Raw genomic sequence first — 288,358 nt, 5'->3', positions numbered from 1 at the left:
CTACAACTCATGTATACGGGTTTGTAATTAGGAGTGGTGCCAACACTGAGTAATTTTAATATATTATATAGTTGATAATATCTGACCAAATATTCTAGAATAAGTCACTATAGAAATGAAGGTAGGTTTCCTGTGTGGCTTACAATATCATACTAAAATACAAAAGAAACCTGACTGGGTTTCAGTTATGAAATAATAGATACTGAGCCATTTTCAGATTTGTTCCATATTGCCAAAGTGTTTAAGCAGGTGTGTTTCGCAAAGTTTGTGAAACAAAAGCTCAGCTGAAAGCAAATCAACATTGGGAAGCAAAACCAGTGCTGAGTGATAGTGCTTAAAAACTGAGAAACAAGAGTGGTTTTAAACAGCAACTGAAAAGATGCTTTGATGTTTTTTTAAAGCACTCCCTTAGACTCTGAAAACATGCTACAGTTTTCTGCAGTTTTGTACAAGAGTTTGCATCTTACGTTAGTGTTACTTTTGCAGTTTGGATTATACACATCAAACCTTAATTTTTCTTCTCATAATATAAGCATGTCAGCAGTTTTTGAAGAGTAGGAAAACATGTTCATGAGCCTAACTGCTTAAATTAATTTTCCAGAGCATTATCTTAGGTATACAAATGGGGAAGAATGGCACCGAACCTAAAAGCCTCAGTATCTTCACATGACCAGCAATTATCCTGTCAGTTTGCAGCAACAGGCAAACCCCCCTGCAGTGAATGCAAGGGTAGGCCAAATATTGTTTGCTGAATTCAAGTGATAGCTGTAGTGGGTATCTTAACTCGATCCCAGCTAAGGAATTACCCTTCCCTTGCACTGCTAGCTGAAGGCCTTCCATTGCCATGCAGAACAAGTGGTCCCTCTCTGAAACGTGACAAGGCTCAGCAGTATCACAGGCCATTTTGGGCCTGTATTTGGGTCATAGACTGTCAGAGGCCACGATAGACAACATGACCTGAGAGGAAACTGTGAAAATCTTAAGAATTCTGACTGATTTTACCTAAGTCCCTAAAAGCCTTGAAATAATTTGAATTAATTGAAGGCAAATCGCTTCATGTCTTCAAGTGTTCAGAAGCCTTTTGACAGCAGGGCTTGTATTGTGCAGCTCTCTGACATGACTTAGGAAGATAAGACATGAACAATGGAGAGTTATTAACATGAATAATTTCCCACACAAATTAGGAGCACGACAGAATAATAGGATGGCTGTGGCTTAATGGCACCAGGTTTTCGACAGGGCTGAACATAAAACATCACACTAGGAAAGAAATAACAAAGACAAAAGCTACTAGAACAAAACTCCTTTCAAAAATTAGCTGGGACAGCTGGACCACAAGATCCCTCTTCCTGAAAGTGGTTCCAGAGATTGAGGGCCCAGAAAACATGTCTGAAAAGCCAGAGCTAAAAAAAACAACTGCAGATTCGCTAGACCTAAATAACTTCATTAATCCAACACATGTATCTAAACACCTTCAATAGATTCACCTTCATTCCCCATCTTGGGGTCAGCAGGTTTATGACAGATATTTGCAAAAGGCTAGCATCTATATTAATCAAATATGTTGACGTCTTCAATACAGGAAACAGAGAAGCAACATAAAGAGATGAGTAAATCAACATTTCCACACGTCACTTTGAGTATTGTCTTTTCTGAAATAAGAGTCTTCAGCACAAAGGGAGTAGGAGGAGGAGGACTAGTGAAAGTTCTAGGTATTGGGATACAAGTCCCTTGGGCTTGGTAATTGCTGCTGTGACTTTCCAAGACATATTTCTGCTATGTGTGTTGCTACAACTCACAGCTGAGCAGCAGAGCTGGTGCTAGTCCAGGTGGCAATAGCTTATGCTGGTTGAAATATCAATCCCAAGAAGCTCAAGGGGAAAAATGTTCACACAGGAGAGAAAGAGCAGCTGTTCCACTGGCTCTTTTGTCCTCTCCCTGCTGAAGCCTCCTCCACTTACACGTGGCTGACACCCACAGAAGTGCTCATACAGAAAAAAAGCATTTCCATTTGACATATTTGGTGGGCAATCTATGTAGCACCAGAATGCTCTCTGAACCACACAGACCTCTTTTGGTTTATTCACCTTGACAGCAGGGATTATTTTAGAACACAAAGAGACAGGAAATAATGTTTTCTGCAATTTGCCAGGAAACACAACAAGACAAAGCACTGACTCTTGGGGAACAAGACCTACGGCAATGCTGTCCATGCTGAACATTCAGTGCCTCTGCCCCTACAAGAAATTTGAAATAGACCTTGTGTAAAAAGGGTTGAATTTTGCTGAGTCAAGTCAAACTACTGTACGTCTCTGTCTTCAAAAACTCCCAATGTAATTTTTGTTCTATGGGAAACCAGAAGGTGACAGTCAGCTTCAGTCCATCAAGTGCAAAATCCACTGAAATCAACTGAGCTGTATCCCTTGCCCCTAAGTCTGAAAGTTTTCCACAAGTCGCTGACATAAAAGAGACCAGTCAAGTTCTATTTCAGAGGGAAGAATGGAGGCAGGGAGGAAGGGAGGCAGGGAGGGAGGGGTGATTCTCTGAGAATAAGGTTGCTGTATGTCAGTGTTTGGGAAGTCTACATTGCTGCCTCCTCTGTGAGCCTTTCTGTGGTTACACAGAGGATTTCGGTCTCTCTGCTATTACTCTGGCACCTCCTTCAATGTTTACTTGACTCTCTATTGAAATCTTTGATGCTAGATCTTAAAATCAAGAAGCTGGTTTCCGCTGTCCATGTGACAAATCCAGAATAAGGAAGAAAATACAAAATTGTTTTCTTTATTCTGTTGCAGTGATGAATCATCACTCAATGCAAAGCACAGCTTTTCTGCATATGTGGAAGCCAAGATTGCCCTGTTTCTGCCCTGTTATCCAGCTCCCCTTTTATCCTTCCCCTTCATCTTTTACCTCACTCACCTCACCATTCCTCCCATCCCCTTTGTGCTCCCAAACCACAGCTCCAAGCCTTTACCCTCTTGATTCTCTAGATGGATCAAACACTAGTTACAACTGACTGCTTGCTTTCCTTTTTATGAAAGTCTGTCTTTTACCTTCATGTCTGCCAGTCAAGAATCATCGCTTCAGCCCCTGAGAATGAAAGCATCCATGCAAAGGAGTTTGATTTCGGAACTTTTTTCCAGAGGGGTGGCTGATTTTTTTCTGGCTAAACTGGTTTCCAGTATAAAAGTAAACTTGGGCTTTCAAGTAAACCAAAATTGCTACTTCCTAAACCAGCTTATGGGAAGAAATGGGATGAAGAGAGATAAGAATTAATATTGTTAAAGCTTTAATGTCTTAACAACCAAATTAATAATCTTCCATTAAAATAATGTATTATTTACAAATAATCTGTTGGTTTGTTTTTTTTCCCTATGGGGAAAACATACCTCAAGCAAGTAAGCTTTCCTTCCAAGCAACCTGTTAATCTGGAAGTTTTGGAGCTTGAGAATGATTCACAGGTACATCTATTACCTACATGACTGTGTAACATGCCTGTGTAAGATATAGACTGAGAAGAGTCCATCAAGGAAAAGAGGTGGCTGACAAAGGATGTGTTTAGACATCTATTAAAGTAGGTGCCACATGGAAAGTGATTAGGTATTGGCTGTCCATAGCCTTTTCTCCAATAAAGAGCATTCTCCAATAAAGGGGCATCAGATACAACTTGCACAGAGCAGGCTGGAACAAAGGAAGTGGTCTTTTATGCATTGAGCTAAACTATGGAAATCCTTGCTGCAAGAGTGTGTGTACACAGGTGTTGTATGGGCTCAATAAACAATTGGAAAAAATCCATAAAGGATCACTGAAGAGGCCTTTGGCGATGGAAATCGATGAGCTGCAAATTACCGAAAGCTAGAAGATTCAGAAACCTTTCACTATATCCTTACCTGACCTTTTGATTCCCCCCTAGGCATCTGCTCTCAGCTACCATCAGAAATGGGCTAAAAGGACACTCCATCTGACCACTCTGACCAAGCACAACTATTCCTTTGTTTTTCAACTTTGACTCAAAATAAGGGTCTTTTGTATGCAGCAGCATCCACTGCTCACTGAGCTCACCAAAGGTATTGTTCAGCTTTATGAATTCAGCCAGACTAAACATCTCAAAGACACTTCTGTAAAGTGCTTCCAGTAATGGGGTGTCATGTTTGTCATCTCCAGGATTTCCCATCATGAATGTGCTTATTTTCATGCATAACATGGTAGTGTCAATTCAACATGATCTCTAGAGCTCATGATGGTTTCTTCCCTTCTTGAAATTTTTCTCCAGAAGATTGGATTATGTCCCTTAATATTTTCTATGCAAAGTCAGTGCTTTCAGAGGGACTGAAATGTAATGTGAAACAAAGGAAGTGCTCCCATGTACACTGACTCAAGCTGTGGAAGTCCTTGCTACAAAAGACTGAACTTTTCCACACAGAACTGCATCAAACTGCCTCACAGTATTTGATTGGTCACAACTACAAGCTGAGCAGAGATAGAATAAAGGGAAAACCCCTTCTTGGTCACCAATGTCAGCTCTTCCTACAGAAGGTGGAATTCTTCCATGGTGACTTCAGAACAGAGTCACATTTAAACTAGCCTTTGGCTCTTCTTGGATTTAGCCACAGATGTCTTTTTAGTGAGCCTTTAGTGACCCTATCATGATGTTAGTTTGGTGGCTGACTCGAGAGAAGGTTGGTATTTCTGCAAAAATGCAGGAGACATGGTGACAGTTATATGGGCAGCAGCAAAGTCAGAATCACTACACTTCTTGAAAATGAAGGACAGGCCTTTAGTCCTTTCTAGATTAGGAAACAGAAGAGAACTACCCAGTTTCTGAGACCAGGTACCCACCTTAGTTGTATCCTAACAATAGCTTGACTGGAGTTTTACCTCAAAACACAACTAGTCAAGTTCCCTGACACCTTGGCATCCTAGATGCACAAACTTGTGAGGAGCTATGGCGCACTCTAGCAAGTAATCTAGAACTTACACAAGATTCAAGTCTCCCTAGGACCTGACATTTACTACTTCTACTATACATTTTACTTACCAGCTGAAGAAATGTCCAGGTTGCTGTTTAGCTGGAAGTCTGCTACATGCTTTGCATGCTTGTTGTGTGCTTGAGACATTCCAGCTATTGTTCCATTCTTTTGTGGCCCCCTGAGAAACCCATTAATAATAAAGTTGCCTTGCCTTGGGCAGCGTGTCACTCTGTGTGTGTGGCACAGGTGAGAAAACTGAGTTGGTCTGACACCTACACAAGTATATGACATCACTGTATTGTGAGATGTAACTCCCAGTCTCAAATATTACTACTTATGCATTTTTTTCCATCACAGTTAACATTCTGAGTAGTTTCAATTGTCATCTATGGGTAGAATTTTCAAAACCACAAAGTGTCAGCTTAACTGTGCTTCCACCAAAATTGACAGCATTTTTTTTTACTTTGGTTTTGGGTGATGGTTGCACACTATGAGGCATTTCATTTTGTGTTTTGAAAGCCAAAAAGAACCTCCAAACAGGATACCCACTGTTGAAGGCATTCTGGTTAAATTAAGTCCTTCCTTTTCATTCTGTCTCTCATTCCCAATAATCATAGAATCATAGAATCCTAGGGGTTGGAAGGGACCTCAAAAGATCATCTAGTCCAACCCCCCCTGCCAGAGCAGGGTCACCCAGAGCACATCACACAGGAAGGCGTCCAGGAGGGTTCTGAATGTCTCCAGAGAAGGAGACTCCACAACCTCTCTGGGCAGCCTGTTCCAGTGCTCTGTCACTCTCACAGTAAAAAAAAAAATTCTGATATTCACCTTAAACCTCCTATGCTCCAATTTGTATCCATTACTCCTTGTCCTATAATATTATAAACATTAGGAAAGGTATCTGACCATGAACATTTCAGACAGATGGGTTAGAAATATGGGCAGGTCAGCCATTGAAAGAGGTAATGTCTGCAAAATCCCGTAAGAAATAACCATCTACCAATGTAAATAAAACGTAAGTTCTCCTATCCTTAGAGCTCATAGGAGTTTCTTAGAAGAGTCTCAGCTCTTTCTTTGCCATACTCCAAGGGCTTATACAAAATTGCTTTTGATCTGTCAGTCCTGAAACCTCATTCACTGACAACTTTTGGCACTTTATCCTAATGCTGAAATCATCCGTTTAAAATTAAATTAGCATTCTCCAACACCCAACATAGTCCATTACAGTTTCATGCCTGGTCATAGCAAGGGTGGCTAAGGACTCAAACAGGTGCCCAGAGAGACTGTATGTAACCAAAACTGAACTGAGCAAGCCTGGAGCAACCTGATCTTACTGTGACATGCTCCCTTTTGAGCAGGAGTTCTGACTAAGTGACTCACAGAGATCCCTTCCAACCTCAGTTAGTCTCAAACTCAATGTTTCTGCTACTTTTCTCCTTACATCACTTACTGCTGAGGGATCTCATACGAAAACACAGCTATTGTAGCTCTCCCCTGCTAGCCTTAGCCATTCACAATTTTTTTCCCCTGGACCCTTCCCTTGCTATCCTAATGAATACCCTGTTCTGTATTTTCTCATGGTGTCTAGCCATCAGCATTAAAGACAATAGAGACAGAACTTTAAGCCTTTCTCCCAAAAACCTTCTCCACAATCTCAGTCATCAAGACAACACAAACATCTTCAGCTCAGTCTTACTGTTATGTGCCATCTTTTACTCACCCAGCTCCATAAACCTACATATTCAAGCTGTATCTAAACATTGCAGTTTCTTGTACATCAGACCTCTTACACTCATCCCTTCCTTTCATATCAGGGATCTAAGATAAGGATCCAGAAATCTGATTTTTATATTTGGTATTTTATCTACTTCTATACATAATTTCCTGTTGTTTTGTTGGTTTGTTTGGTTTGGTCTGGTTTTTTAGTTTATTGGGGTTTTTTTTGTTTTGGCTTTTTTCCTGCAGTCTTTGATAACTCACTTATGATAATCTACAGTTTGACAGATTTTTTGCTTTCCATTATTTTTTTCTTTTGTTAAAAGAGCTCAGTTAATTAAAAAAAGATAATTTATTTAAGTGAAAAATGAAGATTAATTCCATGATCTTAGCTCTCCTTCCAATTCTCACGTTCCATATTGGGTGACAGGAAGGGTGGATTTGAGATTCATAAAACTTAGGGTTACTTCTTGCATTTCAGTAGCTCTGCAATGCAGAACTTCATATTAATTAGTTCAGACGCAACAGTAGTTCAGCTGAAATACATGAAGACTTTGAAATGTCTAATTTACAGTGTTAAAGTATTTAAAGCTACCTTTGGTATTTATTTACCTGTTGAAGTCTAAACCATAAATATATCCAAAGGCTATGGTAAAAATTGCACCTCAGGAAAATGGATAGATCACCATTTCCTTTACCTTACCATTCTGCATCTGCTTACACTGATCTTAAAACCTTTGCAGCCACGAATATATTTTATTATGTGGCTCCAAAGCATAACTGGACATCCACTCTTTTAAGTGAAAGTAGGGATTTAACCAGAAATACACAAAAACACCAACAGGTTTTACTTTCCTAATGGTTCAGCCTTTCAGAAGAGATTCCTACTTTCCAAAAGAATTGGTGAGATTAACTTGTATCATTTCATCTTGGCTAGGAAATGCAGCTGAAACTAAAATCTTCCATACAGTTTCTGTTTTCTGTGCATATCTTTGAATATCAGGTGACATATGTGGGTGGGGGAACTTCAAGATTAGTCTTAATCAAATCTCAGCTTTTTGCTGGAACTTCCCAAAGTCTTTCTCACCCTTTGCTCCTGACTGAAACATTTTGCTAGTTTTGGGTGCATTCCAATTAGAACTTACAATATTTGGTTTTGGTTTGTTGTCTTGCTGTGTTCCATGTACTTCCAAGTTTCATTTCATCATTCAGATCTATCCTTTTAGTCTTCTATCCTGAAGTTAGCTCTAAAATGTTACCTCTGTAGCTGAGATACAGACCACATTAAAACAAATCATCTGGTGATTTCCAGAAGACTTTTAGCCAGAATAAGGAAGAAAAAATTAATCTTATACCACAGGCAATGAAGATGAAATGTACACGTCTGAGGCAGACTGAACCCATACTGACAGCAGCTTCATGACACCATTTTAGAAAGAAAAGATGAAAGATAGCTTCACTATATTTCTCTGTAGAAAGATCACTCATTCCAGTAATGATAATTAGAAAAACTTTCTAATATAAGAGGGTGGGTTCATAAAGCGAGACTTGAAGAGTGAACAAATAATCCAGAACAAAGTAAGCTCTTTTAACCATCTTTCTTAGGTGAAAAAATTAATGTCCATAAAAGCAGAATGTAAAGTTAGAGCTAGAATTTATTATCAGAAAGCAGGTACTTGTGGAAATACACTGATTTCACTCAAAAAAGCCCAGCAGGGCAAAAGTTTTAAGATGAGTCCTTTCACCTAACTAGTGTCTAACAGAATGGGTCTTATTTCTGGTAGAGAACTTCAAGGATGTTGTAGAATATGTGCTAAATCTTACCAGAAGCCCTTGATTTATTTCAAGTGATAACTGTTTAAATATGCTGTGATTTTCCTCCTCATTTAAGGTTGCTTTCAGTTGCTCATGCCTTTGCTTTAGCTTTCTCCTCTTTCTCACATCACAAGTAGAAGCTTTTACCTGCTCTCCTCATTTAACATCTTCTCTTGCCATCACGATCCTTCCCTGTTTCAGCTCCTGGTCTATTTTGCACCTCCTTGCATTACTGCCACTCTTCTTTTCTTAACCTTTTTTCCTGTCTGTCTGTTTCTCCTCCCAGCACAAATAACCTTGATTATATTATAACCTTAAGCCTTCTACAGCTTTTTATCTCTCATCTCGGTTGGAATAAGACTAATTAGGGAGCAGGTGAATATAATTTTTATTAATAAGGCAAAATGTGTAAAATGATGGCAAATATTCACATGCAATAAATTCAGACAAATGTGAGCAGGAAACATGTCTCTTCAAAGTCAGTGAAATATTAACATAACTCTACCTGTTGATGTTAAAATGTTGTTTTATTTTTTTACTCTATCATTATTGCTAGTTGTTGTTAATTCTCAATATCTGTGCTATTTTTCTTCCTTTTTACAAGACACCTTTACTACTTTGGGTTTCTTTGACTTTTTTTGCATTACATTGGTGAGGTTTTTGGTTTGGGTTGGTGTGGTTTTTTTTAACCAAAACAGCTACTCAGTTTTTCTTCTTTACATGCATTTTTATTTCTTTCAACTTATTCATCCTATGTTACCTTAACTAGCTACAGGTGTGTCCTGCAGGTTTGATACTTGGAACATGGAAAAGCTCTTTCTTTTAGAATTACTTAGCAATGTGGTCTCACTCAGCAAGTAAACCTAACGATTTCAGATATTCCAGCTATGTTGAATGGGGCACCTATAAATGTACTGTCTAGAGTAGTTTTTTTTTTAATTACATCTCAGGCCTCCTCCAGTTTTGTTCCTGGCAATTGAATTTAACTAAATTATTTTCACTCTAATGGCTTCTTAACTGAAGCTTACAGTTCTAGAGCTGCAGTCTTCCTGTTCTTGGTCTGCAAGTTGTTCTTGACACAACTACAACATTTCTGAAAATTTGACACTCACTGGCTTCAGGATCTCCATTCTCTCCTAATTCTTCTCTGTCCTCTAAATCAACTCACAAAGCTCTTTGGAGGCATCTTCATTCTGCTCCAGCACTCCAAGGGGGACAGGGTGTTCTGTCAAACCCTGGGTTTGGATCCCTTCTCTTCTTCTGCCCCTTATCTCTGAATAATCATTCCCCCAGTGCACCTAACAACTTAATACATGTCACTTACAATCCATTTTTCCACTCTAGGCTGAATCATTTTAGCCAAACTAACAACTCAACCTGTCTCACAATACACTGAGGATGTGTAATCATCAGTGTAAGCTTAATATAATTAATCATCCTCCCCCAGTAACTTCTTTTGCTAGCTTTGGCAACACAGTCTTGTGCCATGCAATTGTTTCAGCAAAGACAAGCTTTCTACCTTGATATTTTGATTAAATTGCTTTTCTTGAGACATCTCTTTTTCTTGCTTTTTTTATCATATTAAGTATAACTCTGCCAGTCTTCTGTTTGTAGACCATGTCACTAGTCAATGATTCCAGCCCTAATTTATTTACTGTGTTGTTTGCTATTGAAATCCTGAGTGAGAGGGTCCTTCCAAACAACCTGTGATACAGCCACCTGTCAAATTGTGAGATCTACACCTTTATATTTCCTTCTATCCTGTTTATGTGCACCTTCATGTTTCCACTCTTTTGTTGTGAGTCCTAAAAAATTACATTAAGATCAATTAAAGTTCCCTCTTCCTTTACCAGACTGTGTTCCTCTATTATCTTTTTGTCTTACTCTTAAGATTAAAAGCTTGAAGAAGAGAGAACCACCTTGACAGCAATGGGGTTTGCAGTACCTCAGTAAAAATTCTAATTTTTATATATAAGTATATATATATGCAGATTAATAAACAGATTAATAAATAATACGTTGTCCTTTTATTCATGCTATGGTAATCTAAATTTAGTATCCCTAAACACTATAGCAAACACTTCTGTAAATTACACATTTTCCAAATAAAATGGGTTTCTAAAATATCCTGGCTGAGATTTGTAAATGCTTGCATAATTCAAATGATTGTGTACCAAATTATACAGTTTAATCATACTTATTTACTAGAGTAGATGCATCAGCAGCTCCTTTATTCCACCACAGTCAAGTAAAATGAGTGTACTGTGAAGAATCTGCCACAATGGGAGAGTGTTGCTCAAAGCCTACTGCAAAGGAGTTTTACTCTAATTTCCAGGCACAACACCATACAACACATATTTTCAGTCAGGACACCCTGGGAAATAAGTAAGCAGTAAATAAATACAGTACAAATGAGAAGCTCTAATGAGCTTTTTAACACTTATATCTGAGCAGATTTTGTAAAATACTTTTTTTATAAATCATCATTCAGTGCATTCCAGAGATACATCTACTTGTGCCACTACTGGAATGTGGTATGAGTGCCAGGTGAGGAGACTGTGCTGTTACATGACCAAAAAGAAGGTTTTTTTAGATGTAGAGATGTGTCTAACCAGTGCAGACTCTTGATCTATGTGTAAGGTTTTACAACAGTATAATTGGAAAGAACAGCTACAGAGGAATATCCTAAAATTGCCAGAAAATAAAAATGTGAATTGGCAACCAAAGGACATCTATAAATATATCATGTAACCACTTACTATATAGAGATACATGAAAATTTTAGGAAAAGGTGGCAATGATAGATTTAGCTCAAGAAATAGAAATTCTACATATTATACAAACTTCTTAAGAAGCAGAAGTAATTTGACTTTTAGATTTTTTTTCTGAATTTAAATGAATGAGGTTATAGCATTATAGCATGCTGTGTGGCATGCTGTAATTAATGTAACACTCCACTCTGCCGAGTGACTTACCTGATTTGTTTAAGGAGATGCTAAGGTAAGGAAAATCAAAAGAAACCTGTGCTTTTCACCTTTCAGAGAAGTTCTTATGGAATCCAAAATTGATCGAGATTTTAATCAACATTTGAATATTGTTAATACATCTTCTGCTGTCACCTATCACACAGTTTTCATAAGATAGGACAAAAACCAGCACTGTACTACTCTTTTTGTTCCCTCATCCATAGTAAGATCAAACTATTAAATCTTCCACTATCATCCAGCTAGAAAACTATACACTGGTCTATAGATCCTGTGAAAGAAATAGAAAAACTATCATTTGTTTGGATAGGTTTGAAACTGAGGTTCAAAACCACTACTTTTTCTAATTTATTCTCACAAAGCTCTTAAATGGAGGCAAATGTATGTATAAATTCTCATCCTACACACAGTGAAGGATGATAACCACAGTTAACTTGACCTAGTGGCATGTATTTCAGTGGCACAATGCCAGTAAAGTTGGACCTGAAAATAAATATTGAAAGAATGGGTTCAACTTCTAGATATGTTCATAAGCAGCTGATCCACGCAGCCTGCTTCCTATGGTACTGTACCTGCCCACATATTCACACACAGACAGGTATCTTCCCTGCATCATGTCTTACCAGCTTGTGATCCAGTGTGGTAGATAAAATTTCTATATCCCAACTACTGAACCTAAGAGTTATTTTTTTTAATTCTGCAAACATCAGAGGCCTCCACTGTTCTTCTTTCATCTGGTGAAATCCTGACATGTATACTCAGCTTTCCCCAAATACTGTATCAGGCAAAAATTCCAATACATTTCCACAACTTGCTTTCTCTAACTTTCCAAACTTGCTATTTCAATGGAGTGGGCCCAAGGTGGCCAGCTTGTTTCATCATGGAAAAACTAGTAGACTTAGATCTCAAGTCTACAGGTCTTCCAATTCCAGTTACATCTACTGGTGTGCACTGAATATTGTCTACACGGATGCCTTTGCTTATCTGAAGCAATTTCTATGTCCTTTACACCCGTTTCTCCTCTTGTCCAGCTGCCTGGGACTCCCCCAGCTGTGGCTGAATGTGGATTTCCCCCTAAATGGGGAAGTTCCCCAGAGCAGACAGGACTCACAGAGAAATTAATGCAAATCTCCAGTTGTACTGAGCATTGAAAAGATTCCCCAAGGGACTAATGGAGGGACAATGAATTTATTTTCTTGAACTACCTCCTCTCTGAATCTTGTGCTCCATGCTTAAAAAAACAAAAACAAAATCAATCAAACAAACAAACCAACACACACACACACAAAACTAAACAAAAAAATCCCACAAAACAAACAAACAAAAACCCAACCCACTGAAAAATCTGTACAAGAATCATGATAGTCTACATGAGGATTGCCTAGACGGAAGTGGAAGCAGGGATAAAGAGTATCATGCATGCAGATAGGACATTTCTTCCAAGTACTGGTCTTGAGAAGATAGCCTGGGCTTCTGGGAGCTTGACCTCAATAAAGACTGAGGAAAACCTGAGGGCCACATTCTGCTCTATCACACTTGAGAAGCAGAGAGAAGAGCTGAAACTCTCAGAAAAGCTGAAAGAGGGAAAGTTGGCCCTGATAACAGTTTTCAGATCCAGCCCAGGACATCTCTGGAGGAGGCAACTCAGAACAAGAGGGCAGGATAGGTCAATCCAACTGACCTTGGAAAGAGTCTAGCTGACTGAAACACAAGAATCCAGTCCTACTTCCAGAAGAGGCAACAGGAGGAGTTTGACCTGAATGGGATCATGAAAACTGAGATCCATATGGTGCCAGACATTGTTCGACTGCATTTACTTTAACCCCAGTGAAACATGGATGAGGGCAGAAGATAATATCTGAAACTGGTGTTATCTTTCCTCTAATATTTACTGCTATAAAACTTCCCCGTTTGTTCCACTCTATACTATGTTCTGCCTTCACAATTCAAAAACTTTCTATTCTCCATATTCTTCTTTCATTTTGGTTTAATGATTCACCCACACCTTTAGGGTCAAGAACAGCTTCACATGATATGATGTCTGAAACGAGAAGGCATTTACAGGAACTTGGAAGCATTTATGTGAACATTCCTATAAAGAAAGGAGCTTTGTAAGGCAGAATTTGTGGTGGTTTTGTTTTTTTTTTCATATAGAGTAGTTTCACAGAGTGTCTTCAGTGGTTTCCCTTTGAAGAAAGAAAGAAACTAAATCATTATTATATCATAATGTCATGATCTGAATAGTTTCAGAACAATCTTTTTTTGCATCTGATAGTGACATCTTTTGTTTACATTGAAGTAATGCAACCAATATTGTTTTCTTTGGATAATTGCTTTGAAGGGTAAATTTTGTAGCTGCAATTCAGTGGATGCCTGTTACATAGTATGAATTCTTTCACCCACAATTCCAGTTCTGCCTTTTCTCTTGTGTTAGTGATGAAATGAAGATTCAGGCAAACACTGAAATATGTATCTGGACTTGTAACTGAATTAGATCCTAGAGCTTCTCACTTGACATCCCACTTTCTTCCTTATTTCTACACTGCCTCTTAAGATAAAAATCTTCTGCTAGATCTTTATGGCACAGACCTCATGCAAAGTTACTACTTTCTCCCCCTATTTTAAAAAGGCATGAGTGAGAAGGAGCCATACCGAAAAAAAATCTGTATTAATAGTTTCCTGTGGGTGTCTGCCAATATATCTTGTCATAATCTAAATCAGGGAGTGACTTTTATGTGAATAATAGAAAAAAGGAAAAGATAAAAAACTAAGAAGATGGTGAATCTCAATGCAAATACTCTCTTTTTTTGCATGTACAGATAGTTTGATAGTAGATTCATTACCAAAGAAAAAAAATGAACTTTAATCAATCATATAATCAAGAATTCTAGACAGCAAAAATACTGTTCAGATTAAAATTGAGTTATTTTGCATAAAGAAACAATCTAAAAAACCCAATAAAGCTCTACGATTAATTTCAGCTAGACACTTGACGTGACTTTACTCTCCCCAGTGTTGCCTGGAGAAACTTGGGTCTAGATTTAATCTTTCACAGAATATTATGCTCATTTTGATGAAATAAGCAGTGAACAAACAATATAATAAAATATTTAGATTCACGGCAAAGGAACATGACTCTTACTTGTACTAGGCAGTGCATCAGGATCAATGCACAGATATTCATATCAAGCTTTTTCAAGTGTAAACTATTTGTAGCACCTGTCCTTGAGCCTTGCTCCATTGTGTATTTGAATGCATCTAAAATCTCAGTGAAAATACCCCAGATACAGGTTGAAATTCTGCCAAATGACCATGCTTTGTATTACCTCAGGGAATGACTGAGTGAATGACTTAGTCAAGCTCTTCAAGAGAGTCAGGCATCAGAACACACCTTTTGGTTATCCTGACAAACAGTCTGAGGCTATCGTCACCACATTGATCTTTAGTACATAGCTTATTCCAAATTGCTAGGCAGCAAGTCTGAGTGCTAAAGGCCACACCAAGAGTAAATTATACATGATTTTAATGAATTATGCTTACATTATAACTCCATATAACTTCTGCCGAGTCTAGCACGTTTATAGATGAAACCAGCAGCTGCTTCTAGTCTAATGCTGCTACAGCAAAACCCCTTGACAGATTTGACTCTTCCTCTCCACCATCCCCGGCTCTTCTTCCTCCTCCACAACTCACCCTGCTCTCAGGGCAAATTCCCTGAGACTTCCATTCCCTTGTTCAGGATTTTCTCCATAATGCACCTGCCAGTTGTTAGCAACAACTTCAGGCAGGAGAATCTTTCTTCCATCAGCCACAATATGTTGTTCACTCTGGGGAACGAGTAACTGTGTGGCAACTGAAAAGAGTCAGCCAGTATTTTTGCCACTTGAACAAAAGTGCAAAAACGGACAAAAGCACCTCCATGTGGGAGGCTGACACCTTGCAAATGAAGCCAACAGAAGAAACAGCCACCTTCTCTGCTTCCCTGCGTGGCCACACTGGACCCGTCAACTGGACTGTGGAAAGTGTTTGTACCCACACCAAAACCATGGAAAATCTCCACAGTGCTGTGTTAGGTTAAGAAAAGGGACCCCCTTGCAATTATACTTGCAACTCTGCTCTGAAGACTTCTCTGAGTGTGATTACTGAGATGAAGCAGAAAGCTGGCTTAGCATATGAAAGTGCCAGATGGGCACTGGAGAGAAATCTTGCCATAAGCAGAAAGCCACAGAGAAAAACTTTCCAGGAAGAGAAAGTCCCAGAAACTACCAGCAGGAAAAAGGCCTCTGGGGAAAACTAGTCACAGTCTTCTACAATGAAAATTGGCTTCACTTCAGGTACCATTGAACATACATTCTCTCGTTGCCCTCAAATATCACAGAATCGTTCTGGTTGCAAAAGGCCTCTAAAATAATAAAGTACGACCATAACATAACTCTTCCAAGCATTAACCTAACTCTACCAAGTCCAGTGCTTAAACCATGTTCCTAAATACCACAAATACACATCTCTTAAACACCTCCAGGGATGGTGATTCAGCCACCCCCCTGGGCAGACAGGTCTTGAAAGTCTCCAGAGACTCCAAAACCTGTTCCAGTGCTCTGTAGCACTCACAGTAAAGAAGTTCTTCCTCATGTTGAGGTGGAACTTCCTGCGCTCGAATTTGTCCTGTCACAGGGCACAAGTGAAAAAAGATTGTCCCTGCCTTCTTGATGCCCAGCCCTCGTGTATTTATAGACATCAATTAGATCCCCCCTCAGCCTTCTCCTGTCTAGACTGAAAAGCCCCAGGTGTCTCAGCCTTTCCTCGTAAGGCAGGTGTTCCAGTCCCTCAATCATCGTCGTAGCCCTTCACTGGACTCTCTCAAGTAGATCCCTGTCCTTATTGAACTAGGGAGCCTAGAACTGGACATAGTACTGCAAGTGAGGTCTCACCAGGGCCAAGTAGAGGAGGAGGAGAACCTCCCTTGATCTGCTGGAGACACTCCTCTTAATGCACTCCAAGATACCATTGGCCTTCTTGGCCACAAGGGCACATTGTTGTCCCATGGAGAACTTGTTGTCTACCAGGACTCCAAGGTCCTGCTCCACAGAGCTGCTCTCTGGCAGATCACCTCCTAGCCTCTACTAGTGCATTTTGTTGTTCCTTCCCAGGTGTAGGACTTTGCACTTCTTGTTGAACCCCATTAAGTTCCTCTTTGCCCAGGTCTCCAGCCTGTCCAAATCCTGCTGAATGGCTGCACAGCCTTCAGGTGAATCAGCCAGTCCTCCCAGCTTTGTGTCATCAGCAAACTTGCTGAGAAGACACTCTGTCCCATCATCAAGGTCATTGATAAGGACATTGAACAGGACTGGACCCAGCACTGATCCCTGAGGGACTCCACTAGTTACAGGTCTCCAGCTGGACTCTGCACCATTGACCATCACTCTTTGGTCTCTATTGTGTAGCCAGTTCTTAATCCATCTCATTATCCATTCTTTTATCCCACATATTCTGAGCTTGGTCACAAGGATGTTACAGGAGACACTATTAAAAGCCTTGCTAGGATCAAGGTAGACTACATCCACTGGTCTCCCTGCATCTATCCATTCAGTCACAACATCACAGAAGGCTATCAGATTAGTCAAGCATGATTTCCCCTTGGTAAATCCATGCTGACTACTCCTGACAACCTTCTTCTCTTATTGAAGGGAATGACCAAGTACCAGACACAGATGAAGTTAACCAAGCAGCTTACTGTTTTCCAAAACCCGTGTGATATCTCTATGATGTGCCTTTCCTTTGAGTTCGTGCCAAACATCTTTTAAAGGAACTCTATTTGCACTCTAGGGTGCACACAAACCATTTGATACTGATATAAAACAGGAGTTTATCTACTTGTTCTAGCAGGGCTGCAGTGATTTTGATTTCAGATAATGATAGCTATTTAAGGGAACACCACACTTTTCACACACTAACCAGCACAAGCAGATTCCTCATAGCACACATAGGCAAAGCAAAACCTTCCACAGCAGGACCAGTTTTATTTTCTTTGCTGTTAAGTCATTATCGTACTTGCCTTTTGACTGATCCCTGATAAACTTCTCTTTGCAACACTGCATTTTGCTATTTTCCCATTACCTCCCACTCAAAAATTCTGTGCAGAAAAGCACAGAATGATGATCCCAAAGTTTGTGGCACTTGCAAGCTATCCAAAGTTATTCAACGTCTCTATTGCCACAAACTCCCTCTGAACAAGAGCTGGACAACTTGAATCATCTTTGTGCTCAATCTAATGCGAGAACAATGTATTTTTCACAAGAGTATTAATAAGGTAATTAGATCTAACACTGCTAGTGGAGTCATTCATATACCATAAAACAGACATACAAGTTTGTTCACAACCTTTTAAATGCTCTTCAAGATGAGAGGCTGAGTGGGGGTCAGAGGGATCCTTCTGGGTTGGAGACCAAGCAGTAACATTAGGAGTTTTCTACAATTACTGTCCTCATCTTGACCCAGGAGATTCAGAAAACGCATGTAGCACCTTTATCATCCTTGCAACCTATTGCCTCTCACTTGCAGAGGATGTGGGTGCTGTGGACTACCAGAAAATGTTGGCAGAACATGTTCCTCTTGATTGAGAGGACATTTCACACTGAAACTAACTGTTATTGAATAATTCCCTACCACAGCCTTGGACCTTGTTTGTATCTGGATGGGAGATATCAAGCAAGCCAAAATACAAGTGCAATATTGATACCTGCACAGGAGCACTCTTGGCTCCAAATCAACCTTCCCTCAGGGACAATGAGCTGAAAACATCGTGCTACTGTCCTGTGAAGGACAGAAAACACATCAGGGATCTTCTATCCATTTTGGCAAATATAGGCTGTAAAGGTCAGTGCAGTGGTCAAATTTAAGCCATCACTTATGGATTCTTAGTAGTACAGTTTTTTACTGGATCAAATGCTAATTGAAATCAACTCAAAATCAAACTTAAATTGCGTTTCAATTTAATTTGTAACTTTCTTCTCTGGCTGGTTGGATAACATTGTTGAGCACAATAAATATAATTTGCCATCATTCTGTATATATGCCAAACCTTTAGATCCCTGGTAATGAATAGAACTGCATCAATGCAAGATGATTACTTGCAAATTTGCCAGGCAACTCCTAAATTTACACAACTAATTTACCTTCCTGCATATTTGAAATACTGTGAAAGCTGGTGGAATGTCCCAAGTCATCTCCATGAAATTAACTTTTCTAATAATGGAAGAGAAGAAAATTCATAGTTTAGAAAGGGAACTGTATGAACCCTACAAATAAAAACTGGAGAGATACAGTTCTAAACAGAGAAAAACCCTCTCTGTAAAAAGCATGTGGGGTTCTACCAAGCAGCCAAGGAAGATCCAAGGTTATAGAACCAGTACAGATTAATTTATTTTAGTTCAAGGGGGGTTTTATGTGTTATATTCTTGTGGCTTAAGCCCAGCCAGCAACTAAGCACGACGCAGCCACTCGCTCACTCCCCCGGGTGGGATGGAGGGGAGAACCAGAAGAGTAAAAGTGAGAAACGTCGTGGGTTGAGATACAGACAGTTTAACAGGTAAAGCAAAAGCTACGCACGCAAGCAAAGCAAAACAAGGAATTCACTCACTACTTCCCATTGGCACGGAGGTGTTCAGCCAGGAAATCAGGGCTCCATCACGTGTAACAGTTACTTGGGAACACTAACACCACCACCCCGAATGTACCTCCTTCCTTTTTCTTCTCCCAGCTTTATATGCTGGGCATGATGTTACACGGTCTGGAACATCCCTTTGGTCATTTGGGGCCAACTATCCCAGGTGTGTTGCCTCACAACTTCTTGTGCACCTGCAGACTACTCACTGGTGGGGTGAGAAGCAGAAAAGGCCTTTACTCTGTGTCTGCTCAGTGTTATCAACACTGTTTTAAACACAAATCCAAAACAGAGCCCCACACTTGCTACTGTGAAGAAAATTAGCTCTATCCTGGTCAAAACCATCAAATATATCCAGTCAATGTATCAAGCTTATGGAACTCTCAGAAATGAAATACATACTATATAAATCAAGGGGAAAATAACTACCTCAACAAAGATGAGGTAACATGTAAATATTTAGCAACAAATTCTACTTTGGAAAAAACCTGAGGATTCTGTGCTTTACTACAGGCTTTACACTCTGTCTTTTTATTACTGATGTGAAGACATGCTTTTCATATAAGTACCTGCATTTGTACGTCTCTTTAGTGACTAAAAGAAACAGAAGATGACAGAAAATAAAGGCAAATTTATGTGACTGGAGATGTACTGGTTTTACTCTTACATATTAGCTCCTTGGAGACATGGATCTGAATAAGCTGAAAGTGGCACACCACTGAAACAACAAGGCAAGCAAAGGTGCCTTCTGTAACATCTGTAACATTCCCAGTCCCCTAACTACATGGGGGGAGTGGGAGAGACAATGACAGCACATAATGATTTTCCTGGAGCCAATATGCCAGAGGGCAAATTTTTTCACAAGTGTCTTCAAGGGTCTAGTTTTGCTTCACCATCAAGTGAGGACTTCCCTTGATCGGGAAATCCCTAGCTTCTCTGTCACAGTGACTTTCCAGTTGGGTCTGGAAGGGACTAGATTAACCCCTATGAGTCACCCCCTTGAGATTAAGTTGCATGAATTACACAAAGTTCAATTAAAAGATTTCTTAGCACACTACACGTGTAAAAAAAACCAAACCCAAACAAACCAAAACCAAATACAAATGGCAGCACATCAGTACACTGCTACTCAGTTTCTGATACTTTTTTGAACTTGAGGCTACATTTCTTAATGCAATCACAGAAATGATTGGCAGAAATACAGTTTATATAAATGGTAAGTATCAGTAATATGTTACAACTTCATGCAGAAAATCCTTAGCAAACAAACTTTGTCCTAGTAACAGTCACAAGTAAGTTGAACTGAAGAAAGACTGACAAGAGAGGAAATCATATTGGTTTTATTTTTTAAAAAGACAAACAGCAATTTCACTAGAAGGTAGGACTGGTCCTTAATCGATGGACAGGGTGGCTTTTTGGTACAATTTAAAAAAAAAATGTGTTTCAAAATAAATTACTGGAATTTTATTTTATGCTTCATCACATGCTTTAACCTCCCCCACATTTCTAGAATTCTTCCAAACCACAAATTAATTTCTGAACAGAAGAGATTTTTAGCTTTTCCCCTCTCTTCTCAGAACTCAGCCATTCTAACTCAGAGCTGCTCATGTTTCGAGAAGGCCAGACTTCACACACATCCATAAATGTCAGACACCTTCCTTTACTAGGAAATACCTTTGTCTTCATGCAAAGCTCTTCTGAAGCAATAGAACAAGAAGAAGGTGCAGACAGCACGATGCAGCAGTTCATGTTTCTGAGGTAAAATTATGGCTCTCAGTATTTTCCTAGAAATGAACCATAAAATCACAATACAAGTCTGGTCACTTGGCTGCCTGCTAGAAGAGCTAACACAGAATCCCACTGCTGGGACTGTGCTGGCTCAGGCAAGTACAAGTAAGGAATATCACAGGGATAAAAGGAGAACTGTACAGCTTCACTCAATTTCTGAAGAACTAAAGGAAAACACAGCACGCATAAAGTCCAGAACAACAACAGCTGTTGTTCCACCCTTCTTCTGTTGTCCCAAGAACATCAGAAATCTCTCCTAAGCTCCACCACATCTCTTCTCCCAATTCTTTCATCCTCATCTGTCTTTGCCCAGCCTTGACATCTTTGGGCAAATACCGGCACTGGGCTGGTCATGGCTAACATGCTGCCTCAGTAAGTCACTGCAGTGAACTTAGTGGCACTTCTCACATGTGAGATGTTCTTAGCCACCAACAAGGGAAGTGTTTTCTGAACAAATGAAACAATGTCCAGTTACTGAATACAGATAAAAAGAAATGAGGGCTGAGACAGCTCCTGGAGAAAGGGAGGCCCACAAGATAGGTGCTACTTTCATTATTTATAATGTAGTTTCATTATGTATGTGGTCCCTTTGCTTTCCTCACAGCTTCCTTTTCAAAAGCTTGTGCTAAGATACCACACTACTGATGCATTGGGAGCAGCTTCCACATCGCTGCCAGACTCCTCAGTCCCTTTCTAATCCCTTCATGTAGCCTCCACTATTTTTATTGCACTTTCTAAGCAAGCTCAAAGTCTCTTTTCTTCAGAGTCCTTCAGCATAATCCTCAGTAAGACAAAAATAAAGAAAGTCAAACAAACCCCAAAGTGCGCAGCAGGACTTAGATACTACTACAGCAGTCCAACAGAGGAAGGAAGGAAGCACAGGACTTTTTAAATAACTTCTCCTTTCTCACAAGGTCTTCCTGTGAAGGTTTTTGCAGGCCAGCATTGTAAAATGAGTAGCTACATTGTAAGGTTGCAGTCTGATGCAATCAATTCACTACGTAGGATTTTCACACTCACAGGGATCAGTATTAAGTCAAGTACTTAGAAAAGTTCTGTCACTAGGTTCATGTTAGATTTACTGACAGTGGAAGTTCAAATCCCAACAAGATCAACTCATGCCTCCATCTTTCAAACTAGAAAGACAGGATACAGATGAGAGGCTTTTTCTGAATACGGCTTCATTTCCAAGAAAGGGTTCTGGAATACAGACACTGAAATATAACTTCATTAAAAACTGGGATAAAATCTTTTGGCTTCTCTTTTATAAAGGAAGTGTCTATGTTTGCAGCTCTACCTAGACTGTTTGCAGTAATTATGTACACAGATGCACAGCTATTTTAATGAATGGTGTATGATGACTTCTGATGTTGAATGACCTGCCAGGAAAATGGAAGATTTTTATGTCTGTAACATAAACAGTACCTGAACTACGTACCTTCGCCTAATAAACACAGGCTGTTAAATAGTAAAAGCTGACAAATGCTTAAACCTTGTACCCCACTGAGGGTAAGTGAAGATTTGTGCCCAAGTCAGGGTGAGGCCTTCTGTTAACAAAACAATTATTTCATTTATATTCAGTAGTGAAGATTTACAGCTACGACTCACAGTCTTAGTTTCATTCAAGTTGTTTGGTTTTGATTCTGGGTCTTACTGAAGACTTTTTCTTGGTTTTCATGCCTACAGCTGTTTTCCTCTTAGTCCAGTACTACCTCTGAAGGCAGCAAAGGTAAGTCTGTTTGGAATATCATGTACACAGGTAAGTAAAGGCTCATTTTCTTTCTTCTTTCACAGTTATATGAAATCACTTATATAATAATTTCTCTCCACACACCCACTGTTTAAGAACCAAAATTATTAGTAAGATTTGGCACATGATATTGTGAAATCTTGGGATCTGGGGACAAACAGAGTTAGTCTTTAAAGCCCAGATGTACATGTTTCTGCTCAGCCCTTGGATCTGTCTATGTCTCTAACCCTAGGGGAAGCCAGAGGAAAACTTCCTGAGTAGCATCTCTCACACTTGGCAGCACAGCTACAACTGTCATGCTTTCTGCTAGAAGCTGCTGGCTCTGAGCCATCTTCTCCTTTATGTAAGATGCCTGGTGCAGAGGGGTTAGGTACGTTGTGCAATACACTTTTCAAGCTAAACTATTCCTCTGCACAGCCATCACCTGCAAGTTCTGCTGTGGGCAAGGAAAAAGTGATGCACGTTTGACATCTGACTAGACCACTGCTGCTTCCTTCTCATTGCACAGATAGGCCACCTCAAGAAGAGCTGTTGGCAGGGTTTAGGGAAAGGTGAACAGGAGGTGACGCTGAGTGATGATGATACAGACACAAAAAATTGTCAGTAAGGTGCCTGCATAGACAGATCTTGGAGAGACAGACAAACATGCATTTCCACATCTGTGTCAAACAACCTAAATGGTATTTTCATAATCTTATAAATGAATCCTAGCATGTAAGTGGGTAGTTTTCCAAAATACAATTGTATTGTGAAAATGGGAAAGCAAATAATCAATGCTATGGGACACATGAACTATTAAGATGTAGTTCTTTTCTAGAGACCTTTCAACATAGTGAAAGAATGATTTTAGGTTTTATACTGCTCCAGGGTGGTAAGTCAAGCAAGGAAGGTGGATATGGTAATCAAAACAAAATTTAAATTTGTCTTAAAGAACAATACTTTCCAAAAGCAATGTAATGAAGACACTGGCATTAGCAGGTCAAGTATCAACCCACATCAGAAACCATAAGAGCTTTAGGAGCACTACCTTCCATGTGCATGCACACAAAGAAATGAGTCACTACATCAAAAAGGATGAAACTATGAGAATTAGTGCACACTGCGGGCAATATATTCACACAGCCTTACTCCAAGTCATGCCCCAGCACACGTAAAGCTCAGCAAAAGCCTGGCATGTTTCCAGCAGGCCTGAAAAACAATGCTGTACTTCAGACCATATTGCCGGGGAGAATGGTTTGACTAAATATCTCTGCAGTGTAACCACTGATACCTAGGAGGTTATGCAAGCAGTTCACTATTTGTCCTATGATTTTTATTACAGCAACATCCCGAAGAAACCAAGTGTCATCCATACCCTATCGTATTAGGTACACAGTATTATGCAGGTCTGCCTGTACTGCTACAGAAGAACCTGCCATGAAGTATAGGTGTTTCAAGGAGAGCAGTGGAGATGGATCATAGTTAAAGGTTTTGGTAGACAAACAGTAAAAGAAGAAATTGGCTTCTGTTAGTCCCAGGCTAAATGTTCCTGCTCAACTCCAGTAATATCACTAATAGAGCAGATGGCTAGTTATCCACAGATGTTTCTGTTACTGTTTCTTTTTTTTTTAAGAACCATTCCATGATGCATTTACACAGACCAGGAACATGTAGCATATGTTCCTGTTTCCATTTCTCTCATCTTTCTATTAATGTTTATTTTAAAAAATCCTTTCTTGCAGTTAAAAAAAATAAATCAGGTCAAAAAATCACCGTATTGTGCGGCAGCAAGATCTCCTAGGATAAGTCAAAACCACCATCATAATTTACAGCTCTCCCATGAAGCAACATAAAATTGCTCCATCACACCAAAGTTATCCTTGAGCAGGGAGTGTCCAAGCTTCATCACCCTTTGGCATTTCTCACACAGAGGGGCATGATCCTATCAGCTTTCATACCACAGGTGGACTGTGATTGCCCAGAGCAACAGCAGCAGCAGGGAAGGTGCAACACAGATGATGTCTCTTCTGCAACCAGCTGGAGCAGAGGGAAAGCAGGAGTGAAAAAGAGACTGGGAAACAGCCGTGGAAGTTTTGGTTGCCCTTTTTTCCTGCACGGTCCTAAATTACTCACCTTGGGCACCAGCCCACCTTATAAAGTAAGTATTTATGATAGCATTGTCATAACACTAATGCTTTAAAGCCCTTTTTTCAAAAGCAGCCTTTCATTTCTCGGTGCCCAACCTGAGCTTGCTCTTAACAACTGTGTGCTGCCAATGGGTTTCTAATAAATCCACTGGAGAGGGGCTGTGTGGCCCTTTGGTACCCCCCATCTTTTTCAAAATAGGCATCCAAATTCGAGAGAAACTAACCCATATCAAATGAATGAGCACTCAAAACAAGAGTCTGTGCAACTTTCCTCTGACCAAAAAGACTGTCAGCGGTAGAGATGAAGACTTCTCTCTTCCCAGTCCTGCACATATCTCCCTGACTGTTCTTCCTCTAAACCAAAATAATTTTCTCCAAGTACAATCACTACCACAAAAAAATAATACAACATATCTTGCTATGCTATCTTACCACAAGGCAAAACTGCAGTAATGAGGGATTCTGCTATGGGACAGAGTAATTCCAAGAAAAAAAAAAAAAGGACCATGATGTCTCATTATACAAAAATACACTGAGTTGGACTGTTTGAGTTCGTAGGGAGAGAAGGAAGGTGGGAGAGGAGCTCACCTCTTTTTCAGTTTCCCACTTGAGGTTTTTTTTGTCAGCTTTGACTAATGTACAGCAACTGCTACACTGCTCTTCAGATTGAGCCCATGAACCACAGTAATTAATCCCAGAACAAATTATTTGGGCTTGTGAGGTGGTGTGACTCAGGATGCTAAATGATGATAGGCCACAGAAAACGTCAGAAAAACCAAGGGGGGAAGCAATGCACATGCTGAGTGCTGCAACAGCTACACTGAGTAGCTACACGGTTAAGTGAGTTCGGGGGATTTCTCAGCACTGTTCATTGCTCTTGGGGTTTGCAATACTGCAGGTAGCAGAGAAAAAAGGGGAGGAGGGGAAGGGGCCAGGCACTGCAGATGTACAGTAAGGAAATAATTCGAAAATGTGACAGCGCTGTTGCAGTGGTGGTGGATCTGCACGACTGGTTACAGTGCTGCAGAAAATTAAGTTTGTGCTTGTGCCTTTTGTGTAGGAGGTCTGGGCATAAATGGGGATACCCCACAAGAATATTTAAAAAAGACAGAAGTATGCATACAGCTACATGATTAAAGCCACTTAGTGCATGGGGCAGATCTCTCTGAACCATACACTAAGTCTTTTCCCCATCTGTCATGCAGATCAAGCACAGAAGCAACCTAAACCAATGGGGCACACTGAGGTGATTTTAGTTCACGTTATAGGAACAAACTTAATCAGTATTTCTCAAACTAGAGCTCTCAAAGAGGAAACACTAAGCTCATGCAAATCATTGAATTAACAACTTGTATTAATATGTAATATTACATACATACATATATGTAATATTACATAACTCCACTTTGCCATTTGTCAAAAACTTGTATTGCTTGGTCTGTAAGACTGCAATACTTCACCTTGCAAGGCATCTTACTATGCCAGGTTCTGCATGACTACTGCAATGACACCTCCTTCTGTGGAAATGCCTTTCTCTTTTCTGTGCAAGAGGAGTAGGCATACATAGGCAGCCGTTACATTTCTGTTAAAACTACCCTTTCACACCTCTGATGACTGCAGTCCTGAGGGGGGTAGAGTAGCTATCAAACAGGTTAAAGCTCCAGGCCTGCAAAGGCTTACATTATATCTTTAGCATTATAAAAGTTTGTATTTGTCCGAGTGCATCAAAACTGTGAGCACCACAGCCCACGGCTGCTGCAGGCGTGAGCAGTCCATGGCATTGTTTGGACCATGACCTTGCAAGAGTTTAGAGGCTGGGATACCAGCAGCCACTTTCCAGGGGGTCATTAACTGAATCCCAGCTGCTCCCCAGGACAGCCCCTTGGTTGGCTGCAGCCTGTCTTGGGGCAGCGAACAGAGAAGAGCCTACAAGGACATCCAGGCAAAGAAGCTTCCTGTGGAGCTTGGGAGTCACAGGGCCACAGAGAGGCAGATTACCTGCAGCTATGACACAGTAACACAAGAGCAAGTGGTTTCAGGAATATGTCTTGAATCATCTGCTTCCCCCAACCGTTTCGGCACAGTCCGAGTGAACAACTACCCACAGCCCCCACAATCCCACACCCAGAAGTCCGCACGTATCTTTCCCTGAGTGTGCACAGGCCAGGTTTTTTTTAATCTTCCCCTTTCTATGTGACAGCCTAACGATTAAGACTAGAATTCAAACCCTGCCTCCCCCCCAAACCCGAGTGCACCTCAGTGCACCTCAATCCCCAAGCCCCATGATACTGCAGAAGAGCAGGGGGTGAAGTCAGGTCACACCCAGGCTGAAGAGACTTCCATCTGCAGGACAGGGCTGAGGAATCAGCAGCTCTCGCAGAGCAAGGCTGTAGCCTGGTGGCTGGCCCTGTTAGTGCAGATACAGGTTTGGATCCCAGCTCTGGCTCCAGGGATTTGCGTTTCACACTACACAGTCATTACCTAAAGCACTCCTGGGCAAATCTAAAGTAGAAAGTTTGCTCCAGGTGGATTTTAAATATAACAGATTAGCCAGCAGAACAGGTTAAAGGACTGAAATTTTGCACATAGATAGACTGGAGGTGGCTGTTTCTTTTGCTGAGTTTCCACCAGTCTCTCAGCATCAATTAGCCTATCATACAATATAAATCATTATTCTTCGTTTGTATCAAATGCTATGGCAACAATATCTGTTCGATGAGGAAACTATTAAATGTACAGGTGAAACTCAAGATATGCAGATTCCTTGTCTGACATATAAAATAGCCCAAGAAAGGATGGTGGAGATAACAAAAGAGCTGCTCAGCGGAATTACACAGAAATGAAACAAGGAAAAGGAGTAACGAAATAAATTTGAAAGACGACATGTGTAGGATGAGCATCCAGCTGCATACAGTACCTGACACAAGAAAGACTTGGACTGATTGTAGCTTCACCAAAACAGGAGAAAGCACAGGGCATGGGGGAGAATCCACGCGTTGAACGGTGCCATTCTCGGCTCCCCAGCACCCTCCTCTGGGCTTCGGCCAGTCAAGCACCGTCCTTCCTTTTCTATCCCTCACCACTAGCTGAATTACTTAGTGTCAGGACTCTTAAAAGACAACGAAATGCTTCTTTGCTCCTGTTGAAGCCTTAGAGAGGCTTCGTGTGGCAGAAATCCAGAGAAGCCCCCTCCCCCTCGAATTATGTCCTGTGCATAAATGTGCTTTTGAACACTGCCTAAGTAGCTGGATTTGTTCTGAAGCTAATCATCACTGACTTGCTCATTATTTGCAACATCAGGTTGTTTATCTTGAGCCTGGGAGGGAGACTGTGTGTTAAAACTTTTTTGCTTTGATAGCTTTTTCACCTTGATGGTTAGCATTCAGATCACAAGAGGATGCTTCCATGTACAAGACCTGAACCCATTACTATAGCTTGATCCCAAGTCAATGGAAGACTCCAGAGCCACAGGGAAGCAATAGCCAGCTTCCTGTGATGGGTATGTCCCATAACAAACCTTGCCAAGCTGATCTCATGGCACCCTGGGCAAGTGGGTGCTCCATTTCATTTTGCTGCTTTCTCACCAGGTAGATTGCTGCTGCATGGAGGGACTTGTCAGCAGATGTTTCACACAAGTACCCTAGCATGTAAGAGGAACCTGCAAAAATCCCTTTGAAAAAAGTATCTAAAATTACTTACTTCTGAAATACAGCATGTCACACATCACTGGACTCATCAGAGGCAGCACCTTATGTACCTGCTGGTGCCTAACTAGAGTTTACCACCTTTATGGAATTATGTTCATTCCCCACCACAACAGACTTGAGTCAGCAGCTGGGCTCGTTTCCAGCCTCACTTTTCAAAGCTAAAGCAGCATCCACTTTAATACGAAAACAGAGCGTCCACTTGATGTTTGACCTTTTCTCCGTAACAGATAAACCTTACATCTGGGATAGAAAGTAACTTTGAACTGTAGTGACTGTAGAAACAGGTCTCCCAAGTTTTTGTTTGATTTAAGCAAAGAATTACTGATGTAAAAAAAATTACTTTCTCCCTCCTCTACCTATCCCTTGAAAAAAATATACTTTAAAATTCTGCTTGGAGCTAGTGTTCAAAATCAAACAGGTAGAGCTGCAAAATATAAGCAGATTTTAAAGAACCTTCTCAGAAAACTGTGCTTAAGTGTATTAATGTTGTTTTTTTTAATACCTCAGCTAATGCATTGACAATTTGAGTTCAAATACTCCATAAAGTGCCTTCCCCAGAAACAAACTGCATATTTATTACCTCTATAGATACCAGGTAATACTCATTCCACTCTATATTTACATGAACAATTCCACAAGAAGTTGTGGGAGAGTGCTGGCACCCTCTACTGCCTTTTGCCATCACAAATGGGGTGAAGAAAAACAGTCATACTTGGCAGATTCTCATCATTCAGATGCAAAGGAAAATCCTAGATCTGCTGTGTTTTACACACAAACTTTGAGTCTACAGTCAGATTTACAATTCTAGCCTGTATTCAAAGGGGTCTCAGCCAGACTTCTCAAACAAAAAGTACAGAAGAAATTACTAATCTACAAGTAATAAATTTATGTATCCCAGAATTTGTACTTGAATAAACTAGTCCCCTTATTTCCTGCCAAAAGTCTGCTAGCAGACACTGCAATTAAGTTTCAAATACATAAAAGCCTTAACTGCATCTTTAATTTATTATTTTAGTTGTACTAAATATTTAACATCATAGGGTGTAAAAACAAGCTAAACAGCTGGTAGGAATTGTTTCCCCAGTCACTATCACTATTGATGGCTTGCTTTTCATTTAGAGATACCAAAGAGTTGTTAACCCTAGAGTTTATAGTTTTCAATTTCTCTCACTCCCTACGAGACTGAGAAGAAAAACAGGTCACAGTGAGAGGCTGTTAGTCACACAGTCCTCCTGCTTCCTTCCTTCCTTCCTGTTGCACAAGCCTGTCAACTCTTCTGCTTTAAGGAGAGAAATCAATATGAGGGCAACTGTTACCTTTATTACCTGGCAAAAGATGCCTAGGAATAACTACAGTGCTACTGTGACACATATGGAGGTACAGACTGATGCAAAGATATTTTCTGTAGGGTATTACTACTCAATTTATCTTTCTTCTTTCTTTGTCATGTTCTCTGCAATATTCACAGAAAACTAATATCAAATAGCATTTCTCCTATACTAAAGGTTCGTTAGTACCATATTGCCTTAGTCCTTATTATCACTGGTGACAAAAGTTTGTCACCAATATTTCCTCTAGGACAGAACCTGCATTAAAGATTAACAACCTCGTCCTCTCTGAATGCTGCAATTCTGCCATAAAGACGAACCCTTGCACTGGGCGCTAGAGGGCACAATAGATACCCATTAAATACATGACATTTTGAACCTTCATGTACCACTGCAGAGAAAGAACCATGCATACCGTAAACTTTGCATTAAACCTGGGAAAAGGCATAAGGAAGGCTAAAATAGTTCCTGAACAGTGATATTCTAATGCCTTTATTTTCTAAAATAGATCACTGTACCTTGCAACTTAACCCACGTTTTGAAAACCTTATATAGAAGCTGCACACTTAACACACAAATTATACTAGCATTTCCACATTCATTTATACAAAAGATATGAGGGATCTAAAAAATTGTGTGGCGTGTCATCTGATGAAGTGGAGGGAAAAAAAGAAAACAAAATGCTAATCTAGTTCAGCTGCTGAAGGAATCAGTCAACTTAAGTGCTGTATGTATTTGTTCTTTACACTGACATCTATGATGTTTTTTATTGTTGATGACTCAGTTCATTGTTGGCTTGAAGCAACAAACCTGATTATTTCAGAGCAGTTTAGTTCTTATTACAATATCCAATAATGATATTATTAGTCTTATTATAATATCCAATAATGCATTCTTAGCATGCAGATTTTAAAGTTAGGCCATATATGGACATAATTTGGAGGAGTAATGAAATGTGTTAGTTATTTCCTCTCTCTTCACAGTATTTGAAATGCAGGATTGTCTTATCTTTCTCCTGAATCAACTCAAAATTTTATTTCAATGCTTGCAAGATTTTAGAAGAGAACATAAACAAAAGCACTTAGTTGTTTTCAGGTATTGAGATGCTCGTGGTTTGACCCTTTTCTTTTTTACCCCCTATTAACAAATAACTTTTTTGCTTACAGGATGCCACTGTAGGAGGTATTATTCAGACATGTCTGAGGAACAAAGGTCTCTGTCTATTCACAAAGCAGCATGGCACAGGAAGTAGTGCCACAGACGTCTCTGTATCACTGTGCCAGTTAGTATATCACAGTTTTGACCAGAAAAACTCATGTCATTTTAAAGTGCAAGCTTTTGGTGCCACTCTACCCAGTTCCTTCTCCCTGCAGCCACTTTGTTATTTGCAGTTTTTGAGTCTTCCTACTACTACTAGTGCACTTTTTTTGCTGTATAAATTTTGCTGGTGCTGTCACAGCAATAAGCATTAGGCCCTTTCTAAATACTTCCCAGCAGAGGGCTTTCTGTTGTATAGCTCCTGACTCATCCTAAACTATTTTACCTCGAGTATTTTAAAATGCTACTCTTGCAGTACTCGGTGCCAGACAGTATTGGCCTTGATGTAGTAGTAAAATATGAAAATATCCCTTATTTCCTTACCCTTCGACATGTTGTATCTGGGTTTTATGCACTTGGAGAACTTTGGTCTTTACTGACAATAGCGAGGGCTCAAAAGGCTATGGGAGTCCAAGCATTCTAGGAGAGGACAGTATTCTTGTCACCACAGCCACCTAGATGTCTGCTGTATGCCAGCTGGTGGATCTCCTTCCACCAGCATCAAAAGCACATGAAAGGAATTGCATGTGAAAGGGACTAACTTTCAGCTCTAGGGCAAGTTTAGACTAAATGCCCTAAATTTTACACAGCTAAAATCAGGAGAGAAGAATCCCACCTGCATGCTAACTAAGTGGAGTGCAGTTACATGAGTTTGGGGTAGAGTAAGAAGAGAGAGGTTGACTGTAATCCCTTATGTCATTACATTTGCACCACTACAGCATCTTTGAAGTGGGCTTACTAAAGCAATGACAATATTTTGATGTCCTGTCACTGTTCAAAGGGACTGCTATGCAGTCAGGAAGTGCAGATCTCTGAAAGCATAGCCACTGGACAAGTCACTGAACTGGTTCTTCCCAGTTTCTAGCTGAGTTATATACACCTTATGATCAGGGACATTTTCTATTACTAAACTCAGTAATGTAAGAGTAGATATTTATTACTGAGAATAGAACAGAAAAGCTTATTGGCAAAAAAAGACAGGACTTTAAAAGTACTTTGAACAAAAGCTCCTCACTTTTAGAAATGATAAGGCAGAACTTGAAAAGGGCAGAGAAGAGCAGCAGGAAGGACTGAAAGTACAGAGCAGTTTCTGAACAAAGACCCCCTGAAGAACACTCATCAGTCCAGAAAAAAGGTAGTTCAGGAGGCACAGGATGCAGATCCACAAAATCACCAATGGACAGAGGGGATGAGAAGGGACTGATTCTTCACCAGTACCCCCAGTACAAGAACTAAGTGGCATCAAATGAAGCTGATAGGAACCAGATGCACAGCAGGAATCGAGTCTGAGGACGTCCTTGCCAAGGGTAGTGCACATTTAAGGGATTGGCATAGATTCATAGGGAGACTGGGAAAAGTGCTTGAAAGAAAGGTAAATTGGAGATTACTATATAAACCAACTTCAACATACCCAGGCCACTGTTGAAGACAGCTGCAGGCTGAGACCAGTGGGGTCAGTATCATACATGCTTACCTGCTCTTACGCTTCCCTAGCCATCTACTTGTGAGCTGGATTGGAGACAGGGTACTAAGTTGGATGGACCCTTGGTCTGAATCACTATGATAATTTTCATTTTCTGATGTTATCTGTCTTGTGGCAGGGAGATAAACAGTTCAAGTCAGTTGAAAGTCAGGGAAACTATAAATATCCTAACTTCATACAAAGTCTGGCTCACTGGGTCAATGTTCATGAATGACTGGCAGCCACAGAGAATTTTCTCCAAGTTTAGCTAAAGCTGCATTTTTCATTCCTAAGTAACAATTAAGTAATTTAGACAGACGAAAATATTAATGGGGAAAAAAAATCAATCATGTTTTCCTATTGCAAAGGAGGACTAGAGAGAAAGATTACAAATGCAATGGGAAGGGGAAAAAACAAACAAACCCACACCAAGCCAGGTAATATGAAACATTCCCAACCTGCAAAATTAAAATCTCAGAGGATAATTGAGCTACTGCAACAATTTCCTGAGTGCTAATTCACTTTAAAGGAGGCAGGGGAAGCAAGGGAAGCAGGAGAGAAAGAAACTTGACACTGTCCCACACAGTTGCCCAATCAGCAAAAATAAACAGATCCCTAAAACTATGAAATTTGAGCTTCATAAAGAAGTCTCTGAAGAGCTCTGAAAAACTAAAAGGTGCTCAGAAGATTGCTAAGAATTTGCTAGATGTGGCTGCTGGAATCCTTATAATAGGTCTTAGCCACAGACAAACATGAAAGTATTTTTTTTAATTTTGTAAAATTGTTAGAGATCATTCCAACAATATTTGAGAAAAAGGTACTTTAGGATATGTTAGAAATTCACACAGGAACCAATTCTGTAAACTTTCACAACCTTACTCAGGAATGGGAGGGGTGAGGTGAGGTGTGGCACCTCTACAGTGAGATCACTGCTGTCAGTCTTACATGGAGAAATTTGAATTATTTTATGCTTTTCAAATTAATAAACTCCTCAAGGCTGAGACTACAGCTTTCATTTGTCTAAAATTACAAAGCACACCTACAATATTACAGTATTTTCCAGTTTTAAAAGCCTATTATTTACCGCTAGTAAACAATCTTTTCTTCCATACACCTGTGAAATATTTTAATGTAGTATCTATCCATCTGATTCATCATTAATGTGTTTTCTGAAGTCCTTCCTCCACAAAATATGCTCCCTTTTTAATGCTGTTTTTATATTCAGGTAGACCTTTTCAAATGTTGTTAACATTAATAATATATATGACGATAATATATATTAAGAGGACAGAAACTTTTTTAGCTCCATGAGAAAATCAGTCATTTGCTTTACACATATTATGCTCATTCCTTACATTAAACCTCCAGAAGACAACAATATAATTGTGAGTCTGGGAGCTCTGTCAAAACCTGGATGGAAATCCAGGAACACTTCTGATCGCAGAATCACAGAATTACCTTGTCTGGAAAAGACCTTCAAGATCATCCAGTCCAACAGCTAACCTAACAGTGTCAAGTCCTTAACTAAACCATATCTCTAAGTACTGTATCTATATGACTCTTAAATATCTCCAGGGATGGTGAATCCATCACAGCCCCTGACAGCCTGTTCCAATGCCTGAAAACCCCTTCAGTGAAGAAATTCTTTCTAACACCCAATCTAAACCTCCCCTGGTGCAACTTCAGGCCATGATACTCCATGTCAGAAGAAGATGGAGCATGTGTCAGCTCCCACCCAGCCCAGAAAAAGCCTTGGACACGGAGGTTGGGTGACAGCCATCATATGCTCTCATCAGACTCCTGATAGGAGGGGAGAAGAACAGGAAGGGACACAAGACCCCAGGCTGGGGGCTGCATGCTGGCAGAGGCCCTGATGTTGTCCGGAAAGAAACAATTTCCAATGCAGGGTGAATGCTGAGGAGGCAAGTAGGGAAAATGAAAATTACACTAAAAAAACACTCCCTGGAAATACTCTAATGCGCAACAGCTTTTGAGTGGAGGAAAGTTCACAGGAACGGTGTCATTTTTTTCTTTACTGTTTCTCTGAGGCATCATACTAAATAGTCTGTCAGATAATATAACCTAGGTACAGTATATAAATGACTAGCATTTTTCCTTTAGTTTCATCCGTCTTATAAATAGACCTTATGCATGGGGGAAAAAATGAAGGAAAACACCTATTTTTGGTTTGAGCATTTTTATGAGCTATAAAATACACCCTGTATAAAACTCAACGTTTTAGGGCTACATCCATTTCAGCTTCTTCCCTCTTTTTTGCTCATTCTTCACAAAAGTGAATTCTACCTGCTATCAGTATCCTAAACACCAACAGCCCTTAGCCATTTAAACACTGAGTGTTTCTGCCAGAAGGTCTCGTTATTTCTGCTACCAGAAGGGATGAAAAGACAAAAACAAGTCACGGCACCTGAGGGGAACTGAACTATCTAACCCGAGTTTCTGGGGTCCCTGCAAAGTTCTTTACCGTGCTGCTTCCTGCGTAACCAGAAGAGTGCAGCCAAGCGGACTCCGGGCTCGTGTTTTCTGCTCGACACGTCGGTGAGTGACAGCTGTGTCCCTGCTTTCTGGCACAGGGGGGGGCTGCTCATTCCCAGGCAGGGCTGTCCCCGCTGCCTGCAGCACCATCTGTGTCCCCTTCTCCCTGGGAAGCCCCTGAAGACAGCTGGGGGATGCACGGCGGCTCCCCCGACCCCGACAGCAGCTGAAAAAGGCAGACGGGGCCAGGTTTGCAGACAGGTTTTTCCGCTCCTCCCACTCCCCGCACGACGACGCGGGGAGCTCGGCCATTTATTTCCCAGACCTTGGGTCCCAGTCACTCGGTTTCTGCCTCGGGTTCTTCATTGGAAGAACACGACCGACAGGGGAGCTCGGCCCCACGGCAGCTGAGTTTAAAACTCACCCGGCGCTGGGAGGAGAGGGAGGGGGTACGGGCCGGGGAGTCGCCCCGGGCTCCCCGCCGGGGTGACGAGGTGCGGCTCTCCGTGGGCACCCGTGGCACTGGGGACGCGCGGCGGCCCCGCACCGAGCCGCCCCCGCACCGAGCCGCCCCCGCAGCGCCGGCGGCGGGAGCGCACGCCGCGCTTGTCTCCGTATCGCCTTCTCCTCCCAGGCACGGACTTGTCCTTCGAGTTGACAGGCCGTGTCAGGTTCTCCGGAGAGAAGCTACTGAGCGCTTCGGTGACATGGCAGGTAAGAACGGCTACCGAGGGAAGACAAAGCCAATGCTTTTTGCTACAAAAAAAACAGACTGCAGCTTTCAGTCCAGAAACCAGAGGACGTTTCAGAATTAAGAAATGCTGCTCCCTTCAGGCACACCGCTCCGTGGCCTGTCTGTAACGTTTAGCTGGGGGACTAAGGTATTACCTTTGCAAATGACTGAAACTACTTCAGCAAGTGGCACCTTTGAAAACTCCAGCCCTTGGCCTCACTGAAATGGAAACAAACCGGCAGCTTTGCAGAATTAATTACAGCATCTGTGATCTCGTGTCATCGCCAGCCACTGATTTGCCTGTTTCCTGAGAGTGAAACAGCGGAGAGGTGACTCCTTTTGGTATTCCAGAGTAAGTTACAGAGCAGGGTTTTAAATAGTTTATACGTGTTAAATTCATTAGAGCATCTGACTGTTACACAGATTGTAAATCTTTTTGGCAAAGCTGTTCTCTCATGGACACTGCACACTGGAGAAATAATCAGCCCTTATAATTTAGGTTGAAAATGAGGTATTGTTTCTTCAAGTCTTTGGCTCAGGCTCTAATAATTCTCTCTGTCACCTTAAGCTCACCTGTCACCCTCATGGTGCTCGGGGCTGTATAGCTTCTGTGTGCCCTGGAGAAAGGGAAGTCAAGAAATGCCTGAGATTTTGTGTTGGCAGGTGCGAACCAAAACCTGCATGCTTTGCAGATCTAGTCATTTTAAATAATCCCTGGAAATGCCTTTCTCTGTTTGTGTATAAATAACTACTATCACAGAGAAGTATTTCACTTTTCCTTGTGTTCAGTGATCTAAATCTAAAAAATTACCTCATTGTTTTAGAGAATTATTAAAATGGAATAGTCTGTGTACTGTGTAAGCAGTGCTATGCTTGCTGTGTAAGCACCGATAGGCCTTGCTACATCAGTTTAAGATGCCCCATCCCAACGTATCCATCTTGCCACAGCTTACCTTGAATCTGCTTTGTCAGCAGTTTAGATACACTAGAGAGCTCGCTTTCACATCTAGGAGAAAAAAACGTGTTGCTTTCTATCTAAGCCACTGTGATGATGCTGAGGTGTTATGGTGGCATCTTAAACGTTTACCCCGATACCACTTGCACAGCATGGAACTGAAAGATGAGGGCATCCAACATTGCAGAAGGAAGATGCTCAGCTCTCAGAACTTGAGAGAATCTAAGCTGGCACTGCTTTTATCCCAGCCTGCTTGTCACACTTGCACTGTAGCTTATCTGACCCAGCCTAGGGGGTTAAACCAGCAGACAACCTTTTTGCTTTTCTGTTGTTGGCGAGTTTTCTGGGGGGAGCAGTGGAATGAGATGAACACAAATGCTGACACAAGAGGAGAGACCGGGTTGTGCTGATGTAGGGGTGGCGTGACCTGCTATGGAAAGGCACCCACTGTCCACTGAGTCCTAGCTAGGAAAGCCCACTAGAGCACAGAATTTCTGGATGAGGGGCAGTCACTGATGAGTTCCTCATGGGTCATGCATTGCTGCTGAGCAGGAGTCAAATGCTGCCGCTGTCGTTCTGTTTTCACTGCTTTTGTGCCACTTGGAAAACACACTAAGGAAAAGGAAGGACCAGGCAGGCCCTGGTTCCACAAATTGTTTCGTAGCAGCCTCCTATACTCACATGTATTTTTGGTTTTCTTTCTGGCTCCAGGGAGGAAAGTCCTGATAGTCTATGCACATCAAGAGCCCAAGTCCATGAATGGATCTTTGAAAAAGGTTGCTGTGGAGGAACTGAGCAAGCAGGGCTGCAGTGTCACAGTGTCTGATTTGTATGCAATGCAGTTTGAGCCAAGAGCAACAAGAAATGACATTGTTGGTGAGACTAGCTAAAATACACGTTTTTCAACAATAATGAGTCAAACTTTCAGTTTGTCTATCCTACCCAGAACGCTACGTGCACTCTGAAAAATAGTTGCTGTTATTTTGTTAACAAGACCCAGCTTTTTATTTTCTGTTAGCATTGACTAAGAAATGTCAGTGTAGGAACCCAGCAAGTATCATTTAAATAAATCTTATCACTGGAAATGGCCCCTGAATCAGAAAAATTATCTCTATAGTACAGATTTGTAAAAGAGCATTTAGCCTTTAGACTAAAGCAAAGGAAGGAAAATATTATTTTTACAGTATTTGAAATCAACTGCAAAGATGTTCCAAGAGCAACCTTCTTTTAACAAACAAGATTACAAATGCTTTCTGCAAGTTAACTCCACACACTTAAGTGCTTGGACTTTTGAGTTGTCTTGACATCTCCTGGCTGCCTTGGTAGTATATGATTACTAAAAGTGACTAGATTATGCACTTAAGCTTGAGAAAAAGTGATGCTCTTGTTACACTTACGTGATATATCATTGTGGTCTTGCTAACATTTAGCTCCAGTAATTTTCCAGGTTAGGAAGCACAAAGCCATAACATAACCTGTGACAGCTGAAACTCTTCAGTTTAAAACAAGAATCAAAAAGAAACAGCACAGGTCTAATGCAAGCACTGGCAAAAACAAGAAGAAACTTATTAATGACCTGACCTAAGCATTTCTAAATGTGCACTCCTGCATATGAACCTTAGCTTATAGTGTCTTTACTGAGAGGCAGAAATGGATCAGCATGTGTCCACAGTCAGTCTCTGAAGCCAGCTTCTTGTGGGTGATAAACGCTCTCAGATACTGTTCTATGACTTGCTAGAGTTCTGTTTATGAAGCTACTGCCTCCCTCTTCTGCTAGAAATTGATGATCTACTAGTTGAATCAGCAGAATGAATGCATATGTCTGATTCAGACATACTTGAATCAGCTTGCCCAACTATAGTGGAGTCAGCAGAGCTGGCTAGTACTGGTTCCCCAGCCCCTGCTTAGTTTCCCAGTTACAGAGGCTGAAAAGCAGCTACATCATGCTTGTGACTGTGGTGGTTTCTGCAATCCCTAATGCAGAGACAGAGCAATTGGCAAAATTATCTTACAATGTCTTAAATCAACCATCTGCATCACCAGAGTCTCAAGCCAAGCTTAGGTCCTTTTATTGCACTTCACATGTTGCTACAGAATAGTGAAAGGTTTTAGTACTCTGAGGTATTAAATTCCTCTCCAATTTAAAATCAAATCACTGTCAGCTGTGATGATGCTAAATATCCACCCCCAAAAAAACCCAAAACAAAACAGGAAGCAGGGTGGGGGACTCGAAAGCAGTAACTCAATTGAGAACTGTAGATTGCAACATGTATTTAGTTCTTATTTGGCTACAGTGCTAGAAACCTGGCATGGAATGACTGTTCACTTCTACCCGCAGGTTGCTTGCACAACTCAGAAGAGTTTAATTATGGCATGGAGGTATGGGAAGCTTACAAGAGAGGAGGTTTGTCTGATGATGTGATTGAAGAGCAAAAGAAGGTGCAGGAAGCAGACTTACTAATTTTTCAGGTCATTATTTTAGATTGTATTAAAATATACTTCAGTTATGATATACGGGGCTGAACAAAAGCAAAGCAGCAGTGAGAAGATTATAGATTTCATTAGGGACATTGAATCTAGCCAGAGTAAAAAGAGGTAGTAGCTCTGCCACCAATATAAAATAGTTTGTATCCAGTGGAGTAAATTCAAGGTGTTGCATTTTCCTGATATGATGTGGACTTGAGAAAATATCAAAAAGTACCAAGTCATGTGTGAGCCTTATTTGTGCTAGCACAGATATGAGATTTTCACACAAATAATGGCTCCACACTGGCATTTTTTGAGAGCAGGAAGGCGCCTGAAATTAGAACCTTTAAATACCTCAGTAAAATTCACAGCAGTGCTTCACTTAAAAGTTAACATTCAGAAGCAGTCTGATGGCATAGGTTTTGTGAAAACTGGTCCTCACACTATCTGCACTCTAAATCAATTGCATTGAGCAACTCACACCAGAAAGTATTGAGTGCAAAATAATACCATAATTCTCAATACAAGAACCATCCCATGTTATCATTTTGTCTTGGAGTTCATGCAAAGCAAACACAGATCTGCTCATAGAAATGGGTGTAAGGGCTTAAGGCAGCCCTGCCGAGTTAAAGTTTGGGATACAGCAACAAACACCAGACCTACAGCTTTCGAAGTGTACTTTTTATCTCTAAATAATGGTACAGTAACAAGTATAGATCAGCAGTACAATTATCTGGGTCATTACAGCAGAAAATCCAGTAATTCAATAGCACAATTACCCAGGTTGAAGCAACAGCAAATGCAGTAATTCACCAACACTAGGCCAAACTTCCTATCTGAATGCCCAGAGACGTATGTGACCACAGATGTCAAGGAGGCTGACAGAAAGCAAAGCAAGGCTTAATTTTTTGGGGAGCAGCTGGGAGCAGCCAGCAGGCTCAGGGAATTCGGACTTCCTTGACCAGACTGTCCTCATTTATTGCCAAGCTGCAGAAGCGCTATCTGGACTTGCCACTGTGCCAGCCCTGTTCTCCATGTCTACAAGTCCGAGAGGTAGCATGTAAGGCAATCTTAGCCCTACATTTGTTTTTGTGACCATTGGCCCTAGATGTAGCCTATATATTTTCTGATGTCTGACTCTAGATTAAATTTAGTATGTGACCATATCTCAATTAAGCATTTCACTGTAAGTCTTCATTTTTACACTGTTGCTTCTGAGATCAGTATAATAAAACAACCCCCTGAAGGAAGTGGTTGCTTTTAATTTTCTGTCTCTAGGAAGATGCTAGGAAGAGTTTAATATGTTCTGGAGTAGAAAAAAGAAGGAAAAAGCCTCTGAAAGACACCATAAAGTAATTTAAAATTTACTACAGACTAAACTCATTACTTCTAGAAATAGTGGTGATTGCCTAGTTTCCACATTGTCTCTACCTTGAATTAAGCCACACGAGGTTAAGCCTTGACAGAATTTCTTCTGTACTACAATGTGTACCAAGGTTTAGGGATAGTGACGTGTCTTAGAATTAGTCCATAAAGCATTCAAGATAATGCAAATGAGACATTGTACTTTTAAGCTCTAGTCCCATGGGTTAAAATTATGGTCTAGAAATAGAGGGTCCTACTGTAAAGAAGTTTTCGTGTCAATAAACTGATTCAGGGTCATCATGTCAGCAGGGTGTGAAAGTAAGGATCCCACAGCATTTGTCAGCAGACTGTCAGGTCAGAACTGATCACCAGATGTCAGTCCTGGTAATTAGGCTCTCTGTGTCCATTTTGACAACATTCATTAGATCTTACGTTTCTTTTGCATTTCAGCAATAGGAGACGCAATTCTGTACAGTCTTAAGTTTGAATTAAATGGCACCTTCCTGCTTCATCATATTCCAACTTTAGTTTATGTGGAAGCCTTAACATACACCATGGTGTTAGTGTGCTATAGATGCTCAGGTATGTACCTGAGACTACTACAAACAGAAAGCACTTCAGTGATTTTTCTCAAGCATAGTTACTTTCTCCCTCAAGAGAGAGCTGGAAGAAGGCATTTATGAAATCTGAACAGGTAAAGATAATAGGATTTGGCCTCTAGACCAGGCCTAAGGATGGCCTGGACTCTCTGTGCTAACAAGGGAATTTACTTTTTGCCTAGTTTCCCTTGTATTGGTTCAGCATGCCAGCAATCATGAAGGGCTGGATGGACAGAGTCTTGGTCCAAGGATTTGCTCATGAATTTCCAAACTGTTATGATTCCGGTTTGCTCAAGGTATGTTTTTTGAGATTGTTCTGTTAAGACCAAGATTCGCACAATACTCTCAGGGGTATTGGTCTTTCTTTTCCATTGTATTTGTTTAAAGCTCTCACTTTATGCTCTCCTGAAATAATGCATTGGTAACGTGTTGAGTAACTCTCTAGCCTGTTAAAACTTTCTGAAAGGTAGTACAGTAACGGGAATGCAGTGGTTCCTAGAGACTTTTAGTGGGCCAACAGAATGGGCTTTATCATTTGTCAAGCATATCAAAATGTATTGGGATGGCATACAGTTTGCAAACGGTTTAAGTCAATCCATTTCCTAAAACTGTAGTCTGTCATTCTTCCTGCCACTGTAGGACTGCACAAATCCATAATGAGTGACATACTAGAATAGGTGACAAGATCCTGTTCTGGGATTAGATGTCAAAGATTGGAATGAAACTATAAAACTTAATCAGAAACCAGAAATACCCAGTGCACAAGCCTCTGTCCCAGCTATCTCATTTCAATTTTTTCTTCTCTGTAGCTTAAAATTTAGGAAACATCAGTATCTCTAGATGACAATTCATAAATTTTTAATTCTCTGTGGCACTGGGAATATCCTTGGGAAGTTTTGACCCACTGTCTGATGAATCTTACTTGGTAACAACTGCAGCATCCAGAAACAGTATTATTTTCACATTTTATGTTCACTCCATATTAATCTCTGTCATTACTGATCACCTTAACAATTCCAAACATTCCATATTGCTTAAACTTCAGAATTGTCTGCCTCACTGAGATGAATAGGAGTAATCTCCAATTATCATAGCTGCATGATGAGTGCAGGCTCAAGGCAGTTTGGATACTGCACTGGAAAAATGTTATTTCAATTATGGAATCTAAAACTGAGAGGACAGAAGCTGAGCACAAGCCCAGGGTCTAGAACAACTCTCTACTGCCAGCTTTCCACTGGGACATCTCTGCACCGGGACATCTCTCCATGGATTGGCAGATTACACAGGGCTGTGTCCTGGCACAGAGACGTTCCTTCCTGCAAGGCCATGGCTAATACCATAGTTACAGAAGCAGAAGAAATAAAGGGGGTTAGAACACCTGGGTAATAATTATTCCTTGGCAAGTGATAGGCAAGCTCCAGTTTGAAGGGGACTGTAGCATTGAATTTCTGCATTGAGGAGAGACAGGAATAAAGATATTCTCAGTAACAGTGCACTTTTCAGCCACAGTTTTCCGAACACTGCATAGGGGAGGGCAAAGGTCAGCCCTGCTTAATACAAGGATATCATACATGTAATGTTTCCTTTTTAACCAGTCTGTGCCCAAAACCTGACACACAGTCCACTGTCTAGTGTGTTGTCAATCTTTGCCTCAGAGCCTGCCCCTACACATAAGGTGTAGGCAAGAAGAGGACACCACCTCCTCCAGAAATTTATGTTGTCTGGGTTCCCTTGAGTATCTCTTGAACTATTCAGTCACTGTGTTTTAAACATGCCTAACTCAAGTGCTGCTTTCTTAATTCTAGAATAAACTAGCCCTTTTCTCTTTTACCACTGGAGCAAGCAAAGAGATGTACACAAAAGGAGGTATCAGCGGTGATATTCGCTATCTCCTGTGGCCCATGCAGGTATAATATGTGAATATTCAGTTGTTGTTAGCATAATTTTTATTATTCTGATTATTTTAATAGTTGTATTATTATTTCTTTTATGTTAAATACAATGTAATAATGTATAGTTGTCAGGTTCAAGCACCTGCAGGTTATAAATTGGGCCCTCAAATCTTGAGATGACTTCAAAAGTTCACAGAGTTTCAAAGTTTTGTGCCACTTCCTCCAGATTGGAATCTGGCAAAAGCTTACACTGTCAACCTTTTAAGTTTCTCTGGTGTTACAGGATTTCCTGTAAGATAAGGCAAACTGTGCCACCTGCTTCTTGATATAATACAATGGATGTGCTTAAATTCTTTGTTCTCCTACCCATCATGATTACTCACTGTCTGCCCTTGTGAGGCTGTCTAGCTGCAGAGTTAACACAACAAAGAATGTGAAATATAGCTGTGAATTCAGAAATACAGGGAGAATAGCAAGTTGAGATGGTTTGAAAAGCATTGGCCTTCATTCAGGATTGTTTGGCTAAGCCAGAGGCAAAAGGTTAAAAAAAAAAATACTTAAAAGGAGATGAGAAATACACTGTGGCTCAGGAACAATCTGTGGAAATCCAAATATTACAATGAACTTCAGGCTGTCTCTGGTCCTTGCAAATTTAATAGCATGTATCAGGCAAAGAGAACAGTTCTGTTGGTTTAATAGCACTTAAAAAAGAAATTCCACAGAGCAGAATAAATGAAGTTAACCTTATTTTTCAGTGTATTGTATATCATTCTGCCTAATACCTAGCCATCAATAGTGATCAGGACAGGTAATGAACTTTTGCAATTTATTTCCCTTCTCTTAATAAACGCACAAGTTTAGAGAACGTGTCTTACATTGGGTCAGAGAAACAGTTTCAGATTTAAATCTTCCACATTCTTGAACTGAAAATGAAAGACAATTTCCTGAGGCATCTCTTTCTTTGCTTTGAGTCCAGCATGGAATCATGCACTTTTGTGGAGTCGAAGTCCTTGCACCTCACATCTGCTTTGCTCCGGAGTATGTCTCTGAGGAGAAGAGGAAAGAGATGCTGAATGCCTGGGCCCAGCGTCTGAAGAGTCTTTGGAAGGAAGAACCCATAAACTGCTCTCCGGAGTGGTATTTCAAGTAATGTTCAGGTACAAGACTACAGAGAGAAGATTTTCTTTTCTTCATTTTTGGTGGTGCCTTATCTCAATATCTGAATGTTAATGTCCCGATTTGAATGTATTTTAAGTATCTTGAGTACTACAGCTAAGAGCTTAACTGACAATATAATATTTATCTTCATTGATTCCTGAGGCATTCTTTTGAACGATGGGTGTAAATCTCTGTGAAGAATTATTCTTGCTCATATAAACAGTAATGTCCTGCCTGCAAGTGGTTGATAACACAAGCAGTATTTAATTGCAGTTTATAGCATTACTTCTTATGAAACAGTAAAATACATTGTCAGGTTTATTTTAACACTTTCTGTACCAGCTGCCCCGTCATTTTATGTGCCAGGGAATATTATGAAATTGTTATGGACAATCGTGTTCTTTTAAATGAGAGCTTGACACTTGTGCCTTTGAGCTACAAAGCCAGATCATGAATCATGCATAAGGACGCAGAGTTGCAGAGTGACTTAGCTGAAAAGCCTCGGTGACAGCCTTAGGCTTTTCCACATATTTACAAAGCAATATTAAAGCTATAAGAGATACCAGAAAACGGGAAAAAAAAACAACACACACACACAAAAAAAAAACACCAAAAAAACCCCACAAAAACAAACAACCCAAACCACAAATTTCATATAGCAGTATGTGCATGCATTGCCTGCCTTTATAGCATGAAGCTCTTATTTGGAAAGTATGTAGTTTCCTAAAATGAAAGAGTTCAATTTTTTTGCTTTCCTAAGTAGAAACTGCAAGGATTCCTATCTGTTCCCTGCCCCTTCACACTGGTCAGTATTGCTGTTTGTATCTGGAGGGCTGGGTGCATTCCTTCTGGCATATCCCACACAGGCAGTTGGCAAGACAGAATGCCTGCCCAAAAACCTTTGGGAGCACCATGTGTCTACAAGCCAGGACCTAGTGGGATAAAATTACTGTCTGGCTTTTAACATGCATGATTTTTACCATGAAGTTGAGCAGGATTATTTTTGTGCTTGAGAGCTGTTAACCCTTTTTTTGCGTATGGCAAAGGGTGGGTTTCTCTCTTAGCTACACAATTTCTTGATTTGATCAGCTTACCTCACAGCTGGCTTTGTACTTTGATATTAAAAGAATGTGGCCTGAATAAGAAAACGTCTTCTGAGTCACTGTCAAATTATGTGTAGGCCTCTGCACACAGAGTGTGCATCTGCCATATATTCTTTGTAGAAGCCTTGTCATGCCCCACCCTTATGTTTCTTAAAGGGCTATTTGGTTAATAAACACACTGAGCCCAGATTCTGGAGTGGCAGCGTAAACTGATACACCAGATTGAGAATTGCTGCTGCAGGGCAAGACTCATATGTTCCCATTTGTCACCATATGGAGCACCTCTAGCAGAGACAGACCTCTGGAAGCAGTGCTGCCCTAAGCTGTTGCAGCTGTTGTCTGCTTCAGTCTGTATGAGTCAAAGTCTGAAGTTAGACCAGCAAGAAATTTACTTTGGCTCAGTAACTCTTCTATAGGAAAAAGAAAGTGAAAGGGAGTAAAATGGAAAATACTATGCGTGTTAAGTTGTGAGGAAATCAGATTCTGGCCTAGAAGACTTAAGGAAAACAACTTTAAGTTATCTTAAGAGCAATTGAAGGACAAATGCAAATATTGAAATTGTATAGGAGAGGAATCATCCTTACATTCACCGTTGTCAGTTACCAGACTATTCAAGAAATAAGGAAATGAATACGAAAGCAGAAGTTGAAACTGTCAAACCAACTGTTGCTGTATTGGATCAATCACAGAGCTCAGTGGGTTTAACTGTTTTATGGAGAATCTCAGACTGACCTATATGATGAAGACACACTTTTCGACACTACTGGACAGACACATACAAACTCCCACATTGTAGCATTAAGTGCCTGTATTAGACTGGATTTTTATAATGTAAGCATAGAAGAGTGGTTGTGTGAGGACAGAACAAGGATTGTCCTTCCCCAAGTTTTTTTTACCACAGTGGTTATACGCCAGGAAGAGCAAGCACTTCCCCTGAATACTGGTCCTGGGCTCCAACTATAGTTTGGGGGATTTCCTGAGCTATGTTTTCTCTATATTTACCAAGCCAAATAGATCTGTGCTCTGAACTTTTTTTCTGACTTCTGTTGAATTCATGCCAACTTGAAGCAGCCAATACTTTTTGCCAAAGTTCAGCGTGTCAGCTTTTTCCTTGCATGAAACACTGGAGTGGAGAGGCATACCAAGGAGGGTGAAACACCAGGTTCCCAGTAACTTTATCTGATTCCTCGCAGTCAACAGTAAGTTATCAGTCCCATCCATTCTTTTACATGGTGCCTAGAGTTTTGTAGATGTGCATCACCTCCTCCCCTAAATTATCTCCATCCCAGGCCATGGAGTCCTGTCCTGCTCAGTTCCTCCAATAGCAGGCATTGACCTTTGATCACCTTTGTTGCTTTTCCCTGGACTTGTCCAGTCTGACAATCTTGTTACTGAGAAGAGGGGACCAGATGCTCATGCAGAGTCAACTCTGTGACTTTTGGATCCATATGACTTTTTCTGCTCCTTTCCTAAAAATCTCTGACATACAATTTGTTTTAGCCAATGTTTTCATTTGTTGTAACCCTAGATCTTGGCAATCTGTGGCAATGGCCAGCTCAGGGGCCGTTATTTTATGCATTGATTTAGGACAATATTTTTTCCTCATGTTTACCACCCCCTTTGCATAACTTGAATTTCACTTCCCATCTCATTGTCCAGTGACTCAACCATTTTTCCAGAACTCTTCACTATGCTTTCCTTGTCCCCCCCACTTCTGAGTAGTCTGTATCATCAGCAAAATTTTTCAACTTCATAACTCATATCTTTTTCCAGATAATTTTCAACAGCTCAGGTCCCTGCACTTGTAACCTTCTGTTCTGAGAGGTGCCCATTTATTGTTGCCCTCATTGTCCTATCTTTTAAACACATGTCCATGCCATTACCCTTTTTCTTACCCCCTTCCTGCTTAGTTTCCTTTTAAAAAAATGTATTAAAAACTTTGTCAAAAGACTCTTGGAAGTGCAAGTAGACTCTATCAGCCAGGTCACCATTCTCCACACACTAACTCGACCTAAGGTAAATTCTTCAGGAATATCATTCCAATTTGAAAGCCACTGTACAAGGGGATATATGATGGGGAGGAAACTAAGAACCACTATTCAACTGTAACTTTCCATAGTCAATCTCAGTCCTCATCTGTGTAGTCTATTCTCATATGTAAATTGTTTCACATGCCCCGTAATTCTTGTCACTTTATTTTGTGTCTACCTCTCCTATATCTAGTCAGAGAAGTGGTAATCAGAGCTGTGAGCTGTATCTTGGCTGTGGGCACACAACAGATTAAGCCACATTTGTTGAAGGGTGCTGCTCTTGCAATGCTTTGGAAGCCAGTCAACTGTGCAGTGGCAGTGGGTGCTGAGCCAAGAATTCGTGTCCTTACCCTGACATGCATTCACTGCCTGCTATATAGCAGAGTGCAGAGCCACACGCATGTTTTGGCACATGCCTTTCAAAAACTCAGGGGAGAATGTTATTATGTAGAAAACCAATAGAGAGTGGTCTGTGGTTAATAAGGAAAGGAAGTGGCAGTATTAGTTTCTTAGTGGTACTTGAAATGTTAGAATCATTTTGATCTAAAGAATGATTGCCCTGCTAAATCACATTATGCTACAGGTCAAATGTAGTCTTGTCAAAACAGCATTGATTCCATCAGAATAAAGCTAGCACTAGGTGGGTAACCTGGAGCTGTGTTTCAATGTGGGGGGAAAGGCAACATGCTTTCCTTTTCCAGTCAGCCTTGGCATTTGTTTTTTGCTGCTGGTGATTCTCCTCTCCCACACACTTTCAGGCAACACTCTGGTCTTGTTCCCTGACAAGTTATTCAAAAAAGTCTTAATTTCTTCTGGTTTATGTTCTGAAATGGCAAGTGAAACGTGCTTGCAGCTTCAGAAAACATAGGGAAACAAAAGGATCCCCATCTAAACTGTGTTATCAAGAAGCCTCATAGCCCAGGGAAACTAAAACTGATTCTTGTGGTATGGTACTTTTAATCCAGGTTTCAAAAAACTAACTTTTAAAGGCAGTTGAAAATATTTCTTTCCTTAGAATCATAGAATCATAGAATCATAGAATCCTAGGGGTTGGAAGGGACCTCGAAAGATCATCTAGTCCAACCCCCCTGCCAGAGCAGGGTCACCTAGAGTACATCACACAGGAAGGCGTCCAGGCGGGTTTTGAATGTCTCCAGCGAAGGAGACTCCACAACCTCTCTGGGCAGCCTGTTCCAGTGCTCTGTCACTCTTACAGTAAAAAATTTTTTCCTGATATTCATCTTAAACCTCCTATGCTCCAACTTGTATCCATTACTCCTTGTCCTATCACTGGTCATCACCGAAAAAAGCTTAACTCCATCGTCTTGACACTCACCCTTTACATATTTGTAAACATTGATGAGGTCCCCCCTCAGTCTCCTTTTCTCCAAACTAAAGAGACCCAGCTCCCTCAGCCTTTCCTCATAAGGGAGAGGTTCCACTCCCTTAATCATCCTTGTGGCTCTGCGCTGGACTCTTTCAAGCACTTCCCTGTCCTTCTTGAACTGAGGGGCCCAGAACTGGACACAATATTCCAGATGTGGCCTCACCAATGCAGAATAGAGGGGGAGGAGAACCTCTCTTGACCTACTAACCACACCCTTTCTAATACACCCCAGGATGCCATTGGCCTTCTTAGCCACAAGGGCACATTGCTGGCTCATGGTCATCCTCCTGTCTACCATGACCCCCAGGTCCCTTTCACCTACACTGCTCTCCAGCAGGTCAGCCCCCAACCTGTACTGGTACATGGCGTTTTTCTTCCCCAAATGCAAAACTCTACACTTGCTCTTGTTAAACTTCATCAGGTTTTTCCCCGCCCAAGTCTCCAGCCTGTCTAAGTCTCTCTGAATGGCAGAGGTTTAATATTTGATTTATTCCTTGGTTTAATATTTGATGCCTGGGACGATGTCACTGAGGTTAACTGCCTGCTTGCAGAGGAATATACTTTGCAGCAGACAAGTTATCAAGAGGTTGTGCTGAAGAGAGGAACAGCCAATAATAAATAGCATTTATAATTAATGTAAAACATTATTTTTTTTTTTAAGAAAACTCCTGCTATGTTAGTAGATATCCTAAAACCTAAAGAACCTATGTACAAGTGATGCAAAAAATGTAAGCAGAGGTTGCTGTCAAGTTTTAGTGCTGGGTAACTGTTTCATCATTCTAAGGGTATTTTAATACCTACTGTGTCCATATAAAAATGAAGCTCCAAGATCCATTATGCTTCCTTTTAAGTTAGGTGAGGCACTACAAATAGTAGCTGAGAGAGCAATTCCAGCCTTATTTCCAAGCCTCAAGTATAAAAGCATCTTTGACTATAGATGTTTGGGGAAGCAGAGGGCTTGGTCAAGAGCAGCAGCCTCACATCTCAGTAGCTTCATTTTAGGTCCTTTAACATAGTGGCAGTAGTTGATCATTTCACAGACAAGTCAGGGAAATATCAGTTCCCACTGAACTTCTGTATTTCACTTCCACCTTACTCTGCTGGTGCTCATATATTTATGGGAACATTCTCCACAGAACAAAATAACAAGGAAACGCCTATTGAAGAATTTGTGTCACAGTGCTTGGTGCAGACCGATGTAAAAACAATCAGTAATTACAAATAACAGTGAAGTTCTTATTTTTTCAAACCGTAAAATTGAGTTAAATGTTTCTTGACCAGTTCTTTCCAACCATCCTAAGACATTTTTAAACTCCTCCAGATGCAGCAGCGTTGGTTTAATGCAGTTTGAATGCACGGGAATGAACTCTTTGAAAAACTCAGTAAGGGGAAAGAAGACCAGGGTTTTTTTCCCCTACAATTGTGCAGCCAAAATACCCTGTTTCTGGATTACCAATTGACCATGATGAAATGGAAAAGCATTTTGTTAACATCGACAGAGAGAATAATCCAAAACCTAACCATCCTGTCCAAGCAAGAGATTCTCGCAGAGCACTGCCACTCCTGCAAATGCTATGTCCTGCAGTGAGATGTGCAGACCAAAGGTGGCGTCTTTACTGAAACTTAATAGGAAGCCAAGAGGAAACAAAACTCTCTCAATATACTTTACATGTACATCCCTGTATTTCCTGCATCTGTTGCTAGGCCACATCTTTGCATCTAGGGGAGACATCAGGTGGTTGTCTTCTGAATTTAACTACAATGAAAAATTGTGGCTGTGATCAGTCACAATGGTGGTTCCCAAGTCCCTTGGAGCATCCCATTCTGTGTTGGGACTCCCCAGGCAGCTATGGTCCTTCTTCCCATGCATCAGTACTATTGGTTGCACAGTGCTGCAGTTTCCAACCCCTCAGCCCTCTGGGGGCCCAGAGAAATATAACAGAGATTTTGTTGCACTGATGACCCAAAGCTAGCTAAAATCATGGCTTCTCTCTGTAAAATCAGCTGTTCAGTATAATATCTTGACAGCTGTTGGACAGCAGTGGGATCAGTCAGACCAGATAATGCTTTAGCTTAAAAGGTAGATTACAGAAGGATTACAGAAAAATATCTCCTTAGGGTTTTGCCCACTGACCATCTCCCTCCCCAGCATTCTGGGCAGGGTGCTGAGCCCAGAATTACTGTTTCAGCCTTGACACATCTCCAGAGCTGGGAACCTCCTGTGTGAGTAAACAGTCATCCCTGTTGGTCCCAGCAGAGCCTTTAGCCAGTTACAGCCACAGCACCGTTAAGCTCAGGTCCCTACAGAGCTCACAATTCACATGGGACATGGAGAGGGAAAAGCTGCCAGGTGCCTCTTTAAAGGCTAACTGCAGGTAGAAAGAAAGGAGCAGAAAAATGTAAACCTCTGTAGTCAGAGCTTACTACAGGACAGCCTTCAAAGTTAATACCAGGAAGATACACCTGTGCAAAGTCCCTTTCCTGTTCTGGCATAAGCTCACTGCAGTTTTATTTAAGTTCATAGGATTAATGAGATAGGTAGCCATTCCAGGTAGCCCCAGGTAGCAGTGTGGAGTTTTGACACAGTTTGTTCATCAGCCCCTACAATTTTTCCAGTGGTACAATGAAACCTGCAAATTTCACATACAGAAATTGTCATCCTGCTGACAATAAAACCAACTACATATTAAAAAAAAAACCAAAACAAAACATTTAGAATTCTCTGTATTCACCTTTTTTTTTTTTCCTGACAGTTTTAACAAGTTGGCTGAGATTTGTAGTACAAAGAAAGTGAAAGTTTGAGATCAGTGACGTTTCAGTTAAAGTAAGAAGAGGAGTAATCAGCTTATTTTCTTTAATACTACAATTGAAAACTTATGCTCACATAAATGCATTAATGTGAAAAGCATTAAGACTACTGGTCTTATAATCCAGTTCAGGATAACCTTCCTTTCTTCTCAATCAGAATTAAGAGATTTCTCTGTAAATTCTTATTGCATTTTTTTATCAGTTATTTTCCCCTATTCATTTTGAGAAGGAATGTCATAACTGGCAACACTTATCTCCAACAAAATAATGCTGATTTCTGTCTTTTTTTTTTTGCCTAGCACTTGTTGGCAAATCACCACTGAATGAGACTGAAAGGTTTTTAAATGCACAGTTCTTAAAAATGTAGCCATCTTACTTCCTGTCTTCAGCCACATACACAATGCAAAGCTGAAAAGCAGAAAAAACAAACCAAACCAAAACCACCTCAGAAGTATTACGTTACCAAGACATTGCTGTAATGTTTGGGATTGCAACAGAAGACTAAAGCTGCATGAATGCCCCCCCCCGAGATACCAGGTCTGGGTATGCTTTTCTTTTATGTAATTGACAAACATGTCAGATTCTCTGGACTGCAGGTTTAGTAACACCCTCATTGCAATACCTCACAGCGTGGGTGGATATGAAATGAAATACCAGCTGATTCAGAATCGGTGGAAAATGGGGATGTGCTGGGGACATGCCAATTCCATTGCCAACATTTTTTTAGAGTAGGAAACGACTGTACTCAGCATTTTTGAGAGTTTTGGAAATAAGCCATTTGTTCAGTTTGCCTGGCAAGGTGCAGAAAACCATCTTGAGACTCAGAGAGAATACTTCAGTTTGTAAGTGATCACCAAGGCTGTTCCACCTGTCCAGAACTGCAGCTGCCCACATACTACCATTTTCCATCTGTGTTTCCAAATCAGAAAGCTGGAACACAGGAGTCACCTGCCCTTTGCAGATGAACACGCTGGCCAGCAGAAGGCACAAGTCAAACTGTGTCTTGCCCTAGAAGGCCAGATGAGAGTACACGGGTGGTTTAAGAATTCAGATACTGTGCTGCTGACCATCACAGGGAGAAACAGGACAAGTTCTGTACTTGAAGAGGGCCTGAGGCCCAGACTATGCTAGCCTTACATACCAGCGCATCCATTTAAATCTCAAAGGCCTCATAATACTGAATGGAGTTCTTTTGTTTGCTAACGTTTGGTTTGCATGTGGCAGGAATAAGAACATACATAGCCTCAGAAGTTCTCCACAGCTAAGGAGCCCTACCCATTACACCCACCATGGAACCTAGCACAGAAGTAAATCGAACCCTCTGAGGCCATCGTGCCTCTTCCCCAGATCTGTGACAGTTTGCGACCTCAGTTTCCACCAGGAGACAGGACCGGGCTCCTGGACCGCTTCTGTTCTCTCATCATTTTCAGGCTTGCCCTCCAGCTTTAAAAAGGCTCCCTCGCTTAAACACAGGTTGGGGGTGGCTGCTGCCCTCCCAGATGGATCGACGGCTGCAGGTCTGGTAGCACCTGGTACTCCTGAGCCACGAGCTCCCCAGCATCCGCGGAGCGCCACGGGGAATGCAACAAGCCCCCAGGACGGGAAGGGTCAGGCCAAAGAGGCCAGACGCTCATCGTTGCCGTATTTCACTGGAGGGAAGGCAAAGGGACCGGTCTCATCTAAACGCGCTGTATCAGCCACCATTTCGATATCAGAACAGTTTTGCTAATGAAAATGATCGAATATATTGGTGAGTGACGGAACGGTCTGTGCTGTTAGGACAATGACCAGCTACAGAAAACCCTGTTAAGAGGTGCCCCAGACACACCTGACCTGCCCAGGGACGGGCTGCAGCTGCCCTGGGGGCTGTTACCTGTTGCAGCGATTCTGCTGACAAACAAAAACCGCCGCCGCCCTTCCCGAACCCAGCGCTGCCTCGTTGGCACCGAAACGACGGACGAGGACGACGACGAGATGCTCTCCCCCCGCGCACCGCTGCTGCCCGCTCCTGACAGCCCCGCTAGCGCCGCCGGGTTCGCACCCTCCACAGCCGGCAGGGCAGGAGCGGCTCAGCCTCCCACCCCTCCCGCCGGCGAGGGCCCCACGGGCGGCCCCGCAGCCCGGGCGGGGAGCGGCAGCAGCTCCGCGCCGCCCTCGGGCCGGCCCCGGCCGCCTCCCCCGCTTCCGAGCAGGCGCGGCGGGGCGGGCAGGCCGGGCCGGGAGCTCCTGGCGGGCCGAGCCGGCTCCGCAGGGGGGCGGTGAGGGCGAGCCCGCAGGCCGCCAGGCCCTCCGAGGGAGGCGGCGGGAGGGAGGCGAGCGGCCCGCAGCCCCGGTAAGGCAGCGCGCAGCGGGAGGGAGGCGGTGCGGGAGGGAGCCGGGCCGCCCGTGCCGAAACCGAAAGCGTCGCCAAGGCGGCGCCGCTGCTGCGGGTCCCGGGCCCCGGTCCCGGGGGGGCCGGCGGGATGACAGGCCCCGGGGCGAGGGGGCCCGGCGGGGCTGCGGCGCGCCCCGCCGCCTCTGCCCCCGGGGAGGGTCTCCCGGCCCCCGGGGAGGGTGCAGGGAGCGGTGCGTGCGAGGGGAGGCGGGCCCGGCGGCAGGGAGGCGGCGGGAGGAGGGCATGTCACGTCGGCTGACGAGGAACTAGGCCAGAGAACACCCGCGTTCGGGCTTCCCGGGCCCGCGCCGCCCGGCTGGGCCACGGCGGGCGGGCGCGCTTGGCGCTCCCCGCTCCGGCCCGGTCGTCGGGGCCGAGTTCGGGCTCGGCGGGAGGAGCTGACAGCCACGGCAGGGCGAGCTGCCTCTGCCGGGACTGCCGGTGCTTGTCCCGTAGCAGGATGCAGTTTTGTGGCCAGTTCTGCCCTGAAACCGACCGCGAGGCAGTTGTCGCGGTGCGAGGCGCTGCACAAGCTTCCCCCTCCTTTTTCTCCTTCTCACCCTCCCTCCGCGCTGCTCCGGTGGCACATCTTTGCTTCTTTTGCCTTGGCTCCTCCTTACGTTCCCCAAGGGATCCGTTCTGCAGCCCGCCCATGATCTGACACAGGTATTCTGTTTGTTCCTTCCAAAAGAAAACTATTCCTCAGTGAAAAAAGATGCAGCAGCTGAAAAAGCCTTAGCAGAAAGGGGAGGTTTAGGGAGAGTGGGTCACGAGAGTTCCAGCAATAGAGCTGATGCACTGACAGTGTTTGGAACGTTTTGCATACATGCAGTATTGTCTTCAGCTGCAAGGACCTTTCCATTTATCTCCTGCTACCCGGATCGGTGATACCAGCTTTGGTACCTGTTCCTTACTTCTTTCCCTTCCTGGCTGATCAATAAGTGGCCGTGAGTTTTGGTGCTTGCAAACTTGTTCGCTTTCTCCAGTTACACCCTGTAATGCCTCTGAAGAAGTCGTGCTCTGCAAGTGTCATTGGACCAAAAGGGCTGCAGTTAATGCATGACCCTTCTCCACATCACTGTGTTAATGCTCTCAGCAATCCTCCTTAGCTGTGCAGGCTGCTCAAGAGCTGCATCAGTCGGTAACAAATCATGAGAATGGAGCAAACTGCTTTTGAATGATACCTAATACACCCTAGTGACCAGGTCATGGTTCTTGGGAGTTTATGTGCCGTGTGGGGGTCAGTGGGGAGAACATAACCATGGTGTTAAAAAGAAAAATGCCACAAACCCACTTAACACACTTCTATCCCTCTCTAAAGAAAACTCAAACATGTTATTAGTGGGCAAAAAATCCCTCTCTTTTAGCAACCTGTGTTCAAAATTTTTCATAGTAGGTTAAATAGGTAGGTTCATAGGTTAAATAACCTACCTTAATAGATATGTTCAGAATAGTGTATTAGAGAAAAATTACTTTAGAATTGAGCAAGTATACAGATGAGGGCTATCTCATAGAACACAAATTAACCCTTACAAGTACGTGTAGCTTCTGTAGGGTTATGCTAAACCAAACAACAAGATTTCTGTTTTCTTAACCACGGATACATAATGTCAGTCATTGGTGTGTCATAGGTACTGAGGATATATTTGGATCACCATGCATCTCAATAGAAAGCAGTAAATTTGGAATGCACTTGAGCCTTTCAGTTTCCCTGCTTGGTTTCTATATCATCTGACATTTTTCAGGTAACATCAGCCAATACCTCATGTTAAATAGTATACTGAAATATCACAGAATCACAGAATCCTAGGGGTTGGAAGGGACCTCGAAAGATCATCTAGTCCAAACCCCCTGCCAGAGCAGGGTCACCCAGAGCACATCACACAGGAACGTGTCCAGGAGGGTTTTGAGTGTCTCCAGTGAAGGAGACTCCACAGCCTCTCTGGGCAGCCTGTTCCAGTACTCTGTCACTCTCACAGTAAAGAAGTTTTTTCTGATATTTGCATGGAACCTCCTATGTTCCAGCTTGCACCCACTGCCCCTTGTCCTGTCACTGGACATCACTGAAAAAAGCCTGGCTCTGTCCTCTAGACACTCCCCCTTAACATATTTGTAAACACTGATGAGGTCACCCCTCAGTCTCCTCCAAGCTAAGGAGACCCAGCTCCCTCAGCCTTTCCTCATAAGGGAGACGTTCCACTCCCTTAATCATCTTTGTAGCTCTGTGCTGGACTCTTTCAAGCAGTTCCCTGTCCTTCTTGAACTGAGGGGCCCAGAACTGGACACAATATTCCATATGTGGCCTCACCAATGCAGAATAGAGGGGGAGGAGAACCTCTCTCGACCTACTAACCACACCCTTTCTAATACACCCCAGGATGCCATTGGCCTTCCTGGCCACAAGGGCACATTGCTGGCTCACCACCATCAAGACCACACACACTTCCTCAGCTTATCTAGGAGGATGCTGTATGTAGTCTTTGTTTAAAAAGCTAGCTAGAGATTGCTTTCCTTCCTACAAAAACTTTGCATTTGAAATAAGTCTTAAGATCAAAGAACTTTTACTCAGGGTATTTCACTACTTAATAACAACAACAAAAAGTAGTAGCATCCTAATAGTAGAGCATGCCCAAGGAGGAGGGTTCCCTCCTATCTTATGAGAAAATTCCCTCTGTTAAATGTTAGCCAGCTCATTCCAGCAGCTGTCTCATGATTCAGAAGTTACTACTTCTGAATTTCCAAGCCTTCTGGTTATGGTGATTACGTGCTGCTTGATAGGAACATGTATTAGTAAATAGGAACAAGGTTCTATAATTGTTGCAGTTTGAGACAGGGCTGTTTTTAATCAGATTCTGTGGTATTGAATGGCAGCCTCAAGCTATCAGTAATATTAATGCAACCTTAGAGATTCAGCATTCAAAAATCACAGAATCACAGAATCTCTGTGGTTGAAAAGACCTCTAAGATCAGCAGGTCCAACAGCCAACCCAAAAAAACCAACAACAAACCAAACCAAACAAATCCCAAACAAACCTTGGCCACTAAAGCATGCCTTGAAGTGCTACATCTACATGTTTCTTGAATACCTCCAGGGATGGTGGCTTAACCACCTCCCTGGGCAGCCTGTTCTGACATCTGACCACTACCTTCAGTATAGAAATTCTTCCTAATGTCCAATCTAAGCCTCCCCTGCCACAACTTCAAGCTGTTTCCTCTGGTCCTATCATTACTTGGGAGAAGAAGCCACCACCCACCTCCCTACAACTTCCTTTCAGGTAGTTGTGAAGAGCAGTAAGGTCTCCCCTCAGCTTCCTCTTCTCCAAACTAAACAACCCCAGTTCCCTCAGCTGCTCCTCATACGACTTTTTCTCTAGACCCTTCACATCTAATTTACATTCACAAGACCACATGCAATTCTTACAAGAATAATTACTACCTAGATAGATAACTGCTGTTAGTATGGAAAAATTACCATAGATATGTGACTTAAACCGTTCTTGGAAAGAACACCCCGGATAAATAAGCAAGATGTTAGTCCATGCCATACTAAAATCCTACAACTGAACTCAGACCTTTGTACCTGTGACACTCACCCCATCTGCACAACAGTCAGTAGCACCACCCCAAGGAACCAGAGAACCATCACCAGAAACTTCCAGGGAGATAAAGAGTCAGCAGCAATGGATGTTCTTAGCACTGCTGTGAGTCGTATGTTACTCAGCTATTTGATTAACTGCAAAGGAAATAAATAAATAAGAACAAAACTAAAACAAACCCCAACAAAACAACAATCCCTCTCCCCTAACCATTATTAGGCATAACCAAGCTTACCTTCTTACTGAACTAATGCAGCCATATCCTCAGTTCTGTGCTCATAATGCAGGCTAGTAGTCCAGCAAAACAAAATCTTCATCCTTTCAATGTCAGGAAAGCCAAAGAAGAAAACTCAAAAGAGAGCACACTGCTCTAAATGTAGAGAGGATGTTTCTTGCCTATACAACAACCCATAGAGTATATATACTTGGAAGATGAAGCTCTTGCTTTCTCTCTTCTACAGGCGCAACCTTTTTTTTTCGTTACATTTCCTCTTCCCTGTTTTGACTTGTTAATATTCAACCAAACAGAAAATTTCCAAATTTCCTCATAAACATCTCTCTTCCCACAGACACCTACTTGCTACAGACAAGTACTTTACTACCTTCCTAACTTCCCAGGCTCCAGAAAGAATCTGTGTTAATTAGGCTGCTGATGTTCATTACAGCATTAAGCAATCTTTTCAATTAGAGATTAGATAATACAGCTGCATGGTAGTTTACAGGAGTTAGCAGTCACTTGTTGGTCTGAAAGATTTGGGAACCCCTTTGTTACAGTATTTAGAGCTCTTAGTTACCCAAATGAGCCAATCTACTGTTGCTGAAAGTGACACTTTGAAAGGGTGCCTTTCTCTAAGCTCTGTATGTCTGTGTCATAGTCACCGACTAAGACTTCATTTTTTAACTTTCTCGTCTTTCCTTACCTGATGTAAGATGCTTAAGATAAAAGTTCAGTGAGAAAAAAAACAGAGGTCATGGCTTGCACCTGTGCTAGCAAAACAGCTTGCTGACATGTGCCAAAGGTACCCACTGTTTAGCCTTCTTTTAAGGCTGTGCCTCATGAGAGGCACATTAGGCAAGAGGGTACCACAGCTTTATCAAAGGCTTAACATTTTTCTGGCATCTACTGGGGTTTGTTTATCTACCCATTCCGTAGGCTCTCTCAAGCTCTCTTTTTCTTTTGATGCACTTAGGAGTTACTATAAGACTTCACAATTTCTTTGTTCCTCTTCTTTGAGGAGTGGAGAAGTTGCCTCACATCCCCACCACAGGCCTTCCTGGCACTTTTCTCCTCAAGTCCAGACAGCTGTGCAAATAGGTTTTCCACAGAAGCTGGGTTCTTTCTTTCACTCTCCAGAGAAACATTTTGTTTGTTTTAAATGTCAAGCAAACCCTTTAGAGCTGGATTTGGAAAGATGCTTAAAAGGTAGCATAGAGTTATATAAGTATCTGGGCACCTGACAGGCAATTTAGAACATGAGATTCCTATCAGAATCATTAGGCACTACCAACCTTTGGGGCTGTGGCCCTTAATTTTTCTGGATTTCAGTTTCAGCACACATAATGTGTAGGGACAGTACCCATCTACTACACATTAGATGAATAAAACTGTTTATTAACCACACTTTGAGAACGTCAGGTGAAGAAATGGTTTTACATCAAATCAATATAACTGTAATAGGTTGACAGGATAAATCATTGTGGACTTTAGGTGTGATCCTGTGAGAACCACAGCATCTTTTACTTCAAACTGAGGCCCTTTGTTCTTAAGGGTTATGAGAGTATATGCTTTTGTCCCATTCGTAGATGCTTATTTAGTGGAATGGCTAAATGCTTGATAATGACACTTCTGTTTCCTTGTTTATACTACAGGTCCAGAAGCACTAGGGTACTTGATTTTGTTTTATTTGCTAAGCCACAAAGCCTGCAAACATGTCACTGGAAGACATCCATATGAACTCCCAGGATTTACTTGAAAAAAAACACTTAGATGCTGGAGGATTTGGAACAATTTCTTTATGCTTTCACAAGAAGCATGGATATGTAGTATTAAAAAAAGTGTATACGGGACCCCAGCGCACTGAGTAAGTTATGGATCTTGGTTCTGATTTTTATCTTTCAGTAAGTCTTAAGAAATTTTCCAAACTCAATGGAGATAAATATAAATAAGGTTTAATAATTTCAGATCTTTGTATCCTGGAGATACTGTATGTGGGGAAAATACTCTAAGACAATACTAGCAACTGTTCTGCAAATTTTCCTTTTTCCCTTAGGAGCCAACTTTTAAAATTTTAATTCATCGTTCCAGTGAATTTCTTGTTTTCTGTTGCAAGGTCAGCTCTCCTGTGAATTGTTAAGAAGCAAGGGGACCCTTGCACACTTAAGGGACTGCAGGAACTTGGTGGGCACGTGATATTTGCAAGCTAGCGGATCTATTTTCGATACAAATGTCCAACTGTAGATGTCTGCTAGGAACTAAACACCCATGAGCTGTCAGCAGAACTCCTACCCCACATGTATAATACCAAGAATGTAACCCTCTGCCCATTGAGGAAAAGCAGAGTGAGCCAACCTCACTGATTTAATTCAAAGATTGAATTAGCTGCTGATTTCACTGGGTTCGGATCACATTGCAGGTCTGCTGCCTCAGAGCCATAACAATCCTACAGCTCTCCCAGAAGTCATCCGCTAGATACAGACAAAAGCCTGTGGTCGGGTTATAGTTAGGGTTATAGTAAATAAATCAACTGAGCTTTTATTTTGCCAGTGGAAACCAGATTAAGAGATTATGGTAGTTTGCAAACTGCACTGGCGGTTTGAGGTGAACACAGTTTTAAGATGGACAATCCTGCCTGGTTTATTTTGGGGTTTGTGTTTTTATTGTCTTACTACACAGACTCATATATGTGTTACTCCTTAAAGATTCAAACCAAAAGTCTTAAGCAAATTTACAGCTGAGCCTAATGCAAAATAAGCAGCCACCTTCTTCCTGCAGGCTAGAAGAACACAGAGGGAGAAAGCAGTTTCCTTTTAAGCAACAGGGTAGGAAAGCACAAGCAAGCAACATAGTCTCAAGATATTCTTGCATCCATTTACTTGATGACTAGAAGAGAAGCAATAGTAAGAAGAAGGCTATCTAATATCATGGGTACCAGTAATCATTAGTAAATGTTATCACCATCCAGAATGTGAGTGGATCCCCTGTAATAAATCCATTTTGAACGTGACTGTGAATATCAGCCCTCTAGGAAAGAGACTGGTATCGTTTCCTGCACAAGAGGTAGTGGAGTGTGTCTTCATCATCCTTGTCGAAAAGCTCTTTCAGCCATGCGCTGTCCTGATCCCACACCAGTTCAGGGATTTGAACATACACAATCAGCAGTGCACCTGCAAAAAAGAATGCTTATGCACTGTCTGAAAAGCAGGCCTTAAAATCAGGCAGAGCAGTCTCTGTGCAAGGCATTGAGACTTAGAGAATATAACCCAGCATGAGCAAAGTGGTATCAATGTAAAAGCCACTGAAAGTGTGGTTCCTCTTAAGGGTGGCCCTAGGAACGTTGAAATTTTTAGCCATCATTTTCATTATGAATTAACAGCATTTTAATCCCTGTGTTCTTTCTAACCTGGCACCTAACTTCAGTGTAATTTCTGTTTTACAGATACAATGCTTCCCTCCTTGAAGAAGGAAAGATTATGCACAGGCTGCAGCACAACCGTGTGGTAAAACTACTAGGTATACTTTTGGAAGACGGAAACTACTCGCTTGTGATGGAGTATGTGGACCGGGGAAACATGATGAAAGTGCTGCAGAAAGTGAGCGGTGAATTGCTTCATCCCTTGCCACTCCCAGGGTTGATAAAATGCTTGAAAGGATGTTACTGCTATCTCCAAAGAATGGAGCTAGTGACAGCCCTGCCTTCTCTAGAGACAGCAGAGGATATCTATGGCTTTCCTTCGCGTCACAGAGGAGCAGACCAGAGTTACAGGTTCAGAGTTATAGGAGTGTTTGTAGAGATACATGGAGAATTTGCTGAAGGAAGAATGATTTTGTAAATATCAAGTGACTTCAGAATTACTTTAATGAAAAATTTAGATCCAAGAAGGACATAGTTCTTTTTTAGCCTGGCTTGAGCAGTGGTTCTCTTGGGACTGGAAAAGAAACTTTTTTAAAGACTGTTTTTAATGTGATGGTGATAATAGTGTTTTTTCTAACAGATGGTACTTTTGTTCTTTATTGTAGATCTCACTGCCTTTGTCAGTGAAAGGGCGTTTTGTGCTGGAGATCACAGAAGGAATGCTTTATCTGCATGAGCAAGGCTTTGTACACAAAGACCTAAAACCAGAAAATATCCTTGTGGACGCAGACTTCCACATTAAGGTACTTGTTAGAATGTAAATGGAAAAATTGATTATTTTGGTTGAAGAACGTTGTTTAGGTGCACTGGTTAATATTCCTGATTGGTAGATGAATTTCTTTGTAGTCTAACAAGCTAAGACTAAGAGGGTGTTAGCAGTGGTTCACTGGAAGCATGGTGGCCTATAAAACCTCTGAGCCTGAGATTTGTATAATCTTCCCCACATCTGTAAAAAACCGAACCAAACCAAACCCCACCAATCACTAAGTGTATTTTAAAAAATGAATAATATTGTTGAGAATCATAGAATCAGAATTTTTCAGGTTGGAAAAAACCCTTGGTATCACTGAGTCCAACCATCATCCCTACTCTACAAAGTTCTCCCCTAAACCATATTCACCAACACCACATCCAAACGACCCTTAAACACGTCCAGAGATGGTGACTCAACCACCTCCCTGGGCAGCCTATTCCAGTGTCTGACCACTCTTTCTGTGAAAACATTTTTCCTAATGTCCAGTCTAAACCTCCCCTGTTGCAGCTTGAAGCCATTCCTTCTTGTTCTGTCACTAATTACCTGTGAGAAGAGACCAGCACAAACCTCTCTACAATGACCTTTCAGGAAGTTGTAGAGACTGATGAGGTCTCCCCTCAGCCTCCTCTTTCTCAAACTAAACATTCCCAGCTCCTTCAAGCATTCTTCATAAGATTTATTCTCTAGGCCCTTCTCCAGCTTCTTTGCCCTCCTCTGTACTTGCTCCAGCACCTCGAGATCTCTCTTGAACTGAGGTGCCCAAAACTGGACGCAGTACTCCAGGTGTGGCTTCACCAGTGCTGAGTACAGGGGAACAATCACCTCTGTACTTCTGCTGGTCACACTATTTCTAATACAGGCCAAGATGCCCTTGGCTTTCTTGGGCACCTGGGCACACTGCTGGCTCATGTTCAGCTGCTTGTCAATTACAACCCCCAGGTCCTATTCTGCCAGACAGCTTTCCAGCCACACTTCCCCAGGCCTGTAGGGTTGCATGGGGTTGTTGTGGCCCAAGTGCAGGACCCGGCCCTTGGCCTTGTTCAAGCCCATACCATGAATATTATCCCAATGATCCAATCTATCCAAGTCTCTCTGTAGAGTCTCCCTATCCTCATGCAGATCAACACTCCTGCCTAGCTTGGTGTCACCTGCAAACTTACGGATAATACACTCTATGACCTTATCAAGATCATCAATAAAGATGTTAAACAGAAACGGTCCCAACATTGAGCCCTGAGGAACACCACTTGTGACTGGCCCCAGCTGGATTTGACTCCATTGGCCACCCCTCTTTGGGTCCAGCCAGTGCTTGATCCAGCAGATCGTGTGCTCATCCAGGCCAAGAGCAGCCAGGTTTTTTATGAGAGTCCTATGGGGAAACATGTCAAATGCATTTTGGAGGTCCATATAGACAATATCCACAGCCTTTCCCTCGTCCAATAGTCGGGTCGTCAGGTTATAAAAGGAGATCAGGTTCGTCAGGCAGGACCTGCCTTTCATAAACCCATGCTGACTGGCTCAGATCTCCTGGTTATCCTCTATATGTCTTCTAATGACACTCAAGATGATTTGCTCCATGACCTTCCCTAGTACTGAGGTCAGACTGACAGGTCTATAGTTTTCCAGATCCTCCTTTCTGCCTTTCTTATAGATGGGTGTTACATTTGCTACCCTTCAGTCCACTGGGACCTCCCCAGTTAGCCAGGACTTCAGGTAAATAATGGAAAGTGGCCTGGCAATTACATCTGCCAGCTCTTTCAGCACCCTTGGATGTAGCCCATACGGTCCCATAGACTTGTGTGTGTCTAAGTGGTGTAGTAGGTCTCTGACCACTTCCTGTTAATTGTGATGACCTCATTCTGCATCCCCTCCTTATCTCCTAGCTCATGTGGCTGTGTATCCATGGAACAGCTAGTTCCACTGCTAAAGACTGAGGCAAAGTAGGTGTTGAGCACCTCAGCGTTTTCCTCATCCTTTGTTACTAAGATTCCCTTTGCATCCAATAAAGGATGGAGATTTTCCCTAATCCTCCTTTTGCTGTTAATGAACTTAGAGAAACATTTTTTATTATCCCTAACAGCTGTAGCTAGTTTGAGCTCTAGCTGTGCTTTGGCTCTCCTAATTTTAACCCTGCATAGGTTCACTTCATCTTTATAGAGTTCACAAGTGACCTGTCCCCTCAGAGGCCATAGACCCTCTTTTTGTTCCTAAGGTCCCTATTTAGCCAGGCTGGTTTCCTACCCCACTTACTGGTTTTTCAGCACAAAGGGACAGCCTGCTCCTGCGCCTTTAAGACTTCTTTCCTGAAGTATGTCCAGCCTTCTGGACTCCTTTATCCTTCAAGGCAGCCTCCCAAGGGACTTTGTCAATCAGTCTTCTGAGCAGGTCAGAGTTTGCCCTCTGGAAGTCTAAGGTGGCAGTTTTACTAACCCCTCTCCTTGTTTCTCCAAGGATCAAAAACTCAGTCATCTCATGATCCCTGTGCCCTAGACGGCCTCCAACTTTTGCTTCCCCCAAAAGATCTTCCCTGTTCACCAGAAGCAGGTCCAGGAGGGCACCCTCCCTGGTCTACTCACTTACCAGCTGCGTGAAGAAGTTATCTTCCACACATCTTGGAATGTTCCTTCTCTGCTGTGTTGTATTCCCAGCAAATGTCTGGGAGGTTAAAGTCCCCCACAAGAACAACAGCAAGTGACTGGGAGATTTCTCTCAACTGCTTATAGAAAGCTTCATCCACCTCACTGCTTTGGTTGGGAGGTCTATAGCAGACTCCCACAGCGATATCAGCTTTATTGGCCCTTAACCTAATCCAAACACTCTCAACCTCATTATGACTATACTTGATTTCCAAGCTCTCGTAGCATTCTCTAACATACAGGGCCACTCCACCCCCTCTCCTTCCCTTTCTATCCCTCCTGAAGAGCTTGTAGCCATCGATTGTGGCACTCCAGTTGTGTGATGCATCCCACCATGTTTCTGTGATAGCCACTATGTCATAGTTTTCCTGGTGTATCATGGCTTCAAGCTCCCTGTTTGTTACTCATTCTGGGTGCATTGGTATAGATGCACTTCAGATGAGCTAATGATTCCAACACCTTTTTTCCACCACTATGGGCTCCATTTCCTACCAGACCCTTCTCAGGTGCTTCCATGATTTCTAAACATCAATCCTTTCCCTCAAATGAAACAACAGAGTGAGAATCCTCCCTAGTCCACCATCCTTCAAGCCTTAGCATGTTTCTCTTGGGCTTGTCCCTAACAGGCCCAGTTATCTCCCCTTCCCCCTTCATGTCTAGTTTAAAGGCCTGTCAATGAGCCCTGCTAACTCCTGCCCCAAAAGCCTTTTGCCCCTGTGGGACAGGTGCATCCCACCTGCCACCAGCAGGCCAGGTGTCTTGTATAGCAGCCTGTGATCAAAAAACCCAAAGCCCTGCCTATGGCACCAGTCATGTAGCCATGCATTGATCTGCAGACTCCTCCTGTTTATAACTTCACCCATTATTGCAGCAGGTATGGAGGCAAATGCTGCTTGTGCTCCAGACCCCCTAACCAGCCATCCCAGCGCCCTGAAGTCTCTCTTCATTGCCCTTGGACTCCTTGTAACAATTTCATCACTGCCAACCTGAAACACCAGCAGTGGATAGCAGTCAGAGGGCTGCACCAGATCAGAGAGTTTCCTTCTAACATCTCTAATCCGAGCCCCAGGGAGGCAGCAGACTTCCCTGTGGGATAGGTCTGGTCGACAAACGGACCCTCTGTTCCCCTCAGAAGGGAGTCACCCACCACAATTACTCTCCTTTTCTTAGTTGAAGAAGTCCTAAGGCATGGGGGTGAGTGACAAGCCCCAGGTGATTCACTTGATGGATCTTCCTCTCCACCTTCATTTGCCTGGAATTAATGAACTACAAATAACAAAACATCTAGAAAGAAAACCCAAACCTCAATGCACAGAGATTGAAACCAAATAAAATGTCTTATGGATTGTCTTTTGTCCTTTATTGCTGTATTTTCTCCTCCTGCCTTTACCTCCTCCTTTTTATTCCTTTCCTTCTTTCACTGATTATCTTCTCCTCTTTTGTCTCCATCTTTTTTCCCTCAGTCATCATTTTTAATTGACAGCGAGCAGCTACAAAAAAAAGCAGTGGGTAACTGCTTCAGAGAATGGTTTATAAGCCTGTTCCAAAGCCTTATGATTAACTTTAGTGGGCTTTTGGATCAAGACATATAGATACAGAGCCTATTGCTGAATAAACCTGAGCAGAATTTGCAGCAGTCCTCATCAAATGTCCTTCTCTGGTCAAGGTGAGTTGCTGATATAATCACCCTATTACAGTATGAAACTATAGAATACATTCCTGTGAAAAAGGCTTTGCCACTTGGTATTTCTTGCACATATATTAGTGAGAAGTGGTTTGACAAGGTTAATATAGTAGGAAGTCCTAGTCCAGTATGAGCAACTCAAAGAATTATAAGCTTTTCTTTTTTGCCAAAAATTTAAAAAATCATCATGATCTGCTCTAAATGTAAATGGGATGCTTTCTGGGGTTTCAGCTTGCTTATGGACAGGACCAAACTAGGCTATCATGACACTGCATGACAAACTGAATTGGAACCCAGAATCAAATTCAGAATCAGATCAGAGTTACTTAAGCAGCTTGATCAAAAATATAATTTAAGGCAGCAGTATGAATTATCTGCTTCAATGTGTCTAAAATTGCCAATAGCTGTTATAGGAAACTGCAAATGTAGGAAGTTATATATTGTGTATCTCTCTATTACAATAGACCTTTCGCTTACAGACATGAACTTGGACTCCTACTTCCTCAGCAGGATGTCACTTACATTTTCCTCTTCCTCTGAATACATCACCTCAAAATTTGGCCCAAATCTTCAGAAACTCAAGAGGAACAATAAGCTGATTAGAGACAACAAGAGAGAAAAGAAGAACAAGTTAGGAGTGAGGCAAGGTGTCACCTGAGTTTTATCTGAAGTGATTGGGTTACACAATTCAGTTTGACGGCTGTCTGTGGCCAAGAGAGGCAGTCCCATTTTCTTCCATTGTTCTCCCATTGACCCCCTGTTCCCTTGAGTTAGCACTCATGCTAATCTGACCACCCAGCCCTGATGTAGGAAGTCAAACCAGCAGATTACAATTTGCCTCATTGACAGTGCTACCCTTCTGTTGGGGAGCACTTGATTCAGCAAGCCAATGGTCTGTCTGGCACTAAGTCTTCCCAGTGTCAGGTAAGTGTCAATGCTGGAACAGGAGGTGCAGAGGTAGCACACGACAGGAGGCTGTGGAGAAAGGAGGGAAGGATTTTAAGCTAGAGAAGGGTAGATTTTTCTTTAAGATGAAGGTGGTGGATCACTGGAACAGGTTGCCTAGAGAGGTGGTGAAGGTCCCATCCCTGGAGACATTCAAGGTCAGGCCTGATGGGGCTCTGAGCAATCTGTTCTAGTGTGAGATGTCCCTGCTTATTGTAGGGGGGTTGGACTACATGACCTTTGGAGGTCCCTTCCAACCCAAGACATTCTATGATTACTGGCTTCACTGTCAGCAGTCAGTCTAAGTTGTAAAACTGCACCCTAAGAGTTCAGGAATGTCACCTTGTCAAGCACATAGTGTCCAAGTGTCCCTGCATTAACTTATTCCTTGCTATCCTTTTCCATGTCTCTTTGCCATATAACATCACATCATTTTAGACCCTCTTCTTCCCCCTTTCCTTAAATTTTGTGATTCTTCTAAGTGGCATTAAGTTGATAATGAAGGTTCAGTTTAATGGTCCCCAGCTGACAGTGTTAATTTATTTAGGAAAAATAACCCCATAAAACAGCATGTAGTTTCTTTTCTTGTAGTTGCGTTTTTTGCAGTGTTTCATTTTTAGATAACTTACTACCAGTTATTGATTATAAAATGAAGCACTGCAAGAAATACTGGTTTGTCTTCTTTCCATCACAGCACTAGCTCTGACATATCACATCTTTCAGATTGCAGATCTCGGTGTTGCCTCCTTTAAGAACTGGAGTCGGCTGACCCAAGAAGAGACTGTCCGACAAAAGCAACTCAAGAACACTCACCAGAACAATGCTGGGACTCTTTTCTATATGGCCCCAGAGCATTTACGCTCTGTTAATGTAAAACCTGTGGAGAAGTCAGATGTTTACAGCTTTGGCATAGTGATCTGGGCAATTTTTGCTAGCAAAGAGCCATATGAACGTAAGTTACTCCCAGAAGGACACTATCACAAAATTAAGTTATAAATGTTAAGCATTTAAAGTTGTAAAATTATGATTAGTAAATTAAATCACCTAGGCCTCAGAATAGCACTTCATGGCCAGTAAGAGGCATCGGTTGCATCATTCGTGACTTCTAAGTGTGGACAAGAACACCTCAGTTGAAATGCAGGCACGGGCCCAATCTATTCACATCCAGGTGGTGTGGGCATAAACCTGCACTCAGTGGCAGTAGTTATACAAAGCTTGGGCAGACCAGGATGGAAACTCTGATGTATGCTGTTTCCTAAGGTAGGCTAGTTATGTGTGGTTTTTCTTTTAACAGGAATGGTCACACAGCCAGTTACTGTTTCTCAGCTAGAAGATGCTAAGTTCTCAGCATGCTTTAGTGTGCTCATGAAGAGCAATAGGAGCAGACTTTTGAACTCCAGAGTAACATGGTTTTAATTTTGAATTTATTTTTTGCTAACTAAATAGCTAAACATTGCCTGTGAGGCCATCTTTGTGTTCATACCCAATGCCGGGCATAACTGAGATTTAGGTTCTGGAGAGCTCTATCTGTCACCCTTACACGCACTGGGGATGTCTTGCATATAAAAGTAAATCCATTAACCTTCAGTGGAAGTTAGGCCAGTAAATTCAGATTCACTAATGTGACAGATTTGTAGCTGTAAATCAGACATCTTTCTTTGAAATCATCTTTTACACATCCACAAACACACAGGGAGCTGCTTCACTGTTTCTTTTACCTACATAAAAGCAGCAAAACCTGTGATAGGAAATTTTATTTTTCAGATGGTATAAATGAAGCCCAGATTTGCTTTGGCATCATTAATGGAAACAGACCAGACATAAAGGAGATCACTAACAAATGTCCGGTGGAAATTATTGACTTAATGAAACAATGCTGGGAGCAAGATCCAGAGAAACGGCCAACCTTTGCAGGTAAGGCATTACTTTGGGATTCTTTTTGTTACATGTTGGTCAATAGTTTGTAAAGCAGCAAAACAAATTTGAACGTTTTCATCTTAAAATATGAATTTTTCCTTTGAAAGTAGAAATATCGAGTCACATGCCCAGTAAAGCCTGCTCCCTGTACCCTGACTAAAAACTTGGATCTGGTCCAATATTTACAGATTGGAGGAATACTAGAGAGTGGACAGAGCTAAGACACTTCATACCTGCTGATAATTTTCCTTCAGCTTAGTATAATCTTCCTGCTTAGATTTACAGGAAAGCTAACATCAAGGGACATAGTATATCTTGGATATGACTGAGAAAGTACCTTATTGAAACTACTCTAGGAAGGAGACTAAGTGCGTTCAGCAAATAAGACAAAATTCTTTATCTCCTCCTGTCTCTTCTTACTGCCTCAATATGCAGTGTCAAAAACAGACAAACCAACCCAAAAAAACCCACGACCCATAATCCTGCAAAATCTACTGCCAGTGATTGAGTTTATGCTTGCACTAGGTTTTAGCTTCTAGTTTTCCCATATGCAAAATACTGATATTTACCATGTTAGTAGATTATTTCAGTAATTCCATCTTTAGCAGAGACAAGCTAGTTGCTTATTGAATAGCTAAATGCAATTTAATGTATATTCTGTCTTAAAATGTGGCAACCAGTCTTTTGGCCAGTCAAGTCAAGGTGCTGTCAGCCACAGATCATAGAGCTTTCTCTCTTAAAAGTAATACAGAAACAACAACAACAACAAAGAATAAAAAAAAAATATCACCCTGTTCTTGTAATTATATTCAGGCTAAATGAGCCATGTGAACAGATTCCAAATGTATGTATAATTTTCCTGTTTCTGACTTCATAAATTCTTTATTCTGTCCTTAGCTATCAAAATTGTTCACGTTATAAATAACTTATTTTTTTCCACTGAATACCACTTTCACTTAGTTCTTCTCTTTCTTGCAGAAGTTAGCCAAAGATACAAGCCATTTTACTATCAAAATCTAGGAAAAGATATTGAAGATGATCTGAAAAAGTTAAAAGTGAGTAACTTTCTAAGCATTTAAAGTAGTAGTTCCACACATCCCCTCTCCCCAGCCCCAATTATGACCAGATTCTGCCACACTGTGACTGACCCAATTTCCTTCTGTGATAAAGTGACTTTTTGAATGAAGGGAGAGCAGTGCCTGTCATTTATTGCAACTTTAGGAAGATTTTCAGCACTGTCTCCGAAAATATTCTTGTATCCAAGTTTGGATGTTACTGTCTGGAGGGCCAGACAGAAAGAAGTTAGATGGTGAGTCTCAGATGGTAGCAATTAATAAGTCCTACTTCACCTGGAAGGCCAGTAACAACTGCAGTTGTGCAGAGGTCTACCATACTGGGACCTTCCCTGGTTTACTCCTTTATCAATAACCTCAGGGAGATGATGGAGCCTACTCTCCTAAGGTGTGCAGGTGACACCAAACTAGGAGGACCAGTCAACACAGTCACAAGGACAAGCTTGCTAGCTAGAGGAATGGGGTGACAGAAACCTTGTGAAGATCAAAAGGACAAATGCAGTGTGCTGCACCTGGAATAACCCTTGACTTCAATGCTGGCTGGGGCCTGCTTGGCTGGGAGCAGTACTGCTGAGAAGGACCTCAATGGTGTTGAGCAGTGACCTGGGCACCAGCCACAGCCTGCCTGGCCACCAGGAAGGCCAGCAGTATCCCAGGCTGTACCAACAGTGTCACGGGCAGCAGATCTGCTCAGCACTTGTTAGTCCTGTCACATGAGATGGATCAGAGGAACTGGGACTGTTTCAACCAAGACATGCAGTGGCTTTGGGGGGACATAAATAGCAGCCTGCCCCTACCTGTGAGGAGTTTATTGAGAAAACAGCCAAGCTTGTCACAGCAGTGCATACTAGGAAGACAAAAGACAGCAGACATAAACTGAAACAAGAGGGATTCAAATTGAGTGCAAGAGAAAAAAACTTCCCCATGAGGGCAGACAAGCAGTGAAGCAAGTTGCCTAAGGAGGTTGTCCAGTCACCACCGTTCGAGGTTTTCAACATTCAGCTCCACAATGCTCTGAGCTACCAACTCTGATCCCATAGGTGACCCTATTTTGAGCAGAAGGTGAAACTGAGGTCCCCCAAGATCTATTTCTACCTGAGTGACACTCTTGTTCTATGACAATACTTTACAAAGAGCTCATGATATATCAACTAAGTCTGACTCATGAAATAAAATGTTATTCCCAGAGATTCAAAAGTGGCAAAATTTGATTTAGAGTAAGTATAAAAAAAACTTTGTTGATTCTTGATAATTTTTGTCCTACAATGTCTAATGAATCCCAGCCTGCTTGAGACCATGAAGCTATACTGCAGTAATAACAACAGGGAAAATTTGAAATCAGGTATTTTTTCCTGAATGCCCAAGTTGGTTTCTCTTACTTTTCTGGCTGTAGGTTTATAAATTATAAAAATAATTATTTCCTGACTGAAAAGAAGAGAATGAGAATTTCTTGAACAACTGAGCAGATTATGGAGCCTTTTTATCACAGATTTTATCTATGTACTTACTTCAGTAGTACTGACAGCTACTGGTGAGCACTCCTGCTATTAATCTTTGCAGTCAAGTAAAGCTCAGAAGAGTACATACTCAGTTATTTTAACTAAGAAAAAGGACTTCCTTTGCAAAACCTTTCATTTACGGTTTTCTTTAAAGTTCTTCCTTCTGTCAGCAAGTCTGCAGTTGTGGAAATGAAAGTTTAGAGAACATGTGATATTTATGAAGCACCAGTGACTGTTCAAAAAGCAATGGAGTTTTGAAACTGATGAAACAAATTTCCTGGACTGATTTGACCAAACTAGCTCACACTGTGTAGTATATATATCTAATTAATGACAGCGGCCCCAGATCAGGATCATGGCCAGTTATACTAGCTGCATTAGCTCTCTGCATATATGCCCCTAACCACTAAACCATGTCCTGAAACACCTTGTCCACCTGTTTTTTGAACCCCTTCAGGAACAGTGCCTTCACCACCTCCCTGTTCCAATGCCTCAACACTCTTCCAGTGAATAAATTTTTCCTAATATCCAATCTGAACCTCCCCTGGCACAACATGACCCCATTTCCTCTTGTCCTGTCACTAGTCACTAGAGAGAAGAGGCCAACACCTGCAGCATTACAGCCTCCTTTCAGGTAGTTATAGGGGGCAGCGAGGTCTCCCCTGAGCCTCCTTTTCTCCAGGCTGAACAATCCCAGCTCCCTCAGCCTCTCCTCAAAATGATACAGCCCAAAGGACTATTTAGAAAATGGGCCATGAGTCTGTTACTTTCTCAGGAAGGAAAGCATCCATTCAGATCAGGGCACAGAATATGAATACAGCATCTAAGGGAGGTCAGCCTGGTGAACTACTAGTACAGCTTCAGTAGCAACATGAGTTAGAGGATTTGGGCATAGCCTTTCCACACACACTCCCCTCCCCTTCCCTGTAGCAATCATGGAAGCAGAGACCACAGCTTTCTAACTAAAAGGCCCACAGAATCACAGGCTGGATGAGTTTGAAAGGGACCTTTAGAGGTCATCTGCTCCAACTCCTCTGCTCAGGCAGTTCAGTTACTCAAGTAAAATCTAAGGACCTAAGGTTGTAATGCGCTTTAGAATGTCATCTTTTGCTTTCAGAAGGAAGCAGATTTTTTTTGGAAAGAGATAGGAGTTGATTTTTGATCTGTGAAAGTCTCTAGAAGTGTATGGGATCTCTTTCCACAGATTGATGGAATCTGTTCATCCAGGTCACTGTGAAGCTGGGCTGATTCCTATTCTGTGAGTACTCACTTTGGTTAAGCATTTGCCTGTAACTTGATTGTTTGTTCTTACATACAGAAAATGTGGCCCGAGTCAAATGAACTGCTGAATAGGATGCAATCCCTTCAAATAGATGCTGTAGCAGAAGATACCAGTAATGGTCAAGTAGGTAAGTCACTTACTAGCACATCATTATTCTGTGTATTCTGCCAAAGGTGAAGCTGTGTACATATACAAAGTAATCTTACCATTAAGGGTTTGTTATGAAGAGACTCAATTATTCAGTGCTTCAGAGAGAATTCTAATCACTGCAAAGATTAAATTTTCACCCAGGCTCCCTGAAAGTCATGCTTACTGTTTTGAATTTTCCACAATCTGCAGTTTGAACCCACTTCGTTTTACACTCTCTGCTTTCCTCTTTTTTTCTCTTTTTCCTCTTTCTTTGTTTAACATTAGACTTTTCAATGATCACTTTGATAATTACTTTTCATACTTGATCTTTCTTCCCACCCTTTTAGTTATGTCAACTGCTTGGTCTGTAGGCTTTAATCTCATGAAGACTTTCCCTTTTCCCAATCAAGCCTTTCTTATGAATGCTCTGAATACAGCCAGGGTGCATGATTACAATGTATTCCTTTGGTTATGATCTTGGCCTCTGTGGAATCTGATGAGCAATAATAGATTAATTTTCTGACCTTTTTCTCATATTTTCTCATATTTTCTGTCAAGTCTTGGATGAGCTGCATGTTTTGTGGTTTTACAGAGCTATCTCACTAATATATGATGATATAGTTACACTTTTATCGTAGTATGTCTGGAATTCTTTTACAAAAGTATCATAATGACAAAGGATATAGGATTGTTTTGGCAACAGTGATTAACAAGCAACTGTATCTAATTAAGTAGAAAATAAAACCATGCTGAGTTTGCTCACACTATTTGAAAGACATTAAATGAATAATATTAAACTGTAACATGCAGCTTAGAGATCTTCCCCAAAACAAGGTTTGCCATAACTATTTTTCAGTAGAAATGATGGACTTAGTAGGGCAGCCCCATTGCTATGCTTTTAAATGAGTATAATTACATTTCCCTAGCAGAAATAATAATGTATGACTGCGGCAGATTACAGATGCTCTTGTGTTTTAAATACAAAAGGCTTTATTGTGAATCTACACTGCAGAAAGATACTGTCTTGACAGCCTGTCAAATTCAGGTTTTTTTTCTCCAGTAAATGGGCATCACTCAGATAGTGGAGGTGAAAAATATCCCACAGGATCTGTTAATACATCTCAAGCTTGCCCTGGAAAATGGATACTATATAGTTTATGCTAATACTGAATTGCTAATAGCTGTCACTCTTGATGAAGTGGTTTCTGTATTAGTTTATTCCTCCCACTCCCTCTCAAGCAACAGTAAAAACAGAAGCAGTGTAAGTCAGACTGAAGGTGTACTAATATACAGCTACCAGAAGAAACTAGCTTTGGTCCTGTCTGTTGTGGACTGGATTAACATAACTGGGGGGGCGGAGGAGGTGGGGGGAGAAAAACAACCCTTTTCTGGCATTGTCTGAGCTAAATAGAAGCACATACATATACTTTATTCCAATTTTACGGCAGTCTGTAGAGTCTCTTGCTTTAGGCAATGTACAAATGTTTTGTAGACAAATGTGAAGCTTTCAGAACTCTTTAGGAATGCAGCTGTACTCCTTCCCTTAAAAAACACAAGAACAAGTAGTAACAAGCAGAGTTTTACATTCTTGCTTAGTCTTGTAATGCTGCAGCATGATCCAGAACACGATCTAGTTCAAGACTGAAGTAGAGCTTCCTTTGATAGTGAGAATTAGTTTGAAATGTAGATGACACAGATTATTGTGTCTGGTAGGCATTACTTTAAAAAATATATTCTTTGGAAGTATGAAGAATCAGCTAGACAAAAAGGATTAATCATAAAATACCTGGACAGGATATTTTACATTATCATTTGCAAACATTAGTTTAATGACAAATTATTTGTGCTGCATGAAGTAACACCTATTCCAGTGATGTTATTTTGCATTCTGTTACACATCCTTTCACACTGATTAAACTCCAGCTAATACCAGTGAAGACACACTAAATCAGACCCTACAAATGCCTCCAGGAACTTTATTTCAGTAGTTGAGAACCTGATGTCAGTGTAAGCAACAATATGCAATGAATTCTGACACCACTTGCTTATCAGATTTTGACACTGAAAGCTTAACCAAGCCTGTACTTCCTAGATAAAAATCTACTTCTTCTCAGTAAAGGCATTCTATAAAATAAAACATCTTATGGCGGAAGTAATATTTTGACTTTTTCTATATTACCATAATATTAAAGGTAGATAAATAGATTCTAATGTGATCACAACGAGTTATATACTTGCATTTGAATGTATCTCAAATATTTATTTTTCCTTCCTTTCAGATCCGCCTAATTCTCTACACAGCTCCCAAGGTCCCGTGACCAATCAGATTAACGAAGGCCTGTTTGCTGCCTCTCCTGAAAACCAGCCTGTGGAGAGCTGTGAGACCTCCTTTACATCTCCTGATAATCTGGAAAGAAAACTTCAGCAAGAATACAACTACCATGTGTTTGGGAGTTGGATGGATAAAGCAGTTTCACCTGTAATATACACCCCTGAAATGAGAGAAGAAGAAAAGAAGCGAAGAGTTTCCTATGATCCATTTGCAAAGTCATCTTCTACTCCCCCACAGAGTGAACTGTATCCAAGAGATGAAAAAACAGGTTTTAACACTAAGCCATATTTGTGGCCACAGCCAGCTGCAACAACTCCAAAACAGAGGAATGTTGAAAATTTTTACGGGGCAGACCCTAACAGTCTTCTAACAGGAAACACCGAAGGTCTCTATGGATCAAGTTCAGCCAGTACCTTTAGCCCAAGTAAACCTCCTGTACCTGAATCTGGCCCAAACCTGCCGTCACAGACCAATGTAAACTGGTATCCAAAGAACACAGACACAGATACAGGTGAGATTCCTCCTACCCTAGCATGTGTGTTCCTGAAAGAGACACTTGTTCTCTAAAAATGAAGTGGCCAAGTACATTTTGTAGTTCATGTAACAACAACCTGCATATTGCTACCATCTGTGATGCAACAAAGGTGAATTTATTTCATTAAGTTCTCTTTGTTGAGTTGAAGATAATTCAGGTCACTAAAACACACTAGCTTTGACTTTATTATGCTGCTTTCACTGTTTTCGGGCTGTTAACTTCAAGTGGACCATTTTAAAGCATCAATATAATAGAGGATCATCAGACCCAAAGCCTAAATCTTCAGCTACCAAACAAGTGATAGCAGACAGCAGATACTGCTACAGCAGCTGCCAAAACCAAAGCTGCTACCAGTTATTCTAGGAAAGCAAGGGAAACCTTTCGAATCTCAAAAATGTAACATTCATACCATAGGTTCTGGTTGTGCAGAAACATGTGAAGCACTTCAGAAAGTAGATGGGTATTTTTATCTTGATTTGCAGCAAGATAAGAGGCTCCTGAGCTCAGGAAGCCAACGTAGAGCTAAGGCTCATAACGGGTTTCTCCAGGGCACTCTGCCTGGTGCTGATGGGCAGGTTCTGACAGTATTTGCTAGTGAGCTGTAGAATAGAAATATGGAGACAAAGAAAGAAGAGAGCACTGAGCATTGGCGAGAAGTATAAATAAATGGTAACTAGATGTCTATAAAATGTAACTTTTTATAACTAAAGTTGGCATGTTATATGTTAGCCTACTGCTTCTAAGTATTGTTGCATTCTTTTCCAGATTGTCTCACAAGAAAATCAAGGATGCTTAGCTGTTTACAGGCACAGCACTACAAATGTGTTATTCTGTTAAATTATTTATGCAGAGGCTGTGATGGTTGTTTATGTGAGTTTATTTACTGGAATGAATCTGAGAGCTGTCATGTCAGAAGACAGAGATTAAAACTGTCAACATCACTAGTAAAATCTTCAATTTGAAAGAAAAAAACCCTGAACAGTCAGTATAGGCAGGCTGTGTGCAATAATGTGGCAGATACCAGACAGATGCAGAAGAGCTGCATTTCAGCTCTTCCATTGACTTCTCAGTCACTCTTACTGCCCCATCATGAATTGCAGAGCTCAGCTGTGGGCGAACAAATTGATTACTGCCTTGGGCAGGAAGTTACATCTCAGTCATTACAGATGCCAGCAGAAGATGCCTTGTTGTCCCATGTCTTTGCTAGAGCCAGTCACAGCAGCTTCCTAATAACAAACCACCATCAGTCTCAGCAATAAGCAGTAGAAGCAGACTTGGGAGTTTGGAATTTTCCAATATGAGTACCAGATCCGAGGCAGCTCAGTCAGGAACTGTGGTGCACTGTGATCCCACACTACCATCTACTAGCCAGGTATTCATACAGTTGCGTGGAAGCCCATTGCCCTCACTGGGATGCAAGGATGGTTAAGGCAAAGTCACCAAGCAAAACCATAAGGTCATTGCTTTAACTGGAATTATTGAAAAAGATACAATGCTGTTTATTAAACAGCTTCTTATCTCTTTGTATTTAAGAGCACGAACTGTGTACTCATACTATTACAAGTATGGCACTCATTTTTGTTTACATAATGCTTTTGACATGTTTTTGTTTTCCCTCTTTGTTTAGGTAACAAGGATTCCACTCCTTTCACAAAGCCAACTTTTACATATTGTCCTTCTGCACTCAGAAGCACAGGTAAGTGATGTAGCCTTCATCTGTCCTGGTAGCCAACAGGCTATGCATTGCATCCTGATCAGTAAAGCAAAAAAAATGTTATTGCTTAATACCTGTAACTATAGCTGAAAGTTATCAGTATCAGAATGTAAAACTAATTCCTCTCTCAAACAGGACCTGCACACTCCATTAGATGTGTATTTGATGGATCAAGGACAACATAATCTTTTATGTAAAAGAGCTTTTACAAACATGAAGGCATTTTCAGATTCCCCTGCAGACCTAAATCGATCACTTTCCTAGATTAGACATCAGGTCGCTGTGACTCAGCCCAACTCCTGAGCCACACGTGTTTGGGGCACCTGTCCTTTCTTTCTCTGGATTTTTAATACAAATCTTTAGCCACAGGCTTCGTGCTGATCAGCCTTCCTTGAGGCACAGGTCTCTACAGTACAGCTGTCTTAAACCCCTGAAATTCCATCCTGTCCTTCAGGAGCTGTTCATATTTGCTCCTTTCAAGTTGTGTTGCTGTGGTGACTGGAACTCTTTAATTAACCCTTTCAAGGCTTGTCCAGTTCATAAATGGTTTACACTTACAAGGAAAACTTGAAACAGCAGGTTTCTGTATTTTTGACTACACATGCCTTAGATTTTTTAGCTGACAACCCAAACATGACAAGCAAGCAGGATATAGAGGCTTAGGAGAGGAAATTTACTGTTAATATTGACAAAGCATTTGTACATTTTTCATATTTTGTGCTAGATTCATTTTGTTACTAGAAAAGAAAACAGCAAATACGTTAAATTTCTTTTTTTTTTTTTTAGCTAAAAGCGTGAACATATTTCCTGGGTCTTTCATCTCAAAAAAAGGAGAGGATGCAAGAATCAGGACATTTTGAGACATGATAAAATGCATTCCTTTTGTGCAGCTTCTAGAAACTAATATGCATATATAAAAGTATTCTGTCTAGCAATTTCAGATTAACAAATATTAAATGCATTTAGTCAGATTTTTATGTGTGACTAGATTTCCATGCATCACATTGCAATTAGATGTGTAACAAGGATGCTTGTGCATATAACCATCATTTTTTGTGATTAAATACAGAGCTTGTTCTATTTCTTAAGTATTTATACTTCAGTTTTAGACCCAGGTTGTGATATTCACCATTTAAACCAGAGTTAGAATGTTTAATGGATGATTATCCAAACACAGTTCAGAAAACAGTGCCAAGAGAATAGAAAACTGACATCACCTAACATGACTAGTCACTTAGTTTCATGTTGTGTGTGGAAATCAGACAACTGTAAGCAAAAGATACCAAATTAGGTGTTTTATATCACATGAAGTAAAGCACAGATGCAGACTCCAAGAGGTGCACACCATTTAGCTGTGCAATTAATGCATATACATGCTGACTTTTATTGCTGAGAATTCAGGCCTTAAAATAAAGGAATAGGGTCTTTTTTGTGAGGTATCTCAGAAAAGATTCTAGTCTTGCCTTAGAACCAAAAGTACAGAACACTGGAAAAAAAAACCAAACAAATAAGAAAATAAAGATAAATGTTGTTGAAACAAATACAGAGCAAGCAGTGCAGTGTAATTCACTGTGAAAATAGATAGAACTGAAGATTATATTCCTAGATAGCTGGGATGAAAAATACATTGTGAGACAGAGAGATTACATCAAGATGGCAGAGCCTAACATGGAGTATAGAAACCTTATTAACAACTAGAAGTTACTTTCTGTAGTCTCACAGAACTTTGAAATCATAACTGTAAACATGCCTGTATGAAAAGTAAAGCTGAGAGGCAGAAGTAAGGCTTTAATATTTAAATGAAAATCACTTTCAAGTAAAGACCTAGTGAAGCCATTAGTCAATAAAAAGTGAAGCTGCTACTACACATCCCTAAAGCATGAGAAACATTTACAGTCTAGTAACTATCAGCAGGTAAGGCTTGGTTACGGCACTTTGTCATAGAACAGGATGGGCTTTTACTACAGTACATTTATGTCACACTGCATAATGAAAATATGCTCACAGTTGCCAGTAAATGGCCATTTCTATATTGAATGCAGTAAAGCCATTGAATTGCTTTCCTGATTAGCAGAACCTTCTTCCTCCTTATCTTCTTGACATTTTGAACCATATGCAGTTCTTTATACATTTTTTTAAATCCCCTTATACAGAAGATTCAGTCAAGTACAACATCAGTAACAGTTCTGGAATTCAAATTGGATCCTACAATCACATGAAGATTGAAGACCCCAATCAACACATCAGCACTTCTGTTAATGTAGAAGCAACTTACAATTATTATGAAGCAACAGGTATATTTGGTAAGAGAAATATCTCTATAGTCTTTATGTATTCTCCCCATATATTAATCTGGTACCACTTTCTGCCTCTGATACTTGAGAAATGTTGGTTTGGATCCCATTCTACTACATACATAAGAGTGTATTAAACAAAAAGGGTTTGTGCTAATACTGTTCTGCAATACCATGTACCTCATACGTCCTTTGAGACACCAGATGCTAGTATAGATGAATATGCATCAAGAACAAGAGCAATAACAACACTGAAATTGGTAGAAGCGATTTGTGCTCCTTAACTGACTTTTGATTTAAATTATAGAATATTCTGAGTTGGAAGGGAACCATGAAGATCATCAAGTCCAGTGCCTGACACCACACAGGGAAACCTGAAAGTTAAGCCATATATCTAAGAGCTTTGTCCATACACTTCTTGAACATTGCCAGGCTTCGGGCCACAACCACTGCATTGGGATAGAAATTGGAAGATTTTTAAATTTAATTTGTTTTCTTTGGTCAATACTGAATTAAACTATCCCAGTGTATTCCTAAGTAAACAAATGAAGTGTCCCAGAATGTAAAACATATAGTGTAGACATCAATCAGCTATGCAAGAACTCCAGGAAGGAGCTTGTCAATTTTGCAGCTTTAAGTGACAAACTATGATGGCCTCAGACTGAAAAACAAGTCAAGCAACTGACCTTCAAATATACACATTCTAACCGGGAGTTTCTTTTCTGGCATCATCGAGTAATGCTGCCTCCATGAAACCCACTTCTGATTGTATCACTGTAATTCTGTCTCCAGATATTACCAATAAATAGTTGGGGCAGGTCAGGTGAGAAGGCAGAAGAAACACTAAACTATGCCATTTTCTTACATTCTTTTTCTTTTTGCAGACAATACTACTGTCCTGACTGAGAAACATCTGAATCTAGTGAGAGAAAAGTTGGCTAAACAATGGAAGCACTGTGCTCGTAAATTGGGCTTCTGTGATCCCGACATTGATGAAATTGATCATGACTATGAACGAGATGGACTAAAAGAAAAAGTTTACCAAATGCTGCTGAAGTGGGGAATGAAGGAAGGCTCCAAAGGTGCTACAGTTGGAAAGCTTGCCAAAGCCCTCTTTGGCTGCCAAAGACTGGATCTCCTTACTAGTTTGATGCAAATCAATGAGGAATAAGTTGACTGAGAACTGGAGGGAAATGAGGATATTTTTTCCTGAAAACCTTCCGATAAGAAATAATAATTCTGAACAGACTTTGTGGAGCTCTCCTTTTTGCACAGACTCATTGGAATGCATTTTTTCTGCCAAACAGTTTTCTGTGGATACATCCAGCGAATCTTAAAGTTTATGTCAAGATAATTAGTCTTTCAGAGGATAAAAGAAAGAAAGTAAGCATCTTCCTTCTAATAAAATGATTGTCCAAAGACAATAACAAAATGCATTAGTAATATCGATGTTATACAAAATTGCTAGATTCCATCCTGAAACGCTGATACCCTTGTCCAGTTCTGGACAAAAGTGTGCCATTTCAGCAAACCTAATGTATCAGTGATAATATATGAAAGACTGACTAACTCCTTGAAGAACTTGGACAGAAAATAAAATCAACTCTTAGATTTTTGCTTTATGAAAAAAACACTCTTCTTTCACAGGGTAATATTGCATTAAACGTTTATGATTTTTGGTAGAAAAGATGTTACAGTATTAGTTTATCATCTGCTTTATGAAATAGTGAAAAAAGAAATCATTATTGAATCCAAAGTAAAAACTTGGGAATATGAGAGTCTTGAGAAAGGCAAAGTGCCTTATTACCACATGACAGAAGACCCATTCTCTTACTCATTCAGGAGGCTCAGAGCATTACTAGTTTCTGAGTCTCTCAGGCTGCATTTATACTGACACATTAAATATGCCTAGGAATGTTCAAGGGTGCTGAGGTTAACTGGCATGCCACAGCCTTCTTCCAGGATTGAATAATCTTTAAACCTCCAAAATATTGTGCAAGGGCTGTTTCACAGCGCTGAGGTTGTGTCAGGGAGCACTAGAACAGCTCTGTAGCATAGGTGATGGTATCCGAGTGCCTGGGAATGTTCATTGCCACTCTGATTTACTAGTAGTGGTGTGATCTGTGTGCAAGATCTAAGAAAGAAGGATCACTGAGCTCTACATTTTTACGCCCTGAGAATAATTATGCCAACCTCTTCCTATGAAGGATGATACCTCCTACTTACATCAAATCTACAAATATTTCCAGCAGATGTTTTGGACCATCTCGTTTTTCATGTTGTTGAAGCAGCAGTGCTTGTTAGCTCCTGGCTACTGTAAAAATAATCATTTTGGTAGAAGCAAAATTGAAATGGAATCATAGTAAGCACCAACATATTTGTCATCTTTAAAGCTACTTAGAATACTGGAAATGGCCCCAAAAATGGAGAGCTTAGCAGAAATCAATACAAAGTGCATGTCCTCCACCCGGATACTGGAGCATTTATATATTTATTGTTAGTGTATGCTAAAACACATACTTTCATTTACACTGAGGCTAGCTTGGAGTGTATCAGTATATAGCACAGTAATACTTACACTTTGAATTCCTCAGGATTTGTCACAGTGCCTTACTGGTTTGACTTAGCAACATGCTAAATTTTCTCTGAGCTCTTGAGTACAATAGATGAATGAAGGACATCATTCTCTAGAATACTGAACATACACTTTCAGAAATAATAGTTTACTCTTCTTGAAACAGAGATATAGATGAGGTGGGGTGGAGGCTTCTCCACATCAGTCCACAGAAAGTTACAACCACCAGCTGCTATGTTACTTCATGAAAGAGATTCCTGAACAGATCTGCAAGGTCATTTTATGTTCCAGTAATGTTGGTTCCACTGTATTGCTACATCAATTCCCTACCCCCCATTTGCTTTTAATTCTCTCATACCCATAGTCTTTACACAACATGCTGCTTTTCCCTCGTAAGATACTTGTCTTATTTGGAACACAGAATTAATTGTGATCATTTCGTGGGCATCCACTAAATGCTTTATTTTCTCTTTATTTGTTGCAACAAAAGCAACAAAGATGTAGAGCACAAACATGAAGCATCTCAGAACAAGACTTGGGCATAGGGCAGTCCTAGACCTTTAGGGTAGCATGCGGGAAATGGTAATTTTAGCTTTGATGCTGCCAAGTCCAGTTCTAGACTAGTGCTCATAGTTCAGGTGACACTGTAGAAGGTATAGAAAACAACCACAAAACTGAAAGTTAGAGACAACCTCTTTCAGAACAATGCTTACAGAACTCAGTCACAGAAAAGAAGATTTGGCTTCCTGGGCAGAAAAAAAATGAAGTACTACAAGTTCTTGAGCATATTGTGGAAAACCACATAATGTGACCCAATGCCTGGAAGATGCAGCCAAGCATGCCAAAATTAGAATGCATTTTTAATAAAAAGGATGATTAACTACTGGAATAAACTACCTAGGGACTGTGTGGATCCCCGTGATATCTTTTAATTAAGACTGGTCTTGTTTCTTAAGGTGGATATCGTCAAAGCTATAGGTCTCACTACAAGATTGACTAGGAGTGGTAGTGCTCAAGAATTTGGCCTCTGACTGATCAAGCCACTTTAAATAAATATCATTTTTCTCTGATAGATTTTTCATCATTATACTGCAACAAATGAAAGCCTTATTTCAGCCTTGGAGGCACATGGAAACTACAGTAAGAATTTCTGGGTCTCTGAGACACACCCAGCCTTGTATACGGCAAGAAGGAGCTACTGGGAAAACAAGTAGAAAGGATCATCCAATACAAGCAGAGTTAACTAGCACTTGTGAGGGCTTTCTTCCCTGGATCCTAATGCCCTCTAGGCTTTTTTTTCCACCTTTCTCACCCCAGTCTCAACAGGCTACAGAAAGTGCTTCTTGCAGTATGCCAGGTTTCCCTGCTAGCATACCAATGAGCACCAGGAGTCAGCCGACTGATGCCGATTTGTTCCTCTCCACAAAACGGCAGCTAGGGAAAGTGCAGCTCTCTCACTCTATCCTTAGTTCAGCCTCTGGGGAAAAGGGAAGTTAGGATCAGAACAGCATCTAAGATGCAGAGTCTAGAAGCTGAGCGCTGGGGGAAGTGTTGCATATGAGTGAAATGAAGGAGACCAGACTCCTGACTTGCAGGGTTTCCCTCTCCTTTACTACTCCTCCTCTACAGCTCTAAGTAGGTCAGTCACTTCCTTTCTCTTTAGCACAGTTTCCTCATCTCTTTGATACAGTCACTAACGTCTGCCAGAGCTAAGATATGATCAGATAATAAGCATTAAAGCTTACAGAGCTCAGAGAGACGCTTGATGAGAGCTGTTTGAGACAAAAATCCACACTAATCACCTTAACAAACCAGTAATACTGCTTGGATCTTGGATGATGGGTTGAAATTCCTGTGCACCCCACACGCATCTGAGGTCAAGAGAAGGAAATATAAGACCAGGAGAGATATCGGGGTCACTGAGCTCACTAAAACAGATTCATACAACCCCTTCTGCAAACATATAAAAAAAGCATCTTCTGAATGTTACTCTTGCCCCCTCCATGAGACAAGCATTTTCTGCTTTTGTACCACAGTATTGGGAGCCATTTCAAATCTTTGAATCTAAAATGCCCTGAATCTGAACAAAAAAATTATACCAATATTTTGCTTAGATTTACAGGATACAGATCCCATTATTCAACTATTAAATTATGAGACCACCTTACATTGACACATCTGCATTCAGGCACTTCAGGTTTATAGTGCAGTTATTAACAAACAAGTGAAAGCTATGCAGACACTACTTAAGCTGACAGTCAAGTATCCTTTGCTAGCATTAGAAAAGTACAGGCAAGCATAAAGGAAACAATTCTTAAATGTATGTCTGTCTCTCAGTTTCTTCATCAGTCTGAATTGTTCTGTGAGCCAAGGGTATCTACAATCTTTTACGACTAGCTGTTCCTCTTACCACAAAGCATCCTTTTCTCTGCAATGTGAGGCGAATTGTTCTCAGCTTGGCTAGTATTCTAGCTGAATAGGCCTCCTACAAAAACACATGCTGCTACTCCCCACACTTCACAGCTTCAAAAGTCAGTCCAGATCCACTCAGTCTTTCTTGTTTGGAAGGTCAATACCAAAACATAGCAACACCACCTTTGTTCTGAACTCGGCAATTCACCAAAGGTTACCCAAATCTTACCTTTTTGTGGAGCTGGAGCTATGAGGTTTTGCCCTAAGGTGAAAACTTTGTCTGGTCTAGTGCTGAATATCCACAAGGCACAAGAGCCCAGGTATCAAAGCAGGCATGAAAATTGAAAGATATTTCACTTCATAAAAGTAGCTAAAATAAAAGAGACAAAAAAAGAGCAGTCAGTGTGTACACAGACTCAGGAAGCAAGTCTGCAACAAGAAGTAAAGTCTACAACAGCATGTGGATCAGTGGGGACTCCAACCAGACACAGACATGACTGTAACACAGCAGGAGCTAGGGCAGGAACCAATGGCTCTCATGTGAGCTGGAATGAGGCTCCTATGCCTGGAATGAGCAGAGGGTGTGGTAGGAGGCCCCATCTGAGGCTGATCATGGCCATTAAAGCCTATTAGTGCCCTGACATGATTTCTTCCTTCTTGACAGCTCCAGAGTTACAGCCCCACTAACAGTAATGCTTCTGGTGTCTTGTATGGGATCACTGCTCCTGATAAAAGAATCCCATGTGTGAGTGAAAATAATGCCTCTGGAGACCTGGAATTAGTCTTTTTGTCTGATGTTCCAGTATGTCTCAAGGAGCCCACTATGTCAATAATTGACTAGGACTTACCAAGATTTTCTACAACCTGAGGAAATACAAAAGTTGTAGATAAATATTTTCTATCCAACCAGGAGTCAGAATAATACTCTGTCTTCATTATTTAATAGGCATATTGAAAGATCTCACAGTTCTGCAGTTTTGTCCCTCACAAGCAGTTCTGGGAAATACTTGTGGGCTGGGAAATGGCATTTGCATCACCCTTTTCACTGCTGTTTCATTCCATGAGGAACAAGTCTACGCAGCATCGACAGCATATCCCCACTGCAGGAAATGTGAGGATTGATCACAGGTGACAAAGTCCCACTGAGCAGCAGTGATACCCTCCACTGAATTGGGTGGCTATCAAAGAAAAAACCCTGACAGCAGCAGCAATCAGAAGCTGCCTTTAAATCACACACAGAATCACAGAATCATCAAGGCTGGAAAAGACCTTTAAGAACATCAAGTCCAGCCTAAATGCAAGTTTCTGTCTTCAGAGATGACCCTACAGGAGAGATGGGGCAACACCAAGGGGACCAAAAATGACAGGGCAATTCAGAGGGAAAGGGAAATCTGTTTGGGGACACATCACTAGCAGAGCAGTGCTACCTCTTTTAAGCATTATTTTTTTTTTTCTTTTTCTTTTCCATGCAATGGCCAGACACATGTAGTTCACAGAACCTAAACCATCAGCAGTAATCAGACAAATAAAAGCATTTTATAGGAGCAGACAGAAGAACTAGTGCCCCAGTTGTTCTCAATTCTTTCCCAGGCTGTGTAAGAGCTTGCCTCTGCCTGGCTTGCTCAGTGCATTTTCTCTCCTTTCAGCCTGTAATTTATGGGAAGAGCATTTTTTAGGAAATATTTCAGCTGAAATACTTAATTCTCCCAGCTGCCCGTTATGTCCAAATCTGCTTTACTAACCGGACTGGATGTTCTGGTGAACTGAGTAGAGATTGAACACAGTTTGAACCTGTGAGTTTACACTCGTTTTGTCTCCAGATCATCTGTCACCTGCCTCCAGCCTTGACAGCATCCTGCTTCCACAGCTGCTTTTGCAGCCATTGCCCTGCAGGCCCAGACAGCAACTCTCTCCTCCAGAGCAGTTCTATCCTGTCACCCCTCATGGCACCATTCTTTTTCCCCACACACAGAGGAAAGGGTTTTTTGCCAGTAACATTTCTGCCCTAACTGCCATGTCAGTTTTCTCTCCCCAGGCCAAAGAAGGCAGGACATTGTCTATGAGAGTGATTTCATGGTCCAGACCCTTGGGAAAGTAACAGCTGCTTTTGAGGCCTGGTATGCTGCAGTGCCATGACCAAAGGCCTGGAAACAATGCATGGTGCAACACCTCAACTGAGACAGCCTTCTCTGCAGAGGGACCACTCAGCCTTCATCACACTGGTAGTGGAGTCAATCCATCTGGAACTAGCCCATCTTTTTCTCAGGTTGTACATTTACCTCTTCATCTCCCTTTTCTCTCATCTGGTGAGGGCTTCTGGTTTTACCTTTCTAATTACCTCTTTGCTCCCCCTACATTGTGTGATGAACTCTTTCTACCTTATCCCTCAATTTTTCAGCACAGGCTCTAGGTTGTTGCTACACCTCCTGCAGCCATAGCAGGTAGAGGATATATAGAAAGATCAGACAGATTGGCATTCCAACAGGACTGAAACTGGATACAAAAACTTAAGGCCTTTCCCTCTGAAGATTATAGTGAAACATTAAAATACGAGCTCCCTTTGATTCATGGTAATTGCAGAATTCAGAAAGAAATAAAGTTTGTGTAGCAAAAGACCAAGCTACCTCTGTTTCCCTAAACACAGAAATCAGCTGTCACCTCCAGTCATTCCACCAAGAAGAAACGTAGACTATGACTCTCTCCATAAAGGTGAGCCTCTGAAAGTGGCCTGAGAGCCAAGGAAACTGTAGGAGCTTGTAGATGTCATTGGGCAAGACTGAGGGCAGCTTGTCCGGATGATGGATTGCTTGTAATTAGCCATACTAAAGACCTTAATCTTGAGTGGTTTGATCTGCTCAGGGTTTAAACTGGACCAGGATGCTCACACAGTTGAGTTAATCTCTTTACATGCTAGTCCCATGCAAACAAGTGGCAATGGAGCGGGGAGGCTGGTAACTATTCACCCTCAGGCAGTCACTAAACTCTCGCTAGGCTGGAGCGAATATGTGACACTGACCTATCTTGAGGAATTCCCTCTCATCCAGGCATAGGGCAGGAAATCTAGTTTACTGGGTCTGTTTCAAGGCTGGTACCGGATCTACAACTTTCTGCTGTTTTCCTCACTACCTTCTCAACACTCTCCACCATCGCCCTGGCTGTGGCTCAAGCTGGTCATTCTCCTCTGTACTTGAAAAGCAGACACCAGGGAAAGCACTCAGCCTCTTTGGTGCTTTGTGAGCAACCTGTGAGGAGACCCAGAGAAAAGTGCAGCCAAGTGCATGGTGAACGAAGGCATCCAGCACACCCCACAGGTGACTAGCACTGCGTGGGCACTTGCCAAGCCAAAGCCCTTGCCCAAAGGGTGTGTGCTTTCCCCCAAAGGAATCGTTAGGGATAATGATGATGAGGCAGTTAATGATTCCCGCCGAGGGCCTAGAGTAAGCATCTGAAGGCATCACCGTAGGGAAGCTGTAGTCCCTAGAGCCACCCTCACTGCCCCAGCTGCGCAGGGAGTTTTTTCTCCAGGCAGACCTGGAGTCATCACGACGCCTGTTTTCTCTCAATCCACGGAGCTTCCCCCATCACGGGCAAGAGCTGGAGGTGCAGCTCATCACCGGGCCCCTTGTATTTCCCCGAGCAAGGACCATCAGTCCCTGCAGACGCTTCAGGCAGCGAGGACCGAGGTGCCCCGGGACACGGGGGGCGGTGCGGCTGACCACGGCAGCAGGACCGGGCGCTGCTCTCCTCCTCTCCTCCTCTCCTCCGGCGGCGGGGAAGCGCAAGCCCCCGAGCTCCCGCCTCCAGCCCTCCGTCGGGGCAGCGCCTGGGGATGGCAGGTGTCCTCAAGGATCCCGCTGGGCGTGGGGTTAAACTGCTGGGAAGAAGAGGCAGGTGCCACCCACACCCCTGCCTGCCCGGGGAAGCGGCTGCAGCGTCCGCAGGGCGGCTAAAGCGCCCGGCGCCCCGCCGGCTGCTCTCGACCGGCTGGCCGGGCAGCGCTGCTCTCGGCTCCGCCGGGGAGGGCAGGGGAGGCGGGGCGGCCGCCAGCTCGGCCTTCCCTCTTCCCTCCTCCCTTCCCCTCCCCGGCGGAGCGGGCTCGGCGAGCAACATGTCTCGGCAGAGCGCGGGCCGGGCCCTCCGGGCGCTGCTGCTGCTGCAGCCGCTCGCCCGGGCCGCTCCTCTCCCGCCCCGCGGACTGGCCGCCTCCTACGGGTAAAACAACAACACCACCACCAGCAGCAGCACTGCCGCTTCCTTCTCCCCCCGTTCCCCTCGTCCCTCCCCGCCGCCCGAGGCGTGCGGGAGGCGACGCTCGGCGGGCCGCGCGGGTGCCCCCCCGGGGGCGGCGGGGCTGGCGGGAGCGAAGGGCGGGATTCAGCGGGGTGGGCTGGGGAGGGGTGGCCGGGTGGGCACTCGGGCGGCACCCCGCTGTCTGCCGCTGCCGTCCGGCAGGGAGCTTCCTCTCGTTTGGGAGGGACGGGCCCTCTCCTTCGCAGCTTTCCCCCGCGCAAGCAAGGATCCGCGGCTCCCCTTCTGCTCGGTGTCTGCCCTCCTCCCCGCTGCGGGGCCCCGTGCCCGCCCGCCCCGCTTCTCTGTCACCTGCCAGCGCCCAGGTGTTTCCCGGGGGCTTGCAAACAGGTCGCGTACCTGCGGTGGATTTAATGCTGCTTATTCTGCAACTCCTAATCAGGAAAACAGATATTATCCCGTATTTCCCCCCCGCCCCCCCGCACAGATAAAGAGTAGCCTGTACTGTAGCCCAGCTGGAACAGAAAGGTAGTTCCCAGATTAAGCTCGCTCCTACAGAGTATGCGGTGAAGTGCGGCCTCCAACCGGGCACAGTGCAGGACTTGCCTGCTCTGCATCTGTGCTCCCTTGGTAAACATAGGCAGTACGTATCCAGTGCTTCTCACAGAGCTGTGCGCCTTAGCAGCACTAATTCAGTGACAAATGAGTGGGGCTTGTTTTGTTTTAACATCATTTCTGGTTATGGTAACAGATGGAAGAATGCAATCCTTATGAAAACCTGACAGCAGTGAGGTCGTCATGCTGACAAGCACACAGAAGTGATTCCAGACTCCCAAAAACTTGGTGTGGGGAAGGTCAAAACTGACTTAGGCATAGCCAGTTCCAATACAGCTTCTCAGCATGTAAGAGGGAACAACAAAACAAAAACAAAACAAACCCAAAAACCAAAACAAAAGTGAACAACTTGCTTTTTCTTAGCCCAGAAAGTACTGAAAATACTTTTGAAACTCCTGGATTTAATTGGACTTTACACTGAAGCACAATCCAGGGGTAGAAAAGCATCACAAACTCAGCAAAATTCTCAAGCCCCCGCTGTTAATAATTAATCCTAAAAAATGCAGAACTGTGTAAAAAAAACGTAGGGTCTGAATGAGGAAAGCAGAATATACATCCCTTGTCTACAATATTCTTGTCTACTACATATTGGCAAACTTTTTTTTTTAAAAAAAAGTAACAGCATAATTATTATTTCAGTTTTGTCCAGAACTTGAAACATTTTTGTCTATTACTGATTAGAAGCAAAATTTAAGAAAATCACCTATTTCAATAAAATTAGAAAGAGCAAGGTGCTCATTTGCTATGGTGAGAACTATGATAGAATAACTGTTGAAATTAAGGACAAACCAAAAGATGGTCTATCAAGAAAACATTTTATTTTATGACTAGAAAAAAGCTAAAGTCAGATATTAAGAAAGGGGTTAAGAACGTCTAAATGCTACGTTCAGAATTCAAGTTGTGAAGTATATATCTGCATCAGGTGTGAGATGCAGACTTAAAGTAAGGCTTAACATTACAGACAAACTCATCACTGGAATCACATTTCATATAATCATAGAATGGTTTGGGTTGGAAGGGACCTTACAGATCATCCAGTTCCAACCCCCCTGCATGGGCAGGGACACCTCCCACCAGATCAGGTTACTCAAAGCCCCATCCAACCTGGCCTGGAACACTTCCAGGAAGGGAACAGCCACAACTTCCCTGGCCAGCCTGTGCCAGTGTCTCACCACCCTCACAGTGAATTTATTCTTAATATCTAACCTAAATCTCCCCGCTTCCAGTTTAAAACCATTACCCCTTGTCCTACCGTTACCTGCCCTTGTAAAAAGTCCCTCCTCGGCTTTCCTGTAGGACACTTCAGGTACTGCAAGGCCGCAGTTCAGCAAAACTCACTGAACTTATAATGACACAGGAAGTTTCTTTGAGCTGTAATTTTGCTACAGATTTGTTCTCCAGGTCTTAAATTGCGTATGCATAGGTAGGAAGAGTGGATCCTGTCCTGCAAAGTCAGAGCTTACATTTAGGCATGATTAGTTGTTTTATGTCAACCAGTATTTTATGTGAAATCCAAAAGGGTTTGTGTTGAACAGGTTGTGTGCTTTAACTGCCACTTATTTGCTGGGAACCTGAGCTCACAAGCCGTTGTTCATTCTCATTGTCCTTCTGAGAAGGGTTTAAGAGATTTTACTTTTACGCCACCATTTTAAATTTTATACAGGGTAGAACTATGCTTTTGTGCTGTAATTCAGAATTTATATGTTAAAATTAATTTTTAATAAGTTGCCCAGTACCTAACATGCAATAGAGATTATCACATTTAAGACCGGAAAACAGCATTTCTGTATGCAAGTAAAATTTATGTTGATTTCATTCATGGGTCAAGAATACTTTAGGCAAACTGAAAAGTGCAGAGAATAAGGGTTAACCACTAAGTAATCAAATGGCAACATTTGTATTTTATGACCTTTAAATAAAATGAGTCAGGTTGTTCAAAAGATGCCTTGCAACCATTACGGCACAAATTTGCTTGGGAGAACAGATGCAATGGTTTATACTGTTAAGAAGATACCTTCAATCTATGCTACTTCTGATTTCTCACAGATGTTTGTATCTAGAATAGTAAGTATTACAGGTTACCTGTTCACACTTAGGTCTTGTTTTGTGGGTTAGTGTAGGGTTTTGAGGGTCAGGACTAAGAGGAGGCCTATGCAGTTAGTTACTGTGGTATTTCTTTCATGGGTGGGTGGTTTTGGTCATGTGGTATTTTCCAATTAAGCATTGTCTCCTGCTGAGATTACACTGACAGATGCACGATTATCCCATTCTTGTCTCATCTCAGTGCAAGTTGTTTTTTATTGTAGACCCTCTGGTTCATGAGGAAACATAGCAATAGTTTCTTTGCCAGATGGAGAGGCTCAGTTTAGTAATTACAAGGTGAATACCAGCCCTCTCGAAAGTTATGCTCTGACACAATGAGGTTTCTCCTCTCTAATATATTTCTCTGAACACGTTTCTGTAGATGTGTAAAGCTGCTTTTGTATTCTACTTCTTGTACAGTCTAGAATTATTTTTTTCTCCCCTTTAGCTGAAGTCATTTAACTACATTTGTGAAAACTAATTACAAATGTTGCATAGTGCTCACACCTAAATACCTCTCTGCTCTCTCAAGCTTTTTATGTAGTTTTTTTCTGCACCCCTGAAAATCTCCCATTTAAATCTCACTATATTGTCATTAATATCTAGAAAAAGTAATTATTCTGTATTGCTTGAATGAACATGTATTAATAAGAATTGTCTCAATGTTTTCCTATTTCTCTTCCCTTCCCCCATCCCTAGTACTTCAATAGCATCTGCCAAAATCCTAGTGAATGGAGTCCACCTGCATTATCAGCAGACAGGAGGAGGAAGCCATGCAGTTCTTCTGCTTCCCGGAATGCTAGGTCTGGAGATTATGTCTCATCTTTGTAAATTAACCACCTCTTTCACCATCTGGTCTCAAGCTAGAGTTCACAAAACTATTTTGTAATATGTTCAACACCTGTTTGTGGAGCTCTGTCATTGAAAATATTGCTACACATACAACGGATAGGAAAAGGCAGAGTCATTGCAATGAGTTGACTGTAACTATTTCACTTATCTCACCAGGCCCTTTCTATACGATGTCTTGATTTGTGTAACAGTCACTTGCCCTTTTGGATTTAACTGTGCAAAGTAAGTGCCCCGCACAGGTGGCCAGTAGCCACACAAGGTGCAAAATAACGGGGGAAAAATCAGGTCAGCTATGTTTGTTATACAGACTGAATTACACATTCCTTTTTAGAAACTAGGTGCATTCTGATTTAATTAATAGACATAATGCAGCACTTGCAGTTTATTATCATACCTAAAAATGCATAGTTGAGACTTGCTTTTTGCTTAAAAATGTACTTTCATGTTTTGGTTATTCAGTGCAACATCATTAAGATTCTCAGTGGCTCTTCTGAGATTAACAACAGGTTCTGCTTGCTGAGTTGTATCTGTCCATCAAGATCACTGCTTTTGATAACAACCTTGTAAAATTAACACAGGCTTTTTTTTTTTTTTCCTGGGTTCTTGCAGTTCTAGAGAACCAATCAGACTTCATGGCAAGCTGTCAGTAGAACCATTACTGTGCTCAGAATTGAGCTTAAGCTTAACTGAATTGCTGGATCAAGATGATAGAATGTCAAGAACTGAAGAGCAGGAAGCATTTTTTTTTTCTTGGCAGCCATGCTTTCAAAGCTTCATGAAGTGTTTCTTTCTTTCAAGAATTCTCAGGGGGAGGGTGGAAAACTTCATGCTAAGGGAGTTTTAGTAGTTTATATTTTCACCTACACATTCTAAATAGCTTTTGAAACTAGTCATCATGTTGCCAATGCTAACTCTTTAAGTAGAAATAATGTATTTCTTCAGTCATAATATTATTATTATACTTGGCTATTGTGTACATTGCTATTATTCAGTTAGCATCACTATGAACAGTAATAGGGTTACTATCTTTACCATTACTAAGCTTTTGTTTTAGTATTTTGGGGCAACTTGGGAGGGTGAGCTTTACATTCTGTCATATACTTCTTCCCTTAATACTAATACTGAGTTTTCAGTATTATTGTATATTACTTACAGTATTAGCAGACTAATAAGTATGCTGTGGCAGCAAGATAAGTGCTTTTATGTCAGTAGAATTAGTTTGTTTCTAGACTATTTGTAAACTACATTAAAACAAAAGTGTTGTTTCTCTTGCTAACTAGAAAAATACTAAGAAAAACCAGAAAATACATTCAGATATGCTTTCAGCCTTTTGTATTGTTTAACTTAAAAAATACAGTATAAGAAATGTGTGCCTGATGGTGCAGAGGTTCATACAAAGCCTGCGTAAGAATACGTGTATAAGAATAATATTAACCAGGTTGCATGGGTATTCTCCAAACAACATGGTACTTTGCTTCTGAATCCAGCTATTAATTGGTGTTGCAACCATGCCAGGCTGTAATAAGCTCATCATAACATGCTATATACAGCCTCTTTTATCATCTAGACCAGCTGATGGTATAGAAAAAGGTATCTGAGGACATATTTCTCCAAATAAACAAAACAAAATCTTAAATGCCATTAAATAGCCTTCTTAATGAAATGATGGATGGCCAAGCTGGTATTTTATTTACATAATTTGAATGTAATACAATAGATCTGAACAGGTTTTAATCAAGTAGCATGTGATACTGTTACCACATGACCATAATGCAACTACAAAGTAAACTGCAGTCTTACCTTCATGCTAGTGTTCATATACAGCTTAGTGCAATAGACTGGAGCATTTGGAGGTCTGAGCAATCGATATAAGAAACTGTTCTGCATCAGGGGAAATTGCTGTGTTTGACTTATTTTGGTAACATACATCTTAGAAAAATCAAAATTTACAGTTTTATGCTTTTCTGTCACCACTGTCTCCTCAGGCAATGAAGTATTTAGAGCTCGGCTTTAAGCAACAGTATTCTCATAGAAGTGTTTTATCAAGTACAATCAACTGTCTCACACAGGACATTTTCACCTACAAATTTGTGGCTTGAGTCAGTACAGTTCTCGCCTTTCAGTTTCATTTGTGCTGTCCAGACAAATAGTAATGACTATGCTAGTGCTTTAAATCTGTTCAGGATAAATCCCTGCCCAGGTAACTCAGTTTAAGATTCTGTATTAAAGCATTTGTGTAGAGCACAGTTTTTTATAAGCTTACGTACCTGCCAGAAATGGTTTGCTCTGAGCATTTTGCAGATAGTTCTAACAATTTTTATCATGATACTTCCTGTCTGAGAGTTGCAATGTTTAGTTACAATTAGGGATAAAATATACTTCTGTTAGTTGATGGCTAACCTCTTTGTTCAGTTTTAAGACAGATGTTTCCCCAGTTGCCATTTAGAGTTTATATACTATGAATGTGTTATATAGTGGTTACTTTACTTGAAAAATTATGATGTTTCAGGGAGTGGTCAAACTGATTTTGGACCACAGCTTAAGTCTATGAATAAGCAACTTTTCACAATTGTTGCTTGGGATCCTCGGGGATATGGACAGTCCATTCCTCCATCTCGAGACTTTCCCCTGGATTTCTTTGAGAGGGATGCAAAAGATGCTGTGGATCTTATGCAGGTAAATCTATTCTGAGCTTTTATTTTTAAATATATTTAAGAGCTGTTTTCCTTAAATGTTGAGAAGAAAAAAGAGTTAACCTGTTAAGCAGGTTGTTTCCAGCAGACAGCAGGTTATGCAAAAGAGCATACAGAGGCTTAAAACTGAGCAGATGCACACTATTCTGAAACAGACTTTCTTCTTCTGCTATATACGTAGAGGCTCAGCAGAGGGAATTAATTAAAAAGCAATATGTTTTTATTCCAAGACCCTGCCTTAAGAGGTTTGCAGCCAAGAATCGTGTAAGTTTAGGTAAAGTTTACATTTAAAAAGTCTATACTAAGTGATTTAACTGAAGGGATTACAGTAGTGAAAGGTTCTTAGAAAATTTTCTAGCTAATAGAATCTTGGCATTTTGCCTTGAGCAGCCCATTTCAATAAACATTTAATTCTAAAAATTAACTTGACGCTTGACATTTTTCAGCACAGTACTGAAATAATTTGTGTGGGAAACTGAAGGGTTCCTGTGATCATATCAGATCCTAATAACTAATTCAGATATTGTGGTTATAAAAAATATGACCTAAAGCTGCTACTGCTTCTCTGTCTTGCAGAAATTTTTATTTAAAATCTGCTCCTGTTTCCTCTTTTTTTCCATCCATGAAGTGCTAAGACTATTTTCTGGTTTAGTTTTAACTAATATTTTGGCTTTGTTATGTTAAGCTATACAGTGTCTTTAGCCATGTTAAGGAAGTTGGCAGATCATTAAAATTCCAAAAATATGAGACAAGATTCAGACAGTCAATCCAACCGTGTTTCTGTAATAAGCAGTAACCTTGCAGAAACCCATTTGAAACAAGAAATGCAGCCTTCCTGTGTAGCAAAACGAAGTGAGTCTGACAGCAGAATCAGGATTAAAGCACAGTTTTGCCCTCTAACCATAAAAGCTATCTCTCTCTGCACTGTAAATCACCAATTTCTTCTGCTACACCAACAGAGAAAATAAAGATGCTGCCATGGATAGGTGACAGACTTTCAGCTTAAATGGTTGTAACCCCCTTTCCTGCCTCTGTTCAAATAATAATAAACGCAGTAAGAGCTGTCCCCAAAGAGAATGTACCATATAGAGTCCAGTCTAACAGAACAGCAGCCTACCAATCTCTAAAGCTGCCAAAACAAATGAGTTGTAGCATCCTGTTATGTTTTTTTCAGATGTTTATTGATACAAGCATATAATAACAAATTACTAAAATCTTCCCAAGCATGAGTAACTCCCTTCTATTTTAGCATAACATATAAAGGATAGCACAAATCTCATGGAATCATCCAAACCAGGATTTCCAGAGTAAAACTAAGTCATAACTCCTGCAGAGGGCTTTATAGTGATATATAGATGGCATATCTGCATAGATGAGTCTTCAGGACCTTTATTTTAGTCTCCTTCAGAACCTTTATTCTAGGCTCCTAGGGATTCCAGTGTCTACTGTAGCTGTGAGTGCTGCAAAGTTTCTGTGAAATACCAAAGCTGAAATTGGTGCAGATGGCACTGCTCTGTGTGTGTTCTGTGAAAGAGTTTTTTTGAAATAAAAGGATAATGCAAGTAAGTCCATTTCGCTGCACTCCATCCCAATATAGAACAATAGCAAGGGCTGAGTGCATTAAAACAATCATTATGGAATTACAGAGGCTGTACTGTGAGTAGTGAAAGACTAAAGCAAGCACACATGCATACCATAGCCAACACATCTGTTACGTCACATTGCTTTTTGGAAGGCTGCAAGGATAAATTCAATTCCTCTTGCTGGAAAGGCATCTTGAGACAACCCAAAGAATGTATCAAGATAATGGCTAGTAAACAAGAGAAATACTGGAGGCTGAACAGATCTCAGCTGAAGCGTTGGCAAATAAGCTGGCATGAAGAACAAAACTTTTGACCAGCTATTCCACCCATCAGCCAACTCTGAGATCCATAATTTGCTGTTGATGGTAGCAGAACAGCAGTAGCAAGAGTGAAAACACTGCTTTACAAGCACTGCTCAACTCCTGAAATTTGCCAAGACACCAGTAACCCTTCAGCAGCCTGATACTGAAAGCTGGTCACAGATAACTACTTTTTCAGCCAGGGCCAACTTGTGATCAGCTGCTAAAATTCAAGGTTCTGCATTCTTATTGTCAGCTCTTACTTAACATGTCCTTTTCTTTCCCCTACCTTATTTATTTTCTGTTTAGTAATTACAGCTTAGCAGAGTGAAATCTAATATTGAGCAACACTACAACGAGCCTAATACCAAGGAAGAAGCCAAAACCAGAAAAGCCTGATAGTGACAAAAGTTTGCTAGGTATTCAGTTGGCTGGCAAAGTTATGCCTCATTTGAGCCATGAGTTCACAAGCAGATTAGAAACTTCTCTTTCTGCAGCAGTTTCTCTCATTGCCTGCATTTTTGCTTTCTTCTGTCCAAAGAAAGCAGGCCTGGACTTCCAACAACAAAATGCCAAAACAACTCATTCAGCTAACTTGCTCTTTTTCCTCCAAAAGTAAAATACCTTCCATAACGACATATAACAGTCAATAATTTCTGGGGGAAAAAAAAAACAAAAAAAACCCAAAAAAAAAACAACAAAAAAAAACCACAACCAAACAATAAACAAACAAACAAACCCTCACAACCCTTTGAAATCTTTATGTTTTTCATGAGAGTTCACAAACTGAGGCTTCTGTTTGCAAAACTGCAAATACTGCTTAACCATTGAATATTGCCCCTGTGCAACCTTCAAATACATTTGTTCTCGAGTGCTTTTACCTTTCCCACCCTCTGCCCACCAAACATTACACAAAATCACACTAAATCCTCTCTTCTGTCCCTACCGGTACCACAGATCGTGGTATATGAGGAAACAAGAGTTTCAAACTCTAGTGGAAAGCATTGTACAATTCAGAATTAATTGAGATCTTGGTTGTCATATTTTTTTCCCTGAGCCTTCCTTTTTGAGAAGGAGGAATTTCATTATTAATATTTTTAATTATAATTCACTGTGAAGTAACATTTTAAAAGTACACTTAAAAGCTTCAGAAAATGTGAAATGGACACTAAAAATTGATACAATCCTGTAGCAAATACTTCAAGTATTCTTTGGTTGTTACAGAGAAGAGTTGATGTTTTTTTTCAATCAGCTAGCATTAGTAAATTATATCACTGGATTTCATTTTTGAAGTCTTAAACTTTTATTTTTCATACACTTTGATACCATCAGACTCTCTCAAAAGGTCTTTATTCTCTGTTGTAAATAAACACTTCTTAATTTCAAGAACCTAATGTAGCTACTGCCTGTTTCATTAAATAATTTTAGAAAATGAAGGGCATGTCTAATTTCTTGTTTTCTAAATATTTGACCTTGTCTGAAATATTTTTATGTATAGCAGGAAAAATATTTTCTAATGATGAAATGGTTCACCTGTGTAGCATTGTGTCTAAATCTGTACCATTAGTCTCCAGGAAATATTTTTTATTTGCTTGTAAAACCAGCTCATTATTTGCATATCACTTTCTTGTACAAATCAAGGCACTGAAGTTTAAGAAGTTCTCTTTGCTGGGGTGGAGTGACGGTGGAATCACAGCACTCATTGCAGCTGCAAAGTATCCAGCCCTTATCCACAAGTTGGTTGTCTGGGGAGCAAATGCCAGTGTTACTCAAGAGGATGTGAGAATTTATAATGGTATGTACAAACTGAGTATTGTATCCTAAATTAATTGTTTTCATTTCTTCTTGACCTAAGAAACTTACTCATGTAACAGATAGGTGGAGAGAGCTGAGGACACAACAGACTTGAAGAAACAGGACACAAAATTCACCAAGTTGCTAAGTATGGGAATGGATTATAGTGAGAAACTACCTAACAATCACCATAGGGGTAATATAATAGGATTTTTAACAAGTCCTTACCAACTTATGCAGCTGGAAAGCATAAGGTACAATAGCTTATCAGCCTTTTCAGAAAGTGAGGTTTCTGTTGCTGTAACAAATTTCTAAAAATAAATCCCAAATATTACTATTGATCCCCACGCTTGATTTCTTTCTCATGTCTTGCACAACCATGAAACAAGGCCCACAGAAAATCACTGGGGTAGCACAAAACAGCTTTTGCCTCAAGGGCCTATATAATACATAAACAGTGAAAAAATAAGCTCATAACTTACCCTTTGAGTTCAGAAGGCAAGTTAATCCTGCAAGTGTCCCAGAAAGCCTTTCTAATTTGCATTCCTTTGAAGCTAATTATTGTGGCTATAGAACCTTTGCAAAGTAAAGAAACACAGGATTTCTGATCCTTATTCCATTTGTATGAAATAGAATCTATTCATTTGTCACTCCAAAGGAAATGCCAAAAACTGCTAGTAACCTCAGAAAGGGACCATATTTCCTTTTGAAATTAGAAATTCGAAGAGTTAACCATGCAGGCTCTTAACAAATGTAACCCAGTATAGTTTCATTTTAGTGATTGGAGTTTGATTTATACCAGCTGTGAAATCTGTCTGGCTTCAATTAAATTACAAGTAAAGGTATTGCATGTGTGTACTTACCTTACCTATGTTAAAGCATTTTCATTGGTAGCAGTAGCATCTATATTTTAGTTCAGTAAGCAACATGCTTTTTAGGTCTGTGGAAGTGCTGCTTTATTTCTTTACATGCTTTTATATTTATTAAGTTTTTATTATATAATTATGAAGTGCACTACCAGTTGGTTTCAGCAAACAGGCTATAATGTAAAAAAAAAAAAAAAAGTTAAAGTCTTACTTCGCACAGAACACCCACAGCAATGTTGATTTTTAGCCTCTTTGTGGGTTGGTGCTTTCAACATCTCTCTCTGGGTGATAGAGTTCAGAGAGTAGCAGTGCAAGCCTTCCACAACTGGCCCATCAGTGCATCCCAGCTGCAGTGGAGGTTTTGGTAGAGAGAAAGGTGTTTATTTGATATCTATGTCCTCTCAACATTGGCTTTTCCCCCCTCTCTCTTCTTAAAACCAGCTGCAAGGATAAAATAGTACATTCTATAAGGGAAACAGCTCTTCAGTAACAGCTAACCTGGGGTGACCAAACTCCAATATCCAATGAGATGTTGTTACAAAGCACTTTCAGTCATTATAGCCTTGCTCATTCAGCTGGGCAGGTCCTGTCTGTTAGTTAACACCTCACTCCTTTCTTCCCTTAATTCCCATTTCAGACCATTTAAAAGCTTTTCTAGTTGCATTTATTGCTATTTGATGATGCAGTACTTTTCAGGCCTCTTTCAGGTTCTCTGTTATACCAACATTGTTTTGGGCTCTGTCAATACAAAGCTGTACAGCTGAAATATAATTCAGTGAAAGCCACCTTGTGAAATACTGGCTTGTGAGCAGCATGGAAAATTTTAGGAGAAAAATAGGTAAATCTGATAAGTAAATAACTAGAATGTCAAATTATTTGTACAGCTTTAGCCAGCCTGCCATGACTCATGGGCTCTACTAAATAGAGTTGCTTGTTTTTCTGTAAGACTATGGCAAATGTACCATGATGTCAGCCTGCTGGAATGCCTTAGTAAGAGCTTCCTTCCTCTGAAGACTGGTAGTGGCCCTGGAAGAACTTCCATTCCTGAGCCAAAGCAAAAGGCTGAAGGATTTAAAAAAAAAATAATTGCCAGCTCTGGCACACCATTTTCAAACAGTCCTCTTTTTATACACAAGGTACCTCAGTGAGCTCCTCTTCTGCAAGCCCTCCCAAATGAAATCAGAAGTTTTAGTACTGGGTCCTTGGATTATTATTTTTCTTCTATTTTTCCTTGTGGCTCTAATAAAAAGATAGTCTTCTGCAACTCAGAAAGACCCCAGCAAAGATCATAAAGCTACCTTTTTTTAATATCATGCTAAGAATGATTTTAAACCATTCAGTGCATTTTCAAGTGTACATATCTGCTCTCTGGTTTGAAAACTTGAACTTTGACATTGACACTACTGGCTTATATCTTGTTGCTGGAAATAACATATTTCAATGTTATTTTATGTAGGCATCCGAGATGTTTCAAAATGGAGTGAAAAGGTCAGGAAACCACTGGAAGAAATGTATGGGCATGAGTACTTTGCAAAAACCTGTGAGGCTTGGGTAGATGGAATATCTCGCTTTGCTGAAAGATCAGATGGTAAGGCTTTTACAGTGTTAAACTGAAGCAATTATAGTAGCAGACAGTTCTAGATTTAAAAAAAAAAAAAAAAAATCTAATAGTACTCCAAGCAACCAGTAAAGGAAGGGTTCTGCATATGGCATTAAAAGCTGGGTCTGACTCACAGTCATGATTAAAGCAATTTGCAGATGGTTCACAGAATCAGCAAGGTACAGGAGGAAAACACATTTATGTGAAGCATTAGCTGAAGAGTCTCTCCTCTTGTTCGACCACAAAACATTATTAAATCATTGCTTTTGTGCAGACTGAGCAGAAGGGATTCTGCTAAAGCTTTTTTGTCCTCTCTCAGTGTCGAAGGATTACCTCTTGATGACATCGTTAAGATATCCCCAAAGGGAGGTTCCTGCAAATAGGAGCTGCAGCACTATTTCAAAACTAGTAGAATATCATGAGTTAAGAAAGAAGTTCCTATTTTGGCAACTCATAATTAACCAAATGCATTAAAAAACCCTCTATTGACACACCTTGGGTGTTTAAAATCCAAAAAATAGTAGTTAAACTGGATAACATGTTAATTATTAAATGTTTATCTCCGAAGATTTCTGTAATTACTCTTCACAGACTTTTGTAACCAAGTATACAATAATAACCCTGAAGTTCATTTTTAATTCAGAGGAAAACTGCTTTTTACCTGAAGCAAATTTAATAGTGCATAAATACATAGTACACAAAACAAGGAGTCCGTAATTCTCTTATATGTTTTCCTGTAGCTCTTATGATAAAAGACAGGAGGTGACATACACTAACAGGCAGCAGGTACTACAAGGAAAATTCTCCTTCTTTTGCATTTTTTCCATAAAATTTTGCACAGGATCAGCAACCTGGTACTAGATTTTCTTCCAGTAGACAGATGTAACAAATCACTACCTGATTTTATTTTACCATTTCAAGAATGCATCTCCTTAAAACTAATTTATTCTTAAGTCCAAAGCTCACGCTGGTGAAGCTCTGGCTGTGACATCTTTTTACTGCATGCACATGCCCCTAACACCATGAGATGGACTGATTGTGAAAGAAGCCACCAGGAGACATGTAGCTAGTAACTGAATTACTTAGGTGCTGTAATTGGGTCAGATATTGAGAGAAGCCTAACATTTGAAAAAGGAAAAAAAAAAAAAAAAAAAAGAGCAGCCTGCAGACTACAGTTGTTTTTTCCAGGAGTAGCTCGGGGAGGGCAACTTTGAACACAAGCAGGCCTCCTTTGAATTAAACACGCTGCACAAAAGTTTATAAATGGCAAATACAAGAAAAGGGGTTAATAAAACGCATCAGAGGTAAAAGGAGGACATCAAACCCTGCATTGGTCAAAAACAACTCAAGTTCTTTTTAAGACACAAGATTAAAAGCTGTCCCACTTAGGGCAAATAGAGTGAAAATTTGTAAGAAATTAATGTTTAGAAGTTGCCAACATATAGGGAAACTGAATAAACTGGAATTGCTTCAAAATTCAAGATTCTTATATCTGTTCTACAATGTTGGAGTAAATATAATCCAGTGGTTATAGTACAAGACAGAAACTAGGAAATAATAGTTTGACTGCCAACTATGTCCATCAGTAAATAAGTTTACTGGATACTTGTTCTGAAAAACAGTTAATATTTGTGCAGGTGTTTGGGGACCATGGATGAAATGCTCTAGATCAAAATATTTAACTGGTAGATCTGCAAACCAAGACTATATAAATAACCAAGCAATTGGAAAAACTGTGAAACTGCACTTCAGGGTGAGGGTATGAGCCTTAGCTGTACAGCTGTTGGTAGCTGCAAGGATACAACTACAAAGAGGACAAAGTTAGCTCAAAGATACATGGAACATAAAGCTCATCAAGTGTGTTTTGCCCACAGAAACTCATGCAAGAGTATGGAAAGTTAGGCAGAGTCTGGAAACTTGGTTGCTACGGGACAAGGGAAAAAGAAAGGGGGGTGGGGAATAGAAGAGTATGGAAAAGCATTAACATTACTAATATTGAAAATAAAGATGAGTAATCATAAAATTATTCTTGAGGTTCTGTAAAATGAATGAGCGGGGAGAATAACCTTTGAATATTTCTAGTAAAATTTGTGTTAAGTTATTCATTAATTATTCATTGCAGACAGCAAAGGGTTGGGAAGCTGGAAGAAGCATGAGTACAACCTAAATACACTTGTTGTTGAAAGTAGCAAATCTTGTAACCTGACAACCTTTGTAACAAAATGTAGCATAAACATGAAGGACACAGGACTTGAAGGCTAAAGAGACCAAAGCCAGGGAAGAGATGCACATGTTTCCTGTGAGCTAAGGGAAGCTGGCAAAAATGTGGGACTGAAGTACTTCAGTTGCTCCCTTTGTGCTAGTATTCATTAATGGAGCAAATTTCAGTAAAGTAACATTTTGGAGAAAGAACTGTCAGTTAAAGTCCTGATTACGTAGTTCTGTAGATCAGTTGCATGCTATCCTCAAGGAAAGGCAATAGGTAGAACCCAGTGGAGTTCACAAGCATTTTCAGAAGCAGTTGCAGTCTTCCCATGCTATTGTAAAATTGTGACCTTCGTTTATTTTCTCCCTAGGTAATATCTGCCAGCAGTTACTGCCAGATATTAAATGTCCCACATTTATAATTCATGGTGAGAAAGATCCTTTGGTTCCCCAAGCTCATGCAGAATACATTCATAAGCACATCAAAGACTCTCGGTAAGTCTTGGGAGAGAATATTTATAGACCACTGTTGAAGAAATGAAGTGGTTCAAACCCACAGTTTAAAAAACAAACAAACACACACTTGGATAAGTTGTCTCTGCCACAGACAGAGCTATTCTAAACTTCCCTAGGAAGTTGCAATGCAAATAGTATAGCTGATCTTTCTTGCAGTATAAAAACTGTAATATTTTCATAAACTCCTTCCTAAAGTTCCCCAAGATAAACCAAGTAAGGTCCTTTTCCTCTTTCTACTTCACACATAGACCCACTCCCTAACATTTATTGGAACAAGCAAATTTCTTCTGTTATGGCCATTGCACTCCTTTTGCTGCAAGTCCCATTCACTAGAGTAATGGATTTATATGCTATGAATGGAGAAGATTTTTAAGTTCTTAGAAAGCAGTACAGGATATCCCAATGTTTGTTCTGTCTTGTTAATATGAACAATCACCTCAAAGGTTTTGTTTTTCTAACTGTCCTGTTAATTTTCAGTGTCTTTAAGAAAAGCAGAATGAGAAAAAAAAATTACAACTGTGCTCAGAGATATTGCTTTATAAACAAGAAATATCTCAGAGCACTATCTGCTTAATCTGAAAACTCCAGAAATGCTTCCAGTAAAAAGCTAGGATTTCACCAGCTGAATTTTCTTTATAGATTTGCACACAGATTTTAGAGTTCTATTACTACTTAATAACAGAGTGTGATGATTAACACTGGAGAAAAGAATTAGGGGAACAAAACCCATTTTTATGAATGCAGAGTGTAGGGAACTGTTTCACTGGTGTCATCTCTGTGAAAAAATGAGTGATCTATTTATCTCAGTCAGCCCTGCTCTTCAAAGAAATGCATTGTGCCACAGGAAAGATGAGAACAAGAGACCTTCCTAACAATCACATGCAGATGTTTGATTCCATGTCTGCTACTTACTCCCACATGCCCTGCTTAGAACACCTACCATCATCCTGTTAGGCTTCACTGAGCTCTGAAATACTCCTGACTAAGCCAAGTCATGACAAAATCTAGACAAGGGTCTGACAGCTTCTCTTTGGAAGACAAGCCAAGGAGGAAACAATACAAGAAATTGCTATCCAATAAAATGTAAAGAAGCTTGTTACATGGCTTTGTGCTGAAGTGCTTCCCCAAACTTGTATTCATGAGAAAACAAATCGGACTAATGGTGTTCTCAGAAATTAATACTTCAGTACATGATTCCCTTCTTCCCTTGTTGCACTAGAGATTACATGTTCCATTGTGAAGCAGAAGGAAAACATTAAATTTAGCCTATCTTTAGTAACACATGCTTCTTATTTCTTGCCTTTATTTTTAGCTAGTAATAGTTTAGAAAAAGCTTTTGCTGATTGTGACACAAATACAGTGCTTGTTTATCTCATGGTAAACAAGTGTGCCATTATAATGTATTTGTATGGTATGGTTAGAGTTAGGTAGCATTACACTGCCATAACAACAGTAGCTAATAGCATACACAGTCCAGAAGCACTAGAAGAACTGGGTATGTTCACACCCTGTTGCCATTTTTCCCAAGACAAAACAGTCCTTGTCACCACCAAAAGAAGAAAGATGACCTTCCTATAGTGGGACTTAGATGACACGAAGGCAACATAGCAAAACAGCAGTCAACATGGCTTTAGGTTTGTTGAAACTGTTCAGTATGTGGTAAGAGAAAGTATATTTAAAGCATTTCCCACCCCTATATAAAGAAAGTGCTAAAACTACATACCTGATGTCTAAAATTTTTTTCCAGATAGAAAACAATGACAAGTAGCATTTTTAGGCTTGTCACACTCATACGTATTGCAAAGATTTAACTTTTTTTCACAGGTACTACTTTTCTAAGCTTTTGTTATAGCTGAAGAAGTCCCGACTTTCCCCCTTTAAAGGATGAATGAATAGTTTTAGTTTTGGATTGCTTTTTGCAGAAAGATTAGACAAAGTTCAAACAGAGTTTCAGTGGTGTCAAGAAATCTACATTTCTGTAGTGATCTCCTCAATGTGTTAACTGCCCAGCACCACCACCATTCTCTGAAAGAGGCAAAAGAGGTTAGGTACTTCACATACCTTTTGAAGATGCATCCTGCTCATGCAAGTTTCAGAATGTTATCTTCTTTGCAGAGCACCAGAAAGTTTCTAGAAACTGGGTCTAGGACACAAAAATTTGTTTTAAACTCAGTTTATCCTCCCCAAAATGGGGTAGTAGCATGTTTGTTGCTCCAGCTGTTCCTGTAGTTCACATTCTGAACGTGATACAGAGGGATAGTACTGAAAACAATAGTTACTTCTATTCTGTACTTGGGTAACCAGAATCAAGGAACAGGCAACAAACATTTTAATTACCTGTCCAGAATCCTCTGTATAGTCAGTGTTTAATATTTTTTTTTTTCCTCTTTTAAGGTTGCTTCTGATGCCAGAAGCAAAGCACAATCTACACCTGCGTTTTGCAGAGGAATTCAACAGACAAGTGGAAGATTTCCTACGCTGACTTAAACTGTAAAACAAGTTAAAGGTGTTTGCCCTTGCCTTGTTTAGGAATTTTAGTTGGCTTTCCATTTTGATTCAAATTACAGGTAGGTTTGAATCATGTAAGAAAAAAACGATGAAAAATATTTGTATGAGAAGCACACACTTCGAAAATGTAAACCTCAGTGGTTCAGAGTGCACCCCTGTGCTGCAAGATTTCTGACATGTCTTTAAACTTACATCTAGCCACACAGACTGAACAGCTGTTCCGTGTCCAATAGAGGTGTTAAGAAAGACAGAAAACATGATCTAGAATACATGCCTTTATGTGCTTTTAACATTAAACAAAAACATTGTAATAACTGGGATTCAGAACTGGTACATTGAGAAATCTGTCAAAGTTACAAGTGCTGAGAGGATAATTGGGCACACAGTTTCTAGAGAACATGCTTCACCACCACTATCAGAAGTCATCCAGTACACATGCCTGCTTTACAGAAGTTCCATTGATACCAGGGAACTTTACGCCTCATCCTCCTCTCCTTCCTCTTCAAATTCCCCCTGCTCGTCAGCAGTGGCGTCCTGGTATTGCTGGTATTCGGAGACCAGGTCGTTCATGTTGCTCTCGGCCTCCGTGAACTCCATCTCATCCATGCCCTCGCCCGTGTACCAGTGCAAGAAAGCCTTGCGCCGGAACATGGCCGTGAACTGCTCCGAGATCCTCTTGAAGAGCTCCTGGATGGCCGTGCTGTTGCCGATGAAGGTGGCGGACATCTTGAGGCCGCGCGGGGGGATGTCGCAGACGGCCGTCTTCACGTTGTTGGGGATCCACTCCACGAAGTAGCTGCTGTTCTTGTTCTGCACGTTGAGCATCTGCTCGTCCACCTCCTTCATGGACATGCGGCCCCGGAAGATGGCGGCCACCGTCAGGTAGCGGCCGTGGCGGGGGTCGCAGGCGGCCATCATGTTCTTGGAGTCGAACATCTGCTGCGTCAGCTCGGGCACCGTCAGGGCGCGGTACTGCTGGCTGCCGCGGCTGGTGAGCGGGGCGAAGCCCGGCATGAAGAAGTGCAGCCGGGGGAAAGGCACCATGTTGACCGCCAGCTTGCGCAGGTCGGCGTTCAGCTGCCCGGGGAAGCGGAGGCAGGTGGTGACGCCGCTCATGGTGGCCGACACCAGGTGGTTGAGGTCCCCGTAGGTGGGAGTGGTCAGCTTCAGGGTGCGGAAGCAAATGTCATACAGGGCCTCGTTGTCGATGCAGTAGGTCTCGTCCGTGTTCTCCACCAGCTGGTGCACAGAGAGGGTGGCATTGTAGGGCTCCACCACCGTGTCCGACACCTTGGGGGAGGGCATGACGCTGAAGGTGTTCATGATGCGGTCGGGGTACTCCTCCCGGATCTTGCTGATGAGGAGGGTGCCCATCCCAGAGCCCGTGCCGCCGCCCAGCGAGTGCGTCAGCTGGAAGCCCTGCAGGCAGTCACAGCTCTCCGACTCCTTCCTCACCACGTCCAGGACCGAGTCCACCAGCTCAGCTCCTTCCGTGTAGTGCCCCTTGGCCCAGTTGTTGCCAGCCCCGCTCTGACCTAGAGGGCGGACCAGAAGCAGGGTGCCCTGTTAGTGCCCGGAGAGGAGCGGAGGTGATCCCGCTTCTCCTGCCTCAGGGGCTCCACCCCTCACTTCCACCCCCGCTGAGCTCTCGGGATTCAGGTCCCCCAGGTCACCGGGAAGCGTGCCCTGAGCCTTTCCTGGGCACGGTGCTCCTGCTTTGGGCTGCCTCCATCCCACTCTCACTCACCAAAGACAAAGTTGTCGGGCCTGAAGATCTGTCCAAAGGGGCCGGAGCGCACAGAGTCCATCGTGCCAGGCTCCAGGTCCACCAGGATGGCACGAGGCACGTACTTGTTACCTGCAGGAGGAACGAGCACCAGCGTTAGGGCCCCACAGCCAGTGCCACAGGAGCCCTGCAGTGGCCCCCTCTGCTTCCCCACGTTTTGCTGCCTGGGATGCAGGGGCTTAGAGAATTTGGAGGAAGCTGACTGGGGACAGGAATACAAAGTAGGATGTTATGGCTGCAGGGGGGGCTGGGACACACCCACCAGGGCAGGATGATCTTGGGGACACCCTGACTGCCCCCCAGCACCACCTGTTACCTGTGGGAAGAACCTGCATCGGTGTTACAGCCCCACAGCAGGGCTCCCACCCACCTCCCTGCATTTCACCAGAGAGACGCTGTTTCCATCCAGACTGCCGTGTTGTCAGAGCCATTCTGAGAACAAAGCTCTCCTGGAGGCGTCACTGGCAGGTGACAGCTCTTGTTGAGGGATTTTTCCAGTCTCATTGAACCGGCAAGTCTGCCCCATTTATTTAAGGGCGTCTGAGGACATAGACACACTTACCAGCAGCTTCATTGTAGTAGACGTTGATCCTTTCCAGCTGCAGGTCACTGTCCCCGTGATAGCTGCCAGTAGGATCAATGCCGTGCTCGTCGCTGATGACCTCCCAGAACTAGAGGAGATTTTTGGAAAAGGGCAATGATTAACCACAGCTGGCCAGTGCCAATCACACACCCCAGCGCGGTCTGTGCATGCCAGAGCCCTGGCCCCTCCCTGGCATGGCAGAGCAGCTGCCCGGGAGGAAGGTGAGGAGGAGCAGAGGGGCTTTCCTGGCCGCAGCAGCTGAACAAGCGGAGGGCAGACAGGCAGCTGGAGCACCGAAGGGCAAGTTCATTATTTTGTAAGTTGTAGCCAAAGGATGGCGGTCCCCGAGTATCTCAATGTGGTGGTTTCCCATTGTCTAGCAGTGGCTTACGTCTCTCTAGCCTCTGCAAGAAGATGGCAGCACCTCCGACACCCTCGGGGGGGAGGTATCCGCTGCGCTGAAACTCCGCTGGTTCCTTCCCTCCGGAGCCGGCGCCGCGGCTGCAGAAGGGCGAGGCAGCGAGGGGGGGGTTGCCGGGGCTGCCTGCAGGGAGGCAGGGCAGCGACCGACCGGAGCTCGGGCACATCCCGGGCCACCCCCGGCACCTCTAGACCGCTTCTCATTCCGGGACGGGGTTGCGTGCGACCCTGGGGACCCGCCACCGGGAAGCGCCCACCTCATCAGCACTGGCCCCTACCTTGGCGCCGATCTGGTTGCCGCACTGCCCGGCCTGGATGTGCACGATCTCACGCATGATGCCGGTGTCCGAGGCTGCTGCTCTGCTGCTCCGCTGCTGCTGCTGCTGCTGCTGCTGCTACCTCCTCCGCGCCTTCCCGCACCCGTCGCCGCAGCGGCCGCGCCCCGACCCCGCGCCTTAAATCGGGCTCCGCGCCCCGCCCCTCCGCTGGCGTCATGCGGGGGCGGAACGGGGCCGTGGCATTGTCTGCAGGTCCGGGTCCGGCCCCGCGGTGGCTTCAGTGGGTTGGAGGGACCCGCCTTCAGCTGGCAGGAGGGAGGGCGGGAGGGGGCTGAACACATTAAAGAGAGCACCCACAAGTAGCTCCTCTTCCCACACCTGTGGGAGCTCGGCCCCGCAACCTTCTGCTCCTCTGCTGGGCCGCAGCAGCAAAGCGTGCACTGCTGTGTTGTATTAGCAGCCTCTGTGAACACCTGTGTTTCTGGCTCCGGACTGTCTGATCGTGCTCTGACAGGCACGAGGATCCTCTTCGCGGAGCTCAGGGCAGCCGGATGAAACAAGCGGAACCGGGTGGCGACGACAGAGGCCGCAGCCGCTTTCAAGCAGAGCAACCCTCCTTTTTTAGGTAGCGCTGCCAAACCTGTCTATGCAGGGGCACTAATCTCAGGAACACAGAAGGCTGGCGTGAAACTTTACGCCGCTACCAAAGAATGGCTTTCTCTGGGGCTGGTCTGGCAGTGAGAGCAGTTTGAACATCCATAGGAGTGGATGTTCACTTTTTTTCCTGTAAGTGAAGTGATGTTCTGTCTCACCAGACTCCTAACATGCACCTCATTTTGGAAGATTTTGGATCCTCCGCCTAACACCTCGGCTTGTTCCCTCTTAGAAATAAACTGGGCTCTAAGTACATGGCAGGTGACTGGGAAGAGGGACAGTTCAAGAACAACAGAGAGAGCAACATTTGAACACTGGCTGCTGAGGAGAGTATGCAAAATAAATTTCAGCAGGGTCTGTAATGGATTGTGCAGAAACGATGGCATTTGACTACAAAATGTTAATCGATTCACAGCTATCAACTTCAGCAGGGACAGAATCTTAGCCAGCCAGTCCAGCAGGGACAGCTTTACACCAGGACTAGGGAAAGGAGATGACAACCCACCACCAAACAGGGAAGCAGTGGAGCGGGTTGGCAAAGAGGATGCAAAACAATGTGCCTCTTATTCAGCACAATGGAGCTGGAGGAGGTCCACCTTCAGCACGATATGGAAGTGCTGAGGGGATAGCACGACAAGGCGAGCGAGCTCTTGTACTTTTCCCAGGTAATCAGCAGGCGTGGGGGCCCCTGTGCCAACACATACAGCATGGGCAGTAAACGTGATGAGTTAGAGATCTGTGCGCAGTTGCAGGGCTGTGGTCTCACCAGGATCACAGAGACGTGGTGGGACAGGGGACAGCTCACACAACTGGATTTCTGTGGAGAGATACAGGCCCTTTAGGGAGCACAGGCTGGAGGAAGGGGAGTTGCCCATTTTTGCGTGAGAGCAGCAGAAATGCAGAGAGCTCTGCCTGAGGCTGGGTGATGAGCCAGCAAAAGGGTCAGGATCAGTGGGCAAACCAACGTGCTGTTTTGTGATGAGTGTCTGCAAAACACCTCCTCATCAGGAAGTAGATAAGACCTTCAGACAGTTAGAAGTCCTCAAGGGGGACATCAAACTCCCCAGTATCTCCTGCAGTCAGGGCTGTGGAGGCTCAAGGCAGCCCTGGCTGCAGTGATCGTGAAATGGTGAAGTTCAAGATCCTGGTAGAAGGGAACAAAGCAAGTTGCAGGATTACAGTTCCTTGGTGTTCAGGAGAGCATATTTTAGCCTCTCCAAGTATCTGTCTGAAAGAATCCTAGGGAAGATGATCCTGGAAAGAAGAAGAGAGCAGGAGAGCTGGTTGATTTTCAGGAATCACCTTCTCCACCCTCAAGAATGGCCCATGCCAACAAGCAGCAGATCAAGCAAAGGTGGCAGCACAGCTATATGGATGACGAAGTTCCCAAGTAAACACAGGGCTGGTTTGGTTTAGTGGGTTTTTCGGTAGTGGGGGAGGGCTCCTATAAGAAGCTGAAAAGCTCTTCCAGCTCCAAACCAGTTGGCTAAGGCCAAGCCATTAGAGAGACAATGGCTACGCCACTGCAATTAACATTTGAAAGAACTGAAAAAAAATAAAAATATTTGAGAGCAGAGAGAGATAGGCAGAAGAGCTGAGAAGCAGTGCTGGAGTAGACATCCCAAGGTTGGTGAGGAAGAAGGGGGAATAAGGTGCCTGTGGCTCTGTGGGAAGCAGGCTGGAGCAGCTTGCTCCTGAGGCACTGCACCTCGTAGGAAGGCCTCATGAAGGAGAGGTTCATGGAGGACTCTCTCCCATGGGAGAGACCCCGTGGGGAAGCAGGGAAGGAATCCTTCTTCCTGAGGAGGAAGGAGCAGCAGGAACCACCAGCCTGTGAACTGACTCTAAACCCCATCCCCTGTCCCCCTGTGCCGCTGGGGGAAGAAGGGAGAGAAACCGGGAACAAAGGGATTTGGGCCCGGGAAGAAGGGAGGGGTGGGAGTAACGTATCTAAGTCCTGCTCTGTGTGTTGTCTGTGTCCTGGGTGTGTTTGATTAGTGTGAAATTAAATTATTTTTTTTTCTCCAAGTTGAGTCTGTTTTGCTCAGGACCTTAATCAGTGAAGAACCCTCCTTGTCCTTTGCCTCAACCCACAAGCTTCTAGTTGGCCTTTGTTCTCCCCATCCCACAGATAGTGTGTGTGCACATGGGGTGAGCTAGCAGCCATGTGGCTGGTATTTTGTGGTCAGTTAAACCTAAAACAAACACAAAACACAAACATCAAAAGGAAGCATTCAGGAGGTGGAAGTAGACTAAGGTGATCCAGGAGCAGCACAGAATCACTGTCCATGTGTACAGAGTTAGGAAAGGGTTAGGAAAATAAAAGCAAAGGATGTGAAAGACAGTGAGAAGGACTTTTGCAGGTCCATCTGCAGCACGAAGTCTAGGGAAAAGAAAGTACCTTCTACAGAATATGGCAGAGGACATATTCAGTGACAATAATGGAAAAAGCTGAGGTACTCGGTGTCTTCTTCACCTTTTTCATTATTAAGATTTGTGCCAAGGAATCAAATGCTTTTAGACCTCTTGGAAAATCTGGAACAATGAAGGCTTGTTCAAGGTAGAGAAAGATCAGTTTTGCTAACATAAATAAATTTAACAGACAAAAGCCCATGGGTCTTGATGAGATGCAGTTATGAGTACAGAGAGAGTTGGCAGATATTGTGAGGATAGTCTTGATAATCTTTGAAAGGTCAAATCAGCCTGGGAGGTTCTCGAGGACTGGAATGAAGAAAAAAAATTGTTACTCTAACTTCAAGGGCAAGAAGGGGAATCCAGGGAACTATGGAGTAGCAAGCTTCACCTCAATTCCTATAAAGATGATGGAATGAAATCTCAAAACCATTTCTGAGTGGATTAAGATGGCAACTGGAACTAGTTGGGACAATCATGCCTGACCAACTTCATGGCCTCCTACAACAAAGTGACCAGCTTGGTAGACAAGGAAGGAGCAGTCAACGTTGGTCTTTTTGTGGAGACTTTTGAACTGTCTCCTATAACACCCCCATAGGCAAACTGGTGAGTTGTGGCCTAGATAAATGGACAGTGAGATGGAGTGAAAACTGGCTGAACTGCCAGGCCGAAGAGTACACAAAATTCAGAAGCCAGCCACTGCTGATTGTCTTTACTCAGCTCATATCTGGACCTAAACTGAAGCAGATTGCTCCCTTACCTGGTGACCTCTCCCCAGCCCAGAAGGGGAATCAGGGAGAGGAGACAAGCCCCATTGGTTGAAATATAAACAGATTTAGTGAAATAACAAAACTAAGACAAACACTAACATAAAATATATAAGCTTACGCTCAGCCTAGCCCTCAGGAGCAGCAGAGAGAACAGCAGACCAAGAGAACAGACCTCTCTACCCTCAGCACACTCCCCTCCTTTCGTAATGAGCATGAGGTAAGTGGTGTGGGGTACACCTGTCAGTCAGCTGTGTCCAGCTGCTCCGACTTAAGCTCCCAGCTGACTCAGGGATACAATTGGCCTGCCCTCCACTGATTCTGTCCCAGTGAAACCAGGGGAAATTTAACAATGTATATATATACTCAATGGGAAGAGAGGTTGTGAAATCTCCATTATTGAAGATATTCAAAACCTGAGTGGATACAACTTCAGTTGATGTGCTCTAGCTGCACCTCCCAGGCTGATTAAAGGCCTGGACTAGATGACCTCCAGAGGTCCCATCCAACTTCAACAATTCCATGATTCTGCAAAATGGAAAGAAAGGAACAGGAGGCTATGTGTGACCAGAAAGTCCAAATTGACAGATTATTGATCTCAATGCCACCATACACTATACAATTCAATTGCAGTTATAACAGCTACAAAACTGGCATATTTTTGCAAAGGTGAGTTAATAATTAATGTGGTAAAGCATTACCACAATCAGGAAAAAGGTAGTTGCAGCCAGAATGGATGAGGATGTTGACATAGTAGTTGGCTTAGCTGTGCTTAACACAATATAAATCAATGCCTAATGTAACCAGTTTCATTCAATTTTTTTTTCATCCATGGCAGGAAATACTACTGGCTAAATAAGTATATTTGCTTGGCATTTGGCTGACATGACCTTGGAAAAATACTTAGGCCATATTTGCTTAAGTGGTTCTCAGTTTGCTCCAGTGAATTTGCTTCCTCATGAACGGTGGCTCATTTTTTCCCCTAGTACACAAGCCTCAGCTGCTGAGAAATGCCATGAGCATGGACTGGCTCAAGGTTTGCAACTTCTGAAATTACAAGTGGCATTATTACATGTGGCTTTTGCAGTCACAAAATATCCAGAATTGTGCTGGCACTGAGATATTTTCATCAACTTCTGTTGAATTTTTTGTTCTTTAAATACTAGCTGTTGCCAGTATTTTCCTTTGGCACATTTCTGCAATACTTAATCACAGACAGTCTTTGTTATTGCTCAAGCAACTCATGCATGCACATTTCTAGTTGCTTTGGGCAGCTGTAGGCAGTTACATCTTCTCACTTCTGGTGGAACTGCAGCAAAACTATCTCTGGTGTCACTATGGGAACCACACAGCCATTGAAGAGCTTTTTGGGTTTGAAAATATTCCTGACAATCTACAAAGGACCAGCTTGAAGCATTCTGATTACCCTCCTGAGGGCACCTGGCCACTCCCTGAGAAGTCTTCTTCCCACAGGCACACAGTGGCCTCCTAGGGCTTTATAGTTATTCCATTAAGGATTCTGAGCATTTATTAGAAAACTATTTCTTGGCTGCTATAGCACTCATCTCTTTGTAGATCCCCACTTTTTTTGGGGGGGGATGTAGCTCCAGGTTTTAGAACTGAGTACCTTAAGGAGTGTACATGTCTATAAGTTCCCTCATCTACAGCAATGCTGACCATCCATGAACACACAGTGAAGCCAATCAAATGTTGGTAATCTGAATGTTAATTTAGAACCCTCCATTTTGACAAGCACTTTAACAAGTCTTAGCTATCAATGCTATCTAAACAGAAATGGGAGTTTCCTATCTGCATTTTTTTTTAACATAACTCCATTAACTCCAAGTGTTCAGAATTGCAAATGGAAGTCCAGGCTCTCCCACTCATACAAAGGCAGCGCTTGTGCCCAGGAGCGCCCGTGTGCCCCTCGGCAGCTGAAACCCTGCCGGCAGCCCCACAGCCCACTCCCTGCCTGCATCCAGCCCTGCCTTCCCGGTTGCCATGGCAACAGCAGGGCTCTGGCAATGGATGCAGAAGAGGGAGGCAACAGAGATGCCACATTTTCACGTCTGTCAGTAATTTCCCATTGTTCAAAAAAAAGAGTCACAAATGTACCGAGGTGAAAGCTGCTCAAGCATACAAAATGTCTGCCTATGGCTTTATTCTCACTTTCTTGTGACATCACGTATTGCTCAGGTATGTGTACCAGAGGCTACATGACTTTTTGAGTCTTTTTGTTGGTACTCGAATGAGCTGGCTCTGTTCATTAGCTTATTGTTTGCATTCTACCTGGTGACGACAATATTCCCACCTGATGAGGACTGAGTTCACCTTTGGGGACCAGATGCTTAATTGCTTGCCACCTGCATTAAGATAGAAGAATATTTCTGCCGGCCAGAGGGTGGAATAATGGCAAATGTATTTTTAATTCTAGTCATAAGATACCAAAAAGGAAAATCTATTTTTATTTCAACATTACCACCCACTACAGGCACTAGAAGCAATTAAATGCTACAATGCTGAGCCTGCTTTTATGAATGAGCAAAAGCAGTTTAATTGTACTTGTATTTATTGTACCTGGGGGGGTTGTGTGTTTGGCCAAGAACAGAAGAGGAGAGAGGATGAGCATGTGAGAGGATATCACATTACAGAGAAATTTACAGCACTGTCAATTCTAAAATGACCAACGCTCCTTTTGAGGGAAGAATTGTTCCCTCATTAATTTAGTATTTCTTTCATACCCTGTGGTTTCTCATGTGAACTTAGATTATAACTGCCAAGAGCCTGGAGTTTCTGCGACCGTGATGGTGCAGGACACAGAAAACAGAGCCCCACTCAATCTGTCTTCCAAAGCTACCATAATAAACACAATCACATGTCACAGAATGACTCCAGAAGGGGAAAAAATGTGTTGATCATCATCAGGCCATGATTTACTGAGAAGAAAGGCAAAATAATACAGCCTCTCATTATTTCCGCTTGGCACACCAGACATGATGGGTAGCAGCCAGATGGCTCCTGCCCCCATCCAGGCTGCATCTACCTTTTAAGATGGCTCAGCAGAGGAAATACATCAGCTGTCTCTACGAATGGGGTCCTCCAGTCATGAGATGACTAAGATTCCAGCATCAATATGAATGAAATGCCCATATCACGTTTTCCAGGGTGGCTTATTTCCCGCTCGTCATCGAGAACAAGGCACAGATAACGACTTTGATCTGCGAGTCGCAGTTTCTTTTGTTCCTTAGCCTCCTTGCCTTATCTTGCAACCCGATAGTTACTTGTAACTCAAACTGATACCAAGCAAACTCTAAACTTCATCTTGCAACATCTGCTAAGAGATGCAGTGGTGTGTGGTGAGAGTCAATGTACACTGTTTAAAATCATATGGGTTCCCTGAAGGGAAAGTTCAGGGTGTCGTTCCAGTAGGTGGTTGAGGCATGAATGGCTCGGCTCTCTCCTGCTTCCAGTTGCCTGCCGTCACCTTCTCCTTGGCATCACTTCTCCCTCTGGCACACTCCCTAATCCAAGAAAAAGCTTCTTTCCCACCCCCAGTTAACCATCCCTGACTGTGGAGCTTAGGGAGCGGAACTGACTGGTATAGGGGTCAGACATGCCCTGGAGCTGCCTGAGGAAACAGCACAAAGGTAACACCTGAAACAAGGTAAGGGGAATAGGACCATCCTTTTCAGCAGCTGGAGGATATTGAATGAACCTGGCCCATGGAGTTACCCACTTCTGCAAGTGCCCTGGAAATCTCTAACCCAAACTTGTTCTTTTCTCCCTGCCTGGGTTCACAGCTGGAATACACAAAAACTAGCCAAACAATTAATTTATTAAATATAATACCATCATTAGGCTCAATGGAAAGAAGCAGACTGTAATAAGTAAATGCTTGTATTTCATTTAATGTTTGTAAAGCTTGTTGTGAGACCATTTGAATTCTGCTTGAAAACCTTTTTTAATTATTCACTATGAAGACAGGCAGTGTCTTTCTCTTACATCCATGGAAAATGTGGTAATATTTTTCAGTGCAGAACAACAGAGAACTGTTTACTGAACAGGCTACACAGCCTCTGCCAGGGTAGATATTTCATCCTCTGGAGCAAGTGTTTTCACATCCTGCTTAATCTGGGTTATTATTAACATTTCTGTTTGCAATGATCAAGTCATTCTTGCCAAGAAAATAATATATGCCTTGAAGTCACCAAGGAGGCCAAGTGAGAAAAATTATCTGGTAATAAAAGATGACATATGGATAAATTGACACCACTTAAAAATCTCTACCATACAAGAATCAAACATTAATAAACAAGAATTTAACAAAGCTAACTTGATTTCCTCCTTTATGAGTGGAATTCTGCCCGTAAGGGAAAAATGACTTTGAGTGGAGAGAAAGGAATGACCTGTTCTTGAATTTTTTTTTTTTTTTTTTCCCCTTAGGTGCTGTAAGTAGATAGCCTTCTTATACACACACTTCAAAAAGATACAATTTTTCTTTCTGGCAGATTCACAAATAGAATACCTCAAAATAGGATCGAAGCTAGGAGCAAGGAAACAGTTCACTCCTTGTTCAAGTGCTCAGGGAGAAGAAAGAGTTGCCACCTGCACTGTGTCCCTTGATGTCAGAATGGAAGGGGGGTGGAGGAGGGGCAGCTTTCACAGCTCCCCTTCCCCCCCCTCCCAAATCCTCCAATACCCTCTTTGCACCTCAGATTCAAATGCTCAGAAGGCTCCAGCTGGACAAGTGTACAGTAGAGTCTGGGCCAAGAAATGTCTTTTTCCAAAAGGCATCATGACCTTAGGCACTTTTCCTGTGACAAAATGCTTCCATTTTGAATTTCTATGTAGGCAAGTTACAGATAACAACCATCTAAAATGGAAGCATCCGAAATCCCATAGCCTGCTCTTTCCCATCTAATAAAAAACAATCAGAGCAGGACAGGAGTATCAAAAGGCAGGTGCTTGAATGGCATGAATAAATTTTAGATCAGAAGGGGGAAAATTCTCTTTTTTTTTTTTTTTTTTTTTCAGTCACATGCAGTATTAGCTTATAATACTTATTCATAAAGGTTTCTTTTGAGTTGAAGAAAGAGGGGATACCCTTACTTGGATTACCTCAAGCACACATAACACATCAAAGAGTCACAAGCTTTGTTCTGTGGAAATGCAGAAGCAGCTGAAAAATATACAGGGGTTAAGAAGGGGGTTGTTTGTAAATAAGAAAACAGCATCTCCCCTACAGTGAGCAGGTTCAGGGGAACAGCGTTACTTAGAGCTCCTAGGCAGGCTACCATGTCTGAATGGTCCCTCAAAGTACATGTTCAGTGTGCTTTAATGCAGAACAGGAAAGTAGAATCATGTTCCCCAGGAGAAAGGGTGTGTAGTAAATATAGGGGGTAGTCACATGATTTCTCCAGAGAAGATTTTATCTCCTCATAGCTTTAGCAAACCAATATTAGGCCTCATTAAACAGAAAACATTAATTGAAGTACCTCCCACTGCTAAGCAGATTTTAGTATAGTTTAACAAGGCTTCTTAAAAAAATATGGTAAGACAACGAAGTGTGGTTGTTTTGGGGTTATTGTTTGTTGTGATTTTTAAAGAATTATTTCAGTGGAACAACTATGAAACTTGCCCTACTCAAAACCAGTACTAGGGTTCATCCTGATCTTTTACATGACCTCATTGCGGGGTTTACAGAGAACGACAAAAGATAAAGGAAGCAAGGGGAGAACTTCTTCTGGTGCAGAGTATTGTGAGATTCTCCAGCTCCTTCTGGTGAGGTAATAAACTTGTCCCTCTTGTACCACTCTGCCACAGTCCCTCTGGGCACCAGAGCTGTGTTTTGCAATAGCACATTGCAGCAGTGTCCCATAAAGACTGTCAGCTCATCATTGTTTCTTTAAGCACATAGTATCAGCACAGATACCCCAAAGGACCCACTAGTGCTATACTTTTCAAGTATGCAGCATGTGACATCATCATCATCATCTATGAGCAGACTTCCCTGCACAGAAGATTTTGCCCTATTATACAGAGAATTCTGAAATACTCTTCTTTCTTCAGGTCATAAATCATATTGCTGACTTCGGTTTACTGTGTTCTTCACCTCATACCTTCTGAAAAGATACACCTGTAAACAAGCGGGGTCTCAGGTTTCATTCTTAGATTATCACACCACTGTGGCCATTGTTCCTTTAATGCAACCCAATTTCTGATGTATATGGGCACCTCACATATGTTGCAAAGAGGAGAATCATTACTGCTCCCACCTGACAGACTGGAAAGCATCTGTTGGAAAACAGATGTAGATCTACATTCTCAACAGATACTTTAGTGTTTTGAGGAACCAGACTGCATGTCATACTATCCTTCCATAACACTGTTGGTACAATAGCTTCAACTGAGGTCTGCAACTAAACAGGAAGGGGAAATAGAGGTGGTATCTCAGTGCAACCACACCTCATTCCTATTCTATTTAAGCTGAGCCTACATAGTACCTAGTTGATTTTACAGCCTTAGCTTTACCATCTTGCATCTACCAGTGGACAAGCATTGTTAGAGTCGTTTGCCTTGGTGAAGACATTCTGCTGATGTGCTTAAAAATGCCACACATTAAACAAAGTGAACAACAACAAAAGATTGTTTCCTTCCCCAGCATCATTAGATCTAGTTGTCAACAGATGAGCATGCTACCCTGCAGACCACCATTGAAACAAAAATATATGGCTTGGCATTAACTTCTACCTCAACACAAACAAGTCATAAATGGCTTAAACTGCACACCACTAAGCTTGTGGGTTATCTATCCTCATTTCTTCCAGACAGGATGCCTTGTGCAAGATGTTTAGCCTTAGAGGTGTTGTTCATCACAGGGACAAATACAAATCAACACCCAATATAAATTAATGCAGTCAGACTAGGTAATCTTAAATCCTTTCAGTGGTTCTGCTTTCTCTGTGAAACAAAAAGTGCAACCATGAGCACTTGTGAAAACATCTGATTGTTGTTTAGCAGACATGAGTCAGTCTCCAGTTTTTATAGTGGTCTCCTGGGTAACAGATACGGCTAAAACTCAAAGATCCAACAGAGGAAAAAAAAAAAGGTACTGTAACCCCCAGGAGCAGTATGGGACTCATCCTCCCTTATAGTTGACTTACTGTCCCCTATGAAGAAATTTTGAAACTCCTCTCTAAATCTTCCAGTATCCTTGTTCCCTGCATTTCCTTCAACTCCTATTGGAATGCTGGCTTGAATATTATTTTTTTTCATTATTATGACTAGCAAATAAGCTGTGTAGGATTTATGAAAGGACTCGTTTCTGTCTAGAGTATATCTATTTATGGTTTTTCTCCCTCTAGAAAAAACTAGAGTACAAACAGCAAGCAATGTAGGATGGTGTCCTACTTTCTAGAACAGGAGTTGTACTGAAATGTGTCTCTTGGGTAGCTATATTTAAGGGTTAGCTAGAGATAGAGTGTAATTACACGAAGAATTAGAAGACAGGCAACACTGAACACTTGTGAAACCTGCTACACCCTGACCTCAGAAAGGCAGACCTTTACTGTCAAAGACTGGATTGTCACATTTTAGCTAAATTTTGTTTAAATTTGTTTGCTGGCTACCCTTCTCAGTTTTACCAACAAAGCTATATGATAAACAGTTTCAAGTGCAACCCAGCTAGGTAATTTCAAGGGAAGGTTACTCTGACAACCAGATAAGCTGTTATTTTCCCAAAAGGCCTAGGGCTGCACATAGTAACTCAGTTACTAAAACAACCTCCATCTGTTTAATACTTAATCCTAGAACTGCTTAAGCGCTAAGAAATAGAAGTGCTATTGTAAACAAGTACATACAGTTGTACTTGTTTAGTAAGAGTTCAGGCTTCTCAACTCTCTTTATAGAGTGTACACCAGAAGTGAAGCATATAGGTGAGAGATGATCTTTAGCCTGTTGTCCTGCACACCATCCTAGATCTCACTGTGGGATAATAAGCCCACAAGCAAAGGAACAGGATACACACTCGGAGTAGTGTCTGCAGGCAGTGGTCAATTAACAGAGCCAAAACAGGGCAAGATATTAGTCACGCACAGTAGCTCCCTTTTCAGTCTGTATTCCAGTAATGCCTTGCAAGCATTTCGTTAAAGGACCACAAAAGAGGTTGCACACATGTGGATACCAGCTCTCTCAGAGCAGTAAGGACCATAGTAATTGTAGCACTGGCAGCAGTTCTCAAAGCAACACTTTAGTACAGGAGCACTCCCCTAAGTGGTGTTCAGGTGATCTAAGGACTAATATTGCATATATGGTAGCTGCTATACTCTGTGAGGGATTTTACTTATGTTTTGCAGGAGTAAGAAAAGTCTCAAGCCTTGTAACTACCAATAACTGCACTGTAGGCATGATTGCATCCTTTAAGCACACAGCAACACACATCCTGCCCTTTACCAGAAGAAATCCACACTTACCTTCACAAAGATGCACAGCAGGGTGCTGCTGCACTGCTCTCACCTGTCTGGGTAGGGGTCCGTTTTCTGCTGCAGGAACCAAGAGCATCAAACAGCAGCCCTGTAAATGCATAGTTTCCATGTGGGAGACAGCTACTGTCAGGGTACCTACCTGACTACTCCAAAATGGTATGTATGCTCTGGGCAGCCTTTTGAGCCATGTTATCTAGAAATTTGCCCATCACCTCTTATGTGCTAAAGGGAACTGACTGCCCTGAAGAGTCAATCCCTTTACAGTTAAGGGCATCTTACTGGCTATTTTTGGGAAACACTCAAGAATTTTATGCCTGAACTTCAGGTTCTTAATCAAATTAAAGTTGTCTGCTGGTAAAGATCCATGCTACTCTGCGGGAACTTTTTGTACTTAGAGAGGAGGGTTGAAGGATACAGGACACCTCAGCACCCAAACAAAACACAAGCAGCCACTCATATACATGTACTATATGCTCTGGAACAAGTTAAAGAGCTGCTGAATGGCAGTGGGGAAGCCTGCAGCTTTCTTGTCAAATCAGTTTTGACAGTTAGTAATGTGGAATTCAATACCTTCTCAGGGACCTCACCACCATGTATGGCCATAAATAGGAGTTGCAGGATTCACAAGTGCAGTGTCTTGTTTCTATCAGCTAAGGCAGCTTCCCCCTGAGCAACAAATTAGCAGCTGGACACAGGAGTGTCTAACAGTGAACACCCAATTTCCATAAATTAGCTACCATCTTAAGATGAGATACTGCAGTTTACTCATGCTGCCAAATTCATGGCCTAAGAAATCTGGTTTTATTGAGTTTAAACTCTCACTGAAGTTAAGGATTAAAGGAGAAGTGAAGCTACAGAGAACTACGCAAGAGTTATCTTAATCTAGAGAGAAATAAGGCAGAGGAGACAGTTTAGGACACAAAAAGCTTTATGTTTGAGAAGTTACCCATTTCAACAGAAGACTCTGAAGTATTTTTGCAACTACTGTTACATTGGACAGTCAAGGATACAAAACTGCTGACAGAAGCAACAGTGGAGAGCACCAAATGAAAAAATGCATGCTTCAGCACAACTGCACAGATTCCTCCTCTCAACGAACACTTGCCTGCTCAGACTATACTTAACTCCTACTCAATTCAACTTTACGCCTCATCCTCCTCTCCTTCCTCTTCAAATTCCCCCTGCTCGTCAGCAGTGGCGTCCTGGTATTGCTGGTATTCGGAGACCAGGTCGTTCATGTTGCTCTCTGCCTCCGTGAACTCCATCTCATCCATGCCCTCGCCGGTGTACCAGTGCAAGAAGGCCTTGCGCCGGAACATGGCCGTGAACTGCTCCGAGATCCTCTTGAAGAGCTCCTGGATGGCCGTGCTGTTGCCGATGAAGGTGGCGGACATCTTGAGGCCGCGCGGGGGGATGTCGCAGACGGCCGTCTTCACGTTGTTGGGGATCCACTCCACGAAGTAGCTGCTGTTCTTGTTCTGCACGTTGAGCATCTGCTCGTCCACCTCCTTCATGGACATGCGGCCCCGGAAGATGGCGGCCACCGTCAGGTAGCGGCCGTGGCGGGGGTCGCAGGCGGCCATCATGTTCTTGGAGTCGAACATCTGCTGCGTCAGCTCGGGCACCGTCAGGGCGCGGTACTGCTGGCTGCCGCGGCTGGTGAGCGGGGCGAAGCCCGGCATGAAGAAGTGCAGCCGGGGGAAAGGCACCATGTTGACCGCCAGCTTGCGCAGGTCGGCGTTCAGCTGCCCGGGGAAGCGGAGGCAGGTGGTGACGCCGCTCATGGTGGCCGACACCAGGTGGTTGAGGTCCCCGTAGGTGGGAGTGGTCAGCTTCAGGGTGCGGAAGCAAATGTCATACAGGGCCTCGTTGTCGATGCAGTAGGTCTCGTCCGTGTTCTCCACCAGCTGGTGCACAGAGAGGGTGGCATTGTAGGGCTCCACCACCGTGTCCGACACCTTGGGGGAGGGCATGACGCTGAAGGTGTTCATGATGCGGTCGGGGTACTCCTCCCGGATCTTGCTGATGAGGAGGGTGCCCATCCCAGAGCCCGTGCCGCCGCCCAGCGAGTGCGTCAGCTGGAAGCCCTGCAGGCAGTCACAGCTCTCCGACTCCTTCCTCACCACGTCCAGGACCGAGTCCACCAGCTCAGCTCCTTCCGTGTAGTGCCCCTTGGCCCAGTTGTTGCCAGCCCCGCTCTGACCTAGAGGGCGGACCAGAAGCAGGGTGCCCTGTTAGTGCCCGGAGAGGAGCGGAGGTGATCCCGCTTCTCCTGCCTCAGGGACTCCACCCCTCACTTCCACCCCCGCTGAGCTCTCGGGATTCAGGTCCCCCAGGTCACCGGGAAGCGTGCCCTGAGCCTTTCCTGGGCACGGTGCTCCTGCTTTGGGCTGCCTCCATCCCACTCTCACTCACCAAAGACAAAGTTGTCGGGCCTGAAGATCTGTCCAAAGGGGCCAGAGCGCACGGAGTCCATCGTGCCGGGCTCCAGGTCCACCAGGATGGCACGAGGCACGTACTTGTTACCTGCAGGAGGAACCAGCACCAGCGTTAGGGCCCCACAGCCGGTGCCACAGGAGCCCTGCAGTGCCCCCCTCTGCTTCCCCACGTTTTGCTGCCTGGGATGCAGGGGCTTAGAGAATTTGGAGGGAGCTGACTGGGGACAGGAATACAAAGTAGGATGTTATGGCTGCAGGGACGGCTGGGACACACCCACCAGGGCAGGATGCTCTGACTGCCCACCGGGGGGCACCGGGGCACGCAGCTCCATTACAGAGGGGCTTTACCGGTGGCTTCATTGTAGTAGACGTTGATCCTCTCCAGCTGCAGGTCACTGTCCCCGTGGTAGCTGCCCGTGGGGTCGATGCCGTGCTCATCGCTGATGACCTCCCAGAACTGCGGGGACGGGGGAGAAAAGAGGGGAGCGTCAGCACCGCCCCGCCCCGCCCGCGCCCCCTCGTCCAAAGCCCCGCGACGTGGCGGGCACGGATTCGCCGCGCGTGGGGGCGGCCCCCACCAGAGGCGACCGCCACCGCGCCCCTCACCCCCCCCCACGGCCGCGAGGGGTGTGGCGCCCATTCAAGCCCCTTCTCCCTCCCCGTCCGGGACCCCCGCAGCTGGCGGGGATGGGATGAACGGCAGGGGCTGCCCCTCTCCTTCCCGACCTCCACGGCGCACCGCGCCCACGCCGGGGATGTCCCCCGCCTTCCCCCGCCAGGCGACAGCCGGGAGCCGCCTGGCAGGGACCCTCCCGCGGAGGTGCTCATCAGCGGGAAGGCGGGTCCTCCGGGCAGCCCTCTCCCTGGGAAGCTCGGCCGAGTGGGCACCGCCCCGCACCCCCGAGCAGGGGGCAGCGTCTCCTACCTTGGCGCCGATCTGGTTGCCGCACTGCCCGGCCTGGATGTGCACGATCTCACGCATGATGCCGGTGTCCGAGGCTGCTCCGCCGCTCCTGCTGCTGCTGCCACCACCGCCCGCTCCGCTCCGCGCCTTCCCGCACTCGCTGCTGCAGCGGCCGCGCCCCGAACCCGCGCCTTAAATCGGGCTCCGCGCCCCGCCCCCCCGGCACGTCATGCGGGAGCGGCGCGCGGCCCATTGGCATTGTCTGCGGGCGGGGGGCGGGGCGGGGGGCGAGGCTTCCCGGGGGTGGTCGCCGCGCCCCGGTCCCGGTGCCGGTGCCGCCCCGGTTCGCTGCTGACAGCCGGGACAAAGGCGCCAAGGGTGGCGGAGGGGTGGCAGCCCGCGGCCGGGGGGGTCAGTCCCAGGGACCCTCTCCACGGCTCGGGCCCCCCCGCCCGCCCCGTGGCTTTGTTGGCTGTCCGTGTGGGTGACCTGGACCCGCCGTCCCTCCGCCCTCCCTCCCTCCCTCCCGCCGCAGCCTTTTGTTCGCCGAGACCGACAGCTTCCCCTGCCGCAGCAGCGGGCGTTGCCGCGGGGAGGGGGGCAGCCCGGCGGCTGCCTCCGCCCCTCGCCGGTGCCTCCGTTCTCACGGCGCCGGCGGGGGGCTCCCCTCCCCTCCCCGTGGGGGCATCGCGCACGCCCCGGCACCACCAAGCACCCGTGGCTGCCGCGCCTCTGCCCGCACATGCCCCCACCGGTGGTCACCATCCCAGCGCCCTGACCCGGTTCATCTGCCCCAGCGCGGGCTGTGCCTTGTCACCTCTCGCACGCCCACCCTGCCCTGTACCCAGTCGTCCCCCGAGCCATCCCCTCTGCATTTCCCCCGGCGTCGAGCTCAGCTTTTCTTTCTTTTTCCGCCTTAAAAGGTCGGATTTAGCTCCCGTAGCCGAGCCCGAAGCTGCTCTCTAGCAATGCGACGAGCTCAGAGCGGGTCCCAGTCCAGCCGCGGCCACCGGCGACCTTCAACCAGACAATAAGACAGGGCAGGTGCTGCTGTACAGGGCCCAGGGTCTTTGAAGGGGGGGGGATGGGGGCATATTTTCCCTGAGCCCTGCAGCAATCAGGTCTTGCAAACTCGCAGCACTTTGTCGCTTCGTGGCGGATTTACACGTGGCGAGGGATGAAGAAGGGCGAGGAGCTGGAGAGGGCGGGGGGGGGGGGGGGTGTCCGAGGGAGGGTGGAAAGTGTGCACCCCAGTGCATTTCCCCGGTTCGTTTTCCAGCAGCCCAGTACAGCAAAAGCCCCCGCCGCCGCAGGGGGCGGAGGTCGAGGGGAGGAAGAGCAGGGAAGGGCTGCAGGGTCCTCGCCGAGCCCGGGGCTCTTCGGTGCGGTCGGAGACGGCGCGTCGGCTCCTCCTCGATCCCGTCTGCTCCACACTACGGGTTGTGTGAGCGTGTACGGGGACGGGAGGGAGCGGCTGTCCCGAGGGGCTACCCCGAGCCCCGATCCGCGACAGGATCCCCGCTGCCAGCGCCGGGTGGGACCACACTAATCCCGGGTTCAGCGACCTACTATTTTAAGATGCTATTACAGAGCTGCAGATAAAAGTTCATCACCGTTTCTAGCCCGTATTTCTTCAATATCCTCTTTCCTTTGTTCTATCCATGTGCCAATGCCCCTAATCTTCCTAACCTCGTTTATGCAGATCGATAACGCTGCCTGTGGATCGCTCTAGACCTGATTTTGCATTCTTCCAAGGCAACCTGCTGAACTACCCGGTTTGGGCTGATTGATGTGCCCAGGTATCCACACCTTTCTTTTGTTCGTCTTACGGGTAGAAGGCTACCCAGCTCCAAACAGGGGTGCTGGAAAATACACTCTCGGGTTTGTCTCTTCCACAGTGATTTTGAGAAAAAGAAATCTGATCACTTGTGCTCCCTGTAGAACGATTTTTACTGGTCTTAGCCAGGAGAAATTTAATTACTCGGTTGAGTACGCTCCGCAAACAATGTGAAGCTTTTAATTCCGAGGCAACTTTTTTTTTTTTTTTTTTTTTAATGTTAATTGCATAATCAACATCCACACATCCACATCTATAATTACTTGTAAAAATAACTTGCAGATCAGCAGCTCCAGCAGACCACTGACCGCTTCAGGTGATGATTCCAAATATTGCCGGTCTTTCCCATGGCTGCGGTGGGTGTGCTCCTGAAAACACTGTTGCAGTAAAACTCAATTACAGCAGGGCTGGTGCAAAATCCAGGTACCGCGAACGCCTGCTACTATGATTTCCAAGTATTTTGCGTATCGAACCGTGCATATTAGTTATTATTGACATTTCAGCACTAAAGAGAGTAGCTAATTTTACGCATCCTCCACACCTACATTAAGCTCATTCCTAACAGCTTGAAGCTTCAAAGGAAGCCATTTTAAAATCCAATTCAAGGAAAACAGATTATTAACCCTTGAGGAAAGAAACCCACCCCAACTGCTTTATCTTAAAATAAATTAATTCAGGTTTTTGAAGGGGAGGTGGGAGGTTCAAGTGTATTATCTTCTGTATAGAACTTGTTGAGACTGGGAGAAAAAAAAAAACCCACCATGTGAAATGTTGGTTTATAAAATAAACAGCTGCGTTACTGGGGGATGAGGGAGGAAACCCAGGTCTAGCTTTTCTGCAGCCTCTGGACAAGACCATTTGGAAGCGAACAGCAGCCGTCCAGCCCACTTCAGGAGACTTCAGACAAGGTCGAGCTTCATTCAGAGGTAGGTATTTGAAAGCGGGGGGTTTCCCAAAGGTTCAACGTAGCTTATTGCAAATTACTCGCAGGGAAATGAGCTGTTCAGCTGTTAGCTGCTGGTGCCTCTCTCTCCCCTCTCTGTATTTGCCTCACATCGAGGTGTCTGACAGCGCAGCCCCTGTCCCAGCCCTGGGGCCGGCCCTGGCTGGATTCCTCCATCCCCAGTCTCCCCGGCAACGCCCTCCCGCACCCCCCCGGCTCCCCCCCCTTCCCTGACAGAAACGAGCTGCACAAAAAATAAAGGAACAAAAAACCCTGCAACATTTTCACTCTCCCGGATTTCCCAGGGTGTGAAGGCAGCGCGGCGGTGGGAGTGCAGGGAGGGTGGCAGGGTGGGTGAAATGCAGGCTGACGGGGGTTATTCCACAGCCATCCTTGCTGGACATATGAGAGGAGGAATAACATGGCCTCAGTCAAGAGTTTGTTTAATGAAGCTCAAAGGATCTAACCCAGTTTTATCCAATGAATCCTCCCCCCTCCTCGCTTTCATGGTTCCCATCCTCCCAGCTACAAGGTTGGGTGTGATCACAGCCAGAGCCTCTGCCTCAAGCTACTGAAGTGGTCATCGATGAAAGTCCTGTCTCCCTTGCAGAATTCAGAAGGTTGCAACTGCCAGCTAACAAAAGCCCAAGGACTCGGTCATTATACTTTATAATAGGAAAAATGTGCATTTGTGTGATGTACTGCACTTTGTGGGTCATTAGAAGGTTGTTCCTAAGGAGAAATTTGCTCTTTCTGTCAGACAATACGCACCCCTCCCATGACACAGCATTCCATTTTGTAGGTCACGTCCTTGTCTGTGACTCCTCTCAGAAGGACATTAATGACTTAAAGACCTTGAAGTTATGTCCCAATGCCCAAGAGTGGCACCTAAGCTTTACTTAACAAGAGGGATGGGATGCTGTAGTGTATAAAAATGAGAAAGAACTTTGTACTCTCAAAAATTGAGGATCTGCAGCACAGCCCAGGCTAGATAGTGGGTGACCCACCTCTAGGAAAGCTCTTTAAGTATATAGGCAACGTTTTGCTCCTTGGTGTGCATCATTGTAACTCAGAGGAAGACTAGCGAGGGCCAGACTAGGAGGGCGCTGGATACATCAGAAGAGTTCAGGGTGGTACCCATGAAGAGGGAATATTTTGTATCTATGCAAACAAAAATTTTGTCGGGGTCTACATTTCTGTGTACCTTCTTGGGTTTTGTGTCTGGGTTGCATGGAGGCTGTATCAGTGGCTGGGTCAACCTGTACCAGCTGGTGGGAAAGGACAAGAAGCAGACAAAGCTGGCAGCAGCCATGACTGTGTGCTAACTGTGAGCCTTGGTAGCCTTGCCCCCAACAAAAGTCCTGGCTGTAATGTGGTCCAGCTGCAGTTTCTGCTCAGGCTCTCTAGAAAATTGCTGACCAGTGGGAAAAAGCAGCAGCTGAGCTCCATGCCTGATAAAAAAAAAGGTTAAACTGCAGGATTGTAGGAACATGATCATCAGTAGCTTAGGGACAGGAGACGCTCAGCACCAACATGGAAAGCTGTGAGATCCTAAAAGAAGAAAACAGCAACATACCAATACTGAGGACAAGTTTGTGGGAGCAGAAAAGGCTAGCCAGCCTTCCGCTGCCCACATCAGCCTTGCTGGCACACCAGCAAAGGCTGTCGTTGCTTGTTGGTGAAAAAAATAAACCCTAGAGCTCTTCAAAGCTATCAGCCTGCGATGCCCAGGATTGATAGTACTGTGTGCCCAAGTGTCCAATGGGAAGCACAAGCAGCAAGAGGTGACCATGCCATCAACCCCACACCAGCCCAGCTGCTGACTGGGCTCTGGTCACCCGACAAACCCCAGCAGGTCAGGCCTGGGCTAAACTATAGCCATACTATACTTGCAGCCCTCAGATCCACCTGAACAACACCCCAGAGGAGCAGGGACACTCCTCCACTGTTGCCACACTTGCCAGAGAGCCCCAGAGTTGAGGCTGCTGCCCCACAGCCACTTCTCCTCCCTTCCTGTATTGCTGTGCATCTTGGGGCACCTCTGATTTCAGCAGGTGTGAAGCTGGAGGCTGCTGGTACATCTGCAACTGGCTTCAACCAGATCATGGGATAATGATTTTTTTTTTTTTTCCTTTTTTTACTGCTGTTTCTATTAATTACTTAAAAGGGGCTTTGGCTTGGGAAGATTTTGGTTTAGCTGAGAGCACTGTCTGCACCTACCTGCTCACCTGTTACTCATTATTAGACAAAGTAAGGATTACTCTAGTGAAACAAAAGCCACAGCAAGATGTCAGCCAAGAATTCTGCTCTGCACTCTTAGAAAGCAAAAGCCCCAGTCCCAGATGAAGGACTCTCACTGTAGAACCTTGTCAGCAAAAATTACAGCAGTAAGAAGTCCCAAAGGAGGCTCTGGGGGTCACACTGGCACCACACACCACCTTTTATGTGCATGGCACTGTGTGCTGTGAACTGTCTCCCCAGCACATGCTGGCCCTGTCACAGCGTTATTTCTTGTTTCATCTCATTCATACTAAAGCTTACAGGTATGCCCTTCTAGAAACAAATAATTATAATTCAAGCATTTAATAACGTCTCCAACTGTACTTAACAGACGAGAATATAAACCACAGAAGTGCAAAAGCGAGATGAAAAATTGTTTCCTTAATTAGGAAATTATTGATCAATGGAAGCAAAGAGCAGGTAGGAGGCAAAGGGCAGTTTTCCTGTGATCAGGTAAGCATGTTGATGAGAAATTGATTCACTCTAATAAATCTGCTTGCCTGGCCACCAAACATGGCAAGATGCTGTACTGATGCTGGGGTCCCAGAACCAATGATGGTAAAGCATTCCGATTCCTGTGTGCTCTGCTTTCCAGGCATAAATATTAATAAGGTTCCAGCCTCAGTGCTGGTGCTGATGCAGCTGTTTCTACATTCATGTGGAACAAATTCAGTAAATGCAAAAGAGCAAGGCGTGAAAGGAAATACCCACTTGCTCTTCTGAGTTATTCTTGAAATCTGGTCTTGGTCCTTTCTTTCCTAAGCAGGGTCGGTGTTTTTTTGTGGTTTTTTTTTTTTTTTTTGGTGTTTTTTTTTTTTTTTTTTTTTTTTTTTTTTTTTTTTTGTCTGTGTTCGGGCTGCACTGGGATGGGGCAAATTGCATCCTCTGAGGATCTGGTTGCAAAATGGCAGTGTCAGATAGTAAAACCATCCTCAGACCCTCGTTTGCAGCCGTCAGGTCAGGATCTGGAACCCTAGTGCTAAAGAAGCCGTATGCCTATGAAACACTCCTTTTTGAGTTGGAGCCTTCTTGGTTAAACATTATTTCTTTCCACCCCAAGGACTCATCCTTGAAACCCTTTGAAACACGCTGCCCTGCATTGTTAACAAGCCGAGTTTCTACTGAATCCGTTGCCTTTTTTTTTTCGGTCAGCTAGGATTTGGTATATGAGGGAAGCAAGCGTCTTTGTAACCGGATTGAACAAAGCGGGTTTTTCTTTCAAGGTCTTCTGCCACCACCCTGCTCTCTCCTCCCTGCAGCAATATTGCGGCTGGCAGCGCTGCTCGCAGCAAGCAAGAGTGTGCTTGTCAACTCATTAACACTTTCTTTTTTTCCTTTGCAAAAAGGCATCGTTGTGCAAATGAATTGTAAAGATTGGATCTGGCAGCTGCTGCGGCTGCTCTCGGGTGCCTCTGATACGCGTTTTCAGAAGAATGGAAAGAAAACAAATACAACGTTGAAGGCTGGAAAAAATAATTTTATATATATATCCCCAGATCGCTCTCTCTATATATACTAAATCTCTGGGTTACTGGCAAAAAACACCCCCAACAAACAAACAAAAACCTATAGGGAAAGATTTCTTTCTCCCAGGCATCAATTGCCTCCCCCCCCGCCTTCCCATGTTGGTCTGGAGGGAGCAGATCTGTGTGCCCAGAGGTTGCAGCTGAGAAAAGCAGGATTTGGGGGAGCTGCACAGGACTCTGATGTGCTGTCAGTTCAGCTGTACATCCTCTCTCCTGATGGCAGGATTTACACAAAGGCTTTGATCATCTGGTTTATTAAAGATGGAAGCATCCTCGCCAAACTAGTTAGAACTGGTGACAGAGATGAAGACACTGTTTCCAGCCCTTCTTTCCCGATACTTGAAAGGAATCTGTGCTGCTGGGATTGCAGTGATGGGAAAAAGGTAGCAAAATTGGGGTGTTGGTGACACAGGGCCACTGAGCCAGCACTGACATTGTCAGCAGGAATGAGCAGTGTAGGCAGGTGCGTATTGGGGAGCACATGGGAGGGAGTTAATCTGCACCCAGAGAGCTGCACAGGTTTTGCAGACTGAAGTCTCATCTTTGCAAGGGTGGGGATGAAGGTACATGAGCAAGCCATCCAGTGGTAAAACAGAGCCCACACTGCAGCATTTTGGATCACTGTTAAATGAAGTTTATCATTAAAAGCTTTATCTTCAGCTCACAGGAGCTAGCAGGTGTGTTTTCAACTGATATCCTTAGAGGCTGGCTCAGATCCTGAAACTATTAGATAAAGTATCACTCCCAAATGCTGTGAATTCCTTTGTCCTTCTTGCTCCTCCTATTTTCCGTTGATGGTTATCTACAGGATTTAGGAATAATGTTAACCTGATTTGTGTTTGCCTCATAACAAGTATTCATTTATGGCACTTCATGCACATAAAAGCCTTTGGTCCTGGGGAAGACCACCATTCATCTCAAGACTCTGTAACAGCAGCAGCAACAGCACCTGGCACCAGCTTTTTTTAACACCAAGAAGAAAAGGGAGGTAATTTCTCATCTTTTCTGAGAGGAAGCAGGGAAGGATATTCTTCAGTTGCTGTTCTAGGGCAGGACACGGACTTTTTGACGATGTAGCTTTAGCCTGTTGGGATCCTACTTGACTTTGACAATACAGTAAAGGAACTCTAACATCCTTTTCCTCTAGGTAGCATGTTCTGACAGTGTAACTATTCTCATTGTTCTGTCTGTTCTCATGCAATACACCCATCTTTGGATTTATTCCCCATTTACAGTAGTAGTGCTAAGTTTGTTGGGTTTTGGTTGGTTGTTTTTTTGTTTTTTTTTTAACTATAGCTATTGGAGAGAGATGAAGGTGATGTTTGTGAAAGTTACATTCTATTTATTCACCAGTAACATCAGAAACACTGATTAGACAGCAGCAGTAGCTGTTTGACATACTTCTGCTAGGAAATAAAATACATCCCTTATCTAAACCATGTTGTTCAAGAAGTGCACCCTGAATTTGGAGAGGCCCAAGCTGCCTTAATGGATCAGACAAGGTTGAGCTGCTCTCTAGTAATGTACAGGTACTAAGCTACTGTTTCGGATATTTACTCTTTCTGGTAAACCACTGCATTCATCAAAGCAGGAGGGGGAAAAAAAACCCACAAGAAAAAAAGACCAGCTAGAGCTAAGCCACCTCTAAGCGAACACTCGAGGCCTGTTTGCTTCACTTGTGGTCCAGGGAGGGGGAAGCCAAATAATCAAAGCTGATTTTGTCCAGCTAGTCTTGCTTGCAAATGGAAAAATTAAAAGGTCATGACATTATTCTAAAAAGTAATGAAAGAAGGTGGCTGTTTGGAGTACCAGACTGAGAGGCAGGCACTTGCTGGCGTACTTGAGAAAGGGAGAAGCTGTATGCAGGCATGCCCAGTCAGACCTGCAGGCTAAGGGACTCTGTGAAAGGTACCATTAAGTCCAAGCCTGGTCTAAGGAGGGAAAGAAGATTCATGGAAATTCTAGCATCAGCAAAAGGAAAGTACCCAGAGGGATGGGGAAGAGACCAGAAGAGCAGCAAGTCCTGTAGCCATGACAACAGCAAACTCTCTTAAAAAAAAAAAAAAAAGTAATTTCATTCCCCTCCCAAAGCAACCTGAATCTCAGTCAAACTTTTGTTTACATGGCTACCAGCACTGCATGTTGGATCAGTGATTTCCACAGCTAAGAACATAACTCTCTGCAACCTGAGCAGGCAAGTCAGCCCTTGAGCCAGAAGCAGACTGGCATCCTCTCTGGTTCAAGCACACCACGTACCCTGCATGTTACATACCCCAGCCTTGCATCCTGATAGGTGACCCAAGGGCAGAAAAGGAGAAGGATCCATCAGGTGTCTTGTTTGTTATGTACAATCTAGGCATTGAATCAAGCAATATAAGGGAAAGCATTTTTCAGTACTGTAATTTGTTTTTTTTCCCCATCACTTCTCAGTGTTTCAAAAGCTCAATTCCATAAGGCTTTCACACCTGTTCCCTTCCCTGCCAGGTCACAGGTATGTAATAGCCCATTGCACCTGCAGATCTCACTGCAGCTTCTGGCTTTTAAGCACCAGAGTCGAGTGTTTGTAAGCTGCTTCGGGATTCTCCACTGCAAAGTGGATTATCTGCATATAAAATATTATTTCCATTTGATTGCATAAACCTCTTCTTCTCCCTGAGGGGAAGCATGAGTCACTTGATGTTAGTGCCTCCTGTCCAGCAGCTATGAACCCACAGGTCTCAAATGTTCCAACAGATCTAAGACAAGTTCCTCCCATGAATCATATAACAATAAAAGGAAAAAGTATCACTTGATAAGGGCAGAAATTTAGTCTGGACTTACAACGTTTCTTATGAGCTGTGCGTTACACAGACTTTTATTCAGTTGTAGGGAGAAAGGCAGGGGTTATTATACTCTTCCAGCTGGAAGAAGAGTGAAATAAAGTAGAGTGGAAAGGATTTGCATAAGGTCACCCTGCCAGTTTGGCACATCCTGACTGATTTCTAGTCCAACACCCAGTGCAGTGGTTCATGACAAGTTGCCGGTCAGGGAATCGATGTGCCATGTGCATTCCAGGCCTCACCCCACCTGGCACAGAAATTCCAACAGCTGAGCTTACAAACCCCGTAAAAAAGAAGGGGGTTTTCCTTGAGGGAAAAAGCTGGTACCTTAAGTCTTTTGGAAATCAGGAACTGGATTTCCTCAGAGCAATGCCTATCTAGGTAACAGATGCACTAGGGAGTTCTGCTAACACCACCAGAGCAGCTGTTACAGATGTAGAGTTGCTTATATATCTATATTTTGCACTTACCTTCATGTAAGTGCTTTTCCAGACATGGGCTTTTTTAGTTGGGGAAGGGAGGCTGACCTTGATTTGCTTTGGATCATGATATTCATGGCATAAATTTGGTGCAGTCCTCTTGCGGATCTCTTGACATGCAGTTTTCATACAAGCTCACCACTCTGATTCCCCCATTTTCTGCAACTCTTTCTGAAGTTCTAGCTTAGTTTCTCTTTCTCTTCTGGGACACTAAGTCAGTCTGATCAACCCTTGACAAAGTGTTTTGGGCCTCAGGTTAAGAGAGTGTCATGGCCATGGTTAAATGTTTCAGGAGCACTTTCCTATCACAGCTAAGCAAACATCCCATCCCAGGATCCCAGGAATAGTTTTTGACCAGTTTTTTTCCCCCAGATTTTCTCATCATCATATCAGACAAACACTAGAAAGCAGGACAGGGACAGCCTGACCTAAAATTGGTTTAGATGGCCACAGCATCACAGCCATGGTGATCGTACAGCATAAGCAGAGACACTTCTCCTTTCATTGTTTGTCCATGCAGCCTGATGCTGCCCTCCACAACACTAGCACAAGTATTTGAACAGTGGCACAACAAGCTAGATCAGAGCACTGACTCAGCTGAGAAAAACAATCCTATGATGACAAAAACATAATTATTTTTTCAGCTCCTCAGGTGCCCTGATGACACAGGGGGAGAAAAGGACCCCTTCAGCCACCAGTGCCACTGAGCATAATCTACATACAATGAGTCTCCAAGTCTCAACACAAAGTGGGCTCCAGAAGTCTGGGGCTGCAGCACAGCTGCTACTGCAACAGCCTGATATCATGAAGCCACAGAGTGGCTGGGAGACTTCATTTGACTCTATCAAGCCATCATTTATTCCTCTGTTAAAGGACAACAAATCAAGAAAACTGGTATATCCTGAGGCATCAAGAGAGGGCTCACTGACACACACTAATGTCAACTACTTTCTCACATGCCAAATTCACACTTTATTCAAACAGGAGCAAAAACTAGAATGCATTTTGGAATCAGACATTTGCTTTTCTCAATGACAACCCAGTTCGTAACAACCTGCTTTACATCTCTGAACTCCTAATTTTCCCAGAAAGTGATTTATTCCTGGCTTAAAACTATACAAGACAGGAAAGGATGGGCAGTGAAGATCAGTGTTTAATGTCTAGTAACTCTTGTGGACTACCTAACTTTCAGAGAATAACAGAGAGCATAGAAGTTCCTACCTTTAAGCTGTATTTCCTCGGGCTCGGATCTCACCTGAGCGGCAATGTACATATACACATCCATATGCAGTGCTTTTGTTACACTATCTTTGTTTTATGGTTAGTTTGCTATCGGGTGTCTCACTGCAGCTGAGGCTGATTCTAGCTGGATACCTGACAAACAAGGCAGACTAATGGGCACTGCTTTTATGGCCACAGAAAAAAAAAAAAGGTGAGCATGTTAAAGGAAATGCAAGGAGTTCCATACACTGCTGGAGCACTTTCTCCTCTCATTTTGCAGGAGTTCTGATGGCACTGCAGTGTTGTAATTAGGAAATTCATTTCCCTCTTGATGGTCTGGTTCTGCACAGCTCCACTCACTCTTCACACTTGCCCTGCAAATAAAAATGCTTACCCAGCATTTTACTTGCTAGATGAATGTCTTGCTTCTTCTGAACTTCAGATAGGATTTAGCATGATCTACAGACAGCAGCTAAATTTCACAGAAAAGCAATAAATATGTAGAACTGCTCATGTGCAGAAGAACCCTGTGACTTACCCTCAGAGGTCTGCGGGGCTTACGATCCCAAGGAAAGTTATAAGCACTTTGAAGAAGACTCTTGAAGATCAGAGCATGATGAAATAAGGGCAGTTCCCCCTTAGGGATAAGGAACCCCATAGACAGCCTTGGAAGCAACACAAGAAACTTGTGCTTGATGTGGAAAGACCAAGGAAGAAAACAGAATACTCCTACTTCAATCCAGCAGATCATTTAACCACACATTTAGAATGCAAAGAGATCCAAACTTTCACTTGTTGGGAAGAGACGTGGTGGAACAGAACTGTGTTAGAGCAGACCCTCCACTGCAGAAGGCAACACTGTCCCAGCATAGCAGAGAAACCAGCCCTGAACACTTAAAGAAGGATTTGGCTACATGAATAAAGCCACCTGCAAAACTGTGCACATCTTACCTTTCACCCTATAGAAACCAGTCAGGAGAAGATGCTTCTCACTCAAAAGAGAGATTTAAAACAGCTCAGATGAACTGTGCCCTAAAACTCCCTGCTTCTCTCCTCCAATCAAATGAGCCGGGGGCAAATTTCCTCCATCACTCACAGGTGTCTAATCACAGGGATCTCACCACCACCACCTGTGTGGCTTCCAGCAGATATTTTCTCCTATGCCTAGATTTTTATTCCTGCAATGCTCCTGGCCTGAGATAGTTTTTGCTGTTTTAGCTGGTGGCTTACTCCCATTCCCCTTCCCCTCCCGCTGAGCACAGAGTGAACCCACAGCTGCAGCAAGCAGGCAGAAGAACACGATGCAGGGGGGAAGTGTTTGGTGCAGGCAGCCAGCACTCACCTGCTTCCAAGGTGGCTTTTGCCACCTGTTTGCCTGCCTGACACCCACAGTTGCTACCGGCTAAGGGTCAGTTTGCAAGAGGCTACTGGGAAAGGGAGAGGCTGATTTTTCAAGCCCCAGCTTTTTTGCACGAGCTCACCTTGCCAGAGGCCAACCCGAGTGGGTTGGGACCGGCTGCAGAGGAGAGCTGGGGACTAGGACAAGCCTAATGCAGCCTCAGCAGCGAGGCGGGGACAGGCGGAGCCGGAGTCTGCCACCATACATCCCATAGTGCTTCGTGTGAGCAGCAAGCGACCCATGTAGGGCAGAGGAGGTGGCCTGCGAGCCCGCCCCGCTCCGGACTGATCCTGGGCCACGGGCTGTCAGGGTCTGGCAGCTGAGCCCGGGATTTAGCGTTGTTGCAGCAGCAGGGGCAGACATTAGCAGGGTTGAGGATTTTGTCTTTTGGCAGATGCCAAAAGAACTGGAGCAGCTTAGGGAAGAAAAGTGACCACCGGCTCCTTTCCCCCTGCTCGCTTCCCCCCCCCCCCCCATTTTTTTTCAATGTGAAAATGAAGTTTAAAATTTGGAAATGGAATTTTTTATTTCTAGAAATACGTACAAAATTGGAGGCAGAGCAAACACTAATTAAGAAAAAAAAAAAGACAAAAAAAAAGACGGTGTCATTAACTTGCTGGTTCTTTAGGCAGAGGTGACACCCTGCCTAAGCTTCAAAACCAGACGTTTCCAGTTGTGAAGGGCTCCTGGAGATCAGTGTGCCGCCCATATTCTTATCAGCAACAGACGGCACGATTAAGGAAAATGGTTTTCGGTAATGACCAGCTTAGCTGTGCTCTGGTGAAAATGCGGTGGGCACAAAATTCTTATCCAAAGCAGGACCGCTCCCTGTTTTCCCGGAGCTCAGCAAACCCGACTCGCTTGCTTTCTAGATTCCCCGTAGCGCCGAAAACCTCCAAAGCTGACTGAAGCGAAGGTCACCGCGACCTTCCTCCTCCCCTTCCCCGAGGCTTCGCCGCGGTTGCACAGCATCGCGCCAGCCCCCTTCTCTCTAGCCTGGACCCCCGGGGCCCCTCCGGAGCCGCCCGAACCCCGCTGCACCGGCTCCGCCTGCCACCTAGTGGGGTTTCGCCATCCGTGCGGGTGTGTGGGTGTGTGCGTGGGTGCAAGAAGCGGGTGTGCCCCGCGGTGTGTGTGTGCGCAGCAGGAGGAGGCTGTGGGGGTTCCGGGGTGAGCACCGAGGAGGAGGAGTGGGGCTCTCCGAAGGGTGGGCGGCACGGAAGTGGTGCGCACCCGGCGCGGGGGGCTGTGCAAGGACTGGGGGGGTGGGTGTGCCTGCTGGTGGGGTCTGTGCCTGGCGGGAGTGTGCACCGAGGGCTGCGTGTGCGCCGGGGAGGGGCCGTGCACGGAGAGGAGAGGCGAATCGTGGAATGGATCACAGACTCGTGGAATGGTTTGGGTCGGAAGGGACCTTACAGATCATCTAGTCTCAACCTCCCTGCACGGGCAGGGACATCTCCAACTTGACCAGGTTGGTTAAAGCTCCGTCCAGCCTCACCTTGAACACTTCCAGGGATGGGGCATCCACAGCTTCCCTGGGCATTCCATTCCGGTGTCTCACCAGCCTCACAGTAAAGAATTTCTTCCTAATACCTAATCTAAATAAAAACTCTTCCAGTTTGAACTTGTCCCCTCTCATCCCATCACTACCTGCCCTTGTAAAGAGTCCCCTCCCGCTTTCCTGTAGCCCCTTCAGATACTGGAAGGCCACTATAAGCTGGAGCCTTCTCTTCTCCAGGCTGAACAGCCCCAGCTCTCTCAGCCTGCCTTCCTAGGAGAGCTGCTCCAGCCCTCTGATCGTCTTCGTGGCCCTTCTCCGGGCGTGGTGCAGGAGCTCCATGTCCTTCTCCCGCTGGGGGCTCCAGAGAGGGTCACAGCACTCCAGGTGGGCTCTCACGAAGGCAGAGCGGCAGAACCACCTCCCTCCCCCCGCTGGCCACGGCCCAGGACACGGGCGGCTTTCCGGGCTGCGAGCGCAGCTGGGTCGCCTGCTCACCTTCAGCTTCCCTCCCCGACCAGCACCCCCAAGCCCTTCTCCTGGCGACTCTTCCCCGATCCGTTCTTTGCCCAGCCTGTCGCTGTGCTTGCGATTGACCTGCCCGCCTCCAAAGGGCACCCGGGGCGGGGGAGGTGCGGTGCCCGGGGGGCGGCACCGGGCGGCGGGGCGGGCTTGGGGCCGAGCACCGCCTCCCCGGGCGTGCGGGGCGGGCCGCTGGCTGGGGCCTGGCTCTCCGAGAGCCGGGAGCAGCGCGGATGGAGGCGGCGGGCAGCGGGGGAGCGGCGGCGGCGGCGGGGGGCGGCATCGCCCTGCACGACTTCAGCGGGCGGCTGGGCGAGCAGCAGGTGCACTTCCACGCCATGCGGCTGCGGGACTCGCTCTTCCTCTGGGTGGGCGCCGCGCCCACCCTCGCCAGCCTGGCCGTCGCCATGTGCAACCCCCGAGTGAGTGTGTCCCCTGCCGGGGTTCCCCCCCCTGCGGCGGGGCGGGAGGGAGGGAGGGAGGGCGGCCCGGCGCCTTGTGGCCTCCGCCTCGGGCCTGCCGCCGCGCTGCCGCCGCCTGAGCCGTGCCCGCTGCTGTGCTCCGCTTTGCAGGACAGCGTCCCGGTGGCCGCCTCGCTCCTGGGAGACCCCTCCGACCCCGCCTCTGCCTCCCTGGCCCAGCGGTTGGGTAGGTGCGGGGATGCTGCGGGGATGCTGCGGGGGCGGGGTGGGGCGGGCTGCCCCTCCGCAGGGGCGGGGAGACGGGCGGGCCCGGGCCGCGGCCTTGCTGGGAGCCGTGGAGAGTTACCGAAAGCCTGTTGTTTAATACCCCAGCCCCGGCTGTGTCTGTGGGGCGGAGGAGGTACGTACCGGTGCCCAGCGAGCGGGATGCTCAGTGCTTTTCCACTCTCTGCTGGGATGTCGGGGGTTTTCCTCCCTGTAAAGCTGTGGTACTTCCGTGCTGCGTTTTGCCTGAACATGAAGCCAGCCCTCGTCACGGCCCCTGAATCCTGAGGAGTTCCGGCCTGGGAAAGCCCTGGATCATCCCAGAGATGCTACTGTTTGATCTGACTTGGTCCTGCAGCACGTAGTGGGCACCTCTGGGGGTGTCTCCCATTTTCAGCACGTGTGAGAGGGTCCTGCTGTACCTGCTGACGTAGCCAGATTTCTGAATCTGAACCCTAACTTTCAAACCCCTGTATCTCTCAAAAAATGCTTAGCCTAGTACATCCCAGCACCCTCACACCTCTGGCAGCTGCATCACGCTGGTCACACATCATCACCTGCCAGTAATCGATGCAGCTCCAGCTGGTGAACTGCTTGTACCTGTTACTGGCTTTTATATGCGAGACACTGCACAGCTCAACCTCATCTTCTGTTGTTCCAGTTGGAAAGGCCACAATATTCTTCTTCATTACCTGCGTACTGTTCTCCCTGACGGGGAATATGTCCTGAGTTTGTGTTGTCAGGCAGTTTCACAAGCCTACTTCTCTACAGCCACTAATGTCTATATAAAAAGGTTTGCTCACAAGACTGATCTTTGGAAAACAGTACTAGGGTTCTCTCTTCATCCTGGTAAGTTACCTTTCAATAACCACTGTTGTAGTCTCTCCTGGTGGCAGCTTTTTCTCTACATACTGGGTTCAGTAATTTCCACTTTAAGTAGTAATTCTGTGGGGTACTGTATAACATGCTTTCTTTATGTGTAATTAGTACAATATCCTTAAGTAGTTAGTAGAAATGTAGTCAGAGAGGGTTTACTCTGGATAAAGTGTAACAGTTTATTCAGTTTTCTGTTTCCTCATTAATTTCTCCTGAATCTTTCTCTAAGCTTCTGTGCAGCGTTGGAGTCCCATAACAGCTCTAATGTGTCTTAGTGGTTCCCACCCTCCTGTCCTGTTTTTCTTTAGCATGTGTGCTCTCTTTCTTCTTAAAGATTTATTACAGATTTCATACCTAGAGTTGGTAATAAGCTGTCATTTATTACATTAGTTCCTTCAGTGTTCTAGGACAGAGGCTGTCTGAGTCACCTGATTTTTCTCACAGTAAGTAAGTTGTGCTGCCTTTTTTTTTTTTTTTTTTAAGGTCTGTTTCTCATTTGCATTGCTAATTTCACGTAGTATCTTACTGAGAACTGATAGTGTTGCTAGGTTCTGGGATATCAATTATTTTTTCTCATCAGAGCAAAATGCACCTTCCTGTTTTCTTTTTGTTTGTGTGCCTTCATTATGTGTCTTTCGTTATTTCATCTTAAGCTTTCTTTGCCAGCTGCAGCCCAGATAGGCTTTTTGGTCAATGTTCCTCTGTGTCCATGCCATCTGGCCTCTGCGTTGCAGATTTCCTTGCTAGTCAGTCTCTTGTATTCTTTATAGATGCTATTCTTGTGCTCTCCTGCTTTAGGTATACTGTATTGAGGAAGGCTGTAGACCTTTTTCAGCTTTGGTTGGAAAGAAAAAGTCAATAATACACTTCTGGCTTTGAATAATGATGTGCTTCCTCTTCCTCTGATCATAACTGACTTTTGAGAACAGAAATAAATCTTCTTTCTCAAATCCTGCATCTTCGTATTTAGGCCTGCTTTTGTCAATCCAGCAATTTAAGTCAGCTCTTAGTCACTTAGTCCAAAATTGTTTATTTTCCTGAAACCAGTGGATCTGGAAGATCATCACTAAGCATCTCTGTATCATTTTTGTTTCATGAAGTGCTTGGTATGGAATCTGTGTTCTGCCTTGACTAGAAGCACCAAGCTTTGCTGTTTATTGTTGTTTAGTTTTCCTCTGGGAAATTAAATCCTTGGTACTCCCACATATTCTGTAATAAGAGGTGCTATTCACAGCCCAGCCTGACTTGCAGCTCTGCTTCCTAAGTAGCCTTTTTTAACCATCTTGCCCTGTGGTAATTTTCAGGCAGGCAGTATTTTTAATTTTTTTTTTCATTCTTCTATGCTGTCACCATTTTTTCCATGCTTCTTCTATGATGATCTTCACAGGCACTGACATGTTCAAATGGCAGTGTATGCAGCTGAAGTATTTTTATTTCTTATACTTCCTAGTTGCAGTCTATCACCTGCCTTTTGTTCCTGCAATGTCAGGTTCTCTGCCCTGGAGAAGGAGTTTCACACTCCCATGCATCTGTATACATGTTCTCTCATTGTTTTCTTTATAGCCTGGAATGAGTCCTAGCCAGGGCAGCTGTATTTGGAGTACTGGCTCTGTCTTTTCCATTATTTCACATTGTTGTTGGTTTGTTTTGTTTATTTATTTCCCATTGCAGAAGACACATTAGCTGTGTTCTGATCTCTCTTCAGCTACTTCTGTCTATACCTGTTTATATCAGGTACCTGAGTGTTTCTCACCACCCTGCCCAATTGTGCTGGCATGAGATGGGTCTCGCTAGTCAAGAAACCCAAATCCTAAAAGGTGTTTTCTTGTGGGTTAGTGGAGTCCAATTCATGAGGAGGTCTTGTGCATTAGTGCCTCCCTTACCTTCATATGCCAAAACCCCTGTGCTTTCAGCCACAGTGACTGCTGAATAACTCCATGACCTCATCTTCCCACTGCAGGGACTGGCAGACTCTTGGTGAAGATCATCTGAAGCTCCTTTTAAGTCTTTCCCAGTTGGTCACAGTTCTCCCCCCTTTTCCAGCACGAGTGATCTACAAACCTGTGCCTAACACTTGTTCTGCCGTTTCTCCTCCCACTGGGCTCCTCTTCAAGCTTAGATTTGGGCCCTGCCCCTGTGAGGTTGTAGCAGTAGGTCTGTGCTGCTGTTGTGCCTCTTGGCATTCATCCTGGATGATGGGCTGTCAGGGAAGCTTTTCCTCTGCTTCCAGGAGCTGGTGCAACAGGGGTTAGCAGCCAGGCTGTGTGAAAACAGCCCTGCTGTGGAGGGATTTTGGGTAAGCCCTGTCTTTTGTGATTTTCTGCTTTAGTTTACAGTTGCAAATGGTCTTGCATGGAGGCATAAGATCTTCTTCCCTCCTCTCTCCTTCTCGCAAGAGTCCACCTGTCCAAATGAATCCACAAGAAGTGGGGACCAAAAAGGTCCTGATGGCAATAGAGCTCTTCGTGCTTCTTGGCATAGGCAGCCCTGAGGGATTCACAGTATTTCCAGGAACGGGAACAGCATCCCAGAGACTCAATCAAGTCATATGCAAATGTAATTAAAAAGTTGAGTTTTGACACTGCAGTGTATGTTGTAGCTTCATTAGATAGGATAATGGTATTAATTAGTTCAGAATTAGCATTGCATTCATTCAAGGCATGATGGTTAAGTGCTTATAAAATGTGCTGCTTTATACAACAAAATCTGATGCCAAGCACTATTATTATTATTTTTTTTTGCAATCAGAGCAACGTGGTGCATTCTATCAGCATTTTATAGTGCCAAGTCTTAAAAAGGCAAATGAGTCTTATTTCAGAAGCAGCCCTGCTTAGTGAGCCAGGAAGCTGGTAACCTGTTAGAATGGTTAATGATAATAAATTGATTTGCATAATAAAAATGCCTCAGGGATTCTGCTTAAGTCTATTTTATATGTATATATAGATTTCCTGTAGTTAACTTTCCCATTTAAAAAGGATTGAGATATTAGGCGTACTGGTGAGTTTATCTTCACTTTTTAAAATTTGAATTCAGATGGTATTTTTGAATGTTCAGCAAAACAGTCTGATTGCTCCCTAGGATTGCTAGTTCCCAGCTAATTTCCTGCTGGAATATCTTGTGATCCAAATGCCATTATTTTGTCTTCTATGTCACACAACTCAATTTAAATCTAGACTCTATTTTTCCTCTATGATGCTGATATTCTTCACAAAGTTTAGCTTTAGCAGTGTGTAAAGAGAGTTACAAATTTGCTATATTACTGTGGTAAAATCTAGAGTAGAATTCCATTTTAGTTACAAAACACTTCTTGGTGTTACCTATTCTACTCTGATAATTCAGTCTTCCCACCCCAGTGGACATTATTTTGTTCACTGTTAATTAGCTCTGTCATGGAAGGCAGCTCTTAATTTTATAGCACCTCTCTCTAGGTATTTGGCATTACAGTCACCTGGAGCTTGTCCTTGGCTTCATCATATGCAACCCAGATTCTCCAGCCTCCTGGAGTGTTCAAGGACACCCTATAAAAAAAGGTTAAAGGAAACAAAATTGTTGATAGCATGCTTAGACAAGAGTGGTGTAGACTTTTGGGAGCCTTTTTAGGGGTTCATAATGAAACAGAACTTTGTTAAGCGGAGCCTGAATATTTTATTGAGCGCTTCCCTTCTGTAAGTGTTTTCACAGCATGAACTTACCTACTCACAAACTGGACATCAGTGCCAAGAGTATAGCCTGTGGTTTCACTCAGACTGTACTGTATTCAAGAAGCATCCAGTATCCACAGAAAACACTGTGAGGCTTTTTACATTGGGCCAAAACCTATTTGATAGTCACCAGGCTTATACTGCCCATTTCAATGATGTGCTTACCTTTGCCCAACGTGCCAACACACAGGTACTTGTTCTGTTATGCCTTTATAGCTGGGTCCAGCACGGCAAGAGAATGTTATCTTAGAAACCTGCATGATACCTTTTTAAAAAAATGCTTGAACACCATCATCACTTTTATGTATGAGCAAACTATATCTGAATACTCTTTTTTTGTGTGTTTTAGCCAGCAAGACCAAAAAACAGATATTTGTCAGCTACAATCTTCAAAACACAGACAGCAGTTTCACCTTACTCATAGAAAACAGGATCAAAGAAGAAATGATGGCTTTTCCAGAGAAGTTCTGACTTTCCATCATTGTAAAATAGCATGAGTTTTTGTTTTAGAAAAACTGATTCCAGTTTTCACACTGATACTGAGTGTATTTGGTTTGTATTGTTTTGATTGAATTTGCAGTTGTTCTTAATTATAGCTGAACCTAAATACAGTTTGGTTTGAATTGTTATTTATTTTTTTTCCAAATTTGCTACCCTGGTAAGTAGAGGATAGACAAGTAGATTACAAAACATGCTGCAAAGTGAGAACATCATTGTAAGAGTGTATGGCCTGCATGCAATAGAGGGACCTGCTGGGAAATCTGTTCCAAATTCTACCTGTATAATTATTCTACTATGTACGAGTATTGAACATAGTATAGCAGCTTTTAATGTTCAAATAAAAAAAAGCACATACCATGGTTTTAGTACTGAAAAGCTGTAACATAAAATGAGTGTTACGTTGCTCTGTCTTTTCAATCCCTGCTGGTTATAGTACTAGTGCTCAGCACTGGATTTCCTTCCATCTCGTGGGCACTGGGAACAGTAGAGGGGTTTCATGAATGTTTTCCTGCAAGTCTCCGAGGGCCATGTAGAATGAAAAAGCACAGCTTGAATTTTGGACAACAGATAAATCTATCAGGCTGCTAGGAGAGCATCATGTGTGTAAACCAAGCGTACTCATTAGAAAAATCAGTCATCACCACCACCACTGATGCAAAGCATCCTGCTGCTGCATCTCTGGACTTGCTTTTAGGTAGGATGGATATCCTTTCTGAGGCAGATCCATCATCTATCTTGTTCAACAAGAAGGGCAGCTAAAAGTGCACTATACAAAAAAAACCCCAAACCAACCACAGAGCTAACAGTATGGTGACCATTTGCAGCTGGTAGTACGTGCTGTGCTATGGGCCACCACCCATTATTCACAACAATTTTGAGGAACCCTGAGTGTAGCAGCCTGATGAGCTAAACCAGGTTATTTTTTTTGCATTGCAAGTTAAACTCTGATTCAGACATAAGCTTCTGGTGCAGATAAAAATATTAGTGCTGCTGCTAGACAACCGTCCCAACAACCTACAGAAAACTGATGATCTTACCTTGCTGTGGTGCTACAATCAGCAATTAAAACCAATAACCAAGAGGTTGCTGATGTAGAAGGTGTAACCCCTGATGAGTCTCTTGTCCAAAGGGGTTTGAACACCCAGTGGCTTCAACATTGCACGTTTGATGTAAGCACAGAGGGCCCTTCCTTACCTGGTGGGAACAGCCACCAGTCCTCAGCCGCAGTGCAAGACCAGAATTGCAAAAACCAACGGTTGGAGGGTATTTTCTGTTTAATTTACACCACCCAGGAAAGCAACTCAACTGTTCTTCTATGGCTGAATGTAAAAGGTAATTAGTTGCAAATCAATGTGTTGATTAGTCCAATTTTAAACCAGCTCATTCTGTTTCTAGAGGAGAGCAGGGCTGTTTGCTGAGGTGTCACATTAGCTGCTGCCAGGTTGTTTCAGAAGTCACTGCAAGGGAGCCAGACCAAGGAGAGCAAACTGATGGGACAATGTCATTTTATTCTGTACATTTACATACAAAGTTATTTTCAGTAGGTACAACAGATGTAACATCATGCAGACATTTAGCTTGTAAGACTGTTTTCAGTACTTGATTTAAGCTTGTGCTATAAGGAAGCACCACCAGACTATTCATGATCAAAACATACAGTAACACGATTTTTTAAAAACTTCATCAGAAACTGAAATGGGGAGGGAGGTCTCACCCACTAGACATAACACATCATACTCCTTTCCCGAAACATTTTACACAATACATTTAAAATGAGGTTTGTCATTTTAATTTTCTTAAAAAAAAAAAAAAAAAGGTTACAGCAGGGGAGATCATCCCCCCACTTAATAGTGTTGTCTTATGTGCCAACTACAGGCGCCACTTGACTTGACATTCAGAGTTCAGTTAATGGCACTTCTGCTTCCAATTTGGTGACCTTTAGTGTTTGGCTCCAGGAAGTAGCAACAGTTAAAATACTTCAATTAAAAAAAAAAGGCCAAAAAAAAAAAAAAAGGCCAGTTAATGAAACTGAAAAGTAACTCTCACAAACTCCTTCCTGAGTTGCCACAAAACACTTGCAGACAGAAAATGGATAACTGTCATTATCCATTTGCAGTGTGTCTGGCAACAAAAGCAGTACTGAAGCCTTAAAAGGGGGGAAAAAACCCCCAAGATCAAGCATAATGTCACTTTCACATTTTTGTTTAAACTCACAAAGACGCAAGAAAGCCCTTAAATGGTAGACCCAAAGAAAAATCCATTGATGGGCTTAGAGGTTACTGAAGGTTCACAGAAAAAGGCCAGAATGGACAGGACAGCTTTGGCCACTTTCCCTGCTGCAATGGCCAGAAAGAGCCTCCTGAGAAAAGCCTTTCCTGGTGATGGCTGTGGAGCTAATGGTGCCACAGACTGAGAGCCCTGTCCTGCTATGGGACTAGGCAGAGGACAGAAAGCACCTCCACTTTTTGTTTCTGCCCAGCTGCATCTCCTGGTACCCGACTCCTCCACATGAGATATGCTTAGCAAAAGCTTTCCAACTCTGTGAGCATGTGTGGGAAAAAAAATGGCAGAGGTGTTGATCTTGTCAGGAAAAGGAGCAAAACTGGAGCTGCCAAGGCAGAAAATTAGTTTGTGCTTTATTGTCATGACGGAAGCAGAGGGCCAGACCAACTTGAAATGTTGGGGCTCCCCACTTTGAAGATCAGTACCAACTACTGGGTTTCAGGTAAAAGTAGTTGGTTTCAGGTAAAACACCCAAAAAGGCAGCAAATCAAGTCAATTTTATAAGAATAGTAATAAAAAAAAAATTGCCGCAAGTTCCTGTCACCTAGTTGGTTTATTACATAAACATTGATATGTTTAAACAACTATTCTCTTCCCTGGGCCTCTCTGTCATCAGAGAGCAACCACCAGAATAGGAAACGATAAAGCGCAGCGAACAAGAGCAGTGGGCACACCAGGACTGCTGACAGTGCTGGAAGCATCTGATTCAACAGGCTCGTGGATGGTCTACAAGAGCTGTACCGTAGCTTGAGCACACAGGCACAGAGACCACGAAGGAAGGAGCTGCTGGCAGGGCGCGATGGATGGCAGGACACCACTCTCTGCCTCTGCACTTGACCCTGCTCCTCCACTTTGAGGCCCTTTTCCTTTAAGACTTGTTGTACTTCTTCAATTTTTTTGTTGTGAACCCACTTTGGTGTTTCTTTTCCCCCCCTCCCCCCAGTGTGTGCGATTTGCAACAAGCATCTCTTTATCAAAGGCAAAAGTTATTGCACAAATTTGGCACGTGAATACTGCATAAATGGGGAAGGTCTGGGTTTTTTCCTTAGGTGGACATAGACTGCAGAAGTCTCAGCACAGAACAAAAAGAGAAGCAGCCACGCTCGACAATCAAACTCGAGTGTAAGGAAGGTTGGGCTCTCACTGTCACAGCAAGTCTAGCAAAGGTGAAGAAAAACAGTACTGTAAATTTGGGCAAAACTACCATCAACTGGTCCAGTGTTTCTTACCAGGCTCAGGAAGAACTCGAATGTCCACATCCTCTGTACAAAAACTAGCAGCTTTAGGACAACATTGTTACTCTAAACACAACAATCTCTGTTGCTTCTGGCAGGTCCACCCTGTCCCCTTGCTCTCGTCAGCATCCGAGGCTGCGCTACTTACTGCATCGCCTACCTCTGACTTATTTGGGCCTGTAAGAGGACATTGGCAGCCCAACGGAGGATGGAAATTGTTAGGTACAGTAGTTAAATTGACAATATATACAGCACAGGGGGAGGGGGGGAGGGAGGGTAGAGGAGTACAGGGCAAATGAGTGCTTTCCATGCGCGTGAACGCAAGATGTACATCAAACAAAGTGGCAATCATATGGACACTCAATACAACATCGACATCCTGCTGCTCTGTTTGCTTGAACGTCTGCACGACTGAGCAATCACAAATGGATGGCCTGAGTGAGGAAGGAGAAGAGGAAGGGGGAGGAGGGAGGTTAACTACAATGCAAGAAAGCTGTTTGTTTACAAAGGACTTGCATTGGACTAGATCCTCACGATATTCACGCAGTGAGAACCAGAAGCCAATGGCTAAAGGAAATAGTTGGTTTGGGGGCTGGAGAAGTCAAGTGGCCATTATCAAAGTGCCATCTGCACAGCAAGAGACAAACTGGATGCTCACTTTGCTTAGCCTAGAGTAGGATCAATCCAATTTAAGGAAACTTTTTCCCCCCCTTTTTTTCTGAATGAAAATCCTACAAGAGCACAGGTAGGGAAGGGGGAAGTGTGGGTGAGTTAATTGTATATTCTTGGGTCAGAACCAGAAAACATCTCTAAAAGCCCCAAGATGCCCAACAGCAGACTATAAGTCATTATTTACAGGCTATCGATTCATTCCTCTCCAGTAGTCACTTAAGCATTTTCTCCACTTAAACTGATAAGAAAAACCCTGTTTCCAAAAACAGGTAAGGCAATGCCAGGACACTCTTTTCCCAGGAGTGGGAATCCCAGCTGTGCTGCCTTTTGGAATAAAAGTACAGATTGTAACCCATGCTCCTTACTTTTTGTCCCTGCTGGTCTATGCTTTTCTCCTGGAGCAGTTGACTGGAGATTCTGGACCTCCTAGTAATTAAAGCCACTCTCAGCAAAACTAATTTTTGCATCATTGGTCAAATAATTTATATCATGTATGTTACTAGTAAACACCAACGGGAACCACCTAAAGTAGATTAATGGACTGTTAAAATGCAGAAGGCTGATTCTCTTTGAAAATCAGACTGTTTGGGTAGGATTTTCTTCACTGCATTAGGTGAAAAAAAAAAAGAAAGTACTAATTTAGAAAGTAACTTGTAAGTTCACATGGGCTATAAAAACGAACATAAGATGCAGTCAGAGTTTGAGTCACAACAGGCTTTGCTTTTTTTTTTTTTTTGCTTTCTTTTTTGGTCTATACAAACACAGCAGGCAACCTGGGCACTTGGACTTCCTAGACAGGCAGAAGAACGTTGCACAAGTCTAAATTTCAGTCAATTCAACTTTGCAGTGGATCCCTCTTTCCTTTAAAGAAACACAAAACCAAAACAAAAAACAACCCCCCCTTGGTTTCTTTCTTGGAATGGCTGCACCTCTTACAAGAAGATGGCTTCATTTTTGTGATCTATGAAAGGAAAAGGAAATAAAGTGCTTCTTGAGAATAAATCAAAATAAATATACATATTTAATGGCAGGAAAAAAAAGACTTCTGAAGGGCTACCTCCAGCCAGGTCTTTTCTCAGATGAGTCTTCCCCCATAATGTTTTCAAGAGCAATCTGCAAAACAGTTGAAGATGCCAAAAGTTGCTTTAGCAGCAGAGTTGAATTCCCCAAAGTCTGTGTCTGCTCCATCACTGGTTTGTAAAGTCTGTGCAAAACACCTTTGCCCAAAGTGCTGCTCCTCCTGCACAACAGCATCAAATAAAATACAAAAGAAAGAGGAAAAAAGAAAAAAACCAACCCGAACAACCCAACAAAAAAAAAATAAAAATAAAACAAACAGAAGAAAAAAAAAGTCCACCCAGTTACATCGACTTCATCCCGTTGGCAGTGGTGTTCTCTGAGATTCCGTCACTCACAGCTGCTGAGTCGTGGAGGCCGGAATAATCCTTGAGTTCAGAGTTTGTCAGGAGCAGGGGCTGCTCCCCCTTCTTGTGCGGCAGGAGGGGCTGCCGGGTGTAATGTTCCCCATCCGGGATGTTCTCAGGCAGGTTCTGGTTCTTGCTCTCCGGCAGCAGCAGGATGCAGATGATGCAGATGAGCGTACAGCAGGCGAAGATGACGTGGTGGAGGAAGTAGCCTTTCTGGTTGTGGAGCTCCATGATGGGGGCGGTCAGGCGGCCAAAGCCTGCGCTGGCCAGGACCAGCCCCAGCCCTCCTCCCCTGCAAACACAGCAGAGGTGAGAGCCTGGCCCTGCAGCTTGCTCCTACCAGCACAGCCCCATCAGCTCTGTCAGGTTCCCCAGACTCCCCGCCTCCCATGCACCCAGGCACTTGAAACCCGTAAGGCAAAGCTGGTTTGCTCACAGCTTTTCATGCTGTACAACTGCCCCACTAGGGATTTGCTTTGCTGCTGTAGATCACCACTGCCTACCTGCCTATGTGGGGGGCAAAAAACCTATACTACACTCACTCAAGTACCTTTTCACATCCATATAACTGCCCTGTGGAAGAAGATGAGAAGCACTATCATGTGAGTGTGTAGACAGCCCTCTAAAGCATTGCTATGTCCAAGTATTCCTATATTCAGCAAGGAAAAACCAGCCTTCTCCAGAAGCAGTAGGTGTGGGAGTCAATTTTCGCTGCCTCTAAAGTGTTCCATATCAATCAGCAGTGGAGGCAGGAGATTAGACTTTACAGGTCACTGCCTCGATCCATTATACCAAAAAGTGAATGCTGAAATACTATCTCCATAAAAGTGTGCTGTGGCTGGAACCTCTCAACACACTGACATTGTAATAACATCCATGATTTTCAGAAAAAAACCCAACCAAACAACAACCAAAGCTAAAGATAAAATAGCCAGTGGTCAAAATAGGAGAAAAAGAGTTTGGGGTTAGTTTTCGAGACCTCCTCTTAACTCACTGTACAAGTTGAGGTAGGTCCCTCACTGAACTCTCTCTTGCTCTCCTTGTAATACAGAAAGGGGTTACAAAAAGGTTAATGTTGGTGAAATGCTTAAATTGTAAGTAGGTAACTTTCTAAAATATTCTTTATGGCACACATGCTTATTTATTCAATGCACTGTGCTTTCATATCAAGATCACGCATTAAAACTTTAAAAAATGGAAGTGTGAAAAGAACCTCATCTCCCTTCAGTCACAAGCATGGAAGTTATTGCACAAGCCAAATTCAAGGTTCTTTCCTGATGCAAGACTGTGTAAGCAACTTCTCCTGCAATTCCTGGTGTTGCTCACTGATGCCTCCCCAGGTCCCAGAGCAGCTGTGCCTGGCACACCCCCAGCCACACCCACCCATCCACCTGGTTTTGAGACACAGCTCATGCTCCCAGGGCCTGTCCCTGCTAGGTGATCCTGCACAGAAGCATTGCAGGTGTTTCTTGGGGCAGATAATTTCCTCCTCCTGCCACAGCATGACCGAGGTCTCCGGCCAGCAGTGTCACCCTCAAGTGACTCATTTTAGCAACATCTCTGAGAGCAAGCAGCAGCTTGTCCTTCATATTCCAAAGATCCTGCTGCCTGCAGAGGGAGATGTCCCCATGAGTTTAATTGCTGGCACCCTGCTCCCCATTCCATCACTGAGCTGGCCCAGGCAGCATGCTTCCTGTGGCTCCTCTGGGAGATGCCACCTATTCCCAAACCCTCTGGTGATCAGACAAGCTCAGGTGCTTCCGTTCCTGGCCTAGGGGTAGAGATGTAATTATTAACGATAACTGGACCTCACAGAAGACAACTGCAGAAGGCAGACAAACTGCTTTGCATCAACTACTTGAAAAAAAAAAAAGTTTCATCGACTGTTGAGCATACTGGAAATCACAGCTCTATAAACCTACAAATGCCAAATTCACTCAGCCAGCCACCGTGTCGTGTTAAAGCTAATCTTCACCCAATCCTTCCCCAAATCCACTGCTGCTTACTTGACAGCTAAAGGGCAGCAAGCACAGGTTTCAAAAAATGCTCTTGGGACACTGACTGGATAAACAATTCATGTATGCACCTCCTAAGTTTCCAGATCAGCAGAGCATCTTTCACAGACAAGAGATTTCCCCAAAATACTGCAAAAGCCCTTATTAAAAACTTGCCAGATTTCTGGTAGCAATTTAGAAAGCCAGCTGAATGGGGCCATTGTGCAACTGGCCTCCCTGCAACTTCATTAATACGCTCACATGAGTAATCGACACAATCAGCCCCCAACGCTTGGCAAATCACTCTCCAAGTTGGCTCTGGAGCAACAAAAGCCTGGCTCATTTACATCAGCATTTGCTACAACTAAATTGTATCTCCTCCACCAAGAAGGACCTGAGGTGAGTTTTAAAAGCTGCTGTAGAAGAACATCAAGCAAGCTGAAAGGAAACGGGAAAGGGCAACAACAAAGACAGCTCTGTCATTATGGGTCCAGCAGCTTTGGATTTGGAAGGGGAAAAAAAGTTTTTCCATATGACATCAGTAATCGGGGCAGGCATCACTTTATCCAGCACCACCAAAACCTGGCAGAAGGGGGCTTGAAAATACATTTGGTACACATAATTGACTATACTGCAAATACAAAAATGGGGGGAAAAAAGAAAACTGAAAATACTGTCAGGAATTTTTTGCTGTCCAAATGAACATCAGGAGAATGGGTACAGGGCAAGAAAGGCAGCAGCCTCATCATTCACACTGGTTTGCAGCCGCTGTGGGGCAGCAGGTGGAGATCAAAACCAACCATGGTGTTTTGGGACACCACTCTGCCTTAGTATGGGTCTTCCCATGGCAATGGACTGGTGCCTGTATTTCAAATGCACTCCAAGGTGCAGATTGGAACTGAGGGAAGGAGTGTGAGGGTTGCTGGCACCCACAGTGAGCCCCAGCTTTTTCCGCTAGCACCAGTTGCTGTGGGGGTTTCCCATGGCACAGCCCCATGGGTGATCAGAGTTGCTTCCCTGACCCCTGCTTGCCCAGTAGCAGTGAGACAAGAGGTTTTGTGTGAGGTTTATGGTCCTGATATGGGCAAATCACAAAGGGACCTTGGTCCAAAATTTTGTCCTCAGGTAGGCCCTCTCTGATCACGGGGGAGAATTTCCCCGCTTGCTACTGCTGTGTTTTTTCAGAGAATGGGAAAACCTCCTTGCTGATATTCTTTGCTCAAACCAGGCTAAACCTATGAAGGGAGACTTGCCCTTCTCAGCACTGCTCAGGCTAACACAGAAATGTTAATCCTATCTGCCAGTGGCCATTTGTCTGTCTTGAGCAAGGGTCGATACGCAGCATGGCTTGGAGTACAAAAGAGCCAGAGAACTACTCAGGTTGGAGGAGACACTGGGAGAGCACCTACTCCAGACTCCTGCACAAACCTGGGCCAACACTGAATTCAGACCAGGCTTTTTAAGGCTTTGTCCAGTCAGCTCAGCTGTTTTTTGCAGTCAGTCCCTGGAAACCTCTGCTTTTTCCCTGCCTTGCCTTTTCTGCACACAAGGATCCTGTTATGGGCTCATTCCTGGGCCAGAACTTCAGTAACACACCAGGACACTCTTGGCCTCATGGGGCAAGGCACTGCCTTTGAACAGCCAGGCCTGGTTCAGGTCCCAGTAAACAACACTGCACACCACTGGAGATTTGGCTTGAGACAACTATGGATGGGTAAAGATCCTCATTTGGCCATCACTGCCCACTCTGTTTCTTTGGCTGGGTGAGGGCAAAAGCAAGACACAGAGAAGAAAAATCAGATCACTTTTCCACTTGTTAAGTAACCAAGCATACAGAGGATGGGAAGAGGACACACCACGCGTTCCTCAGCCTATTCCTATTTAGCAGTTGTACAACTCACAGTGGTGTTCCCGTCAAGATTATTAGAGATGGATTATCAGTGCCACTTAGTACTTAAATTCAGCATTTGAAAGGAGCTCTGAACTGAAGCCTCTGGTGCAAAGAATGGGAGCTCCCTGGTGAAATCCTACCTGGTGTCAGCAGATGGGAGTGCAGTGCAAGGGTTTGAAGAACCTCTCTGTGTCCCGTGACAGTGTGGGACCATTATGTCTCCAGAACTGGCAGCACCCCATGGTGATGAAGATGGCTCTTTTCCTCGAACACTGCTGCAACCGTTCATCCCAACACCACAGCAGCAGAGCTGGACAGGTGCTATGGGTTGGCCATCATGTCACGGCTACCCCAAAACCAGCAGTGCTGTTTCTCCCACTCAGGGATGGGAGATTACAGGTAAAGGATTTGATCTGGGAAATCCCAAAGATGGCCCCGGTGTCCTTTCTGCCTCCCTTTTCCTTGAAGTTCCTCAAGATTCAACCAAAAGCACATAAAGATGATCTGAAATGCTAAAGAGCATCTGAGACAGTATTTTGGGGAACAGGTTATGAAGGACGAGACAGATCCCACCAAAAAGCAAGTCACAAGGCAGCCTAACCACACCTCTGCCTGAGACAGGTGTATGTACCATCTTGAGCTCCACCTACTAGTTACAGCCCTGAGCAGATATTATGAAGAATTTCACAGTGGTGGGACTGAAAAGTGCTGCAGATTGTCCTCATCCCTATTCATAAACATGGAGTCTGAGGCATATCTAGCTATCGTCACTCGCCTGGTCTTACCCAGCAGAGTCAGGGGAAGCAGAATTCTGGCTCCCAGGCAGGATATTGTCTCTTTCCCTGTAGCAACATGTGTAATTTAAGGAAAATAAACAAGTTGCTACGTTCAGACTACACATCTGACCCTACTTGGCAGATTATCTTCTGGTTCACGTGGCCAACACCTTTTCTGTATGTCTTTCAAACAGAGGCATAAAGGAGGCATTAAAACACCAGACTGACTGACGTGCATAAGTAAGTATCTGTTAGTGTTCATGCTGCTGTATCATCTTCTCACCCCTCACATTGCCTTTCCCTGTGGAAATAACGCTATCTGTAAAGTACAGTCACACAGTCAGGTAGCTTGGAAAAAAAGGCCATGGATCGAGGAGGCTCTGGCTACTCAACTGACAATTTGGCTATGAAACTTTTGCCAAGTCATTGAAAAGGCATATAGTGAAAGAATAAAAAAAGAAGAAAAAAAAAGAAAAATATGAAGAAAAAGGAGTATCGTCTACCCTGTGTCTCTCCTACCCATAAGACCTACATGCCTGGGAAATCCAATGGTGTCAGAGTGGATTCTTGACTCACTGTGGCATTGCTGAAAAAATTCCAGAACACACAAGCACAACAGCGAACACATAAAATGATACAAACACCTGACTATAGAAAGACATTTTGTGGGAAGCTCTCCAGCCAAGATCACCTGCCTGATTTCCACTATTGCCCAGGAGGAAAGCACTCCTCCTTAGAAAAACTTTGAGCCTCTGCTCCAATAGATCTGGGAGCAAAGAGAAAGATGACTTTCTCTGCAATAAAGGCAGACCACACACGCTGGTGCTGCCGTAGGAGAGGCAGGACCGCGGACGCTCAAGAGCATATTAGATGCACCAAAAGCAGTTAACACTGTTGCAACACCTCCTTTCCACTGAAGCACCCCCATAGCTGGCCCAATTCACCTGCCCTACAGAGGCAAGGACTGCCTGCACCTACGCCTGCTCCTCTGCACACCAGTGGAATTTCCCTTTTCATATCGAGCTGCAGGCTTACATGGTCACTGCTTGTACAAATCCAGCAGAGGAAGCAAATCAATAACATGGTTCCACTGCACGATCTGGTTTAGCAAAGTAATGAAAACCGCACTGCACTGTCATACGATGCCGGGCCTGCTGATCACCACCACGATGGGACACAAGGTGGAGCCATCGGAAACAAAGCCTCTCTTTCTACAGACAGGCATTTGCTTAGGCAGCCCGACTGCAGTGACATTAAACTGAAGAGCAGCACCAAAACTGCTTCGAGGTCTCCGATGATGGGGGATTTCCCCTCTTGTGCTGTGCTCTAAGTTACACAGCCAGTTATCAATTAACTGAGAGTAATTTTGAAGATGGGGGCTCCATTGTCTCACCTGATTACTGTGGGTGTGATTTCAGCACAGAAGAACACGCTGAGGCTTCCAACAGCATGCGAAGAAAACATACCCACGATGGAAAAAGCGGTCGAGAACTTGTCTTTGACGCTCTCACTCATACCTGCCAAGAGAAGCGCGTTGATAAGAGGTGAGCACGAGGCCAAACTTCCAAGGAAGAAAACAAGAAAACAGGTTTATGTTAGTCACTCTCCCTAGACCAGAACCCGAGTCATTTTTGTAATACTAATTTAAAACTGGTATTTATAAAATCCATTCCGCAAACACCTGATACTCAAACATGGCAAAAACATGCAAAAAATGGCAGTGATCTCTGAATTATTTATGCCCAGCCACCACAAAAAAAAGTAAAACCCAAGAAAAACCACTTATTTGGGCAGTCTTTTAGGCACCAGCCATTTCCCTCCCACGTTTGACAGACAAGCAGAGGCAGGCAGCATTCATCAGGTTGCCAAATATCTGCTCGGTGGCTAAGGCACTGGGGGAGGCTCGCAGGACAAGAGGTGAAAGAAACAGAAGTGCTTCCATCTCTGTGCTAAGACCCTGCATGTCATCAGTCTGCAAACTGCTGTAACCTCCAGCATGACAGCCTTTGCCTGAGAAAAGCTGATCCCCAGGATGGTGAACCACTCCCTTAAGTCAGCGGGTCCAGCAAGAAACCTCAGCAGATCTAAGCAAAGCTAAAGGAAACAAGTCTCCTCGCCACTATGACAATATATCCTTCACTTGATCCCTGCTCACCACCTTTTGTAGGCGGGGGCAGGATATTTGATCCAGGGTTGTGCAAGCTGATGTGGTCTGTCCTGGCCAGTGAGGAGGCCACAGAGACTATTGCACCGCAGGGGGGGAACATATCGAACCTGACTGAAGCACTGAGGAAAGGAGTGGAGCTTTGCAGCCAGCATCTCCCACCTTCTTCCAGCCAAGTCCCAAGATGTGCCCAGAGAGAGAGCTGCCCACCAGCATGCAGTCCCAAGCAGATGGACTCTCCGGGTTGGATCTAACAAAAAGTTAACGCCTGCTTTTGTTCTTGTTAGAACCATAGAATGGTTTGGGCTGAAGGGACCTTTAAAGGCCATCTAGTCCAACCCTCCTGCAGTCACCTGAGGAATCTTCAACTAGATCCAGTTGCTCAGAGCCCCATCCAACTGGACCTTGAATATTTCCAGCGACAGGGCAACTATGACCTCTCTGGGCAACCTGTTCCAGAGTTTAACCACCCTCATTGTAAAAAATTCTTCCTTATATCTAGTCTAAATTTACCCTCTTTTAGTTTAAAACCATTACCCCTCGTCCCACAGGGCTAAAGGCCCTGTTGAATACACATGCTTTCATGAGAGCAAAAGGTATTAATGAATTCTTTGGTTACATCTTCTGAAACATGCTACAACCTGCTCAGGACTAAGCCCTTTCTGCAGCACTCCCCATGTCTGTGGGAGAGGGCCAATACTGCCAGCAGACAGGGACATGAGCACAGTGTTTTGCAGACTGAGGGTCTCTGGGGCTCCTGGCACCTTCTGCAGAGTGGGTAAGGGTGCAGCACTGACCCCGCAGGGGACCAGACCTTGGGGCTGCTGGGCAAGGACAGGTACACTAAAGCAAACACAGAAGGAGAGGTGTTGTTCCCCTGCAACCTGGCACTGCACAGTTCTTACAGTGCTTCAGCCTGGGATAAGGTGCACAGGGAAGTATTTTCTAAGGTGCCTAAGTCCCCTTATAAAAAGGGTCTTTGGCATCTCGGACATTTCTGGAAAAGTCCAAACTGGGAACGTTGCTTTTGAGAAGACTTTGTGAGAAAGCACTGCCTTATATCTAAAAATAAACCTTGAGGGACCTCTGCACCCTCTCCTGACGTGCAGAGGCAAGTCATGCTATGTGGAGAGGATGCTACACCAAAAGCCTGCATATAAACAAACAGGCCTGCCTATGAGCAGGGTCCCAAAGCACTGTGTTAAAGTGGGCTTTCCCCCTGCACCCTTCTGCAGTGGCAGCTCCACTCCAGGTGCTTCAGCCCCTGCCTTTCAGATCCACCCACTCCCAGAGGAGCACCTCCAGCACGATGCAGACACATCTGTAAACCATACCTGAGTCTGGAAGTTGACTGTATTTTCCAATCACTGGATCCAAGACCATAGAAGTTAGACAGAAATAAGACAGAAAGGGAGAGAAAAAGAGATCATACTTTTGTTACATATGCAATTTATTAAAAAAATCCAACCAAACAAAAAATCAAACCAAAGGTAAAACCCACATACAACCCCCAGCCCCCCCCCCACTTTTCCATGCCATAACTGGCACATCTTCCACAGCCACCAGATAGGACATGCCATTACCAGGCCCCTTTCAGCTGGAGGACAGCATGCTAATAAGGCAGTGATAACAAACACTGCAGTATAGCATTTTTTAGAGCCCCAGAATTACCACTGGGATTAACACAAAGGCCTCTTTGTTGTTAAGGAAGGGGGAGAAGAGAAACTGCCCTCCTGTTGCAGTCCTGAGGGAATGGCCAACAGAGCTTTAGTGAGAAAGCACTGGGGAGAGATCTCTTCCTCCCCAGAACTCTGAGCTGGTGGTCCATGTGTCACCCTAGCCACCAGCTGCCATGACTCCTAACTGTAAAAGACTGCAGGGCAGTACCGGGCAGCAAGGGGAAGGGCAGCAGCATGAGGTGGGCATGTGTCTACTGGTCATCTCCCAGCAGGCTCCTGTGACATCTCAGGAGACAGCCTGCGGTCTGGAGGAAAGGCTGGACACAGTGAGCCTCAAGGTCTGCTGTGGGTTTGTCACTGATGGAGAGAATACCCCTCTCCTTCTCTCACCCTCCTCAAATTCTCATTTCATTTGCTAATTACACCAAAATTATACTAAGCTAAAACAAGCAGGAGGCTGAAACAGATTTCATAATCAGCAGGGTTACTGCTTCTTTCTAGACGCTGTCTAGCTCTTCTGATGAAGAGGGGGGGCATGGTCTAGAGTGGGGGGACACAAGGGCCTCCGAATGTCAAGGCTACCTTTCCTTCCTCTTCTTACCAAGAAAGCATTGAGAGAAGGCTAGGTGCCAAAACAGCAGCAAGCATCTAGAGCCCACAGCTTCTCTTAGTTTTAGCAAATTCACTCACAAAACCACCTAAACCCATTATTGAAAAGGTTGTAATTATTCTTACAGGGTGTTCATTCCCACCTCCCTCACCCCTTTTTCTTGATCCTGAAAAACAGCAACCAGATGTTTATGGCTCTGGAGCAGACTTTCATGGTTCTGGCATCTTTTTTTTCCACTAAACAGTTACATGTTTACTACCTCAACAAACATGTAATGGCCTTAAAAAATTAAATAAATTAGACCCATCTAGTGTAGAAAGACTCTGATGGACACCACCACTAGAACATGGAGTTTTGGGAGATTGCACAAACAGAGTGTGCATCTGCATGTGAATGGTCACATCTGTCACTGGGCTGGGGATGAGATGGGGCCATGGGCTTCTCCCACTCTCAGCTGGGACAAATGGACATGATAAATGTGTGCTCAAAGGGAATGTAAACATCTGTGCCAAGCTGAGAGCAAACACATGTCATTTCGGAGTTTCCTCCCTGTCCTGAAAGAGTTTCCCTGTTTCCCTCCTACACTGCCACAAATAGCATGGTGACTAAAGGTTAACTTAGTAAATGCTTTCAGGAAACACAGTCTGTAAATACGGACGCCTGCTGGATCAGGGCTTCCTTCAGCATGTGGAAATGTTAAATCTTTCCATCCTCAATGCAAAAACCTCTCTCTCATTAAAGCCCTTTATTATTTCTAAACTTAGAAATAAAACCCAGCAACAACCAGTATTCTGATGGTTGTCTCATAGCCAGTTTGTCCAAAGCATGTTTGAACCCTCTTCCCCCTTCCTTGGGATGAGGTTTCATGGCAGAGGGGTCTAATGATTGGCAACTGTAAGAGTGGCAAATCACATCCCGCCTTCCCTCTGCTTCAACATCTCTTTGATCCACCATGTTCAACTTAAAAAAATAGGACAAGGAAATAAAGTTTTAAAAGGAAAGGGAATATTTATGTAGCCATTTTAGTAGCTGAAGCAGCTCAAAAGGGTGAGAGAAAGGTCACCACCTGCAAAGGAGGTAGGGCATTTGCTTTTGGCCCGAACAACCCATTCGAAAACCTGTGTCACCTTATGAAATCAGGTGTATACATTCACATAGACTATGCATACACTCCATATTAAAGGTAGAGTCTCTCGGTTGTGTATTTCCATGCTACCTGTACATTACTCACATGTAGCAAGATGCTCAGAGCAGGCACAGAACACACACCTATTTATTCCTTTCACTCCTGCTTTTTTAGGGGCTATTCAAGAAGCAGACTCAAGAGGGAAAGTTTTCCTTTCCCAACCCCTACTCAGCTTTTTCCCCAGAGGGTATTTCACAGAAATGAAAAGTGTTTTTTGTTTTTGGTTTTGTTTTTAAGTGACAGGCCTAGAAGCAGCTCCAATGCTCCACCAAGCTTCACTACAGGGGCTCACCCAGAACACACTGCCTTTTGTCAGTGAATCTAAGACACTGAGTGTTTGGGCAATCCTTTAAATGAGAACTCAGCTTCTTAAACTAAGCAGGTGCATGGTTTGTCAAATCTGAGAAAGGCAAGGGAAATGCTTATATTTCCTGGTCCCTTATTTGCATGTCAAACTCATGTGGTCTGAAAAGCTCTTGTCTCGAACTTACAGTTGAGAAGGCCCAGCTGCAGAAGCGATGCCAGAGCTGTAAGGATCATGAAAAGCAGGAGTCCTCCTCTCCTCCCCAGAAACCCGACCACTGGGCACATGGCCAGGCAGGATGCCAGTGCAATCCCAGCCATGATGTAGTAGTCGGCGTAGAAGTTCTGGGTAATCGTCATCTTCGCCTCGTGCCCCATCATGCTTTTTGCAAAACAGTGGTGTATGCCGTAGCCAGTCAGCCTGGGGGAAACAGGAGAGGGCAAGAGGAGATCACTGCTGAGAAGGCACTGCAACGTAAATCAATGTAGGAACACGTGAACGCAGGAAGAATTTCTTCTGCTGCAGGAACAAAACATCTGATGCAAAATGACTCAGGCTTCTAGGTGATGTTGTAAAAATAAGCAATGATTAAAAGAAACCAAAGAAAAGCCTCTACTCAACCAGACATATGCAAGCTACTGGCTTCATCTGTTGCTCAAGATTGAGGTATGAGCAGCTTTATAAGGACTCCTAGTGTGTGACTGGTTTTCCTAATGTATTTCAGAATTTGCCTGTCTCAAGAAGGACATCTCTGTTCCCAGTCCATCTGCTGACAGCCACAGAGTCAGTGCTGCTGCAAAGAAGCAGCCTACGTGCTTGGACAGCAAAGCACTACACCATGAAGACGGGTCTTCCAGGAAGACCCACGTGCCTGTGGCATTTGATCTCACTAAAGATTGCATTTCACTTTCCCAGGTAGTCTGTTACAACTGAAATCCCCTTAGAAATGAGTATTAGAAGTCACACACTGCGCTGCAGTGAGTATTATAAATATGAAACAACAAACCCTAATTCAACCTACACATTTACACCACCCTTCATAGCAACGCATCTCCCTTTCTTCTAAAAATTTCTTCATGCTGCCATCAATCAACATCTTGTCACTCCATTTCATTCCTCTTTCTCCTGTATCCCCTGCCTTTCTCCAAAAAAAGAAAATAATAGAAAAGAATAAAAAGGAAGAGAGAGCAGGAGGCTGGAGGCACAGAAGTCAGATGAGAAGCTCCAACATCACCCCTGATGTAGTGCAAAACTGCCCCCATCACAGCAAAAATACCCTGGCTGGGAAGGGCCTCCTGCCCCTGGTGTTTTACACCAGACAAAACGCGTGTCACAAATTAATTGTGCTTGACAGGAGTAGCAGGTACAGATCCAGGTCTCCAAAAAATGAATGGCAGTTACATTACACTGATACACCTCTATCCTCCTGAATGTCAGGAATCTGAAGCTCTGTCACTGTAAACTGGATATTAATATAAGCATAGAAACAGTTGGGGGAATATACAATTGCTGAGTGCATGACAGCCCAGGGCCTGGGGAATTTCTCTTGTGATCTTGTGAATCAATGCTACAGTTCAAAAATACACCCAAAATACCAAACCTATTCCTGCTGATAAAAAACTAGCACAAGTACTTGTTGTTACACAAGAACGTAATTTGCTTTGGATATCTAGATTATAGTTGACTCCTCCTATAAATGAAATACTAATCATCAACACAATATTTAATAAAGGGGCAGAGTTAACCACTGTGTTTCTTCTTTCTCCCTTTTCTGTACATGCAAACACACTTGAAGTTATTTTTTTAGGCCACAACCTATAAACTAAATTAATGTATCATTTGCACTTTGCTTTCCAGCCTGCTTCCCCAGAAATTACTCTATTACTTTACTTCCTGAGGACTTCAGAACAGTTGCTCTTAAAACTAAATACATTTATCTCCTCTTGGAGTCTCAAAATTCCCTGCAAAAGGTTCCTTCTCCATGTTCCATGCTATGAAAATTTAGCACAGCCTCATCTAATGGGAACAAGAGAATTACAATTAAATATTTTTTTTTCCACCCCTTGGAAACAAACACAAAAGCTATTTTCTCAAATATACACCTGCTTCCCACTCTACTTGGATGGCAAACAGCCTCTGTGTGTTATTGCCAGAAGTGATTATTTGGGCTGCCTAGTTCTGGTTTAGGGAATTTCCACTTGTGTCTAAATAAAAAGGGTGAGGGAGAAGGAGAAAATTCCACAAGGCTTTTCACAAATACATTTAACACTGGCTACTAAATCTACCAGCTCAGACTAAGAGGAAAATGCTGTTTCAGAACAGAGGGACTTACCCACTGGTAGGTGGGAGAGAGACACAAAGTCATAAAACCAGAGTTGATTCAGCACCTGACAACACTGGAGACAGACCCCTGAAGTCCCTGTGCTTCTGAGTGACACTCTGCCCAGAACAGAGGCTGCCCTCTCTGGGTTGTGACTGATCCGTGTGTCTGTTAACAGCAGTGAAGGCTGCAGAGTAGAGCCCTGAACTACTGAAGAAAAAGCCACAAGAGAACTATGTGCTTCTAAACAGAGGGGAGTATGGGGCAGATTTCCAGTCTTCTTCCACCTCCCATGTGAAAAAAACACAACTCCAAACCAAACAAAAAAAAACCTCACAAGAGGAATTACAATGGGCATTTTATAAGATCGAAAAATTAGAAAATCCAATCTTCATGGCCTCCCAGAAGTTGGGACTGGTTACAGGCCAAATTTCCAGTCCATCTATTTCTTCTGTACAAGGGGATCAGTTTTGGCCAGAAGGTCTCAGAGCCTGTAATCTGCAAAACCCTCAGGCAGATGCCTGGTTTTGCCCATGTAAGCATGTGCAAGCTAAAGCCTTAGGGTGCGGGCACCACATCATTCTGTACAAGACAGCATATTCTCCCTGTGTGCCCTATGCATGATTTGGGAGAGCTGAAGCACTTTGTAATCTGCTTCTGAAGACCTGTCAAGGACAGCTGTTATACAAGGCAGAAGGCTTGTATTTACTGTCAAGCAACATCTCCCTCTGCAACACAGCTACATCATATGTAAACAACTGGAACTTGTGCTCCTGTGGCATTAATGACTTCAAAAAATCCCACCCACGATGCCAGCAGGAGATGTCTGCGTGTGTCAGCATGTACCAGCACACATGACCACTGGTGACACCAACGCACTTGCAGCACAACACCTGAGAAGACACGTGGTTCTGCTCCCTGAAACAGCCAATGAGTCCCTGCCATTAAAGTTTCTTTGCCATAAAAAAATAATTCCCTGCAATAGCTGGTGTTTTCCTAGGATCACTTATCAGAGACACTAGTGAAGGGTACCACACCTGGAAACAGAGGAGTTCCCCATCATTTCCCATTACTGCTTCCAGTTCACCAACCATGCAACTTTCAAACAGAAGGAGATTGGACTTACGAGTTCACACACAGTACTACGATGTTTTTCCACAGGTTCCTTGTTCCCACCACTTTAACAATGCAGACTTTCTTTGGTCTCCTGGTGATCTCCTTCTCCAGCTCTGAAAAAAAACCAAAAATTATACTTCCAGTGGGAAGAATGAGAAGGAAAAGCTTCACTTGTGAACTACCGATATTCTGAGGCATGTTCTGGAAAGCACAACACTATCAAGTACACTAACAGGAGCTATAAAAATACTGAATAACCTGCCTTAAGTCCACCTCACTTTCCTCCTTTTCCTGCAGACTTCCCTTAACCTTCTTGGGCCTGAAGAACAGCCCAAGAACTCCTTCACACCCTGAGTTTAAAACATGTATATAAAATGGGGGCAGTATGGAGCTTGATCCTAGCAAGCATGATATAAAATTTCCTGAAGAACTTCAGGATTTTGGTAATTTTTAAATCCCCCAGAGTCAGGACTGTGCTTATGCAGTTACAAGACCTGATGCCATTCTGCATTGCAGATTTGAAAAGCCATGGAAAGGACTGGAGCTCAAGCTTACTTCTGAGGGAATTTTTTTGAGGTTTGTTCAAATCCAGGCTTCATAAAAGAAATGGCTAGGACACTGTCAGCTCATCCTCTGCCTGCCCCCCCATTTCAAACATTTAAAATTGCTCTGACGGATGTCATAAACAGAAGACATTTCCCTAATGAAAAATCCTTGGGCATCATCAGCTGTGATGTCTTGGCATTTCAGAAAGCTAAAGCTTTACCATGCCCTTGAAGTGCTGGGCAGCTGCAAGCTAACTTTTCTTTGCCATGCTATAGTAATGCACAAGCCTCGCAAATACTGCACCTGATCTTCTTGTTGGCATAGGACAAAAATGAAGGGCACTGCTCACTTCCCAAATATTATTAGGTTAGAGCCTGAACACCTACCTAAGCATGCCAGCAAAAGCACCATTTCTAAGCTACAGGATCAGTGAGATCTAATGCAAGGGCACAAAGCCAGGTCAAAACGGAAGAAGCTGCAGTTATGAAGAAGCATCCCAAAAAACGTAGCGCTCCAAGAATACAGGCTTGGACTGTTTCTTTAGAGCAAAGACTTGTACTGCTGCTTTCCAGACCAAGTGGGTTCAAAGGTGGCAGCGTGGCCCTGTTCTGGACCGTGCATCCGTTCCCTTTGTGCATTAGCCCGGGTGTCCTCAGCTGTCCCCACTGGCCTGCCCTGACCTCTGCCTTACTCTGCTGAATAGTAATCTCTTTAAGAGATGCAAGGCAGGGAAAAATAAAAGCAAGCCTCGGGGGAAAAAAAAAAAAACAACAAAAAAACCCACCCCAAACCAGAGAGATAAATCACCCTAATATACAAACAAGAGACACATTTGTCTGCTGTTATTTGAAAACTGTATCATAAAAATAATAAATCAAAGAAGTACTATTTACATGCAAAAGAGTTGAGCTATTCACTGCTCACGGGTTACTCCCGGTCTTCTATCTAAAGTAACTACAGGGAATGCTTCTGAAAAAAGCAGCAAAGAGTATTTTACATTAATTATTGTACTTAAGTAGAATACTGCCCTACTGCTTTCCTTACTACCTGATAATATCAATTTCTACGCAGCATGAAGTTCACAAAAGCATAAAGTCAGAGGTGGAGCAAAAGAGGAAAATGGCCAAATTAATATTTGTGCTGCAGGAGCACGTGGCAGGCTCAGCAACAGATCAGGGCTATACTAAAAAAAAAAACAAAACAAGCAATAAAAAATGACGGTACCTAATCTCAAAGAGCAAGGTCAGAATTATTTTTTTACTATGATTCTGGAAAAGAGTAAGTGGGAATAAAAATAATTCAGAACAGCTGAAGCAGTTAGATAAAATAAAGTTATAAAGTCCATAACTGAGCCCAAGCCAAACCTTCCACAGTGAAAAAGTCAAAGCAAGCACTAGAAGCAGCACAAGGTTTGAAAAAGCTGCTGATAGCTGTTCACTATTTCAGCTGAAGGGCAACAATGAAAATCATCACCCAAACAACACACTTTGCAGAGATTTTGTGTGGACATAAGGGTTCACTCTTAAACTGTCTAAGAATGACCAGATCAATCATTCTTAAATAACAAAGTAAAATATCTCCTCTGTCAGCAGAGACAGTTCCCTGATGCCATATCCTTTGGATTTTCTTGAATTGTGGGTTTTGTTTGTTTTTTTCTCAAAGTAATTTTTACTTTTTTTTTCTTTGGGAAGAGAAAGTATATTTTATTGTCAGTATGTGCTTTACTGATCCATAACTTAATAAAATTAAGAGAAGCAACACTTGACTACATCTCTGAGCCAAACACTATTTTGCTCTCTGCTCCTGCTTTGTTCATACATTAGGGGTTGCTACAATCCATATGTTCTTTATTTACTGTCACACATCCTTCTCATGTGCACTCAGGTCCCCTTTTTATCTTTCTTATTAATCAGACTTTCTGAACTAATTCTTGTGTTTTTCACTCAACTGCTATTCTGCCCCCAAGTAACAGACAGCCCATGGGTGATGTGAACTGACAAGCATCTCCTCTGCTTCAGCTGCAGCAAGTATCTCACATGAGGGGGAATTTCACCCCTACTCTACCCTGCCTCATGCAGCAGTGTCCCTTCAGTAGACTCCTGCTTCTGCTCTGATTGAGTTATACTCCATGGATACATCATTACACAAAAATGTCCTAAAAGAAATTCCAGATGTAGCTGCATTACAAGGACTAAAGAAAAAACATCACAAACATAAAAAAGGAAAAACCCAAAGCAAAATTAAGATTAAAAAAACTCAACTAACCAAAACAAACAAACAAACAAAACAGCCTCAAATCCTATACACTGAAGAATGCAAACAGCACCTGACTTTTCACTGAAAGCCTTCTGGCTCTGTCAGCTGTTTACCTCTCCATCCCTCTGCCATGTGTTAAAACTTGAAATCTAAGTCACCTGCTTCAGATGAATGATGCTAAAGTTTCCAACATGTCTCTCTGACAACTTTCTCCATAAATATACCAGTCATAAGTTCACAAAAAAGAAAAACCCCTACTGTAAAATCAATCATTAACAATAATCAAAATATAATTCAGAGAGCAACAAATAAGCTATGTGACTTACAAAAAAGCCATCACCTACAGGACTGGCTCTCATTTAAGTGGCCTGTTTTTTCTTAGAGGTAGCCTGATTTGCACAAAAGGACCTGCTCCTACTGTGATGGGCACCAGGAGAGCAGCAGCCCTTAGGCTGTCTAGACCTCAGAGGTCAATACTAAGATCCCAAAAGAGAAGTCAAACCAATGCCTATTAAAACCCCATGGAAGCAAACTATTGCTCTCTCAGTTACTAGAATTACATATGAAACCACCCCCCCCAGTCTATTCTTTGATTTTGCACTGAAGTCACCAGTTCAGAAGGAATTTGCATTAAACATTTCAATTCTGACTGATTTATGGAAGGGTGAGGTTGGTAAATAAAAAATACTTTCATCCATTTATTAAGAGGCCCATTATGAGTTTTCCCATACTCTGGAGCCCACACATACTCTAGGCTTCCTATTCAGGGACTCGGTAGGAAAACTGTCAACAAGCTAACTCTTTACATCTCAGTGGAAATGAAAACTATTCATTGGGAGACTTTAAAAATCTCACGGGGAGGGGAACCCTACCAGGTTCCAGCCCACAAAAGCTGCTGATTTCTCGTGGGATTCTCTGCATTTCAGGAGCACAGCTTTCAAAACCAGAAAGTATCTTTAAAGCCTTCAAATGAAGCCACCCACCTCCGCATCACTTGGCAAAGACAAAATAGACAACAGACTCAAATCAAGTCGCTGAAAAAGAATGTCCAAAATGACAAGTGTCCTGTGGTGATGGACTTCTGCTGGACTTTTCTGGCTGCTAAACGATACTGCCAGTAGCACTTTGAACATGAAAAGAGCTATGGAAGCCTGGCACAGAGACTCAATCAATCCCCAGAGCATGACAGCTCTGCTGCAGGAGGTAGATCAGTCCGAAATGCAGAGCTGAAACAACCTACTCTCATACACAGGGTTATTTATGCCTTTCAGGAATTCTGTCTCCATGAGCTCCCTTTGTGCTTATTTATTTATTTTTATCATGGAGGAGCAGCAGCCTGAGCTGCATTTTTGAGAAGTCTCATAGTAAAGGAATACTGAGGGCTATCAAGCCACATACAGAAATTCTGAGGTAAGGAGCTGACAGCAATAAGGGACAAAAAAATGGAAATCATAAGTGGATGGCAGGAGGCTAATGCCAGGGTGACTCATCTTACTCTCAAGAAATAAATAAATATGAAATTATTTAATAATCTCACCAGGGACCTTGGCACAAACCTTAGGAATGTGTCAATGAAGTCCACTGGTGACAAGTGAGGTGCTGCCAACAGTACAGCACAGACGTGGGACATAAGAGGGAACTGGGTGAGCTAGAGACCCTGTGTGCCCAAAGCAAGTAAAAATACAAAACACGAGGTAAGATACTGAGAGACTAATGGGAAATGCTTCTGCTGGAATATAGGCTTTTAGCAAATACTATGTTTGACTTGATTATAGACAAACACAGGTGACTGTGAGACACCCATTCATTGTGTCCATGAGATATGTGCAATTCAGACAATGAAATCCTGGTGCTCTTTTACAATTCTGGTCTCATCAATATTTGAGAAACTAAAGCTTTGGCAAGCCTATTTATAAAAGGAAATGTAATAGAGGAGAACTTCAGCTCAGCAAAGCAATATGGCTGCTGTCTGCTCACACAGCATGAGAAAAGAGAAGATATTGAAGATAGTCACACACAGGAGAAAATGGGAAGGGAAAAAGGACAAAGAAGCTGGACAGCTGTACTGTACTTGAATGCTAAAATATACCCCAGTAGAAGACCAATTTGGAGTCTGGAATGGCCTTCCAACAAAAGCACAGGACATAAATATCAACAGCGTTTAAAACTAGGATCATTTCACGAGAGCAACTGCTAAACTCCATGACTGTAATAGCAAAGGGCTGATTGCAATAATTTGTTTCAATCCTAAATTTCTAATTACATTAAAAAAAGATAGGAAAAGCCAGACATAAGGTTGCCATTGCAATCTTCAGTTGCTCACATGCAGTATGATACAGCACTTAATTAGACATTTGTTTTCCCCCCAGAATACTCACTGCAGTCAGGAAATGGGCAGCTATTAAGGATGTCTCTACCTTTCCCAGTCAACATGTACCCCTCAGCCTTATTATCCAAACCTCCCAAAATCATAGATTTCCTCAAAGATATTCCTACAGTGCTGTCAGAATATTCATGTACTTCATAAATATCAATGAAATCATCCCCATCACCTTTTTCTAAGAGTAAGGACAAAGATTATTCCTGCTTTGCAAACAGGGAGATAAAATACAGAGAAATTTCATCCAGAACAAGAAAAATCATACACCAATACCCCTTATAGGTGCTGATATAAATGCTCCAGCTTACTGCAAAACAAGCCCCAGGATTACATGCTAGAGAAAAATAGTGAAGAAATTGTGCTTGGTGACAGCATTGGAAGAGCCTGAATCCAGGGAAATTTCCATTATCATACAGGGACATCCCTAGGAGACACAGGGAACAAGTACTGCTCTTCAGGAGGCATTCAGATTCTTTTCCCCAAGACTGTGTGCTCTTTCCTTCTACAATCCTCTGCCTCATTCACTACACACCTTCCAAATTCTGCAACAAATGAGGAACAGACAACAGCTTCATTCCCACAGCATCGTCCATCCTATGCACTGATTCGTCCATCCTATGGCCTGTGGAAAAAATAGGTTGTAATCATGTTATTAAAGGCTGTATCATCATGCCTTCATGCCAGGAGGCCAAGCAAGGGTTGCCCAGGCAACCTGACTTCTTGCACTTCTCAGAGCGTGGCTTGTCAACGTTTACATACCTCTAACATTATCAACATTTAAAAAAAATCCCAACACAACAAAATGAACCCAAACAAAATCCTAACCAAACAAAAAAAATAAACAACCAATGCAAACCACAAAGAATACCTCAAATGTCACTATGTGGAGCCATGTCTGGGCCATCAGGAGATTTCAGATACCTCCACATGCGTTGCTGCTACTTACTGCCAGAGCTGTGGAGGAAACCTCAGCAGGCAGAGCAGTTGAGTTGGGCAGTATGGAAGGGTGAAGCACAGATTTTAGGAGTGGGCTTCATAAGAAAGGAGTGCTGACACCGAATCCTTGGGCTTGACACCTTGTTCTGGAGGGAGGGGGAAGTAAATGATGGAAGCCCCTTTGGTCTCCACACTGAAGCTCTCCTCTTCCTGTACAGCCATTAATTCCCCCTAGTCCCTTGATACCCATACACCTCTAAGTCCCCTCCAACTATCTTTATTCTTTGCTCCCAGAACTCTTTTCACTCTCTTATTCCCTCTCTTCTCTGCCCACTGGTTCCCTCTCTGCCTTCACTTGGTTCCCGAGGTCTCCTCTCTTAAGCCCTCACATCAGGCAAGTCCTCAGTAGAGGGTTCCCTTTTCCTCCAAACCCTGATGCTGCCAGATGTCACTACCACCCTTGCCAGGGATACAGTCAGGGCATGCATGGGCTCTCCTCTTCCATTCCTGTAGATCCAGCCAGCAAATGAGGACTTAACACTGGTCAATTTCACTCTTGGTACTTGCTATTTATCACATATTGCATGTCCTGAAAGAGTTGCACAAGCTCCACTCTCTGCTCCCAGACAACGGGACTGCCAGGAGAAACCCAGACCCTTCTGAAAGCTGATTTAACATACAAGAAGGCAAAAGGAATCACTGGCTGGTTTTCTGAGAGATGGAAATCTCTGTGGCTAACACACAGTTCTTTGTGGGACTTAAAAGGCAGCCTTCAAGTAGCACCTTGGATTGTTTTAACTGAATTTCCCACATTTACCTGACTGCCCCTTTGGATTGAATGGGATACTTAACTCTGGCACCATTAAACAACCAAGATACAGGGTCTCACAGAGGAACACACCTGGCAAGTTTGTATGTAGCAGCATCAATGGAGTTACCTGTATTATGGAGTCAAGGAACTTGCATTCTTTCCTATGCTAATACACCTGGCTCTTCATCCACTACAAGCTTTAAAAAAGTAGTGTAGTTTTAAGTATGATTATCTAGGGATATGAATTAAGTATTACCTCTCCCTACTCACAGGAACAGTGAGGAAAGAGACAGATTTTCAGACATAAGGCTTCTTCACTTTTCCCTCTGCTATTTATCCAATGGAAAAAAAAAAAAAAAAGAAAAGCATGCAAGTACACAGAACCAAGCCTCAGACCTAGCCAATAAAACATGTAGCAAAAAAACACAGGAAACTAGTTTATGTATAAAAGTCATGCCAGCATGTTGCTCAGTAGCAAGAAAGCTGAATGACTTTTATTTTTAATTTTTTTTCATTAAGAGGAAAGCCCCTGAAAAGCACGGTGTTCCTAACTGCAATCCAAACAGATCCACACACATGCTACTTGTCACCATTGTACCCTTTCTTCCTCTCTACCACATCCTACATGCTAAAGTCATCGCATCTGCTTGGATGCCTGATCTTTTCTGGCCGCTTTTGTAAATACACCAATATTAATTTTCTAAGCTTAGAGAGGAACCTTGGAAAGGAACAGCTATAACCTGTCTGCCCACAGGAGCACTCCAATTTTCATCTAGAGATGAGCAAAAATGGGGTTTTGTTATTCAGCCTGGTCAAGCAGTGATTTTTCTGTTAAGGAACATCTGAAATGTTTCCCACCACAGGGGAAGATAAGGATAACTGCACAAAGGTGGGTTTCCATGGTAGCATCAAGCCTGGTAACTGCTGGTATGACTCCTCGAGGGGTGCATTTCCCAGCACACCCAAACATGGCTGGCAGGGCTGGGTGCTGGTGCAGTGAAGATCATCTTGCAGCAGTCACTATGTTCCAGCCAGCAAACAGACCCTTCACCCCACATGCACGTATCCTACCAAAATAATGAAATCCATATAAACAACGTGCTTTTAAAGGTGTAAGACAATTGGAGCTTTGGGATTTCCAATTCCCCTAAATGCTCCTGTTCTTTAGGCAGATCTTCAAGCTTCCTTAGCATTTATTTAACTCAGATGAAATTACTGTCCTGCAGCTGCACTAAAATGTACGTTTGTTTCTTGTTCCACAGGGAAAAAGGGAAGAGATGAGGAAGTTATTGGAGAAACTGCCAGTGCTGACTTAATTTTATCAAAATTATTTCATTTGCTCATTACTGAAGCTGGATTTTTGGACATTTTGCAATATTTGTCAACAAAACTCATCAAGCCTGTTTTACAAATGACATTTCAATATGCAGTTGGATGAATATAATTCTCTTGATGCAAAAATTATTTTTAACTTTTATTTCTAAGAGAGGGCAAAGCATTGGGCCAACCAGTGAAATTTTTAGACTCAAATGATAATTTAACCAGGTCGAATTAGCACACTTGAATTTCTTAAATATTAAAGAAAATATGACCACATAAGACCAACAATCTCATTATGAAGGCTAATTATTCCTGCCAAAAATCACAAGATGCACCAATCACTCGAAAATAAAGCCACTTAAAGCTGTTGAGGTGGCAGCTCTCCTTCGGTTTTGCAATCAATAACAGACACTATGTTACACCCCTGGGGCAGCTTACTGAAGAAAACAAGGGCAATGTTAATTAACCACACTCTGGACTCCTATCAGCAACCATTGTCTCACTTTAATTTGTTTCCCATGCATACTCTCTTGCTGGCTGAGCATTGCCCATCAAACTGCCTATGCTCATTTTCTCCAGCCATTGGTTACCACAGCTGCTGGACCTTTCCACTGCAGCTGGACCACTGTCCAGACATTCAGTTGTTCTCTTCAGAAGCATTTCCCAGAAGAGAACTGGCAAACTGTTCTCACACTATAGACAGATTCAAAAATAGCAGGTAAACTTTGCTCCTATTTTTCCCCACCCAACGAGTGAACCACCTCCCTGTGGAGCCAACAGGCCTTATAGAAGGTTAGTGGCACTTTCCACTACGGGCAGGCAAAAGGACCAGTAAAAGCCTTCAGCAGGCAATAGGAATGGTGTGATTGTTCAGAAGAGAAAATAAGCCTGTTTTTTGCTTGGACAACAATTCAAAATTGCATTTTCTTCTATTCCAGAAACACTTCACCTATTTGAATGCTTCTTATTTTTATTATGAAACTCACATCACCTGCCAAAATGGGTACATATGAAATTACTGTAACTACCTGTTACACAGGATACACTAATTTGACTAGTAGGTATAAGCAAAATTACAGTGGAGTTTCCAGCTGGAAGGGACTGCAGTTGAGCCATTTATCTTTTAAATATATTGGGAGTAATTCAATCACAGGAGACTGTCACCACAATGCAGTGAGGAACAACCAGCAGCAACACAATGGCCCCTAACTACAGCAAAACCATTTCCAGCTTGTTCAGATGGAAAACAAGGAATTGAGCAAATCACAAACAAAAGCAGCGCTAGGCAGACAGGAAAGCTCAACAATGGAGTCAAGAGGATGTAGGGGATATCTGTATCAGATTCCGTGGCACTTCTTCTCTTAGACAAGTACCAGTTTTTCACCCATTCCCTGCTACAGCAGCTACTATGGGTGGGTGATTGTGATCGTAACACACAAAAGCAGATAATGCTTTATTCACAAATGGCCTGAGGTTTGTTCACCTTCTTCATTTGGGATTTCTACTTTTCTCCTGTCCTCACTCAGACTGTCAACACTACCATGCACTCAGAATCAGAAGGTCCTTCCAAAATTTTTAGTTAAGTTCATTTCATCCTTTTGATATGGCTCCACTCTCATTCTCCCTACAGAAATGCAGCATCTCTCCAGAGCTGGGTCAGGAAAGTCTTACTGTAGAGAGAGTTTCAAGAAATAAAGTGAGGGAAAAAATAATAAACAACCCCGACAATACTCCCAACAAATCCAGCTCAGAAAGGAGGCAGAAATGACGCCGTGTTCTGTATCGCTTAAAGTTTGAAAAGGGTAATGTACTGACAACTGCTTTATCTAAATGTATTTTCAGGCAGAGAATCCAAAGCATTAAGATGCATAATAATGCTCTGCTTTGCACATGAAAGGGAGTCCCTCCTTAAAGAGGAATGTATTCCTACCATGAAACTGCTGGAAAAAGTAATCAGCCACGAATAATAGTCATAAAACCATTTTGATACTTAACATTCCTCCACGGACAATATCATTACACACGGCTTAAATAAATCACTGTAGCACACAGTTGCATCTTTATAATTTTCATCAAAGGAAACTCAGGTAATTTATTTTTTCTTTCCCCTGGAATGCATTTTATTTCACCTGCAAAATCGAGAAGCTGACTAGCTGAGAAAAACCTTATTTTAGAGCTGGTTGTAAAACTCCAAATCCAACTGTGAGACATTTCATTGCCTCAGAGATAAGGTTTCTGTAAGATCCATCCCTTAATTCTAGGGAAGATCAGCTAAAAGGAGGTGGGGAGCATGCAGATCACCAGGTTAATGACTGATCATATACCCCCCAGCTTTTCTGAACTTTGCCAGAAAAATGGCGTTTACATTACAAAGCCATCTTGTGTGCAATGCAGATCCAGGAACTGTCACCCCAGACACCCAATTGACAAGCCAACAAGCTAAATGACACCAGTCTGCCAGCTGCACTAAAAACCACAGCAGTGACCTGGGTGTGAATACCACAGATCCAAACCACTTTTTCACCTTTCACTGATGAAGACTGCTTCATCGTTCAGCACTGATGTTAATGGTGACATTTTTTTCTATTCTGGATGAAGCCTGTTCCAGGGCTTACTGATGCCTGACTGACCGAAGCTACAGTTACCCCTGAGACTTTTGGCAGGAGTGTTGGTCAGTGTAGGAAGCATCATCCTCACCCATGGGTAAGGTCTCCCTGCAGCCCCTGGGGTCAGAGCAGTTAAGGTTTGAAAAAGTTGGAAAAACCCAAACATTTCCACTCTTTTCTGACCAGTAGGCAGTCTGATAGAGGCTGCAAATGACAGTGCAAAATGGGGGTTTATGGGCATGGTCAGCCCTCTGAGAAGGAAGAGGGGAGCCTGATACAAATCTGACAGGTGCACGGGTGAAATGAAGATGCAGAAACTTTTTGCCTTTGTTGGAATTAGAAGCACACACATACACACAGAGTGTCTTCTGCAAAGCACCTGGCAAGAGAGAAGCATGGATATTTCAGTGACGATGTCAGTGACAAGAAGAATCAGCTCTTCTGAAAATCATCAGTAAACCAAGGAAAGGGTAATTTCGACTCTCCCCCACTGCTGCTTCCTGCTCCCCTCTGCCCCCAGAGCAGCATCACTCAGATGATGCAGAAAAGCAAAATGGCTCTTGGAGCAAGGCTTTAAAGAGGAACCATAATGTGGTTTAGGTGTGTCACAGAGCTGGTGCTTTAGAATTTGGGGTTTGAGTGCTGCTGCTTTTCCACACCAACAAAACAAGTGTTGCATGATGGGCTGCCAGCAGCTTCCTTAAAACACAGTTCCCAGAGGCACAGAGGGCTGAAGGTGCACTCTGTAGCCGTAGCAAAATTCTTTAAGAGATGTCTCTAAAGACATAGGGCACTGAAAGGTGAGACTATAATTCCTAGGACTGTTCAACAGGCTGAGTAATTTTAAACACGGTGCTGGAGTTTGGAATTGTTTCTCAAGAAAAGCAAAACGAGTGAATGAATTAATGAATGAATGAGATGATTTTACAGGCAGCAAATAGGTTATTTGATTCTGGCCAGCAATGCCACATGCAGCCCTTAGAGAAGAGCAGAGGGATTTGTGGCTGCCTGGCTGGCTATCCTACTCACCGGGCACCACTCCTTTGATGTCGCTTTCCGTGTTCATACTGTTCTTGTGCATGAACTGAAGGATCAGTTCTTTGGATGACTCAAACTGCTGTGTAGCCATCAGCCACCGAAGGGACTCTGGGAAAATACTTTAAAGATGGAAAACAGGTTAGGGTCGCTTCCAAGTTTCTGTCACAGGAAGAAGTGACAGTGTTTAGCTGCTCATTTCACCATTCATGAGCTGTGTAATTATTTACAAAAAAACCCCAGAAGAATCACTTATGAAAAAAATAAGAGGGAAAAAAGATTCAGAATGTGTGAATTAATGACATTTTCTTTTACACGGGTTCATAAATGATACAGGAACTATCCCATCACCTAGTAATACGACATTAGAATTCTGTAACATATTAGAAATGTCCTGTCTGTTAATACAATTTTGAAAGAACTGGGAGAAGGAGGAAGCGCTGTCTGCAATAGACATTTGCTGCTGAGCAGGGAATGAATGAGTTGTGCAGTTAACACATGGTAAAATTCAGACCAAAGAAGGAAAATAGCTGACAGAAGTGATTCGGATTCTCTGGTGAAGATGGAGAGAGGAAAGAGAAGAATTACTTTTTAGGACTATCATGGTGCAGATTTTTAAATTTTTAAACATGCCAGAAACGTTCTCCCACATATGCAGACTTTAAGCCATTTTTTTATACAGGTCAGTATTGTGTATGTACCAGACAACATGCAGCTGTTGCTCTGAAAGCCTCCCCTACTAAAGACAACATTATGTTAGTTGAGCCACCATAAAAACATACACATACAGAGTTCCAAAATAAAAATAAAAAAATGTTTTCCATCTCAATTTTTCCTGCAAATGCTGACATTCATAGAATCATAAAATCATAGAATCATCCTGGTTGGAAGGGATGAAGGTCATCAAGTCCAACCGTTCATCTCAATCATTAGCTTAATGGATCAGTCTTCCTTTTTTTTTTCTTTTTTTTTTTTCTTCTTCTTTTTTTCTTTTTCCAGATTAATCAATTTTCATACAAAACTGAAAGAAATATGTAGAACTTAAAACCAATAAACAACAAATCCCATATTCCATAGATTTGAAAACTTTGAGACCTGACCACAAGCATATTTTTCTCTCTTGTTTAGGCCTCATTTTCACTACTCTAAAAAGTCCTTCCAGGAGCAAATTTAACAACCAATTTTAGCTTGAAATATATAATAAACCTCAAATTTCCTTCACAAAACACTGATCTTTGCTGTGGCAACTGTCTTAGTTCTTTTACTTCTAAGCACCGGACCAGGCAATTGCACCATTATGGTACTATCTTCTAAGCTTGATACAATTTGGAAGACAGCTTAGCAAAACTCTCCATCCTAGATAGGTAATTATCTTAAAAAAACAGGAGAGAAGTCAGGCAGACAGCAATGCAAACTATATCAGGTAATAAAAATACATAACAGTCATGATGACAGCTACTCAGCTTGCCAGGTTATTTGCTGCCACTGGTGCTGCACAGATGCTCTGGCACCGCCTCCTCTAGGAAGTTCTGTGCTACAAATGTATGTTCTGAAAAACTAAGAATTCTTTGAATGCAAAATCTCCTCACGCTTGGCTCTGGAGAGAGGACAGCCCCACCATAAAAGCTGCACTTCTTGAAGGATCCATTTATAGGTCCCAAACAAGCACCCACTCCTGAGGAAGCGAGTGAGCTGCAGTGACAGGCACCACGGGGACAATCCCTGTATCTGCCTTCCAGCTCCTACAGGTTTCTCAAACTGGAAGTGCTGAAGCCTCATGTCTTTCAGCTGTTCCATTATGCATGGCCAGCAGTAGGAGGCTCATTTAAGATCTTTACAAACTCTTGGGCTGCTTGGAGCTGAGGTTACCAGGCACAGTAAGGGAAAGTGCTGGCCGCCCCATTTCTGTGCAGGCACCCAAGATGCTCACTTGTGGAACATGGACCCTGCAGCCAAGGATGCACCTGCTGCTGGACCTTCTATTGCCAAACCAAGCATCACCACAAACTCAAAAGCAATTAAAAAAAAAAAAAAAAAAGGCCAACCACTAGGCCCCTGTGAACTCCTGCACAGGTATTTGGTCACAACCTTGTGCTTCATCACCTGGCTTTAAATACTATTTGAATGAAGCTGAGACAGCTTTCTGTCCAAGGCCCTCAGTCTCCCAGATCACCAGGCTAAACTGACTGCAGACACCTGGTTGATACTCTTCTGCTCCCTCCACCAGAGAGGAAAGCACCAACCTTCTGCAGTCAAAGAAAAGAATGGGGAGTGGGTAGGGGGGAAACATTCATCTCCTGTGTCACACCTGCTGTCTGGGAGAAGAGAGGGGGAAGAGCAAGAGGGACATGAGGTAAAAAAGATCCTAAGCCCAAGAAACTCTAAGAGCAGAGAAGAATCTTTGGCTGCCAGAAAAAGGCTGGGCAGGTACCATGCATAGTTGGAAAAACAACCATGATCCTGTCCAGATGCAAAGCAAACCCATGTCCATGCAAAGGGTGTAGTGTGTCAATTAGGGATCTGCCCCCAGGCAACCAAAGCAGTCATTACAACTTTGTGTCTTCGTGAGGGTAAATCCTATCTAAGAGCATCAGAAAAGAATTGGCCACCTCTTCCCAGTTCTTCAGTTTTGGTTAGAGTGAAGCAGGAGTTTATTTCAGAATATTGATACTTTTGCCAACCTCCATGGCACAGTCCTGTCAGGAGCTTCCTGCATCCAAAGGAGAGGAAATAATGCCTCTGTGTAACTGGAGCTCCCCTTCACTCATGACCTGAACACACACACTTTGAAAGCAGCCTAATTTCTATTTATTTGTTTTCATATGCTTGTCACCAATCCTTGTGCTTACATGGGTGCCTGTCTTTATAAAACAATCTGAGAGCTCTGCAAAGGCATTTGCTCACTTTGCAGGTGTCCCAAGCAACCAGTCCATCCCTTCTAGACAAATCTGCTGCTTTCCCTTTTCCCCTGCTCCATGCCGAGCTTCCAGCTCTGCTCAGCCACCCACCTCCTGGGGACACTATAGCCTCCTACATACATATGGCTGGGAGCAGAGCAAATCTATAGATAGGACAGGACTAAGCCCCAGCACAGAGGGGCAAAGAGCACTCTCTCAGCAGGAGATGGAAGTGAGGAAGGAGGAGTCAGCTCATGGACTATTGCAGCATCTGTTATTGAACTCACTGCTTGGGGTACACAGTGGGGAATCAACAAGCAGTGCAGTTTTCCAGTTCTTTTATTACAAATCAGTTACTTTCCTTATTTAATCTGCAACATATGTTGAGAGTCCACACTCTGTTTCTCAACACAAAGCCATGGGAAAAAGGGAGGAAAGGAAAGAGGTAATAAAACAGTAGCACTTTCCAGAAAATATGCAGCAGACAGAAAAGAAAAACCTAAGAGAAAAAGTGCATATTGTACCATCAGGGTAAGGAAACAGGCATCCTAACCAGAGTCCATTTCTGCAAATGAAAAGCCCCAGACAATTCAAATCCTGTTACTTTGGCTCTTACCACTATTTCTCAAGCTGTCATGTCACACATTATACAAGGGGGATCTACGTGCATGGTCTGCCTGTCCTGTCTAGCCAAAAAGCCACAAAGGTCTTGGAGATTAGGCAACCAATGTTACCATTTCATATTGCTTTAAATGTCACCCAGGGATGTCATTGCAACAGGAATGTACAAGACACTGACTCAGCCACCTGGAAAACGTGCTAATCTCCAGAATACTTTGGAGGGGTTTCTGCTGCTCATGTCATCTATCCTGTTTCTTAGGTGTCTTCATACTATTGTACTGTCCTTTTGGACACAAATATATGTAAACATTATGTTGGATATTGGGTTCTATCCAGTGGTGGATATAATATTTTCTAGCTGGCAGACATCCCAACAGGAGGTTTTGGAGTAGACCTGCACGTGTTTGTATGTGTGTAACATATGGCAGGTTTGGGAGAACAATATTGTACATTAACAAGAACACTCTAGCTTATCCATCATCAGGATAAACATTGACAAGATGAGACTATTTAGATGCTGATTGTTGGAAAACCAGGTGGAGAAAAAAAGAGTCATTATCTTGTAAAGGACCTGTAACTTCTCCCAGTGTGCTGCATTTTGCCCTCAGCTCAAGCATGTCTACCTTGGGGATAAGTGAAGAAATCCCCACTAAGGGTTATCACCAAGAACACAGGAAAACTCTGTAAGACCTTCATGTATTACTAGAAAAAATCTTACATACTGCAACACATTTTTACATGTTGCAACTTGTCAGGTGTTATAAGTAGCAGCTGGGCTCCTCACCGTACATCAACAACTTGGTCCTGCACAGTGTGGTGGCCTTTCTTCCTCATTTTTGTCAGTGTACAGCAACTAAAAATTTTAGTCTTGTTAATGTATCTTTAAGACATATGATCTAGTGTGTTGTTACTGTTATGGTCTTGTACAACACTACTCTCATATGCCTCTGTTGTGTTATGCTGCCACTACGTGTCACTATTAAGACAGAATAATAAGGAAAGATTTTTTTGGGAGTTTCATAAAGTTCCTGTGGTGCTGGACCTGGCAGCATCCCCAAGGCAAGAGCCACACTGCTTCTCTAAGGATAGTTGTACCAATGCCCCAGTGTCACCAGCACAGCAGGCAGAGAGAAGTGAGAGCAGCTGGGGGGGAGAGGAATCCTTGTGGGAAGGATCCTGAGCCAACTGCCTGGCACAGACCAGCCACTCAGGCTTCAGCACAACATGCACTAATTTGGGCAAACTCAAGCAGCAGGCAGTGTAGTTCAGGGCTGGCTACCTGACGCACACAAGATGACCTCGTGCCCTTGTTCAAGAGCTGACATGTGTTGGTTTTAACCTAGTTTGGCTAACCCAGGCCAAAGAAACCAATAGGGACGGGCCAGAACCACAATCCAGGTTTTAAGGGAAAATACTAAGCTGTGGAGCCACAACCTGACAACAGTGAGGCTGAGATGCATCTGCTCAATAACTGTTTTCATCTTTAAAGGGGAAGTAATGGATAGAACCATACAAAGTACAACTTGCTCAGTGAAAAAGTACCATCTCTCAGTTTCCCAGCATGTCATAGCATGTAACTTACATGCATGCTACAGCAAATTATAAAGTTACTTCTTGTTTCAAAGTCAAATCTTCACAAAGGGAAAGGCTCATATATGTATTGTGAAGCACACAAACTTCCCAACAGTGAAGCACCTCCCAAGTCCAACATTAGGAGCTCATGTTGTCTTTGATCTGACAGGAGGAAGAAATACTTACACCCAGTAGAATAGCATCAGCAGGAAAGGACAGATGATGACTGCCTGGAGGACCTGCCAGTCCCTGCAGAGGGCAGCCAGCCCCGGCATGAGGAACTGCCCCGCCATTTCAATGAAGCTTGCCACCATGGTGATCATGAACCGGTGCCCAGGAGGACAGAGCTCTATCCCTGAAACACAGAGCATGTGCAAACACATTAGCCTCAGTCCAGAAAATGCACCCACAGAGCATCTCTTCATTAAACTTTCAGGGAGTTAATGTCATTCAAGACTTAGCCAAAGCTATGCATGGTCACATAAACCTTGTTTCTTTATGTATTTAGGCTTCAAATACCCCAGCAGCAACAGAGAAGCCCATGAACAGCTGGCTGTGCCACTAACATTGCAACTTCCATACACCTATTGCATCTCCTGCAGACCTGCTGTATCCTAATTGTCAACTTTCCTGCAGTTTCACCCAAGGGTATTGTTTTACCAAACTGTAAGACACTGTTTTTTTTTAAAGGGAATGGAGGCTAAAAGACAGTCTATATATTTCAGGTCAAGCCTTTTCATGGTTCTCAGAGACGTGGCACGCCTTTCCAATCAGTTTGCTGGGAGACAGAAGATCACAGCTCTCAGCAGGGTACAGGCTTCCAGCTCATACAGAATGTCACCTGCCCACAGTTTAATATGCTACGACTCAGCCAGTTTCAAGCTATATTTTGCTGAATGGGTTGTTTCTGAGTCTGCTTTTTGTTTTCGCAGTCACTAATCTTGATCACCTTTCAAATGAGTCGGCCTCCCATCTGTCTTATCCTGTCCTCCATCCTTCCTTTTGCTGTGGGGCAATTTACTAACACAACTGGTTGTCTCAGCTGCCTTGTGACAAGTGAGTTCAGGAGATAAATTTTCCTTAAACACTGACTACCTTTATTCAGTCCTCACAAATGAAGATGAATCTATCAGAATGACTGCCTAAAAAAAAAAAACCCAAAAAACCCCGAAATATAGAAAAATCACAGAAGAAATAGCAGAAAAATTGACTGCTTTCTGAAAATATATTAAAACAATCTTTTATTCAGCAGAAAGATTGCAATAGAAGCCCCTATTTAATATTTCCCATTTGCCCACACTCACTTTTACAGATTAATAATTAAGCACAATAAACCTGCCACAAATGTTGTGTAGTACTTATTGCCATGCTGATACTGAATCATAGGCTCGTAAACATTCGTGATATGTTGCTGTCAGCATTGTTGCTTTTCCTTGGGATATTTCTTATGGTTGTTTTAAATTAGAATTTAATGGTTGTAAAACTGTAATTGAAAATCTATAAGACAATAGAAAGAGACGACAGCTGCTCCTTCATTCACTCTCTCATCTACAGCTTGTTCAGTATTTACCACTGTATCACAGATTTAAACTAGTCGACTAGAAACTAGCTTCTAGATCAAATGTAAGACTAAATATTACATTATTTTTCTCCTTTTTATTCAGCCAATGAGAGGAACTATTGATGGATTTTTGCCAATACAGAATAAAATGTATCTGTTGTGAGGCAGCCCAAATTTTCATTAGCTTAACCACAAACACAGCAGCTTTGGAAAAGAAAGGGAAGGAAGGGTAAACTCAAACACTCTCACTTGCCATAAAAGGCTTTTATATTTTAATTAGGAAAACAAGATTAAAACACCGGAGCTCCTTAGGACATTAATATGGTTTCATTCTTACTAATGAAGTATCCCCAGCCTAAGCAAATTTTTCTTATTCTATCCAAAGAGGTCACTTCGGTTTTATTTCTCTAATCATCAAATATAAAGCAGTTCTGTTTGTTTTTCTAAACCCTAAAGTCCCAGTTACTCACAATCCAATATTCCTTTCTTAAGTACAAGGACAAGTTTTGTTGCTATAGAAACAGGAACTCTGCATTAGCTAGGTAAGGTTTTGGCATTTCAATTGTATTGCCTAGATTAGTATCAGATTAAAAAAAAAATAAAATTTACCAAGAGAGCAACTTTTATATGAAGCCAGAAAGAAGTCTCCAAAGAATACAGTTATATGTTATTAAGTCACTGGTGCAGAGTACATAACCCCATATGCAGCAGTTACTCATTGTATATTAAAAAAATAAATACTTCAGAGATGGTCTTTCATCTATTTTCTTCTCTGGATTATCACACACACACAACCAGTTTTTGCCCTTTCCTCTAAAAAAGCTGGAGAAGACAAAAGAACAATCCCTGCTATAGCTGGGTGAGCATGACTTTCGAGTGACATCAGCAGGCACTCCATGTACATGAAATATCACATCTCTGTTGAAATGTTCAACATATTAGGACAGCCTACTGACTTTCCAACATCTCTGGCATCAATTTTATATGATAAAAGATTCAGCACTGAATTTTTTAGCAAGCATCTATCAGCCAACGTTTTCCCACCACAGCACCTCTGCCCCAGCACCAGGAAAGGCTCCCTGCACCCTGCTGACACTTACGCTGGTGCCACGATGCACTCAGGCATGAGGCCTCCAGGGCTACAACAATTTCCACCCAGTTTGCATGATAAATTACCAACTCACATGAAATTTCTACAAGGCAGAGAACAGCTTTATCCACCTGTGACAAATCCAACAAGAAAGCTCCAGTTCCTTTACTCAGTGAAAAGGTTTCCACCTCAACTACTTTATGGAGCATGGAGAGTCGCGTCAACTCTTGTCATACACACAAATCATGGAAACTACCATCAGTACCAAAAACTCCTGGGTACATCTGTTTGCTCTACTTGGAGAACTTTGTGTGGGCAAGGAGACAGGTGTGGAAAGAATTCTGCTTCCTTGCCCAGCATTTCTACTCTAGGCAGCACAGCCAGAGCAGCAGATCCAACTCAGATCCCTAACTTCCATGAAGCCATAGGTACGTGATTGTGTGGGCAAAACTAAACCCATATGCAAAGCAGTCCTGCAGTACTTGGGCAGTGAAATCAGATGTGGCCAGGACTGACTTTCTCATTGTGAACAGACACTGAGTAAAAGAGGACACCAGAAGTGCAGAAGTGGACTCAGCCAACTGCCCATGGCAGAAATGCTCCACTCTGTAAGCGTGACCCAGCAATCGCCTTAGCACAGGTGGTGCAGACCTGGTCTCTGCAAGCATCACAAGACACTGAACATAGGGGGCTCATTGCATGGCACGTGCCCCTGGCTCGGAAACACAGAAACAAAGTGTAGAAATCCTCCTTTCATAGCCTATCCTACACATCCTTCCTCTGCAGAAATGACCAAAGCCATGTTCAGCAGCCTCACAGTCAGCAAACCTACAACAGGGAGTGCTGGTGTGTGAATGACGCCTTTTCTTACAAGGGATTCAAGCATTTTTGGGGGCTGCTTGATGCACCCAAAGTAACCCCACTATTAATGTACAGAATGTGCAGAGACACATTCTGGCACAGAAGGGTCAGTACTGAGGCCAGATATGTTACTCCATGAGTCTGCATGCAGGTACTTGTACAGAAGTATTAAAACTGGCAATGAAAAAAGGCAGAGTAAAAGTCTCTGTGTTTTGAATGTAGGCGTCTGTGAGAGCAAGTGAGCAGGCATCAGAAAGATGGGCAGAGCACAGGCTCAAGAAATGGCACATGCCCATTTTGCCAGTCATGCCCTACCCATTATTTCATTCAAGGAAAGGAGGCACAAACAGATCTATAGATAATGTATCAATAAGATGATGAACAGGATCGGAGCAATAAAATATCAAGACTATGGGAAAAAAAAAAAAAGAGAAAAAACAAAGAGAAAAAACAATTAAACAAAAGACTGTAGACATCATAAACTCCTAAACAGTATGAAAAGCAATTCCAAGCTGGTTTGCTGTTGCCTGTCAAGCCTAATTCACTACAGTCAAGAACAACTTCACTGAGGTGGAGAGAATGCAGCAGTCACTGCCTCTTGTCCTCTGTGTCACATAGGTGAGCCTGGCCAGAACAGGAGTGTATACCCGAATGAAATCCATGAGAGAACAAAATCTCCCAGGCAGGTTTTGGCATGCTGAATTAAACTACTGATCCTTAAACAAGAACCATTTTATCTCCCTCACTCCTCCCGTGTTCCCCCTGGCGTGGAGACCTTTGAGATTCTAGTCAGAAAGTACAGAAAAACTGAACGAGCCTTCACAGGGAAAAGTAGCCCTATTCATAGAGCACATAAAGCACTGAGAGGCCCTTCTGCAAGTGCATCTATGGTTTTGTCAAAAAGAAACAGCATAAAAACATCAGTGAATTAATTCACTACAATTATACAGTACTTGAACTCGTGGATGCCACTTATGTTGCCTCATCTGGAAATAAGTGTGCCTGGAAGAACCAAGGGAGCGGGGCAGAAAGGACAGTGTTTCTGGACTCAGGCCATAGGTGGATGAGGTATGGCACATCTTGGACCTACACATATCTTTGGAGTGTCTGCAGGGAACCACTGATCCTGAAAGGTTTTACTTTTTTTCTGACTTTTGGAAACCTAGAAGTAGATTGGAAAGATTACAGGTCTCTAGATCCATTACACACCAAAAATCAGTTGTCCCCAGCAGCTGACCAAAAAGGCTGGGATTTACAAGAAAGGACACGACTCCATCGCTTATCTCTGCATAACTGGCCAAATTTAGGAAGATCCCAACTCCTGTTACAGCTCAGATGGGATGTCAGGGGGAGTTAGAGCACCTGCTCCGAGTGGGACCCGGGCACTCTTCCCACCAGCGCACCGCATGAGCTGCATGGGACACAAGCCAGGAGGGCTCTTGGATTGACCCTGCCAGATGTATGGCTGTGAGAGTTCAGACTTCTTGGGATGTAGGCAAGGAGGGAGCTAACACAGGGCCTCAGGAACACCTCAGGAGCTCATCCCCACTGTGCAGCAGGACACGCCATCTCTCAGTCTGCCTGCCTCAGTTTCCATCTATGATCCAACTGCTTTTTGCCTCTCAGTTTTGCAGGGCCAGGCCTGAAGTGGAAAGGTTCCCAGGAGAAAGAAAAAGGCCCAGCAAACTCTGAGCTGGTAACAACCTTGAAAGGTACAGACAGAGGCCAAGTTGATGTTCATAATACCAGCTGTTCTCTGGTGTTGAAGAACACGGTGCCCAGCCCAGCCACAACTAGACCTGACAAGGAGATAAAGTAAGAATGAAAAGATAAACAATACAGTTTGCTTGGTGGAAATAGGGCCTTCATCATTTTTCTGCTGTTTTCCTTTTACTCTCCAATGAGCAATGTTAGAGGTATGTCTAATGGCTAAATGACAGCAGTCAGTCCAGTTTATTCTGTAAAAGCCTGGCCCCATTTTTGATTGGGGGGATTTCTGTACGCTTTCCCAGGAGGTTGCTGGACCTTCTCTTCTCCAATGGGGATGCCTGCCAGAGAGACTGATTCTTAAGAATTATGATCCACCCAAGGACAACCAGCTGTGGCCTGGCAAGGGTGAGAAATATTACTCTTTTACAGTTTTAGTAGTAAACTTAATGTTAAGTAATCTTCATCATTAAGTTTAAGACTGTAGAATCCTTTAAGAGTGATAATTAATATTCTAGGCCTAGTATAGAATTTGATAATAAGTAAGTTGCCAGCATTTTTAATGGTTAGCCTTTGTTGTTTGATTTAATTATAAGAAGTAAAATTCACTGCTAATATACCTAATATATATATATATTAGGTAATACCTAATGCTAATGTATGCATTCAAACTGCACTTCTGTTCAGATCTCTCAGCTCCCCTACACTTTTGCTGTACTTGTGCCTTTTGTCCTGAACAGTTAAGATCCCAACATTATATGCAATAAATCTTGATTAGTGCATGTATGTCTCGTCTGCTGTCCATTCCATCCGGGACACCAGAGCTGTTCCCTCACGTGGGAGGTAACCACTGCCCCTGGCCATCAGCAGAGAAAGGCATGATAAAACCAAAGCCCAAACAGCAGGTTAACCACAGCAAACGGGTGGCGCTGGTGACAAGGGGCACATCGATTTTAGATTGGAAAGGGCGAGTAGCCTTTGCTAACAGCTTCTCTCCCTTGGCACTGGATGAGAAAACCCCTGGGCTGATAACCTTGACAACAATTTTTCAAGCAACCTCTTCTGAAAAGAAGACAGAAAATTGAGTTAAAATTATCTCAGTATGTCATGGCCTGCCATCTGCAATGCTGCCCTCTCCCTTCCCCAGCTGGTTCCTCTCTCCCATCCTCTCTGCCTGCAGCTGTGGAAGGAGGTGTCATTGCCATGAAGAGATTGAGGGACACATCCCATCCTTTCATAGAATCATAGAATCCTAGGGGTTGGAAGGGACCTCGAAAGATCATCTAGTCCAACCCCCCCGCAGAGCAGGGTCACCTAGAGCACATCACACAGGAACACGTCCAGGCGGGTTTTGAATGTCTCCAGAGAAGGAGACTCCACAGCCTCTCTGGGCAGCCTGTTCCAGTGCTCTGTCACTCTCACAGTAAAAAAAATTTTTCTGATATTCACCTTAAACCTCCTATGCTCCAATTTGTATCCATTACTCCTTGTCCTATCACTGGTCATCACTGAAAAAAGCTTAACTCCATCTTCTTGACACTCACCCTTTACGTATTTGTAAACATTGATGAGGTCACCCCTCAGTCTCCTTTTCTCCAAACTAAAGAGACCCAGCTCCCTCAGCCTTTCCTCATAAGGGAGATGTTCCACTCCCTTCATCATCTTTGTGGCTCTGCGCTGGACTCTTTCCAGCAGTTCCCTGTCCTTCTTGAACTGAGGGGCCCAGAACTGGACACAATATTCCAGATGTGGCCTCACCAATGCAGAATAGAGGGGGAGGAGAACCTCTCTTGACCTACTAACCACACCCTTTCTAATGCACCCCAGGATGCCATTGGCCTTCTTAGCCACAAGGGCACATTGCTGGCTCATGGTCATCCTCCTGTCTACCAGGACCCCCAGATCCCTTTCACCTACACTGCTCTCCAGCAGGTCAGCCCCCAACCTGTACTGGTGCATGACATTTTTCTTCCCCAAATGCAAAACTCTACACTTGCCCTTGTTAAACTTCATCAGGTTTTTCCCCGCCCAAGTCTCCAGCCTGTCTAAGTCTCTCTGAATGGCAGCACAGCCTTCTGGTGTGTCAGCCACTCCTCCCAGCTTGGTGTCATCAGCAAATCTGCTGAGGGTACATTCTGTACCCTCATCCAGGTCGTTGATGAAGATGTTGAACAACACCAGTCCCAGTACTGACCCCTGAGGGACTCCACTAGTCACAGGCCTCCAACTAGATTCTGCCCCATTGACTACAACTCTCTGACTTCTTCCTTTCAACCAGTTCTTGATCCACCGACCTTTCTCACTTGGCCTTACACTAGTACACTAGTAACTAATAACTTGCTTTAGATATCAGAAACCCTCGTTTGTCTTCAAAGACTGACATTTATTCATAGGATATTTGCACAAGGATGAGTAGCAAATACTTTTATTTAACAAAATAAAATAGCTGTAAGTCATTTGCAAATAATATATCAAGAGGAATAAGAGGTTAAATCAGTCTCTAGCATTCACTCACCAATTTCCAGTCCCAAAACACAAAGCAATTCATGCACTACAACCCAAGTGCTAAGTACAGCAGAAACCACAAGCTGACTGCTTTTTGTGCCTTTGCAGTTTTCTCTCCCCACCCAGTTTCAGGCTATGAGCCACCAAGACCTTAATTATATAGGAGTATCCCTTGGAGAAAATTGCCAGGACAAAGTACCTGACGTCTGGGCAACAGCATTCCCACTGAAAAGAATCCCAAAGGAGACAGTCTGATTCTAGAGTCATATTCACAGTTTCATATTATTTAAAAAAATATTAATAAATAAATAAAAAAATAAACTATTTTTGATGGCTTTTCTCATATTACTACGCACCCGACGCTTAATTCCCTCCATTCAAGGACCCTTGAAGATGTTCCCTTACCCCAAAAGGCAGGAAAAAAAATTAGACTCAGATGAACAAAACCTATGCTATCAGTTCAGCAGAGGAAACTCAGGTGACACAGTGTTATGTGTAAAATGCAGGATGCCAGAAATTCCCAGTGGTGGTAACATGCGAAAGCACCAGGGCTCGGTTTGCCTCTCTGCCCCAGCAGCTGCTCAGCTCAGTCAAGGGAAAAGCACAGGCTGTGGCCTGAAGATAGGATTTTGCGTTTGGACTCTGCTTTTCAACAGAGCAGAAAAGAAAAGAAAAAACATCTCACAGGACTTAGTTTTCCAAGCTGCTCAGCACTTCTACAGGTCCCACCACGGCCGCGCTCCCTGAGCGGACAAGCTCCGGCACCTCCGTCACAGCGATCCTGAAGGCTGCTGGAAGGCGACCCCATCCCTGCTGCTGCCATATTCACTCATTCCCACCAAGCTCTCTCAAAACTCAGGGACCTCTTTTTCCTCCAGCATTCTCTGCGGGATTTGCCCTTCACTGTAAACGGATCATCTTGCTGGATATTCCTAGAATAACACAGCTCCCAGGCTGGCTTGTGGCTGGCTATCAGATACAATTGCAGCAAAAACTATTAATAACTCCCAGAAGAGCCTTCAAGTTTGCAGCTGGCTGTTGGGGGAGGAAATAAATAAAAGCCAGCATATCTGATTATATATCCAAATTTCTATCACTAGACACAAACTTCTAAGAACTGCAAGCCTTACCCATGGGCTATGTACAATTCTCATTCTAATTAGTACTGGCTGAAATGGCCCAGGTTAAGTTTGCACTTGCTCCTAGCTAAGTTTAGGCATGGAGCAGTTTTTCTTGATTGTCTTTGCTGTCACCAGAAGTAAAGGGAGGGAGTATCACTTGTAAATGTAGTCTATTAGAGAAGAGCAAATGAAGCAGTGTGTGGAAGGAGAGGTTATCATGCAGTGCACAGACAACAGCCAATTGGTGTAACCACAGGACAGAGACAGAGTGGAAGGGAAGGAAAAATCTAATTTCCACTCTGGAGAAATTCAATCCACTGCCAAGTAAAGAGAGCAGTAATAGACTGAACCTCCAGTGGTAAAGAAAAATGGGACTATTCTTTCCCAACAGCACAGCAGGACAAAAGTTACTTTAAAATACACCTATGATGTGACATAAGTGGTGCTCCTTCAAGGGTATTTTTCTACACATCTTAGGTTTGGTGAGAGGTTCTTTTAAACACATACTAGCCTGCCATTTACAGCTAATTAACACTTCTAATGTGTGTCAAATCAGTCCTCCATGCACTGACACAACCTGAGCTGACAGGGCTGTCAGGCTGGCTCCAGGGCAGGCAGCCAGTGTGACACCTCACCAGATGTGCAGTGACACTCTTCATTTCTGACCAGGATAGGTATCCTGTATCTTGATGAACCTATCAGACAGACAGATATCTAACCAGGATAGGTATCTTTCTTACCAAAACTAGATCAGATGTTTGCTTTGTAAACAAGTACCAGGGTGGTGCCAAAACTGATGCTAGGCAAAATACCCTTCAGATACACTACTTAGCCTCTGCTGCTGTGAACACTACCATGTGCATAGAGAGGCGTAGAATGAAAAAAGTCAACATGGCTACACCTCTCATCCACAATCCAACCAAAACACAAGGTATAATCTTCCCTCTCCTTACTTTCCAGACACCTGACTCTCTCCTGTGTGGCACAAATGAATAACAAGGTAACCCAGTTTCAGACTTGGTATTGCTCAACTATGCCGGAGTATTTCAGTTGGAGCTCTCCTCCCAGCTACAATGAGCCTGTAGCCACCCAAAGGTGGAGGGTTTGGACCACATGTATAGAGCCAGCTCAGGTTTGATACAGGGCATTCAGTCACCCCCCATGAACACAGCTGCAGGAGCTGAGGATGGCCTGGCCATGATGCACTTGTGGAAGAGCCTCTTCCCAGAGCCAGGCTTGCAGGGAGCTGGACAGGGCAAGGGCAAGCTTGGCTCCTCCAGACACAGAAGAGAGCACACACGGCTCCTCTGCTCCTACTGTAGTATCTGTATTTGCTGCATTTTACATTTCACAAGACAAACAACATCTTACAGAACAAACGGCTAACTGCGTCAGAAATTTTTAACACACCAGGCTGCCTGCCGTTCACAAAGTAATAAAAACAAAGAAATGTTAAATCACATTTGTGGTACTGCAGCTGCCATCCATCCTAACTCCAGAGGAAAGCAGCAGCATCTCCCAGACAACGCTGATATTTGATGACAGTTCCTGGATGTGAATAATGGTGTTAAAAAACAAAACCAGGAGGATGCCCCTGGAAAACTAAACAGCAGCAACAAAGAATGTAAGAAACTGGTAGACAAAGAACAGACCAATTTCAGAATAAAGATGGCTTAATTTAAATGCAGTTAAAAAGTGATTAAAAAGCTCTAGAATGACATACATCCTCATATATATTAACTGCTATCTATAAAAATATTTACCTCCCACCTCCAGTCTATAAATTCCTACCCTCCCATTACCAGACTCTCCAAACCCATGCTACTATTTATTTTTGCAAAAAACTAAGATTACATGGAAATCTATTGGATTCTTCCTTGTTCCAAAAGGTGGCTTGTTCCAAAGGAAATGCACAGCTGATCACAGGAATATTTTGCAAATTGAACACCTCTGCTGTTCACAACAGCTAGCCCCTTTTCTCTTGGCATATCATAACTAGCATATTTTAGACAGGAATGAATGAGAGTTGAAACAAAAACTGTTGTGAGAGGTATCAGAAGGATCTCATTTTCTTTGATGCTTCAGATGAAAGGGTTCTGCCTCTCTATTTGTTAGTGAATTTTTAACAATATTGTAAGGACTTAAAATAAGAACAGAGAAAAACTCAATAGCCACAAATCTGCATGGTAGACTCTTAATTAACCAAGTGGCAATTAATATTCTAACAGCACCTATTTCTAACTCTGTTTGCAACCTCCAGACAGATGATAGTCCTCAAAGAGGGGAGCACAAAAAAATAACAGGCTAACAAGCACTGCCTGCCCTTCACACTCTCACTTGGACTGAAGGAAGATGGCTTTTTCAAAGCACTGCACACCAGGGGCACAAACCCAGGAACATGCCTTGCTTCTTTAGCTTCTGTAAACCTGGTAATAAGCCCTCCAAATGCTTACAGGCACAGAGTCTAAGCAAACAATTGGGTGGCTGGTTATTAAACTCTCACAAATACAGCTGTAAACTTATACACACATGTATGTATAAACACACACACATATATATAAATGTAAGGGCAAAATCCCTTAGCCCCTTTTCCTCCCTTGATCCTCATCTTATGTCCACAAAAGAGTGGAAATTTGGGTGATGCCCTGAAGAACCCTATGCCATTTCAGAGGACTTGAATTGCTCAGATGGCATCACGTGAGTCAGGGAGAGCTCGCAATACCACAGCACATGCACCAAAGGCTGGCAGATCTGTGGGTGATTTAATCAAAAGCAATTAGCAAGTGTTCATGTGAAGGGCTGTCACACATTTGGGCCCTGGTGCATCCTTGCTTTTAAAGATTTGTACCATGCACCCTGGACGGATGTTTCATGAACACTGTGAAAGTGGAGTTTGGAAGATTCAGAGCCAATAAGTTGTGATATTTTGGGTGCTTTCACTGGAGAAGGAAGTGCTGCTCAAACTAACAGGGTGACTTTAACATTAATCGTCCTCTGTCTTTGGGATTCAGTGTCAAACCTGACAGAGGTCTGAGGATAGCAAAGGCAGGTAGGCAGACAGAATGGGAACACCCACAAGATGAGCAAGGACCATGCCGAGCAGTGCATATAACCAGTACACCAGAATTGGCAGCCACAGGATGGACAGTGGTTGCATCTCCTCTAATATTTAAACTTATGACAATACAGAAAGAAAAATGAGCCTGTAGTAGCAGATGGGTGGTGAGAAAACTGCTTTACATACAAAAGCAGCCAATGCATAGCTAGGAGTAGTACAGGCATCTTTTTTCCTCTTCCATCTGTCAACGAGATTTTCTTTTCCAAGTAATATTCCCCTAAAAGGGAGGAAAAAATTTATATTCTAGGGGAAAAAGGAAAGATCAGTGAACATTTTCTGCAAGTGCAGTGAAATGTACCTCACATGCTGCTGTCACATACACATAATTAAAATGACCTCATAATTCTCAAAGCTTAAACATTCCTTATTTTTTTTCCTCTTGCATATTTCTTTACAAATACCTTCTCTGAAAGTTTTTCCTCTGAAGGAAAAGAATTCCTTGAATTGTTAAAAAGTTGACCTGAGGGTGAAGAACAATAAAAGTACAACTGGCATTATAATGCCTCTAGCATCTTGTATTTCCACATGTAAATTGCTTTGCTAAGGACGTCTGTGCAATATCAAACCAGAACACCCAAAAGCATCCACTGGAATTTGAAGTTTTCCCAGGATCATGCCTGAATAATGGGTGAGTTTGTTCAAGAGTATCTCACAGCCAAGAATAATAGGTAGCTTTACATGAGTAAATACTAATACACCCTGATAAAACTGTGGTAAGAGGTAAGTATTTCTGCTGAATGGATGGCAAACCTCCTATTGCTTTGCAATAACTGAAGTAGAGAAAGCTCGCATTTCTTAATATCCTGCTTCTGTGGAGGCTGGCAAGTATGCTTGGAATACACGAATCTCTCTGAGCAGAAGCCATCCCCCCGCAGAGGACACTGATTTTTCTCCAGTGAAAGACCTTTTTGAAGAAAACTGCTGTCTCTTACAGAAGAGTCTGAAGACAGCAACGCTCGTTGATTTGTTTCAAATAAAACCAGAAAAAAATGCTGAGCTAATTAATAACACAACATTAAAAGGAAACCGAACTCCTTGGAAAGAATCCAGCTGCAGTTCATAGAAGGGGAATTTCACTACTTCTGATTACAACGTTAGTAAACTTTGTACACATCACAACTACAGCTAAAATTGTGAAGATGCATATATGCCCCTGTTAACCTTTCCTACCGATTCCTAACTATTTTTCTGTGTTTCTCTATGTTTCAAATGGCAGTTCCTATTGAGCAGTGCTTCACTCTACCTGTAATGGTGCCAAGTCAAATACCTGTGGGTAGCAGCAACACCGCCTAGGAAACAGGCAGAGTCTGGTGTAGACCTCACCTTGCCTAGGTACAGCCAAGCAGTGCTCTTAAGGTCAGATGATTTCTGGGAGGTTGTTTCTCCAATAAATTCTGCTACTTACTTTGAAAGAAATGCACACAGCAAGCAGCTTCTCCATCAAGAGAATATTATTTTTATTTGTGCAGCCATATTTAAGTTACTTAGAGTACATAAATGACAAAATGACTTTTACATGCTGCTTCCTACACATGCAGTGCCAGCAGAGCAAAGTATGTGGTGTTAGATGTCCTCTGCTCAGGGAGCAGCTTCAGGTATGTCAGAAAAATCTCCCATATTTACTCCCCTTTTGCAGCAACAGAGAAATGTGTAGGGGATGGGAAAGGGAGGAAGTGTGGCAGAAAGGAGATGGTGGCTGTGGCAGGGAGGGAACGGAACTATAGACTGATTGTCTCCAGGACATCCTATCAGATTTCCTTCCCACACTGAGCTATGAACAAATCACTCAGTTGCTCGACACAACAGAAATAATGTAGTTACAGTTTCCAAATATTCTTCTGGGGTCTTCTTGCAGGGCCAGTAAGGAGATAAGAAAGAAAGAGCTGAAGTGGAAAGGCACAAGAGCTGAGCTCAGTTTTCAACTTAAACATCATACTCAACCACTAAGGGTAAAATAGACAGTGATTTCCGTTCATGAGAAAAATGTTGGGTGATGGGAGAAAAAAAGGCTCTGTGACCAAACCTGCCATGCCTGGTGTGATACAGGGTCCTCACACCCCCACGCAGGGCTCAGACACCAGCATCTCCAGAGGGCAGGCCCCCACACCTGCTGCCATGCAGCAAACCTGAGCACACTGCAGGTACATGTCCCCTCAGGCATGAGCACCATAGAAAAGTCCTAGGGTCTGGAATGGTTGATATGGGAACTAAGCATAACTAAATCTGCAAGATCTGTTGTTACAAAGTGGAGACATAATCTGAAAAACTAAACTTAATGTCCACTTGCATTTATATATGTTTACAGAACAGAGAAAATGTAAACTGCTCCTCTGTCTTGCTGAGTGATGTTTCTAATCAACATTTGAAGAAAAAACAAACCTAAAGACATTTGCAAGTGCTGTAAACCCTTCAGCTATGAAAGACATGCAGAGAGCGCTGCCAAAGAACAGTCATAGTTATTATACTGAACTCTGTTGTTTGCTCAAGGAAGGCTAAAGCACAGAGGGCTATATAATTGGGATGCATCTGGAACTCTGAGCCAAGGGCAAACATAAATAAGTAAATGAGGAGAACTAACATGAGAGAATGATAAAAATAACTACAGAGCAAAACTGTTCAGAACTACAGGTTCTACAAAAAAAACCAAACCAAAACAATAAAACACAACAACAACAAAACACGAACCCACCAAAAAAAAACACCCAAACCAAACCCTAAAAAGCTTATACCATGTGTCTAAGAGAAACAGGCATATGATGCCACTTAGGAACTAGGGTAAGAAAAAACAGCCTATTTTTCTTCTGTTTTCACTATTCAAAGAGCAGTCATAAAAAGAAAAGACCTTTGTCTGTTTCAGGTTTGACTGAGGGGTTGGAGGAACTTCCAAAACTATGAGATCTGAGGATCACACGATTGAGCAAATGAACTGATGCCTGCAGGTCCCACCTAGAGAGCCTGCCCCAGGGGTGACCACCACCCAGCTGAGCTCTACCCACTGGACACCCTAGAGAAAGTCCCTGCAGGAGGCTGATGGGAACGAAACAAGTCTCTCTACACATTCCTGCCCGTTTGCAAGACTCTTCCAAGGTTTAAGGAAGTGTAATCACTGCTTTCTCATCTAAAAAAAGGGGTAGTAGTGGAAATCCTGGGAAACCTGGAATTCAGGCTGGAGCCACCAGGTGCTGGGGCTGCTCCAGTGGCTCCTGAACAATGGGCAGATGTGCTCACCATGGGCGAGAAGGGGAGCTTGCACTGGGAAGCCCCCTCATGCAGTGCTGCCTGCCTCATTGCAGAACACCAGCCTCGCCCTGGGGTAAGATTATGCCCAGGTTTCTATGAACAAGTGCTTCTGTCGTTGTCACTGTTTCCTTATTTTAACAGATCTTCCTCTATAAAATCACCCGATAAACAGCAATTCATCAAAAGCCATTTCTTAAGCCACTTCCTCACATTTATAATGTAGCCAGATGTTTCACACAGAAGGAGGAATGCCATTTCTACCAAGAGTAACAATAGATAAAAGTAAACAACCCCCCCCCCCCTTTTCTAAATAAACTGACTTCCTCTCCAGCTCTCGACCAAAGGGGAGGTAACACTGGATGTTCATTAACGCTGGATGATCCAGCACCCTGACCCAGCTGCAGGTCAGCAAGGTGCTAGACACCTGCTGGACACCTCCAGCCCTGGAGGAAATGTACTTGTGAAGAGTTATCTGGTGTTATGTTGTCCTACAACGCTGCATTAACTCTAAACATCAAAAAAACCCATCCCTTACAATCACCATTTCAGTGGCAAACACTGTTCAGGGTGAGCCAGGGCTGCAGACTAGTATGTGCTGTGCTCCCCTCACACACAAAAACACCCTCACTGCTACTCCTCTCTGTGTCTGTGTACTAGCACAAGACATTGTCACGTGTTTTAGCATGTGAAAAACTCACATTTTTATCGTACATCTGGCATTACGAGTTTTTATTTTCCTTGGGATATCTGTGCCTGTTTACAGACATGCCTGAATAGGTCAGAATTTGTCTGTGAAAGCAATATGGATTCAGCAGTCCTCATTTTAATGCAGAGAAAGGTACCAGTCAGAGTATAGAGGTAGTGTCTGTAAGTGAAGAACAAGCACCACAGGCTGCTCTTGTCTTGCAATTTCTATGGGTTTAACTTGAGTTGATGTTAAGTGCCCTGCTACTGGCAACAGGGATTTTTTTAAATTATTTGCATGAATAATCTTAGGAAATTGATCTTCTGGATTATACACTCAGCTGAATTAGAAATGAGAAGGAATGACTGAAGAAAAGTGGTTGAAAGCCTGTTTGCAGGTCCTTAGAAAGAACTCCGAGAGGCAGGGAGCTTTTCCTGCAGCGAGCAACGCACACTGCATGGCCTGGTACTTGTTCTGCTCTGCACCTGCCTTGGTGAGGCTCTTGCAGGGTTGCTCTCACCACCCAGCCACCATGTCCTGCAGGGTCCACCACCAATGCCGAAGGTCAGGGTCTGCTGAGCCTGGACCATGCACAGCTCCCAGTGATCCAGCTCATTGCTCTCTCCCTAAAAATCATAACTTCAGGAGCAGCCCAAGCCCACGCAGCAATCGCCCGACTTTGCACACTGTTGCAGCACAGCAGCACAGGAGCCTGCAGATACCTCTAAGCCTCAGAGCAGTTAACAGGTGAGGGGTCCTGTTATTTTGCATGCTCTTGCCTCCATTGCACAGAACAAGTGCACTGGTGGTGAAACAGAAAATGACCTTTTCATGAAGAAAAGAACTCCAAAGCAGCAAGCTAGCTTTTGCTAGCCTACTGTTTCACATCTCCATTGCTAAGCTGGTGTCACCTGCAATGTTTCTTCATAATCACATAATCAAAGTGAAAGAAAATGATGAATGTGGGTTTTTTGTTTGGTTGGCTTTTGTTTGTTTTGTTTTTTTGGTTTTGTTGGGTTTTTTTGAGGGGTGGAATTTGAGCGAGGGAAATAATATAAAATTGAATAAAAAAATATAAATCAAAACACCTAGGTACAAGCCTAAGCACATTAATATGTTCACTTACGACTGACAGAAAATGACATGCAGGCTCTTAAAAGGACAAGACAAACACAAGCAGAACAGAAATGGAACAAGGCAAACCATCAGCCCCTGCCTTGCTCAGCCGCAGGCAGGCTGGCAATGAGATGGCTAAGCCTTGTAACTAGTGGCCATCCTCCACTTATAGCCAATTTCTCAATTCCAGATATGAGAAATTGGAAGCAGTGATATAGATGGAGTCTCTGGGTTTTAGGCAGCACAGCTTGGTTTTACTATTGTCCTGTTTGACTGGCAAAGAATCATCCGCAAGCAGCAGATTAGGATCTGAAATGCAGTAGTCACCTCATGTCCAAATTTTTCTTAAAAACAGGAAAACTCCCTGTGCAGTTCACTGCACTGAGGAGAGTGGGGAGCAAAAAAATCCAAGTTCTGTGCTAAGAAGGAAAAGAGTAGCAGTGTGAGGCTTACTCTGATTTAGTACTGGCTCATCGGTACCTAACATATAAAACGAACTGTAAAAGCAACATCTGTAAAATATTTTCCATTTTAACATTCATTGCACACTCTTCATTCCTAGAAGATACAAAGATTCAAAGCTAATTTTTCAATTTGAACAAATGCCTGCACAGGCACTCCCCAAGGAAAAACATGTTAAGGAGGGGGGAAAAAAAAGAGAAAGCACACCTGCTTTTTTGTATCCTTTCCTTCACCTGAACATGAATAATGTAATGGGGTTGCCTGCATTCAAGCACATTCAAATACATAAACTGTAAGCTTCGTTGTTTGGGGAATGAATTAAAATTCTTTGGAGATGCATTTAAAATAAATAACAGTGTTTGGAATTGATGCTAATAAGGACATCTTCGTATTGTGTATCTACACCAAGCTATTTATACCACTTTTAATGCTCTAGGCCTAACTATTAATTTTCATACATCACATCAGATTCAATTGCCTATTAAAAGGATCTTTGCCTTCTTCTCAGAAGTCAATTATTCATTAACTTCCTAGAAACATTCATAGAAGGCACAATTTATTTTAGGAAAGAACAGGAAATTGCCATTATAAAGACATCTGAATTTAATATTTCTTTATGACAGAGACAGAACAACAGGTAACGGGACACTTAAGGAGCCAACATCACAAAAAGCTTCAGAAGAATCTTTTTGGACATTATTTTTGATATTGAAAGAACCACACGATCACAGCATTCACACATCAATATTTTCAGCTAGCACACACATTTCCAGCAGAAAACCAGTCTTACACTAAAAAAACTGCACTCCATGAAACAAGTTATCCAAATCTGATGCTTCACTTACGCTTCCACTTAGTAACTGACTCTATTTCAACTTCAGCAAAACACACTGAATGTTAAAGGAGTCAAACAGACATTTGTACCACTGTGAGCATCACCAAGTCTAAACGACAAGGCTCAATTTAAACAAGCGTCTAACGTGTAGCCAAGCACCCTAAGAATATGATTCTCCTGATTTTACCTCTCACCAAAAGGTATTTCACACCAAACAGCAGGAGGTCTCTCTTTTCAGCCTCTCCCTTCCTTGGTTTCACACATGAACCACTAAATGAGTATGTGCTGCAGAATAAGCACTCAGTTAATATTTATCCATATTTACACTATCTAGCTTCTATCACCAAAGGATCCTAACAGAACAAGTACTTTCTCTCTAAACACACAGCAGTTGCTTCCCATCTGTTTAGGGGCTGTTAGCCACTGGTACAGGGTAGAGCAGCTTTGTAAAAATCTGCAGCAATGTTTTACTCAATAAAGCAACAAATAAAATAAATAAAAATCCTTGCTCTGAAATTAAATGCAGAATTTACCCAGATAGAAATGTGGCTTGTAATACTTCTTCACCATGAAGTGACCTGGGTTTTTCCTTCACATCTTTCCAGAAAGGAGGTGGGCTGGGGAAAAGAATACTTAATCCCCTGACTTTTCTGCTTCAAGCAGGACAACTGCAACTGACATGTGGATTTTGGAAATTATTTATATTGCTTCAGAACAAGGGGAAACTACACATGCTTCAGTACCCAATAAGTATCATAACACAGCTGATATCCATTGCAGTCACTCTCCAAAAATCAGGTTAATTAAAAAATATCCAGTCTCCTGAAGATTCACAAGTTGAGCTTTGCAACAGCTGAAGCAAATTTTCTGAAGGTTGGATGGGAACATTTGAGACGTGATTTCATTCTGAATTTGACAACTAAAATATAATTTTGACTAAAAACATGGCTGAAAATGGCTAATTGCAAAATCTTCTGGGGTGTGATTAACACCTTGCACTCTTAAATGCTATTTGCTGATGGGACACCCACACTATTTGACCCCCTCTTCTGGAAAGCAGAGTACATTTCTTCCATTTAAGTGAACTCCCCACCTGAAAATTTTTTTGTGGTGAGAACAGAAAATTATTTTGGCATTAAAGAGAGGTTTTGTTTGCTTGTTTTTTAAATAAAAACACACACAAACCCAAAAAGTAAGAGCAGAAGTTAGCAGTCTCCAGCAAGGGGGTTGTGGTCCCTCCAGCAAGCAAACATTTTAGAGCACTTTGTGCACACTGGATCTGACTACAGGTTGCTTGGAAGCAGCCTTGCACAGCCGTGGTGCCATGAACACCATCCCTCTAGCATGGTGGTTTGTAGGGTATTCGCTCCAATATCAACCCACTTAGGGCCCTCATCCCTTCCCCAGGTCTTGAGGCTGCTTCGACACCAGGTGGGCGACAGAGATAATGTGGAGAACAGAGCACACAGTGGGAGAAGGAGGTTAAATGGGGAGAGCAAAGATGGAAAGATGTTGGCAGCAATTACAGGCAACTTCTCTAATTGAAAAGCGCAAACCAAATGCCAGAGCTGAGGGCTAAAACTGCCACCCCACATATCACTACCAGTTTCAACAGCAAGCTGTCAGGTTACACTAGAAAGATTCAAACCCCCAAATTTGCTGTAACACCCAGCATGTGTCTGAGTCTTGACTGGCATATTCCCCATCATGAAGGAACTGGGGATGTGGTGCTGGCTGGCCGTGCAGCCCTGGGGAATGATGCTGGTCACCACAACACCAGAGGTATGGCAGGGGAGACACTCCCCTTTGTGAAATACCAAATGATCCTTGACACGCTCCTTGGCAGGTGAGCAACCAAGGAACTGAATTTCTAAGTACATGTACAAACACAGATGAGATGGGGCAGAAGGCCTGGTTTTTGTAACACTTTCAGATAACTGATGATGTCCGCAAATGTTATAGGAGAGTTTTAGATGAAGCATGTAATAAAAGCTGGGAGAGTCTTCTATTACAGTACCAGTATTTCCCACACATTATTGCTTGAATTAAAATTGCTCCCTATAGTATGGCATACACTAAAGCACATAGAGACCCCAAGCTCAAGACCTAATGCATTTTATGTAGTATTAGAATGAGCAAAGCTGTGGCTAAAAAAATTAAGTTCTACATGTCTGCAGCACATTCCCCACAAGAAGCTTGCTACAAAGTGCTGCACAAGCTCCAGATGTGTTTCTGTGCTAGAGCAAACATAGCACCCAGGAACACTAAGGGGCTTAATGTCTTTAGAATGAAACAAGGAGACGCAATGGATAAATAATTTCTTAGTACATTTACAATGCTGGCAACAAAGCAGATTTCCATATCTTCATATTAGAAAACAAAGGCATACTAATCTGTGATGTTAACGTACTTAGTACTGTGGGCCAAATCTGCTCTTAATCCAAAGGCACAGATCTGAATCTTAATAAATAAACTTCCAAAATGAGCAACCTGACCTGCCCTCCTTCCCATTTTCTCCTGTGTTAGTTGTTAGGTGCTGTGTTCTCCCAAATCTAGCCTTGACACTTGAAATGCTTCAATGGCCACCATCAGACGAGAGGCCAGAGTCTCCTTTGCATGGGGACTGCTCTTTCAAAGGGTAAGGTCTTCCTCTTTTATGTGTCTTATAAGCACATGCAGCCAAGTGACTAAAGAAGTGAGAGTTTGGAGAAATTTCTTCCTCAGAAATCAGATGGAGGATAGCTTCTTCATGGCAAATCAAAGAACACAAGTGGTGCTACGAAGGAATTAAGACATTTGTCTTCCTAAGGGGCATTCTTGGAGACACTACCCAAAAGACACAATTTGTCCATTTCATTGGTGCAGTCCCAATTACTTCCAAAGCTGGGAAGCAAGCCAGGCCCCTGCACGGAGCAGAGTCATGGAGTGAGCAAAGGGAAGCATCCTCTTTCAGAGATCACAGTCTTCCCTTCCAAAGAAACTATATCCCAAGTAGCCCGGCATCCAGCCCCTTCCCAGGGCCAAAGCCCACCCACCCCAGACACTTCTTGCTTCTGTTACATTTAAATGGAGTAGAGCTCCACAGAGACTTACCTACCATCCTTTGTGCCATTTTTATGGCTATGGCTACATTGTTTCCACTACCTGAGAATACTTGGGTGTCCACTGTAAGAAGACCTCCATCTGCAAGGTAGACCCTATGCTCCAATGACAGAGATGCTTTTAAATGATGACTAAACCTGCTGAAATCTTAAAGCGCACTTAAGTAAGCTGATGGTGTTATGGTAACCTTTGACTTCGCAATTTCACTTAAACATCTCAAAAAAAACCAACTAAAAATTGAAGACTTAAAGAACAAATGGGAACAACACCTCAGGTTGCTACCACTTGGGTTTCTTCCCCCCAGAGAAATTAAACTAATTTAAAAAAAATAAAATCCTTATCCTTTCTTCTTGAACTGCTGTTTCTCCTTTCCCCACCGGGAACACACTGTCCCACACAGATATACCCTGATCTTTCTCATTCCCAGACTCCTGACAGAGGAGTTCTGCCAGTCTCCCTGCAAACAGCACTCAAATGCACAGTCTTCCCTGACACAAGAACCACCACACACCACAGGAGTCAGATAGGGAACAAAGATAAATTTAGGAAGTTAAAAGCATTCAAAGACGTTTCTGTTGTTGCTCCCCCCAGAGCAACCCAGGTATTTCCAGGATGGGGTAAGATGCTCCTTCTTACATGACCAGCAGCTTCTGAATGGCTTCAGTTTTAACCTCCTAACAGGCTAGTGCATTGCCGAGATACCAGCCCAAGAGAACCTCGCCTTATTTTTTGATATACCCTCTGCTACTTAGTTTTTATCTCCAATACTGCACTGTGATATGTAAGGCTAGTCTTCCGTTCAAGAAAACCTATTCAGGTGTGTTGCTTTTAATCTCGGGATAACTCAAGTATGACAGTTACTTGATTTTTATTTTAAGAAAAGGTTAACAGCAAAACCAAGAGCTGCTGGGGTGGGTAGTGGCTTAGGGAGTGACAGGGAACTATTTAAATCCAAATGACAATTTTTTTCTGTGCTTCTCCAGCTGGAATTAAACCAGACTTATTTGAATCACTTAAGCAAATATTTTTTAATTCTACATTTTTAATCACAGTGTGTTTAATGGAGAATTAAATTAATTGTAAGAATATGAAAACTAATTAATTTGAAACAGCATTCAAACAATTATTTGCTTCTCAAAGCTTAAAGAAAGTCAGATACTGAGCTTACAGAAACCTTGGACCAATGGTCTGAAACAAGAATCTGCAGAAGGTCTAACTCAGATTTTAACAATTATCTTTTTCCCCAAATGGGCAAAAAATAGTTTGAAATTTTTAATTTGCATAAATCAACATATTACTATGGCTTTGAACTTGCCACTGAAGGCAAGTTGTGGGAACGGGTAAGTTTCAGGATGCGGAAAGCTTATTCTGATCTTCCCTCTGATATCCACTATGTTATCTAATATAATATCTAAAATCTTGAAGGATGTTGTGACCACAAACAAAAAGCCACAACGCTTCTTTTGTTTAATGATAGCGGATAGCTTTAAAGAACAAAACCATATTTTGGGAAACGTCTGTTTTGCTCAAACAGAAGAGCATTTGAACAAGCTCTTAATTCACTAATAACTACTCTCTAAACAACCTCGGTGCTTTTCAATTCCATTTTCTGTCCAAGTGCAGCTTGGCAAAAACTGCAAGGAAAAAACAACCATTAATCAGGGATCTGAGCAAGTCTACAGTGAGCCCTGTCACTGCCCCAGTGAGCACGTGCACGTATACAGCAGGCACCCACCCAGTTCTCCAAGAACAGTGCCAAATCAATGTGAAAGCTATGTTTAATTAGAGGTCAACACACTTGAATTACTACCAGCCAACTACCACCTATATGCTTTTGAAAAGCATCTTAAGAAATTAAGTTCTGACTCTAAGGTAGGGTTTCAGCCTTGCTGCCTGAAGGCAAGAATATAAAATCTACAGCCAAATCCTTGATGTTCTCCATACCAAAGATCCTGTGTATTTTAAGATGTGATCCACAATTGGGATTTGGAGTCAGCAGCAGGAGCCACCTCATGCACCAGCTAGTAGATCCTCTGCATTTTTCTCTAATACGTGAATCACTCTGCCTCCTTCAGTTCCCCCCTTTCCACCAACTACTTCTTGTCCTTCTGGCTAACAGACAAGAAGTTCAAGGCTCTTGCATTTTCAAAATTCTCTGACCATCCTTCCATTACAGATACAGGAAGGTTTTCTGGCTCAAAGATGTTAATGTTTGTCACCAGCCCTGTTAAAGAACATCAAGAGAGGCTTTAGACCTTGCTCTGTTTAGCCAGCAAAGCCTTAGCCTTAGTTAAAAACAAACAAACAAAACCAAAAGGAAGCACCAGCAACCCAGTCAGATGCATAGAAACAGTTACAGTTCTCTTACAGTAGCTAGCCAAGCCAAATGCTGGACAGGCCTTGGACAACACTGTCCAAGGCAGGACAGCAACACCTGACCTGCAGGGTTACAGTGGCAGTCGGACGAGAATTGATCAATGTCCTCTGAAAGGGGGTGGGGAGGGAAATAGCCCTCATTGTTCTTGTGCATGCAAAGGAGAGTTGCCAGAATGAAACTGTACCAAATAAATCTATTAATATGGCTGCTGAATGCCTCTGATCCCACAAAAGCCATCTTAAATCCATATTTCCCGAATCATAAAACCACAGCCTTAATAATTCTGGCACACTGTAACCGTATTTTGCTGACATCATCTTTGTTGAGACATAGAGCTGTGCAGCTATGGAGCACTGGGGGAGGGCCAGACCAGTGCTGTAATTTACCCCATTTTCTAACACTAGAAAAGCTCTTCCTCAATTAATCTGAGGGGAGCGGGGAGCTGTTTATTTTACTGCTCCACCATTTAATATTTGGAGATATAAGAGAGACAATGTTCAGAAACAGCAATTATGTACGAAGCTCCTAACGTGGGTTAAAGTAAAAAAACAAACAGGAAGAAGCTGTTGATAGCACACAACTAAAACCACACAAAACCAAACCAAGCAGTAAAATGCATTTATAGAACTAATGATACTTTTGTCAGGGAGATTAGACAAGTGTATTTAAATTCACTTAATTATATTTAAATTCACTTGCATGTGGGTTCACTACAGTTCCTCTCTTTAAATATATCTCTAAGCAGGTTAATTTCATTTCCCAACACAGAATATTATTGCCAGGCACATAAATTCAGTTCAGTTTGATGATCATGACACATTCTTCTCATCTTCATGTGTAAGGGGAAGTCCAAAGATAAGCAAGAAACTGCATATCCTCACAAACAGCCTCTTTCCAGCCTATTACAAAGAACAAATAAAAGGGAACCAATATACTTGCATTCAAATATTTTTTGTTTGATCTTCTGACAAATGACACTTTCAGACAAATTAATAAGCCAAATGCACATGTGTAAAAATAAAAAAATTCAGAGATTTCAACAAACTGATTCCTTCCCAGAAGGAGAGATCCCAGTAGAGTTACCAGAAATCTTAAGAACAGCAATGGAAAGTACAAGGACTTGTTCTGCTAGTCTCTGTGTTACATTCAACTAACAACCCTTCCTCTAACTGCTAACACATTTTGGTCTGAATCAACAAACCAGAAAAGCAATGGCTCAAACTTCCATGGAGGCCACTGGTCTGGACTTCCCCAGTACAATCCAACAGAATGTCTTTCTGCACACATGAAGTCTATTACTCTTTTAGGATTGTTTCTGTTCCAGATAGCTTCAGAGAACTGAAACAAGTTCAAGAAATCCTGGTCCTCCCACACAAGGTCTTTCTGCGGTCAAGTGTTCCCTGTTAGTGACTGGATGGAAGCTGTTTTTCTGTCTTCCCATCTCTTCTTCTGCCTGCCTTTCCTTACCCCTCAGATAGCTGAAAGTGTGTCTTCCTTTTACTTACCATTTACTACAAACACATATTCTGGTTTGGTTTGGTGGGGTTTTTGGTAGCAGGGGAAAGACCACAGGAGTGGCTCTGGTAAGAAGCTGAGAAGCTGCCCCTGCTCCAAACCCAGCTAAGGATCCATTAGAGGGACAATAGATGCACCTCAGTGATTAAGGTAGGAAAGAACTGAGATAACACCTGAGCAGAGAAGGACTTGGGGGAGAAGAGCTGTTCTGGAGGAGAAGAGCTGTGCTGGGGAAGGAGAGCAGTGCTGGTGCTTGGCGAGGAAGAAGGGGAAGAAGGTGCCCAAGCACCCGGAGAGAAACTGGGAACAAAGTGATTTGGGCCCAGGAAGAAGGGTGGGGTGGGGTAACATATGCAAGCCCTGCTCTGTGTGTTTTGTGTGTCCTGTGTGTGTTTCATTAGTGTGAAATTAAATTATTATTTTTCCCCAAGTTGAGTCTGTTTTGCCCGGGACCTTAATCAGTGAAGAACCCTCCTTGTCCTTTGTCTCGACTCAGGAGCTTTGACCTCCTCATCCCAGTGGGGGGGCAGGGAGCTGAGTGAGCGGCCATGGGGCTGCTCTTTCGTTGTCATGTTGGGCCCAAACCACAAGGCACATATACAGATTTTAGAAGACAAGCACAAACACTGTTCATCCCCTTTAAAGGTAAGGGAAGTAAGTAGAGCATAAGACCCCCTTGGCTTAATGGTGAGCTTTTGAATCTGCTTAAAACTGAAAGATACGGAAAAGCAGACAAATACTCATTGAGAACTACAAGAGCATTGCCAGGGTGTGCAGAGATGCAGTTAGAAAACCAAAAGCTCAGATTGATTTGAAATTGGTTAGAGATGTCAAAAACTACAAGAGTGGGTTCTTCAGATATGTAAACAACATGCAGATCCAGAAGGTAGATATTGGGCCACTGTTAAACAGGAAAGGTGAATTAGTCACCAACAACACTGAAAAGGCAGAGGTTCTCAACACTTTCTTCACCTCTGTATTTACCAGCACTTTTGGGCCCCAGGTCTTGGGGACAAAAATTCAGGTTGATGCAAACACAGACCCACCATCAGTGAAGGAAGAGCTGGTGTGACCTATTACAGGAGCCTGATCCCTATAAATAAATGGGCCCAGACACTATCCACTGGAGGGTGTTGTGAGAGCTTGCCAGGCTGCTCTCCATTATCTTTGAGGAGTCGTGGAGATTGAGGGATGTCACAGAAGACTGGATGAAAGCCAATGTCACCTCCATCTACAAGAAGTGCTTAAAGGAGGATCCAGGAAATTACAGGCCCATCAGATTTACTTCTGGGAAAGTTATGGAACAAATCCTCCTGGAGGCCATCACAAGTCAAGTGAAGCATGTGACTGGGAAAAGCCAGCATGGATTCACCAAGGGCTTGCTGTGCTTGACAAACCTGATCACCTTCTACAATGAAGTAACCTGTCCAGTTATGTGAAGCGAGCAGTGGACACTGTCTACTTGGATTTGCCCAAGGCTTTTGATAAGGTTCCCTACAACCTCCTGCTGGAGAAAGAGATGTGTTACAGTTTTGACAAACTGGCTGATGGCCAGCTGAGAAAAGTTATGTATGAAGTAAAAAGTAAATAATTCACAGGAGACCCTCATTCCCCTCAGGGAAGAGCCCACTGAGAGACTGAGGCTTAGGAGCAACACGGTCTCCCATCAGGCAGTGGCCTTTGCTCAGAAGATGGAGCTGCCCTGCTGTGACTGCCATGGCACCCCTGGCTGAACTCTACTGCCACAATGAGATATATTTTACCAAGAGGCATCAAGCACCCCCTGGCTGGCAGGTTACCTCCACCTACATCAGTGACTAAACCTCCATCACACCTCAGATAAGCTGAGCATCCCCAGCCCTGCCCAACAGGGGTTTCAATAAAGCCTCCTGAGAACCAAGTCAGAACAACAACCAGCCTCAGTGCTTCACAACTACTTATTTAACCTAAAAGGAAAAACCATTTCCTTTCATGTCCAGGCTGGGGTACTTCTTTTATTCAGCTGCCTCTAGTGGACTCCTCCACCCCAGGAATGGGAAACATTTCACATCAGAACAGTTTGTCCAGGAAACTTAGAAACATGTAAGCTTTTTCTAGCCCTGTCAGCCATATGATGAGACTTAAAAGTTAGAGTTTAGTTTGCAGAGTTATTGTCATAACCATGTCTGCACACAGGCAGGTACAGGGTTTTAAGTGAAACCTCTGTAGCCACCTACATAGGAGGAGGGTGAGATCTTGTTTGCAGAGTGCTTGATGTTATAAACATGTGGAAACTTGGCAATGGCTAGGAAAGCTTAAGTGCCATATGAGCTTTTACCTGTTTTGCTATCTATTCTTAAAACCCATGCAAACCCCTCCTACTGCTTTTCAGCTGGAGCCAAGCACCCTCTGAAGGTGCTGAATGCCAAGCATGCAGGAGCTGCTGGGATGGTACACATAGCCTCTCCAACATGTCCTGGCCTGCAGGCATGCTGATCTCTCCAATCCCAGAAGAACATCCTCTTTGATTCCTCCTTCTGACTTCCCAAAATTCAACCCTGGCAAGAACTAGTTACAAAGAGAAGGCTGAGGTAATGATGAGGAGTCAAGTTTGTGGCCTGTTCTTAGAGGAGAGCCTTGTGAACAAAGGAGGCTGAATCAAATCCCCAGAAGGGATCCATGACTCACCACATTGCAAATGGTAGTTGGGACACCCCAGGTTACTTTGTCCATATCCTTCAATGCAAGGAAGGAGTTAGAGAAAGCCAGGTGTATCCTCCATCCCAATTGAGCTTGCCCTCAAGTACTACTCTTTATGGATGGCTCTTGCCAGAACACACAAGCTGACCAAAAGCAGAGCCACTAACAAAGCCTGACCCATGTCAGGTTCTTCCTCCACCGTGAGGATTATGGCTTTTTTGTGTGACTGAAACAGGTCAACAGGCCATTGAAGTGATGAGAGCACAGGGAAAAGGAGAAAGCCTTGTGACAAGAAGGAGGACACACAGTGACTGAAAGAGGTACATCCATTCCTTTCTTTAGGAAAACCAGCTTAAAAAAATCAGTTACATGGAATGACCAACATCATGGTCTCGAGATACAGAAAATGCAAGGCAAAGTTGGGAAATTCAGAGTGTTGTTTCTGACTGTAGACTGTGCCAGAACAAAATGGCAAGACTTTAGTCAGGATATTTTCTCCACAAGACAAGTGTCCACCTAATGGAGCCACAGGAGACAAGCTACAGAGCTGCTTTTAAACTACAAAGCCAGAGAGAGGATACTACTGAAGGAAATGCTTGTTGCTCTTGTGGAAGTTGTCACACCTTCAAGACTAAGTGCTCTGGCCTTCTTCACACACCAAGAAGACCTGCCAGTGTGTTTAAAATAACTTGGTTCTGATTAACACTCATTTACATTGTCTCCAAATTGGGTAAGACAAAAAACTTGCCTGAAAGAACCATATCCAAAGAGTTCAGTTTAGATCTGCAATCCCCAAATTAGCTACCAACCCATTAAAAATATCCATAATCTAGCCTTGGTGCCACCACAAAGGTGGACCTTCTCCTCTGATATCCACCCAGTCCTAACAATTACCATAAGCTGCTCATGACTCTTCCCTCACTTTCCCAAGATAGCTACTTGTTTTCTAGTGTCAGATTTGGTCTTGGGAGTATAGAATCAGTCAATATAGGAAATGCACAGAAAGCAGCAATAACTCAAAAAGAAAAATGTTCTTCCTTTTGCTCAAGTTGGTTTGATATTCCAGAAAAAAAAATCTGCAGTTAGCATGTAGGATATAACAAGTACCACGGAGAAGGGAGAATGTGTTGGCAGCGCAGAGCATGAAATGACATGGGCAACTTGGCTGCCAGCGGGAAAGATTGTTGGGATTAAATAAAGAGAAGTGTTAAATGTTTGCCTGTGCCAAGAAAGCTTGACCCCTGCTTCTGAGAAGGATATATAAATTGGTTCAACAATTTAACAAAGTTTCAATTATGCAGTACTTAGTGCCTGGAAAAAAAAACACAACCACCTTTATACTTAACTACTTATAAACTCTGCTGAATCCCTGCAAGCATATTTGCTCAATGCTCTTAGCACTGCAAATACAACACAAGGAAGATTCATTTTTTTTTCCCCTTCACTTCTGCAGGGCTTGTTCAATACTGTCACCAATTATCAGTTCAGTCTGTCACAAGGCAAATTGAAAGCTAATAAAAATATTCTCCCCATTCCTTCTGAAGGCTTAGTGCTACAGATAAACTAGCAAACTGATTGTATTTCAGCACCTGAGAAGAAGCTTAACGTAAAAACCTTAAATAACATCCTGGAGAAACAGTGCTCTTTGCAACGACAGTTCCAGGCAACAATGCCCAGAGTACAAAGAACATATGGCACATGGCAAATCCAGTCCAATACCTGTATTTCTGCATTAATTTTGCCAGTCCCTCTATTTATACAAGTGGCTATAAGCCTTTACCTTGAAGAAATGAGCACTGCCTTACACGAATAATGAACATTTCAGTTAGAGACAGAACCCAACCAGAGGATCAAAATTAAACCCAAGTAAAATAGAAGAAAAAAACCCCAACAACCCAGTGAACAAACAAGCAAGTTGGCACCCAAGCAAGCTGTATTCCCTGCACTCCCTTTCTGCTGTCAATCATCTGATTTCATTGCAGTTGCTTTTACTTCACATATTAAAATGTCACTCTGCTGCTCAGAGGTACATGATAATTACTATTAAAAGAGGCATTGAAAAGTAAGTTTAAATAAAAAAGAGGCTCAGGATAAAGCAACTCATGGAACTCAGTATGCAAGGTGCCAGTTTTTCTCAATGCCATCTTTAAGGCAATAAACACAGAGATAAATATATCCCAGTTACAAGCAAAAACCCCACAAACCCACAGCCAACCCACATGCAGTGGTTTGCTTGGGAGGGTTTTGGTGCTGTTTTTTTCTTTAACAATTATTTTTAAAGGGATTTTTCCTTCTCTTTTGCAATTAAGTAGATACGAGGATCACAGTTTACTGGTGGCCTCTTAGTCATGAACAGTGCTGCTTGGTTTCCCCATACACAAAAAATTTCCAGCAGGCAGGGAATCTCCCTTCGAGCATCATACAATCGCAACTTTTATGCACCTCAGCTCTATATGAAGCAACCTACCCATTTGCATCCAGTTACTTCAGATGGTTCACACACTTGCCAAAAAGTGCACAAGCTGCCAGGAGAGCTGGAGTTCATTGCCTATATCAGTTTGGATCACTGCTCACATGCTAGCATGTGAACTGTAGCGTAATGACACTGTTCATTTTAAAACTGCAAGAATAGAAACTCTTAATTGTTCCCAAAGTGAACCTGTCAGCATCAACCTGGGCTACAGCTTAGACTGGGGGAAGAAAATTGGAAAAAAAAAAAAAAAGAAAGAAAAAGAAAGGAAGCTTTATTTTCTGTAAGGTAGCCCATGAGAAAAGAATATAGCTTAAGGAAAGGCTTCATGTTTGAGATGACACACTCTTCCCTCAGAAGCCCTTCCCAGTGTTAATGAAGAGGGAGTGGAACGACCCCAAAGAGCGGGTAAAAAATTAAGCTGAACTGTCAACACCTCCCTGATTATAGTCTTTTAAAAAAATCCAAATGATGCCACAATCAAGAACATGACCCTCTTACAACAAGAAAAGGATGTAAACAATTTTGACCCTTACAGAAAGCCCACATCTTCAGATTCATTGTGCCACAGGCCCTCCGTACACAGAGGGCACTTTCATCTGCTCCTTCAGGTCACATGAGCAGTAACACACCCCTGTGCAGAGCTAAAAGTGACATAAAACTAGAGCCTTGCCAAATTAGCTGGAACACTAACTAAGAGCAAGAAGCCTAAAATACACCAGACAAAGAAGTGCCTGAACTCAGCAGATGGTGAAGAGAGGTAAACATAGGCTCCTACAGTTTGAAAGACTACAAGGAATGGACCAGACTAAATACAGCATTGTCCCAGGATGCAAGACTATTAGAAAATGCAGACGGATCAAAAAGATCTCTAAACAACACAAACAGAAGGTCATCCAACCAAAACCAGAGCATTTCAGAGCTACAGCAAGAGGAGGTGACAATGATAACTGTTTTAGTTCTTTATGGAGTCAGACATATAGGACTGAATTTTTTCCTAGGTGATGTAGGTAGGGACAATTCCACACCTAATCATTTTCGGGAAAGAAATATGTGCTTACTTACCCCCTTTCACTGCCTCTACAGTGTCTCTGAGGCTATAATAATGAGAAAGACCTGTGATTTCCACTGTAGACCCTGCATGATGGTCTTCCTCCTTGGAGAAAGCCATTCACATTATATTTGCATACCTATCTGCATGCCCTCAGTGGTCATTCTCAGACTCCTTTGCAGTGTGGAAATGAAGATACTACTGCCAAGAAGCACGAGTGAATATGAATTAATTCATCAAAACTGAAGGAAGCCAAAAATACTGTTATAACCTGAATGTTCCAAATAGAAGTTCCTTATCCCTGAATCAGCACATTTTGCAGCTTTCTGTATAGCTTCCTTTCCTTATATTGTTTCAGGTGAGCTCTGCACCACATGAAGGATCTGCACCAGATGAGTTATCAGAACCAAGAGCGCAAAGAAAAATTGCTCAGGAAGAGACTTTTCCCGAATCTCCCCTAACCTTCCTGAGTATATCTAACAGAAGTGCCTGTCCAAATTTCTCAGGTTTGCATTTAAAACAGAAACTGATTTTGATACTCTGATGAGAAGTTCTCTTAAACAGTTACTGTCAAAGACTTCTTGAATATTAAACAGATCAAATATCTTCTAAATTTAGAGGTTTTGCTCAGATGGTCTTCCAAAAATATTCACATACGTTTTTCTATTCAAAGTTATGTGGAAAATAATTAGCAGTATCTTCTTTGTTGTGGCTGTCTAGGAGCTATATATACATGCAGAATGGCAGAAGTTTCCTGGGTCATTTCTATTTCATTCCACTTCTGGTTCTACAAATCTCCCCCCACACAATGACTATTAATTAATAGATGAGGGATGGAGAGAAATGGCAGGGGGGAGAGAAAGGCACAGAAAAGCACCTTCATTCCAAGAAATGCTTCAGTCCTCTTAAAAGGTGACCAACTTCAAGCATATTAACTACTATGTTGAATGCAGACAGACTTCTATCCAAGCTCTAGCACTTTTCAGAGTTAAATCACACTGGTGTTACCTCTGAGCTTGTCATTAAGCTAAGGCAAGACCTTCAAGTCCATGGAGATAAGGACACTGCCTGAAGCACTGCTAGTGACAGAGAAAACAGACCGAACAGCATTCAAAACCAAACAAACAATCAAACTTGCAAGACCTGGTTCTCCAACCCAGCCACTAAAGAACAGCATTAAGAAGGACTGAAAGAAAGAGGAAAGAAACCTCTTCTTCACTCACCTATTCTAAAGGTCTCAATGCATCACTTACCTTTGCTCATAAACACAGAGAGGATGTATGCAATTGATCATGCTCTAGCAAAAAAAGCAGGACTCCCACCTTTTTTAAAATAGAGTCACAAAATAGACTGTTAAACCTGAGATGGTGTAAAAAAATAAAATAAAATTAAGACATCCGTTTTTAATATGATTCAAATATACATGTATGCAACAGTGGAAAACAGAGCTGATGCAAGAAGGGGATGCAGAGGTGGCTGACATCTCAACAAAGCCAGCTATAATTATTATATTTACAGAACAAACAGCAAGGAAAAAAAACAAATGAGAAAACCTAGGGGAGCTAAAAGATAACAGGAGCAAAGAGGTTCCAATTGCTGTTACTTATTTGCCAGATTTACAGCTCTCTGTTAACTGGCACTGCTGTTATCTATTGCTGATACAATCCAGGTTTTTTTTAAGCTACTGGAAAACTAGTACAAAGATAACAAAAGCCTGGCATCATCCTTGTGCAGAAGGTGTCAGTATGACAGCACTGAGCTAATTAAGACTCTGTGGTCTTCCCCCATGATCCTGCCTGTATATTGGCTCGTTACAGCCTGCAGCGGAGTGTGCTTAGTTCATGTCTTTGCCTGCTCTTCTTTTAATATTTCGATGAATAATTTAGCTCAGACGATAAACCTTTTGCAAACTTCAGGCATTTTCTCCTCATGACTGTCGATGTGGTCCCAAAGTATTGAACTGGAAGGCACTTAAGCAAGGCTGTTGACTGCTCATCCCCTCTCTCCTCGTATTTTGCCTGTTTAGTAAAAAGTGCGGTTCAGAAGCTAGGTCATCCCCTGACCTACAGCAAGATGTATTACCCAAAGGAAACTGCAAAGATGCATTGTACCACATTGGTTCAAGTCACGGTCGAGCTGAGGAACAACAGAAAGGTCAAGTGCTTTTGCCTCACTAAAAAGCACAGTTGCATTATTCAGCTTCCCGAACACCCTGCATGCATCAGAAAGTTTGCATGAGGCACACGCAGGAAAACTGAGGAGGTTCTCAAGAGGCTCAGCTCTGCTGGGAGCAGAATTGCAGCTCTGCTGTGACTGGCCCAAAGCCAGCGGCCAAAAGAGGCTGTAAGGCCTCGCTGCTGGTTTCATCCTACCACAATGTTACATAGAATGGTTTGGGTTGGAAGGGACCTTAAAGATTATCTAGATCCAACCCCCCTGCATGAGCAGGGACACCTCCCACCAGGTCAGGCTGCTCAGAGCCCCATCCAACTTGGCCTTGAACTCTTCCAGATATGGGGCTTCCACAACTGCATGTAAGAGAATTTCGTTAATATCCACTTTGTCACCTCTGGCTGTAAAAAAATACTCCTTCTCTGCTTTACTTGTCAACCTGACCATGCAAAAAAGCTCTGCACCAAGACTGCTGAAGTCCTTCACACACAGCATCCACCTTCCCTGCAACATGGAAACTGTGCCGTGCTTCCAAATAGCATCACAGGTTGTTTACAGAGACAAGCCAACTAAAGATATTTTTATCCTCATCTCCCAAGACCAATTTATAATTAGTACAGCCTTTGAACAAGATGCACTTGCAGCATAGTATCAACATGCTGACTCAAAGGAGGGTTTCTCATAGTGCTGGCAGCCTCCCCAGGACAGCTCTTGTCAATTACTTTAGGTGCAATGGAGGTACCAGGCCATACCAGTAACAGATACGGGCTGGCTGTGGGGCACAGTGGAGGTGTGCTGAAAAGTCCCTTAGGAAGAGGTATTCCTTCTCCAAGTGGACGATGCAGCCACTACTGTTGCTCTGTCTGGCCTCTGTACCACTGGCATGACATGAAAAAAGTTTCTTCCCTATCACAGATCTCCTAAGACTCACTTCAATGCTACATGAACACCCAGCAGTTGCTTTGCAGAAACACTTCCATGGCAGTGACTGCCAGTGTGTTTCCATATGGTTCACACCTCAGCATCCCTCCCGGATCCCCACAGCTCCACTGCTCAGCTCAAAGGGTGCCAGCCACACAACTTCTGTCTGAAGTGTCCCCAGGCGCAGAGTCTCCAATACAGGCAGCTGCTGCAGTGCTTTCCACAGCACAGAGATAGAGCACTCCAGCTACAACAAAGGCTCTCTTGTGCTACAGCAAGGCCTGAAAGGGGGTGAAAAGAGTATGCTGTGGGATATGGCTGCCAGGAAGCTAGAGGGGTAGGAACACAGAGAAACAGAGCCAGAAGGACAGCAACAGGACACCTGGATCCAACTGCCCCCTCTTCCCCTCAGCTTGGTTGGAGTAAAATACCTGGGCACCCATGATGCACAGCATTTTCCTTGCCTTATCTGTGTTTCTCAACAGGAAAGCTGAAGAGCTGGAACAGAGCAAGGGGAGCCTCCAGGGTCCCAGATACTCTGAGGTGTTCCTCCCGTGGATCCCCCAGCTCTTCCAGGGGCAGGGAACTGGCAGGTACCACCTGAACGGCAGCATCCCTTCCTGCCCCTGTCTAGATGGCAAGGTAAGCCAACATCAGGTGAATTTCCAAGTCTCATTTCTGGGATAATGCAATTATAACCCTCCGTTTGCCCAGAACTGTCAACTCTCATGGCAGACAAGGCAGCAATTTACCAAACCACACAGAAGTCACAGAAGCAGGGAGTTAACTATGTAGACTGCAGTGACATCCACCCTGAATTCTTGTCTTAAAAAAGAAAGTCTGTGGGTTTAAATGTGAGCAGAAATATTTATGACAATCTAAGCAAACCTCCTAAACATAATTAGCAGTCTCGTTTTATTCAATTATGAGGTCACCAAGACTCCTCTCCACACTCTGCCAGCTTTCGCTATGGAAAAAAAAAGAAAAAAGCACCAGAAAACTCACAGATGAAATGCACACGAAATTAACTTGGCTTCCTGGCCTGAAAAAAGCAAAGCCATTATCTCAGGAGAAACAAAGTTTGCTCCCTGCACCCATAGCACTCTAGGACAGTTTTAGCATCAGTGAGAAATCTAATCAAAGCAGCCACTGCAGTGAGCTGAGAAAGAAACATTGTCCACTGAGACATGCTTAATCAGATCTGCCCGTGCTGCTACTGACAGAATCTTGTCTCATGTCCATACGTTTGCCAGTTCCAGACTGCTGAGGGTCCTCCTCCTATGCTGGTTTTACCCTTGTACCTGGAAAAAAACGTTGCTGTGCGTCTTTGCTGGCAGTTAAAAAAAAAAAAAGCAGTAAGATAATCTCCTAGAGCACACACTGTTATCCCAGTACAGTGCTGACCTCCACAAGCAATAATCCTCACATTTTCAAGGAAGGTAAAACATTAAGTGTATATAAGCAAAAGACAGCACTTACTATTTCCTATACATTGAACAGTGCACACTTCTTGGCTGCTGATCAGGATTTCTGACTCTTGAATTAGCCTTTGGTGTCCCAAACCCAAAAGTTGCATTGTTTTGCCTAAAACATCACAGCTACAACAATTTTAACAAAGTGAAATAATCTCATGGAAAACACTGGCCAGTTTCCAAGACAAATAAATAGCTATAAGCTGAGAACAGCTCAAATAGTAATTAGAAAAAACAGTCAGTTGGGTGGTGCATGTGGAGTAGCCAGGGAGAACGGATAAATTGACTCTCAAAGCCTCATCCAACCTGGCCTTGAACACTTCCAGGGATGGGGCTTTCACAACTTCTCTGGGCAACCAGTTCCGTTGTCTCACCATCTTCACAGTAAAGAATTTTTTTCTAATGCCTAAGCTAAATCTATCCTCTTTCAGCTTAAAAACTTTACTCCTTGTCCTGTTGCTACATGCCCTTGTAAAAAGTCCCTCTCCCAGCTTCCCTGTAGAACCTTCAGGTACTGGAAGGCCACTATAAGGTCTTCCTGAAGCCTTCTCTTCTGCAGGCTGAAGACCCACGGCTCTCTCAGCCTGTCTTCAGAGGAGAGGTGCTCCAGCCCTCTCATCATCTCTGTGGCCCTTCTCTGGGCTTGCTCCAACAGCTTCATGTCCTTCTTGTGTTGAGGGCTCCAGAACTGGACACAGTACTCCAGATATGGTCTCACAAGAGTGGAATAGAGGGGATGAATCACCTCCCTTGACCTGCTGGCCACACTTCTTTTGATGCAGCCCAGGGCACAGTTGGCTCATGTTGAGCTTCTCATCTACCACCAGCCACTAGTCCTTCTCCTCAGGGCTGTTCTCAATCCATTCTCTGCACAGCCTGTATTTGTACTTGGGATTGCCCCAACCCATGCGATCATCCAAATAATACTGTTTCTTCTAGTAGCCATCAATTCTAGCCAATACTCATGTGTGCAGTTACCAACAGCACCACAGGGAACATAGGAGCATAGACCTGATTTTAACAATTTTCTTTGCTGAGAAAGAAACACAGTCCCACTAGCAAGGCTGGGCAGTAGCCATACAGCAAGCTGTTCAACTGCTTCTAGACAACCTGTACAACCTTGTTTGGAGAATTTGAATAATGTCTGAACTGAATTAGAAACAGTTCAATGAGGCAGAAAAATATTACCTTTTGCCTCCAGGTTAAAACCTGGTTTCATCCATGAAGGCAAACATCATGTGGTCTTAATTGCACAGGCTGCTACAAACACAAAAAAGCCACCGCCCACTAAAGCAGACTCCATTTAAATGTCATTGGTGGTGCTGAAGACACCTTCAGAATTTACACTCTGCACATATGAAAAAAATTAAATACAAACACAGCAGGAAGGGATTGATTCAAAGGGCTTATACTGGCCACTAAGTCACTCAATGTACTACTTGAAAACAAATGTTGTTAGAAAGCAGGGCTTGCCACCTACTTGTCTCTCTCTTTCCACTCCTTGGGTTTCAGAAATAAGTTACTGAGTCAGAATCCTGTTATCCTTTATACACTAAGTTTCTGTGCTCCTCCCTCTCCCCAATGTACAGATGCAGATTTGCTAGCTCCTGTTTTCATTCCTTCTGCTTCTTTCACCCTTCCACAAAGCTCATCCTAGGGATATCCCTCCATCCATAGTTACGAAGGCTTGAGTTAATCAGCTGCTTCAGAGTAATTGCCTTCAGCAAGATACTTGGAATCTTGGGAGGCACAAAAGCTACCTTGAGAGAAGAGCATGTTGCCTCTGCCACCTTCCACACTTCTGTCAGCCAGCCTCACATCCCTTCTTACCTTCAACACAGAGATCAGAAATCCAACAGTCAAATGTGCCTTAAAGCACAAGAGACATTTGCCCTTGCCCCATCTTGCCCAGCATGACATAAACATATGCATGGAGATCCTTCCTCATCAACCACACTGTGAAGCCAGACTGCATGACACACAATCCAAGGCAGACATCAGTTGTATTTAAAGGAAAGCAGAAGGGTGAACAAGGCAGAGCATGGCACACAATACTGATTCTCCCACCTGAAAAAAGGAAGAGCTCCTCATGTCAGAGAACAATGCCAGGAAACCTAATGGGGTCTTGGGACACAAATGGGAGCAGCTGAGCATGTCGCTTCACACCACTCTCACTGGTGCAGACATTACAGGCTGGTTTGTCACCTCTCCACACCAGCAAGACAGAAGGGGAAAAACACTAAACATGAACGCACTGACAACCTGCAGTGCCTGCTGACAGATCTGAATAACACCTCCCCATGCAAGGTCCCTCTCAAGAAAGAGTGGGAGGCCCTGATCAGAGCCTGACTCAGCCTTTCACACAGGTGAAAGATCTCATCCTCTAGGCAGCAAGATGTGTGTTTTAGGGGAGAGTGTTTCCCCACTCCGAGACAGAGTCAGGCATGCAACAGCTCTTTTGGCCGTGAACGTGCCTTCTTGCAGAGAAAGCTGCCATTTCCCACTGCTAGTTGTTAGCAAACCTGCCCTCCTAACTAATGTGGAAGAGATCTGCAGAACAGAACTGGAGATTTTATGTCTGAACTTGGCAGCAGAGAGAGGAAAAATGCTTTCTACAAAGATATATGAACAGGAAGTCCAAGATGGGACAAGCCCCCTGAAGCAGATTCTTGTGCCACCACCTCGCTTTCAGGATGAGGAGGCACAAAGGAGAATGTTAAGAGTACATTAATCCTAAACAAAAAGCCTACAGCTTCCAAAGGAACAGTAATAAAAATACTCAGTAGTTCAGAGACATACACCTGTATTATAGGAAGATAAATGCTCCAATAATGTACTTTAATTTGTAGGTTCACTGTCCCCTCCCTGCAGGTAGCAACATGGTCATTTAAACCTTACCATTTTCACTACCTTCCCTTTGAAAGAATGAACCGAATTAGAAAATACAAGTAAGAAGCACCCTCTACACAGTAGTAGCAGCTTCATCCCTCCTTCCACCTTTTCCCTTCCCAGCCCCTGAAAGACTAGGGCATGCTTGCTTCACCCAGCCCTAACCAAAGGAGGGACCAAGACAATGGTTATCAGCTTTTTAAAGACATCTATTTTTCCTTTAAAATAATCAGGATGACAAATACTGGGTGATTAAAGGTAAGACCTGTTAGAGTTTGAAAAGACACTCCAGAAGTCAGGTTACTCACTAGAATACCCCAAACTCAGATATTCACAATAAGGATGGCCATATCTGCCCTCAGGACATCACAACTTCGGGGAAAGAAGTTTGTGGCCAATATGTACACACAAAGATCCCCTAATCTTGTGAGTAAAAGTAGAGCATGTTCTGTGTTTGAATGAAGAATCGTTGCTGTTAACTGGCAGGAATTAAGTTTTACCTCAGCGCATTCAACCCAGCTGAACTCCAAACCATCCATTTATAGATACAAAACACAAAAAAACCCCCAAAATAAGCCTTCCAGCATTGGCTGTGCATCACTGAGTTGAGCAACTTCAGCTAGCAGTATTTAACTTGGTGAAATGAGTAAGTTGGTAGGGAGGCTGGAATCTCCGCAATTTTTCAACACATTAATTTAGTATACTGTCTCTTGAGGGGAGAAGTTTTAAGTCCCCAACATGTGCAACACTACACACTGTGAGTATTAAACAGGAGATGGCAAACAATTGCCAAGCTGGCTGTCCTCCAGTTAATCAGCCTGCTTTGACTCAGATTCATCTATGAACTGCTGTTGAAAACAAATTGCTTGTTTAATGAGGCAGAAAGATGAAATCTATTCCAATATGCATCTCTAAAGCGTCCTTCTTACGTAAAAGTGCTGCCTGGGGGATCAAGGGACACATACATTTCCTTCTGGTTGTGCAAGTTTCACTTCCAATTTACTATCCCTACAGGTGCCAAATTACAAAATTACACGGAGAATCCTGTATGCAAATGGTATCTTTGGTTTACAGCATCCTCAAGACATGGACAAAACTTCTCCCTGGTCTTCAGGGAGGTGACAGCCAAACACCCAAGTGAGATTAGTTAACACTGACTCCTCAGGTGTTTCATTAAGAAGCTGTGTCAATTAAGAAACTAACCACAGTGAGCAATGTTAACACCAGCTGCTGCCATCGGCCCCCTAGGTGCTCCAGGGAGGAGTGGAGACTGTTAGGATGGAGAATGTTCCATGAACAGATCACTCCGGTGTGTCTGGGGAATTCAGCCCAGGCCTGCCTCCAAGAAAACAAAAGCCATTAAGTGGCACTGCCAGGAAATCAGGGTCAATAGTAAGGAGGACACACACAGCATCATACGCTTTTGCTCTGGTGAAGAGTACTCACATTGATCAAGAGTGGTTTGCTGACTGCAATGCATCCTCTCATCTTTTTCCATAGTGAGCTGCCTGAAGACAATAGCACCATTTTGGACTTAACTCTTTTTTCCTCTTTTCAGTTAAACACAATAGGTTTCCCGCGTTAAGAAAAAATTCAATTTTACCTTCCAACTAGGGAATTAAAGAATTGCATTAACAAAGAATTTTTTATTTTGCTGGGTTTTTTTATTAGAATTTTACAACAGTAAGTCTGCAGACAAACCATTTATGTGACCCTCTGCTAACATGACAAACGTGAAAGTAAGTTTATGGCACATAAGGAAAGCACAAAAAAGACCACAGCCTGGATCAGGGGTCAAAACACCACATCCACAACCTGCCCACTTTCCCCCAGTGCTTTCCAGTCACATTTCCTAGGTTTGTGGCCATCATACAGAGAATTGTTCCCATGTCACACAGGTGCACGTGAGCAGGCCTGGTCCCCACCAGCCAGGCAAGAGGCAGCAGTATGTTCTCTTAGGATGACTTTACATGTGATTACAGGGTGCCAGCCCATTCTCCACAGTTATTTTGAAAGCCAGTTTTCCCAAAGGCATGGCTTGCTCCCTCCCTGTCCTTTGTCCCAGCACCACAAGCAGTGTTAGGGTGCCCAGCTGTGCCAGAAGCCAGGTGGTGAAAATGGCAGTGGGCAACCCACCAACACATGAATGCTGTCCTCTGTCATTTCAGTCAAAGGCTCCAAGGCCACAGAGAAACTACTTGATGCTGTAATAAGGAATTTCTGTTCCCAAACACTGCCTAAGAAATCATGGGCATACACAAAAATCAAGTCTCCTCCTATGTCACATGCAATGTGTTAACATTGCAAAAAGAGTCCAAGCACTCAAGCATACCAGAAATAAAAGCCTATGTCATGTCCTTGTAAATCTAACACTCAATCTCACACTATTTTTTACCATCACAAAAATAAGTTTGCAAATTGTATCCACGAATTTTTCATTGTGTTTCTTCAACACACTAGAATAAGGTACACAGAAAGATTAAATGTTTCCAAGCCCCACAAAAAGGATACAGAAGAAATGGAGAAAAAAAAAAACAAAACACAATTAAGCACTCAGGAATGTGTTTCCTTCTATAATGGAGGATTCCAGAGATGACCATCAAATCTCTAGACATGAATTCTTAGCCATATCTTAATTAGCTAGCTTGAAATCTTTAGAAAAGCTTTAACTTTTAAGCTTTGGAACTTCAAGACTGAGATCCTTTTAAACATAAGATTAAAAAATGCATTCATTGTATTACTACATTGCCTATAGGTATTATTTTAATAATTGTTTTAAATACAGTATAAGGCCTATAAATAAGTTACTAGCACTCAATTAGCCTTTTTGTAATAGTTATTGACTATTTGGTTGTGTATTTTATTGTTAAGGTACCCTATTGTTCTGTTATCCTAATACTCTGTTTTGCTATGCTGATGCGATCTGATTTATGCCTTTATAGTTTAATCTTTAAGGCCTTTTTACTATTGACAATAAATCTTGTTTTGTGCGTATACATCTTGGCTTCTCTCTTGCCCAACAAATGCAGAGCCACATCTTTGCTCTATTTCAGATTTAGTTTTGTGAGATAGTACTGGTCAGGATGCAGTTCGCCATCCCATCAGCAAAGTCCACCTTCCTGCATTCTCATCTCCACTGACATTTATCTCTGACATTTGCATCTGTTTGCTCCCGTATAGGGCATTTCAACAGATGAGCAGAAAATAGATGTTTAGTGCTGATATTGAATTAGATATTAGGAAGAAATTCTTCACCTGTGCAGGTGGTGAGACACTGGAACACGCTGCCTAAAGAAGTTGTGGATGCCCCCTCCCTGGAAGTGTTCAAGGGCAGGTTGGATGGGGCTTTGAGCAACCTGATCTACTGGGAGGTGTCCCTGCCCATGCAGGGGGCTTGGAAGTAGGTGTTCTTTAAGGTCCCTTTCAACTCAAACCATTCTGTGATTCGATGACAATCAGCTCTGCAAAGAAAAATGAGTTATTGTTTATTTGTTGGCTAGATTAAGCAGCTGAAGAGGATGAGAGAAATGTCAAAGCCAGCAGAAAGCAATGGGCTGCTGATAAGGATGCAGGTGAGCAGTACTGCTCCTCCTGGCAGCAGGAGCTGCTGAGCGATTTGCCCAGAATTCACCCTCGGGGGTTAATGTGCAGTTAACAAGAGTGCAAACAGTTTTCCTACACTGTGATCACAGTAACAATATATCCCTAAATTATTAAATATTAGTATTTTCCTGGGACTACAGTTGCAGCGCAGTTTGCATATAGTAAAACTTTTCCTTAAAAGCCTTCAGGGAAACACGGGTACTTTGAGGATCGGGTATTGGACACACAGGCAGCAGCTCTGCTGGACCCCAGCAGTTGGGGTATTGGTATTACCAACTCAATCATCAGGACAAATGTGCTTTCATAGAAATCTTACAAATCTTAGTGAATTCCCTTACCATAACAGGCATTGTAGTGTACCTTTCTCACAGATGTCTTTTCCAAAGAATAAGCAGTATTCCCTTTCAGTGTTGAAGAAGTGGAACTTACTCTTCTGTACTATAATTTCTAGCAAAACAAACAGGAGATTCAGCTGACGTCCAAACACACAAATCCAGAAACCTCCCTTTGTATTTTCCTAATTTTACAGTTTCATATTCTAAAATAGAGAGAGAGGTGTGGCAGCCACTTAAGTGGTAATCAAAAATCAATTAAGCAAGCAAAAAAGGAACACTATGACAATGCCAAAGCCTTTGCAAACCCTCTGAGTAGATGATCAAGGTCATACGAGCTAGTTAGACAATTCAATGCAAAGTATATTTCAGCATCTTTATACCAGACACAAACATCAGCATCTCTGCCCCTCAATTCTAGTCTTAACCCCCCCACTTTTTTGTTTTTTTTTTTAATCCTAAAACAAAAAATAAAATCTAGTCTCCTTAAAGGGTAAAATTTACTGAAGTGAAACTGAACAGACAGCAACAAAATGACCTTTTCAAAGAAACTGTCTTTTCAGTACTGGAATCAGATTGACAGTCTGGTTGTAGCAGATAGATTCTGCTCCTGAATGTTTAGGACTGCCAAGCCCATGATCAAAATATTTTAGTCTGAATCACAGATTATTTGTTGTCATCAGCAGACTGGAGGCTTTATTTTTCCACTAATTTAAATGTTGCTAAGAAAAGCCAGTTAGAAAAGTAAAAGTCTCATAACCAAGACCTGATCATATTTCGTTCTCCAACTGAGTTTCAGAGTTTTAAATAAATCCAAAGCCAATTTCCTCACTCTGAGGGCTGAAGTAAATAAAGTTAAAGCAATACAGATGCCTATAAATTATTTTTAAGAACCCTTTTCTCTGCTGCCAGCTTATCCACTCTTTTTCAAGAAAAGTTAGTCAGTGCCTAGAAGTGGAAGGACTTCCATCTGCTACTACTTGAAAGAAGGACAGCTATCCTGGGAGGAAACTTCAACCTGTCCAAGACCTCTAGACCTGCAAGTCAAATCCATATAAGATCTCCTGTCTCTGTCAAGATGCAATTAAACATTGTCTAATCTTTAAAAAGCCTGTAAGAAAGTTTTAAATCCCACATTCAAGAACAACCCATACTGAATACAGACAAGCTTCATGATGACTTGCAACAGCCTGACTTGTTTTTACCAAGAGAATGTCCTGACCTAAGGATGCTGCAATAAGCTTGCAAGAATCGATTCATCTGCACTACCAGCAAGCCACAAGGGCTCTGTTTAAGAGCATCTGTAGCAGGGCACCACAGCAGGTCAAATTGGCATCCTGGCTCTTGTGGTCCTTTCTCTCTTTTTGATTCCCCAGTCACCTGCTCCTGCTCTCCTCCTTTGTCTGCCCACACTCATCCAAACCTGCTGTGAGCTTTTGCAGGGAAGAAGACAAGCAAAAACAGACTTAAAAACCAACCAAGCAATAAACTCAATAGTTTTTTGCCGATATATACACTTGAATCAGCTCACTGTGGGGTCAGCAATAGATGGGAGCACCAGTCAGTGAAGGATGGGCAGACCCAGAGCAGTTAGAGCTGCATCAGTTTAGGCTGTCCCCAGGCTGCTGCCAGGCCACAGGCTTCAGCCAGTTCCTGCCCAGTCATTCTGAGATTTTATCTACTCCCAGCAATCAGGGCAGAGAGGAACCTTTTTTGTATATGCACATAAATAAAAGGCCCTCTCCTACTTGGACAAGCAGGTGGGTTATTTCTCTAAGAAGTCCATTTCTATGAGGTATTTCATCTGCACTGCATGGTTGTGAGCAGAGCTGTCTTGCAACCCAGCCGCACCGAGTAAATAAACTTCTAATTAGGAAATGCTATATGCAAAACTGTCCTGGCAGGAAAAGGCACTAGTATCTCTAGTGCAAGTTCCACCACGCACTGAAAACTCCCAGGCACAATCCAGGCAAAATACAGCACTGAGACTGCAGCGGGACTCATATTCACACAAGCTAGCACGACATGCTGCCTGCTTTGTCTGGCCATGTTTTTGTTTCCAAAATAACTAGGATACCAAATCTTTAATTGCTGCTGTTATTCTTCCTCAGATACGAGCAGATTTCTTTTGTTAGAAAAATATCTGTCATATACTCTTATATAAGCAGCAAAGAAGAGGTAGTAGTTTCATGTATATATTCCGTTTCTTTATTTTCCCTCTTAGGCTCACGCATTGGCTATTCTTGTTCACTGCTTTGCCCCACATTACTGACGCAGACCCTGTGAAGCACTGACCCTCAGCCAGATAACACTAAGGAAAAGCTAGGACAGAAGAAAGGCAGCTTCATGAACACATTTTATTGAAACACAGCACTCGGTCAAGAAGGATGAAGTTTATCTCCTGAAAAAGTAAAATCCATCAAGTTTAAAGTTTACAAGATGCAGATTGAACTTTACATATTTTCTTCCAGACTTAGCAAAGACACTAAAGAAAAAGTAAGCAAGGATGAGACAACACTTTAGGCTGATTCTCAACTCTAAACATGACATCTGAAAAGACTCATACCAGTAGAGTCAAGGTTCATATAATCAAAGCTTCTCCTGCCCAAATTCAAAGGACTGGAGTGCAGTAATTGGGTTTGTCTAGTGTACAGACAAAAGAGAAGAAATTTTTTTTGCAGTAGATGACTAACACTGACAGCTTTATTTTTTTTTAACTTTCAAAGCACAGTCATTTTAATGGATCTATAATTCAAAAGCTCTTTAATTAATTATCTTCAAGCTTCCTAGAAACACAAATTTGGTTTTGTGCCTTGAAAAACAAGTCTGTCAAGCTCTAGACAAAAATCCCCTTTTCAAAGTCAAAGCTATAAATGAAACAAAAATATATTTTTATGAGGAACATTGGTTGCAATTTCACCACATAAACTACTTCTACCATTACACAGTCTTTTAAAGTTGCTCAGTTTTCCTCCCTGCTTTCAATCCATTTTTGTTTGCAATAATAAGAAAAACATTTCTTCCCTTATATTGCTTTTTGCCTCACCACATTATTGATTCTGCTTCCTGTATATGTTTTTTTGCTATCTTTCTTTCTTCTAACTTATCCTATAAAGCTGTAAAGTGAGTGCTCCAAGGGAGAACAGCTCTATACCCAGGAGACAGCAACACTGCCTACCACTACAGGACTGAAATCGGGGTGGAAGCAATACTGGAACTGGAGAAGTCCCTGAAAGAGGAGCTGAGTGGCACTTTGTTCCTTCTGGACAGCAGTTTCACATCAAGCAAAACACTCTAGAAAGGAATTTATTTATTTTAGGCAACAATCCCAGGTCCATGCACTTGAATATCTATTTAACTGAACACTACACGGAGACAATGCACTCCTTGCTTCTCCAGGGAATTAGTCTCAAGTGTTTGGATAACAGATGGTACACAAAGTAACCTACCTATGCCTTAGTACTGGGGCACACAGGTCTTCCAAGCCTGCATTATAAGCAGATTTATTTATTACAGCACACAGAGCTCCAGCAGAGCTTGCCCTCTTGCACTGTGCCACAGCACTTCCTTATGTCCCCAGCTGCCCACGGCATGTGCAGATATTGTGCTCCACTGCTGCTTCTGCCAGAGATTATTCTCCTCAGAGAATAAACAGCAGCAGAATGAAATGCATGTCCTTAACCTAATATATTGAATATGTGAGGTAAGCCACTGGTAGAGATGTATTTGTGCTTAAATGCCTGACTTCACTGGAGAGGACTGAGGCATCAATGTATGAGCTAATACCTTGTTCTACAAGAAGGTGATCTCTGCCACAGGAATAGCACAGGAAGATGGAAGGAGAAGCCAAAAGAATGGTTACACTGCCCTGAATTTCTGCAAACACAAGCTGGTTAGAGATAGATGCTGAGGCATTCAGGAGTTGGGGAAATTATGTGGATCCTTAACTTCTGATGCAAATACTGGACCACACTCCCTCTCACAGTTCAGTACAGACACTGTTCATCAAGCGACAGCTATATTTCCAACCCACAGAGCTTTCTTCAAACCCTTCTTTCCTCTAAGATCTTACCTGTTTTATTGCCAAGCCAAAATTCAGGATTAACTACAGTGGAAAGATTCCTTACTGAATGTGTGGATGACTAAAGCAGACATACAGCTCATACAAGCAAAACTGAAGTAGTGCTTGCAGAGATTTGCACATCATTCATTAGACTTCAATAAACTGTTTTCTTCTCTCACGATTCATACCATAACCAGAACTGAAAGAATGTGAGCAAACAAGTTTTCAAGATACTAACAAACACTTGTGTCTCAACTAATCTCCAAAAACTGCATAAGTGTATGTACAATTCAATTAAGAAAGGACCAGTTGTTCTTAAAGACAAAAACATAACCCATACTTGTAGGTCTATCAGCAACAGAAGTACATGTCTTATAAACAAATTCATCCTCATTGCAACATAAAGCAGTTTTCTTTAAAGAAAAAACAGGGATATGAGTACTGGGCACAGCATGTAAGATTGATTTCTGCAGACTGGCAACAAATACAACAAAGAATTTTAAAAGTGAACTTTTTATTGTACCTGACTAAATAATATGCATTTATGGAAATACTACAACAAAAGCTGCCTGCAAATGTCATGCTTTGAGTGAAATTCAATTAACTTGAACTAGTAAAAACCCCATGAGGTTATGTTATTTGTAAGCAAAAAAAATTGCATTCATGTCTGCGTGACTGGGGATGGAAATTTGGATAGTCTTGTTAAATTACGGTTCCTCTTGGAAGGTACATAAATATTTATGTGAATTTGTGTGCTGACATTTGTTGCTGCACTTGAATATTCAAGTCACTATAGATAACTCCCAAATTCACCTTCCTCACACACATGGTTTTTCCTCTATGCACATCCTGTTGCCACGATAATTCGGCTTGCTTTTTCCTGATGATCTAACCTGCAGGGACAGGCAGGAAAGGGAAGTAAATCGCTATTCATTCGTAAGTGATTTATGAACTATGTGTGCTTCCTTTTGCAGCAGAAAGTTAACACATGCACACAAGAGAGATGTCCATAAGCCTGTGCCTCACTGGAAGCAGCAGCTGGGGAAAAAAAAATAAAATCCAACCCTGTACGCTGACTACCTTAAAGGCAGCTCCTGAGCTTGCTGCTGCCCATCTCATTTCCAACACTAGCTCTACCCGTTTTCAAATTCTGCCAAGTATAAGGACACAGCTGAGGAACAGGATAGCTAAAACTCAGTAAGCCAACAGACTTAGCAGAATAGGCTTTATATGTATAACTTCTCTCTGATGCTCTCTGCAACACATTCAGTTCACAGAGGAAAAAACCGATATTAAAAAAATCACAACTGACAGACCTTTTACATCCCTGTCTACAAACCACTTGCATATATTAGGGAAAAAACCCACAACACACCTCTCAGACCATGAAAGTACAGGATTAACCATAAACCTGCAACAATATCAGACACAAACCAGTGATAGAATATTGCTGCACTAGCAAACCCTTGTAGCTACAAAGTAGGAAACTGTTTCCCAGCCAAAGTAAGCAGAGCAATTGGAGCCCAGGCAGGGGCAGGTCATAGCAGGGAGGCTCCGCACTTCAGTTCTGCTGGTGAGAAGGAGCAGAGCTGGCAGCAGCCGTGGAGCGCACGTCTCCTGCCGGGAAGGACTCCCTGGAAGCCCTGTGGAGACCCGCTCCCAGGAGGGAGGCAAGCCAGGGTGCTGCTCTGCTGCACCGCAGCTGAAGGGCTCTTGGAGATACAGACCACCCACGTCCCCACGGCAGCATCAGTCACTTCGGAGAGGGCTTGCACGGATGCATGCACACGAGTTATGCGAAGCTTTTGCTACCAGCAAACCTCCACCACGCTGAACACTAGCTTGGATCTCCACAGCAAGGAAAAGCCATTAGCAGCTGCCTTAAAACAAGGAGAGGGGAAAAGAAAAAAAATCAGAGGGAACAAACACTTTCATAATTTATGCTTACAGTAAGGCTCTAACATCGCTTTGGCTGAACCAAAGAGCTCCAGGTGAAAGGCAACCTTCTGGGTTTAACTATACGCCCATCCTAAACACCTCCTTGTAATTTGAAGCCATGGGTGTAGGAGCAGCCAAGACAATGCAAAGGAATTTGGAAGGGCAGAAGAGCTGCCCCCATTTCCTCTCTGTGGCAGTGACCTGAAGAGTTAGAGCTACAAGTATTTGCATGAGGGAAGGTAACATTTTGCATACTGAGCATACTGAAACTGCCGGAGCTGGCCTGGAATAATTAAGACACTTTAAGTAGCAAATGCAAGCTCGGTTTTGGGCTGGAGAAATTGTAAGTGTACTCTAATCTCTTCTAACGGTCATCATCACAAGTGTAACAATTGCAATGCTGCATCTTAGCTGCATTCTGAATTGATCAGTCCTATAAAAAAAAATACCTGGAGTAAAATTAATTCCTTAGGCTTTTTGGTCACATTGAGAGCACACTATTTTCAGCAAATGAAATGGAAAAACTGACTAAAACTAGATCCTGCTGCAATTTCTGCATTAACAAAACATCATCTAACCCCAACAAAGAGCTTTAGAAAGATCCTCCTTTTACTCTCCTTTGGCATTCATTTCAAACAGACTGCCTCAAATAGTACAGTTTTTCCAGGATTTTGGACAATATCTTAATACTTAGAGGACATCTCTGCTCCAGAACAGTTTTTAGGGGTTAAAATAAGGATGACAGCCCATGCCCTAATTGCAGACACCATGTGAGTGGAAGAGCTTATACCCACTCTGAGTGTCAGAAGAGCAAAGGACATTCAGTGAAGTACTGAGGAGAAAGAGGTCAACAGATTATACGAGGAGTCATAATTTGATTGTACCGAAGCAAGCAATGTAGAGCAAGGAAGATTTATACTTACAAGGAAAGTACTGTAATTCCAATAACCTTTTCCACTCTTTTATAAATTGAGCCCCCAGGCATTTGATAAAAGGCATGCACAGTCCTATTTTTGAGCAGTTGGAGTGTTCCTACTTCATAATATTTTTTTTAACAGTTCTTGCACAAAGCTGGTGAAAATACAGAGGTGTTGTTTCCAGAAGCTCACATCTCATTTCAACATTAGGACAGCCTGTGGCTGCTCTTTAAACAAAGATTTATCATTTAACAATTAACGTTCACTTTAGGGTGACCCAATAAGATTGCCCTTCTGTCGATCCTTCTGTGATCACTCCTACTAGGTCTGCAGCAAGTGACTCAAAGCAAGGGAAGGCTGGTTACACCAACAGAAGGTAGGTAGCTTAACAACCTTGATCTTATCACAGACCTGTCAGCAGAGAGAACTGCATGTTACTGCAGAGCTAAAGCACATGTCAATGCACTGGAAAGCATTCAGATGTTTTCCACATTGTTCGATTTGGGAACGTGTTGCCGAGTTATTTATTGAGCTGGTTCAGATTACACAGAATAGCTTCAGAGCCTGCAGTTCCCAGTGCTTCACCTGCTTTGCCTAGCTGAGGCCATGGCTGCTACTGAAGAGCCAGGAGAGGAAAATGGAGAATAAATCAAACAATTATATTGTTTAGACCATGCAAGCCTCAAGGGAGATGGTTATTACAACCTTGGGAAGCTTTAGGATCTGAGCCTATACACTTCTGGAAGGAAAGGGAAGAGAGAGGAAAAAAAAGAGATAAATATTGACAGCTGACTGGAAGCAATATTATTTTACAAATCTGGCATTACTATAGCCCAACATCCAGAGACTTCCATGCTCCATTTTGGCATTTGTTCATTCTTAAGCCTGGAACAAGCTTTCTAACACACGACTCTACCTTTCCAACACACGACTCTACCTTTCCACGTAACATGTCACGGAAAACTAAAACCATTAAGAAGCTATGTTTATCCTCTCTCAGATTGATGCCTGTACATTTTACAGGAGTAGCAGGTTAGATTGACCTAGCTATAAATAAGAAAGATACATCACAGCTGGACATCTTAACCAGTCTGGAAGCCTTTGTCAAGCTTCTCCAGGCTTTTGAAACACAACCTATGATTTTCAACAGTGTTTCTACCTCTTTCCTCCTAACATGAGAATAAGGTGCCTACTCATCCTGTTACTACACATTAGAGGGGCACACCTGCTTCCTCACTCCAACCTGAGATGATGATGTTTCCCTTTCAGCAAAGCTATTTCCAGAGACTATTTACCAGTTCATTCAAGTCTAGACTTTCTAGTTTTGCAGCGTAATCTGTAGCTCAGTCACCCATGAAACTGCTGAACAGCGTGCAAATCCGCACCATGGCTTGCACTGTCTGAGCTCAGGTGTAGACATTAGTGATGGCACACGACGCTTTCATGGGAGGCTTGTTAAGCCTGCCAGGAGGATTTGCTGGAAAAATGTTCTCTTCCCCCACCCCTCTGCCCCCATACCCCTTTAGTAGTTGAATTAATATCAGCATCCTAGCTTTGACTCCAGAAAGTGACAAAAGCAAGGACACAGGGGAGGAGACAGGCACAGCACAGGAAGTGATCAGCTGGAAGGGATTTTTCTCTGTACCCATTTAACTGGCCCTGTACAGCATGGGGCCATGCTAGTGCTCTCTTCCCTAGGCTCAGGCAGTGCAAGACATGTGATGCCCAGCAGAAGATCACCCAAAGGAAAAAGACAAGACCAGTGGGTGCATCCCACTGACAAGAGCACACACAGTCTTTTCCAGGAGGAAGGTGGAAGGGTGGTTTCCCCTGGAGAGAGCTCGGGCAGATGCTGGTGCCAGCATGAGTTGGGCAGCAGCATGTGACGCGAGAGGGGAAGAACAGGGAGAGGAAACTCCTGCCTTCAGCCATGAGACTTCTTGCATCAGCTCATGTCAGCTGGTGAAAGCAAGCCCTGAGGAAGGGACCTGAGCCGAGTCAGTTGCAGCATCTGGCCTTCTGCAGAAGCACACAGGAAAAGGCTGCTCTGGGGTCATGGCTGAGGCAATGTCCCAGAGAGACGAAAGTGACCCAGAAGCAACATCCACCCCACCCTCCAGATAATCACACTTGCTTTCTCCCACGACTTCCATATTTGCCAGAGTGTACTGTGTCCCATGTGAGCTGCAAGCAGCAAGCTGAGCTTTTTGCAGTAAGAACGACACACCTTGACAGCTGTATGAGCCCACAGATACCAGCTGAGGCATTGTTCAGGCACATGTGTCCTTGGCTCAGGGCCCCCACACTTCTTTGCCTCACTCCTGGCCAAAGCAAACTCTTCACAAAACTGGCCTTGGTGCTTTCCACACTAATCAGTAAACTCAAACCTCCTCAGCTTTTCCCCTACTTTCTTTTAAACAACCAGTCCTCCTCCAGCCCCCCTATCTACACTCTTTCTACATCTATATTCTACAGGCCAAAGGTTCCCTTCCAACCATTGTAGCCAGAGAGCTCCTTGGCACACCTCCACCATTTCTCTTTCTGGGAGGTTTTGCCTCCACTCCCAGCACTCTGCTCCAACAAGGGGCAGCCCATTTCTGCAGAAAGCTGCTCAGCAAACACCGCAGGGAACCTAACCATCATATCACAGCAAACAGCTCCAGCTCTGGGCATCAGATAACTGCCAGGTGTGGCATAGTGAGAGCCACTCTGCCCTCATGGGGAGAGCTTCCTGAGGACCTCGCTGGTGCCTCACCACATAAGACTTGCTAGCTGCTCAGGAGCAAAAGAACCAGTTGAAGGTTGGATACTGGGCTGCAAACCACTTCTGGAAAAAGTAAAGGTCCCCCTGACCCTCACATCAGCATGAAACAAAAGCCTTTCAAAGCTGCATGTGTTTGTTCAGTGGAAGAGGATTAACTGCCTTTCATTGTCCTAGATGACGCAATGACCCGCAGCAAGCAGGAGAAAAAGCCCCAGGTTCATTTCTCCTCTGCAACAAGAATCACCACCTGTGCCAAGTGTGTCTCTTCCTGCAGGTTCACTAGAAATTTCACCTGAAACATCTTTTCCAACAAAACTACAGCAGCTGCAGGAAAACTTTTCAGCTTAACAAATAAACATCCCAAACTGGTTTCTTTAGGTAACTCCGTAGTAACTCCAGGCAAGAGACTGCACTGGGAGGCCACAAGAAGCAAGCTCACTACAACAGTGAGGAAAGCCCACAGAGGAGCACAGGCAGCTCAGGCTCAGTGTTGTCCCCAGCCTCGCAGGTGAGGCTTGTCCCTGGGCTGCACCTTTTGACAGATAGGTAGCAAAACAGAGTGAGGCTATTAAGAGGAGTGTGGTTTGAATGGTGAGGGCAGCTCAACCTTGGTAACTCTGTTTTAAAGACAGCACTTCAGTGCTCTTCCCACTCCCAAAGCATCCAGGACTGATTTACAATTTCCCTTAGGTAGGACGTAAATCCAAGCACAACTAGCAAGCTCAACACTGTAAAAGGATCCCTGTGGCAGGCTAATTACCTTTGCAGGCTCTGCAAGCCTATATAGTTTGCTTTTGCACAGTAGCTTGGAAAACTTCAGCTAATGACTGTGTCATTAGATCAAACTTTCCACTTTCTATTGTTCCACTCACGGCAGCCTGCCGGGAATTCAGGAGCAACAGACCTCCAGGGGAAGAAATCAAGGCCATTAAGAGAAAGGGAAGAGGGGCTATGAAACAAAAGATGACTTCACCAAGGAGTGCAATGGCATGCTACCTATTGCAGCAGAAAGAGAAAGGGTAAATCGAAATTTAGAGGAAACGTAACAGATTATGAGTACTAAAAATCAAAGCCAACAACAAAAAATCCTGTTCCTCCCATTCTCTTAGGATTTTAGGGATGAAACCTCTCTCACAACTCTACACCAAGATGATAACTTTTGTTTGTTTAAATGAAAATATTTAATACAGAAAAATCTAGTATCCTCACCTCCCCAGTCAGGAGGTCAGAAGATTTACCAAGGGTGAAGGTGCTGCATCTTTCACATTTTCTCACTTCTATGGAAGTGCACTGGTGTTCAGGCTGCAGCTAATTTCACACAGAACTCTCCTAGCTCTATTCATGCATTGTCTATCCAGAGAGCTGCCATTTGCAATGGACACTGACATGTGGCTGTTATAGCAAACACTTGAATTACAGAGGGAGGAAAAAATATCAGACTGAAACCCTTGCTCTTGATCAAGCAGAGCATGAACTAAACAGCATCTCCCGTCTGCTGAATGAACGCTTTGTCTGGCAAGCTATTGTCTGATCTAAGGTGACATATGCCCTCTCTCACTCTGATCTCAGAAGGTCCATAACTAAACTTTTATTTAGACGGCATTTCCCCATGAAAATCTTCAGTTGCAATCAGAGAATCATTCTGGTTGGAAAAGACCTTAAGATCACCAAGTCCAAGCATTAACCGTACTCTACCAAGTCCAGCACTAAGCCATATCCCCAAGTACCACATCTAGATGACTTTTAAACACATCCAGGGATGGTGACTCAACCACTTCCCTGGGCAGCCTGTTCCAATGCCTGACAACCCTTTCAGTGAAAAAGTTCTTCCTAATGTCTAGCCTAAACCTCCTCTGGTGCAGCTTGAGGCCATTTCCTCTTGTTCTGTCACCAGTTTCTTGTGAGAAGAGACCAGTGCCTACCTCTTTTCAAGTAGTTGTAGAGGGCAGTGAGGTCTCCCCTCAGCCTCCTTCTCTTCAGACTAAACAGACCCAGTTCCCTCAGCCGCTCCTCATAAGATTTGTTCTCAAGGCCCAGCATCATTGCCCTTCTTTGGACATGCTCCAGCACCTTGATGTCCTTCATGCTCTGAAGCACCACATTTGTAACGTTGTCTTAAACACCTCCAGGGATGGAGACTCAACCACCTTGCTCAGCAGCCTATTCCAGTGTTTAATTATCCTTTCAGTGAAGAAATTTTTCCTAATATCCAATCTAAACCTCCCCTGGCACAACTTGAGCTCATTTCCTCTTGTTCTGTCTCATGTTAATTGGGAGAAGAGACCAACTCCCACCTTGCTACAGTCTCCTTTCAGGTACCTGTGGAAGCAAGAAGGTCTCCTCCTTACAGAGGTAATTACTATATCTTTCCATCCCCCAAAAACCCACTAGTAAAAGTCAAAAGGAAAAACAGAATTTTGGGACTTGCTCTGGAGAAGCAATAGATAGAGAGCGATGTGCTGTAATACATATTTTAAAATTTGACATCAACTAGACATTGTGAGTAATTACCTCGAAAAGTGGCTAAAGAATCAGACACACACAACCTCCCTACATGTAATACAACAGAACTTTACATTTGGGAAGTAAAAAACAATTAAGGTCAACACAAATTCTCACTTTGAGGTTGCTGGACTCTGTTAGCGTTTTTAGTCTGTAAAGCATTTCATAGAATCACAGACTGAATGAGGTTGGCAGGAACCTCTGGAGGTCACCTCGTCCAACCCTCTGTTCAAGCAAGGCCACCCAGAGTGGGTTGCTCAGGACAATGCCCAGAGGAGTTGTTCTCAGTACCTCCAAGGATGGAGACTCAACAACCTCTCCGGGCAAACTCTAACAGTGCTTGGTGACCCTCACAGTGAAAAAGCATTTCCTGATGTTCAGGCTGGCATTGCTGTGGGCAGGGAGGCTGAGGCTGCTCATGGTGACAGAGGATGGCTGCTGTGGTTGTTTCTCCTGTCTTTGAAAGCCACAGATGAGACATGGGCATGACAACATGATGCTGCTGCTGTGCCCTACCTCCACACTTGGCGGGAGAGCTGTCAATGCTCTACAGAGCCAGTAAGAGAGGTCTCGCTTCTACCCCATCCTGGTCTTTCCGGGAGCTTCCCACAACCATGGGCAAAGGAGTTCCCCAACCCTTTCCCTTGGGTAGCTGTGGGCTGTGCACCAGTCTTGAGGATCTCTGGGCTATGTCACAGCAGGCACAATGTTGGCAGTGCCATATCACAGACAGCCAGTCAGAAGCTGCTCACAGCCATGGGCAAAGGGGTTACCACACCACCCACCATATCTGTAACCCCATCTAGGTCCCACAGCCATGGACAAGAGGAGTACCACAACATGCACGACCTTGGTACCATGTCATGCTCCCACAGGCAGCTGGCAGGAACGCACAGCTGTGGACAACAGGACCTGCATGACACCCACATTATCCACAGCCCATCATTGTGCTATAGAGAGCCAAAAGATGCCTAGAGCTGAGGAAAGAATTCAGCTTCCCCATCCACAGACTATCAGAAGACCTAACTGGAAATATCTACAGAGCCCTATAAAGTTCTGATGATGTCAATTAAAACATCATTAAAGTTATCTAAGAAAAACTCACAACAGATGGAGTTCTTTTACACAACTAATTCACATTGCAATATATATGACCTCTTTTTTTTTTTTGGTGGATGACTGTTCTGCTGCATCAGTAATTATTTGGACAAGAAAGAATAAATACACAAACACCCAAAGACACAGTCGAAACCACTAGCTCAACTTTTGCTTTTTGCACAGCAAAGCTCCAAACACCAAAAACAGTCTTTTTAAAAACTTGGGTAGGAAGGGCTGAGAGTCTTCAGATCTTTGTTGATTATTTAGTAACATTTCAAGATTCTGTGACATTAGGGCCTACCAACACAGTTTTAAAGCCTTCATGAAGATGGAGATAAAGTAATTTTATCTAACCAAATGAGGAGCCAGTTAAAAAAATACAGCACCTACAGTATATTCCAATCATGAAAATTTTCAGAGGCATGCAGTAAAACTTACAGAAATTCACATTAATAGGCAAAGTCCTATATACACACACACCCCCTATACACAAAGACATACATGTATACACTCTAAACCCAACACAAATACACATTTAAAAGCTAGTTATATAAGAGAGCAACAAACAAAATAATTCATCCTTCTCTTATGCTTCCCGAGTATTTTGAAATATCTCCCAGCACAATGAACAGGGACGTTCAGTCTGTTATTAGATGGCAGACTTGTAGTATCTCACACACAAACTGGCCTTATTCCATATTCAGAAATCAAATTTACAAGATAATCAGACATTAAAACACTAAGTTTTGCTCCTTAGAGGCAGATGTCAAGATACACCATTATCCTCATGAAATCTTGACAGAAATACACACCTGCCACATTAAGATTTCCTTCTGGAAACCAAGGTTGTCTCAGAAGATAGCCCAGGCTGTGGGGACCTATGGTGATTTGGAAGGACAGGAATGTGTAGATAAAGATTCGTCAATCTCTGTACCTCACAAGCACTAAAAATCCATTAATCGCCTATTTAGAATATTAATTTGTAAACGGAAGATCAGACTTAAATAACTCAGGATTGTACTCAGGACAACATTTCCTTCAAAGACTGAAGTACTCCTGACAAGTACTTGTAAGGGTGGTGAGACACTGGAACAGGCTGCCCAGAGATGTTGTGGGGGCTCCATCCCTGGAGGTGTTCAAGGCCAGGTTGGATGGGGCTCTGAGCAGCCTGTTGTAGTGGAAGGTGTCCCTGCCCATGCAAGGGGGTTGGAACTTGATCTTTAAGGTCCCTTCCAACTCAAAAAAGTATGTGATTCTGTAATACATTGCTTCTGCTTGTATTACTTCACACAAATGCACCAGGAGCTAGGTATGTTTTCCTCTGATTGTGTCACAAGCACATGTGGTTTGTCCTCAGAGAGACCTCAGGACTAGTTTCTCAAAGGAAATCAGACAGCTGAGGTTAGCTTTGTCCCAAAGAGACACTAAGGGAATACACCCGAGGGATACTGTAGTGGATCAATCTACTTCTGGCTGGCATCACTAATGTTTCCAGCTCTACTCTGTCTTCTCTATAAACTGACAAACTGAGCAGCCAAAAAAGGCATTGAGGGACAACCAAGCTATGTGATGGCAAAGAAACTGATGACTTCATACATGGCAGATGATGTTCCTCACTAGTTCCATCACAGAACTGATATTTATGACACCGAAGTTTTTAAATTCTTACCTGTTGTTTTATTTCTGCCCACATAACAATACTTGATTTCAAAATCTTTAAATAAGTCATGAATTTCCTGACTCTTAGAATTAAAACAAACCAAAAAAACCCCAACAAACCACCAACCAAGAAACACTAATATGCTGCATGTGGGCTGCAAGCAATCCCAATAGGCCTACTTTCCAGCTGAATGTCATGCTAGTAATAGCTGAAGCCCCCTCCCATGGGAACCACACAAGTTAAAACCCTTTCCCAATAGAAATGTAAATGTCTTCAGTGGTAGTTTTATTTTTTTGTTGAAAAATTCTCAATAGAGATTACATGACCAAAGGCCAGAGAATGAAAAAATATGTATCTTGGGTACTATATGAGCAATAACTAAGAAGTACAATACAGAACAGACCCTTGTCTACTCTGGTCAGGCTTCTTTCCCCTTGTTGCCCACAAAAAAATCAGAACTAACTTACTACAAAGCACTCCACATCATGTAAGAATACCATGCTAAATTCTAATGGGTTAGATAACACCTATGATAGGAAGTAAATAAAAAATTATGAAGATTTGTACAGCAACTTCCAGGATACAATCAGATAATAAGGGTCATAATTAAAAGGGCAACATTTTGTGATTTCCTCAGTTGATGTGGTATTACTAGGTAATTACAAACAGCCAAGTAAGCACAAGCAGACAGAGCTCTCTGGAGCATATCCAATGGACACAAGAGTAGACTGGTGGCATCACTCATGTTTTAGCTACAATTTTACCATCACCCCAGATATGAGCATGTACACATTTCTTACAAGCTTTTCCCCAAGTTTTTCCTGGTTGTCTCCCTCCCCAAAACAGACAAAAATAACAATAACAAAGATAAAAGGACTTCAGGCTCTTCTCACATGTGTTTCCTGTACTTTACAATCCTGAGGCAGGGACATGGGATCTCCTGCTGCAAGCAACAGAGGAATTTCTGAAATGCCAGAATACATACCCCTAGAGACAGCAAAAGTGGGGAATGTCTTACTGAGCTCAATACTGCAAGGTGAAATCCACTTCTACTACACAATGGCCACGGCACAGATAACTTCTAGGTTTAAGTAACAACAAACAAACCCAAAATGCCTTATAGTTCTTAAAATGACCTCTCAAAACAGCTTTACAGGCTGCTCTGTAGAAACCTAAAGAAGTAGCTGCAAAACCTCTACCTTCTTGCCAAAACTCAGGCTAAAGCTTTTTCAGTCTGTACAATTCTGATTTGATCTGTTTGGATGAAAATGGGCAGCCAAAGAACAGGAAACCACATACTCAATAAAGACACATTTGAATGGGTGATGAAGGCATACTCACGCAGTGCGTACAGGGAGAGGACTATTCCAGCCAGGCAAAACCCCTCAAAAAACCTGAGTGTGCTGAACATGGTCACATTCACTGAGAGTGCCACAGTCAGTCCAAATATCAAAATGAATATGACAGAGAAGAGCAGTACAGGCCGTCGACCAACCCTAAAAATAAGGGAGTAGGGAGAAACAGTGTTAAAAGCCAGAATGGACATAATGCTAAATGGAGCTAACAACCAGCAAAGAGGAAAACAAGTAATGCATTCTGTACCATCCATTTTTTATGCTTGTTTCATTCTTCTCATTTTTTTTCCTGCTTACTAAAACTCCATCAGCTTTGCATAGACAAGTTCACTTCTGATGGGATAAAGCAGGGTTAGCACGTGATGTATCACCATTTGATTGAAACATTGTTTCCAAAACACCAAAGGTGAACAAGAAAACATGTAGGAACTACAGCAAGACCATAAATTAATATCTTGGAGATTAAAACCAACTTATCAGAGCTTTCTGCAGTAGCACAGTAGACCACATGGTATTGTGTGTTATATATACCATGGTATATTACTATTTCTCCATAGTACAATGCCACAGAGCTCATTGCAGAGCTCCCTTCTTCACAACAGACATGTGCTTCCCAGTCTCATTTGCACAAGAAGCAGGCTTAAAAAAACAACTCGCTGTTGAGGGCAAGCCTAACAAACAGACCAAGCATTAAAAAGGGCTCACATTGCTTTCCTGAGCCTTACAGAGCTGATAGTAAGGCTCGCCAGGAGTACAGTGAACTTTCAAGTCCTTCCACCTTGCATCCCTACAGCAGCTGCCAAGATCAGCAAAACCAGCCCAACTGGAAGGCAAGGAATAAACCACTCAAAAAATGATTACTGGCAGTGTAGGCGTGAGGGTTTGCAGTCCCCCTTTGCAGCTGCCACCTGTAGTTGCACGTGTTGGTGCAGCACCAGTGAGGAGGAAGAGCTACAATGCTGCTGAATGTGGGGGCACTTACTGCAGCTTGGCCCTTTTATGTCAAAGGAATAGGAGACTTTACATCTCTTACTCATGTGCTTAGTGTTTGTCATTCCCTTCCCCCCCCCCTCCTGTCTAAGGAGAATAATATGAAGCACGAGAGCACATGGCTATTTTTAAGCAAGAATTGGATAATTGTGTGGAGATTTCAAAATTTTTTCAACTTGTCAACTCCCACAAGTTTTCCAGGGGAACTGAGGATCCCTTTTAGTCAGCTCCATATGTCATTTCCACAAAGAATACATGAACTTGCTTTTCGTAGGCAGCTTTCACAGATCCATTCAAAGTAGTCTGTCAGCTGCAAGCCAGCCATCAGGTGGAATGTCAGCACAATAAAAAGCATTTAAATCTCACAACTTAGTCCATTTCCAGGTAGTGAAGTGTTTCCATTAAATTATTTCAGCAGCTAGAATGCATATTGCATATATGCATGCACAATTAAAAGCATGCATTTAGCTTTACTTAAAATGGAGCAAGATCAATAACTTAAGGTAAAGGGTTGAAAAGGAGATATGGTTACAATTTTTTACATTTTTGGGACTAGAAGACTGATACAGTATGTGTATCACTATTTGTGCTTTTTTAAAGTCACACCTAAGAAGGCAAGGTCATGGCTCCTTGGATGGGGACAAGCTCACTATTTTTTCAGCTGCAGCATCACCTGTGGGGCACCTGGAAGATTTAACTTGTTGGCATTAAGCATTCCATGTTTTTAAAACAGGAAGTACCAACATGCAAACTGAAGACAGCACAGTCAAAGCAGGCTGCTCTTAGTCACTGTCCAAACCCAGGCCACCAGAAGATGAGCTGCTGTTGAGCTCAGGGTGGGAACACAACATCACTGCCTCGTGATACACAGCACACTGGGAATGTGATGGCACCAGGGCAGCTATTGCTGCATGTGCTTCAGAGTTTATACTTGTGGAACACAAAGCACTTGGGCAGGGAGGGGAAATATCTCATATGAAACCTTGAATTCAGAAAAAAAAAACCCGTGAACTCTATGTTATCGGCGATCTGCGCAGACTTTTCCAGCCCTGTTTTCGTAACCCCCAAGCTGTAATTCATACTAATTAGTATTTGTGGAAGTGTTTTGCAGATGAAAGGCATTATGCAAACACTTAGAATTAGGAACTTAATTCTCATCACAAGCCTGACCTGATATTCCCTGATGTTGATTAAAAAAGACCTCATGCTTGGCGTGTATCAGTTCACTACTTCCCCTTCTCCCAGTCTCTTCACTTGAGGTTATCAGTCATTAGGATGTAGAATTTCTTTCAACATTTTACAAGTTATGCAAGTGAATGATTGCTGCTAATGAAGAATCAGGAATCAAAAATCAAAACTCCAGAGCAGTTATCAGCCATGTATTTGGTGATCCAGCAGTGTTTTGACAGGATGGTGTCTTAGAGTACAAAGTCTTTTATGTCTAGACTGAGTTATCTGACTACCTGTACACAGAAACACTTGTGATAAACAATATACAATCTCCCTGGCAAAAGAGCCCCAGGATGCTATCTGCTGCCACCCAAACTATTTTAGAGAGATTTCTGTGCCACAAAAGTCTCAGCCTACACTGCATACTATTACATTGATCAAATGCTAAATGCTGCCTGCACAGGTACAGAACTAGGGATATAAGCAACCCCAGGCTTTTGGAGAATCTGCAATCTGCATAACGTGATATGCAGACACATCAAAAAGACTAAGATACTCAGAGTTGCACCACAGGGGAAAGGGGATGGGTCTGAGGACGAGACCTGATCTTCCCTGTTCCCACGGATGCACCTTGCCACCCTGAGAAGACTATGATTTGTTCTTGCTGCCATTCAAATTGCTCTTCCCATGCAGTTCTGTGCAGATTTTTCAACCTGAACAGCCACAAAGGCTCCATAAAGCACCAGAGCAGGTGCAAAGCAGGGGCAGTACCAGGCAATGAGAGGCAGAGACCTACTGTTTTGATGCTACATGAACACCAAGCCTGCCTCCTCCAGAAGGAAGCCTTCCACAGAGACCTCAGCAACCTCTGTTCAAGCTGGCAAAACTGCCAGGAATGCCCTGCCTTTTTAACAATTAACTTATTCAGGCTTTGGACACGGTTTTCACACAGCTAAACATGTTATCAGACCTTCCTCCTATAGCTTTTCCACACAGAGCTATCCAAGCATACAGCTATCCAAGCACGCACACCTACTGTATTTTGAACAGAGAGCACCTGGTTTACTTAGCAAGTGTCCTTAATACACTCTACACCTTTGCTACAGACAGCTTTAAAAGCTTTATTTGAAAAAGCAAAGACTCAAACCCTAATGCTACAAAAACCCAAAGCATCTTGTAATTATCTAAACTGGACAGTGGTTTATAAGTTAAATAAAAACAGATTTTTAAAGTCTGTAATGCTTATATACAGTACACTTTTTATCTCCCTTGCTCTTGCTTCGTACTGGCATCCTTTTTTTTTTTAGTTATTTTTCTCTTTTTACAGATACAATCCCCTTTATATCTGTCTCTCCACACAAGACCTGCCTTAGCTATTTAATCACAACTTGAGTTTCAACTAAGTAAATCCCACTTAAGCCTTCTTTTGCCAACCCCAAATGCTACTGCTAAGTGATAATAAGAGTATCCAGTACAGGACTCCTGCTGGGTCAGTCACATCAGATGGCAAGGATGGGTACTGAAGAGGAGCACAAGGACTGGGTTTGGTGGTAACAAACCTTGCCCTTTCATGGGTGACCAGAAAGGATAAGGGCCTCACTCACCCCCCCAGCAGCCAAATTACCCATTTTCTCCTGTACACCACAGCTGGAAACCAGATTCTCCTTAAGCTCCATTAACCTCACCAAATTAATAATAATAAAAAAAATCAAGAAATCAAACCTAATTTCTATATCAGGGTAATTTTATGCTGCATTAGCTCAATGAAGCAGCTTGCAGAGGGGTCCAAAAAGTGCAAGTGGCAGCACAAAGTACATACTGGGGACAGAAATGGATGGAAGAGCAGGATTCTTCTTCCTTCAGTGGCAGAGAGCTATTAAATCTGCTTACTACATTTCTCTCTTGAAGCCAGTTGCTCTTAAGCAACAAGTTGTTCACTTAGTTGTGACTTATTTGTCAATTTTAGCAGCATTTCCCTAACTTGGGAATAAGTCCACTTTCTCCACGCCGATTCCTTTTTAGGAAAACCAAGCAAGGTCCCTCATTCATTTCCCCACTATACTTTCTATGTCTTGTTAGAGCCCTTGTTTTACCTTGGTATTTTAATCAAATTCAAGTGTATTTCATCATGCATGTTCACTACTTCAATGAAAAGTCATGATTCCTCACTTGGCAAAACAATTTTAGCAAGTATTCAATAACTAAGATGCAATTTTGCTACAAATGTTTGAGCCAAGTTACTGCACATCTGCAGGGGGCCTTTTCTCTCCCAACTGACTGGTGAGCTGCTCAGACTTTGTAAGATTTCCCTAATAGGCAACTCTTTTTATTCCTTCTTTCCTGCTGTAATGAATGGCAAAAGAGTTAACTTGAGACAATCTGGAGCACCAACATTGGCAGCTGTGCTGGAAGCCACTGAAATGACTGGGACAGCACTGCAGAGCTATTGTTTCAGATGCTTCAAGTTCAAATCCCTTGAGTCAAGCTTTTAATTTTTCCCCCCCTTTTTTTGCACTACCAAACCCTTTCTTTAAATAAAAGCTGAACCCTCTGAATAACTGGGGTATCCAATAGTGTTTTCACTACTGCAACTTAAGGAATTGCACTCCAGGCGTTTAAATTTAATACCCCAACATGAACAACACACAAGTCAGCGATTCCTTCCATTGAAGTGTTTGCTTAACAAGAGCTTTAAAAATAGAACAATGGAAAGGTTTGCAAAAAACAGCCTTCTACCCTCTGAAAAATACAGCGTAAGCACAAGACTGACATTACACTAAGCTTGTACTCAGCCCAATCAATGCTGCTTCCAATTTCTTTTGGCTTTACCTCTTGGTAAAAAAAAACAACCAGACAAAAAAACCAAACACTAAACCAAAGGCTTCACTGACATTATTAGAAAATACTTCATTCTCTACTAGCATTACAGCTGTAATAAACTGTCAGCAGGAAATAACTAAGTCAACTATCAAATAACTTATTTCAATGTTATTTACCTTGGTATAAATTACTCAGTTCAAGTAATTAACACAGTTTTAAACTGGTTATTCATTGTGCTCCTTTCAGAACTTGAAAAAATCATCATGCAAAGGTTCTTCATTAATATAAAGCAGAAGAAAATCAAAACAATACTTAATATTTTACTGTTATTTATTTGTAGTTACATTGCATGAGAAGACTTCACTTACCAGTCTGCTATACATCCTGTTATTAAGTGGCCAAAGATTAATCCTACCAGTAGGGAGAATTTAGCAATGTGGACTTTCCAGGCAGAATCACAAACAAGATCCCACTGGAAAAAAGAAAAGAAAAGAAAAAAAAAAGGACAAATGGTTATTCTCAGGTGTGTTTAAACATACTAATGTTGGTGTAGAGCTTCTTTCAAATTTCAGTCCTAGCATGAGTGCACAGAAATGGCAGAGGAAAGCCTTCCCCCTCAAGTCAAAACCTGGATTCCAAGAAGCAACCTAAAGACTTGTTTACTTCAGTGAGTTTTATCAGGCACTTGATTAAAAAATGATAACATCCAACATTTAAATCTCCCCCTCTCCAGGCCACACGATCTTAGACAATGGCAGTACTGATGTCGCCAAGCATCTCACCATAGTAGCCCCAGACCCCTGCTTCCAGAGTCCCAAGAAGCCTACCAGCAGTAAACCCCACAATTGAAGAACAAGTTCTCCTACTGACCTCAGGAATGCTTGGAAACATGGACCAAAGCAGCAGTTTTGCCACAGAGCCCTGATGGCCTTTAGATCCAGGCTCCCACAGACAAAAGGTCAAGATACTTTTGCTTTCAAAAAAGCATCCCAGTTCCCCAAGCAGTGGAAGGGGATGAAGACTGACTATTGACATGGCCCATTGGGCCAAGTCTGAAAAGCCAGGTCCTAGCTTGGAGCCAGGAAGGACAGCCCAAGAGTCCAGGGCAGCCACACAACTCCATGGGACAGCAGCTCCCACAGCAACATTTCACAGCTCAGAGATCAGCCCAGGGCTGAATCTCCATACTAAAGCTATCCTCAATACTAATATTACCCTTTCTGTCTAAAGGAAGAGAAAACGGACCATTTCAGGCACCTTGTCATTAGGACACTGCCTTATTCCCATGAGAAAGATGCAAGGTTTCCCTAAACTCCAAGACATTTTCCTCTGAGGCATTAGACTGAGCCTCTGGAGAGCCAGGCTGCATTCCTGGCTTTAGCCCAACATCCTCATTGCCCTTAAACATGTAACTTAATCTCTTTAATGTGTCATGTGTGGAAAGCACTATTATGCCCTTGAATGAATGTAGAAAGATATGTTTGTTCGTGGTTTGTGAAGTGTTCAGATATTGATGGTAAAGGGAGCGACACAGATTTCATGAAAAATAAGTACAGCTAACCTTGGAATGTCAGATGCTCCAGAATGAAACTTCACAGAATAAATGGCTGTTCATGTGTAATGTAATAGCAGCAGCCTTCCTGACACAAGGAACTGAAGTTTCATGGCCAAAAAAATGCAAAGTATGCAACTTATTTTTAAAAGTCAGATGCAACTTCAAAAGAAAGAGTTAAATTAGGTGTGCTGGACTTTTAAGCGTTACCGTGACATACAGTCCTTCCACAAATAAGGCAGCTCTGACTCAGCCCTCTGGTTCAACATCACAGGCGACGTCCCCCCTACAATATACCATCTCACCAAGAAGTACAGGACTTCTGAGGCCAAAAGAAATGTGCCAGCTTTCAGGCTCAGGGTTTCTGCTTTAGTTAAATGTATTTCTTAGTTCCTTGCTGCATTGATTTGTAGATGTTGGGACATGTATGTCTGACCCTTCAGCCTACAAACTGAACGCACTGAGGAAGCAAAAGCAAGTAGTATGGGAAAAATCTTTTCCGCAGAAGAGCTATTCATTATTAGCAGCAAACTGCTCAGCAAGGCAGGGAGAATTGCTCTCCGAAGATGTTGACTTTTTAGAAATATATAGCAAGTGGGGAAATGCAATTCCTAATGCTTGCAATTATATGACCAATCTCCAGCTAGCAAAGGGAAATATCTACCCAGACAAGCCACAAAGCAAAACTCAGAAGGTATATCTGAGCTCCAGGCAGATTTTCAAATACTCTGAGTTTATTTTCAGATTCCAGAAGGTGCACATGCTACTTAAAAATGATAAATTATTTGAAGAGCACAAATTACATTTATTAAAAATAGTAATATTTATACATGAACACTTTTTTAAGGCAATATCTACAAGTTGCTAGTTTTTAATTTTATTGCTGTCAGAGAAGCAGTGATGTCACACAAGTACCAAAAGAAAAAGGAGATATCCTGGTGCCTTTTAATTCTCACTATTGCTAGTCAAAAAGAGCCAGCCCTTGCACAACCCCAGGCAGAGAACATGCAGCACCAGATTACACGTAGGTAAAGGTTCACAGTTGGAAGAGCCAAAATCGCATGACGGGCTGTTGTGAAATTTCAGTCCAGGACAAGAGATGCCAAACCACTTTGCCACACTGGGACACAAAGCAAGAGTTTAAAAGCAGAAGAAAAGTCAATTTATCAGCATGTCCTTCAGTGGTGCCTAAAATGCACCTCCTCCTTCTGATAACTTATCTGCGAGCTATTGTTTGTTCATCTGTCTGTTTTTAAGGCTATTGCCCAACTCCCCAGCTGCTCTGAAAATCAAAACATATATTTCTTTGCAAACTCTGCATCTCGCCCTTTCCTGTCCCTGCATTAAGCACTCGCTCTGCAGGCCAGCATCACCCAGAGCTGATTCCCTGAGCCCACAAGGGCAGCCTAGCGTGGATGCTGACAGACACAGGCAGTTCCTGACCTTCCCTCAATCTCTCATTCTCCAAAACCCTCAGAATTCATCAACAGGGAAATGGTGAAATATTTCAACAGTTGTTTTAGCATAAACTTTCAGAAAATCTGCCACAACCCCAAATTACTCACTCAGTGCTCTAAGAGCACAAGTGTATCCTGGTTCCTCCTCTGGCAGTGATCACAAATCAGAGAGAGGACCCTGCAAAGCATTAATCCAAAATAAATTTGGCCGGACAGCGGTGCATGCCACCAGTGAATGTGACTCACAAAGAAACAGAAGAATAAGGAGAGGGCACAGAAGAAAAATGGATGCTGCAGCCAGAAGCAGACTCAGGTAAAGATGACATTAATAGGACAACATACATATTTAATAGCTGGTACCTTGTTCCCACCCATCTTAACACAGCAGCAGGGCAAACCAGTAAGGCTTCAGTGTGTTGAAAATGCAGAACTTTTGCCAGAGACCTGTGGTCCCCCTTCTGTTCCCCATGGAAAAGCCAAAGGCAAGAGGGCTGAAGCCTCAGGTTTGCACAACTAGTAATAAAACAGGATCCATTATATGACAACAGTGCTGCCTCTCCCCTTACATAGAATGGTTTGGGTTGGAAGGGACCTTAAAGATCATCTAGTTCCATCCCCCCCTGCAAGGGCAGAGACACCTCCCTCTAGACCAGGTTGCTCTAAGCCCCATCCAACCTGGCCCTGAACACCTGCAGGGAAGAGGGATCCACAATTCTGGGGACAACTTGTTCCAGTATCTCACCACCCTCATATAGACCCAGGCTTGGCAGAGCAGAGTGTATTCAACACATGCTCACACAGCACAGCTGTGGCCAGAGCCATGGCAAGCCTGGCTGTAAGCACCAGTAGTGTCATCCCACAAACACAACACTCTCCTTTGCTTCACAGAGAAAGGAGCAACAGGTTTTCACGTTCCTGGAGTAATAATGCCAGGTTGGTCAGCACTTGGGACAGTTCAAGTATACTTGCACTGGAAGATTGATTTGGCTGAAGACTAGACAGTAATTCTCTGCTGTCTCTTAGAAAAGGTAATCTGTTACAAGCAGAGAGACCATTACATTCTGTAATTGCTCTGGCTGAATCCCCTGATGTCCCACTTGAGAATTAACAGCACCTAGCCTGAAGGAAGGGTGCTACTAAACTTACAGTGCTCCCCAAGATTCTCCTTGGTGTCCCTGGGTTTTGTCTTTCTGTCTTCCATCCATCCTCCTAATGCAAGAGATCTGGTAAAGTGACTTGCTAAACTGAGATCTGGTAACATGACTTGCTAAATCAGCAGGACTGTATTGTTATGCTAAACCAAAACTAACTATATAAAATACACTGATGGAGAGGGAACATTTAAAAATCAAAAGTGTTGGGGTTTTTTCATAGCATTACAGCAATGCAAAGAATTTGCCACCTATGCAGATGTGCAATATATTGCAAATGATTTTTTCATGTTGTGACAGAATTTATTTTTTTCAAAAGCTTAAGAAGTCACACCTTCAGGATCCTAATGTTTAATTGATATCAGTGAGTCACCACCCATACTGTGAGTCACTATCAAGAAGGACTATCTGAAACAAGAAATGCTTGGGAAGACATCTGGCAGAAGGTAACACAGCCACAAAGTAACCATCCTGTAATTTCTTTACAAGGGGTGAAAATCTGGAAGGGGGTCACACAGTGAGTCAGTATTTGCACTGAAGTTAAGCTGAAAGTCACAAATGTAAAGTCTGCTGCATGATTATTGCTACAAACACAAGCTGTCTCAATTAAGGGCTCCTGCCTCAAAAGCACTTATCCTCCAGAGGCCATAAATGCTGTCTATGTCGTCCTAAGCACATAGAATACCCACGGCAAAAAGGTCCTAGTAAGATGTCTATGAAGGATCTGTTCTATTTCTTCACCCTGATTGCACAGAAAAGCACAAGGCAGACCCTTGTGTCCTAAAACGAGCTAAGAGACAGGCTGAGAGATGTTCTGCTCCAAGACTTGCCTGAAGCCTGGAAAAAAGAGACCAATGAGAGGGGACTGGAACACGCCCACCCTCTCCCCACACTGCGGGTCTGCAGTGCTTTTTTCAAAAACTGATGCCCAGCCCACTGCTGAAAGAAGGTAGGCCCCTCCCCAAACAGTCTGCAGGCAGGTCATGGTCCTGCTCCAACTGCTCTCTGCATCAGTTTCAGCACCAGGAGACCAGAGGGTCACTGCCTCGGAAGAGCCTAACACAGGCATGAAGCAGCACCTCTGGTCCTTCCCCAGCCAGGCAGTACCCAGCTGCTGCACTGGGCTTTGCAGATGCTGTTCTGAGGCACACAATGTGCCCCACACACTGCACACAGCTTCTCAGTCCCTAGAAAAAAGGTCCTGCTTTGGGAGGTTCCAGCCTCTAAATAACGCTATGACATGGATTACCACAGCAGCCCCAAATCCCTCCTGGGGAAAAGCCATAAGCTCGCCTGCATGTTAGGTAGTGATTAGGAACATAGTTTGAGCACTGGACTTGGTAAGAGTCAGGTTATGGTTGGTCTCGGTCTTAAAGGACTTTTCCAACGAGAACAAATCTGTGATTTTAGGACCAGTACATGAAAATAAAAGTCTGACATTTGTCACTGAAGTGTGTGTATGCTTGGCCTCCTCTTTCTTTGTTCCTCTCCTTCCCACTTCATCTTTTTATAACCAGACTGTCAATTTTCCCTGCACTGCACTAGAATCCATCTTCTATATAAATACCTCACCTAGTGAGAGTTCAATTTTATGATGCCTTCAGATTCTTTTAGTGTTAAAAAAAAAAAAATTCTGAAAAATCACAAAGCTGGTTTTATAAAGAATAATTTTTTACAAGTTATGCTTTTCATACAAGTAATGAAAAAGGAAAACAGTCTCCTGGAACTTATTCATGGAAGAAAAACTCCAAGGCAGCAGACAAGAACTAGTAATAAAAAAATTACTATGGAAAAGCAAAAAAGTCAGTATTTCTACCCTAATATACCTACCACTAATGCCTTTTCCCAGTACTAAACTACCCAGGTGGTACTTACAGATACACCACAGGAGACCACTGTACCGAGATTTCCTCCAGGCTGGTACAGGACAACACTTCTCTCCTCCCCTTCTCAACCTCCAAAGGTGACCCTCTGGCCGCATTTTTAATGTTAAACAAAGTGTACAACTTCCAAAAAAATGGCATGATGCTCAACTTGAGAGAAAATAACTGTGCTGTTAAATCACAGTAAAGAGGTTACAGGAGAACCCTCCTAGAGGGATGTGCCAGCCCAATTGCAACACTTAAAGCTGAGGTGTTTTTACTGCCATATGACCGCACTGCTCAGGTGTCCCTCTATGTACCCTCTCAGCCATGGCAACAACAGAGCATTTAAACTATTTAACCTTCAAGGTTCAGAGTAGGGATGCCTCTCCTTTGAGATCACAGCTGGGCAAAGCACTCCCTGGTCTGTATTTTAAGTGTCAATGAAAATGCCTGGCATTTTTTGACCACCAGTAAAACCAGCTAGGTGGAAGTATCAAGGTCACACTTCAAAACAGGGACATTAAGAAGAGTAAAAAACCTAAGCCAAATAATCCTGAAAGACTTAAGAAGGTTTTAAAATTAATTATTCCCTCTTTCTTTGACCAGCCACATTCAGAACCAAACCTCTCCAAACAACATATTTTCTTATGTTCTTATCAATACAACTGGACTTACCTGGAAAACAAAAGAGTCACTTAAAAAGCCACAAGAAAACCAATCAACTTGAGAGGTTTTGTTGTTTGTTTTCTTTGACCAGCAACTCAAAGAAGCCTACACCACCTATGGTGGAATGCCTCAACTCACCACACAGTCAACACCTGACTTTAAAACTACTTCCTCTCTGTATGGAACTAGACCTCCAAGTGCTGGGTGCATCTGACTTTCCTCAGCTGTATCCTAAGTGGATGCTTTTGCCAAAAATCTTTGGCCACTGCCTGAGCGCTCAGAACCTCTTAAAGATAAATCCTTCTAATAAATTTTTACTGAGCAAGTATACACTGGTATTTTGAGAGGTTTATAGCCATCCAAGTATGCAAGAACTTCTACTTAAGTAACAAGAGAGATACTGGTGGTACCAGAGTATCACCTTTTGCTCACCATCTGCCTCCTTCCTGTTCCAAATAAATGTGGGGTCTCTATTCCCATACACTACAGCTTGCTAACTGAACAGATGCAAGGGTTTTTGTTCAGCTTCTTGTCCAATTCATTTTTCTTTCAGTGGGAGCAACATTTTCTGCACTTTTCATTCTTGGAAGCCAGTACCAATTCTGACCACAGCAGACAGCTGGCAGGGAAACCTGCAGCCCAAGAAAATCACTTGTGAATGGAGAACACAAGGTCGTACACACAGAAATTCTCAGGTTTAACTACAGACATGACTGCCTGGGCAGTGTAGCATTTGAAAAATAAAGCAAAGAAATTACTTTTGACTATTACAAAAGAGCCAAGGTTTCTGGGCACATGAGGAGGGAGTGGAATGGGGAGAGAGAAAGGGGAGAGGGCGCGTGAGCCAGAGGACACATGCTGAGCTGTCTTCCAAGAAAGATATAATTAGATCGTGCAGTGTTGTATGAAAGCAGTTTCATGTACCTATGAAAACAGTTTCCATCTCTGCAGAAGAGTACAGGGCTGCACAACCTTCACAGACTTCCCTAATGTTTTTTGAGGTTTAACATTGTTGAAGTTGCTGAAATACATGCTTCAAAACCACATTTTTGGCTATGCGTGACTTGGCTGTGAAATTTCCACATAAATTTTTGAAGTATACCTTTTTTAAGTCTGGTATTTCAGCCCTAAAAATAAAAGGACACAGGCTGGGTGCCATGGTTCCACACATCACCGCTTGAACACACTGACACAAAATGGCCCTTCCTCCTGGTCTGCAAACTTCAACTGCTCACAGTCAGAGAAGCAGAGGTGCACTGCCTGCGGGTAACTAGGCTGTTTCCACTATGCCCTGTGAGGAGATGCTGTCCTGCTTGCACCTAGTATGATGTGTATGGCTCCCTTCCCCCCCTGCAGCAGGAAGGTGATGCTGGCAGCAGATGCATTACTGCAGCATCTCCTGCCCGTGCCAGGCTGCCAGCCAAGCTGCACCATGCTCATCTGCATGCCCTGTGTCCTATCTAATGATGTTCAGTCACAGCTCACCTGTAAGAGTCATCTCCCCAGTGTGGCAAGAGGGCACAAGCAATGATGCCAGTACAAAACAAGCCCAAAACTTCAAACATGCAAGAAGACAAATTGACTTTGTTTCATGGCAAGCAAAATGGAAAAGACTTCAAAATCAATGGTCTACACTAGGTTATTCCTTACTCTATGCCATTAGCAAAAAAGACCCTCCAAGCTACCCACCAAGCACCTCAGCAGAGTCCCAAGATAATAAGATGCCACCTGAAACACTGCAAAACTAGAAAAGTTTAATCCACCCTTCAACTTCACACTTCAATCAGAAGCAGTTAGCTCTTCTGTTTCCAGCCTTGCTCTCATCACAGATCTGTTTCTTTTCCCCACTGGGATGGACAAGAAGGAAGTTTGCTAAGTAAATTATCATCACTAATATGCTAACAATTAAAATATGATTTGCTAATCATATGAGTCTTCTGAATACTCAAAATGATTAAATCAATTTTAGTAGCAAGCATACACCACCCACTTCTCCATCACTACTTTTATTTTCAGTAGCAGCAGTTCCCTTTATTCTGAGACATTTTGATCTTCTCCAGTCTTCACCCTTTCCAGATTAGTCAACTAACTCGTTTCTCAGCTGATGCAATCAGCTTTGCTTTTTCCCACTCCATAATGTCATCTAACATCAAAGAGTTGGGAGATACAAGATCTTGCTTGCAGCTTTCATAAACATTGTATTTGTAACTTCCCAGAGAGGGAGATCAGAATATTTCCATCTCTCTTTTACATCTCTCTGCTGTAATTAAGTATCTTTTCTATGTGTATTCTGACATCATTAGGAGCCACTGTCACAAAACTGATTAACTTTAAACCTATTCTTGGCTTAAAGACCCATGGCTGTTTGCCTCCCTCTGGCTGTATGAAAAGACCAGGAGCAACACCACCAATCACTAGGACTGACAGAGACAACACATTTGAGTGCCATCCCTCAGCTTTCAGCTGAATACAACCTTTATTCTGATCAAGGTACATGCTGCTGGGACTGGCTTTGCAACCAAACTAAATAAAAAGTTAGTATTCAAGTTGGTGCTTAGAACAGGTCTAGACACTGTAAATAGAAGCCATATGTAAAAAACCCCAACATTTTGGTTAAATATTAACATTTGCTGTCATCTGATTATGGAAAACAAGTTAACACTTTGAGAACTGGTATTTTTTCAGGCTGCCAAAACCACACGTGCATAAAATGCACTGCATATGTGCTGCCTTGAGAGGGCTGACACAGCAAAGCCCAATTTACTCTCTTATTGGGACTTTTTAAGGACTGGGGGAAAACAAACTTGCAAACTTCAGGCACTGCATAAAAAACTCTGAAACAGAAAAGGAGATGACAAGAGGAAAAAGCTCTTTTGTGAGCAAGACTTTCTCAAAGTCTCCATAGATAAGAAGATCAGACACCTGAATTTTGACATGCAATTATTGCTGTCACGACCCTGCCCTCTCACCATTTGAGGACTAAAGTTATTATAATTCAGGCAAGAAGAAAAGGGGGTGATGAGGGGTAGAAAGAGCGTCTGGTATTCATTCAAACTTAAAATATTAAGGGAAGAAGGAGAAAAATACTCCACTTGTTTTTAAAAATCAAAATAAACTGGTCTGTTGAGCTTGTATTGTTCATGCAGACAATGCTTTACCTAGCCCTGGGAGACGGAGCACAGGAAAGGTCTTACAGTTTCATTTACATTCCCTATCCTTAATAATATTTGTAGGGTGGACACTGCAACATTATCTACGTGCTCATGGACTTTGGTCTGGAGGCCAGAAGGAGACTGGGCAGCTCCAGAGTGCTGCAGAGTAACAGGGAGATGGTACTTGAGCCAAAATGAATTCCTCCTGTTTGCAGCCAAAAACCTTTTCCAGAGAACCAGACCACCCTGCTCTGAAAACAGTGTGCAAGGGTAACTATAAATCATATGCTGTTGGACACAGCAAGTGTACTGCTTCTCGGTATCTCACAATTAGCATTCCTGATACTCCCAACTTTGCTACTTGTGGATCTAAATAGGAGGCTCAGAAACAATTATCAGGTTACATTCACTTAGTCTTTTCTGCTTGAGTAGGACAACTGTCATTTAGTGCTCTCAAAAAAAAAAAAAGACAAAATAAAAATCCTAACAAAACTGTGTAAGAACACACTGGATTTAAAAAAAGAGAATAAAAAAGTGAGCCCCACCCAGCCCATCACCCTCAAGCACGTTTGCCCTTGCAGGGCAGGCAGGGGATTCCCCCCACACGTGCCCATGGCACCAAGCACAGGTGAGCATGGCAGCCAGCTGCTGATGCCTGCGGGAATAGGCACAGACCCACTGCCTGTTCCCAGCAGGAACGACGTGGCCCTGGTCAGTGGGAGCTACTCAAGGAGCAGGTTAATCCTGGCTGCCTGCCGAGTTTTAGGGCTGGTGGCACAGCAGACTGTGCAGCACCCCCACTGGGCGTGGGCCAGCACGGCTCCAGTATGGTTGTTATCAGGTGCTGACACTGGTTTTGCCTGGATACCTCTGCAACACACCCCAATGAAATGCTCTGGAAGGGGCCTGAACCTCATTTCTGCATCCTTCAGGTCCCTTCCTTCCCCTTTGACTTTAAAAGGGAAGTCAGAGTGCACACAGTGTCACCTGCTGTCAAAAGTCAACTGGAAAACAATACAAAAATAAATTACATTATGAGAGCTAAGAATGCATTTCAGAGTTGAGGTGACTGGAGCCCAAGAGAAGCTGCTCTGGGGGAATTCAGTACAAGAACTGAACACTCAGCACTGCTGCAGCATCTTCCCATGACAGCGTTCTCTGATCTTCTACAGCAAATCCCATTCTCTTCCTCTACAGCAAGATCTCAGCCTAATTAATTCCACAGTTACTCCTGAGTAACCCAGCACTGCCCCACTGTACTGTGGAAGAACAGGAGGAAGAAGGAGTATGAAAGGGAGTGAGCAAGGGCAACTGCCCCAAGCAGGGATGCCAGATAGTGCAGAGGGGAAAGCAGGCAGAAACAAACAGGCTGACAGGGAAAACAAAAGACAAGGTACACAAATGCACTGGATCCCTTTCCTTTCAGCATTTTCTAAATTTAGCAGCTCTCTAGAATTCATTTGGAAAGCTTTAATTTAAAGACTGTGCACCATTAGCATGGCCAAAAGTTTTTAAGGAAAACCGTAAGCCTCATGCTATTCCAGATGTTATTTCATTAAAAATTAACACCTTCACATTTGACCAGCCTGTGGTTCTCATCTCATCAGAACTGGCTCCAAATTAGATGCCTTCATAAGTTACAGTTTCTCCTCTTTGACAAATGCTATAAGAAAAACATGAGGTCATTTCTATAATCGCACTCTTGTAGTCAGAGTAAGAAAAGGTGAAATTGTTAAGAGTACTTCAGAAATTTGGTTTTAGACTGCCTGAACAGCTGGTAAACACACACGATAGCCTGCAACTTCTGCCACAGCATGAGTAGTATATTTAAACTACGTGACTGAGATACAGGACATATTAGGGAGTGGAAACGAAATCAAACAAAACCCCAACTACTTCAAACATCACCTTCAACCAGTAAAAAAAAAAATGCAGTAGTTAGATATAAACACAGAAAATGAGGAATATGAAAGACTCAATAGAAAGTCTCAGAAAACTGAGAATGACTTGAGGGTGTTCTAATACAGAACTACCTTCCTGAAGGATTACTGTTAGCTCTACCAATGCTACAAACTGTTTATGGCAGTTTGAAATCAGATTTCTGCATCTGAGACTTTTTATCTTAAGAGTGATGATAAACATTAAGCCACACCTGATAGGAAACCTAAGACTACTTGAATTCTGATGTCTGTATCAGTTTTAACTTGGCCTTTGTTTTCTAGACCAACTGCTTGAAAATTGTTTGGCCTGTACATAACAGCTCCCCCCAGATAAATAAAAACAGTATCTAGGCTCACTAAACAAGTATTTGTATTCTGGTGATATCATCATACTTGATTATCTCAAAGATCAACACCAGGTAATTTGCTGTTTGCAGACAATCGCCCTGCACCACCGGGAAACTCCAGGTACACTTCCCGAAACAGCAGTCTTCTTCCTTCACTCCATGCAGCCAGAAACTCACCCCAGTGTTTTAGGGTGTTGTTCACCAGTGCTCTGATATCCGGGAGACTTCATTCCCATGTTCAGTGTGCTTGGGCAGGCCCCAGAGCAGCTGCAGCAGGACAGGCAGGCAGGCAGGCAGCTCCCCTTGCTCCCTCTTTAACAATCAGACTCCTCAAGCCTGTGTGTGCTCTGACCAGCAACTGCTGACTCTTTATCAGCTAACTTGCAGAGGGAAGGAAAAAAAAAAAGTTTGGGATCGCTCCCGTAACTGAGGAAGCCATTAAAAAAAAAAAGTCATAGAAGTTTGCCCTCGTCTGCCAGTATTTCTAGATACCTCTGACCACAGAATTTTCGATGCCTTCAGCACCCGTTAGGAGCAGAGAGTGTAATTTTAAAGCCTTGCCTGAAAGAAATTCAGGATACTCCTTCTGCCCATTGCAAGCATTTGCCTTGCAGGTCCTCCAGCCCCTTCAATCTGCACAAAGGAAGCAAGGGCATGGGTGACAGATGAGCTTCCATCTTGCTGCTTCTGACACAGCTACTGCACTGGGCAAAATAACTCAAGGTTTTTATCGATTTGGACCTAAGAAACAGCCATTCAGCCAGGAACCAACACTGACAAGACAAATCCTGGAAGTTGCAGGAAAAAAAGAGAAGCATCAGCATCTCCAGAGTGTCTTTGCAGAGAGCAGCCAACTGGAGGATATGCAGAAACAATTGAGAGACCACCTCCCCTTTGTGCCAGGAAAGGCTGCCACAGCTCTTATTTTGGGAAGGACCTTGTCAGAGTGATTCCCTTTGAATTAATTAAAAACTATACTCTGAAAATCCACACCTCTCCCCTACCCCAAGAAATACCACCCTACAAGCAGGGCCAAATTTATTAGCACAGTTACCCCACAGAGGTTTGATTGTTGTACCATTTCTGGCTACTTGCAGATACCCACAATACTTCCATGAGACAACACCACAGTTTAGAGCACATGTCACTGCTCAGAGACATTTAACTTCATTAACCTAGGGAAAAAACCCAGAAAAAAAAAAACAAAAAACACAAAGAAAAGAAAGGCTGGTAGGGCACAGACACACTGCCTTGCAGGGGCAAAGAGCATCACATCACAGCCTGAAATGACCCAAGTTCACACCAAGGCAGCACTGCCTGGTCCTCACTGCGTAACAGCAGTGGACAATTTGGCTCCTCTGATCAAGCTCTGCCTTTTTGGAGTGGACAATTTGCTTGAGTTGCTGCCAAACTGGCAAAAGAATGATTGAACCAGTGGCAAAAAGGTAAAACAATGGCATGTTACTTGGTGAAAGAAGCTGACTCAACCCCAATCAAGTGGGAAGTTGAGAGCCAAGACAAAGGCACTGCAGAAGGAGGGGAAAAAAAAAAAAAAAAAAGGCATCTGGAGCAGAAAAGCAGCCACAACAGGAATTCCCTAGTGACTAGACATGAAGTATTATTACATAATTCCTCTGGGCGATTAAAACACAGCCTTCAACTAACTCCTTTCCTCTATGCCATCTCCAAGAGGCGGAATGATCTGGAATGCTGTGGGTGCGTACAGAGGGATGCTGAGCCATGAACTGCTGAAATTTAATCAAGCCTCAGTCCCTGCCCACTGACAGCTTTTGGTGTCCATTATACAAATTAACATTCAGACCAACAAGCAAGCCCACCATGTAATGCAATCAAACATAGCGGACAGGTCATCCTAGTAACAGAGTAAAAAAACAAAACAAAACAACAACCATAAATCATGTAACTAAGAGCTTCCCTGAAAACTTTGCCCCAAGATTACAGCTGGCATTAGTGCCTGGATCTTCTGAGCAGCTGCAAAGAAGCTGATGAGAAAGTTGGAAAAGTCCCTGCTGAGTACACATTCCAGCTTCCTGCTAGGCTTCATGGTTATGTATGTTTAATTGTCATTATGTTGCTTATTGAGTTAATGCTAATGATTTACCTGAAACATCACTTTGCAAATGAGTAAAATGAGACCTTGGGTTTCCCCATGGCAAAAAAAGAATATTTCTCAGAATCCTTCCTCTGGATAGTGACTAGATATATGGACCATTTAAAAGAGAGGTTTTGGTGTGTTTGTTTGGTTGGTTTTGGTGAGTTGTTTTTTTTACTAGCCCTTTGCCTAAAGGCTAGTTCAAGATATATCTTGCAAACATAACGTGCACTCAGTTCATAGCAGAGTGATAATGGTGACAATGTGATAAAGAACAGATTAAAATCCTCAAAGAAGCATTTAGCAGTGAAAAGGCCTTACAATTGAATTGCCCTAAAGGAAGATATTTATGTACAAACCCAGTTCAAGTCCAAGATTTATGTACCAAGTCAGGACATTAGCTCAGATGGGCGATTTAATATAGCCACTGGAATCCCTGTGGTTAAATTATGCATCTGACCTCTTCACTATGTGTGTTTCAACAGTGTTAAACAATAAGCAGTATGTCCTTTATTGCCATTTCCAGTTCTAATGACTGGCAGCACTATAAAAAGCACCATTCCCAGCGACACAGTCGAGGAGGTCAGGGTAATAGCAACGCCTAGTGTGACAATGCCACTCTTCAAGGAAGGGACAAGGCCATCTCTGGCTCCAGCAAGGACTTGCAGAGCTAAGCAAAGCATGGAGCAGGGCTGGAAACAGCAAGATCTCCACTCCATCAATCCCCAGGATGACAGGTTGGGAGAAAATGGGCACTGGGGAAGAGAGGGCCAAGAAATCCTGGGCAAAGAGACAACATCTGAAGGCTGAAGGGCATCACTAAGAGAGAGGCTATGGAAACAATGAAACTTAACACAGTTTAAGGACAAGCTACCCGCTCCCGAGGAAAAGGGGATGGTGATGCTGCACATACATCAACAAAACACAGAGCTGAAAATATGCTTTGCACTAAATAACCTCAATTGTTTCATCATTTCTAAAGACGAAGCAATGATGGAGTATCCAGCAGCCATTAGCCTACTGGACTGCTGAAGTTGAAAACAAGGGGATTTACTGGCCAAACAAAAGTGCATTTTTTATTAATGTACTTTTGGATCTCTTCATGATATTTCAATATAACCCCTGGCTACTACACCGATGAGCGTATATTAGACTAAGATTTAATAAAACTCTATTTAGAAAGATGAGAACATTGCACAATACGTTACAGAAACAAATGTATTTTTGAGGGGAGCTAAAGAAGATCTGGACATCTGGTCTTCTGAAATCAGCCAGGGCAGGTCTTTCTCACAAACAGTGGGATGCATATAAGAGGAGTCAGCAGTTACAAGAATCTGAGTATCTGAGCTCCTGGAGGTTTATAAGAAAGGAAGTCTGAATTAAGCTACACTGATATTCCGCCTGGATTTTTCCTCTCTTTCTTCATTGGTATGAGAAGAGACAGCACACCCACCCAGAAAACCCCCAAAACAAAAATGAAAACACAAACTAAGGAGGAATCCTGACCTTGAGAAAACAACCTAATTATAATTACATGGGATTACAAATCAAAGAGAAAAAGCTGCCACGTTTTTAGAAGCGAGCACACAGGAAAAATAAAAACTCCACAGTGGAAAAACCCATAGTGTCAAAAGATTATTATTATTGTTCTTTCTAATAGCAAACAAGACAGCAGGGACCACAGCTGTTTATTTATCCCTTAAAATTGAACTGCCCTTTACCACAAGATCTTCCAAAGAACACTTTTTTTATTATTTTTAAAGCATGCAAGATAGCAAACAAACTCTCCCCCAACCTTTTGTGGCCAACTTGATGCTGACCTTCAAAAGATTCAAACATTTTAACTTTTTTTTTTTTTTTAGTTTAAGCTAAAAAGATATATTTCAAGACTTTTTTCACACTTCAGCATCAGTGCTAAACCCTAACATGTAAGAATAGCTCAGTCCCTGGTTACAACCAGAAGAAAACCTGCCTCTCTTAAACATCAAATTTCATTACGAAACTTGCACTTCTACATCACAAACCATTCAAATTCACCACGTGCCTGAGTTTTTCCTCATGAAGGGAGTGTAGCTGGGTAACTTTTTTTTTTTTTTTAATCCATTCTGGGTTCAAGGTTTTGAGGGGTTTGCTTTACCGGCTTTTCTTCTTTTTGCACATGCTTTCAAGGTACACAGAGAAACAGAAATGATACTGATTAATACAAAGACATGCCAGTTAACCAAAGCACACTCAGGCCGGTCATCTGATTATTGCTGCACTTCTTTTTCCCAAGCAGATAAACACAGTTAATCCAAAATGCTGCTCCCGGGCAGGAAGTAATTTTTGCTGATCTTAGGGTGGGGGGTGGGGGGGGGCATTCTTGAGATTAAGGGAACTACTTTTTTGGTTTAACAGTTTCATTTTATGTTTCTGAGAGCTCCAGTTGCCTGTGAACACCAACTAGGCCCACCCAGAAATGGCAGGGGGTTTGTGGGGCCCATAGAATAAACAAGCAAAAGCTTTCAGGTGAAAAGGCGAGGCGTTTTTTTCACAGGCACTACTGAGCAAATAGGAAATAAGAGCAGAAAGCAGCACAGCCCTCGTCACTAGAGATTTTCCACCTTAGCCATTACGCTAGGAAACACAAAAGAGAGCAGCATGCACTTTCTGCCTCTGGAGTAGAACAGCTTGTGCGAGACCTTTCTTCTTTCATGCCTCCACCAAAACAGGTATCAAGATGATAAGTGTTGAACAAGAAAAATTCAGCACAACTTCGTCTGGATTTCCTCCCAACAGTGACCACCACCTCATCAGCTTCCCCAAAAAATCAACCTGTTTTTTTGGTTTGTGGTGCTGTTTTAGCATACAAAGACAAGCGGTATCACAGCTGGAGCCTCCTCCACAATACTTTCCCTGATGCTCACCCCTGCCCCGTGTCTTTCGCACAGATACCCGTATCCCAAAAGGACAGGACAGCTGCCATTGCTGGGATCCCAAAGAGCAGCTCAGGATCCCATTTCAGGACATAACTCTGCAGCTCAGTGCTGCAGACTGAGCTCAGGTAGAAACCCCCAGGACAGACGCCGGGTGTGAAGCCCAGGGGGGGAAAGAATGATGAGGATGTAGGATTTACTCCTTGTGGGAAGGCAACTCGGGGGGCCCCTGACCCACACGAGGGTGACACGCACGGACAGAACCACATCGTGTCCAGCTGCCCCCCTTGTCTTGAAAGAGCGACTGCCGACCGGGACCGCGGTAGGGCCGAGGGGGTCCGTGGGGGTTGCACGGGGTGGGGGGCTGAGGGAAGCCGTGTTTCTCACCTTGCTCACGACGTTTTGGACGAGTCCGGCTCTGATCCGGTACTGCCACTCGTGACAGTCGCACTCGCTGGCGTTGCCCCCCGCGGGGGTGGGCAGCCCGGGCGGGGGGAAGATGCTGCTGCCGTTGCCGCTGCGGTTGGCGTGGCTCGGCGCCAGAGACCCGCTCCAGTTTCCCTGCCCGTCCGCTTCCCGGCACCAGAAGTCGGGCTGGTCCAGGAGGAAGGAGTCCGAGAACTTGCTGAAGCCGATGAAGAGGGCCGGGACCCAGGTGAGCAGCACCAGGGTCCGCTGGTACCCGCCGCCCAGTCCCCCGAGGAAGGGCAGCACCGAGCCGTCGTAGTCGAGGAGCAGCGGGCTGCAGGCGGCGGCGGGCGGCGGCGGCGGCACCGGCACCGCCTGGATCTCGGCCCCGGCTCCGACGGCGTTGGCGGGGCTGGGCCCCGGGGGGCTGGCGGTGCCCCCCGGCACGGAGCCGTTCTCCTCAGGCAGCGGCCGCCCCCCGCCCCCCGCCTCGCGGCGCCGGTCTATCGCCATCCAGCCGCCCGGGGGGGGTCACATAGGGGGCAGGGGGGGCAGGGGCAGCCCCGGCTCCCGAGCGAGTCCTTCCTTCCCTCCCTCTCCTCCGCACACACACACCTTGCGACGTAATATATTGCACACACGCTCCCAGCCGGACCCGGCAGGAGACGGATGGGGGTGGGGAGGGAAGAAAGGAAGGGAGGAAGGAAAGGGGGCGAATAAAGGGGAAGGCAGCGAGCAAGCCCCGCGCTCGTTCCCTTCCTCACCCGCACCCTGCGGCCACGAACCGCTACAGCTGCCGGCGGTGCCCCCCTCCCCTCGCCTGTGCGTCAAGCTGCACTCATCCCAGCTCTCCCTTCCCCCCTCCGAGAGGCACCGCCGAAAATAAAAGGAAGGATCCAGCCGGATCCGAACATGCAATGGGCCAAAGGAGAGGGAGGGAGGGGAGAAGACAGAGAGAGAGAAAAGAAACAAGTAAAAAAAAAAAAAAAAAACCACACAAAAAACCCAGACCCCACAACAACAAAAAAAACCACCCTGCGAACCAAACCCCGCAACAACAAACCAAGCAAAACCGGTGCAGCAAGGCTCTACGAACACGCCTCCTCTCCCGGTTTTGGTGAGGAGGGGGGAGGAGAGGGAAGGCAAAGGGAAGGAGAACAAAACAGCTCCCGGCCGCGGCTCCCCCCGCTCCCCGCGCAGCTAAGGATCCCCCCCCGGCCGCAGCGGCGGCGGCAGCCCCCAGCACCCCCCGGCCGGCCCCTCGCAGCCCCCCGTCTCGCACATCTGCCTTCGCAGCAAGGGGCTCCGCCGGCCCCTCCGCGGCCCGGGCTGCGGGGACCGCCGCCGCCGTCTGCCTCCCGCGGCCGCCCCTCCGGAGACCGCCCGCCCGGCCCGGCTGTTCCCCCTCCGGCTCCCGGCAGTCCCCACCTGCCGGCCCGGCCCGGCTCCGCCTCCCGCTCCGCCCCCGCCGTGCCGGGCCGCCGCACCTGCTCCCGCCGCACCGCCTGCCCGGCCCGGCCCGGCCCGGCCCGGCCCCCTGCAGGGACCCGCTGCCGCCGGGGGCGGGACGGGGCGGCCCCGCAAGGGCTCGGCACCGCCCCAAGGCCGCACTGGGCGCCTGGGCAGGTGGGGCGGGCGAGGCGAGGGGCAGGGGGAGGGGGTGCTCTGGCGGTTGTTTCCTTATTTATCAATTATTTACGCAGGGTGGCTTGAACAATGCAGTGCGGCTGCAGCTGGCGGGGCTGGAGGAGCGCCGCACCCCGCGGGGTTCGAGCCGCAAGAGGAGGGCGTGGAGCGGGGGGCAGACCTGCGGGGAAGAGCCCCAAGTCGAAGGGGGCATTTGTGAGAGGGACCCGGAGCGGGGCGAGGTGACACCCCTGCCTTGCCGCAGTCAGCCTGTCACGCTGGTGCACGCCTAAACACGAAACAATCGTATTAAGACCTGACATGAATTGTAAAATTAATTGTAAGACAGTTCAAATTTGTGAAGGTTATTTTTGTGTTAAGCTAAATTTACTGCATCGTGGAAGTGCCTTGGACTATTTTCATCACTGAGCATGGCCCATGCATTGCTGAACTGTGCAGTTATTTTATTTTTCCTTTGAAAGAAGGGAAAGAGAGACAGGAGATCAAGATACGCTTGTACACATGAACACGGCTAGCGAGCAGAAGATACTTGTGTGCATGAGAAGAGCACTGGCATCATTACTGATTATAGATGGCACAGCGAGTTCTTGGTAGCTTTTTCCTTTGCTTGATCTGGTCTCTGTGACTTACTGTGCAGCGTTAACTCCTCAGATCTTCCTCCCTTTAGCTGCTCTTCTTACACAGGACACCAAAAAGGTTTTGCACCTACTGGTGGCCCTCGATCCCTTTTCAGGGCTTCCCCGGCTCCTGCTCTGAGGGATCCCCAGTACCTGAGCAGCCCTGCAGCCTCCCCAGGCAACGCTTCGTTCTGTCTTACCTGAACGTTCCTTGCTGAAACATTCACCTGGTGCTCCCTACATAGGGAAGCCTCCTCCCTCCCTCTCTGTGTTGCAGTGCCCTTTTACATCTGATGGCTGTTATCGGGACTGCGCCGTGTCTTCTTCATGCTGACCAGCTGCAACTTGTCCACCTCCCCTCCTGTCCCCTCAGCCACTAATTTCCCCCCTGCTGTCCTCTGCTTTCCCCCCAGCTGCTGCCTGCAGCCTGCACTGAGAAGTACCCCCAGCCTCTGTGTGTGCAGGGGATTAACCCTGCCTGCGAAAACAACTCCCCTTGCTGCTTTTCTGTCACCTTCTGTGCTTTACAAGTGATTTCTGGGGATTGTTTTGAATTCTTATTCCATCCTCTGATGTAATCCCCCATTAGTGCCATCTCTGAAGGTTGCTAATGAAACTTCCCAGGACAGACTCCTTTGGAACCACGTCTGTAATCCACCCATTTGTCCATAAACCACTGACAACCTCTGTTTCTACAGCTTTGTACCCACTGCCCAATTTTTTTCACATAACCTGAACTCTCTTATTTATGAATGAGTGTGCAGAGCCAAACCAAGGCACAGGTGACTGCGGCCCCTTCTCCATTCTTCCATAACAAGGTCTGTTCCTCTGTTGCCAGAGGAAATTTGGCTATCTCGCACCAGTTTCTTGTTGGCAAGTCCATGTGAATAGCTACTTCTCTCTTTGTTTCCCTCTGTTTACAAGTGGCTCATCCATTTATACTGGGTGCTTCTTGAGGAAAATATGTCTGGCTGGTTTCTCTCTTTTTTTTTTTAATGCGCTTTTTAAAGGTAGGCACCACTTTGGCCTTTATCCATCAGCAGGGTCCTTAGCCATCATCCCTCAGCTCTCAGAGATATATACTTGAGTTTCCAATGTTGTTTGAGCCTCATTCTTCATTACCCTGGCATGAAATCCAGCTGGCCTGTTGGTTTGAACACCTCTAATTTACCTAAATAGTCTTGTAACTAGTTCTGTCCTAGTCTGAGCTGAAAACTCATTTCCTTCACATTAATTTGTATTATATTAACTACCTGATCACAAGTGACCCCTTTTAACTAAGACTGGTGCAAAGAAGGCACGAGGCATTCTGAGCCTTCTGAGCACCAGTCAATAGCTTTCTCTTTCTGATGAGTAATCCACTTGCTCTTGACTTCCTCTTACTGCTGATGTACTTACCGAATGATTTCTTGTTACTTGCGATGCTCTTGCTACTTAAATTTTATTTGTGGTATTGGCTTTTTTTGTGTTTGTCCCCATGTGCTCTTGCTAGGTGATACTTCTGCACTTGCTCCATGGAAACCCGAACTACTTTATCTGTGCTTCCTTTTTGTGTTGTGAGCTCACAATTTAGCCCCATTGGTTGCTTCCTACCCTTCCCAGATTTCTTCTGCAAGGGGATTGCTTGGGACAGGCCTTCTACAGACTCCCAGCTACATTTTGCTCTCTTTTCCCAGGAAGGTGAAAAGGCCTTGGCATGGCCTGGGGTTGACAGGGAGAGATGGAGAGTGGAAGAGGACTTTGGGAACGGAGGTCTCAAGTAGAACTTTGGAGGAAAGAGAAATTTGACTGAAGAAAGCATATAATTGAAAACTTGGAAGAGATGGGAGGGAAAAGAAGAGCCTTTAGAGGAGCTAGGTGTACTGTGAACATGTAGATCTTCAGAAATAGAATAAAGTCATACAGTAGAATGAAAAGCCCATAAAAAGAGGTGACAACTCTTACTCAAGCTGACCAAACATTTTAATCCCAAATGCCTCTTCTGGGCTGTTCCTACATCCTGAGACTTATTTTGGAACTGAAACATTTCAAAAAATGAGCAGATTCCTGAGAGTTACATATTTTTACATGGTAGAATTCTCATTTTTTCCACATGCACTGAGTTAGATTAAAGAAACTGTGTACCATAATAACCTAGGCCCTCAACACTTTGAGGAGGAGGAGCAGAAAAGCTGGCTTTGGTCTCCTCTGACAGGAGCAGTGCCATCCCTGCCATAGTGCAGAGCAAATTCAGAGCTGGAACAATATGACAGTAATGGAAACCAGTGAACTTTGCCCCTTTGCAGAACAAGTCTCCCACTGCAGAATGACCATCCTGTCTGTCAGCACGCTGCCATGCCTAGAGAATTATCATGATGTTTACAGAGAGGAGGAGAAAAAAAATTTTAAAAATCAAGCTTCCTTAGTCTTGGTGTTAACATTTCCAGATTCTTGGAAGGCCAGCCAAAGTACCTTGAAGAGTTCCTGGCACAAATTCCTGGTTTTAGTGGAAATTGCAATAACCTCATCCTGCATAACAACACCCCTAACTATATTTTATTGTTTTATGGGGTATGTGCTTGGTTGCCCTTTTTTTTTTTTCCTTTCTTCTGAAGGAGACCTGTACTGTAGAGGTGAAATTATGACAGTGCAATAAACCAAAGCTACTTAGTACAAAGACTGATTAATAAAATCACCTATAGCAATGCAGAGTATTTATATAATAGAGAAAAGCACAGTGTCTTCCCAGGGTCACAGAATAATTCAGGTTGGAAGGGATCAGGGTGTCTCTAGTTCCAGCTCCACTCAAAGCAGGATCAGCTATGGGGTCAGGTAAGGATGCACAGGGCTTTATCCAGATGTTATAGGAGATTTTTCAGTTCAGGAGGGCCAGGTGAGTACTGTGAGAGATGGACACAGGAAAAGAAAGAGACAGGAATGAACTGAAAATGTTAAAAGGGGATAAGCCACTTGAGAAACAGGCAGATAAGCCTGTACTAATTTCAATGAGCTCTCCTCCAATCTTGATTGAACCAAAGATTCCTGACTTCCACCATTCTTCCAATGTCAGCAAACATTAGTGAAACTCACAGGCAAAATGTTCTGCTGCTCCCTGATGCTGGTTCAAGAAGATGAGGACCTATTACTTGTGTCCCATACTTTGCTGTCAGAGGCCAGTGCTCCATACTGGGGAGCAGGGGAAGGGTTCCCATCCCTCATCTGCTAGGGATATGAGCAGGATGTGAAATGTGAGTGGCTTTGTTTATTGTCCTAAAACCAGAGAAAATTACTTATACACTAACTATTGAAAAACATAATAGAAGCTGCAAATTCAAGCAACCTGACACTGGTAAATGCTGTAACTAAGATTGCTTGGACAACATTTCTTTGTGCCCCAAATCTTGTGCACATGCATTCTCATGCAAATTTTAATTAACAGTGCATTATGATGCAACCTAAAATTACATTATTATATACAATTTTTATTGCAGATCTGCTGTCTTCTTCAGTAAAAATATATAAGATTAAATAAAACCAAAAAAGAGATGACCACTTAAGAAGCCCTGACTTTCAGCAGGATTAAGGCACTTCAAATACCTTTGAGAATCTAGGTCTTAATGAGGAGCAATTCAATATTTTGTTTTCTCTTTGTTCAGTATGAGCTCCCATTATTTATTTAATGCACTATCTTCAAACCCAGCTCCAAAGAACTAATGATTCATGTTCTCATGGGCTTTTTTATAGTTCTCCCCAACCAAGTACCCAATTTTTTCACAAATATTAATGCATTTATTTTCACAGTCTCTCCATAAGGGGAAGGTTTATTACCTTCCTTTCTTATTGGGAAACTGGGAAGCAAGTACATTAACCTGAAAACCGTGAAGTCTGGGTACTTTCAGCTCCCAGAAGTTTAGCATTCTTGATCATAGTGCAGCATTTTATATTTCAGAGCACAGCTCCTGTTGGCAACTCTAAATGTGCAGTGCTTTTGTAAATCAGATTCCAGAGTTTTGAGACATGCACTCATTAAGTGAGACAAATGCAACTGGAACAACATCATAGGGTGCTTTGAGGAAGGGACAGGGGCCTGACATCACTCTGGGCAAAAACGATGGAGTGGCTGATGGAGAGCTTGATTACTAAAAGGATAAAACTAGGTAAGGGAATTAGAGCCAGTTAACCTGAATTTTAAGAAAACAAACTTTCTCATCCTACCTTTTTTTTTTTTTTTTTTTAATGAGGTTATGAATTTGGTTGATGAATATGATGGAGCTGATCTAGAATATTAGTGACTGTAGAGTAAGAAATAAGCCCAAGCTAGTTTTGCCCTAGCTTGGTCCAAGTTGTGAACAGATGTTGTCTTCTAGACACAGCTGTGCCACCAGAAGAATTTACCTCCATCTGCTGCTTGCTACCATATCTTTGCTAGAAGGTAGTTCCCCTTGCAATCTGCCTGCAGAGCAGTTCCTGCACAGACCCCCTCCTTTACAGTAGGATAAATCAGTTAAGTTCACTCAGGTCAGTGACTTAAATTGCATAAGTTTGTCCTGATAATTTTTCTTGAGGAGACTTAAGGTAGGAGCTCACTCAGCTACCTCCATACCTGCCAGTAGCCAGCCAGTTGACTTTCTAGGTTATAAATTTAACTCTCTGGAGAAGCAGTGACACCCCTCAACTCTTCTTCCAGTCTCCAGCCTCATTTGTGACTCACCTGCCTCCAGCAATTAACAAGGTGGTGTCTGTAAAGAACAGCCTCCTTCACAGTAAGGTGACCCACATGTGAAGCAGGTCTATCCTGTTTCACTGAATAAGGCAAACCCTCTGTGGAAAAACCAGCAGGTAGTCATGTAATTAAAGGCTTTTTTTCACTGTACATACACAAGTATTATACACTTCATAGATGTATGTATGTATAACACAAATTATGTGAACACACACAAAGACCAAATTAGATTCACAAAAGCTACTTTACCTTGTGTAATTTCTGACTTTCAAGTGCTTAATTTTGCATCCTTCGTGGTGTTTTAATGTAGGGCTTTTTCTCTGTGTGTGTATGTTAAAACAATGCAAAAAACTAATGAATGCTTACACTGTGCATATTTTTTTTAGACACAGATTATTTGAATGCCCTAATGGAATGTAGTGAAGTCAAGTAGGAGTTAAGTCAGTCCAGTGGCTTCTCTATTTTAAACAGATCTTCAAATACTAGAATTAAATACATTAAATTAAATGAACAATTAAATTAAATAGGCTTTGAGTCAGATTCCTGCTTCAAAAGACCAGATTCTCTTAAAAGCATTCATTTTACATTCTGGTCATAAGATGGCAGCTGAACATCTGATGCTGAAAATTCACTTACTGCAAATATATGTACATATTTTCTGCATCTTCCTCTAAGGCTGCTGACAGATTCTTAATAGAAATACTGAGACTGGAATAGTAATAGTTAGTTCAGGAGCAAGATGGGCACATTTTCACCTATAATGGGAATCACAACCTGCCACATGCAGATGCTCACTGGCACTTTTATTGTATAATTCAGTTTCTAAAGGGAAAACAAAAAATAAAATAGCACCTAGGATATTCCTTGAGGATTATCAGATAAAAGCAATCAGGACACCCTGAGGGAACTCAGTGCCTCAGAGTGCAGCCCTCAGACAGATAAGTTACACCTTGCAGACTAACTGTGCAAGCGCCTGTACGTGTTACAGAAAGTAACCAAACAAACGTAAGGATGGCAACTGAAAGCCTAATTGCCTCAAATGTATGAATCACTAAATTCCAATCTCACAGTACCAAACGAGAATATTTAATAAAAAGTTTAACCCATAATGAAGGTCTGTACTTGCACATTAAGTATTTCCCTATTCTTTTTTTTTTTTTTTCCCCTCTGTATTTTTTCTTCTTTACACCTGGATAAGATACATGCTTGATGGTGCCTGTATTGTGTATGCAAGCTCAGACTCACATAGTGTCCAAACAGTTTTGCCATGAGTCCGTGTTTATTGGCTGGGAGTGAGACTTGAACCTCTTCTATCCTTCAACACAAGCCTGAACTGGATGTTACCTGTGGGGAGGCTGAGAAGGGGCAGTCTTAATTAAAATGTATTACATAGCCATGTGATGTTGACATATATACATCCCTCTATTTATATGTTTCCTGGCACCCATTTTGCCTGTACTCTGCCACTCCTGTTTGCAGTTGGACTAGGTCACCATTGCAGGTGTCTTCCAACTCTCCTCTCCTCTCCTCTCTTCTCCTCTCCTCTCCCCTCCCCTCCATCACAGATAGGAATTACTGGGATACACAGCACAGATGTTGCTAAATTTGATCTGCCCTGGATACTCTGCCACTGCCCACCCACAGGGGCACACTTGCATCAGTGGCTCACAGCTCACCTCATGGTTTTCCTGGATAAATTCTTTCCAGAATGTCAAGGAGAGGAGCATATTCTCTGTTCTTTGCATACAAGACAAGAATGACTGTGCACATATGGTTTAAGAGGAAAATAAGAGCATTAATTAGTTCAAGTTGGAGAAAAGCATGTTGATTTTGCTCGAGAAAATTGTTATGAAACAAAATAATAGCCTTAAGAAGAAAAGGGAAAGAGAGAGGTTGGGGGGGGGGGGGGGGGGGGGGAAATCACAACATGATATTTAATGGTTGGTGTTTTTTTGTATTTCCTATCAGCATTTGAAAATTTGTGAGAGAAAAGGCTTGCACTGCTAGAGTTAAATAGGTTGTAGCTACTTGGAACCCAGGCCAGCGTCTGCAAGTACAGCTCTGCAGTGTGGTCAGACCTTGTCTTTCCAGGCATAACCACCACTTTATACCCTACCCTGCAAAGGTCAGAACTCCATTTCCAGCATGCTAGTAATGTTGTCATGAGCTGTTACCCTCTACCCTGGATGTATACTTCTTTCATAGCCTTTTCTGGCCTGAATTTATCAGCCTATGATCAAGGAGTCCATGGACTTCTGAATTAAAAAAAAAAAAAAAGAAAAAAGAAAAAAAAAGAAAAACAAAGAAAAAAAGTAGAAAGAAAGGGGGAGTGAGAGGTGTGTCCCTTTGATCATTCAAAGGGCTCAGTATTTTACATCACTAGTGTCCCAAGACCTGCTGCATCTGAAGTAAAAGGTGAAATTCCAGCTAGTTTTGCTCTGGACCCGTAGGGTCTGGCTGGCAGCTCGACCAGGGTTTGCTCAGGACACACCCATGCTCAGGGAAGGGGAGAGGCATCAGCCATACCAAGTATGCTGCACCAGATGACCCAGTGCAGACTTGCCCCAGCCTCTTTTTCATCTGCTGCCCATTGAAGATGCTGCATTTGAGGCATCTGGAAATACAGAAGATAATCAGAAAATCCAATTTCCTCTGCAGCTGGAGACCTCTAGTTTGAAACAGTTTCCTAGGAGGGAAAAGCTGCCAGCAGCCACCAGAGAATGAGAGGTTATACCTGGATCCAGAAGAAATGCTTCAAGGGAGGAGTCAGCTGGGAATAAACACCAAACTTGGGGAGGTTTAGCTTTAAACAAAAATAAAACAAATAAAACAGGCTTTAAAAAAAGAAAATGGCAAACTGTGAAAAGTTTTGTGAAGAAAGAAAGCTGGTATGGGATAATGAGGGAAAGGGAAACAAAACTTTAATCTGTGCAAGGCTTCTATTTGTGATAAGAGATGAAAGAACAGAGAATCCTTGATGAGCAGCTTTTGGTGTGGTCTTTTCAAGGCTTCCCCTGACCCACTCAGCTGGTCCATAGAGAGTCAGCCAGCAAAGCAGGCAATACCTATGGCTTCAATCAGCAAGGAGGAGGCTGTTGTTTTTTTTTTCTGGCCAACCCATGTCTCATTTCAAGCAAGTGTTCTTTTTAGACAAGTCAAAGTTCTGGCTATCTTCCTCAGGAAGACATCAGCTGGGCAATGAGTTTAAAGTTGCCAACATTTAAAAAAAGAAAGTCTGTACTGGTGGCTGCAGATGTTGTAAATTTATCACATATCAAAGGCTTCCACAAGTTTTGTGCTGGTTTGCAATGCGACAGGTAGTGAGCCAAAACCTGCCTTGGCAAAAGCCTCCTGCCTTGTGCAGCTTAGCTGTCCCACCAACTGTCTGAGGCAGGACACTCCTTATCTCCAGTTCCTTTCCATAGGGATAGAGTGTTCCTGGCCATTTGGCTTTTAACAATAGACTCTGAATGGTTATTAGCTTTAATGCTATTCCTGGGCTTGAGGGAGGCAGGAGATTGTTAGGCTAGTTTCACTGTGGTGTTGACCTACTCATTATCTCCTTTTTCAGTGACAAGTTATTCTGACTAGGCACCTCATTCTCTTCTGCTTATTTTCAACAGCTTACCTGGAGCAGAGGACTAACTGCTGCCCAGCTCAGTTTCTCCTCTGCAACACATTTTTGTAGTTAAGAACTCAGTGGTAAGAGATGGAGACATATTTGTATAGTTCTGTAGACATACTCTGCTAACGTCTCTCAATTATTTTAAAAAGTATGTTACTATGGGAAAGTACTGTTGAACTCAGTTATTTTAAAGTTTCCATCTTAGATACTCAAACTCATTTTTCCAATATTTTCAAATTTGAGACATAAAGTGTGTTATTCATTCTGCTGAGAATGAAGCATCCTACCCACCACTCCAAGACCTCAGAGCAAATCAGTGCAATGCTTTAATAAGCATTGAGTCTATAGTAAAAATGGAAGAATATTACACATAGTGAGATTTAAGATTTAGGACAACATCTCTTTTTCTCAATTTATTACAAGTGGAAAAAATGGGAATGGTACAAAACTAATAATTACTTATTTTAAAAATACAAATAGAGGAAAAGAGTCTAAGTTGGATGAAGTTCAGAGGCTGCTGTTTTCTTTGAATGAATTTACCTAAAACTCCTGTGGGCTTTAAATCAGACTTCTGTTTTTCTTTTCATTGCACAAAGTGCACACTCTTTAGCTGTGACTGAAACCAGGCATCTATATTTCTCCCATTTTTGGGCTTGGCTTCTACTATAATGGAAAACATTAGTATCACCTTCACCTTTTTGCAAAACAGTCATCATTTGGTTTTGCTGAACAAAAAATATTTTGGAATGGACCTCAGTGACCTTCTGCAAATTGATAGCCAGCTTGCAACAGGCAAAGCTGAGTCACCAGTTGCGTGGGGTGGAAATCTAGCCCATACATCTGTAGCATATTTTGCATTGCCAGTGTAATTGGTGTTGTGATGTTCTCAAGGTTTAAAATAGCTTTCGAGAGCCTTTGATTTGGTTTTAATTGGATAATGTACATTACTCGTAATATTTGGGAGGAGGTGAATTTAGACATCTACTCTGTAAAGTTTGGGTATTTGAGTTCTGCTGTTCTATATGCGTTTTCCTGAGAAATTTCCAGTTCCCCAGAGGGAAAGAAATTCTGAGTCCACCCAGATTCACACTGTTCTGGTGGATTTGATCCATCACATCACTGAAGTGAACAAATGGTTCACTTTATTTTATTAACACGTCTATTCCTTGCACAGTTTCTGATATGGTTTTGATGAACTCCACAGTGCTTGCAACTTTCTTTTTAAATCCAGTCCAATATCACAAGGAAATGTAAGCTCTTCTGGAATGGGGGTGTAAGGACTGTATTGCCAATTTTACTGTACATTTTAGAGTCTCTACTGAACTTCTGTACCTCCTTAAACCTCCCACATCAAGCACAGCAGAGCAAAGTTTTCGGCAAGTGAAGTGCTTAGTTGCTGGCAGCCTATTTTACTGGGGAGAGGGGTACAAGCTACATAACACTTTACACTCCATGTCGCAAAATGTAGCCTCTCCTGGAAACATTTAATTAAGTTATGTTGTCAGATTTTCTCAACATTTTCAAGAGTATTCCCTGGGTAAATACTTTTCTGCAACAGTGTCCATGTGTGCCAAGTCCCCAGCTTACAGCCTGACTGCAAAGTCTGCAGCATGCTGCTATGTCAGAAGCTGCACCATAATATTTTTCCCAATAATTGGTAAGTCTTAGTTTTAGCAGGAATAATACAGACTTTGCAATCATGGTCTATAATCCAGTGAATGATCCAGGAACATTCATACTGTTATCACATACAGCAGGCATAGAACCTCTTCTGCTTTATTAGAAAGTGCTGTAATTTTTGCCCACCACAGCAAGATTTTTAACTTCCCTAGTGGCTTTAAGAGCCATAATTTCCATTATCTCATTTTAAGCAAATGAGGTTGAGTATTTGTTGCAACTTTTTGAAACACTGGGGTCAGGGTCTGCTTGCACACAAAGCAGCTGAATAGAGTTTCAAGTCTTCATCTTTGCTTAAGGATGTATTTTCGTGTTGTTCAGCAAAAAAATGGTTTTGCAGTGCTAGTTTTTTGGTTTTGCAAGATAATGTATAGTACTTAATGTTTCTAGCAGTGCGTTACCATTTTCCTTTTTCTTCCTGGAATTCAGAAAGCTTAATGCACCACTGAATTTTTTTTTGTTCGCTATGAAGATCTCATCTGTTTTTTGGGGATATACAAAAGCTCAGCACCTCCAGAATTTGTAATTGCTGGTCGTGAGGGATATTTTAAGCAATATCCAACCTCCTTCAATTTGCCAGCATCTAGTTTAAATGCAATACAGATGCCTGAAGGTAGGAGCCTAACGTACCTCTGCAGCCAGAGGTATTCATTCTTTAAATTGAAATAATAGTGTAGGATTGCAGGATTTTGAGGAGATTTTTTTTTTTTTTTTTTTAAATCTATAATATTCAGTTAGTATGAATTATTTTGCTGGCTTGCTGACTTTACACATGAACTATATTTTTTTGTCAAGGTCTAGGATGTGGCAAGGTAGAAAAATCCTGTCCTTTAGCTATTCATTTTACTGGAAAAGTGACTTCTCCAGTTTCTTCCAAAATGAACACCAAAATAGTCCTAGATGGCAGGGCGAGATGACACTCTCCATCTTTTGTGTCTTGGCACAGTGAGACTTGGTTAAGGATCTGCCAAACCAAGCCCTGGTGAAGCAAGGACCCCTCTGCACTCTCCTCCCCTGCTCTCTGCTATAAGACAAGGGCTCCCACTGGGCTGCAGGGGAGCTGAGCAGGTGTGGAGCAGTTTCTCCTCACCCTAGAGCTGTGGGCAGAAAAGGGGCCACCTCTCCTCACTCAGGGACATGTTGCAGAAGGAGAGGAAGCAGCAAGGAGAGAAAAGCTTTGTTCAAGTTCAGACGTGGTGACCTCTTCCAGCTTTTCATTTTTTTTTCCACTTTTTTGTTTTCTTTCCTCACTGCATTTTTTAGGGAGAGACAAGAGGAACCAGAGCACTCCCTGGAGATCTTTGGCTTGGTCTGTGCTATTAAGGCTCAGCTGATACCCTGGAGAGAGATCTGCCTGAAATCCCTCTGAGGCTATCAGGAGTCTGTACTCCTCCAGGAAAGAACAAGTTTTTAAGAGTCTTTGGAGAGAGTATGAAAAATACCATTCAGCCATTTAACCCTATGCCCTTCCTGATAGTAGTAGAAGTGGATATGTCTACCCTTCTGCTCACAGGGACATTATGTAAGTGAATTTTCAGTCCTTATATACAGTGTGAGAAGAGACAATGTGCTGAAAGATGTCGACTCTCCACTAGAGTCCACATACCAAAAAACCTTTGCCCTTCCTTCCAGATGACTAATAGGTGGTAATTAATAGGATCAGTCTGTAAAATCCTGCTTGTAACTTGATCTGAAAATGATTCAATAATACCATGTATTCTACTGGGTGTACATAGCATGCAACTATTAAACTTGTTGGTTGTTTTCCAGGCAATTGTAACCTTTTTTTTTTTTTTTTTTTTTTTTTTTTTTTTTTTTCCTGAGGAGGGAAAGAAGTGCCTATTGACTAAATTCTCCATCATAATTTTAATGTTTAATATGCAAGGCCAGAGCCTTCGCTTTTCCTTTTCTTTTGATATCTGATGCCCTCCAGCTAGGTTGAATATTAGCAACACAGGTGCTAAATTTAGTAGAATAGGTGTGCATAAGCACTAATTAAAATTGTCACGACAGCCGCTGCTTTCACCAGCAATGCCTTTCAGGCATCCCCATAAAAGAAAATACATTAATTAAAGGCTTTCCAAGTAGCTACACCGGGCACAGAGGCTCACTGACTGTAACTCCCAGTTTAGCGATTTGGGATGGAGAAACACTTTCCCTGTGTTTCCCTGTCTGTGAGACTCAGTGCCAACCTGTAGAGGACCAGAGCATTCATAGCCTGGAAGTTGAGCTGCACTTAGCTGACCCTAAGGGCTTTTTTTGTTTGTTTGTCTGTTTGTTTTTTGGTTGGTTGGTTGTTTTTTTTGGTGTTGGTTTTTTTTTAACTTCTCAAAGAATATGGCAAAAATGAAAATTCTCTGAATAATTTCTACCCTCATTTGTGCAAGAGCAATGACATTGCCTTCAAATGATGCCTTTTAGTGACACCATGGAAACCTTGGAATTTTTAAAGGATTTGAAAAGCATAATTCACTGCAAATTACAGAACAATCCTGCAGGTGTGCCAGGGAGGAAAATTCAGCCTTGTTCTCCTTGAATGCAAAAGTAAAGATCTTAGAACAAATAACTCCAACAAACAAAATCCTTAGTCTGGAGTTGTATTTACTTGGAGTGAAATTAATGTCTGGTAATGATCTACAACAAAATATACCAATTAAGTCCTGGTTGGGTCCTTGAAAAAGGTTTTCAAGATGCATATGTTTTGTGCTGAACCTCTGCACAGGAGCGAATTGTTCTCCAAATTCTATTTGTTTGCTGAAAAGCAAGCAAAAGCCAGCAAGGCTTCCCGCATGCCCTAAGCTTACACTTTGACAGCTCACTTAAGCTGTCAGCATTTTGTTGAATAATTAAGGAATAGGTGAAAATGTATTTTGGAGTTTTAGTTTGAATGCATTATCTAGATTTTAATGTACTCTGTAGCTGAATGCAGCTGTGTCTTGTAACTGTATGGCTGTGTTAAACTTCCTGATTTATTAGGTGCCTTTGCAACACACCAAGAAAACTAGCACATTTCTTTTGATCCTTTAAGACAACTTACATATATGATGTCAGCAAGAGCAGAAATGGACTTTTAAGTAGCTGGTATCATCAACCAACTGCAATATGGCAGAGATACCATTGAAACAGATGAGATGAAAATGATACGAATAGACACAGCAGGAGTGTCCCTACAGGCCAAGTGGTATTTCATGCAATTGTATGAGCAAGGTTGTGTTGTTTGCTTGAAACTTAAGAAGTTAACTTAAACAACAAACACAGCTTAGCAATTCAGCCCAAATTAACAGGTAACTTGAGCTCCATAGATTAGGATTTGAGTATTGCTGTCATCTTCCTTTTGCTTACAGGGGAGATGGAGAAAGATTCTTGAAACAAAAGGGGGGAAAAGCCCCACATAACACTTTGGATGTGCAGTTGAGTCAATATTAAAATAAACCAGTACATTCAGTGGTGGGTTGGCCCAAAGTCTCTGTTGTACAAGACAGGTATTTTTATGAAACAATTTTTCTGAATGGTTGTCATGGTTTAATGCTGGGCAATTAATGAATGACAGATGCTCTTTGTTAACCCCCCTCCCTCCCCTTATAGGGAAAAGAGAGGGAAAAAGGGAGAGAGACTCCTATGACTTAGAAACTAAAATACACAGCTTTAACAAGACTGTAATGATGAAAAGCAGTGAAATATATACAAATATATACAATTACACACAAAAGCACTATCCCTCTCTCTTCCCACCCCTCCATGACACCCACGCCACCACTGAGGCTGCAGGGCAGGCCCTGGCAAAGTCCCAGACTCAGCTCCTGGAGTCAGTGGCAGATGGGAACTGGGATGCAGGAGTGCTGGGGTGCAGAAACACAGGGATGAGGATCAAAGGCAAATAAATACCAGGAAGGCAGCCACGGACAGAGCGGGCAAGCCCCTCGTGATCCCTCCAATTTATATCTAGTATGATGTGTATGGGATGGGATACTTTAGTGAACTTTGGTTACCTTTCTGGTCCACTCCTCCCCAAAGGAAGGTCTCAGGTGTGATCCCTTACTCCTTTCTGGTTCTGGAGCATAAGATGTTTTCTTCAGAACCCAGCAGTAACCTTGGTTCTACATACCATTCTCTAGCTGTAACTATGAACATGAAGTGTTAATCAGTCCTAGAGGCAGACAGTGACTGAAAAACATGCTGTTAATTTCAGCAACTGCAGCTACTTAGAAGGGACTTAACTGAAAAGTAAAATAACAAAATGAAAAGTAGTTCTATCCTGACTCAAACCAGGACAATGGCATGTTAAATTATTTTCTCCAAGATAGAGCAGAAAAACTACCTGTGTATCTGTGCCCTTGCTATTTCATGTTAGCAGCTGGCACCAACATGTTGCACAATACATAGGAATTTAAATCTTCAGTAACTGAACGCTAATTTTTTAAAAACAAATGTTGGCTGTTTTGTCCCATGATGCAGAACCCATTGTGTCACAACCCTTGTCTTCTCATTCAACTCACTTTTTTCCATCCCCACACATGAAGTTTCATCAGAGCTGTCTTCTGAGCTAATTAGTGCATGGTGGTGAGCTGGGGAGTAGTTGGATGACATCCATTTTCTGAGACAGATAGCAGTTAAAGGGGGTGAAATATCAACAGCAATGTTAAAAACGTGGATAATTTACCACAAGGCAAAACACATGCTAATGAAAGCTTCTCTTCTAGGCCCTACATGCAGCTATAAAAGAAACCTCACTGCACCTCTCTGCTTACTGTTATATATTAGATCGACCACAAGTTTCATTCAAAGCTCATAGATCTACATTCAAAGCCTAATCTTTAGAGCATGCTGTGTCATATATCCCCTAGGGTCATTTCACAGAAGGACTGATGGGGGAGGCACAGCAAGTGAGGACTTGCAAAAGCCCCACACCATGTTCATGCCAAGTCTGGCATGAAGATTCAGAAATCCTGTCTGTCAGCACCAGGGGTGTAATGCACACCAGACAAGTCTCTCCTCACTCATCTGTCTTCCTTAACTCCATTTTCCCTCTGAAAGTCAAGAACTGCCTAAGCCAAGAATTGTATTTGAGGAAAGCCTTCTCCCTGACCCCTTTAGCAATCACAAGCCACTAGTGGAGACTCTGTAATTGGTGGGATGGCTATAGACATGTGAAACTCCAGTAAAATATACTGAGAATACAGACTGTGCTGTACTGTCCATTTTTGTAAGCCAGGTAACTAGACCCTAAGAGACAGACAAATAAAGAACAATTATTCCATCCTAACTGCCCTACACTCAAAGGTTGACCAATTTGGTCACTAGTTGTGTGCTGCTGTAAAACCAGCCAAAAATTAACTAGGATTCTGAAGTTTTACTATGAAAAAAATTGAATTTTATTAGGTTTTTTGATCATATTTATTTTGTAAGTCTTCCATGCTAGGGCTCTGACAAGCAAACCCTTCTCCTGCACTGATGCTCCTAGAAAGAAAGTGCTTGGTCATGGCTGGGCAAAAAAACCCACTAGACAGCAATTACTTTTCAGGATATAAGCACTACTCTTTATATTGATTATAGTGATAATTTAGGAGCAACATGATTTGCTTCCTCCTCTGACAGGCATTGTGCTGCCTCTGCAGTATCTTCCACTGGGCCAAGCCCCTCTCACTTCACTTGTGTCAAGCAGCACATTTGAGGTGACCTATGGTGTAATGAACTGACAACCCTAGGGGGGTAAGATCAGGAACTTAGGGTGGGAATGGAAATCTTTATTGGTCCTTCTGTAAGGTAGCAAAGGGCCAAACTCATTAAGCTATTCAGCAGCCTTGAATTTTAGATTAAAGCTGCAGCAGTGATTTTCATAGACTTATAATTCACAGAGCAACAGTGCAGGGCAGGTATGTTACTCTGCCAAAGGTCTCCTAGACCACAGGGCATACACTCCATGGCAGGTGTGCCTGTTCTCTTATTAATTGCAACTGTATGATATTTCACCTCAGCCAGGTGCATCTTCTGAGGTTGTCATTAGCTTTTCCCCTCAGTCACACACACTTGGGACCTGCCATTTCCATGCACAGTGGCAGATGTTGCCCTGCCTCTCTCATCTCTCACTGGCAAGGAGCTTCATCATAGCTGTTATTTACAGGCAGCTGGTACATTAAGAACACTTATTTTTTTAGTGTGTATATATATATATATATATATATATATATAAGAATTTCCAGCAATCTAAGTTAAATTGCCACAAATTAGAGCACACCGTGGCTTGCTCATCTACAGAAACAATTCTGTAACATCTGATTACAAGTCAGTGATGCACAGGAGTTTCTTCCTTGTCTGTATGCCCTGGGAAGTCACAAAAATCCACACAAAATACACCACAGAGCAAGCACCCTGCTGATATTTAAAGGATCATCAATACAATTGAATTCAAAGAGATGGAGTTTCTAACTTCCCTTGACAGCATGCAACCTAAGTGTAGTTAAAAATACAGCCAGTGGGTTTTCAAGCAGAGGGTAATGCAGTGCCAGCAATTTAAGATTTGTGCCATCATACACAGAAGTTGCACAGTGGGCAGTTTTAGCTTTTAGTCCTGGAAGTAGAACTGTGAGATTTATGGGAGATGACAGCAGTGATTCTGACCCACTGTCCTTTTCTGCAGCTAGTACCTTTCCCCTTCAAGCCGCTGCTCTCGCTCAACACTTGCGACATGAGGAGCCTGGGAATAGCACAGATACTGCTCTGGTACCACCCTCACCAGAGCAGCTCACTTTCAAATACAAAAACTAAGTCAGAAACCTGGTGAGTCCTCCTCAAGGCTCTTCGCCAAGATTAATAGCAATCACTTCCCAAATTCCTCAGCAGGCTTCCTATAGCCAGGAATAGTCATTGGCTATTGCATACACAAGTGGGGTTGCAGAACCTGCTGTATTTTCTCTTGCCCATTGAAATGGTTACACCATCACTCTGTCTCCAAAGCACACCCTGTATGCTCCACTTGCATGTATAATTCAGCACATCTTGACAAGACAATATTTACTTTTTTTTTGTACACTCTTTGGCATGTAAGCCAGTCCTCCACAGTAACTCCACAGATGGCAGAATTACAGATACCTGTTTTTTCCATGTGAGTTCTCTGATGTAAAGGGTCAGTTCACTAGCTTGTCCCCCAGTAAGGATGTTGGCACAATCTTCCCTGCTTATCTATCATTTATTTCCTTAAAACTAATGGAAATTTAGTACTAGTGATATTACAAGTGTCTGTATTAAGTTAGAATGAATTTTGCCAATAAATTCAAGAATAATTGTGTAGGAAGACAGACAGATGACATGACTGCACAAGCTTTGCTTATCTCAAGAGACCAGGCTACAAACCACACAAATTAATACAACAAAGTCAGCAGAGACAATCTCCCTCTCCTCCAGGTCTGTGAGCAACTACATCCTTCCTTTTGATAAAGAAAAGTAGTGCTTGTCCCAAAGGAAAGGAAGAAAAGACAATGAGGAAAGCAGTCTACATAGGAAATATTCCTAGCAGACTTAAAAAAGCAAAGCAGTTTCAAAGTTCTTTCTCTCGTCCCTCAAAACCCCCTTTTCCTCCCAGGAATAACTCACCATACTGAATGAAAGCCCTCAGCAAGATGTGTTCATACAGTGCTGGATGCCACCAGACAACACCAAGAGGCAGCCTTGCCCTCAAAGCCTTACAGTCAAAATAGGTTTGCTAGTTTGAGGGCTTGGATTATAAAAGCCTTTTGACCATGTAAAGGGAAGCATAATCCATCCAGAAGCATGAATTTCAACAAGGAGAACTTTTGGCCATTCAGTGCTTGTGACTTACTCCTCAGGGTCAGAAAGAGTAACCAACAGGCAGTGTAAAAGCCTGTCTGAAGCAGGAAGCTTGCATAGGAGTCTGTGGCCAGGCTGGGATGCTGCACAATGGATGATGAGGACACTGAGGCAAGTGATAATTATTTTGTAAATTAAGCTCTCCCTTGCTAACAAGTTGTAAAAATAATTCTTTACAGGAAACTTATGTATCAGAGAATAGGGATAGGAGAGTGAAAGTAACTAGCGGAGGAATGCAATGATGTAGGGTTTATTTTTTTATTACTGATTTGCATCGTAATTACTCACCTTGCTGATTATTTCTCCTTCTATAACCTCCTTATCGGAATTCCTGGGGCAGACACGACAGTGACTTCTCCATCCCAGCATTTGTGCCTGTCTTGCTCTGCTCTGCTGCTTGCTGTGACAGTCAGGGCCCACCTTGCCTAATGCACTGCTGTGCTCTGAAGTGGGCACTCCTAAAGTAGTGCAGGGGTCCGGCCGTGGTCAGTGACTCCAGCAGTAGCAGGGAGAATAAAGCAAGTGGTTTGTGTAGAAAGCTAACAGTTTGGGATATTTTAGTTCTGGGGAACAAAGAGACAATTGGATTTTTCCAGTTAAGAGAATTGGATTTTTTCCAGCCTTTCTCAAAATTTAAACACCCTTGCTATCCTTGCTGACCCTGACATGTACTTTCAGCTATGTTCATGTGAAGGTAGCTGAGAGCTGGAGGCTGCATTAGGAGAACAGGCAGCTCAAGTAAACCACTGCAGCCATAACTGTGATCCTTAACGGACAGAGATGGGCCAACAGGTCAGGCAAGAAGTTTGGTAAGAGAGCAGAGAACCTCTTTTGATTTTTACCCCTCATTAGGGAACCTACTTATGTCCTTGTGAGCACTAGTGGCACCAGCAGCAAAAACACAAGTCCTGCTGCTGCCAAACACATACAGATGCTGACCACATCACTTACCTTGGGTGACCAGGACTTTGGGGTGAGAGACCACATACCAGCCCATTACTTCGTTACAGTGATTATTTCCCCACAGCCAAGAGGCAGCTCCACAGCCCCCTGCCTTCAGCAATCTCATAAATGTCATCCAGGGGTGAGGTACTAGCTCACACTTTCAAACTCCCTGTGCTAGGAAAGTTTTGATATCTCTTAAAACCATTCGGAAATCAAGTTTCTGCTCTTTTTACAGGCTTTACTTTTCTTCTCCCACTTCTGACATTCTCTATTTTTATTTGGGAGAGGACAGGAAAAAAAGCAACAACAGGAAGAAAATTGTTGTGCAGAGATGAACCTCAGCAATGTAATCTTTCTATGTCAGTGAAAACTTACCCTCCTCCTTTGTTATTTGGATAATAAACCCTTCACAAGAGTTACGCTACCTGGCAACCACCAACTAAACAAGAGTTTCAGCTGGCTCTGGTCAATGCTTTGCTTTGTGCTAGTGTGCAGACCAGTATGAGCTTGGCATCCTAATCTGTTTTAGGTGAGGACTCAGACATCCCTTCCTTTTGCTTGCCTTATTAAATCCCATGTCAGGCTTTTGCATACTGAGGCCTGCTGTGCAAAACTCAGGCATATTACTGAGCCTGTCATGCAGGTAATTTCACCTGTGCTGGATCCTGAATACTGCATGAGCCTTCCTCTTTTCTCAGGTGGATTTTGGCCTGTGAGGGCTGCACATTAAAACAGAAAAGCTCCAGAGAAACAGTATTTCTTTCATGTTCCTGTTTCATCTCATGGTTAACAAATGTTAAAATTGCTGACACTATAAAGCAGCATCTGGGGGTGGTTGATAAGCCGTATTCATTTCAGCACAAAGTTATAATGCTAAGTCCCACTAACCAAATACATCAGTCTGTATGCAAGAGCCTGGAACTATAACTATCCACTAGATCTTAGTGAGACTAAAGGATAATAATACTAAGGTAATGTTTCCACAGTTTTGCATCTTATGTCATATATTTGTACATGGTTTGACTCAAAATCTGTGACTTCCTTATTTATTGCACTATTGTCAAGTTACAGAAATAAAAGTCTGAAGAAATATTATGAAAAGAAAACACAAGCTTGGCATTTCTGAGATTATCTTAGCATTAATGGTGAAACAGATTTTATTTCAAATAAAAATCTGTAGATCTTCTAATGATCTACTTCTTCTCCTGGTTACCCCAAACGCACACCACAGTTAGATCAAGACTGCATGTTTTTAAGTGGAGTCCCTAAAACCTTTCATGGAGCAGTAACGGATGTCAGGTGGGCAGGGGAAAAGTAAATTCTGTTCTTTTTCCCTCATCAGAATTTTTTATTTTAGTCCTTAACTTATTCATAAATTAGGGAAAATAGACACATTTTTCAAACACAGACATCTCAGTGAAGATTTATGCTCAATCTCCCATTTCAGGCAAGGGGTGACAAGAAGGATTTATAGGGAATGATGTTGAGATAAATGCCAAAAAATGTCATAATATGATAAGACAAATGGGCTGGCCTCTTGAAACAGCATGCTTCCTGTTGCTTATCCTACAAAACTGCTGTTGAATAACCAGAAGTTTCTCAGAAGGGAATCATGGGGGCAGTCATAGGCCTAGAAAGGCTCAGGGTAAAGTGATTGAACTCCTTGAGCTTCTTGCTCTAAGGAGGAGCTAGAAATGGGAGACAAAGTAGTATAATAAATTATTAACAACTTCTCCCTAACTAGCAACACAACAGCAATGGGACAACTGTTGGCTCAAAAAGATGATGGCTTCAGAGCTGTGAGAGAGGGTGAGCACTTCTCATCTGCACCCAGGATGCTGGTGAGCATGGCAGAATTCAGAGCATGGAAAGTTCCTATGGCTACTGAGAATAAAATTACAAATAATTATGCAAATTAAAGAAGTGAGATTAAACATTATGCTTCAGGCCTTAAATCAGTCTGTGATCAGCAGAGATCAGGGTGGGACTGTGACAGGATTATTGAATGAGGCTTTCTCCCCTCCTTCCACATAGTCACCTCTGGGGAGAGGAACACTGGAGTGTGTGGGGTGCACTGTTTACTTCAGGTGGCAACTTTTGTAATGACAGAGCCCCTGAAGTTCACATGCACACTACTGGGACTCAGAGGGCTTGCTTCTGAGATCAGCCCATTCATTAAGGTACTTGGCCTAGAAATTTGTTGCTTCTATTAAGATTTGGGTGACAGCCTCCTGGAAGCAATTCAATACCTTTGCCATGTCCTCCCTACTTCTTTGTGGACATTTATTCAGTTTATGGGATTTTGCTTTTAAATATAAGATAGCACTTTAGGATTCACTTCTTGTTCACTGATAGTACCAAGGCAGAGCAGTGACAGACATGCCATCCTGCAGGCTGCCCATGGTGGTGCTTCGAGCTGCCATGACACCACCGTGAGCAGATGTTGTCTATGTCCTGCTCTCCTAACAGCGCTGGGGTTTTCTCCTCAGAGGAGCAATAATCCACTCCTGAATGTGTTCTGCAAGGGGCCTGGTAACACGCTGCAGAGCTGCTCTGCCTGGGCCAGTTCTCATGTGGATACACTCCATTCTGCTCCTACCACCTCTGAAAATGGAACTCTGTGCTGCTCCGTTAATGCAACAGTAGTTTGTGTATCAACTGCCTCCATTAGAAAACAATTAGGCCCTGATCTCTTTTCTTTTATCTTTATGATCTCTGACGGGGAAGAGTTATTCAGTCAATTAGCTGTTGATGCTGCATCAGCAGCTTTTTACTTGAAATCCCAGATAGGCAAGTCAGGCCAGATTTTATTATTGTTAATCAATAAGTCTCAGAATACAATGTCAACGAAACCCATGTTCCATCAAAACTATCATTAGGAACATTGGTTGAGCTAAAATAGGAGTTCCAATAAATGTAATGATATACTTTGAAATTAATTGCACTATATTCCAAATATTATTATCTGAAGCTTCACAATGAACAAGGGACTATTAGCTGAATACCTACTAAAGGTGATAGTTATAATCAGGAAAAAACTAATTAAGGCCATCAGTTTTTCAAAGATTTTAAGACCATTACAGTA

General features: G+C 43.1%; 7 protein-coding genes across 10 annotated transcripts; 4 read left to right on the top strand and 3 right to left on the bottom strand.

The window, feature by feature from the left end:
* The first annotated feature begins 35,124 nt into the window (after positions 1-35,124).
* NQO2 (N-ribosyldihydronicotinamide:quinone reductase 2) lies at positions 35,125-44,441 on the top strand. Of its 2 annotated transcripts, XM_051611679.1 has the most exons (7): positions 35,135-35,182; positions 35,754-35,833; positions 37,519-37,683; positions 39,146-39,276; positions 41,420-41,533; positions 43,043-43,144; positions 44,106-44,441. In XM_051611679.1, the coding sequence occupies exons 2-7, from the start codon at positions 35,827-35,829 to the stop codon at positions 44,277-44,279; spliced, it is 693 nt and encodes a 230-aa protein (XP_051467639.1). In that variant the 5' UTR covers positions 35,135-35,182; positions 35,754-35,826; the 3' UTR covers positions 44,280-44,441. The 2 variants fall into 2 exon arrangements, with proteins under 2 accessions (XP_051467640.1, XP_051467639.1); XM_051611680.1 differs by lacking the exon at positions 35,754-35,833 and having other exon boundaries at positions 35,125-35,182.
* A 9,396-nt stretch (positions 44,442-53,837) lies between these two features.
* Positions 53,838-81,627, top strand: RIPK1 (receptor interacting serine/threonine kinase 1). The gene is made up of 12 exons (XM_051611865.1): positions 53,838-53,947; positions 59,455-59,666; positions 61,242-61,395; positions 61,823-61,960; positions 67,960-68,188; positions 69,001-69,150; positions 70,132-70,208; positions 73,044-73,134; positions 75,416-75,979; positions 77,631-77,699; positions 79,871-80,020; positions 80,896-81,627. The coding sequence occupies exons 2-12, from the start codon at positions 59,515-59,517 to the stop codon at positions 81,180-81,182; spliced, it is 2,061 nt and encodes a 686-aa protein (XP_051467825.1). The 5' UTR covers positions 53,838-53,947; positions 59,455-59,514; the 3' UTR covers positions 81,183-81,627.
* Positions 81,628-89,075: 7,448 nt separating this feature from the next.
* BPHL (biphenyl hydrolase like) lies at positions 89,076-107,173 on the top strand. Its single transcript, XM_051611944.1, has 7 exons — positions 89,076-89,210; positions 92,643-92,746; positions 95,305-95,471; positions 99,012-99,165; positions 101,487-101,618; positions 104,207-104,330; positions 106,746-107,173. The coding sequence occupies exons 1-7, from the start codon at positions 89,107-89,109 to the stop codon at positions 106,831-106,833; spliced, it is 873 nt and encodes a 290-aa protein (XP_051467904.1). The 5' UTR covers positions 89,076-89,106; the 3' UTR covers positions 106,834-107,173.
* Positions 107,122-110,013, bottom strand: LOC127381518 (tubulin beta-1 chain). Its single transcript, XM_051611943.1, has 4 exons — positions 109,927-110,013; positions 109,208-109,316; positions 108,607-108,717; positions 107,122-108,394 (listed from the first exon to the last, which is right to left on the bottom strand). Exons 1-4 carry the CDS (start codon positions 109,981-109,983, stop codon positions 107,334-107,336), a joined length of 1,338 nt encoding a protein of 445 aa, XP_051467903.1. The 5' UTR covers positions 109,984-110,013; the 3' UTR covers positions 107,122-107,333.
* A 13,139-nt stretch (positions 110,014-123,152) lies between these two features.
* Positions 123,153-125,745, bottom strand: LOC127381517 (tubulin beta-2 chain). Its single transcript, XM_051611942.1, has 4 exons — positions 125,606-125,745; positions 125,029-125,137; positions 124,658-124,768; positions 123,153-124,445 (listed from the first exon to the last, which is right to left on the bottom strand). Exons 1-4 carry the CDS (start codon positions 125,660-125,662, stop codon positions 123,385-123,387), a joined length of 1,338 nt encoding a protein of 445 aa, XP_051467902.1. The 5' UTR covers positions 125,663-125,745; the 3' UTR covers positions 123,153-123,384.
* A 14,554-nt stretch (positions 125,746-140,299) lies between these two features.
* PSMG4 (proteasome assembly chaperone 4) lies at positions 140,300-146,247 on the top strand. Its single transcript, XM_051612135.1, has 3 exons — positions 140,300-140,530; positions 140,681-140,756; positions 145,721-146,247. Exons 1-3 carry the CDS (start codon positions 140,342-140,344, stop codon positions 145,840-145,842), a joined length of 387 nt encoding a protein of 128 aa, XP_051468095.1. The 5' UTR covers positions 140,300-140,341; the 3' UTR covers positions 145,843-146,247.
* Positions 146,248-147,360: 1,113 nt separating this feature from the next.
* SLC22A23 (solute carrier family 22 member 23) lies at positions 147,361-265,436 on the bottom strand. Of its 3 annotated transcripts, XM_051609803.1 has the most exons (11): positions 264,216-265,436; positions 247,039-247,142; positions 241,677-241,831; positions 182,696-182,864; positions 177,414-177,541; positions 171,244-171,333; positions 165,540-165,642; positions 162,281-162,513; positions 159,649-159,681; positions 157,544-157,667; positions 147,361-151,781 (listed from the first exon to the last, which is right to left on the bottom strand). In XM_051609803.1, the coding sequence occupies exons 1-11, from the start codon at positions 264,747-264,749 to the stop codon at positions 151,424-151,426; spliced, it is 2,031 nt and encodes a 676-aa protein (XP_051465763.1). In that variant the 5' UTR covers positions 264,750-265,436; the 3' UTR covers positions 147,361-151,423. The 3 variants fall into 3 exon arrangements, 2 of the variants coding, with proteins under 2 accessions (XP_051465763.1, XP_051465764.1); XM_051609804.1 differs by lacking the exon at positions 171,244-171,333; XR_007888528.1 differs by lacking the exons at positions 147,361-151,781; positions 157,544-157,667; positions 159,649-159,681; positions 171,244-171,333; positions 177,414-177,541 and having other exon boundaries at positions 162,423-162,513.
* Between the last annotated feature and the right edge of the window lie 22,922 nt (positions 265,437-288,358).

The sequence above is a fragment of the Apus apus genome, chromosome 2, assembly GCF_020740795.1.
Source record: "Apus apus isolate bApuApu2 chromosome 2, bApuApu2.pri.cur, whole genome shotgun sequence".
NCBI classification, from domain to species: domain Eukaryota; kingdom Metazoa; phylum Chordata; class Aves; order Apodiformes; family Apodidae; genus Apus; species Apus apus.
This window is presented reverse-complemented; position numbering and strand designations above follow the sequence as displayed.

What these genes read in the sequence shown, in the direction of transcription:
- NQO2 (XM_051611679.1), top strand. An exon ending in ATGATTCCGGTTTGCTCAAG is followed by an intron (nt 41,534 to 43,042) that starts GTATGTTTTTTG and finishes TCTTAATTCTAG; the next exon opens with AATAAACTAGCCCTTTTCTC. An exon ending in ATCTCCTGTGGCCCATGCAG is followed by an intron (nt 43,145 to 44,105) that starts GTATAATATGTG and finishes CTTTGAGTCCAG; the next exon opens with CATGGAATCATGCACTTTTG.
- RIPK1 (XM_051611865.1), top strand. Translation starts at nt 59,515, where the DNA reads ATGTCACTGGAAGACATCCATATGAACTCCCAGGATTTACTTGAAAAA. An exon ending in ATGATCTGAAAAAGTTAAAA is followed by an intron (nt 70,209 to 73,043) that starts GTGAGTAACTTT and finishes TCTTACATACAG; the next exon opens with AAAATGTGGCCCGAGTCAAA. An exon ending in TTCTGCACTCAGAAGCACAG is followed by an intron (nt 77,700 to 79,870) that starts GTAAGTGATGTA and finishes CCCCTTATACAG; the next exon opens with AAGATTCAGTCAAGTACAAC.
- BPHL (XM_051611944.1), top strand. Translation starts at nt 89,107, where the DNA reads ATGTCTCGGCAGAGCGCGGGCCGGGCCCTCCGGGCGCTGCTGCTGCTG. An exon ending in CTTTGCTGAAAGATCAGATG is followed by an intron (nt 101,619 to 104,206) that starts GTAAGGCTTTTA and finishes TTTTCTCCCTAG; the next exon opens with GTAATATCTGCCAGCAGTTA. An exon ending in AAGCACATCAAAGACTCTCG is followed by an intron (nt 104,331 to 106,745) that starts GTAAGTCTTGGG and finishes TCCTCTTTTAAG; the next exon opens with GTTGCTTCTGATGCCAGAAG.
- LOC127381518 (XM_051611943.1), bottom strand. Translation starts at nt 109,983, where the DNA reads ATGCGTGAGATCGTGCACATCCAGGCCGGGCAGTGCGGCAACCAGATC. An exon ending in GCAACCAGATCGGCGCCAAG is followed by an intron (nt 109,317 to 109,926) that starts GTAGGGGCCAGT and finishes AATCTCCTCTAG; the next exon opens with TTCTGGGAGGTCATCAGCGA. An exon ending in GCCCGACAACTTTGTCTTTG is followed by an intron (nt 108,395 to 108,606) that starts GTGAGTGAGAGT and finishes TCCGCCCTCTAG; the next exon opens with GTCAGAGCGGGGCTGGCAAC.
- LOC127381517 (XM_051611942.1), bottom strand. Translation starts at nt 125,662, where the DNA reads ATGCGTGAGATCGTGCACATCCAGGCCGGGCAGTGCGGCAACCAGATC. An exon ending in CTACTACAATGAAGCCACCG is followed by an intron (nt 124,769 to 125,028) that starts GTAAAGCCCCTC and finishes TTCCTCCTGCAG; the next exon opens with GTAACAAGTACGTGCCTCGT. An exon ending in GCCCGACAACTTTGTCTTTG is followed by an intron (nt 124,446 to 124,657) that starts GTGAGTGAGAGT and finishes TCCGCCCTCTAG; the next exon opens with GTCAGAGCGGGGCTGGCAAC.
- PSMG4 (XM_051612135.1), top strand. Translation starts at nt 140,342, where the DNA reads ATGGAGGCGGCGGGCAGCGGGGGAGCGGCGGCGGCGGCGGGGGGCGGC. An exon ending in TCGCCATGTGCAACCCCCGA is followed by an intron (nt 140,531 to 140,680) that starts GTGAGTGTGTCC and finishes TCCGCTTTGCAG; the next exon opens with GACAGCGTCCCGGTGGCCGC. An exon ending in CTCCCTGGCCCAGCGGTTGG is followed by an intron (nt 140,757 to 145,720) that starts GTAGGTGCGGGG and finishes TGTGTGTTTTAG; the next exon opens with CCAGCAAGACCAAAAAACAG.
- SLC22A23 (XM_051609803.1), bottom strand. Translation starts at nt 264,749, where the DNA reads ATGGCGATAGACCGGCGCCGCGAGGCGGGGGGCGGGGGGCGGCCGCTG. An exon ending in TCCAAAACGTCGTGAGCAAG is followed by an intron (nt 247,143 to 264,215) that starts GTGAGAAACACG and finishes TCTTTTTTCCAG; the next exon opens with TGGGATCTTGTTTGTGATTC. An exon ending in CATCAAAGGAGTGGTGCCCG is followed by an intron (nt 171,334 to 177,413) that starts GTGAGTAGGATA and finishes TTTTTTCCACAG; the next exon opens with GCCATAGGATGGACGAATCA.